The 271,294-nt window shown below is 39.3% G+C and overlaps 3 protein-coding genes and 2 pseudogenes across 6 annotated transcripts in view; 4 read left to right on the top strand and 1 right to left on the bottom strand.

Moving 5' to 3' along the window:
* The first annotated feature begins 49,841 nt into the window (after positions 1–49,841).
* LOC101279560 (beta-citrylglutamate synthase B-like) lies at positions 49,842–51,106 on the top strand (annotated as a pseudogene).
* A 14,336-nt stretch (positions 51,107–65,442) lies between these two features.
* On the top strand, positions 65,443–184,487 carry RGS7BP (regulator of G protein signaling 7 binding protein). The gene is made up of 6 exons (XM_004270741.4): positions 65,443–66,324; positions 67,238–67,404; positions 141,582–141,712; positions 160,966–161,113; positions 163,091–163,161; positions 181,523–184,487. The coding sequence occupies exons 1-6, from the start codon at positions 66,160–66,162 to the stop codon at positions 181,612–181,614; spliced, it is 774 nt and encodes a 257-aa protein (XP_004270789.1). The 5' UTR covers positions 65,443–66,159; the 3' UTR covers positions 181,615–184,487.
* Positions 169,736–174,205, top strand: LOC125963980 (protein enabled homolog; annotated as a pseudogene).
* A 59,004-nt stretch (positions 184,488–243,491) lies between the features above and the next one.
* Positions 243,492–271,294, bottom strand: part of SREK1IP1 (SREK1 interacting protein 1) — an 85,117-nt gene continuing 57,314 nt past the window's right edge. Inside the window, exons 6-7 of one of the 4 annotated variants that reach the window (XM_049707958.1) lie at positions 244,941–245,122; positions 243,492–244,028 (exon numbers count right to left, since the gene is read on the bottom strand). In XM_049707958.1, coding sequence (XP_049563915.1) covers positions 244,965–245,122 — 158 coding nt within the window. In that variant the 3' untranslated portion in view covers positions 243,492–244,028; positions 244,941–244,964. Of the gene's footprint in view, positions 244,029–244,940; positions 245,123–247,581; positions 247,949–254,312; positions 254,815–266,596 lie in introns of those variants that run through there. The other 3 variants (XM_049707957.1, XM_049707960.1, XM_004270744.3) reach the window with 3 other exon arrangements.
* SHISAL2B (shisa like 2B) lies at positions 247,416–266,472 on the top strand. The gene is made up of 3 exons (XM_004270743.3): positions 247,416–247,606; positions 251,976–252,133; positions 266,348–266,472. The coding sequence occupies exons 1-3, from the start codon at positions 247,416–247,418 to the stop codon at positions 266,470–266,472; spliced, it is 474 nt and encodes a 157-aa protein (XP_004270791.1).

Genomic DNA, 271,294 nt, shown 5'->3' with positions numbered 1-271,294 from the left:
ATACAGTGTCTGGCTGTTGATAAATATTTTAAAAATGAATAAATTTACTATTTTCTCTAAACCCCATGATCTCTATCTTTTTCATTATGAGATTATCTTCTCTGTATAAAAAAATGAAAATTAAGTAGAATTTCCCAGTTTTATATCCACTCCTTGTCTTACATTTCTTATCATTATTAACAGTAGATAGATGGATAGATAGTAGATAGAGGGATAGATAGTAGACCCTCTTCTTCCTTCAGTATCTATCACCCATCTCTCTATTGTTAATTTCTTCAACCATGATTTTGGTCCCATTTCCTTCTGTCACCTCTGAGATCTTGTTCCATCGATTAACACTCCCTCATTCCATCATTCCTCTTCCTATTGTCTCCTTGACCTTGGTATATAAACATATTTAAAGCATTCTAACATCCAAATTAACTACCTACCCACCCATACCCCTGCCCCAGCTACCATACTCTCTCATTAACTTTACAAACAAGTTTTTTTGTTTTTTTGTTTCTTGCGGTACGCAGGCCTCTCACTGTCGTGGTCTCTCCCGTTGCGGAGCACAGGCTCCAGACGCTCAGGCTCAGCGGCCACGGCTCACGGGCCCAGCCGCTCCGCAGCACGTGGGATCCTCCCGGTCCGGGACACGAACCCGTGTCCCCTGCATCGGCAGGCGGACTCTCAACCACTGCGCCACCAGGGAAGCCCCAAACACGTTTTTCTTAGGTAGTCTACCTTCAAATCTATACAGTGCAATCTGGAATCCACCCTAACAATTCCAATTACATTACTCTGGAAAATAGCACTAATTTCTTGCCCACACCCCACATCAAATTTGCCACAAAATCAAGTCAATTCTATGTCTTAAAATCATTTTCAAAGCCATGAAATTCTCCCCATTTTCTCTAACCTGACTCAGGCCCCCATCTTTGATATGACCTCTTGCAATAACCTCATAAGTGGTCTACCTACTTCCAGTTTATCCTCTTCCCACTCAATCCTCCTTGCTGCTACTTGAGTATACTTTCTAAAAATATGTACCTTTCAAGCATTACATTTTTCAATGGCTATATAATTACACATAAACTAGCTCTTAACATTTTTGGAGGTCAAAGACCTCTTTAAGCAGCTAATAAATGTTTCTGGTTCTTTCTGAGAAAATTATACATACCTAAACACAACTTTGTATACAATGCCAGACACTTGAGGCACACACACACGCACATGCACACACACTCATTCATCATTAAAAGTAAGATCTACTTGGTTCCTACATGTCTTTCTACCTTATCTCCTCCTCCAAAATGAATTCTAGTCACAAGGACCTTGAAGAAAGGCTCCCAAACCACCATTTCATGAGTGTTGTTCCTTCACAACTAGGATACTCTCACCCAACACAATCCAGGAAACTCTTACTTGTTCCCTACAAATCAGTTTAAGGGCTGCTAGCTCTGGGAAGATGTCCTGACACCCTTGCAATAACTGTATTATAGCTTCTAATCTATGTGCTGTCTTTCCCCCATCCCTTAAGACTACTAAGCTTTTGAGTACAGATATTTTTGTCTTAGTCACCTTTAATTCCCAGTGCTTTGTAGAATGACTGACACTCATTATGTATCCAATAAATATATCCTGAATTAACATTCCTCTGTTACAAAACTAATCAACTCACATGTTCTCAACTGCCATCTGTATTTTTATATAATTCCCAAATCAAAATCTTAGTCACAGGGCTTCCCTGGTGGCACAGTGGTTGGGAGCCCGCCTGCCGATGCAGGGGACACGGGTTCGTGCCCCAGTCCAGGAGGATCCCACATGCTGCAGGGCAGCTGGGCCCGTGGGCCATGGCTGCTGAGCCTGCACGTCCGGAGCCTGTGCTCCGCAACGGGAGAGGCCACGGCAGTGAGAGGCCCGCGTACCACAAAAAAAAAAAAAAAAAAAAAAAAAAAATCTTAGTCACCATATATTTAGTGATACCAGTCACTGTGCCATAGAAAGTATAAGGACAGCTACCTAGGCTTAAGCTTAAAAAAATGCAGGTGGGGCCTAAATGAGACTTTGGTTCTCAGTAGAGTGCAGTAAGTTATGTCAGACCACATTCCAACTACAGCAAAGAAAAAAAAATTAAGACATCAGAGAAGTAAGGAAGTAGAAAGAATTAAATGAATTGAAATTCCATCTCATCTATATGACAAGGAAAAGGGAATCCATTTGGAAAAAGAAAGCATCATCTAGAGTTTCTAAAGTTCCTTTATATATAATGTCTGGCATGCAACAAAATTATTAGACATGTGAAAAGGGGCAAAATTATATCAAATAATCAAGTTTAAAAAATATTTCCACAGATGAGCCAGATATTGGAGTTTTTTTAAAAAGACTTTAAAATAATTTAAATTAAAATGTTAGAGAAATAGAAGCAAAAATAACAGAATGAAGCGATGGAAATTTCAACAGAAAAGCAAACGGAAATTATAGAACTTCAAAATACAATGTAAGAAAACTTGAGGAAATATCCATAGAAATACTCAAACTGAAGCACAGAGGGGGAAAAAATGGGAGGAAAACAAGGCAGTGTGTAAAAGACATGTGGGAAAAGTCTTTTTAATGGGCAGATCATGAAACTAAATGCTGGTTCTCTGAAATGATAAACCTTTAGCCAGATTCATCAAGAAAAAAGAGAGAGGGCTCAAATCAATAAAATTAGAAATGAAAAAGGAAAAATTAACAACTGACACCACAGAAATACAAAGGATCATAAGAGACTACTGCAAGCAAATATATGCCAATAAAATGGAAAACCTAGAAAAAATGGCCAATTTTTTTTAGAAAGGTACAACTTTCCAAGACTGAACCAGGAAGAAATACAAAATATGAACAAACCAATCAAAAGTACTGAAATTGAAACTGTGATTAAAAAGCTTCCAACAAAAAAAAGTCCAGGATCAGATGGTTTTACAGGCAAATTCTATCAAATATTTAGAGAAGAGAAAACACCTACCCTTCTGAAACTCTTCCAAAAAATTGCAGAGTAAGGAACACTCCCAAACTCATTCTATGAGGCCACCCTGATATGAAAACCAGAAAAGACACAAAAAGAAAATTACAGGCCATTTACTGCTGATGAACATAGATGCAAAAATCCTCAACAAAATACTAGCAAACTGAATCCAACAACACATTAAAAGGATTATACACCATGATCAAGTGGGAAATATCCCAGGGATACAAGGATTTTTCAATATCTGCAAATCAATCAGTGTGATACACCATATTAACAAATTGAAGAATAAAAACCATATGATCTCAACAGATGCAGAAAATGCTTTTGACAAAATTCAACACCAATTTATGATAAAACAAACTCTCCAGAAAGTGGGCATAGAGGCAACCTACCTCAGCATAATAAAAGGCATATACGACAAACTCACAGCAAACATCATTCTCAATGGTAAAAAACTGAAAGCATTTCTTCTAAGACCAGGCAAGACAAGGATGTCCACTCTCACCACTATCATTCAATATAGTTTTGAAAGGCCTAGCTATGGCAATCAGAGAAGAAAAAGAAATAAGAGGAATCCAAACTGGAAAAGAAGTAAAACTGTCACTGTTTGCAGATGACATGATTCTATACATAGAAAATCCTGAAGATGCTACCAGAAAACTACTAGAGCTCATCAATGAATTTGGTAAAGTTGCAGGATACAAAATTAATACACAGAAATCCATTGCATTTCTATACACTAACAATGAAAAATCAGAAAAAGAAATCAAGGAAACAATCCCATTTATCATCACATCAAAAAGAATGAAATACCTAGGAATAAACCTATCTAAGGAGGCAAAAGGCATGTACTCTGAAAACTAGAATATGTTGATGAAAGAACTCAAAGATGAAACAAACAGATGGAAAGATATACTATGTTCTTGGATTGGAAAAATTAATATTGTTAAAATGACCATACTACCCAAGGCAATCTACATATTCAGTGCAATCTCCACCAAATTACCAAGAGCATTTTTCACAGAAGTAGAACAAAAAAATCTTAAAATTTATATGGAAACACAAAAGACCCAAAACAGTTAAAGCAATCCTGAGAAAGAAAAAATGGAGCTGAAGGAATCAGACTCCCTGACTGCAACCTATACGACAAAGCTACAGTAATAAAAACAGTATGGTACTGGCACGAAAACAGAAATATAGATCAATGGAACAAGATAGAAAGCCCAGAAATAAACCCATGCACCTATGGTCAATTAATCTGTAACAAAGAAGGCAAAAATATACAATGTAGAAAAGACAGTCTCTTCAATAAATTTTGCTGGGCAAACTAGACAGCTACATGTAAAAGAATGAAATTAGAACATTCTCTAATACCATACATAAAAATAAACTCAAAAAGCATTAAAGACCTAAATGTAAGGTCAGATACTATAAAACTATTATGGGAAAACATAAATCACATTAATATCTTTTTGGATCCACCTCCTAGAGTAACGAAAATAAAACTAAAAATAAACAAACAGGGCCTAACCTAACTTACAAGGTTTTGCACAGCAAAGGAAACCATAAACAAAAAGACAACCCACAGAATGGGAGAAAATATTTGTAAACAAAGCCACCAACAAGGGGTTAATCTCAAAAATATATGAACAGCTCATGCAGCTCTATTCAAAGAAACAACCCAATAAAAAAAATGGACAGAATATCTAAATAGACCTTTCTCCAAAGAAGACATACAGGTGGCCAAAGAGCGCACAAAAAAATGTTCAACATGGCAAATTATTAGAGAAATTTGAATCAAAACTACAATGAGGTATCACTTCACACCCGTCAGAATGGCCATCATCAAAAAGTCTACAAACAATAAATGCTGCAGAGGGTGTGGAGAAAAGGGAACCCTCCTGCACTGTTGGTGGGAATGTAAACTGGTACAACCACTGTGGAGAACAATATGGAGGTTCTTTAAAAAACTAAAAATAGAACTACCATATGATCTAGCAATTCCACTCCTGGGCATATATCCACAGAAAACAATAATTCAAAAAGATATACGCACCCCAATGGTTATAGCAGCACTATTTACAATAGCCAAGACATGGAAGCAACCTAAATGTCCACCTACAGAGGAATGGATAAAGAAGACGTGGTACAATATATACAATGGAATATTACTCAGCCATAAAAAAGAATGAAATAATGCCATTTGCAGCAACATGGATGGACCTAGAGATTATCATACTGAGTGAAGTCAGACAGAGAAAGACAAATATCATATGATACCATTAATATGTGGAATCTAAGAAAACAAAAGATACAAATGAACTTATTTACAAAACAGAAACAGACTCACAAGACTTCAGAAACAAGCTTATGGTTAACAAAGGGAAACGTGGGAAGGGGAGGGATAAATTATGAATCTGGGATTAACATATACACACTACTATATATAAAATAGATAATCAACAAGGACCTACTGTATAGCACAGGAAAATCTACTCAATACACTCTAATAACCTACATGGGAAAAGAATCTGAAAAAGAATGGATATAGGTATAACTGAATCACTTAGCTGTATACCTGAAATTAACACATTATAAATCAATTATACTCCAATATAATATAAAAATTAAATTAAACAAACAAAAACAATAAGGAAAAGTCTAACATATAAGTAATTGGAATCCCAGAGGGGAAAGAGGAAGAGAATGAATCAGAAACAATATTTGAAAAGCTATGACCAATAATTTCTCAAATCTCATTAAGCATATCCACCCACATATGCAAAACCTCAGTGAACCACATGAAGAATAAATACAAAGGATAATACACCTTGGCACATTATAGCCAACCTGCTAAAAATTTTAAGTGAGGCAGAAATGGTGATGGTGGTAGTGGTGATGGCTAACACTGCAACATAAGCTCTGGAAGCCAGAAAACATTAGAATGTTATTTTTTAAGTGCTGAAAGAAAAAAAATCCTGCCAACCTAGAGTTTTATAATCAACAAAGAAGTATTCAAAAATCAAAGTAAAATGAGAACATTTATAGACAAAAACTGAGAAAATCCATTGCCATTAATCCTGTATTCCCAGAATTATTACAGAAAATACTCAGGCCAAAACAATTATTTCAGATAGATGTATTCAACTACAGGTAGAAGAGAAGGGCTCTGGAAAAAGTAAACATGTGGGTAATAATTTTTAGTTGACTGTTTAAAAGAAAAATGTGGATAATGTCATGCATAATCTATAACATATATACAGATAAAATATGACAAAAATAACACAAAGAAGGAGGGGATAATTGAAATACTGCAAGGTATACTCTTCATAAAGTAATAGGAATATTATTTGAGTTAGACTATAATAAATAAAGAATACATACATTACATGTAAATTGACTAAACATGCCTTTTATTTACTTATTTATTTTTACAACTTTATTGGAGTATAATTGCTTTACAACGGTGTGATAGTTTCTGCTTTATAACAAAGTGAATCAGTTATACATATACATATGTTCCCATATCTCTTCCCTCTTGCGTCTCCCTCCCTCCCACCCTCCCCATCCCACACCTCTAGGTGGTCACAAAGCACCGAGCTGATCTCCGTGTGCTATGCGGCTGCTTCCCACTAGCTATCTATTTTACGTTTGGTAGTGTATATATGTCCATGCCTCTCTCTCACTTTGTCACAGCTCACCCTTCCCCCCTCCCCATATCCTCAAGTCCATTCTCTAGTAGGTCTGTATCTTTATTCCTGTCTTACACCTAGGTTCTTCATGACATTTTTTTTTTCTTAAATTCCATATATATGTGTTAGTGTATGGTATTTGTCTTTCTCTTTCTGACTTACTTCACTCTGTATGACAGACTCTATGTCTATCCACCTCATTACAAATAGCTCAGTTTCGTTTCTTTTTATGGCTGAGTAATATTCCATTGTATATATGTGCCACATCTTCTTTATCCATTCATCCAATGATGAACACTTAGGTTGTTTCCATCTCCTGGCTACTGTAGATAGAGCTGCAATGAACATTTTGGTACATGACTCTTTTTGAATTATGGTTTTCTCAGGGTATATGCCCAGTAGTGGAATTGCTGGGTCATATCGTAGTTCTATTTATAGTTTTTTAAGGAACCTCCATACTGTTCTCCATAGTGGCTGTACCAATTCACATTCCCACCAGCAGTGCAAGAGTGTTTCCTTTTCTCCACATCCTCTCCAGCATTTATTGTTTCTAGATTTTTTGATGATGGCTAATCTGACTGGTGTTAGATGATATCTCATGTAGTTTTGATTTGCATTTCTCTAATGATTAATGATGTTGAGCATTCTTTCATGTGTTTGTTGGCAATCTGTATATCTTCTTTGGAGAAATGTCTATTTAGGTCTTCTGCTCATTTTTAGATTGGGTTGTTGTTTTTTTGTTATTGAGCTGCGTGAGCTGCTTGTAAATTTTGGAAATTAATCCTTTGTCAGTTGCTTCATTTGCAAATATTTTCTCCCATTCTGAGGGTTGTCTTTTGGTCTTGTTTATGGTTTCCTTTGCTGTGCAAAAGCTTTGAAGTTTCAGTAGGTCCCATTTGTTTATTTTTATTTCCATTTCTCAGGGAGGTGGGTTAAAAAGGATCTTGCTGAGATTTATGTCGTAGAGTGTTCTGCCGATGTTTTCCTCTAAGAGTTTGACAGTGCCTGGCCTTACGTTTAGGTCTTTCATCCATTTTGAGCTTAATTTTGTATATGGTGCTAGGGATTCATCTAATCTCATACTGTTACATGTACCTGTCCAGTTTTCCCAGCACCACTTATTGAAGAGGCTGTCCTTTCTCCACTGTACATTCCTGCCTCCTTTATCAAAGATAAGGTGACCATATGTGCGTGGGTTTATCTCTGGGCTTTCTATCCTGTTCTATTGATCTATATTTCTGTTTTTGTGCCAGTACCATACTGTCTTGATTACTGTAGCTTTGTAGTATAGTCTGAAGTCAGGGAGCCTGATTCCTCCAGCTCCGTTTTTCGTTCTCAAGATTGTTTTGGCTATTCAGGGTCTTCTATGTTTCCATACAAATTGTGAAAATTTTTGTTCTAGTTCTGTGAAAAATGCCAGTGGTAGATTGATAGGGATTGCATTGAATCTGTAGATTGCTTTGGGTAGTATAGCCATTTTCAAAATGTTGATTCTTCCAATCCAAGAACATGGTATATCTCTCCATCTATTGGTATCATCTTTAATTTCTTTCATCAGTGTCTTATAATTTTCTGCATACAGGTCTTTGTCTCCTTAGGTAGGTTTATTCCTAGATATTTTATTCTTTTTGTTGCAGTTGTAAATGGGAGTGTTTTCTTGATTTCACTTTCAGATTTTTCATCATTAGTGTATAGGAATGCCAGAGATTTCTGTGCATTAATTTTGTATCCTGCTACTTTACCAAATTCATTGATTAGCTCTAGTAGTTTTCTGGTAGCATCTTTAGGATTCTCTATGTATAATATCATGTCATCTGCAAACAGTGACAGCTTTACTTCTTTTCCAATTTGGATTCTTTTATTTCCTTTTCTTCTCTGATTGCTGTGCCTAAAACTTCCAAAACTATGTTGAATAAGAGTGGTGAGAGTGGGCAAACTTGTCTTGTTCCTGATCTTAGTGGAAATGCTTTCAGTTTTTCACCATTGAGGACGATGCTGGCTGTGGGTTTGTCATATATGGCCTTTATTATGTTGAGGAAAGTTCCCTCTATGACTACTTTTTGCAGGGTTTTTTAATCATAAATGGGTGTTGAATTTTGTCCAAAGCTTTCCCTGCATCTATTGAGATGATCATATGGTTTTTCTCCTTCAATTTGTTAATAGGGTGTATCACGTTGATTGATTTGAGTATATTGAAGAATCCTTGCATTCCTGGGATAAACCCCACTTGATCATGGTGTATGATCCTTTTAATGTGCTGTTGGATTCTGTTTGCTAGTATTTTGTTGAGGATTTTTGCATCTATGTTCATCACTGATATTGGCCTATAATTTTCTTTCTTTGTGACATCCTTGTCAGGTTTTGGTATCAGGGTGATGGTGGCCGCGCAGAATGAGTTTGGGAGTGTTCCTCCCTCTGCTGTATTTTGGAAGAGTTTGAGAAGGACAGGTGTTAGCTCTTCTCTAAATGTTTGATAGAATTTGCCTGTGAAGCCATCTGGTCCTGGGCTTTTGTTTGTTGGAAGATTTTAATCACAGTTTCAATTTTAGTTCTTGTGATTGGTCTGTTCATATTTCCTATTTCTTCCTGATTCAGTCTTGGAAGGTTGTGCTTTTCTAAGAATTTGTCCATTTCTTCCAGGTTGTCCATTTTATTGGCATAGAGTTGCTTGCAGTAATCTCTCATGATCTTTTGTTTTCTGCAGTGTCAGTTGTTACTTCTCCTTTTTCATTTCTAATTCTATTGATTTGAGCCTTCTCCCTTTTTTTCTTGATGAGTCTGGGTAATGGTTTATCAATTTTATCTTCTCAAAGAACCAGCTTTTAGTTTTATTGACCTTGCTATCGTTTCCTTCATTTCTTTTTCATCTATTTCTGATATGATCTTTATGGTTTCTTTTGTTCTGCTAACTTTGGGGTTTTTTTGTTCTTCTTTCTCTAATTGCTTGAGGTGCAAGGTTAGGTTGTTTATTCGAGATGTTTCCTGTTTCTTAAGGTAGGATTGTATTGCTATAAACTTCCCTCTTAGAACTGCTTTTGCTGCATCCCATAGGTTTGGGTCATCATGTCTCCATTGTCATTTGTTTCTAGGTATTTTTTGATATCTTCAGTGATCACTTCGTTATTAAGTGGTGTATTGTTTAGCCTCCATATATTTGTATTTTTGACAGATCTTTCTCTGTAATTGATATCTAGTCTCATGGCGTTGTGGTCAGAAAAGATACTTGATACAATTTCAATTTTCTTAAATTTACCAAGGCTTGATTTGTGACCCAAGATATGATCTATCCTGGAGAATGTTCCATGAGCACTTGAGAAAAATGTGTATTCTGTTGTTTTTGGATGGAATGCCCTATAAATATCAATTAAGTCCATCTTGTTTAATGTATCATTTAAAGCTTGTGTTTCCTTATTTATTTTCATTTTGGATGATCTGTCCTTTGGTGAAAGTGGGGTGTTAAAGTCCTGTACTATGAATGTGTTACTGTCGATTTCCTCTTTTATGGCTGTTAGTATGTGCCTTATGTATTGAGGTGCTCCTATGTAGAGTGCATAAATATTTACAATTGTTATATCTTCTTCTTGGATCGATCCCTTGATCATTATGTACTGTCCTTCTTTGTCTCTTCTAATAGTCTTTATTTTAAAGTCTATTTTGTCTGATATGAGAATTGCTACTCCAGCTTTCTTTTGATTTCCATTTGCATGGAATATCTTTTTCCAGCCCCTTACTTTCAGTCTGTTTGTGTCTCTAGGCCTGAAGTGGGTCTCTTGTATACAGCATATATAAGGGTCTTGCTTTTGTATCCATTCAGCCAGTCTTTGTCTTTTGGTGGGAGCATTTAATCCATTTACATTTAAGGTAATTATCAATATGTATGTTCCTATTCCCATTTTCTTAATTGTTTTGGGGTTGTTATTGTAGGTCTTTTCCTCCTCTTGTGTTTCCTGCCTAGAGAAGGTCCTTTAGCATTTGTTGTAAAGCTGGTTTGGTGGTGCTGAATTCTCTCAGCTTTTGCTTGTCTTTAAAGATTTTAATTTCTCCATCAAATCTCAATGTGATCCTTGCTGGGTAGAGTAATCTTGGTTTTAGGTTTTTCTCCTTCATCACTTTAAATATGTCCTGCCACTCCCTTCTGGCTTGCAGAGTTTCTGCTGAAGATCAGCTGTTAACCTTATGGGGATTCCCTTGTGTGTTATTTGTTGTTTTTCCCTTGCTGTTTTTAATATGCTTTCTTTGTATTTAATTTTTGACAGTTTGATTAATTTGTGTCTTGGTGTGTTTCTCCTTGGATTTTCCTGTATGGAACTCTCTGTGCTTCCTGGACTTGATTAACTATTTCCTTTCCCATATTAAGGAAGTTTTCAACGACAATCTCTTCAAATATTTTCTCAGTCCCTTTCTTTTTCTCTTCTTCTTCTGGAACCCCTATAATTCGAATGTTGGTGCGTTTAATGTTGTCCCAGAGGTCTCTGAGACTGTCCTCAGTTCTTTTCATTCTTTTTTCTTTATTCTGCTCTGCAGTAGTTATTTCCACTATTTTATCTTCCAGGTCACTTATCCCTTCTTCTGCCTCAGTTATTCTGCTATTAATCCCATCTAGAGTCTTTTTCATTTCATTTATTGTGTGGTTCATCATTGCTTGTTTCATCTTTAGTTCTTCTAGGTCTTTGTTAATGCTTCTTGCATTTTGTCTATTCTATTTCCAAGATTTTGGATCATCTTTACTATCATTATTGTGAATTCTTTTTCAGGTAGACTGCCTATTTCCTCTTCATTTGTTAGGTCTGGTGGGTTTTTGTCTTGCTCCTTCATCTGCTGTGTGTTTTTCTGTCTTCTCATTTTGCTTATCTTACTATGTTTGGGGTCTCCTTTTTGCAGGCTGCAGGTTTGTAGTTCCCGTTGTTTTTGGTGTCTGTCCCCAGTGGCTAAGGTTGGTTCAGTGGGTTGTGTAGGCTTCCTGGTGGAGGGGACTAGTGCCTGTGTTCTGGTGGATGAGGCTGGATCTTGTCTTTCTGGTGGGCAGGTCCACGTCTGGTGGTGTGTTTTGGGGTGTCTGTGGACTTATTATGATTTTAGGCAGCCTCTCTGCTAATGGGTGGGGTTGTGTTCCTGTTTTGCTAGTTGTTTGGCATAGGGTGTCTAGCACTGTAGCTTGCTGGTCGTTGAGTGAAGCCTGGTGCTGGTGTTGAGATGGAGATCTCTGGGAGGTTCTTGCCATTTGATATTATGTGGAGCTGGGAGTTCTCTTGTGGACCAGTGTCCTGAAATTGTCTCTCGCACCTCAGAGGCACAGCACTGACTCCTGGCTGCAGAACCAAGAGCCTTTCATCCACACGGCTCAGAATAAGAGGGAGAAAAAAAGAAGGAAAGAAAGAAAGAAGGAAGGGAGGAAGGAAGGAAGGAAGGAAGGTAGGAAGGAAGGAAGGAAAGAAAGAAAGAAAGAAAGGAGGAAAGCAGGAAGGAAAGAAGGAAAGAAGGAAAGAAAGAAAGAAAGGAAGGAAGGAAGGAAAGAAAGAGGATAAAATAAAATAAAGGAAGATAAAATAAAATAAAATTTTTAAAATAAAAAATTAAGAAAAAAAATTTTTAAAAGAAAACAAAAACGGACAGATAGAAACCTAGGACAAATGGTGAAAGCAAAGCTATACAGACAAAATCTCACACAGAAACATACACATACACACAAAAAGAGGAAAAAGGGAAAAGATAATAAATCTTGCTCTCAAAGTCCACCTCCTCAATTTGGGATGATTCATTGTATATTCATGTATTCTACAGATGCAGAGTTCATCAAGTTGATTGTGGAGCTTTAATCTTCTGCTTCTGAGGCTGATGGGAGAGATTTCCCTTTCTCCTTGTTCACACAGCTCCCGGGGCTCAGCTTTGGATTTGGCCCTGCCTCTGCGTGTAGGTCGCCGGAGTGCGTTTGTTTTTTGCTCAGACAGGACGGGGTTAAAGGAGCAGCTGCTTTGGGGACTCTGGCTCACTCGGGTTGGGGGGAGGGAGGGTTGCAGATGCGGGGCAAGCGTGCGGCGGCAGAGGCCAACAGGACGTTTCACCAGCCTGAGGCATGCCGTGCGTTCTCCTGGGGAAGTTGTCCCTGGATCACGGGACCCTGTCAGTGGCGGGCTGCAGAAGCTCCCAGGAGGGGAGATGTGGATAGTGACCTGTGGTTGCACACAGGCTTCTTGGTGGCGGCAGCAGCAGCCTTAGCGTCTCATGCCCGTCTCTGGGGTCCGCGCTGTTAGCCGCGGCTCGCACCCATCTCTGGAGCTCCTTTAAGCAGTCCTCTTAATCCCCTCTTCTAGTGGACCAGGAAACAAAGACGGAAGAAAAAGTCTCTTGCCTCTTCGGCAGGTCCAGACTTTTCCCAGGACTCCCTCCCGGCCAGCCGTGGCGCACTAACCCCCTGCAGGCTGTGTTCACGCCGCCAACCCCAGTCCTCTCCCGGCTCTCCGACCGAAGACCGAGCCTCAGCTCCCAGCCCCGCCCGCCCCGGCCGGTGAGCAGACAAGTCTCTCAGGCTGGTGAGTGCCAGTCGGTACCGATCCTCTGTGCGGGAATCTCTCCGCTTTGCCCTCCGCACCCCTGTTGCTGCGCTCTCCTCTGCAGCTCTGAAGCTTCCCCCTCCACCACCCGCAGTCTCCGCCCGCGAAGGGGCTTCCTAGTGTGTGGAAAATTTTCCTCCTTCACAGCTCCCTCCCACTGGTGCAGGTCCTGTCCCTATTCTTTTGTCTCTGTTTATTCTTTTTTCTTTTGCCCTACCCAGTTATGTGGGGAGTTTCTTGCCTTTTGGGAGGTCTGAGGTCTTCTGCCAGCATTCAGTTGGTGTTCTGTAGGAGTCATTCCACACGTAGATGTATTTCTGGTGTATCTGTGGGGAGGAAGTTGATCCCCGCGTCTTAGTCTTCCTCCATCTTCCCTATTCCTCCTAAACATGCCTTTTAAATAAGAGAGATCTGCAGGGTGAATTAAAACAAAACAAAACCCTACTATACTCTGCTTACAAGAAGTACATTTTTAAAAACAAGGATACCAAAAGTTGAATGGAATGGTAAAGGATATACTATACAAACACTAACCAAAAGAAAGCTCATGTGTCTATATTAATGTAAGAAAATTGTAGCCTTAAAGGTAAGAAGGATGACTAGAATTATTTCTATAGATAAAGAAGTATATTTTTAATGATTAAAGAACATATTGATTCAACAAAACGATAAAACATCTACAGTTGTTTGTACACTTCTTCAAGAATTATATATTTTTTAAAAAATCTGACAGAGGTAAAATAAAGAAAGCTGTGATAATAGTTGTCATATTAAAAAGATCTCTCTCAGGATGAAAGACCTGTATGTGTACTGAAAATTATAAGAGACTGATGAAAGAAATTGAAGAAGACACAAATAAATGGAAAGATTTTCCATGCTTACAGATTGGAAGAATTAATATTTTTATAATGCCCATACTACCCAAAGCAATCTACAGATCAATACAATCTCTATCAAAAGCCCAATGGCATTTTCACAGAAATAGAAAAAGTTCCAGGGCTTCCCTGGTGGCACAGTGATTGAGAATCCACCTGCCAATGCAGGGGACATGGGTTTGAGCCCTGGTCCAGTAAGATCCTACATGCCGTGGAGCAACTAAGCCCATGTGCCACAACTATTGAGCCTGTGCTCTAGAGTCCGTGAGCCACAGCTACTGAGCCCACATGTTGCAACTACTAAAGCCTGCGTGCCTAGAGCCCATCCTCCGCAACAAGAGAAGCCACTGCAACAAGAAGCCTGAGCACCGCAACAAAGAGTATCTCCCGCTTTCCACAACTAGAGAAAGCCCGTGTGCAGCAACAAAGACCCAACACAGCAAAAAAAAAATAAATTAAATAAATTTTTAAAAAAAGAAAAAGTTCTAAAATTTGTATGGAACCATAAAATATTCCAAAAAGCCAAAGCAATCTTGAGAAAGAAAACCAAAGCTAGAGACTTCACAATCCCCAATTTCAAACTACATTACAAAGCTATAGTAATCACATCTGTAGTATTGGCATAAAAACAGATACATACATATTCAGAGAAAGCCATAATTCAAAAAGATACATGCAGATGGACCTAGAGATTGTCATACTGAGTGAAATAAGTCAGAGAAAGACAAATATCATATGATATTGCTTATATGTGGAATCTAAAAAAAGGGTACAAGTGAACTTATCTACAAAACAGAAATAGAGTCACAGATGTAGAAAACAAACTTATGGTTACCAGGGGGGAAAGGGGGGGAAGGGATAAATTGGGATATTGGGACTGACATATACACACTACAATATATAAAACAGGTAGCTAATTAGGACTTACTGTATAGCACAGGGAACTCTACTCAGTACTCTGTAATGACCTATATGGGAAAAGAATCTAAAAAAGACTGGATATATGTATGTGTATAACTGATTCACTTTGCTGTACAGCAGAAACTAACACATTGTAAATCAACTATACTCCAATAAAAAAAAAAACAGATACATAATTCAACGGAACCAAATAAAGAGCCCAGAAATAAACCCACACATATATCTGGTCAATACATTTATAACAAAGCAGCCAAGAATATACAATGGGGAAAGGTCAGTCTCTTCAATGAATGGTGTTGGGAAAACTGGATTGCCACGTGCAAAAGAAGGAAACTGGACTGCTGTCTTACACCATACTCAAAAATTAACTCAAAACTGATCAAAGATTTTAACATAAGATCTGAAACCATAAAACTCCTAAAGAAAAAAAATAAGCAGCAAGCTCCGTGATATCAATCTTGGCAATGATTTTTTTTGATTTGATACCAAAATCAAAGGCAATAAATGCAAAAATAAATAAGTGGAATGACATCAAACTTAAAAGCTTCTGCACAGCAAAGGAAACCATCAACATGGTTGAAAAGGCAACCTACTCAACAGAAGAAAATATTTGCAAGTCATGTACCTGATAAGGAGTTAATATCCAAAATGTATGAAGAACCATCCAGCTCAATAGCAACAACAACAATCCAATTAAAAATGGGCAGAGGATCTGAATAGACATTTTTCCAAAGAAGACATACATATGACAAACAGGTATATGAAGAAAGATGCTCAACACCACTAATCAAGGAAATGCAAATCAAAACCACAATGAGATATCATCTCACACTTGTTAGAATGGCTATTATCAAAAAGACAATTAGGGCTTCCCTGGTGGCGCAGTGGTTGAGAGTCTGCCTGCCAATGCAGGGGACGCGGGTTCGTGCCCTGGTCCAGGAGGATTCCACATGCCGCGGAGCGGCTGGGCCCGTGAGCCATGGCCTCTGGGCCTGCATGTCCAGAGCCTGTGCTCTGCAATGGGAGAGACCACGGCAGTGAGAGGCCCGTGTACTGCAAAAAAAAAAAAGACAATTAACAAGTGTTGGCAAGGACATGAGAAAAGGGAAACATCAGGCACTGTTGGTGGAATGCAGATCAGTGCAGCCACTGTGGAGAACAGCATGAAGATTCCACAAAAACTAAAAACACAACTGCCATATGATCCAGCAATTCCACTTCTGGATATTTATCCAAAGAAAATAAAAACACTGATTAGAAAAGATATATGCACCCTCCACGTTCACTTCAGCATTACTTACAATGGCCAAGATAAGGAAGCAACCTAAGTTTCCATCCATGAATGAATGGATAAAGAAAATTTGATGTGAGATTTATATATAATTCAATCATAAAATGGAAGAAATCCTGTCATTTGCCACAACATGGATGGAAATTTGGGAACATTATGCTAAGTGAAATAAGTCAGACAGAGAAAGACAAATACCATATGATCTCACTCATGTGTGGATCCTAAAAACAAACAAAGAAACACAAGTTGATGGATACACAGAACAAATTGCTGGTTGCCAAAGGTGAGGGATGGGGAGTGGGCTACATGGATGAAAAGGGTTAAAAAGTACAAATTCCCAGCTATAAAGTGATGGGGATGTAATATACAGCATGGGGACAATAGTTAATAATACTGTATTGTATACTTAAAAGTTGCTAAGAGAGTATATCTTAAGTTTTCATCACAAGAAAAAAATGCGTTAACTATGTATGGTGATACATTTTATGTAAACATGTAATAAATTTCAATATTCATTCATGACTAAAAAACTGTATCAGCAAACTAGGAATAGAAGGGTTTGGGGGTAGAAACACTTTGAGGTAGGAACTATTCATAAAATTTCTATATAAAATTTACATGGAAATACAAAAGTCCTAAATTGGCCAAGGAAATACAAAAGAACAGGAAAACTGGAGGACTTATACTACTGGGCATGAACACTTATATAAAGCTATGGTAATTAAGACAGTATTGTATTGCCTTAGATTGAAGGAAGAGAATAGAATACAAAAATAGGCGCACACACACACACACACACACACACACACACACAGTCACATTATTACCAAGACACTAATTGCAATTCAGTGTGGAAAAAGACACTCTTTTAAACAAAGGTGCTGGAGCAACTAAATAAACATTTATAAATATGAATATAGTTATAAATATATAAGAATAATATGAGGAGAAAAGGTGACCCCTCAACCATATACAAAAGTTAATTCAAGGTGGATCACAGATGTACTGTACAAACCAAAACAATAAATCTTCTAGAAGAGACCATAGGAAAGTATCTTCATAAGCTTGGAGCAAAAACTTCTTATGCAGACCAGAAAAAGCACTAACCATAAAAAAATTTGATAAATTGGACTTCATTTAAATTAAGAACTTCTTTTTATCAAAGTACAACATTAAAAGAGTGAAAAGGCAGCACTGACTAGATAATACAATGGCAAAGCCTATGTTCAAGGATGGAATTATATCCAAAACATTAAGAACTACTCTTGTAAATCAATGAGAAAAAAAACAAACAACACTATTTTTTAATGGGTAAAAAGTAAAAAACAAAAAAACCTTAACTAAAAAACAAAAGAAACTGCCCAATAAACATAAGAAAAATCTCAATATCATTATTCAATGGGAAATGCAAATTAAACCCACAATGGTAAAATTATATAGACAATACTAAATGGCAAGAATGTGGAGCAATTAAAACTCTCATATATTGCTGATGGAAACATAGCTGGTAAAACTATTCTGGGAAAATGTTTGGCAGCATCTAGTAAAGCTAGTAAAGATATACATATGCCTATATGTGACACAAAAATTCCACTCCTGGGCATACACCCAACAGAAATGAGTACTTCTGTCCACTAAAAATGATACAAGAATGTTGGTGACAGTAATTTCATAACAGCAAATACTGGAAACAATCCAACTGTCATTCAAAAGTAGAACAGATAAATTAATTATGGTAGAGTCACACATTAGAATACAACTCAGCAATAAAAAAGAATAAATTACCAAAACATGCAACAATATGGAGGAATCTCAAACAAACAATGTTTAACAAAGGAGGCCAAACAGAAAAGAGTACATACTGTAAGATCCACAGTGATAAGTGAAAAGAATACTGGTATATGACTGAAGGATATGAGGGAGTCATATAGAATATTTCTGATATATTTTTATATTTAGGTGATGATTACATAAAAAATCATTGAGCTCCATGCTTAAGGTTTGTGTACTTCTATATTTAATACCTCACTGTTTTTTGGTTTTTTTTTTTTTTGCGGTACGCGGGCCTCTCACTGCCGTGGCCTCTCCCGTTGCGGAGCACAGGCTCCGGACGTGCAGGCTCAGCAGCCATGGCTCACGGGCCCAGACGCTCCACGGCATGTGAGATCTTCCCGGACCGGGGCACGAACCCGTGTACCCTGCATCGGCAGGCGGACTCTCAACCACTGCGCCACCAGGGAAGCCCTACTTCACTGTTTTAAAAAAAGGAAAAGACAATTGAAAATAATATATATGCACTATGCAAGGCAATAAAAGAAAATGTGAATACAAAAACTGAGTAGTACAGGAGTTCAAAGGACTCTCAGAAGAGTTACATCTAAAACAGAAAGTAAAAGCCAAAAGATTTAGACTGAGTCTTCAACAGAGAGGAGTTACATAAGCACAGAGTAAGTATATGAGCAAAATATAGAGTAAGGAAACACAAGGCATATGTGATGATTGGTGAGTATTTCAGCTAAAATGGTATACATCAGTAGTTCCTAAAGTATGTCCTCAGACCAGGAGCATCAGCATCACTTGTTAGAGATTCAAATTCTCAGGTCCCATCTCAGGCCTACAGAATCAGAAACACAGAAATCTGTGTTCACAAACCTCCATGTGATTCGGATGCACAAAATATTTGAGAACCACTGCTATAAAAGAAGGTGGAAAAAGAAAAATCTATAAAAGTAGGCCGTAACTACAGTTTTACTCTTTGGAAAAGCCATGAAAATTATTTCAGATAAAAATCAACATCTTAAATGAAAGAGAAAAGTTACGAGGACGAGATACTCCAGTGATGAGTTCAATTTTACATATAAAAGGTACTATTCAAAGAGGAATTAAAGTGGAATGGTTTGACAGATCAAAATACAGGACTGAAGAAGAGGTTAAGGCTAGGTTATAGGTATAGAATATATGAAGTAATTAATTTCAAAAGAATTTATAACTTGCTACACACTGCTAGTTCCTAGGGAGACAAAGATGAACAGAAATGGACCCTGCCATTGCTGCTGACAATTTATAATCTAGATTAGAGGGTCTCAAACTTTTTAGTATCAAGACTCAAAAATTATTGAGGACCCCCAAAAGCTTTTGTTTGTATGGGTTATATCTATACTTACCACATTATAAATTAAAACTGAGAAATTAATATATGTACATACTAGTTCATTTAAATAACAATAAACACATTGCATATATTTTTATAAAGAATATATTTTCAAAAAAACTCAGCAAGAAGAGTGGATTTCTGCAAATCTCTTTACTGTCTGTCCCTGTTAAGCTGGAGTCTCATGTCTGCTACTGCATTCAGTGTATTGGAATAGATCACTTTGGTTGAAGTATGTGAAGAAAATCTGGCCTCACACAGTCAGGTAACTGAAAAAGTATTTCAATAAATTTTTCAGATAATTGTGGATATTTTTCTTTGATACCACACCAGAACTCAACCAGGGATAGTTTCTTAACAATCAGTTGCAATGTGGTATCTGAAACCTTATCAGTGAACTTTTCACACTCTATACACTTGGAGAAAATTAGAGTGAAGAAGGTAAACAACACCTGGTAAGATTTAATGAAAATAGTTTTGGCTTTGAAGATCTGCCAAAGGATCTCATAAAGCCCTCCAAAGATGCACAAACTGTGCTTTAAGAACTGCCACTTTAGATTGACAATCCAGGTAATAGTTTAAACCTCAAAAGTAAATAAGCACATAATCTACATGGAGCACCTTTTGCCTAGCTCCTTCTCACCCTTCAACTTGCTGCTGCTCATTTTTCAACTCTCAGCTCAAACACTCCCCAGAACACCATTTGCAGAACTCTCTCCTACTAACTACAGAGGTCCCCTGTGAGGCATTCTCACTGCATTTATCACATGATAATTTTACTTTTATTTATGAGATTATTTTTTTCTCTTTTGCTTACCTAATGCTACTCTATATGTTCCTCAAGGGCTCAGATCATTAGAATGTCTACTTTTGTTCACAGTTATATCCCCAGCACCTCTCCTACTTTCTAAGATCTATCCTCAATATAGCAGTCAGAGTGATCCTTTTAAAATCTAAGCCAGACTGGCGGCCAAAATGGTGGAGTACAGAGACTCTGAGCTCACTTCCTTCCATCAGCACACTAAAATTACATCTACTTACAGAGCAAACATCTATGAGAACAACCTAAAGACTAGCATTAAAAAATTTCCACAACTAAAGATATAAAGAAGGAGCCACAACAAGATAGGTAGGTGGGGCAGAAACATGGTATAGTTAAGACCCACACTCCCAGGAAGGTGACCCACAAATGGGAAGATAATCACAACTGCAGAGGTTCTCCCCAAGGATCAAGGTAATGGAGCCTCACATGGGCTGCCCAAACCAGGGGTTCTGCATGGAAAAGACAAGCCCCTGCAACTTCTGGCTTTGAAGGCCAGTAGGACTTGTCTATGGGAGAGCTGGAGGGCTGTAGGAAACAGAGATTGCACTCTTAATGGGCATGCACAAAATCTCACGTGCTCTGAGGCCCAGCACACAGGCAGTAACTTGAACGGACCCTAGGTCAAACCTACTCACTGATCTTGGAGAGCCTCCTGGAGAGGTAGGAGGCAACTAGGACTCCCACTGGAGACAGATGCAGACAGCAGCCATTTGGGGGAACTCATTCTACCCTAAGGATACTGGTGCTGACAAGCACCATTTTGGAGTCCTCCCTCTAGTCTATTAGTGCTGGGGGCTTACCCACCCACCAGCAGGCCAGCACCAACCCCAAGACCCTCCAGGCCACACAGCCATCCACCCCAGGAGCTGGCCCTGCTGACCAACAGGCCAGCAGTGACCACAAAAGGCAGGGACTGGCAGCCAACTGGGCAGGGGCCAACATTACCTACCATGGTGTCCACAGTAGTTGGCCCTGCCACAACAGAAGGGCCCACACAGCCCACATAGTGAGTACTCCTAGAGCATATAGCTCTGGTATGAGCTATATACTCATAACAGAAGGGAGTATGTCTCATAGGGCTTCTCTTACATAAGGCCACTTCTCCAAGATCTGGAAACATAAATGACCTACCTAATACATAGAAATAAACACATAGAACTAGGCAAAATGAAGAGACAGAGGAATATCTTCCAAACAGAGGAACAAGACAAAAACCTCAGAAAAAGAATTAAAGTAGAGATAGGTAATCCACCCAACAAAGAGTTCAAGGTAATAATCATAAAGATGATCAATGAACTAAGGAGATGAATAGATGAACATACTGAGAATTTTAACAAAGTGAGAAATCATAAATAAAGAACCTAACAGAGCTGAAGAATACAATAACTGAAGTAAAAAATACACTAGAAGGAATCAACAAAGAGTTCAAGGTAATAATCATAAAGATGCTCAATGAACTAAGGAGATGAATAGATGAACATACTGAGAATTTTAACAAAGTGAGAAATCATAAATAAAGAACCTAACAGAGCTGAAGAATACAATAACTGAAGTAAAAAATACACTAGAAGGAATCAACAGCAGATTACATGATACAGAGGAACGGATTAGCAAACGGAAGACAGAATATTGAAAATCATCCAAGGTGAACAGAAAAAAAGGAAAAAAATTGTTAAATGAGGATAGTTTAAAAGATCTCTGAGACAGCATCAAGCATACTAACATTCACATTATAGGGGTCCCAGAAAGAGAAGGAGAAGGGGCAGAGAAATTAGTTGAAGAAGTAATGGCTGAAAACTTCCCTTATGTGGGAAAAAGACATCCAGAACCAGGAAAAACAGAGTGCCAAACAATATGAACCCAAAGAAGTCCAAGAGACATTATAATTAAAATAGCAAAAATTAAACATAAACGCAGAGTTTTAAGAGCAGCAAGAGAAATACAACTAGTTATGTACAAGGGAACTCCCATAAGACTCTCAGCTGACTTTTCAGCAGAAAGTTTGCAGGCCAGAAAGGAGTAGCACAATATATTCAAAGTGAGGAAATGAAAAATCCTACAACTAAGAATACTTTACCCAGCAAGGTTATCATTCAGATTTGAAGGAAAGAGAGTTTTATAGACAAGCAAAAGCTAAAAGAATTCAGCACAACAAAACAAGCTTTAAAAGAAATATTAAAGGGACTTCTCTAAGTGGGGGGCGGGGGTGGAGTTCACAAGTAGAAATATTAAAATTATAAAAAAATATCTCACTGGTAAAGGCAAATATACAATAGGTAGTATATTAATCACTTATAAATCTAGTAAAAATTAAAAAGTAAAATCATCTATATCCACAATATGTAGTTAAAGGATACACAAAACAAAGAGATGTGAAATATGTTGTCAAAAACATTACACAAGGGACTTCCCTGGTGGCACAGTGGTTAAGAATCTGCCTGCCAATGTGGGAGACACGGGTTCGAGCCCTGGTCCAGGAAGATCCCACATGCCGCAGAGCAACTAAGCCCGTGTGCCACAACTACTGAGCCTGTGCTCTAGAGCCCGCAAGCCACAACTGCTGAGCCCACATGCCACAACTACTGAAGCCTGCGCATCTAAAGCCTCTGCTCTGCAAGAAGAGAAGCCACCACAATGAGAAGCCCGCACACCACAACGAATAGTAGCCCCTGCTCACTGCAACTAGAAAAAAGCCCACGCGCAGCAACAAAGACCCAACACAGCCAAATTAATTAATTAATTAATTTTTAAAAATTAAACATGGTGGGGGAGGAATAAAAATGCAGGTTGTTAGAATTCATCAACTTAAAATAATCAGATATGTTGTTATATATAAACCTCATGGTAACCAAAAACCAAGTTTATAATGGATAAACACAAAAAGGAAAAGGAATCCAAAACAGAAAAGGAAGCCCAAACAAAAAAGGAATCCAAACATAATACTAAGAATAGTCATCATATCACATGGAAAGAGGGAAAAAGAAGAAGAAAAAAGAACTACAAAAGCAATCAGAAAACAATGAACAAAATGGTAGTAAGAATATATCAATAATCACTTTAACTATAAATGGACTAAATTCCTCAATCAAAAGTCACAGAGTGGCTGAATGGATTTATTTATTTTTAAATATTTATTTATGGGCTTCCCTGGTGGCGCAGTGGTTGAGAGTCCACCTGCCAATGCAGGGGACACAGGTTCATGCCCTGGTCCAGGAAGATCCCACATGCCGTGCAGCGGCTAGGCCCATGAGCCATGGCTGCTGAGCCTGTGCATCCGGAGCCTGTGCTCCACAATGGGAGAGGCCACAACAGTGAGAGGCCCACGTACTGCAAAAAATAAATAAATAAATACTTATTTATTTATTTATGTATTTGGCTGCGCTGGGTCTTAGTTGCAGCATGCAGGATCTTCATTGCAGTACATAGGATCTTCGTTGCCACTGTGGGACCTTTAGTTGCAGCATGCAGACTCTTTTAGTTGTGGCATGCAGGATCTAGTTCCCTAACTAGGGATCGAACCCAGGCCCCCTGCACTGGGAGCACAGAGTCTTAACCACTGGACCACCAGGGAAGACCTGGCTGAATGGATTTAGAACAACAACAAAAACAACCATAACCATATATATGCTGCCTACAAGAGACTTACTTCAGATCTAAAGACACTCACAGACTGAAAGTGAGGGGATGGTAAATGCTATTCCTTGCAAATAGAAATGAAAAGAACCTGGGGCAGCAGTACTCAGATCAGACAAAATATAATTTAAATCAAAGACTGTAACAAGAGACAAGGACATTACGTAATGATAAAGGGATAAATTCAACAAGAAGATATAACTGTAAGTATATATACACACAATATAGGAGCACTTAAATACATAAAGCAAATATTACCAAACACAAGGAAAGACATTGATATTAACATAATAGTAGGGAACTTTAAAACCCAATTATATCAATAGACAGACAATCTAGACAGAAAATCAATAAGGAAACACAGCTTTAAATGACACATTGGACCAAGTGAACTTGATATATGTAGAATATTCCATCCAAAAGCAACAGAATACACATTCTTTTCAAGTGCACATGGAACATCCTCCAGGATAGATCACATGCTAGGCTATAAAACAAGTCTCAATGAATTTAAGAAGACTGAAATCACATCAAGCATCTTTTCCAACCACAATGCTATGAGACTAGAAATCAACTACAAGGGAAAAAACTGCAAAAAACACAAACATGTGGGTGCTAAACAAAATGCTACTAAACAACCAATGGGTCACTGAAGAAATCAAAGAGGAAATTTTAAAATGCCTGGAGACAAATGAAAATGGGAACAGGACAATCCAAAATATATGGTTTGTGGCAGAAAGGAAGTTCTAAAGGGAAAGTTTATAGCAATACAAGCCTACCTCAGGAAACAAGAAAAATCTCAACCAAACAATTTAACCTTATGACTAAAGGAGCAAGAAAAAGAAGAACAAACAAAACCCAAAGTCGGTAGAAGGAAAGAAATAATACAGATCAGTGTGGACATAGATGATATAGAGACTAAAAATAAATAAATAAATGAAACTAAGAGCTGGTTCTTTGAAAAGATAAAATTGATAAACCTTTATCCAGGCTCATCAAGAAAAAAAAGAGAGAGCCCAAATAAATAGAATCAGAAATGAAAGAAGAGACATTACAACTGACACTACAGAAATACAAAGGATCAGAAGAGATGACTACAAACCATTATTCCCCAATAAAATGGACAACCTAGAAGAAATGGACAAATTCCTAGAAATATAAAAGCTCCCAAGACTGAATCAGGAAGAAATAGAAAATATGAGTAAACTGATTACCAATAATAACATTGAATCAGTCATAAAAAACTAACAACAAAACTCCAGGGCCAGATGGCCCTACAGTTGAATTCTATGGAACATTTAAATAAGAGTTACCACCTATCCTTCTCAAACTATTCCAAAAAATTAAAGAGAAAGGAATATTTCTGAATTCATTTTACAAGGCAAGCATCACCCTAATACCAAAACCAGACCAAGTCATTCATCACAAAAAAATAAAATACAGGCCAATATCACTGATGAACACAGATGCAAAAATTCTTCAGAGAATATTAGCAAACCAAATTCAACAATACATTAAAAATTCATACACCACGATTAAGTGGGATTTATCCCAGGAATGCAAATATGGTTCAATATCTGCAAATCTATCAGTGTGATACACAGTAATAAACTGAAGAATACAAACCATATGATCATCTCAGATACAGAAAAAGCTTTTGACAAAATTCAACCATTTATGATAAAAACTTTCCACCAAGTAGGCACAGAGGGAACATATCTCAACATAATAAAGGCCATTTATGACAAACCCACAGCCAACATCATACTAAATGCTGAAAAGCCGAAAGCCTTTCCCACTAAATTCAGAAACAAGACAACAATGCCCACTCTTGCCACTTATATTTAACATAGTACTGGAAGTCTTAGCCACAGCGATCAGACAAGAAATAAAAAGGTATCCAAATTGGAAGGGAAGAGGTAAAACTGCACTATTTGCAGATGACATACTTTATTTAGAAAACCCTAAAGTCTTCATCCCAAAAGTATAAGAATTAATAAATGAATTCACCAAGGTCTCAGGATACTAGGTTACTATTCAGAAATCTCTTGCATTTCTATACACTAAAGATGAACTATTAGAAAGAGAAATTAAGAAAACAATCCCATTTACAATTGCACCAAAGAGAATTTAATACCTAGAAATAAACTATAAGATGTTGATGAATGAAATTGAAGACATCACAAACAAATGGATAAACTGTCCTCATGGACTAGAAAATACTATATTGTTAAAATGACTATTCTACCCAGAGCCATCTACAGACTCAATGCAATCACTATCAAAATACCCATAGTATTTTCCACAGAACTAGAACAAATAATCCTAAAATTTGTATGGAAACACAAAAGACTCTGAATAGCCAAAACTATCATGAGAAAGAACATCAAAGTTGGAGGCATCACACTCTCTGATGTCAATTAACAATTGAACTGCTGTACAATCCAGCAATTCTACTCCTGGGTATTTACCTGAAGAGAATAAAAACACTAATTCAAAAAGATATCTGCACTCTAAGGTTCACTGCAGCTTATTTACAATAGCCAAGATATGGAAGCAATCTAAGTGTCTATCAATAGACAAATGGATAAAGATGATGTTGTATATAGGTACAATAAAGTATAAAACAGAAAAGAATGAAATCTTGCCACTCTTGACAACATGGATGGATCAGAAAGTGTTATGCTATGTGAAATAAGTCAGAGAAAAACAAATACCATATGATCTCACTTATATGCAAAATCGTAAAAGCAAAACAAACCAAAATAAAAACAGGATCAGACATACAGAAAACAAACAGGTGGTTTCCAGTGGGGGAGGGGCGAAACAGGTGAAGGTGATTAAGAGGTGAACCTTCCAGTTTTACAGTAAGTCATGGGGATGTAATATACAGCATAAGGAAACATTGTTATAACTGTATGGGGGCAGAGGACTAGACTTATCATGATGATCATTTCATAATGCATGCAAACATCAAATCATTATGCATTATACCTGAAACTCATATGGTACATCAATTATATGTCTATAAAAAATTAAAACTTAAAAATCAAAGCTGAAGTCAGATCATATCATTTCTCTGCTTAAACCTTCCAGTGGCTTCCCAGCTCACTCCCAAGAAAAGCCAAAATTGTCAACATGGTCTACACAGCTTTGTATAATCTGATCTCTACTACCTCTCTGATCTTATATCCTACTCATCTTCCCATTGCTTACTCTGCTACAGCCACTGTCATCTCCTAATGTTCATGGAACCCTCTAAGTACATTCTTACCTCAGAACCTTTGCTCTTGTAATTTCCTCTGCCTGGAACATTTTTCTCACGGACAGCCGCATATCTTAGACTACCTCACTTCACTCAGATCTGCGAGGGTGACCTTACCTGGAAACAGTGTTGCCAAACCAGGTTCATTTTTCCAGATGCACGGCAAGCCAAGACACTGAGACATGAAGGTTCACAGTGAAGAGAGGGATTATTTGCAAGGCAGCCGAGCTAAGAGATGGAGAACAAATCCCAAATCTGCCTCCTGGAAGTAAGGAGCTTGGGGGATATTTATAGGATAACGAATAAAGCAGCAGGGAGGTCTGAGGCGTGGGGAGCATGGGAGGCGTGAGGAAAGGTAATTGGAAAAAGGTGCGGTAATCGTCCTGCACAAGTGTGACTAGGTTATGGGTCTCTGAACGTGCTGAGGGTGGAGTTTTCAGCCCTCTGATGTAAAAATACGTCACGAGCGGGACATTCACGCATGCCCAGTTGAAGGGTCGGTGCTCCTATCCAGTCTTAACCACCTCAGCTTCAACTAGACACAGCTGACTCTCAGCCTAGCTGAACTAGGCGCAGTTGACTCCAAGTTCCTGGAAAATAATTCAAGCAAACATATTATTGTTTAGGCTACATGCAGCTTGGGGAGCATGTAAGTCTTAAAACAACCTTGATGAGTGAAGGCAGGTGAAATGGATTCAACCCACAGTTTCAATAGGGTCTTTGCAGATGTAAGTAATTAAGATGAGGTCATTAGAGTAGGCCCTGATTCAATGACTGGTGTCCCCCAAACGCAAGGGAAACTTGGGCATAGAGACAAAGGTGACAATGCCATGTGAAGACAGAGCCAGAGATTGGAATGATACATGTAAAACCAAAGGACATCAGGGATTTCCAGCCAACATCAGAAGTTAGAATAGCGACATGGAACAGATTCTCCCTCAGAGCCCACGGAAGGAACCAACCCCACCAACACCTTGATTTCAGATTTCTAGTCTCCAGAACTGTAATCGACTACATTTCTAAGATTTTAAGTCACCCAGTTTGTGGTATTTTGTTAGAGTAGTTATAAGAAACTAATATAATACTAATTGTTTGAATAAATACAGAAGAAGACCCAAATCTCCCATGCAGAAGTATTCCAAATAATTTATGTATACACTTCATCCTCGAAGTGGAGTAAAACCCTCCCCCACTCCTTAAGTGTGGGCTGCAAATAGTGACTACTTTCCGAAGAGTACAGATTGGGGTATGGGGTGTGGAGTAACTTTACAGTGGAGAAACTTAACAAAAGTCAACATCAACAGTGATAAGTCATGATGGTAATATGCACCCATGATATGATGTAATGAAAATGATATTGTACCTCTATGATCTTCTTTCCAAAAACTCATAACCCCTGTCTAATCATGAGAAAAACATCCGATAAATCCCAGGGACCTTTTACAGAATACCTGACGAGTACACCTGAAACTGTCAAGGTCATCAAAAACAAGGAAAGTCTAGGGAAATAAAATAAATTTTAAAATAAAGCAATGGCTGAGAATCATAGAAAGTATTCACTATCACTTCCTACCAATTACTATTACAGGTGCTAAGAATAAAATGATTGCTGAAACAAAATCCCTGGTCTGAGTAGTTTACATTCACTGTAGTTCTTAAAAACAATGAAAGGCATAAGTTCCTACCTGATCCTCAACATACAATTCCAAGTACAAAACCCAGAGAATCCAGGACTAGGACTAGACTGTCTTCACTGAAAACATGTAAGCAGATTAGCCTTCTCCTACAAAGGGGTAGGTAGAGGCGCCCAAGACGGCCAGTACCACAACAAATGGACGTTTCCATACAGAAGCCACAGAATTTAAAGAACAGGATTTTCTTCTCAAGAACAGGCCCTTTTTGATCACCCCGGGGTTACTGGTTTGTAACAGTCTTGGCAAAGGAGGAAGATATGCTGAAAAAAAAAAGTTTCCTGACTACTAGCAAAAATTCCTGGCAATTTTATAATACAGAAAAGGGAAATTTCTTTTAACTGGCAATTATGAAATGTTTAAACAAAGTAGGCACAGGGATAGATGCTTTGCATAAATTAGCCCTTTCAATCCTGATGAGGAAAAAAGCAATTCTCTTTTTACAAACGGTGAAATAGTCACACAAAGTGTAAGCCCTTGTCCAAGATCACACAACTGGCTGCTAGTGGAAAAGCGCGCTCTCTCTCTCTTTCTCCCCCAGCCTTCAATTTACCCATTAACAGCGTCATTAAACACCCTTATTCCAGGCACCTGTGAGTGGAGCTGGGGTTACACAGCCCTTGCCCTCAGGGAAACTACCCCAATGCCTTCACTTCACCCTGGTCCCATTCTTTCCAGTCTTTGCCACAATCCCAGAGGCATTTTTCTGCCTCTACCATAATCTTAATGTGCCTTTCCTTCCTTCACATTTACTTAGAATCTAGGCACTACAATTTCTGATTTATCACATGATTCTTCAGTTGTAGTTTTCTATCGTATCTAATTACAACACTGAAATGTTGTATTCTACTGTGGTATGAAATCTGACATTCCCTGTGAGGATGGAGTAAGGGAGAAATTAATGCTTCTACTGAATTATATTTTACAGTAGCCATTATGAATGACAGAATCCCAGTTAATCAATATAGTACCCCTCCCCCAGGACTGCAACTTCTTGGAATATTGCCAGTTGGTCATTTGCACGATTGAACCTGGATTAAATGGATATATCTAGAAGAATACAAAGTGACAAATTTGATAAAAAAATAAAACTTGAACAAGTAAGTGAACATTAGAGAAATTGAAATGGTGGCCAAAGATATCTCTTTCCAAAAAGCTAAGGGCCAAGAATATTTAACAGATTACAAAGCTGCTCAGTTTATTGCCTGAGGCTAGTGTAATCATGATTCCAAAACCAGATAACAGTAGAAAAAAAGTATATACTGCTCATATTACTTATGAATGTGGGTATAAAATTATTTAAAAAAATAACCAACTCCAATAATACATTTCAAAATTACATCATTTGGATTTTTATCCCAAGAATGTAATGGTTTAGCATCAGCAAAATCTATCAGTGTAATTCACCATATTCATATATTGAAATATAAAACTGAAATTGTTACCTAGTCCAAGCTCACTCTGCTTGGTGCACAACAGGCCAATAAATCGGAGATAAGGTGTTGAGGCAGGGAATACGACTTGATTTGGAAAGCCGGCAGACCGAGAAGATGGCAGACTAGTGTCTCTGAAAAACCATCTTATCGGGGTTTGGATGTCAGTTTCTTTTATAGAACAGAGAGGGGGAGGAGATGGGGAAGTGAAGTAAAAAGGCCATAACTTTTGCTAATATCCCCTGGAATGGCCAGCATTGGGCGGGGGGGGTGTGTGTGTGTGTGTGTGTGTGTGTGTGTGTGTGTGTGTGTGTGTGTGTGTGTGTGTGTGTGTGTGTGTGTGTGTGTGTGTGTGTGTGTGTGTGTGTGTGTGTGTGTGTGTGTGTGTGTGTGTGTGTGTGTGTGTGTGTGTCAATTTCTTCTTTCTTGCAGCCATCCACCGGTGGACAGGGTCAGGATGCTTCCCTGAACAAAGGCACTTTGGTTTAACATTCAGGCAGAGGGGCAGGGTTCCCTGAGGCAGGCCATTATGTATAGACAGTATCCTTTTAGTGAACAAAAGCAGCGGAAAGCAAAGGTTAAAGTAAAAGAAAGATCCAACATGTAGTCAGATTTGGCTCTTCCCTGTTACAAAATGATGATGGCAAATGATGCAAAAGTATTTGATAAAGTTAAGTAGTATTTGTAAGGCCAACTGGCCCGAGGCAGGGGAACACAATCAGCTTCACAGGTTGCATCAGACCGAAACTTTCCGGACCACCCAGTTCCAGGAACTGACTTGGGGACTTTGAACCCGGCCCGGCCTTCCCGCCTTTCGAGGGGCAGGACTAACGGTCCCCCAGGATACCCGAAAAGACCACCAAATAAGGAATACCCTGCACCCTCCCAGATTCACCACACCCCTTTCCCTTCTTCCCCTATAAAATCTTGCCCAACCCTCACCCGGGTGCGACTTCTCTGGCCCCTTTCTCTCAGACCAGTGAACCTCGCCCGGGAGCGCTCCCTAATAAAGCTCACTTGAAGCTTTCCTCTGTTTCGCGGTGCCGTTTGTTAAGATCCGACCTTACAGTATTTATTATTAAAAGTTCATAAAAGTCTAAGGAATAAAGGGACCTATCTCTGCTTGGTGAACCAACAGCAAAAATTTACATAGTAAACCAACTTTGAATGTGTTTCCTGTAATATCATAAATAAGATAAAGCTGACCCTTATCACCACCACTGATTAGCAGATTATTGGAGGTCCTGGAAAACACTAAGAAAAATAAAAGGAGACACTGAACACGAGAAGAAAGAGTGCAAAGAAGAAAATAATGAATGTAATACAGCAGGTTTTGAGAATAAAAGACAAAATCTACATGATCATCCCAATAGACATAGAAAAAGCATTTGACAAAATCCAGTGCCCATTCTCAACAAATGAGAAATAGAAACAAACTTCCTCAACTTGATAAAGGGAATCTCTGTAAAGCTTACAGTTAATATTGTACTTCATGGTAAGAGTCCGAATGCTTTCCCTGTAAGATTAGGAACAAGGCAAGGATATCTACTCTCACAATTTCTATCCAGCATCCAACTGGATGTTCCAGCCAGTACAATCAAACAAGAAAAGAAAAGACATCCAGATCGTAAGGAAAGAAGTAAAACTCTTTACCTGCATATGTGATATGATCCTGTTTGTAGAAAAGTCTAAGGAATCCACATACAAAAAAATTATTTGAACTAAGAAAGGAATTCTGCAAAATCATAGGTTATAAGATCAATTTACAAAAATCAATCTTATATACTACCAATAATTAATCTGAAAATGAAATGAATACAATTCCATTCGTAATAGCAACAAAAAGAACAAAATACTTAGGAATAAATTTAACAAAAGCAGTGGGAGACCTGTACACTAAAAATTACAAAACATTTTTGAGAAAAATTAGAGAAGATCTAAAGATAGCTGTCTTCCAGTATTTTCAGGAGATTGTTTCCAGAGCCCAGTTTCAGATACCAAAATTGAGGATGCTCAAATATCTTACATAAAATGGTGTAGTATTTGCATATAACCTACACACGTTATCCCATATTCTTTAAATCATCTCCAGATTATTTATATTACCTAATACAATGTAAGGGCTATGTAAATAGCTGTAACCACATGTAAGGGCTATGTAAAGAGTTGCCAGTGCATAGCAAATTCAAGTTTTGATATTTGGAAATTTCTGACATTTTTTTCATGTATTTTCAAACCCCAATTGGTTGAATTCATGGGTGTAGAACTCAAGGATACAGAGAACCAAGTGTGAATGGAAAGAGACATCCCATGTTCATAGATTTGAAGACTCAGTATTGTTAGGATATCAAATTGATCTATAGTTTCTGTATAATCCCTATCAAAACCCCTGCAGCGTCTTTTGCAGAAATTGACAAACAAATTCTAAAATTTACAGGGAACAGGAAAGGACCAAAACTGTCAAAAATTTTGACCAAGAAGAACATTTATTTTTAGTTCACTGAACATATTTTCCTTTAATTCTATGAATATATTTATAGTAGTTGCTTTGAAGTCTTGGTCTGCTAGGTCAACATCTGGACCCACTTGGAGTCATTTTCTATTGACTTCCACTTTTCCTGAGTATGGGTCACACTTTCCTGTTTCTTTGAATGTCTAGTAATATTTGGTTGGAAACTAGACACTATAGAATAATATGGTGTAGTGACTTAGAATTCTGTTGTGTTCATCTGCAGATTGTTGTCTTTTTATTCTCTTGCCTAATTCTCTTTAGGTAATTCACTTGCCTAAATTCAAATTGAAAATTTAGTATGCTCTGAGTTATGTAGCTGCTGATATATCTGTTCTAATCTTACAGTTTATGGTTACTCCTATATTAGCTTGGGGCACACCTTGTGCCTGTATAATTTCAGTCATCCAAGGATTTGGACAGACATTATACTCATATTTGAGGACTCACTCTAAAGTATTCTTGCTTCTAGGGAGCCCACTTCCCCCATCTCAAGATAATATACAATTCTCAGGCTCTGTTCTCTAACACTTCAAGCCCTAAATTTTCAACTTTATCTTGCTCAAACTGCACACAATTGGGAAATGCATTTGGTTAAAAAAAAAAAAAAAAAAAAAGCAATTCACAGCTCTTACTCTGTCAAGCTCTATTTTACAAGTCTCCGTATTTTTTGCTATGTCCCCTGGAGGCTACTTCATACATGGGTTTATCTGTCACCCAGGAATTTAGCTTCGGGGTCTTACTCTTTATTATTGTCCCACTCAGAATTTCTCCTTATATTTCCAGCTGCTTTTTCAACTATGAAGTCTAATCTGGCACCTTAGCTAGTTAGACTGTGATTTACGTCTATGTTTTCCCAGCTCTGTAGCCTTGGGGATTAGGAATGACCTTCAGGCCAAGCTCTTCTCAAGTCAAGTATAACCTTGCAATCACCCCTTCTAGCTGCAGTTTTTCAATAGAAAACTTTCTTCTGGCTTCTATTTCCTTTGCTTTCCAGTACCTTTAATTCATTGCACTTAAAAATATTTTATCTAGTTATTATGATTATTATCTGTTGTGTGGGTCACATAATCATGTCACTCCACAGCCATTTACTAGACATTTCCCCGCTTCCTCTGTACTTTAAATTTTCCAATGTGTTGGAACTTCTTTTAAATTCTATTAGTGGTCACCTTTAAAGGCATTTTTAAACTTATATTGCTTTCTGTTAAGGTTGATATTAAGCAATATATTTAAATTCTCCGTTTAGGACCATTGGCATAGAAGGAGAGGGTGGTCAGTGGGAGCAGTGTGAATGGGTTTAGGAAATTTAAATGGTTTAGAGAACTGTAAAAGTTCAGAATAGACGTCCCTAAAATGTGCTACTTTGGTATGAGGATTACTGTGAGCTACAGAGAAACTACTGCCCCTTTCTTAACTACCTAGAAGAACTCAAATTGGGGATTTTTCCCAGAAAAAAGTTATTACCAGAGATCAGTTTTATCTTAGTGGCCCCATCTATATGGCAGGACAAACATCTAATTACCCAGTATCTGCTCTTCTTTTTATCTTCCTGTGAATGACCCTCCTGCCCTTGAGAGCACCAGGACCCTACCCCATTCCTTAGCTAAGGATGGCATACATACCTCACTTTACCCTTCTATCTCTGAACCTCTCATGTATATGGGGTTCCTGTACACACAAAATTAAATTTGATTTTTCTCCTGTTAATCTATCTCATTAATTCTTAGACCAGCCAGAAGAACCTAGAAGAATAGAGGAAAATTTTCTTTGTCGTCAACAGAATTTAAAAACAAGAATAAAATCAACTTAAAGTTGGTCTGCTTTTTATTATTACCATGCACTAGCAGTTCTAAACAATGCCATTAATTAAATACTTCTCTCTCCATATGCCATTGTTGTTATGACACATTTTAACCCCACGTCCTCCTCCCCCACCTAGTTTTCAGTTTTTCATAACAATATCTGAGATTTGAGGTCTAGGTTATTATTGTTATTATATTTACACCATAAAACTTCTTTCTCAACATAAGTTAATAACAAGATGTATCACAATTGCTTACATCTAGCTTTGTTTGGGCTGGTTTCATGCTCAGCCCCATTCTTTTTACATTCATGTTCTCAGCTCTGGTTAACAAAGTCTGAGGTGAAAAGTCTAGATTATTGCTATTGTGTTGTATTTACATCACATATTGCCTCTTTCAAGATTAGTTATATATCCAGATCAACCACAATTAATCATATTTAGCTTTGTTTTTTGTATTTCCCCATTCTTGAGCTCTAAATTTTGCTTCATCTATCAGTGGTTTTATCAAGAAAAATATGTCATTACATATAAGAAAATGCCTTTCCTTTACCCTCACATATAAAAATAGTTGGGTATAAAATTCCAAAAATACAATCTTTTCTCATTATTGCTATAGACTTTACTCATTGTCCTCTTATACTTAATATTGTAAAAGAAATCCAAATCAGCCTGATTTTTGTCATTTTGTAATTAACCCATTTTCCTACCTCTGTGCTTGTAATATTATTTTCATCCTAATATTTGAAAATACTGCAAGCATGTGTGTTAGTGCATGTCCCTTTTCATTTATTTTTGCCTAGAATGCAATGAGCTTTTCAATCTCTATACCCAAGTGTGAGATTTGAGGTTGGATTAGGGAATGCTAAAGAAGCTACTAAAATTTCAGTGGCAGAATAAAAACCAGAAGGGGCAATTTATTATATGGGGGTGTGGGGGGGGGTTAAGTTTCCCCAAGGGAATCTGATAATAAGAGAGCTAATATTTTTAAAATTTAAATTTCAGGTAATTTATATTGCTAATTTCATATTATTTGTACCATATTGCTAACTGATAATATTCTATGAGATCATTTGGACAATGTTACTGACCATAAATTGAGATAGGAAATAGAATTGGAAGTAAATTCTTAGCCTATCATTTAAGGAAGGCTCAAAATGATTAGTTACGGTATTAGATTTGATCATTTTAGAAGTTTCAGAGGACAACCCTAATAAGAAGGAACAAAAACTGAGGAAGTGGCAAAAACTGAAGAAGCAACCATATAAAGTTATGGACAGGAATTCTCTGATATTCCTTTCATCTCTTTTTCCCCAAAGGAAATAAAATCATACCTTTGATAAACCAGTGGGCAAATTTTAAGCCCATTAGTTAACAGGAAAAAAAAATAGTTTTTTTAAAAAAAACAGAGGAATGTTAGCTTTTAGAGAGAAGAAATTGAATGTTCTTTTCCATTCCTCCCCCTAAAATACACACACACACACACACACACACACACACACACACACAAACACTCATGCCACCCTCAGAAAAATGACTGTTACCACTGACTAGGCATTGGGACTCTTAATTGGCCACTTTCAGTTGGTAGTGATCACTGTGCATGGCTAAAAGGTTTAACAGAGATGTGGACACTTTTTCATACATAGATTTTGATAGTTATGTGACTGAAATATTAGAAAGAGCTGTGCTGGCTCAGCCAGCCTTCACTTTTTCTTTCTCTCTACCTTTTTCAGACTCTTCATCCTGAGACTGTAGAACTTAATCCCTTTGCCCCTTCTCTCTCTTTCACTGTCACGATCTTGAAAAGATTAGATAGGAGCATCTGGAGTAGTTTTCCTGTCCATATAATCACTCTTCTTCAGAGTGTCTACCATATGCACAAGGCTAGACATATGGTGGGCGCTTTCTGATATCTTTAAAAATGAATGAATGAATAAGTAAATCTGTCATCAACTAGATTTTTACTTGGGACTCCTGAACCACTGTGGCTTTCTCAGCTCTAAAACTATCTTCTTTCCTTTCTTCTATGTCCTGTTTTTTGGGTAATGTGTATATATGATATTCTAATGTTTTCAATTCCTCTGAAACAAAATAATAATTCTCACTAAAAACATGGGAATGCAGGTTAAAATATAAGAGTAATCATTTTTTTGCTATACATCTTATGAAAAAATAAAAACTATTATTTGTGAGTAGAAAGCAAAAAATCAAACTGGAAAACAACTTATAACAAAAGTAGAGAAATGATAATATTCTCACTATAATCAGAATTTAAGCAATTTTTTAAATCATAAAGATACTTGAACTACCATAGATAAATGGCAAAAGGAGAGAGAAAATACATGGAAAAGTATAAATGGGTCAGAAACATGAAATATATTCAACCTTACTAGTAACCAAGGAAATACCAAATAAAATAGGATGTAAATTCTTACCGTCTATGCTTATAAGCGAAACAAATGCACCACTCTGGTGGAGGTTATTGATAGTGGGGGAGGCTATGGCCTTTCTCTCAATTTTGCTCTGAATTTAAAACTGCTCTAAAAAATAGTTTACTTTAAAAAATTCCTATTGTCAAAATAGCAAAGATAAATGATATTCAAATTCAATTCAAATGATAATATTAAATTATTGTTGGGTTTCATAAATTGAAAACATATTATCTGGTGGTTGCAGCTAAATTAATGTGACACAGTTTGGAGAGCAAGTTGGTAATATTTATTAAGGGTCTTTAGCATAGTTATGGTCTTAGAAGACCATAATGGACCAATGTCTTTAGGACATTATGTATGGTATTTAAGGTAGGCCTCATTTAAGAATGTATCACAAGGACATACTGTGACATGAAGACAAAGCTCTTTACGACAAGGCTATTTATAATAGAAACATTTGGAAACTCCCTAAACATTATTATCATCCATAACAAGAGAATATTGTCAACAAACTCATTTTTTAAATAATTTTTTTAAAAAAGCAAGGCTAAAATGTAAAGCAAGGCTACAAAACTGCATATGTATGATACAATGTTAGGTATGTAGAAAAATAAAAAATTAAAAAAATACACGGAGAAAAAATTACAGGAAAGTATATCAACATGTTACATTTGATCTTTTCTGAGTGTTAAGATTATAGATAAGTTTTTTTTCTTTTATGTCATCTAGTTTTTTACTATGAGTATATTTTACTTCTTTTAATTACAATCATTTATTTGTAGATTATTTTAGGTTTTCTTCACAGACAGAACAATTCCTTTCCAACCCTTATATCTTTGATTTTTTCTTACATTACCATGCTGGCTGGGGTCTCTAATTCAGTGTTGAATGCAAATAGTGATGGCAGGTACCTTGTAGCTTTTCTAATCTTAAAGGGAATGTTTTCAGGGTTTCAGTAATTTTCCTTCTATTTCTTAGAATGCTTGTGAACTGCTATGTTGAATGACTGTCAAATTTTATGAAATAGTTTTATCAGCTAAAATCATGATATAATTTTTCTACTTTAAGCTAATTATATGAAAAATTACATATATTGGTTTTCTTATATTAAATCAGCCTTTCATGGAAGGAATAAACCCAACTTGGCAATAAAATACTAACATTTTCATACATAGATTTTGATAGCTACTGTTTTGTTTAGGGTTTTCCATATATGTTAATGAGTGAGATTGGCCTATAATTTTCCTTTCTCATACTATCCTTGTCAAAATTATGGTAGTATCATAAGTTGTCAGTAATGGTCCCTCCTTAGCTATATTCCAGAATGATTTCCTTAAGACTGGGATTATTTTTTTGCTTAAATGTTTGATAAAACTTGCCTGTAAAGCCATCTGGGGCTTGTATTTTTTTCTTTGTGAAGAGAATTTTATCTTAATTTCTTAACATAAGTTTTTCTAAGATTTTTTCTATATCATTTAATTTTGGAGTGTGTTGGCATAAAGTTGTTCCTAATAGCCTCTTACTGTCTTCTTTATGTCTGAAACATCTGCAGTAATAACCTTTTTTTGAAATCACTGATATTATTTATATATGCCTTCTCTTTTATTCAAGTTTGCCAGAGGTTTGTGAAATGTATTAATCTTTCAAAAAACCAAAATTTTTTCCTGTTGATACTTACTATTGTCAGTTTGTTTACCACTTCATTAATTACTATTCTTATCTTTACTATTTTCTTCTTGATATTTTCTTTGAGGTTTTCTTCTCTGCTATTCTTTTTCTAACATCTTGACTTGAATACTTAGCTCATTAGTTTAGTCCTTCTGTTCTTATATAAACAATTAAGACCTAAATCACCCTCTGGATACTACTTTAGGTGAATCAAACAAGTTTTGATATATAGCACTTTCATCATCTAATGTGAATATTATTTTAAATTTCCATTATGAGTTATTTGACACATTAGCTATTAGAAATATGTTTTTATCGATTTTCAAACATATGGAATTTTCTAGTTATCTCTTGTTTGTGATTTCAAACCTAACTGTACTGTAGTCAAAGAATAAAGTCTGAATGCTTTCAGTCTTTGAAAATTGTTGAAACTTGCTTTATGACCCAGTAGGGAGTTGTGTTTCCTAAATGTATACATTTTGTAGTTGTACAATTCTGGGCATATATTAATTTATTGTCCTAAGGATCTATATTACTACTGAATTTTTTATCAGTTTGATCCATTAATTACTGAGAAAAGTATGTTAAAATCTCCCATTATGATTGTGGGTTGGTCTATTTCTCCTTTTAAGTCAATTTTTGCTTTATATATTTTGAGGTTATGTTATCAGATAGTTTTCTAATAAATTACAGTTTTGCCACCATGGAGTGACCCTCATTATCTCACATTAATGCCTCTAATTTTAAAGTTTATTTTTTCTGATAGTAACATATCTATTAACTTAATTTTTGTTATTATTTGCATGGAATATATTTTCTCATCCTTTAACTTTTCAAACTTTTCACCTTTCTGTATCTTTATATTTAAATGTCTCATAAACAGTAATGTTTAAAGATTTTTATTTTGAAATAATTATGGATTTACAGGAAGTTGAAAAGATTACCTTCACTCAGTCTCCCTCAGTTCATTTACATCTTAAATAACCATAGTACAATATCAAAACCAGGAAACTGACATTGGTACAATGAGTGTGCATAGATCTGTCATTTTATCACATGAGTAGTTTTGTGTAACTACCACTATAATCAAGATACAGAACTATTCTCTCATTACAAAGATCGAAAAACCCAAATAAACAAGGTGACTTAGCCAATTAATATTAGGCAGCCTTTGTCGGTGCCCCCCTCCCCCCACTGTGGTATGATAGCATATAAATGAAGTGGCCATATTAGCAGACATGTGGTAGGACTACATTCAGGAACATCTGGTTCTAGGGATTCAAATGGTATCATTAGGACCCTGTCTCTGTTTCCTTATGAAGTGGCTTCATTGTCAGGCAGGCTTTCTTTATGTGGTGGAAAAGAGAAATATAGGAAATTTTGGTTTCCATCATTCATAGTTAGTGATTACAGAGAAAAGACTCAGGCCCTCATTACCTTGGTCTACAGGCTAAATACTAAAAAGATACTAAGTCATGTCCCTACATTTGGACCAGTCACTACATCTAAGAGATGGATGCTCTGATTGTCCATACTGGGTTGCAGGCCCTCCTTTATGATGGAGAAGTGGGACCCCCTAATTGTAGCCTCCCCCCGCCCACCACCAGAATCACAGGGAGAGGAAGAGAGGCAGCTCCTACAATGAACAGAGGTCTTCTTTCAGCAGAAGAGGGGGCAGGCAGAAACAACAGCTCCACTGCAACAGTGATTATAATACATGGCCTGGGTGGAGAATCACTGTTCTACATATTCTCATAGAGAATCATTTATTCTCAGGGCTTAAATTTTCACTTCTACCAGGAGGATTCTCAGACATACATCTTGAACCTAATTTCTTTACTGAATTTCAGACCTGGCATTTATAATTACTTGTATTATTATCACCTCAATTGAACACATCTAAATCTAAGCTAATTATTTTCCCACCAAACCAGCTTCTCCTCTGGATTTTGATATTTCAGGCAATGGTCTCATCGTTATTCAGCCTCCTAAATATAAAACTCTGGAGGCATTCTTAATACCTCCTATCAAGTCTTCCTTTGTAATGCCTTTCACAACTCCTTCTTTCCTTTCCCACCACTACTACTGAATTCCAGGCTCTAGTATCTTAATGGCAATATCTTTCTCATTCTAACCTCTACCTTATCCACTCCATACACTGATACCAGATTATAACCTTCTCAAAATATTGCTAGACTTCCACTCCAAAATGAAAAAATCAATTTTCTCTGCTAGGATACAGTCCAAAATACTTAGACTGGTATTTCAAGGCTATTACAATCTGGCGCCAACTCACTTTTCCATTCTACTTGATTATTATTTGCTCATACAAACCCTCTGATCCAGCCAAACTGATGTACTTATCATTCCCCATACATATTATGTGCATTCGAACCCCCCTCTTGTGTTTTGTTCATACTGATTCCCCTGCCTTGAATCCTTTCCCCATTTATTCTCCCTAAGGTGCCTTCCCTTTTCTTCACCTTAATTTCATTTCATTTCTTCCTGAAACCTTTCTTTACAAATTCAGCAATGTGCTGGCTCTCTCCTCTATGGGCAATCTGTCCCACTATTCTTTTAGTAATAAAATGTGAGGCCCCTTCCCGAGCTGTAGTCAAATGAGTCACTGTGTGTACCTCAAACCAGGTCAGCTCTACTCCCAGCTCCTGACACATTCCTCTCTAAGGCAGGTAGTGCACCAGAAATCTCCAGTTCTAAAATATGTCTTTTTGGCAAAGGCCAGATACCTGGTGGCAACTGGGAAAAAAAGCACAACCTAAAAGTTGAGAGTTATGTTTTATTTGGCAGACAAAACTGAGGAGTTAAGCCCAGGACACAGCATCTCAGATAACTCTGAGAGACTGCTCCAAAGAGGCAGGGGGGGGGGGGGTGGGGGGCAGCCAGGATATATAGGAGTTTTTGCAACAAAGACCAGGTAGTTGGAACATCTAAACATTACTGTTACTTAAAGAAAATAAGATATCTCAAGTTAAGGAATTTATCATTTTTCTATGTATAGAAGATGCAAGATTCTGGGCTCACTGAAATCATTCCTTTGATACACACCTCAGCTATCTGGGGCCAGTATCCTGTGATTTCTCATCCTGAGTTTCCTCAGGGTGCACCATAGGGGCAGCTATAATGTGATGGCTTGATGGCTGCAACATCCTTTGTTTACTGATATGGCAGGCAATATATTTCATTCAGACTGGTGTGGATGAGTGTATATACCAATGTGGTCAATGAATGACAGCCATTCTCTGTTCCCAAGAGTGTTGGCATCATCCATATCACTGACCTTCTGCTTCAAATTTTTCTTCAGCTCTCTGGTTCCTTCTGGAGTCCAGCTCTGTATTTCAGCCCACTTTTCTGTGACTCCCCTCAATTTTTTGAATTCTTATCAGCCTGCTCCCATGTTCCCTCTTTGCTGGGAGATTCACTAACAACAGACTTAATTCACAGATGGTTCTGCCACCCTGTATATTACTTATCATTTCTACTTCTGTTATTGTAAATTTCTCTTTGGCAGGGATTTGCCTTATTTGTCTTTGCATCCCCAGCAGCTAGTATGTAGTAAGTACATCAGTCATGTTTTTGAACCACCCAAACACCTCCACTAAGTTGGACCTCCATGAATACTTGTGCTAATATTAATCACACTAACTTTCTCCCATCTCTTTGGACACAATGTAATAGATAGTTCTCCACGACGGATCAGTTCTCCTGTTTCCAATCCTGTCCGGACTTTCTTCTTCCTCTTCTCTATCAGCCAATACTACCAACTTCCCAGAATCCCTCACAGACAGGCATGAGTTTTGCTCTCTTAGATATATCTTTGCTTTAGCAAACTTGCTCTCTTAGCACTTGCTCTCTTAGATATATGTTTGGATGGCTCTGAGAGTCTAAAAACACCAGACCTTCAATAAGGTTTTGTTGATGATGCTCTGAGTTATTGTATAAAACTGAAATGCTCTGTTGTCTTTTAGTCTTGTAACGAAGGATCATCTATCAATCATTCAATATTAGTTTCTTCTTCCTCACTATATCCTTGACTGTGCCAGATTCAGACATTTCCTCCAGATGTGGAGTCCTTCCCAGTCTATTTACCTAAGAACATTTTAGTAATTTTTATTGCAATTATAACTATAGAGTAACAAGAAAGATGTGATTTATAAAAAGGAGGGAGTCATTAGCTCCTTTTAATGCACAAAAAATAGCCAAGCAATAAAACAAAGGCCTTTCTTTTTGAAATTTCTGGTTAACAACCTTTATTTCTGTCTTATCTATTTTATGTCTTTTTTTAGGCCTGGTCTAAAAGTCTACTGTTACATACTTTCTCTTACTAATATTGTCATATAAGGTGAGAATGATTTCCTATCTGTCATTTGGACCACAAAGTCAACATAGATTATTAAAGCAGCCATTTAATTTTAAAAGTAGAAGTTAGATCCTCAATGTATTCGTTAGATATAATATGAAGGAATAAGAAAGTGGCTTTTACTTTAATCAAGTTATTGTTAGAGCCTTGTTATAGAAGTTAGTTTCAATTATTTTGAAAGCTAACAACTGTGTACATCTTTGAGGGAAGGATGCAGGAACTAAAGTATTTTTGCCTGGAAAGAAAAAACCTGACAGGTGACTTGATATGACTCTTTAAGGATGTAAGGGTTACAGTAAAGAGAATAGTGGCCTCATTGTACCCATGATCATGCAGCAAATCAGTAGAGCTGGTGATAGACTCTGCACTGGCAGTTTGAACAAGCCAGAGGTACTGCAGATGCATTTTCTGCCAAATTGGAAGTCAGACACTCTCTCCTCCTGCCAGACGATCAGAACAGAGACATCAGATACGTCCTTCCAACTACCACAGAAATAGAGAGAGGGCAGAACAAGCCAGACAGAAGAGGCTGGAATCTATCTAGTCTGAGGTTGAAACCTCTGTGTCACACTCACCTGGAGGTACCTTCTTATTCCTCAATTCCCTCAAGGAGGAAAAACCCTAGATCTTCTATGCCTTGGTGTTAAGACATACTCTCCTGACCTAATTCTCTCCCCATTTCTGTCCGAGTTTAAAAGACTTAGCTACACCACCATTTTCAAAAGCCGGTTTTTATTTTAACTCATCCATCTTACTTCAAGTCTGGCACCAAATGCTATGTATTTCCTATATGCACTAAGGAAATGGAATTAAATTACTCCAGGAAGAAATTTAGAATATGCAGAAAGAACAGTGTCCTGACTACAAAGTTTGTTGGTTGCTAGAACAGGTAATTGAAAGAAATTGTAGAATATTTTTCCAGAACCAACCTTTGAGAAAAAATACAAGCCAGGTTCTGAGCTGGCCTCTGTAGTGGGAGACTCAATGTCCCTTACTACCCTGTGATGCATCAGAATTTCAGGAATTAGACTGAAAACTCCAGATTTCAAATGCCTCAATCCACAAACCCAGCTCATGTTATTTTGTAACGCTTTATTTATTCAAAAGATTATTTTATTAACCTATTCTAAGGACCTAGATACGTTAAACATGGATTTTATTTTCAGTTTTTTTGGGGTTTTTTTTTGGTGGTATGCGGGCCTCTCACTGCTGTGGCCTCTCCCATTGCGGAGTGCTCCGGACGTGCAGGCTCAGCGGCCATGGCTCACGGGCCTAGCTGCTCCACGGCAGGTGGGATCCTCCGGGACCGGGGCATGAACCAGCGTCCCCTGCATCAGCAGGCAGACTTTCAACCACTGCGCCACCAGGGAAGCCCTATTTTCAGTTTTAAACTGAGATCAGCAACATGGATTTTATTGTCAGTTTTAAACTGAGATCAGCAACACTGGAATTCCTATTAAGGACTCTTGGAAAGATTGTCCAGACTCTTCCCATTTGCAAAAAAAAATCAGTAGGTTTCCATTCATTTGCATGGTGGACTACATTTTTCTCTCCTCTGATGCCTTTTTCTATAATTATATCTTTTTATTAAAAAATCTTCTATCTTTGCTTATCGACTGGTTCTTCCCTTTTTTTTCAAACACATCCTTTAAAAGGTAAACGGGAGAAACCTTCAAGATGGCGGAGTAAGACACAGAGATCACCTTCCTCCCCACAAATACATCAGATATACATCTACATGTGGAACAACTCCTACAGAACACCTACTGAATGCTGGCAGAAGACCTCAGACTTCCCAAAATGCAAGAAACTCTGCACGTACCTGGGTAGGGCAAAAGAAAAAAGAAAAAACAGAGACAAAATAATACAGACGGGACCTGCACCAGTGGGAGGGAGCTGTGAAGGAGGAAAGGTTTCCACACACTAGGAAGCCCCTTCGCGGGCAGAGACTGCGGGTGGCGGAGGTGGGAAGCTTCAGAGCCGCGGAGAAGAGCACAGCCACAAGGGTGCAGAGGTCAAAACGGAGAGATTCCCGCACAGAGGATCGGTGCCGAACAGCACTCACCAGCCAGAGAGGCTTGTCTGCTCACCCGCCGGGGTGGGCGTGGCTGGGAGCTGAGGCTCGGCTTCAGTTGGATCCCAGGGAGAGGACTGGGGTTGGCTGCGTGAACACAGCCTGAAGGGGCTAGTGCACCACAGCTAGCCGGGAGGGAGTCTGGGAAAAAGTCTGGAGCTGCTGAAGAAACAAGAGACTTTTTCTTGCCTCTTCGTTTCCCGGTGCGCGAGGAGAGGGGATTAAGAGCACCGCTTATAGGCGCTTCAGAGACGGGTGTGAGCCGCAGCTATCAGCACGGACCCCAGAGACGGGCATGAGATGCTAAGGCTGCTGCTGCCACCACCAAGAAACCTGTGTGCGAGCACAGGTCACTATCCACACCTCCCCTCCCGGAAGCCTGTGCAGCCTGCCACTGCCAGGGTCCTGTGATCCAGGGACAACCTCCCTGGCAGCACACACAGCGCGCCTCAGGCTGATGCAACATCACGCCAGCCTCTGCCACTGCAGTCTCACCCTCCATTCCGTACCCCTCCCTCCCCCTGGCCTGAGTGAGCCAGAGCCCCCGAATCAGCTGCTCCTTTAACCCCGTCCTGTCTGAGCGAAGAACAGACGCCCTCAGGCAACCTACACGCACAGGCGGCGCCAAATCCAAAGCTGAGCCCCTGGGAGCTGTGAGAACAAAGAAGAGAAAGGGAAATTTCTCCCAGCAGCCTCAGGAGCAGCAGATTAAAGCTCCACAATCAACTTCATGTACCCTGCATCTGTGGAATACCTGAATAGACAGCGAATCATCCCAAAATTGAGGCAGTGGACTTTGGGAGCAACTGTAGACTTGGGGTTTGCTTTCTGCATCTAATTTGTGTCTGGTTTTACATTTATCTTAGTTTAGTATTTAGAGTTTATTATCATTGGTAGATTTGTTTATTGATTGGGTTGTTCTCTTCTTCCTTTTTTTTATATATAGATAAATATATATTTTTTCCTTTTTCGCTTTTTGTGAGTGTGTATGTGTATGCTTCTTTGTGTGATTTTGTTTGTATAGCTTTGCTTTTACCATTTGTCCTAGGGTTCAGTCTGTCTGTTGGGGTTTGTTTTCTTTTTTAGTGTAGTTTTTAGCACTTGTTATCATTGGTGGATTTGTTTTTTGGTTTGGTTGCTCTCTTGTTTCTTTCTTTCTTCCTTTTCTTTTTATTACTTTTTACTTTTTATTAATTTTTCAAACTTTTTATTTTAATGATTTTATTTTATTTTTCTTTCTTTCTTTCTTTTCTCCCTTTTCTTCTGAGCCGTGTGGCTGACAGAGTCTTGGTGCTCTGGCCGTGTGTCAGGCCTGTGCCTCTGAGGTGGGAGAGCTGAGTTCAGGACATTGGCCCACCCGAGACTTGCTGGCTCCACATAATATCAAACAGCAAAAGCTCTCCCAGAGATCTCCATCTCAACGCTGAGACCCAGCTCCACTCAACAACCAGCAAGCTACAGTGCTGGACACCCTATGCCAAACAACTAGCAAGACAGGAACACAACACCACCCATTAGCAGGGAGGCTGCCTAAAATCATAATAAGTCCACAGACACACCAAAACACACCACCGGACACAGTCCTGCCCACCAGAGACACAAGATCCAGCCTCATCCACCAGAACACAGGCACTAGTCCCCTCTGCCAGGAAGCCTACACAACCCACTGAACCAACCTTAGCCACCAGGGGGCAGACACCAAAAACAATGGGAACTACGAACGTGCAGCCAGTGAAAAGGAGACCCCAAACACAGTAAGTGAAGCAAAATGAGAAGACAGAGAAACACACAGCAGATGAAAGAGCAAGGTAAAATCCCACCAGACTAAAAAAATGAAGAGGAAATAGGCAGTCTACCTGAAAAATAATTCAGAGTAATGATAGTAAAGATGACCCAAAATCTTGGAAATAGAATGGAGAAAATACAAGAAACGTTTAACAAGGACCTAGAAGAACTAAACAGCAAACAAACAATGATGAACAACATAATAAATGAAAATTAAAAAGTCTCTAGAAGGAATCAAGAGCAGAATAACTGAGGCAGAAGAAGGGATAAGTGACCTGGAAGATAAAATAGTGGAAATAACTACTGCAGTGCAGAATAAAGAAAAAAGAATTAAAAGAATTGAGGACAGTTTTAGAGACCTCGGGGACAACATTAAAGGCACCAACATTCAAATTATAGGGGTCCCAGAAGAAGAAGAGAAAAAAAAGGGACTGAGAAAATATTTGAAGAAATTATAGTTGAAAACTTCTCTAAGGTGGGAAAGGAAATAGTCAAGTCCAGGAAGTGCAGAGAGTCCCATAGAGGATAAATCCAAGGAGAAACATGCCAAGACACATATTAGTCAAACGATCAAAAATTAAATACAAAGAAAAAATTTTTAAAGCAGCAAGGGAAAAACAACAAATAAAATACAAGGGAATCCCCATAAGGTGAACAGCTGATCTTTCAGCAGAAACTCTGCAAGCCGGAAGGGAGTGGCAGGACATATTGAAAGTGATGAAAGGGAAAAACCTACAACCAAGATTATTCTACACAGCAAGGATCTCATTCAGTTTCGATGGAGAAATTAAAACCTTTACAGACAAGCAAAAGGTAAGAGAATTCAGCACCACCAAACCAGCATTACAACAAATGCTAAAGGAACTTCTCTAGGCAGGAAACACAAGAGAAGGAAAAGACCTACAATAACACACCCAAAACAATTAAGAAAATGGTAAAAGGAACATACATATCGATAACTACCTTAAATTTAAATGGATTAAATGCTCCAACCAAAAGACACAGACTAGCTGAATGGATACAAAAACAAGACCCATATATATGCTGTCTACAAGAGACCCACTTCAGACCTAGGGACACATACAGACTGAAAGTGAGGGGATGGAAAAAGGTATTCCATGCAAATGGAAATCAAAAGAAAGCTGGAGTAGCAATTCTCATATCAGACAAAATAGACTTTAAAATAAAGACTGTTACAAGAGACAAAGAAGGACACTACATAATGATCAAGGGATCAATCCAAGAAGAAGATATAACAATTGTAAATATTTATGCACCCAACATAGGAGCACTTCAATACATAAGGCAAATGCTAACAGATATTGAAGCAGAAATTGACAGAACACTATCATAATACAGGACATTAACACCCCACTTTCACCAATGGACAGATCATACAAAATGAAAATAATTAAGGAAACACAAGCTTTAAATGATACATTAAACAAGATGGACTTAATTGATATATATAGAACATTCCTTCTAATAACAACAGAATACACTTTCTTCTCAAGTGCTCATGGAACATTCTCCAGGATAGATCATATCTTGGGTCACAAATCAAGCCTGGGTAAATTTAAGAAAATTGAAATCCTATCAAGTAGCTCTTCCGACCACAACGCTATGAGACTAGATAACAATTACAGGAAAAAATCTGTAAAGAATAAAAACACAGGGAGGTTAAACAATACACTACTAAATAACCAAGAGATCACTGAAGAAATAAAAAAATACCTAGAAACAAATGACAATGAAAACACGATGACCCAAAACCTACGGGATGCAGCAAAAGCAGTTCTAAGAGGGAAGTTTATAGCAATATGATCCTACCTCAAGAAACAAGAAACATCTCAAATAAATAACCTAACATTACACTTAAAGCAATTAGAGAAAGAAGAACAAAAAAACCCTAAAGTTAGCAGAAGGAAATAATAAAGATCAGATCAGAAATAAGTGGAAAAGAAATGAAGAAAACAATAGCAAAGATCAATAAAACTAAAAGTTGGTTGTTTGAGAAGATAAACAAAATTCATAAACCATTAGCCAGACTCATAAAGAAAAAAAGGGAGAAGACAAATCAATAGAATTAGAAATGAAAAAGGAGAAGTAACAACTGACACTGCAGAAATACCAAGGATCATGAGAGATTGCTACAAGCAACTATATGCCAATAAAATGGACAACCTGGAAGAAATGCACAAATTCTTAGAAAAGCACAACCTTCCGAGACTGAACCAGAAAGAAATAGAAAATATAAACATACCAATCACAAGCAATGAAATTGAGACTGTGATTAGAAATCTTCCAAAAACCAAAAGCCCGGGACCAGATGGCTTCACAGGCAAATTCTATCATTTAGAGAAGAGCTAACACCTATCCTTCTCAAATTTTCCAAAATATAGCAGAGGGAGAAACACTCCCAAACTCATTCTATGAGGCCACCATCACCCTGATACTAAAACCAGACAAAGATGTCACAAAGAAAGAAAACTACAGGCCAATATCACTGATGAACATAGATGCAAAAATCCTCAACAAAATACTAGCAAACAGAATCCAACAGCACAATAAAAGGATCATACAAGGAGATTTTTCTGCAGAGGACTGAAGGTTCTGCCGTAGTCTTCTCACCTGTCTTTCTTGTCAGCCTGCACTACTGATTTCGGACTCTGTGAGAGCTCCTACAATCCTCGAAAGAGTGTATATTCAGGAGGAAGTAACCCCAGAAAAGGAAGAACAGGCAGATCAAGATATGTAGCTCTGTGGCCACCAAGTTGTGGTTTTTGACAGATCATCAAATCAGGGAAGACTATCCCCAAATAGAGATCTTACGAGCTTTAAAGACCAAATGTTGTGAGGAGGAACTGGACTTTAGAGCTGTGGTGATGGATGAGGTGGTGCTAACAATCCATCAAGGAAACCTGGGTCTTCGTATCAATGGAGAACGAATTACTGCCTACCCTCCGGCAGTAGTAGTGAGAATACCAACCGGTTGGGTGCAAACTGATAGTGACATCACTGTTTTGCGCCATCTAGAGAAGATGGGATGCAGGTTGATGAACTGACCTCAAGACATCCTGAACTGTGTTAATAAGTTCTGGATGTTTCAAGAGTTGGCAGGTCATGGTGTTCCTCTGCCAGATACTTTCTCTTATGGTGGTCATGAAAATTTTGCTAAAATGATTGATGAAGCAGAAGTACTGGAGTTCCCAATGGTAGTGAAGAATACATGGTGTCATAGAGGCAAAGCAATTTTCTTGGCTCGTGATAAGCACCATTTGGCTGATCTAAGCCATCTTATTTGCCATGAAGCTCCATCCCCGTTTCAGAGATATGTTAAAGAGTCTCATGGAAGAGATGTATATGTCATTGTCATTGGAGGCCGTGTGGTTGACACCATAACGCTGTTCAACAGATGGGAGGATGCAAAGCAACTGCTCACTAGTGGTGTCGGGATGATGTGCTCATTGAGTAAACAAGGGAAACAGCTAGCTATCCAGGTGTCTAATATCCTGGGAATGGATGTGTGTGGCACTGACCTGTTGATGAAAGACGACGGCTCCTTCTGTGTCTGCGAAGGAGACAATGCAAATGTAGGTTTCATAGCCTTTGATAAGGCTTATAACCTAGATGTAGCTGGTATCATAGCTGAATATGCCGCCTCCCTTTTGCCCTCTAGCCGACTCGCCTGGCGTATGTCCCTGCTCTCTCTGGTGTCCATGACCAGTGAGACTAGTGAGCCGGAGCTGGGTCCCGCAGACAACACTGCTGTCGACAACATGAGCATAAGTTCCAGCTCTGTTGGCAGCGATCCTGAAACCATGGAGTGAGAGCTGCTCACCAAGCTCCCAGGGGGCCTATTCAACATGAACCAACTGCTAGCCAATGAAATCAAACTCCTGGTGGAGTGATTCCACCAGTAAATAATTAACCAACAAAACCCTTGTAAAGCTTTCTTTTTCTTCTTTCCTTTTTTTCATTCTGTTTTCTTTTTCTATTATTTTTTTTAAACCAACTTGCAATGCTGTTCATGGAAAATGCTCAGGAAGATGAGAGAAAAATGAGTAGGATTAGTTAGGAAGGAGGAAGGGGGAGATAGATGAGACCTTTGCTACTAACCTGTTACTGACTTTGATTTACAAATACTACAGATAGAGAAGCAGAAGATGTGAGATACAGAAAAATGTCAGGCTCTCATAGTTACCCTTTTAAATTACTCAAAAATGTGTAGGCTCTCAGGCCATGAAGGACATAATTTTTTCATGGTCTCTTCCTTTTGTTTTTGTACAGTTGGTACAAATTTCAGAGTCGTGTAACTTCACATTGTATTGTAATCCATGAGGAAGACATCTACCTAAATTATAATTTTTTATACAAATAAGAAAATTCAGCCTATACACTATTATCTAGGAGCTTTATGTTCATAGTTATGAAATCTTGAGGAGTTTTTTTATTGACTTTTTTCCCCTTAATTTGGGTGGGAGGGCAACGTGAATGTGACCCCATAAAGGTTTTTTTAATGATAAAGTTGGCATGTTTGCATGATAAAAGGGAAATGAACAGTATTGCAATGTCTGGCACACAAAATAACATTTACTCCATTGTAGATAAAATTGCACTAGTTAAAATATGTGCATTGACTTGTATCTGTTAGTGTTTTATCCTTTTTTGAAAGATATATGCTCTGTTAATGTTGCATTTGTTTTTAATACATGCTAGTCTTAACATTCCCTGATCTATGCCTGCATCTTTAACAATGGCCAAAGTGAAGAAAATGCTACCTTTTTTGTTAACAAGACACTGACTTGAAACATGTGCCTTTAAAGCCTTTTATTTTTTTCCTTTTTTCTTTTGGTGGTTGAGCATTTAAAGAATAAGGACAAGGAAAATATTTTTGGGGGGCAAATCAAGGGTCTATAAGTTCCTAAGTATAAAGTTGAAGTGATTTCTGACACCAGCGTTATATATCTGCATTTTTCACATTTTAGGAGGGTGTGTGTGTGCACGTGTGTGTGTGTGCACACGTGTGCATTCTTGCATGTTTATGTGCTTTGCTTTTTGTGCTTTTTGATCAACCAATCAAAAAGGAAACCAATCAACCAATCAAAAAGGAAAGATTCTAGAAAATGGAGCATGATGGGAAACAGTTTGTTACTTTAACAAAAAAACAACTGAGTCGTTTTCATAACTGTAATCTACTGGGTAGAGGTACCCACCTAAAGACATGAGGAGAATAGCTGCTTCTTAGACTTTTGTGTATGTGTATGTTGTCTGCTTTTTTTCTTTGCTTCTAGACTGTTCAGTGAATGATTTATTCCAGGATACATGCTTTTCCTCTGCTTCTTGCTGTGCATTTTCTCCTATTACACATAGGTTTTGGGGTGGGGTGGACTGAACATTTTTGTTTGGGGACTTATTTAGCAGTATTGAGACTCTTATAGCCCTACTCTGAAGACTTCAATATTCTACTCTTTATATTACTTTATTTCTGAATTTATAAAAGCCCCAAATTGCATATAATATGAGCCTTTAAACATGGGTAAAACTATCCCAATAAATGCTTTGGAAGGTGTGTTAAGAAATGGAGATGCTCCAGAGCTCAATGTAATTTTTTTAAGCAGCAAGTTCCATCTCCCTACAATCCTCTGAAACTTTTTACCCGAGTCCTTTCTTGCCTCTCCAGTGCTTTTTTCCTTCAGATGGACCTTAAACATAATTTCTTTGACACTACTAGAGAGACTTGGAGGCAATAAATCAGTATTAACCAGCTCTAACAGAGGTTTGATCATGCTTATTTGTACAGTTTCCACCCCATTTAAAAAAAGGAATGTAATAAAACTTGTTTTTTCTATAGAATTAAATAATAATAAAATGGAGTGAAAGGTTGATTGTTGACAAATAGAAAAAAAAAAAGGATCATACACCATGATCAACTGGGGTTTATCCCAGGAATGCAAGGATTCTTCAGTATACACAAATCAATCAATGTGATAAACCATACTAACAAATTGAAGGAGAAAAAGCATATGATCATCTCAATAGATGCAGAAAAAACTGAATTTTTGACAAAATTCAACACCCATTTATGATAAAAACCCTCCAGAAAGGAGGCATAGAGGGAACTTATCCCAACATAATAAAGCCCATATATGAAAAACCCACAGCCAACATCGTTCTCAATGGTGAAAAACTCAAGCCATTTCCTCTAAGACCAGGAACAAGACAAGGTTGTCCACTCTCACCACTATTATTCACCATAGTTTTGGAAGTTTTAGCCACAGCAATCAGTGAAGAAAAAAAAAAAAAAGGAATCCAAATCAGAAAAGAAGAAGTAAAGTTGTCACTGTTTGCAGATGGCATGATACTATACATAGAGAATCCTAAAGATGCTACCAGAAACTACTAGAGCTAATCAGTGAATTTGGTAAAGTAGCAGGATACAAAATTAATGCACAGAAATCTCATGCATTCCTATACACTAATGATGAAAAATCTGAAAGTGAAATTAAGGAAACACTCCCATTTACCACTGCAACAAAAAGAATAAAATACCCAGGAATAAACCTACCTAAGGAGAAAAAAGACCAGTATGCAGAAAACTACAAGACACTGATGAAAGATATTAAAGAGGATACAAACAGATGGAGAGATATACCATGTTCTTGGATTGGAAGAATCAACATTGTGGAAATGACTATACTATCCAAAGGAATCTGCAGATTCAATGCAATCCCTATCAAATTACCAATGGCATTTTTCACAGAACTAGAACAAAAATTTTCACAATTTGTATGGAAACACAAAAGACCCCTAATAGCCAAAGCAATCATGAGAAAGAAAAACGGATCTGGAGGAATCAGGCTCCAAGACTTCAGACTATACTACAAAACTACAGTAATCAAGACAATATGGTACTGGCACAAAAACAAAAATATAGATCAATGGAACACAATAGAAAGCCCAGAGTTAAACCCACACACATATGGTCACCTTATTTTTGATAAAGGAGGCAAGAATATACAATGGAGAAAAGACAGCCTCTTCAATAAGTGGTGCTGGGAAAACTGGACAGCTACATGTAAAAGTATGAAATTAGAACACTCCCTAACACCATACACAAAAATAAACTCAAAATGGATTAAAAACCTAAATGTAAAGCCAGACACTGTAAAACTCTTAGAGGAAAACATAGGCAGAACACTCTATGACATAAATTACAGCAAGATCCTTTTTGACCCACCTCCCAGAGAAATGGAAATTAAAAAAAACAAATGGGACCTAATAAAACTTCAAAGCTTTTGCACAGCAAAGGAAACCATAAACAAAACAAAAAGACAACCCTCAGAATGGGAGAAAATATTTGCAAATGAAGCAATGGACAAAGGATTAATCTCCAAAATTTACAAGCAGCTTAATAACAAAAAAACAAAAACCCAATCCAAAAATGGGCAGAAGACCTAAATAGACATTTCTCCAAAGAAGATATACAGATTGCCAACAAACACATGAAAGGATGCTCAACATCACTAATCATTAGAGAAATGCAAATCAAAACTACAATGAGGTATCACTTCACACCAGTCAAAATGGCCATCATCAAAAAATCTAGAAACAATAAATGCTGGAGAGGGTGTGGAGAAAAAGGAACCTCCCTACACTGTTGGTGGGAAAGTAAATTGATATACCACTATGGAGAACAGTACAGAGGTTCCTTAAAAAACTAATAATAGAACTACCATACGGCCCAGCCATCCCACTACTGGGCATATACCCTGAGAAAACCATAATTCAAAAAGAGTCATGTACCACAATATTCACTGCAGCTCTATTTACAATAGTCAAGACATGGAAGCAACCTAAGTGTCCATTGACAGATGAATGGATGAAGAAGACATGGCATATATATAGAATGGAATATCACTCAGCCATAAAAAGAAACGAAATTGAGTTATTTGTAGTGAGGTGGATGGACCTAGAGTCTGTCATACAGAGTGGAGTGAAGTAAGTCAGAAAGAGGAAAAAAAAATACCGTATACTAACATATGTCTATATATATATATATATATATATATATATATATATATATGGAATCTTAAAAATGATTCTGAAGAACCTAGGAGCAGGACAAGAATAAAGACACAGACATAGAGAATGGACTTGAGGACACGGGGAGGGGGAAGGGTAAGCTGGGATGAAGTAAGAGAGTGGCATGGACTTATATATACTACCAAATGTAAAATGGCTAGTGGGAAGCAGCCACATAGCACAGAGAGATCAGCTTGGTGCTTTGTGACCACCTAGAAGCAAGGGAGATGCAAGAGGGAGGAGATATGGGGATATATGTATATGTATAGCCGATTCACTTTGCTATAAAGCAGAAACTAACACACCATTGTAAAGCAATTATACTCCAATAAAGATGTTAAAAAAGAAAAAAAAAAGGTAAACGTGCACTTATCAGAACGTGCCATTCTGTAACAATGTCCTATTTCTGTCCTTCCCCTCACGCTTATGGTCCCCCCCTGCTTCTTCCACTTCTTACCCTCATTGCCCACTTACAATTTGGGTTTTGCTCCTTCCATTCATTAGATTTACACACTGACCTCTTCTTGCCAAAAGATATTTTACTAAATCCCTTTCCTATTTGATATCTCTGGGACAACAGGCAGCTCACTCCCTGAAAGTGACTCTGCCCTTTGCTCTGTGACACCTCATTCAGTGGTTTCTTCTTCTGTTTTCCTGGCCATCCCTTCTCCATCCCTCTATTGACTCTTTCCTGTATCACACCTCTTATCTGCTGTCATGTCTTGGGACTTAATCACCCCTTTGCGTTTTTCCCTTTCTACACTTACTTCTTCCTAGAGACACATCCATTCTCAAGGCTTCCATGACCCCCTTTTGCTTCTAACTTCTAAATTTTCATCTCCAGCCCTAATATCTTCAACTGCCCAATTCTATCAAGGAAAGCTCCATTTTCCAATTTCTTAGACTAGGAAGTGTGAATTCATCTTTTTCTCCTTTCTCTCACTCCTGCCCTGCCTCGTTGTCCTAAGAGTAAGCAATTTGGAAGCCCAGTCTTTCAGAGATGGGCTGCACCCACTCAAGACTACTTATGTGAGCAGGCATTCTGCGACCCTGATGGGTGGGAGGGTAGTACCGCAAGTGTGTGGAGGGGATAATTACCAGGCTATAGAGTATCAGTCTACAGAGATTCAGAGATGTTAAGAAGGACTAAATCAGTGAAATCCTAAGAGAAACTGGAAGGCTGAGAGGTAAGAATATAGCATCAATATGAAGAGTCAAATTGGCACAAATTGAAAAAGTTTAATGATATCAAACTGACCAGTATGTGGGGAAACAGGTACTCTCAAAATTAGCCAGCATGCATGTAATTTGTTATAGCCACCTTGGAAAGAAATTTCAGAGTATCTCTTACAAATGTAAATGCGTATACTCTATGACCCAGCAATTTCACTTCTTCATATACACTAATGAAATATATACCCACATATGAAGGCATATGAAGAAGAGGGCATGCTTAAGAATTTTACTGCAGCATTATTGATAATATTAAAATATTAGAAATAATCTAAATGTCCCAACTAGAGAATGGTTTAGTAAACTGTGATGTATCTGTTATTCAGAATACCACACAGAAGTACAAGATTGAAGCAGATGTGCACTAATACAGAAGCCTCTGCAAAGACACAGTAAAATAGAAAAAAGAAAGGCATGTTATAGAATGATACATATAATATATAATTTCTATAAAAACATACACATATATAAACAACAATGAAATACATGTTTTTTCAAGGACATGTAAGTAAACAGTTGTGTAACAGAAGATCTGCACAGCAAAATGGTTAGAACGATTATTTCTGGGGAGGCAGGAGAGGACTGAGGCTGGGATGGTGAACAAAGAGGACTTTATCCTTATCTGAATATGTATTTTTTTAGAACAAGGAAAAGTCACACTTACGTCAGTTGTGTGATTATTAGAGAGACAGGGAGAGAGGGAGAGAGAGAATGAAAGAGAGAGAATGAGAGAGCAAAGAGAAACCAGAGAATGAAGCAAAGTATCAAATAGAATGGCCAGAAATGAGCTGTGTCAGAGGACAGTTAAGGAACTGGTTCTGCAGACATAGCCTGTCCACTGCAGTGTTTCCCCAGTGCGTGTTTCAGCATACTTGGCTGGTCCAGAAGTGTCCTCAAAAGAACCAAGTTGTGTTGGAAGGAGTGGCCACTGCAGGTAAGGTTGGTGGGGCCAGCAAAAGGAAATAGGGCCAACAAAGCAGTAGCTGATTAGTGTTTAGCTTTGGAAAGGTGCAGATAAGACATAGGCCAGAGCCATGGTTGGCTGGAAAGAGGTCTAGTCAATAGGAAAGAGGTCACAGTAGAATCCATGGACAAAGCAGGCTGGAGTTTGGCCAATGGGTACATGTTCTGTGTACATACAAGACAGGAACAGCTCTATAGAGTCAAAGTTAGATGCAAATTTCAAAGATAATTGCCAATGGGTTTTGCTATTTCCATGGGATATTGAAATAGCTGTTGCTTTTTACATTGGATAGTTTCTATTATCTTCTAGTCAGTCCTTTCTTGAGATAATGCTGTTACCTTAAAATAGTCTAAAATTTCTCCCTGATTCTTATTGGCACACTCAGGCTCCTTGTCCACTTGGATTATGATAATAGCCTAATAAATGGCTTCACTACCTCTTCATTCCAATGCATCCTACCTATCACTGCCAGATTAATTTTCTTAAAGCATCACTTGCCTCATTTTAATTCATATAATCACGAAATGGCAGTGGTCCTCTTTTGCCCAAGGTCTTACCCAACCCAGTATCAGGATCAAACTCCTCTGTTTTGCTCTAAAAGGTCTAAGTAATGTGAACCATTTTATGTTTAGATAACACTAACTCCCACTCTGCCCATAATTTGCATCATCAATTCCTCAGAACACTGGAGTTCAACCCCCAAATCCAGTCCTTTAAAAGTATAAGGAGTCAGTGGTAGACATCAGGTTAGTCCTTTGGTATATCTGCTTCCCAATGTGGCCTCAAATCATGTACATTATTGTCAACCAAAGAAAACTGTTAAGTTTTCTCTGCTTCTCACCTACTATCTTCCTTCTTTTCCTAAACCAAAGGAACTGAGTCATTTATTCTACTTCTGTGACCTTACCCACAGCACTCTTACACTAGCCTCTCTTCCTTCTCTCCAATTCAGGTCAGGCTCTTTGTGCACTCCACTCCACTCTTGTGCCTTTGCTATTAGCCAACCCCTGAAGAGCTCTCCCTACTCCTTCATCTATCCAGATTCTACATATTCCTACCTCAGGTTGCATCTCTATCATGTAGTCTTTTCTAATAACTTCAGCCTACAGAGAGGTTGATCCCATCTCTAAATTCTTAAAGTATTTATACACATTGGAATATAACATTAATATATATTTATTGTTCTTCTTGATTTCACGTGTGTGTGCGTGTGTGTGTGTGTGTGTGTGTGTGTGTATGTTCACCTCCCAGTGTAAGTACCATAGAAGGAATCATATCTTTAATTTTATTGCATTCTCTCTGGTCTTTGCCACAGTGGCTTATTCATAGTGAACACTGACTAAGTACTAAATGATGAATTGATCTGATGTATTTTATACTTGTGTGCAATTATTCTTTATGTATAATATTAATGAGGACTCTTTTGGTTGCAAATGGTAGTAACTCAAATCAAACTGAGTTAATTTAAAAGGGATTTGGTTCACCTAACTTAAATTGTAGGAATACTTTGGTTTAAGGCAAAACTGGATCCCTGTGCTCAAATAATATCATTAAGAATCAATCTTTCTACAATTGCATCAAAACAAAAATAAAAATAAAAAACCTAGCAATAGATTTAACCAAGGACATGAAAGACGTATAAACAGAAAACTATAAAACACTGATAAAAGAAATTGAAGACACAAATAAATGGAAAGATAATTTGTGTTCATGGATTGGAAGAATTTATATCATTGAAGTGTCCATACTACCCAAAGCAATCTATAGATTCAATGCAATCCCTGTCAATATTCCAATGGCATTTTTCACAGAAATAGAACAAATAATTCTAAAATTTGTATGAAAGCATGAAAGACCTTGAATAGCCAAAGCAACCTTGAGAAAGAAACAAAGCTGGAGGCATTATGCGCCCTGATTTCAAACTACATTACAAAGCTATAATAATCAAAACAGTATGTTATTGGCATAAAAACAGATGCATAGATCAATGGAACAGAATGGAGAGCCCAGAAATAAACCCACACATATATAGTAAATTAATTTACAACAAAGCAGCCAAGAATACACAGTGGGACCCGGACAGTTTCTCTTCATTAAATGTTGTTGAGAAAACTGGACAGAAACATGCAAAGGAATGAAACTGGATCACTATCTTACACCATACCCAAAAATTAACTCAATATTGATCAAAGATTTGAACATAAGACCTGAAAGCATAAAATTCCTAGAAGAAAACATAGGCAGCAAGTTCCTTGTTATCTGTCTTGGCAAAGATTTTTTAGATTTGACACCAAACCAAAGGCAAAAATAAATAAATAAATAGGTGGGATGATATTAGACTAAAAAATCGTCTGCATGGCAATGGAAACCATCAACGAAATGAAAAGGCAACCTACTGAATGGGAGAAAATATTTGTAAATTATGTATCTGATAAGAGGTTAATATCCAAAATATATAAAGAACTCATACAACTTAATAGTAAAAAGTAAATTAATTATTTTCTTAAATCCAATTAAAAGTGGGCAGGAGACCTGAATAGACATTTTTCCAGTGAAGACATACAGATGGCTAATAGTACATGAAAAGGTGCTCAGCATCATTAATTATCAGGGAAATGCAAATTTAACCACAATGGGATATAACCTTACCCCTGTCAGAATGGCTGCTATGGAAAAGACAAGAAATTACAAGTGCTGGTAAGGATGTGGAGAAAATGGAACATTTGTGGACTCTTGGTGGGAATGTAAATTGGTGCAGCCACTATGGAAAACAGTACAGAGTTTCCTCAAAAAATTAAAAATAGAACCACCATATGATCCAGCAATTCCACTTTTGGGTATTTATCTGAAGAAAACAAAAACACTAACTAGAAAAGTTATATGCATCCCTATGTACATTGCAGAATTATTTACAATAGTTGAGACATGGAAACAATGTGTGTTCATCAATAGATGAATGGTCAAAGAAATTGTGGTATATATATACAAAGCAATACTATTCAGCCATAAAAAAGGATGAAATCTTGCCATTTGCAACAACATGGATGGACCTCAAGGGCATTATGCTAAGTGAAATAAGTCAGAAAAAGACAAATGCCATATAATCTCACTTATATGTGGAACCTAAAAAAGAAAAGAAAAGAAAAAAACAAGCATACAGAAAGAGAAGTGGTTGCCAGAAGTGGGGGGGATTGAGAGGGGTGGGAAAAATGGGTAAAGGCAGTCAAAAGGTACAAACTTCCAGTTATAAAATAAATAAGTCAAGGGGGTATAATGTACAGCATGGTGACTAAAGTTAATAATACTATATTGCACATTTGAAAGTCATTAGGAGAATAAATCTTAAAATTTCTCATCACAAGAAAAAATAATATGTAACTATATATGTTGACAGATGTTAACTACAGATGGTCCCCAACTTACAATGGTTTGACATACAATTTTTTTGACTTTTTCCAGGCTAGCAGATATGCAGTATGATACTCTCTTGTGATGCTGGGCACCAGTAGCTCCCAGTCAGCCACGCTACCACAAGTGTAAACGAACAATATACTTACAACCATCCTGTACCCATACAACCATCCTGTTTTTTACTTTCAGTGCAGTATGTGATAAATTATATGAGATATTCAACAGTTTATTATAAAATAGGCTTTGTGTTAGATGATTTTGCCCAACTGTAGGCTAATGTAAGTGTTTTGAGCATGTTTAATGTAGGCTAGGCTAAGCTATGATGTTCAGTAGCTTGAGTGTATTAAATGCATTTTCACATATTTTCAACTTATAAGGGGTTTATTGGGAAGTAACTCCATTGTTGTAAGTTGAGGAAGATCTGTAGATTATTTTGGTGATCATTTTGCAATACCTACAAATATCAAATTGGTATGTTGTACACCTGAAACTACTATAATGTTGTATGTCAATTATCCTCCCCCATCCCGCAAAAATCAATCTTTCTCCATCTCTCCATTCTGATTTTCTCTGGGTTGGCTCTCAGGCAGTTTGTTGATCGTGAGTGGCACCAGAAATGGCAGACTTTCATCTTATCCCCTAGCAACCCAAGGAAAAGAAACTCTCAATATTAGGTTGAAATATATAAAATTGTCATTTACGTAGGTCTAAAATGGTTGAGTAATAGCAATTTCAAATGTTTCAATGTAATAGAGCTAGAAAAAGTCCCAAGGCCTAAAGTTCATTACTTCAGTTTAGATTTCGTACCCACTAATAAACCAATCATTGTGGCTACTAGAAGATAGTACTCTTATTGGCCAGGTCTGATTCATATGCCCACCCATGAGTCATATGACAAAAAGGGAAAGAAGACTGGTTTTCTCAAAGGAAATTTAAGATGCTATTATAAGAAAAAGGAGAATAAAATCAGAGGAGGCAAAACACCAGATGCCCACTGTGCATATAATAAACAACAAATGTGGCAATTTACCATGAAGGTAACAAAACCTAACTGCAGGGAACCTCATTGCATAGGCTCCTCCCAAGACCATATATCTAATTTTGATTCTTTTTCTTAAAGAAGGGCCCCCAGTTATATGTTTTAGGACCAATAAAACCTGGAACTGCATCTAATAAAAATGCTCAAAAATATTTTTGAAATTAATAAATATTCCAATATATTGTACTTCTTTCTGGTTTTAGTGGAAATAAACCATTTACTAAATAGTTTATTCATTAAATTCTTTGCAATAACTTAATCTTTTTTTTCGGTACGCGAGCCTCTCACTGTTGTGGCCTCTCCCGTTGCAGAGCACAGGCTCCGGACGCGCAGGCTCAGCGGCCATGGCTCACGGGCCCAGCCGCTCCGCGGCATGTGGGATCCTCCCGGACCGGGGCACAAACCCGTGTCCCCGGCATCGGCAGGCGGACTCTCAATCACTGCGCCACCAGGGAAGCCCACTTAATCTCTTTTTACACTAATAGAAAATAATTTGATTATTCCTTTCAGATCTTTCCAACTTCTCAGGATTCAGCATCTTAATGTATTTTTCTTCGCCTCTGTCACAGACCCACACAGATAAGGTCCTTTACCATTTTTGCACAGCCCAGTTTGAGATGTGCATCTCTGGGTCGCACTGTGGTTCCTGATAGCACCAATTTGAAGAAACTTACCAGTTGTTCATATTCACTCTTAACTAATACTCAATTTTTAAATTCTCAATTCTAAATCAAAACAACTTCTCTAAAATTACCATAGAGAGAACATGAAATGTAAGGTGGATCTTATATTGCAGTGAATCTAGGATGTGAGTTGAGTCAAAGTTGTTTACCTATAGAGGACCCATTAACAGAATTGTGCCAAAGTTGGGTCTAGATAACCAGAAAATGTACCCTTGTTATTGGGATTTCCAACTGTACTTCACCCTTCTATTTGGCAGTCAGCCCCAGGAATGTAAATTCATGCTGTTTTGAATGAGGGGGAAGGTGAGGGAACTAAGTCTGCCTGCTGCTATTCTGATTACAGCATTTGTCCCTCAGAGAGACAGCTCTGGGATTGATACTATTTTTCTTCCCTCTCAGAAAATGGCTTGGGCTGTGTATCAGGGAAGACCAAGGGGCACCTACAAATGACAATTTCTGCTTAATCCCCCAGCAGGTTTCCAAATCTGTGGTCCTTCAGATGTGCCCTTGAGTTTGACCCATTTATCCCCTCCTCCCCCACCTACTGCAAGAAATATGGCATAGAAACAGAGCAGTGCAATTGTGTTGCCTTTTTTTCTTTTAATTTGTTGAAATGGTCTCTAGGCAGAAGAAGCGGGGAGTAGAAACCAGATGGCTGTAGCTGAAGTAGAAACCCACTACTAAGGAGCTTGGAGACGCTCAAATCTGGTGGCAGTATTTCCCTGCAGGGACAGGGGATGAAACAGCAGAGTGGTGACAAAAGATTTCCAGAAGACTCACCTCCAGTGTGCTGTTTTCTCTATCCTAGGTCCACACACATGTAAAATGCAGTCCCTTTTCCTTTAATTTTCCAAAGCACCACCAACCTTGGGTTGGAGCAGACTTTTAAGTTTGGTAGTGGGGAGAGAGGTAGTTAGTGGTAACACAAGGGTCTATATCACAAGACTTAACTTACAAATGAGTATTATCCATCCTTCCTTCGCCTCCCTATACCTTCCCTCAGCATCCCAACCACTCACCAAATCCCAGAAAATTTCACCAAACCACCTGATGTGTTCTTCGACCTCTCCTCCCTACACACATGAGGTAGAGAGAAATTTGAGACTGAGGGAAAAAGGAACAGTCAGAGTTGGCTAAGAGTTAACCTCCTTATCTTCCTACATTTGGGGAGACTCAGCCAACAGAAGAGCCCTTCACCCTGGTCTCCCTACCATCTAAACTCCTGGAGGATAATAGCACACCAAGGTCTGGGGTGGGAGCTGATGCTTCTCTCCCCCACTTGTCCTTAGGGAAAACTTACTCAATCTTTTGTGAAGCACTATGCAAATGCAGGTGAATATCCATTCAGATATCCCCTGGTTAGGGTTTTTTCCTCCCCAACCAAATACATGGTATCTTTTTCAACACTATTTCTCCAACTCTCCAACACCAACTGGGTATCCTACAACTCAATACCTGGAGTTAGCGTCAGGCCCCACATGTTTAAGGGCTCAGACCCACAAATCTGCCCTCACTGCAGAGACCAGTCACAAGTATAAAATCCCCAGATTACCTATACTTCTGTTCAACTTGGCTACAAATTCGGGGGTTCCCACAAATGCCTCTCAGATTTGGTAGCATGATTCACAGCACTTGGGAAACCACTTTACTTACCAGCTTATTATAAAGAATACGACTCAGAAAGAGATGCATAGGGTATGGGAGGGGGGAGGGGGAGATGCCATGCCCCCTCTCTGAGTATGCCAACCTCCCAGCAAACCTATGTCTTCACCAACCCAGAAGCTCCCTGAACCCCATTGTTTAGGGGTTTTTAAGGAGGTTTCATTATGGAGGTTTCATTATGTAGGCATGATTGGTCACACTATTGGCTATTCATGATTAAATCAGTCTCCAGCCTCTCTCCCTTCTGAGGAAGTTGGTGGCGGGGGGGGGGGGGGGGGGGGGGGGGGGGGGCCTGAAAGTTCCAAATGCCTAATCAAGTCTTGGTCTTTCTGGTGACAAGGGGCTCCTATCACCCTTATCACTAGGGAAATTACAAGGGATTTAGGAGCTCTGTGCCAGGAACTGAGGACAAAGACCAAATATCTTTCTTATTATACTACCCCATTATATTCACCTGCCTTGTAAAAAATTTCTAGAAATGTCTCCTTAGGGTGTTAGCCTTTCTGGCTATTTCTGGCTCTCCCTCTCTATAACCCCTTAAGAGATTGACCAGAAACCTCCTTTTTGTTCTTCATTAGGCTCTGCAACACATAAGTCGTTCCCCTGTGGCAGACTTCTTTATCTGTCCCCTCCAAACAAACCATTCATGCATGGGAACAAGCATTCTCAGAGCATTGGAGTTGAATGCCCATGCTGCCTCTCTTCCTTCCACAAGAATCTTAGGATGCCAATGGTCAGGGTGAACTTAAATGGCCAAGGAACTCACCCCCCAGGGCCCCCTTTCACACAGTCATCTTCCCTACTATCCTGGGCCACCTCCATTGGCCTCTGGGTCACTGATGTCCCATAAAGGAGAGTTGAGTCATTTTGAGTGTCCAGGGAGGCCTGTTGGCTCTCATTTGTTCAAATCTCTATTGGGAAACTCTCAGAGCTGGGTCCTGAGATTCTGGAATCTCAGACCAGGAGCTTGACTCGTTAAGATGGGATGGGATGGGTTGAGGACCAGTTTGACTGAAGCCCTCTTGCATTCTGCCCCCACTGCTGCAGGTTTCTCTCCCGGCACATGGTGAACATAGACAAAAACAAAAACACCACCACAACGACAAAACTCCCGGAAACAAAGCTATTTTTAAAAACTGTTATCAAGAGATCTTCCTTTTGAGGCAAAAACCTCACTCCCTCCTCGTTGGGCTTTACTAATCTGTGGCCCCGGAATGTGTTGGAAGGTGAGGGCCTCAAGCTCACACTGGTTGATCTGAAATCCGTGTTTATGTCCCAGCATGTGGCAATGTGCTCCACTCTGATGACACTTTTCGTTTCTAATAATAGAGCAGATGAAGTAATATTGCAATTGATGTTCCCGGGGATTTGATTGGATAAGTGCATAAACCCTGGAGGGGGAAGGGGGTTGTATGGACGGATCACATTAGTATTCCTGTCCTATCAATGTGCGGGGCCGCGAACAACGTCAGCCGGACCGATTCCCTGCGTCTGCCAGTCCCGCCACGGATTCATTAGGGATCCTCAAACAGATGAGCCCCGTGGAGACGAAGAATCAAGACAACGACCAACTGCCTGCTTCGGGGACTGCCAGCCCTTCCAGGCCTGGTGACGGGGGAGGGAGGAGATAGACGAACGGAGCGCCGCTGCGGGAAGACACCCGAGGCTAGAGCGACAATCTCCCCCTGCCCGCCCTCCCCTCCACCTGGCAGCGCAGGCTTTGAAAGCTGCTCACCCATCTGAATGGAAACTAGGAACCGCCGGGCGGCGTGTTCCTTCTCGCCCAGCCTTGCGATCCATGCCGAGCGGAAGACAGTGCGAGCCCGCGCCAGCGTCCAGCTCCCGGGACAGGGCCGGCAGTGCTGCTGAGCAGAACTTGACCGAGCTCCTTCCTCACTGCTAGTGGAAGCGATGCTGCACGGCACAGCCAGCGCTTCCCCGGCTCTCCTTCAAGCTGAAGGTTACCCACCCGCGCAGCCAGTTCCAAGCCTGTGAGCGCCGCGCCTCGGGTCCCGGCTCCGGCTGCTTGGAGGCGGCGCGCAGGGCAACTACCTGGCCGCCCGCGCCGGGGCGCACTGCACCAGCGGCTTCGGCTTGGTGGATGTGTATGCATGAGTTCTGCACCGAATGGGCGCAAAAAGCGCCCCAGCCGGTCCACCCGCTCCTCAATCTTCCAGATCAGCAAGCCCCCGCTGCAGAGCCGGGATTGGGAGCGCAGGGGCAGCGGCTCCGAGAGCGCCCACAAAACCCAACGAGCCCTGGACGATTGCAAGATGGTAGGTGGAAAATGCGCCTCCTTTTGTTTTTTGTTTTTGTTTTTTTTGGAGAGGTGGGGGGAATCGTGTACGTTAATCTTTTGCCTGAGTGCCAGGAACTCCGCCACCCTCAGCTCCTCCATGCCGGTCACGTGCACATGCACTATTTTTAAATCTGCAGTCTCCCAGATTCGGGGTGACACCCGGGTCGTATTGGCCCCGCCAAGAAGTGCCGCGGAAAGGGTCTTGGGGTCAGCGGCTGTAGGTCGTGCCTCTACCCCCTCGGAGAACGGCAGATAGGAAAGACACGGTGAACTGGCTGGCTCACCAGGGAGGGAGGGGCTGAGTAGGTAAGAGTGCTGCTTTGTGGGGAGACAGTAGCAAACAAACCCAAATAGAGTGCACGGGGCTCTGCGGAGGGGACGAAGGTTCCAGCTCAGAGGCTGTAGCCAGTCTTCCCGTCAAGCTCGGAGCCCGGCCGGAGCGGTTCAGTGGTCCGGCAGGAGGTGAATGATTTGCCTAATATAACCCACCTTTGGCCTTTATCCCCAGGCCAATTCAAATCCACATCCCAGCTGTGGTAGAGGGGAGACTTCTATGCGAGAGTTCCCAGCATCACTCTCTAGTTACCTGGGAGTGGCATGGTAGCTCTCCAAATATGCTCTGGCTCTTCAGAAACTGAGTCTGAACGGGTGGCGGCAAGTAGGTCTGGAAACAGAGCTTCCATGACGAGACTTACCGATGAAAAATAAACAATTGCTTTGGATGAAGAGAACTTACATCTTTGTGCCCCAATCTTTAAACAATCTGTAGGCTCTTTAGCAGGAGATTTGGGGAGGTGGCTCAGGGGTCAGCGAAAGCCTCTGTTTAGGTAACGCAAAATAGGAAACTTCCTGATCAGTGTCTTACGAAAGAAACTCGCTCTCTTTTCCAGCTTGTCCAAGAGTTCAACACGCAAGTGGCCCTGTACCGAGAATTGGTCATTTCTATCGGGGACGTCTCTGTCAGCTGCCCCTCACTCAGGGGAGAAATGCACAAGACAAGAACCAAAGGCTGTGAAATGGCCCGCCAGGCACACCAAAAACTTGCTGCCATCTCGGGGTAGGAGACTCTTGGCATTATTTGGTAATTCATATACATGATGTGTGCATGCGGGCAGATATTTATGGTGACTGAGGCCTGAGAGATGTCCTCTGCAAATGTGAGGTTTTAACCAATCACTCCGAGATCAGGATTTTCTAGAGAGCTATGAACAGACTGTAGACCAAATTATTATCCAAAAGTTGTGTGATTCTTATATATGTATTGAATATTTGGGTTATTAAGTGATTTTTTTTTAAAATTAACTTTCAATATGCTGGCCACATGTTGGAATTTGGGGCTTAAGATGTTTTTGCAGAATGTTTGGGCACCAAACTGAAGTTAAATCATCATGCCTCAAGATTAATTTGTCATCTGCTGCTAAACATCTACTGCACAAAAGCCCTGTGCAGTAGGGGAAAAATCTTTGCTGAATCCCAGATTTACTAAACTATTTACACCATGAGATAAATTCCTATGATATCATTTAAAATAAATTCCCTAAAATAAAGTCTTGGATATAAATTACTCTCTTCACTGTAGTGTATGAAAGGGAAGTTTTAACATGAGGAAATCTTTTTAAAGATTGGGGAAATTCACAAATCTAACTAAATTTAAGCTTTTTGTGCCCCCCCCAATTATTTTTATTTCTTTTTATCACATTTATGGATTCTCATGCCTATTTTAGGTGATAAGACAGTGAGTGAAAGCTTCTCTCCTGAGACCGCACTCACTCCTTCCCGATCTCTCAATAGTGGGAGAAAAGTTAGTCCTGGATTTTGTTAACAGTTCCTATTTTCAGATAAGTACAGAGAGCAAGGAAACACAGGACTCCTTATGCAGATACATTGATTTAAGTGTTTGATTCGGTCTGGATATAGCTTTTATCTATTTGTCTTCGTGAGTATGGTTTTATCACAGTAGAAGTTCTAGTTAGTCAGACTCTCCTGATAATGTTGCAGATTGATCACTTGTAGGAATTATATCTAATTTACTTTTTTGAAAGAGTCACTCTTTGTTATCTTTAATGCCATTAATATATATAGTGACAATTATTAGTATATAAAGGATAGAAAGCCATATGTCGCCTCTCTTAATAACTAGTCTACATTTGACAACAGACATTTTACATGATGAAAAATGATTCACTGTGCTAACCTCCTTGAAGTGAGAGATACATAAAATATGTTGCAAACCTATTTAATTTAGTAGAAATATTGAAAATTATTATCCTTTTCTGTTTTAACTGTTATACTATACTTAATAGGAAGTAAATCTGGGATTGAATCTAGGAGGTGGAAAGGAATTAAGTGTTTAAGGAATTTGGGGAAGAAATGCAGCTGTGATAAATCTCAGAGAAGAAGAGAGAAAAACAATCAGAAACACAAAAGGGAATCATGGTGGACTGAAAACTGTGGAGAAACAATGATTCAGAAGGAAAAAGAGGGCTCAGGGCTAAGGAACTGCATCTATGTAAACTCTGTGTCCAAGAGTGCATGGTGTGCTTATATCCAGAGTTCCTTTAACTTGGAACTCAAATTGATATGTTCTAATGAGAAAAGATGGACTGGAGAAATGAACAAGGAGTTCAATTTAGTCTATTCTGCTACACACATGAAATTCAGGTTCTTCTAAAGGTTTAGGAAAGAAAGAGTCTGAAACTATTAGCTAAAAGTTGAGTTTTGAGGATTGGAGGTGAATTTTATGAATTCAGGGGGTTATAGCCCTTTACTACTTACTTACATGTTATCTGAGAGTTGATGTTATTGGGGGCAGTTTTATAAGAATTAGTGGGAAAATACGTTGTTCTTAGAGGCTTGCAAAAGTAAGGCCAACTCTGTAGAATGTTCTAGAATACAATTCGAAACATTTTCCTCCTTAAAATAACAATGAAATACAGTTTAACCTTCTTTCTAAAAAATGACAGCAATATTGAAGGAAATGCCTTTAGATCTTCACCATCTGGGCTCCATTAATGAAGGATGTGATTCCCCTTGGCGGAATTCCATTCCTGATATTGCTAGTTATGTGGGCTCTCATTTCAAGCTTCATGTGAAGGCTGGTAGGGAGGCGGTAGGATTCAATTTACAATTTAATGCAGGGGTAAGAAAACAGTGATTCCTGGGGAATGTAGACAGAAAGACTAGATTTCTTGACTGCCCATTGTTTGCTGGCAAAATCGATTTAGTTGATAGAATAATCCTCTGAGGGAGATATTAGTATCCTTATTCTACAAATGGGTCTTAGAGAGGTTAAGGAAATTGCCCAAAGACACACAACTAAGAAGTGGTACAACTTTGATTTGGCCCCAGATTTGCATGCTTCTGAAATCTGTGAAATTTCCTCCATATAATGCTGCCATTCAAAAAGGTGTCACGTAAAAAAAACAAAGTACTGAGATGTGCTAATGTATAGATGAACCTCCAAAAGAGTACACAAAATGAAAGAAGCCAGTCACAAAATACCAAGTATTATATGATTCCATATATATGAAATGCTCAGAGAAAGCAAATCTATAAGAAACAGAAAGATTAGTGGTTGCCTAGGGCTTGGAGTGGGAACAGGGTGTGAGTGCAAATGAGCTTGAGGTATCTTTTTGGGGTAATGGAAATGATTCAAATTTGAATTGTGGTGACGCTTGTACACTGTATGTTTTCTGAAAATCAATGAATTGCACACTTAAAATGAGTGAATTTTATGGTATGTAAAGGATACCTCAATAAATGTTTTTAGAAAGGTATGATCACCATCAAAAAGGTATGATGAACTCATCACTTGACTTTCATTGCCTTTATTCTTTTCTACATATGTAGCTTTTAGCAAAAGGGATACGAGCTACAAGGATGGGATAAAGTAAATCTTGACTCTCTGTGCATTCATCAAGATGCCTGCCTGATAGTGGTCATCTAAGCACCAATGCGTTGTTCTTTGTAGGAATACAGGTGGGGGGAAAGGCAGGACTTGAAGGAGTAAATGAATTGTCTCATTTCTTACCAACACAGACCACTCCTTTCTTCTCTACCACCTGGCTCTGGGGCCAGAGGAAGAAGGCAGTGTTGAAAGTGGACAGGGTAAAAGGAAAATGAGGCAAGATAAACAGAGAGGAAGAGCAAAAACAGAGTTGGATTAAACCACACAGGTAGCCCATGGCATTGTGAGACCTCTCTATTGAGACCCACAATTTCATCATCCCTAAGGTCTTTAACATTTTAATGTCTCTGAATTTACAGTTCATTTTACAATGGATGATGCATCATATTGAGTGGCAGCATCTTTTCATTCCTAATGGTACATAAAACAGTGGTGTTTCTTACAATGGATGATGTCTAAATATAATAAAATACAGTTTGGGTTAAAAGTTAAAAAAAAAAAAAAAAAAGAATTAAGCCACAAATGCTACATCCCTTTCATCCCTGACCAGTTGAAACCCTCAAGGAATGGTGAACACAAGAGAAGAAAACTTGGACTGTGTTTCTCACTAGCTGACCCTGGGTAAGAAGGCCATCTTCACAGATACAACTGAAACACTTTCTCAAATTGTGTTTAGATCAGCAGAAGTTCAGGTACAGCCTTTTCTTTCAAAGGCATTGGATGTTTTCTGGGCAGAGCCAGGCAGCTGAATCCAAAGTCTCCTCTGAATGGCTTGATTTACCACAGTTATTATACCTTCACCATGCTGATCCTCTCCTAGGCATTAAAGCTAAGAGGGGCACTGCTCAATGTTTCTGTGTATGTGTGTGTGCAGGGGTAGGCAGTTGTCTGGACCCTGTCTCCTTGAACTTCCCTCCAAAAATGACTTCTGAGACATCTTTGAAGAATCCCTAGGGCTCCATGATACAGAGAGTACTGATTTAGCAAAATATCCTTGTTTTATGTTTGAGGAATCTGAGATTTGGAGGATTTAAAGTGACAGCTTGGTCGAGTGTACATGAGGATTTTACAGTCAGGCAAACCAGAGCTGAATACCATCTGTGCTGACCTTGATGGAATTACTTACTCTCTAAGTCTCAACTCCCTTATCTGTAAACTAGTTGTCATGCTCACTCCTGGGGTAGTTGAGAGGATTTAGGGAGCCAGGTGGATGATGCCTACCCTGACAGGGGTATTCTGCCAGTCCCAGGCTGCTCTAAGACTGGAACCCAGGTTTCATGCTCTCTGGTCTAGTGCCTGTTCTATCAACCACACCATCTCCTGAGAGTGAAGAGAGAAAGAATACAGCATATAAGCTAGGAGGGCCCAGAAGAACCAATAACCTCCAGCAAACCCCAGGAGTTTATGCTGTGGTGGTGGGCTGGTTATTAGGAGTCCTTTTCCTTTGCTGATGTGGTACCTTTGTTGCACTGGATATTCACACCATGACCTTCTGTTAGTGACTGCTGATTAGAGTGAAAGTGAGGTTTGAGTATGCTAATGTGAGAGGCAATATAGCTGTCGTGGGAAAGAGCATTGACTCTAAATCAGATTAGACCCAGATAAAATCCTGTTTTTACCACTTACTAGGGATACATGTGTACTGATATTGCAAATTGCTTCATAGGGTGGTAAACGGCAGTGCGGCACAGAGGTTAAGTATTTAGACTTTGGCGCTAGACTGCCAGTGTTCAAATCTCAGCCTTACCACTCATAAATAGTGTGACCTTGGGCAAAGATGCTGTCTCTCTCTGCCTCAATTTCTTAATCAGCAAAATAGGGCTAATAAATAATGGGACCAAACCATACAGCATCCTGAGGATTGAGTAAAGTAACATACAGGAAGCGCTTAGAAGACTGCCTAGCACACAGCAAATGCTATTATTAAGTTCAGATTAGTGTTACTGTAATTACTAATAAGACATTTAAAATTCAGGTGGTCAAGGTACATTTATATAAAAAAAATCTGCCCCTCAAATATTTTTCAAATAAATATTTTAGCTGAAATAAATTTTTGTTTACTTTGGTTTCTTACATTATGTTCTGAGGAATTTTCTAGGTTGAAACTTCCCAGATGGCTACCAAAAGGCCTCTTCTATAATATCTTAAAAGCAATATGGAGATGTGAAAGTTCAAAAGTAGTTAAGTTTAGAAATACTTCCTTGGTATAAATCAACCTAGATTCTTCATAAATCATAATATTTACAAAATCTTTTGGCCTAGCTCTGGTATAAGCTATGTGGACAAAGCTTATGCCATTGGACAAGACTATTAAATTCTCTGTACACCTCAATAATAATTGAATGATTTCTGAGTTGTCCGGCTTCATCATTCTAGTGTTCTATGTTAATTCGTGTAGAATCACATAGATTTTGTTTACAGAACTGAGCTACGAAAAAATCAGCACGTGCAGGAAGTTTGATGATTGAAGTCCAGAAATAGTTTGTCAGGATGTGAACATACTATGATCACAAGGAGAATCTTAATCTCCTAATGGCTTCCGGGAACAACAGAATGATTATCCTAGGGATCCATACCCACAGATTTTAGGTCTTTCCTTTCAGCAATTACTTTCCTGGCCAGCCACGCCTGTGTTTTTCTCCTTTCTCCTTGCATCTCTCCTTGTGTTTTTTCTTCTCGTTTTTTGGTCTATTTTAGTTTTGTTTGATTCTTATTTGACTCTTCTGCTCTGTATTTTCCAGCCCCCCTTTCTGTCCATTCCCTGTCGTGTTTGCTAGGATGTTGAAATGGGAGAGAGAGAATACAGAACTGCAGCTTAGTCAGTGATGCTTCCTCTCAGCACTTCGGCTGAGACTGCAGCAATTACGTGGGGTGGTAGAGAACGGAAGGAGTATTTGTTGACCATGGAGGCAGCTCACTCAGCTTTCTTTAATCCGCATGATGGAGGAGGCCTGAGGTATAGTAAAATAAGCCTGGTTGGCAAGCATGCCAAGCCACCTACACTGTCCTTTATGTTTCCTTCCTATTACAGGTGTTTGGGTTTTTAAATTTTAACTCTCACTGGTCAAATAGTGAAAGGTGAGTTATATCTGCACCAAAAGAATATGCTATCCATCTGAGGTAATGATGGGAGCACAATTCTGTGTCAGTTTTCTAGGGCTGTAGTAACAGAGCACCACAAACCGAGTAGCTTAAACAGCAGAAAGTTCTCGTCTCACAGTTCTCGAGGCTAGAAGTCCAAGACCAAGGTAAGGCAGGGTTGGTTCCTCCTGAGGGCTGGGAGGAAGAGTCTGCTCCTGTCTCTAGCTTCTAGTGGTTTGCTAGCAATCTTGGTGTTTCTTGGCTTGTTGAAGTATCTCTGCCTCCATCTTCACATGTTCTTCTGTGTGAGTGTGTGTCCATATTTTCCCTTTTTATAAGGACACCAGTCTTACTGAATTAGGGGCCCACTCTACTGTACCAGTATGACCTCATGCTAACTTAACTAATCACATCTGCACCAACCTATTTCCAAATAAGGTCACATTCTGAGATGCTGGGTGTCAGAGCTTCAACATATGAATTGGAGGGGTGGGGAGAAGAAAGTTCCACCCATAGCAAATTCCCTTCACCCATCTGTAGAATACACACTTTGGGTTGTTTGTTTCGCCCAGTGGGGATGGTGTTTTGCCCAACACTATCTACATACTTTCTCAACACTTTTGCACACAGACTTCCCAGCACCCAGTGTTTTATCATTTGCAAGACTGTAGCTCATATTAGGGGTGGGGTCTGTGACCATAGAATAGAATGCTTTCTGTATGAAATGGATGTGTTCACAAAGAATCCCCAATATGGTGAGCACTTTGCTATAACCAGTTTAGTTACTGCTGTCTGAAGGTGGAGCAAAATCCAATTGCCAAAGAGAATGTTAGGAGGAGGCATAGATGCACCTACAGTCCACACGTAGGACGTTCACTTTCTCTGATCTGCAAGGCTAGACGTGATTAGGTGGTGGTCCCTCAGTGGTGCTGATTCTGTTGCTTCAGGGCCGTAGCATACTCAGGAGCAAGTGAAAAAGGACTGCCTCACACCAAATTAAAGAAATGTGCTATTCTTATCAACCAAACTAAACGTGATAGGGAATCTAGATACATGGTCTCCCACTGCCAGTTGAAGTTTAGCCTTTTTATGTTTTAAACAGATCTAATGACTTTCACCTTGTTAGAGCTTTCTAATAGATGTTCCAATTAGAGGGAAAATTAAACCTAAAACAAACTCTAGGAAACTCATCATCACTTTATTATTTATACCGTGAAGTACAAGAGAGCAAGGCTGTGTTTCATTCATGTTTGCACCAAGTGCCAAGATCGTGAGGAAATGTGCATCTTGTTTGTTCATTAAGTTTACTTGGTATTTTTAAATCTATTCTTAAAAGACACTGTGTTATATACTTCAATTTAAAAATCAACTATACTTCCCTGGTGGTGCAGTGGTTAAGAATCTGCCTGCCAATGCAGGGGACATGGGTTTGAGCCCTGGTCCAGGAGGATCCCACATGCCATGGAGCATCTAAGCCCGTGCACCACATCTACTGAGCCTGTGCGCCTAGAGCCTGTGTTCCGCAACAAGAGAAGCCACCGCAATGAGAAGCCTGCGCACCGGAACAAAGAGTAGCCCCCATTCGCCACAGCTAGAGAAAGCCTGCGCGCACCAACGGAGACCCAACTCAGCCAATAAATAAATAAATACATACATAAATACTTTTAAAAAACAATAAAATAGAAAATGTTGAAAAAATCAACTGTAGTTCAATAAGAGGAAAAAAAGAAACTGTGTCTTGACACAGACACACACTTTAGTAAAAAAGGAGCAAATACATTAGCTTACATTTTATATTTCTATTACATTTGACTGTTATTTCTTTCTGGTTTGTAACTATAAAACCAATGTTGGTTTTTAAATGAGAGGACTTGAAGAGCACACTTAAGATTGTTTTCTGAGGCATCGGTGTTCCTTATTATAAGGAATCAGTGGGCAGTGTGTATTTTAGAATTACTCAGAAGGTAATCATGTTTGAGATTATTCGATAAAATATCACCCTAACATCTGCTTGGTGGCTTTTTAGTGAATAGTTAAATAACCATTTTCTATTGAGGTCATTTTTAAAAAACCATTCTTTAAACTTTTAGCCCTTGCAAGTTTAGATGTGTCTCATCCAAAGAGATACCTACGTACAGCGAGCTCCGGAGCAGTGACTAAACCACCAGTCAGTTCATTTATTTCCTCTGCTCTAGAAGACATGACGTTTTTTAAAAAGTAAAAATCTCATGAAAAACATTCAATTGCTTGTCTATACACGTATTTACACATATGTATATTGCTTGTGCATATACATATATTTAGATACATTTATAAACAAATACTAAAATTTGTGAAATAGACCCTTGCTAGGATAATGTGTCTAAACCTTTAAATAGAAGCGTTGATTTAGCAAATAATGTTTCCAATCTAATGGAAGACTCTATGATACAATCAGGTTAACAAAAATTACATTTGCAGGTGTAGATAAACAGTAAACTAATAATCTACAGCAATTTAACTGAGTTCGAGCAAAAGGGGGAAGTACATACTAACCCAGAAGTCATCAAACCCCTAGGGTATTATTCAGTCACTAAAAATAAGTATCTTAAAGTCCCCCTCGGTCTTATTCTGTCAGTTAGTAAGTCCTGTAGTATTTTATCTTTTTCAGTGTCTATTGTATCTTCCCCTTTCTCCCCCATTTCTGTAGCCACCCACTTAGTTCAGAATCATGTCCCCTCAGGCCATCAACTATTGTAGTACCTCCCAGTTGTTCTCCTTACCACCAGTCTCTCACCTCTTCTTTTCAATTTATTCACTAGATCCAGACTAATCCTCCTAACACTCTCCTCTGATCTTGTCACTTCTTTGCTTTAAAACTTCCAAAGATGCCCCATTGCCTAAAGCAGTGTTTCTTCACATGTGTTCCCTGCATTGCCTGTCTCAGAATCACCTGGGGTGCCCTCAGACCGAAAGAACCAAAATTCTGGGGAATGAGCCCTGAAAATCCAATTTTTTTTAACATGCACCACCCCATCCCCCAGGAGATTCTTGAACTTGCTAAATATGAGGCCTGTCAGCCTGAAGCAGTGATTCTCAACCTGGGCTGCACACTGCAATCACCCAGAAAACTTAAAAAAAATTGTCGATGTTTGAATTCTTTCTATCCCTAGAGTTTCTGATTTAAATGATCTGGGAGGCAGCCTGGGCATTGGGATATTTTTTAAAACTCCCCAAGTGAGCATTTGTATAAAAATGGATTACATTTGCCTACACTGAACAAAAAATTCAAAGACACCAGTGTTTATTCTCTCACAGAAAAGAAGCCCTAGAATGGCCAATTCGGAACCGGTGTGCTGGCTCCAGGAAGTCAGCATTTCTGTCACCCACTCTTTGTTTATGTCTTCCATCCTCAATCTGACTTTATGATGTGAGATTATTATAGGAGCTGCAGCCATGAGTCCCAGTTCCAGACTGGAAGAAAGGATGAAGGGGGAAAGCCACACTTCCCAGCTGGGTCTGCTCTTTTTAAGCAGACCCAAACAAAACTTCTTCCAGAACTGCATCATATGGTCACATCTAACTACAAGGGAGACTAGGAAATGTATTCTTTTATCACTGCCACCTTAAAAAAAAAGGAGGACTTTATTACTAAGGAAAAGAGAGAGAGGAGATATTGGGAAACAACTAACGATCTCTGTCCCCAACCTGTATTCCCGGACTTAACGTTTACCATTTAACTTGTAAATGCTTTACGTACTCGAACTAGTCTGCTTTTTATTCCTTACGGGTGTGTAATAGGATGGCCCTAGTCTATGAGTCTACATCTATGGTTTTTATATGAAAAAGCACGTTCTAGCTATTAAAAGAAATAATTTACTCTCTTAAATGTCAAGGTCTTACTTGCAGTCTCATTGCCTGCCATGCTCCTCGCACTGAAATTCAGAGCAGATGGAAGGGTCCCAAAGGGATTAAGAAAATGTTGCTGTTTTTAAATGGACCCATGGAAAAGATTAGAGGTTCAGGAACGACTTGGGAGGACAGGAGGTCAGGCAAGGTGCCTTTGAAAGGGCTTGAGTATAATTTTCACAAAGCAGGATGTGAAATAAGGTAGGGCCTGTAAGGAGGATAAGTAGTGGCACTCAAGAAATCAATTTTTAAACACCTACCAGAGATGGGGTGGAACTCTTCTTTTAAAAGATAAATTTAAACTTTCTTTTAAATCAAGGAAAAAAATTCCATCAAGGAGTTAAAATCTGATGAGCTATAACAGGAATAAAAGGGAGGGAGGCAGGGTTTTCTGGATATGGGGATAAGATGATCTGTGATCAAGATTATGAGTTTATTAAAAGAAATTGAACTTGAAATTCATTATATCATGTAAACAATGTTATATCCAGTAGTCAGTACATAAATGGTATTTAATCCATAATTTCCTAAATTATAAACCTATTCAACACATATGACAGTATATTCGATAGGGAAATATATTCATTTCCAACTCTGGAAGTCATCTTCCTTTCTGGGAACCTATTCATAGAGCACCCACCATATGCCACATGCTTTTCTAGGTGCTGGAGACATAGCAGTTCTGAAATAGAGAAGGGCCCTGCATTCATGGTGAAGATAATCAAGAAGTGCTATGGTCTGAAGATTTGTGTTCCCACAAAATGTGGATGTTGAAATCCTAACGCCCAATGTGATGATACTGGTAGGTGAGCCTTTGGGAGGTACTGAAGCCATGAGGGTGGAGCCCTCATGAATGGGATTAGTGCGCTAATAAAAAAAGGCTCCAGAAATATCCCTCACCCCTTCCACCATGTGTGGACACAGAAGGAGGACACTGGCTATGAACCAGGGAGAAGGCTCCCACAAAACATGACCAAGCTTGTGCCTTGATCTCAGACTTCCCAGCCTCCAAAACTGTGAGAAATAAATTTCTGTTGTTTTAAGCCACCCAGTCTGTGGTATTTTGTTATAGCAGCCTGAATGAACAAAGACAAAAAGAAACATGCAAAGGATAGAGCATTTCAGAGAGTGATAAAAGCAATGAAGAAAATAAAATTGGATAGTATTATTAAAGAATGATGGATGCAACGTGGTGACATCTGAGAAGGTGACGTTCTAACTTGATATCTGACTTTGAGAAGGGACAGTCATGTGATCATCTAAGAGAAAAACATTTCAGGTAGAAGGTATAGCAAGTGTAAAAGTCCTAAAATGAAGTGACCTTGGCAGGTCTGAAGAAAAGAAAGGAGACTAGATTTTCAGTTTGGAATTGTCTTCAGCTGTAAGTAACATAGACCAGATTTTAGTGGCATCCATACATAAAGGTTTATTTTCTCACATAATTATAAACCCAGGGATAGGGGATAGCACACATTGCTTCACAGTTTAAAGATATCAGGCCTGAGATTTCTATAATCGGGCCTTTTCCTCTAGGTCCCAAGATTGCTGCTTCACCTCCAGAAATTCTGTCCATGCTCCCAGCAAGTAGGAAGGACGCAAGGCAAAAACATAAGACAATTGTGTCCCTTTTAAAAGAGCTTTCTCAGAAGCCTCACACGACAACTTCCATGAACATCTTGTTGACCAGGACTGTGTCTTGTGGCTTTCTTGGCTACAAGCTTCATGATCTGATTTACATATATCTCTCTCCATACCAGCTGTCTAGTGAGGACAAAAATTTCCCAATCTGTAAGCCAAAGTGATGCTTCCTGAGGCCTAGGTTAGGAGAACTTTAGCAAGATTGGGGAGACAGGAAGTGTAGGGAGCTTGGATGTGAGAAGTGAGCAAAGGGGTGCTAGAGGGGGAGAAAGTAGTGGGAGGACATGCCCTAGCATCTACCTCTCCTTCCTGCCCATTTCCTTCTTGGTTTATTGGTCCATCCATTCCTTCATTAAACATTGAAGGCACAGTGGTTGAGAGTCCACCTGCCGATGCAGGGGACACAGGTTCGTGCCCCGGTCCGGCAAGATCCCACATACCGCGGAGCGGCTGGGCCCGTGAGCCATGGCCGCTGGGCCTGCGCGTCCGGAGCCTGTGCTCCGCAACGGGAGAGGCCACAACAGTGAGAGGCCCACGTACAGCACAGAAAAAAAAAAACATTGAACACCTACTATGGGCCAGCCACTGTACTAGGCTCTGGAAGTATAAAGATAAATACAACACAGCTCCTGCCCTTTGAGGAGCTCATCACCCAGCATCTGTGTGAGACAGACATGTAAACAAATCATTGCAAAACAGTGCGATCACTGCTACAATAGAAATATGCGGATGATAGAGGAGAGGCATAAAGGAGGCGGCAATCAGCTCTGCCTGGGTGGGTGTAGGCAGGAAAGACAACTTCATAAAAGACAGGATGCCACTTGGACTGAGCTTTGAGAGCAACGAGCAGTGTATTTTCGCTTTTATTTGTGTAGCCTTGGGCTTCCTGCCATGAGCATACTTTAAGGGATGCTATTTGTCTGTCTTGAGCCAAGGGGAAGCAGAAATAGTTTAGATGTGCTGAGAACCAACTGTGTGCTATACCCTTTGCATACATTCCTTCATGATTAAATGAGTTCATCTGAAATAATATTTACTTAGAACCCAGGGAGATAATGTTTTAAAGTGAGATATGTTGGCTAAGAAATGCATTTACCTACAAGTAACAGAAACTAGCCCATAGTGGCCTAATCAGAGGCCACTCTGTAGGTAGGTGGGAGCTGGGATTATTTCACAAGTTGGAGCATGTCAGGACAGTGGTCCTAGTGATTCTTGTGGTCCTAGTGACTTGTCCCTTGTGGTTCCAAGATAGTGGCCCCATCCAGAGCCAATAAAACACCAGGGCTGGCTCTCGATTCTAGATGAAGCATGCCTCACCTGGAAGCTTTCCAAAGCACCCATACTGCTAAATATTTTTTAAATTTCCATTTTTTAGTACATTTAGTTCAGAAAGTTGAGGTATTTGGTCAAGATATTGGGTGGGGCTGGGGTTTGAACACTGGTCTCTCTGTGACCAGAGTCTTTATTCTTGACACTACACTGGGCTGTTTTGTTTCCCCAGACGGCCCCTTCCTTTCTTGGAGAGGCCCCAGGATTGGCCGACCTGCTTTCCTTCCCTTCCACTGTCACAAAGTATTATTTCCACTCAGAGTCTCTCTCCTTCCCTGGACTCACTTCAGCACAAGGACCTCTTCATCCGGCACACAGCTGATTTGAGGGTTTTTAAGGTTTCCTCAGCTAGTAAGGAGAGGAAAACAGGCAGGCAGGAAAAAAATAACAAAATTATGGCCTTGCTGAAGCTGCCAGTGGAATGTGAATGGATCTCGGCTCTGCATTCTCGGGGCCTCAGCACTTCTCTCTGGGCCCTGAATTTTTCAGACTTCCTCTCTCAATACTGTGTCTATCTCAAATTGCTCCATCCTTGAGCACCTTCCTTCTTGTTTGTTTGCCTACATAAGTCCTAGAAATGTTGGACCCAGGCCAAGGTGGGCTGAATTCTGGGTTTCAAGAAACGACCTGCTTCTTCCCCACAGGAGACATTTAAGGAAGAGGGGGACACTCCATTACCACAGTGACACTGACCACCCAGCTCCTCTCCAAGGCATCAGTGAGTAGAGGGGTGAAAAGAGAAATGGAGGTGAGGGTGAGGAGTGGTATCCAGGGCTAGAGAGCTTCCCACTGGGTGATGGGAACACTCAAGAAAGTAACATTGAGGCTGGGTGAAAGGATGGGAAGGACTCGTCGGTGACAAGAATGGGAAGAGATTACCAGACCAGTCTCTAAACATCACTTCTTTAAATACCCAAATCTTGTCAATAAACCCACAAGAGGTCCTGCTTTCCCGAAAATGGAGTTTAAAATCATAATACATAGTAATTATCTAAATTGCCCTCTTTGTGGGATTTCTAGTTTTCAGCCAGAATGATGGCTTGTTAGAGCTTCAGGCTCTGAGTTTTAGGCCCTTTTATTCCCTTAGTGGGTCTAATTTTGAAGCATTCAAATTTGGCTTGGAATTCTCATTTCCATTCTTGCCATCCACTCCCTGAGCTGAGGAATTATGCAAAGCTGATGGTTTTTTCTCTCTCAGATATTCATTATCACTATACAGATAATTCAATATCATATTCCTATGAGTCCATTACTATGAAAATTCCTATTTGTCTTAGAATTAAAGAATAAACCATTCCCCTTCACCCTCACCAAAATATTTCTGATGTAGGAAAAATTTAGGTAGAAAATAGAAATTAATTCCTAAAATTACCTCTGGTGTATAATCATGTATAATTCATGCTTCTTGAATTATACACTTCAAACATTTTGGGGGTTTGTGTCATTATTTCTATTTAAAGGGGAATTATTTGGAAAAAAAAAAAAATCCACTCCTGTCTGTCCTGTTCTGCTGTAAGAAGCAGCAGATGTGGTAAGAAATGAGTATTGGGAAAGTGAGCAAAGGATACATCACCTGAAGAGTCTTGTTCTTGTTCTTACTAGCACTTGATTAACTTTTATAAAAATCTATTTGTTTTGGTTTTGTGATAATCCGCATCTGGGTCCTGCTCAAAAATAGTGGCAGATATAGAAAGACCTTCTCTCTGAGGACCACAGCAGAGTTTTCACTGCCAAATGAGCTATAGGAGGCAAATGTAAATGATCAGAATCTGTCTGTGGTTGTGACTTGGGGACATATAGTTTGGATGAGCACAGCTGTCCTCACCGTGGAAGAGAGAAACACTACTGAGAGGTGAGTGGAAAATCTTTCCCAAACTGGGCGTATTTGGATTCTCCAGAGAAACAGCCACGATCAGGAGTGTGTGAGCAGGGGCTGGGGGCTGTAATATAAAATGAGGAATTGGCTCACACAACTACGTATGGAGGCGGGGCAGTCCCACGATTTGCCATCTGCAAGCTGGAGACCCAGGAAAGCCAGTGATGTAATTCACTCAGAGTCCAAGGACCTGAGGACCAGCGGAACCAATGGTGTGAGTCCCAGTCTGAGAGCAGGAGGGGACTGATGTCCTAGCTCAACAATCAGGCAGAGGGAGAGAGAGAATTCAACCTTCTTGCACCGTTGTGTTCTATTTGAGCCCTCAAGGGATTGAAGGGTGCCCACCCACACTGGAGAGGACTACCTGCTTTACTCGGTGTGCCAATTGAAATGCTAATCTCTTCCAGAAATGCCCTCACAAACACACCCAGAAACAGTGTTTAAACACATATCTGGGCATCCTGTGGTCCAGTCAAGTTGACACATAAAATTAATCATTACACTGGGTCAGTTGCCTTGACCATAGCAGATGGCTGAAAGCCCCAGAATTCATAATTCTGAGAGTGGCTGTGAGGAGATCACCTGTGGACATTTGAGAAGACTTCTCTCTGTGCATGGTGAGAGGGGAGACTTGACGTGGTTCCTGCCCGTCAGCACATAGTCAGGAATCAGGACTCAGTTGGTCCCCACCTGAGAGTACAACAGTGTTTAAAGGAGACAGCTGTATCTTCCAAGCTGGGTGACTTCCATGAACATTTTTTGCCGTACACCATGTTCTCTTACTATCTGAAGTTTGAGCTCAAATGGCTGCCTCTGTTTGCATACTGTACCATCATTGAATAATGAGGAAACTGCTCAGATTATTTTAGACCACAGCATGTACCATAATGCAAAATCACTCAGCAAATGTTCCCTCCAGGAAACAAGCCCTATCAACTATTTTTATATTCATGCCTTCAATCTTTTGTTTTCTGAGGAGGAAATATGTTTTAAGCTACCAAGTCTGTTCAGATTCAGAGTAGCTTGAAATTATTCTCGAAATTTTCATATTAGGTTACCGTACAGGCACCATGGTAGATTTGATGTGAAAATGTGAAGCGAGTTAAAATATCTATTTAGGTGTAATCTTTCCAAAAGACATGTCATCACAGTTCATTTGGGGAAAGTCTTGCTTCGTGGTTCACCTTTATAAAGACAATCTCCAACTTCTGAGAAAGAAATGTTGTGGGATGTGAGGGGGGAAGACGCAGGAAAGGGGAATGATTCAGCTGGAAAAGAGGAAAGAAAATAGGGAAGGAGGAAGTAATTAGTTCTTTGGGAACTATGCTGATTAAGGAGTTGGCACTGCCAGGGGATAAAAGGAATGAAGCTAAAGGGAAAAGAAAAGGGAAAATGCAGTTGTAGGATTGGAGGCAATGTGCAATTCAAGGCCTCCAAACCCAGATCCATCAGGGGCCAGAGAGGTGATGTGAAAAAGTGAAGCGGGTCAGGTGGGGTGCTGGTGGTCTGGGGAACCCATGCCTGTGGGTCTGAAGCAGGCTGCCACACAAGCTCCACTGATTACTGATTCCCATGCAGAAAGATGGGCCAAATGTGCCATACTTGTGGCTTTTTTTTCTTAAGAGAGTCCATGAATTCATGTTTGTGTGTGAAATATGATTTTTAAAAGTTGGCCAACAGAAAATGTCTGCCGACTGAAAGTGGCCCTCAGCCATTAGTGTCTACCTCTGTTAATTAGCATGCACTTGCTTGCTCAGAATATTTGCAGATCAGTGGATGTGAACAATTAGAGAGATGCCAGGATGTCTTACCATTTTCTGTTTATGTTAGTAACTGTATCCACTTCTTAATTTCTTTGTTACTTTCCGAATAGCACATTGTGGAGTATTAAAACTTGTCAATACCTGTCACCTCAATAAACAAAAACAAACCCCCCTGCAAAAAAAATCCCTACCAAATATAGAAAAAAACAGAGATATATATTTTGGCCTTGAATTGTTAATGAAGGTTCAACATATTTAATTAGCCTTAGGAACATGTTAAACATTTTTGGAATTGAACCTAAGGAAAGAAATTACAATATTTGTACATGTGTCCTGAAGTCAGATTGCTTGAAAGATCCTTTCTTTTGCTAAGACAATTATTTAAATTATCATATTACACATTACTCTTTCATATCACACAGGACCCATTGATCTTATTAGGATCAACATCAAGACAAATAACCTGTCAGGCATATAACAGAGTCTGAGTGCTACATGAAAGTTAAATATAGGACATACATATCTTACTTTATCTAAATGAGATCCTAAGGGGGGAAAATACTCTCTTAACCTGATTTCATATTACTTATATGATTTAGTATCTAGTAGGATTTAACTGAAAGAGGATGTGGTATACAAAATAGTGACAAACGTCAATTTGCACAAAAGAGTTAAGGCCATTTCTAGATAGCTATTTCTGAATTCCCAGGAAAGAGTATTCATTCTCTGATCAGTTTTCTCTGCTTACGAGTGTGGAACCTACATCAAACATTTCCTTTAACTCAACGTGTCCCTTCCAGACTCAAGATTTAATGTAGCCCAGTGGACCATCCATTCTTCTCTTGCCCTTCCCCCTGCCCCACCCCTCCCTCCCTCAAGCAGTTGGAAGAACAATTACTGGGGCTCATAAGCCATCCCACGTGGTTTTATGAAGACTGTTCCCCTGCCTATCATTGCAGGGGTTCTTTGGGCCTACACCTTTAGAGCTAAAGTGGGTGCTGTCTAATATTCTAATATTTATTGATTTCTTCGAGCCTGAGAGGCCCCTGAGAGGTGCACTTACCCTTTACTAAATAAATAGAACCCCTGTCATGATGGATCTCCACTGCTTTACAGGATGCAGAATGCTTCCACAAATATTAAGTCATTTAATCCTGGAATTATTATCCCTATTTTATGTATGAGGAAACTGAAGCTCTGAGAGGTGAAGTGACTTGTCTTTGGCCAGATAGCATGCAAGTGACAGAGCTGGAATGAGAAGCCGGGTCTCCTGCCTTCCAGTCCATGATCCTGTCCACCAACCCCCAAGTACCACTCTCCAATCATCCTGTTATTTGTCTCTAAGGAATTTCTGGAGAACCAGAGCTGAGACCATGGAGGTTTTTCTCTCTCTTATAAATGGACATGAATCACCTCCATTGGTAAATATTTCCTTATTTCCCTTCAGCTGGTGTTCTGCTGTATTATACAGATCTGAGGAATCCAGATCATAGCCAGGATAGCAGGGAGTCCCCAGGAACAAATCCACGATAAGGGAGGAAAATCTGGCACTTTTCTGTAATTTCTAAGAGAGTAGTATTCTTGATACAGCATGGTCCCTAAACTCTTTCCAACCCAGGCCCTGGGATAGAACCTGTGGCTTTGAACTGAAAGCTAAATCATTAAATGCTAGAGTTTTGCAGTCCAACTAACTTTGCTTCCAGATGTTTCTCCAAATAAATAGAAGACATAGCAAACAGTCTTTTTCTAACTTTCAATCTCTGACCTGCTGGAATGATGGGTGAGCTTCACTTTCCCCAGCCTCAGGATACAATCAATTTCCAACTCCACTGTAGCCAGAAAGAGACCATGGCAGTGATGGCCAGTTTTAGTTTGATTGGCACCTTTGTGGGATAGTTGGGACCTGGGGCAACAAAGTCTCAGGCCAGCTTACTATGCCAGTGAGCAACTAATGGGACTGTTTAGACACCTACCGGTATTTTCCAGAAACACAACCCTGGGGTTCCCGGAGTTGCCTCGGGAGGCTGGCTGCAGCCAAACAGCTGGGAGAATCAGAGCCTCTGAGATCTCAGGGCTAATTCGAAAGGGCTTTGTAACTGTGAGTACATGAAGGCACTCATATTTCCCTCAGGCTGCAGCTCCTCATTTGCCCTCCAGCCCTCCCCCTGTACCTGCTCTAAAGCAAACATTCAAAGCTGTCTAAAACCTGAGCAATTACAAGAATATGCACCTGTCTTTCAGCTTTCAAGACCAAATGCCCCATGAAAATTGACTAAGAAGTCACGAGAGTAACATACTCCAGTGCTATTAGCTCAAGAAAGAAAAATTAATTGTAGGATGTTTCGCTTTCCCCCTTTAACTTGCGGAAGTGAATGCCGAGAGGATCCCAGAACACCTCTCTGTGTGCTCTTGATTCCAGAAGCCCCACAGTGTCAAGCAGTGGTTCTAACTCTGCTGCACGTTAGACTTCCTGGAGGAGTTTTTGAAGATACTGATACCTGGATTCCACACACCAGATCAATTACATCAGAATGTCTCAGCGTGAGGTCTGGACAGAATATTTTTTTAAATTTCTGCAAGGTTGAGAACCACTGGTGTAGAGGAATGAGGCCCAGACTGGTAGTCCGTTTAGAATTTCAGCCAAGCTTTCAACTGAGTAATTTTGATCAATCCCTTCCCTACTCTGAGCTGTAGTTTTCATATCATTTCTAAGTTTCCTTCAAGCTGCAAAAACGTGTGTCTGTACATTACAGAATCACTTGTCATGGTCAAAAATGAGTAATGATCTAAATATCCAATAGAGGATTCATTAAATGAAAAACAGTACACCCAGGTGCTGGGTTACTGTGCAAACACTGAAAATGACAGTAAGTGGAAAAAGCAGATTATAAAACAGTTTTACAGTATGACCCCATTTTTGAAAAAAAAAACGAAAATTATACAGCTAGATATAATTGCAAAGATATGCACCAAAACCTTTACAGTTTTTCCTTTCTGGATAAATGATTTTCATTTTCTTTTTTATATACCTGTGTTTTCTAAATATTCCATATTAAACATTAAGGGAGAAAATCGACTCACATGTCAAGCGTTGAATATCCGTTTTGAACACAGCTGTAGAAAATCTCAAAAATAATTATATTTGTCTACGTGGAATTCTAGCTCTTCTATTTATTGGGCAGATATATGCAAAAACCTGATGCTTTGCTTGTCCTCTACGTTACCTTCAAAACTGTACTAGCTTTAGATGCATTCATTTTCCTGATTTGGAACTACTGATCTAGAGAAAAAAAAATGGGAGAAAGAATTTCTCCTGCAGTATTTGTTCTGGGTCCTGGCGGGGCTGCCCCCATTTCACTGGAGAGAATAATTAGAGAGGAAGCAGGATCGAGAAAGTCGGGAGGACAGAGAGCCAGGAAGCTTTTGATCTGTTCTTCTTCCCTAGAGCATCCTGTCATATTTTTTGCCTGTGTGTCGGTGGTTATGAAGATAAAATGAGAGACATCAGAGCAAGGACTTAGCACACCTTTCTGTACACAATTGCTCACTAAACTTCCATTCATTCACGCATGCCTCTGTGAAGCAAATAACTTAGCTACTTACCAAGAGCATGACCTCACAGCGTCCTCATCCCCTGCAAGCCTCAGGTTCCACCCCTGAAAAAGTAACAGTAATAATAGCACCAACCTCACTGGGTTCCTGTGAAAATTAAATGATGTGATGTAGGTAAAGCACTTAAGCAAAACATCAAACATCAGACATCTCATAAGTGCCAGCTATTATTATTATTATTACACCTTTTTCCAGTATTCCTTAACCAAAAACACCTTTCGGTACGACTTCCGTTGTAATCCAGAAAAAGAGAATGGTACAAGCTTATAGCTTTAACAATTTGGGAGGGAAATGATAAAAATAGTTTGGAAGATTATATTTTGATTAGAAAAATGTATTTTTCCTACCATTTCAGTACTAAAAAAAAAAGAGTATTATTTCAAGTGCTCAAGAATAATCCTTCTGTGGTTTGACACCAAGAATAGAATACTTCATTTCAGAAAAAATGCCTTAGAGAAATAATGAGCCACTGATAAAGGCAGTTACACTAGAAAAATGACTTTGGGTTTAAGGCAAGTCTTTTTCTTTTATAAAAGTGGTTAGGCCTTCAGAAATGTTTTCAAAACAACACAATATATGCGTATAATATAATGAGTGTATCTTGGCTTTTTGTTGTCAGACTCGAAGTTCAAGAGGACTAAGAGGGGAATGGGGAAAAAGAAACTCTGACATTGATGGCTGCAGTTCACAAGCTTTATTAACATGAACAGGATCTGAGAACAACATGGACCAGAGGTTCCTAAACTTGTGTTGCCCGCTAGAATCACCTGGGAAGCTTCAAAAAATATTAGGGCTTGGGTCCCACCCTCAGAGGTTCTGATTTAAGCGTAGGGGGCATGGCCTGGGCTCCAGAATTTATTAACTATCCCCAGGTGATTCAGATGCGTAGACAAGTTTGAGAACCACTGGCACAGACAAAGGATCCACCCAGCAAACACGGCTCCCAGGCGTCTCCCTTCCTTTTTCCTCAAGGGGATGTTCCCGGGCTGTGGCAATGGAGGGCAGCCCCACATGGGACCCTCTTTCCTTCCCCCTCTTTTTCCTGCCCTCTGCTGGAAGAGTTATATCAACTGCCCGTAAACCATTTATGTTACATCATCTAAGATCAGTGACCAGACTTCAGACTGTAATCCTTGCTGGGCCAGCATCATGCCACCTCCCTTTCTCTGCCTCAGTTTTCACAGTCTTCCTTTAGCTGTGCCTGCATCACATGACCAGAAAACTTCCATTTATGTCCCACTTAAGAGCCTCCATGGGCAGGCCTTTAGTTCTATACTAAATGACATCAATAAACTGGGAACACATGTTTCAATCACAAATTTTAGGTAGAAGCCAAAGTTCAAATGGTAGCTTTGAAGGATCTGGTGATCAACAGGTAAACAAGCTATGGTTTGAGCTCTGCTCTGTCTGTCTGTCTGTAGGGGAGTGACATAAGTTGGGTCAAATATAAACTCAGCTGTTGAATTGAGAAGGAAGGAAGTCATCTACTCATATTTTCAAGAGTTTTCACTTTATTGCTTACATTGGAAGTAATAATATAAGGCACCTGTTTGAACAAGAATTTGAAGCCATAAGTATTTCACCCTTCAGGCTATACCCAAAGAAGAAACTAGGAAATACATAACAGATGTGGACTATGGACAAGATGAGATTCTATAGAAGAGACTGGTTGGCCTGGAGTGATAAAATAGCTTTAAGATTTTAAAACTGCTTTAATGATAAAAATAATCTCCTATTGTCTTTAGAACATACCTGTGTGATATTTTTACTCTTGTGCTATAAGTGAGGAAATGGAGGCCCATAGAGATTAAGTGTCTTGCCCAAGGTCACATAGTCAATAAATGGTAAGGTCAGTACTTGAACTCATGACCTCTTGATTCAAAGGCCACTAGATTTTCCCCTGTGCCACCACCGGAAGAACATAAATAATGTCTGAATGTGATTCAAATTTATTTGATAATTTATAATTTTTTACTTTCCCCTCCATTTTTAAGTAACTGCCAAGAACTGTTTGGTTATTGATCAGTAATTGTAATATCAATTTGGGTTTTTGTTGCAAGTAACAGCAGCTTGCTCTAGATATCTTAAGCAAATAGGAGGATATTTTGGAAGGTTATGTGGGGATCATACAATCCAGTGGGGGAATGTGAGGGAGGGCTTGGAAAATGGACATGAACCAAGGAGACTGTACAGGCTACATAGCAGAAACAGGCTGGCCAGGATGTTGCCCTGGCCAATGCCACTGATAGACTTTGCTGCCCCAACTGAGTCCTAACCACCCTTTCCTCTTGGGTCACACATGCAGCTTCAGAGCCCTGGTAAGATTGCCCAGCTGGTCATGTGCAACATCCTGGCTGCAGGGAGTAAGGAGAGAATGGCTGACCTCCTTTCAGCTTCCATAATGGGAATCAGGACACTGACCCCTCAGTACCACTGATAACGGGGAATGTCCCAACAGGAAGAAGGGTCGAATGTTGGACGGCCAAAGAAAGGACAAACGTCTTCTGCAAAACAATGGTTTAAAAGATAGATCTGCATTTTTCTATTTTCCTGCAGTGTTAGGAAAAAAAACCTCACAAGAGAGGTTTCTAAGGAAAATTACAAGCTATTACAAAAAGAAAAATATCTATATTCATTCTTTTAATTCGAAAAGTCTGTGGTTCATGCCTCAGAGTCACTGGAGACATCAATTTGCATAACAAGAAGAAAATAAAACTCCGCACTTGGGGAGTTTGTTATCTGCCATCTCCCAAGTTCGGAGGTGTGTGAGGGTCACACTCTCCTCAGGGTTCTAATCCAGCTCCAGTGCATGAAGAGTCACCCCACGTAACTGGGTCATGGCTGCTCCAAGCCAGACTCTGGAAACGCCCTCCTTGTTTGTTCATTTATTCTTCCTATAGTCATCATGCACTTCTCTGTGTGCTAGGCACTGAGGCTTCCAGTTCCTCGTTCTGGGATTTCAAAGTTAAAAATTCATAGATCCTTACAAACAATATCTTGTTTGTTCATGTGTGTGGTGGGCTTGTCCTTGCATGTATGAATTTGCGTGTATGAGTCCTCTGGTCTTAAGTATGCTGCGATGTAAGAATTAGAGATAATCTCATTTTTAAAACCACACAGTGGACGTAGGTAATTTAGAGAACCCCGTAGTGATAACACTGGAGTGGTAGAGAGACTAATATGTTTAAACAGTGTTAAAAATGTTCATCATCTTGGAAATTCACCTCCTGTTCTATCTTCTAGTTTCCTACTTGCTAGGTTTTTCCTCCTTTTCTGCTACGTGCATACACGCACAACTAAAGTGTAAAAATTCCTTACTGGTAAGTGCTGTTTTTAGAGAGAATCTTAGGTCTTGAAAGATTTTGTTCCATAAATCTTTTTGACATGCTTACTGCCTTTCAGAAAAATTCAAAGGAGGGAGCTCACCAAAGACAAGTTTATACTGAAAGTCAGACTAATTTAGATGATAAAAACGGAGCTGGAACCGTAAATGGGAAGAGCTGTACAATGACTTAATGTTATCATTGTTTAAATCTTTTTCTAAACAGTGCAAGCACCACCACAGTTTGTTGTAATATCCTTTTTTCCTGAAGCTGAACCTGGGTTGTATCAGCTCCGTGTCTGTTTTCATAAACCAAAACAGAAAGAGCTTCCTAGAACAAAGGGGCTTTATCTGTAAAGCAGAGAGAGGCAGAATGGGCTTTATGAAGAGCATTTACTTTTAGGAGAAATTGTGTAAATACCTTTTCAAGTGTCAAAATAATAACCTTTTGTTTCAGGAAGTTGAATTGTTAGAGCATCTATGTTTGCTTTTCTAAGTATTTGGAAGGCCATTTGCATTTAAAAACAATGAGTAAAAAGAATGATGATCTAGCCTCCTACTTCACAGAGAAAGTAAAAGCATCAGCTGCTCAAATACCTCTATAAATAATGAAACTATGTTTCTCTGTTTTTCAGTCCCTGGGGAACTACTCTTACCTTTAGTCCACCTCTGACCTTCTCTGGGGAGTCTGGTGCTTCCCCGACTCCCTTTCCAAGAATTCTGCTCTGGTACATTTGGCTAACAGGGGCCTTGTCCTATGTGCGCTGCTGAGTCAGCCCATGCTGCAGCCTGAATCACTAATGTTACCAGACTACCCCACTCCAGGATTGCTCTTGGCTCTTGTGTCTCTGAATCTCTTTCCTCACAGCTTCATCCTATACACATACTGACTGAAATCGAGACTACTGCTCTGTGTCTTCATTTCCCAAGACACCGCTAGCATGAGGCTGCTGTTACCAGTTAATCTCTCCTCCTGCCCAAGCATCCCCCGGGTGTTACCCCTGAGAACTCTTCCATCTATTGATATGGTCCAGGAGAGAATCATTCCAATTTCTCCACTGAATCACACACGTAGCCCCTTACTTTCTTGCCTCTTGAGTGGAACATCATCTCTTAACTGCATTCAATTCTCTTATCGCTTCTGAAATGTCATCAGCCTTTTTGTTGCCTTCCCAGCTTTAGAGAGACTGATGTGGTTGGTGATACTGAAACTCAGCCAGGATATAGTAGGCCTTTCCAACCCTGGGTGTACTAATGAATAAGAAGCTGTGGAAACCTCAAATACTAGGTTCTAAGACAAATGGCTCTATTTTCAAGATTTCATGGGTTTTGGAAACCATATTTCATGAGGTCAAAAAATATCCCCTAGAACAAAGATTCTCAACTTTGGCTGCATATTAGAATCACCTGAAAAGCTTTTAATGACTACTGATGCTCAGGCTACAACCCACATCAGTTATAGCAGCATCTCTACGAGTGAGACACAAGCCAGCCAGGTGATTCCAGGAGGCAACCAAAGTTGAGAACCACTGCCCTTGAAAGTGGCAGGGTAAGGAATTAAATATGGAGATCGTCACCTGATATTTTTTCTTTCATAAATGAATTTATATACCTTCCAGAAACCTGGATTTTAAGAACAATTTCACACCCATTCAAAGCTTTATGCCTCTTTGTAGTTCAACACAATGCAGTAAAACTGTGTCCCAAGTAAAAGTCGGAGGTTACTCCAATCTTTTTCTCATGCTTATTTCTGAACTACAGTTACTCTTTCAACAAAGATTTATTGAGCATCTACTATGTACCAGGCACTGGGGGTACCCCAGGAAATAAAGCAGATGTGATACACCCTCATGGAATTTATATCTGCTAGAGGAGACATGATAAATAAGAAAACAAACAAGATAATTACAAAAGCGGTATGTGTACAAAGAGTATAATATAAAAGGACAACGTGACAAGTGTGTCACATCCAGGGCAAGGGAAAGGCAGCTGGTTTGGGTGGACAGGGAAGTCCTCTCTGAAGGGGTGACATTTGAGATGGGACCTGAATGGTAAGAGGAACTAGCTCTAAGAAGATCTGGGGCAGAGCATTCCAGGCAGAAGGAGAAGCAAGTGCCAAGACCCTGAGGTAGGAATAAGCCTGGCGAGCTCCAGAACCTGACAGACTGGGGAGTGGTGAGAGGGTGGGAGAGCAGGGCAAGACAAGGTCAAGGAGGGACTTAGAAGCTAGCCCAGCAGGGCCTTGTGAGGTCACAGGGCGGATGGGATTCAAGGTGCAGTGAAAAGCCATAGGAGGATGAGATTTATGTTTTTTAAATATACGGGAGAAGACTGTAGAGGATAAGAGAGGAATCAGTTCCACGGGTGGGAGTGGCTTATTTTAGAGGTGAGGCCAGAAGGACTTCTAGATGGACTGAAAGCTGAAGGGGGTGAGGTGGGGGAAGAGGATGAGTGGAAGGGGAGAATCAAAAATGAGTCCTTCATTTGTGGCCTGAGCAGCTGACCGGATGGTAGCGCCTTGTCATGAAACAGGGAGGTCTAGGTGAGGCGCATTTCGGGGGATGAGAGAGCAAAAATCAAAAGCTCTGTTTGAACATAATAACTGTGAGATTCCTTTAGGCATCCATTAATATCCATTAGAAGATAATGTCCATTAGGACAAGTCTGGAGCTCAGAGGAAAGGTCGGGACTATACATTTAAATTTGGAAGTCATTGGCATGGGGGTGGTATTTAAAACTTTGGGACTGGATGAGTTGACTTAGGGAGATAGTGTAGATAGACAACAGGATAGAGCTCAGGGCAGAGCCAGTTTAGGAACAAAGGTGAGATCTAGTCAAGAAGACGTAGGAGGAGCCAGGAATTTCGGGTTAGAGGGCCCTGGGAGTCAAGAGAGAAAGTGTCTCAAGATGGAAGGTGTGACTGCCGTGTCAAATGCTGCTGAAATGTCAAGTAAGAGGACAGAGGGACCAGGGCAGTCTGTGAGAGAGAGGTTCTTGGTGACCTTGATGTGAGGAGCCAGCAGAGCGATGGGGACAGAAGTCCAGACTGGAGGGTTGAAGAGACAATGGGAAGTGAGGAAGTGGAGACAGTGGCTATGGACACACATACCAAGAAGTTTTGCTGTGCCTTAGAAGCATGTAGTTATCTCTGTCCTGATCTAGATCACTGAAGAAACCCATTACAGTGTATACATTTCTCTTGTCAAGGCAGGTGAATACATCAGATGCCTGATCCCAGTTTGAATGTCATATATTCAAGGCATCCCCTGGTTGGCATAATGGCTGCAAGAAACTTGAATGAATGCTTGGGATAGGATTGGTTCTGCTCTCACCCCAAGCGTGAATAACTTCTGGAAAGTTGCTTCCTACCAGGCTCACCTCTCCAGCTAACCATCATAATCAAAGAGCAAAATATATGGTCAGCTTAAAAGCTATAAGTAAAAGTTGATTATTAAATGACAAAAAGGCTATCTAGCATAGCTTAGATATTAAATAGCATAAAGTAAACCTTCCTCAAATTCCTATGCATTTCCATTTTAAACTTTTAGCTGAACTAGATTTTTCACCCTCCTTCTCTAGCAGATAGGAAGATGCACGTCTTCCGTTACGGAGATTAAATTGTCCTGCCAACACCTTTTAGGTGGTGGCCTGAAGAAGCAATTGAATGTGCTTGACTAGTTACTGTCAGTGGAACAGCTTAATTTCAGTTTTTAAAAAGGCAAAAATCTAGTCTTTTGAATTTGTTTTATTTTTGGCTGTGTTGGGTCTTCATTGCTGCGTGCGGACTTTCTCTACTTGCGGCCAGCAGGGGCTACTCTTCATTGCGTTGCACGGGCTTCTCATTAAGGTGGCTTCTCTTGTTGTGGAGCACAGGCTGTAGGTGCGTGGGCTTCAGTAGTTGTGGCACGCAGGCTCAGTAGTTGTGGCACACGGGCTTAGTTGCTCCACGGTCTGTGGGATCTTCCCAGACCAGGGCTGGAACCCATGTCTCCTGCATCGGCAGGCGGATTCTTAACCACTGTGCCACCAGGGAAGCCCAAAAATCTAGTCTTTTGGAAGAGAGTCTTGGGAATCAAAATGTAAAACCCAAAAAAATTCAGAGACTTAGTTGTCTAGAGTGTCCATATAGACAAGCCTTTGGGGTGCAGTCATGATTGAAAAAAAAAATGCTATAGAGGTACCAATTTATCCTTTTCTCTATTTTGCAGAAAAGGATAATTTGTAACTCTCAAAGTCAAAATAGCCTTGCCCTGTATAGCAGGGCTTTCAGAACTGGAGTCCAGAAGTCTCTTCAGGTAGGTAATATCCTCATTAAATATCAAGGAACAGCCAAAAAGTGGATCATAATCTTGGAACAGGGCCACGTTTAAAGACAGAAACCTGTAGTCGTAGCAGTAAAAACAAGATATTTCTGATTTCTGTGGGCAAACCTCAAGTGGGAGCAGGAAGTGATGATCATGGTGAGGAAGAGGAGAAATAAGAAAATTCTGAGAGGGACCTTTTAAGCATCAGATATCCTGGGAGAGGACAGCATGAAGAAAAAGAAATTATGTTAACCACGATGATTATGTTCCTTCTGGTGTTCATTGCCATGTACACTCACAATTTTAAAAAATCCAAATATGTGTAGTAGTAGTAGTATGAAAATCTTAATCCTGTTTGCACTTATTCCTGCAATTTATCTTTGTTCGAGGGGTTGATTTCTCATCAAGGCAAGGAATACATATCACACACTTAACTTTCAAAAAAAATGTGTATAAAGCATACATGTCATGTCATCTGTCAACCAACAGCACAGAATATCTACATTTCAGCTACTATAGGTATCCTTCCTTTTATTTTTAACATCTTTATTGAGGTATAATTGCTTTACATTGTTGTGTTAGTTGCTGCTGTATAACAAAGTGAATCAACTATATGTACACATATATCCCCATATCCCCTCCCTCTTGCGTCTCCCTCCTACCCTCCCTATCCCACCCCTCTAGGTGGTCACAAAGCACCGAGCTGATCTGCCTGTGCTATGTGGCTGCTTCCCACTAGCTATCTGTTTTACATTTGGTAGTGTATATGTCCATGCCACTCTCTCACTTTGTCCCAGCTTACCCTTCCCCCTCCCCGTATCCTCAAGTCCATTCTCTATGTCTGTGTCTTTATTCCTGCCCTGCCCCTAGGTTCTTCAGAAACTTTTTTTCTTCTTTTTCAGATTCCATATATATGTGTTAGCATAAGGTATTTGTTTTTCTCTTTCTGAGTTACTTCAGTCTGTATGACAGACTCTAAGTCCATCCACCTCACTACAAACAACTCAATTTCATTTCTTTTTATGGCTGAGTAATATTCCATTGTATATATGTGCCACATCTTTATCCATTCGTCTGTTGATGGACACTTAGGTTGCTCCCATGTCCTGGCTATTGTAAACAGTGCTGCGATGAACACTGTGGTACATGACTCTTTTTGAATTATGGTTTTCTCAGGGTATATGCCCAGTAGTGGGATTGCTGGGCCATATGGTAGTTCTATTTTTAGTTTTTTAAGGAACCTCCATACTGTTCTCCATAGGTATCCTTTTAACTGACCTTCACTTACTTGAGCCACTGGATTAAGGGAAGCTCTCCATTTCCTCTATAGAACTTCCAAATGCCCACGTTAGCAAGCATCTAATACATGCCATGGACTTCTGCACATCCCCACCCCACCCCAGTTGAGTTGTATGCTTATCAAGAGTCAGTTATGTTGGTTTCCAAATATGTTTATTTTTACACTGTAATTTTGATTAGGTAAACTGATGAGATAGGAGGGGCAAAAAGAGAGCTGTTAACATACAAACTAAGTAGTTGAACACCTTAGAAAGTGACCATAAATGTGAGCTGGTAAGAGAAAATTACTATCAAATTAGGTATGCACAAGATAACTGTAAAACACTATGAACAACAATCATAAAATTTTAGGAGGATTCTGCACTTGGTGTGCATCACAAGTGTCTTTAAGTTCTTGCTGCACTTTAAAGAAATTGAAACTGGAAATTGGAGATGATTGTTATGGGTGTGGGGTTTTGTTGTCAGACGAAGAATCCCAATCAATGAATCCACATTTAAAGGGAAGACCTTAGCCTTTCATCAGAAAACTGGTGGATAACTGTAAAATTACGTCTCAGCTTAAAATAACAGTTTAAGATATAGAGTTAGAGCTGACTTACTAACCACACAATGACCAGTCTCAGTGACACTGGATAAGAGAGTTCTACTCTACCTGATAGGGTTGCTCATTTTGGAGTCTCTGAGCTTTACTTCTCACTAGAAGCTTGGCTAAATCATTTATATTCAAGAGAGATATCCTAGAAATAGGTTAGCCATGAGTTTCTCTCAGTTCTATCCCTGGATCAAGTCAGATCCCCAGAAAGCTACATCACAGACCATTTTGATCTAGATTATGCTGGATATTCCTTCAGAGAAATGTTTTAGTGTTAGACTCTTGACTTTTATCAAGAATCCATAAAAGAGATGATCATATGAAGACTATCTCTGCCTGGTCTGTCAAACTGCTATTCTAAGCTTTCTGATATACTCTTCAAAGTCCATGAAGACCCACAGGAAAACTTCACGCAGCGTTAAATGCCTGAAGGCAGCCACATGGGAAGAGTAGGAGAGAGAGGGAAGGAAGAGGAGAAAGATCACAGCCTTTGACATAATTGTCTCAACCGATTAATTATAAAGCTCCTCTTTCCCTCTGCTTTAACATGTTTTCTTGTGGGTTTGTGAATTTTAAAAGTTGATAAACCTAATAAATATGCATTATTTTATCCACTTAATCTAAACCATACATATAGCTAATTTAATTAATGTTAGATCTGTTTTGATAGAAAACAATTTTTTCAGCTTCAACAATTAACTTTTTCCAAGCTTTTCTATTTTAGTGCCCCTACTTTATTTTTATCTTTTAAAAATTTATTTAACTTGTATAGAGTAAAATTTACTTTTTTGCTGCACATTTCTATAAGTTTTGACAAATACATACAGTTATTTAAGCACCACCACCATCAAGATACAGAAGAGTTCAATTACCCCAAAACATTCTCTCATGCAGCCTTTCATAGTCAGTCCCTCCGGAAATCCCCAGCCCCCGGCAAACGTTGATCTGTTCTTTGTTACTCTAATTTTGTCTTTGTCAAATGTCATGTAAATGGAATCATATAGCATGTGGCCTTTTAACTGTGTCTTCTTTCACTTCTTTCACTCCCTTGAGGTTCTACTTGATTCTACTTGAACTTCCTCCATGTTGTCGAATGGTCATTCCTTTTTATTGCTCAGTAGCGTTCCATCTTACAGATACACCACCATTTGTTTATCCTTCCACCAAATGAAGGATATCTAGGTTATTTCCAGTTTGGGTGATTATGAATAAACCTGCTGCAAGCATTGACATACAGGTTCTTGGGTGAACATAATTTTCATTTATTCTGGGTAAATACCGAGGAGTAGAAGGTCTGGGTCACGAGGCAATTATGTACTATGTATTTAACTTCATAAGAAGCTGCCAAACTTTTTCCCAAGTGATTGTAACATTTTGCACTCCAGCCAGCATGTATAAGAATTGAAGTGTCCCTGCACCCTTGCCAGCACTTAGTATTGTTAGCTTTTGCTCGTTTTAGGCATTCTAAAAGCATATACAGGTACTTCGTGTTTTTAATTTGAATTTCCCTAATGACCAATGGTGTTGAGCATCTTTTTTTTTCCCATTAATTAATTAATTTATTTATCTTTGGCTGCATTGGGTCTTTGTTGCTGCATGCAGGCTTTCTCTAGTGCAGCAAGCAGGGGCTACACTTTGTTGCTGTGCTTGGGCTTCTCATTGTGGTGGATTCTCTTTGTTGCAGAGCACAGGCTCTAGGCGCACGGGCTGTAGACCACAGGCACAGTAGTTGTGGCGCATGGGCTTAGTTGCTCTGTGGCATGTGGGATCTTCTGGGACCAGGGCTTGAACACGTATCCTCTGCATTGGCAAGCGGATTATTAACCACTACACCACCAGGGAAGTCCGTGAGCATTTTTTATGTCCTTATTTGCCATGCACATATCTTCTTCTGTGAAGTGTCTGGTTAAGTGTTTTGCTTATTTTTTTTATTGGGTTGTTTTCTAACGGTTGAGTTTTGAGAGTACTTTGTATTTTCCGTATAAGCCTCCTTTGTCAAATATGTAATTTGCAAATATTTTTTCCAGTCTGAGGTTTGTATTTTCACTTTCTTTTATTTATTCATTTATTTATTTATTTAGTTTAATTTTTCAATTTTATTTTATTTATTTTTTTATACAGCAGGTTCTTATTAGTCATCAATTTTATACACATCCGTGTATACATGTCAATCCCAATCACCCAATTCATCACACCATCACCCCCACCCCCTGCCACTTTCCCCTCTTCGTGTCCATACGTTTGTTCTCTACATCTGTGTAGCTATTTCTACCCTGCAAACCGGTTCATCTGTACCATTCCCTAGGTTCCACATATATGCATTAGTATACAATATTTGTTTTTCTCTTTCTGACTTACTTCACTCTGTATGACAGTCTCTGGATGCATCCACATCTCTACAAATGACCCAATTTCATTCGTTTTTATGGCTGAGTAATATTCCATTCTATATATGTACCACATCTTCTTTATCCATTCGTCTGTTGATGGGCATTTAGGTTGCTTCCATGACCTGGCTATTGTAAATAGTGCTGCAGTGAATATTGGGGTGCATGTGTCTTTCTGAATTATGGTTTTCTCTGGATGTATGCCCAGTAGTGGGATTGCTGGATCATATGGTAATTCTATTTTTATTTTTTAATGAACCTCCATACTGTTCTCCAAAGTGGCTGGATGAATTTGCATTCCCACCAACAGTACAAGAGGGTTCCCTTTTCTCGACACCATTTCCAGCATTTATTGTTTGTAGATCTTTTGATGATGGTCATTCAGAATGGTGTGAGGTGATACGTCATTTTAGTTTTGATATGCATTTCTCTAATGATTAGTGATGTTGAGCATCCTTTCATGTGTTTCTTGGCAATCTGTATATTTTCTTTGGAGGAATGTCTATTTAGGTCTTCTGCCCATTTTTGGATTGGGTTCTTTATTTTTTTCATATTGAGCTGCATGAGCTGCTTGTAAATTTTGGAGATTAATCTTTTGTCCGTTGATTCGTTTGCAAATATTTTTCTCCCATTCTGAGGGCTGTCTTTTCGTCTTGTTTATGGTTTCCTTTGCTGTGAAAAAGCTTTGAAGTTTCATTAGGTCCCATTTGTTTATTTTTGTTTTTATTTCCATTACTCTAGGAGGTGGATCACAAAAGATCTTCCTGTGATTTATGTTAAAGAGTGTTCTTCCTATGTTTTCCTTTAAGAGTTTAATAGTGTCCAGTCATACGTTTAGGTCTCTAATCCATTTTGAGTTTATTTTTGATATGGTGTTAGGGAGTGTTCTAATTTCATTCTTTTACATGTAGCTGTCCAGTTTTCCCAGCATCACTTATTGAAGAGACTGTCTTTTCTCCACTGTATATCCCTGCCGCCTTTGTCATAGATTAGTTGACCATAGGTGCGTGAGTTTATCTCTGGGCTTTCTATCTTGTTCCATTGATCTATGTTTCTGTTTTTGTACCAGTTCCATATTGTCTTGATTACTGTAGCTTTATAGTATAGTCAGAAGTCAGGGAGTCGGATTCCTACAGCTCCGCTTTTTTCCCTCAAGACTGCTTTGGCTATTCGAGACTTCTGTGTCTCCATACAAATTTTAAGATTTTTTCTTCTAGTTCTATAAGAAATGACATTGGTAATTTGATAGGGATTGCATTGAATCTGTAGATTGCTTTGGGTAGTATAGTCATTTTCACGATGTTGTTTCTTCTAATCCAAGAACATGGTATATCTCTCCATATGTTTTTATCATCTTTAATTTCTTTCATCAGTGTCTTATAGTTTTCTGCATACAGGTCTTTGTCTCCCTAGGTAGGTTTATTCCTAGGTATTTTATTCTTTCTGTTGCAGTGGTAAATGGGAGTGTTTCCTTAATTTCTCTTTCAGATTTTTCATCATATAGTGTATAGGAATGCAAGAGATTTCTGTGCATTAATTTTGTATCCTGCAACTTTACCAAATTCATTGATTAGCTCTAATAGTTTTCTGGTGGCAATTTTAGGATTCTGTATGTAGAGTATCATGTCATCTGCAAACAGTGACAGTTTTACTTCTTTTTTTCCAATTTGTATTCTTTTTATTTCTTTTTCTTCTCTGATTGCTGTGGCTAGAACTTCCAAAACTATGTTGAATAATAGTGGCGAGAGTGCACATCCTTGTCTTGTTCCTGATCTTAGAGGAAATGCTTTCAGTTTTTCATCATTGAGAATAATGTTTCCTGTGGGTTTGTCGTATATGGCCTTTAATATGTTGAGGTAGGTTCCCTCTATGCCCACTTTCTGGAGAGTTTTTATCATAAATGGTGTTGAATTTTGTCAAAAGCTTTTTCTGCATCTATTGAGATGATCATATGGTTTCTATTCTTCAATTTATTAATATGGTGTATCACATTGATTGATTTGCATATATTGGAGAATCCTTGAATCCCTAAGATAAATCCCACTTGATCATGGTGTATGATCCTTTTAATGTATTGTTGGATTCTGTTTGCTAGTATTTTGTTGAAGATTTTTGCATCTATATTCATCAGTGATATTGGTCTGCAATTTTCTTTTTTTGTAGTATCTTTGTCTGGTTTGGGTATCAGGGTGATGGTGGACTCATAGAATGAGTTTGGGAGTGTTCCTTCCTCTGCAATTTTTTGGAAGAATTTGAGAAGGATGGGTGTTAGGTCTTCTCTAAATATTTGATAGAATTTACCTGTGAAGCCATCTGGTCCTGGACTTTTGTTTGCTGGAATATTTTTCATCACAGTTTCAATTTCATTATTTGTGATTGGTCTGTTCATATTTTCTATTTCTTCCTGGTTCAGTCTTGGAAGGTTATACCTTTCTAAGAACTTGTCCATTTCTTCTAGGTTGTCCATTTTACTGGCATAGAGTTGCTTGTAGTAGTATCTTAGGATGCTTTGTATTTCTGCAGTGTCTGTTGTAACTTCTCCTTTTTCTTTTCTAATTTTATTGATTTGAGTCCTCTCCCTCTTTTTCTTGATGAGTCTGGCTAATGGGTTATCAATTTTGTTTATTTTCTCAAAGTACCAGCTTTTAGTTTTATTGATCTTTGCTATTGTTTTCTTTGCTTCTATTTCATTTATTTCTGCTTTGATCTTTATTTCTTTCCTTCTGCTAACTTTGGGTTTTGTTTGTTCTTCTTTCTCTAGGTCCTTTAGGTGTAGGGTTAGATTGTTTATTTGAGATTTTTCTTCTTATTTGAGGTAGGCTTGTATAGCTATAAACTTCCCTCTTAGAACTGCTTTTGCTGCATCCCATAGGTTTTGGATCATCATGTTTTCATTGTCATTTGTTTCTAGGTATGTTTTTATTTCCTCCTTGATTTCTTCAGTGATCTCTTGGTTATTTAGTAACCTATTGTTTAGCCTCCATGTGTTCGTGTTTTTTACGATTTTTTCCCTGTAATTGATTTCTAATCTCATAGCGTTGTGGTCAGAAAAGATGCTTGATATGATTTCAATTTTCTGAAATTTACTGAGGCTTGATTTGTGACCCAAGATGTGATCTATCCTGGAGAATGTTCCGTGCACACTTGAGAAGAAAGGGTAATCTGCTGGTTTGGATGGAATGTACTATAAATAGCAATTAAATCTATCTGGTCTATTGTGTCACTTAAAGCTTTTGTTTCCTTATATATTTGTATTTTGGATGATCTGTCCATTGGTGTAAGTGAGGTGTTAAAGTCCCCCACTATCATTGTGTTACTGTCGATTTCCTCTTTCATAGTTGTTAGCAGTTGCGTTATGTATTGAGGTGCTCCTATGTTGGGTGCATATATATTTATAATTGTTATATTTTCTTCTTGGATTGATTCCCCTGATCATTATGTACTGTCCTTCTTTGTCTCTTGCAACATTCTTTATTTTAAAGTCTATTTTATCTGATATGAGTATTGCTACTCCAGCTTTCTTTTGATTTCCATTTGCATGGAATATCTTTTTCCATCCCCTCACTTTCAGTCTGGATGTGTCCCTAGGTCTGAAGTGGGTCTCTTGGAGACAGCATATATATGGGTCTTGTTTTTGTACCTATTCAGCGAGCCTGTGTCTTTTGGTTGGAGCATTTAATCCATTCACGTTTAAGGTAATTATCGATATGCATGTTCCTATGACCATTTTCTTAATTGTTTTGGGTTTGTTTTAGTAGGTCCTTTTCTTCTCTTGTGTTTCCCACTTAGAGAAGTTCCTTGAGCATTTGTTGTAGAGCTGGTTTGGTGGTGCTGAATTCTCTTAGCTTTTGCTTGTCTGTAAGGCTTTTGATTTCTCCATCGAATCTGAATGAGATCCTTGCCGGGTAGAGTAATCTTGGTTGTAGGTTCTTCCCTTTCATCACTTTAATTATATCATGCCCCTCCCTTCTGGCTTGTAGAGTTTCTCCTGAGAGATCGGCTGTTAACCTTATAGGAGTTCCCTTGTATGTTATTTGTCGTTTTTCCCTTGCTGCTTTCAATAATTTTTCATTTTGTTTAATTTTTGCCAATTTGATTACTATGTGTCTCAGTGTGTTTCTCCTTGGGTTTTTCCTCTGTGGGACTCTCTGCACTTCCCAGACTTGGGTGGCTATTTCCTTTCCCATGTTAGGGAAATTTTCGACTATAATCTCTTCAAGTATTTTCTCTGGTCCTTTCTTTCTCTCTTCTCTTTCTGGGACCCCTATAATGCGAATGTTGTTGTATTTAATGTTGTCCCAGAGGTCTCTTAGGCTGTCTTCATTTCTTTTCATTCTTTTTTCTTTATTCTGTTCCACAGCAGTGAATTCCACCATTCTGTCTTCCAGGTCATTTATCCGTTCTTCTGCTATTGATTACTTCTAGTGTAATTTTCATTTCAGTTATTGTATTGTTCATCTCTCTTTGTTTGTTCTTTAATTCTTCTAAGTCTTTGTTAAACATTTCTTGCATCTTCTCGATCTTTGCCTCAATTCTTTTTCTGAGGTCCTGGATCATCTTCACTATCATTATTCTGAATTCTTTTTCTGGAAGGTTTCCTATCTCCACTTCATTTAGTTGTTTTTCTGGGGTTTTATCTTGTTCCTTCATCTGGTATATAGCCCGCTGCCTTTTCATCTTGTCTATCTTACTGTGAATGTGGTTTTTGTTCCACAAAAACCAGGCTGCAGGATTGTAGTTCTTCTTGCTTCTGCTGTCTGCCCTCTCTTCCATTTCTTAACAGTGTCTTTCACAGAACAATTTAAAAATTATTTTGATGAACTTAAATTTATCAATTTTTCTTTTTTGAATCATGTTTTTGGTATCTTGTTTAAACCTCTTTGTCTCATGTAAAACATCAAGGACTTTCTCCTATGTTTTCCTTTAAAATTTTTATAGTTTTATGTTTTATATTTGTGTCTGTGATCCATGTTCAGCTAAGTTTTGTATAAAGTATGATGCATAGGCTGAGTTTATATTTTTGAATACAGATGTACAATTGTTCAAGCACCATTTTAAATTGATTTGCATTGTTTTAAAAAATTAGTAAAATCTAATTTTAATGAAAATTATTTTTAATATTAGAAAATTTTAAAAATTCAGGAGAGTAAAGAAGAAATATTAGTCATAATATCATCACTCAAAGAATAACTGCTAATTATATCTTGGTATTTTTCCTGTTTTTTAAATGCCTATATAGGCATAATTTAAGTAACATGTATTTTTACCATAACGTAATGTGTTCATTGCAGAATTTAGAAATTAAAAGGGAAAGCACAAAGAAGAAAATTAAAATTACATCCTTGAATATTACTTTCTTCTTTTGTCTACATATATATATATATTTTTTTTTTTTTTTGCGGTACACGGGCCTCTCACTGTTGTGGCCCCTCCCATTGTGGGGCACAGGCTCTGTACGCACAGGCTCAGCAGCCATGGCTCACGGGCCTAGCCGTTTTGAGGCATGTGGGATCCTCCCGGACCAGGGCATGAACCTGCATCCCCTGCATCGGCAGGCAGACTCTCAACCAGTGCACCACAAGGGAAGCCCTACATATATATTATAATAAAATTGTACCCCTTGTAAACTTTTTTACATTAATAAATATAATAAGTAATATCCCATATCTTTAAAATTAAGACCATATATACTGTTTTATTTTATAAGATATTATAATTTATCCAATCCTTTATTAGTTTCTTTTCACTTTTTTCAATTATAAATAATACTGTCAGATAATCCTGCATAAAATTTATAAATATATCTGTTAATTTCCTTAGTGTCAATTTCTAGAAGTGAAAGGTGGGTCAAAGAGTATTACTATAATGACTTCCAGAAAGATTGTACTAATTGATTTTCTTCAGCATGAAGTTAGCAATGCAAGATATTTATTGGGGGAAACATTTGTGAGAGATTAAGGGGAGCAGGAGCAGCAGTACAAAGGGAAAGCTTTCAGCAGGACTGACACCTGTGAAAGAAGAGTGGGAGGAAAGGAGGAATGGGTAAGCAGAGCCTCAAACTGCAGTGCAGCACTGAAAAATTCTCAGCCAGGCCAACGAGCAGCCCTTGAGCAAAGATGACCTTTTAGAGGAATCTTGCATTGGGCAGGCGTGGTCCAGTTCTAGTGGCCACTGTGCTCTGTCACTTGCTAGGAGCTCTGCAGAATGTGGCATTGGCATGCACACCTGGGTGGATCCCAGAGGTACAGCAGCCAGAGGCCCTGAGCTCGCTGCACTCCTCACAGCATGTTCTCTCTCCTGTGGCTGCCACATTCAGTTCCAACCATAAGAATGTGAACATTACTCTTAAGCGTGGCCAATGTAGTAGAAAATAATAATTATTTTTAAATTTATTTTGAGTTTTCTTGATAAGTAATGTAGTTGTACTTATGTTCATTGATAATTTATATTTTTGCATTTGGCCATTACTTGTTCATCACTTTTGCCCTTTTCCTACAGTGGTATTAATTTTTTTCGGTGCTTTTTAACTCTTAATATACTAAATCTACTTTTGTTAAATGCAGTGCAAATACATTTCCTCAGTGTATTATTTGTCTATCAATCTTTTCTCTGCTAGCTCATTTTTTGTGTTTTTTTGGCTTAGAAAGAGCTTCCCTAAGTCAAAATCAGAAATATTTTCATACATTTTCTATTTCATTCTATTTTTTAATGATTTTTCCTTTTTTATTTTTTGTTCTAGTATATAATCCAGAGTAGGAACCATTTATTTCTAAATTTTAACCAATTTTCACAGCACTATTTTTGTAAATAATCTATACTCTTTCTCTGTTCTGTTACGCCACATTCATCAACTTCTTGTCTCTTGTGTATACATGATATGTTAGCCAAAGAGTTGAAAGATCAGAGCAGACTCCTGAGTATCATACATCTTACCCAACACCAAGCTTTACAAGTGACACAAAGCATACTGACAAGAACTCATCACAGATGATACCTATTCCTTTCTGGAGAAGCCTGAGTCCATCAGACACAGCTTCCCAAAACTGTCCCTTTTTCCTGCATTAGGATATGTTTTGGTTTCAGATTGACAACTGAGTTCTGAACAATTTATGTGAACATGTTGTTCTCACACACACAAAACAAAACCCATAATCTTGATTTTGGGGTTCCCAGTTTTATACTCCTTTAGTTGGACAGAAAATGCTTACATGACTCCCTCTCAATCTCCAGCCAGCCTTGCCACATCAAGCCATAAACTGCTGGCTTATTTAGAATACACATTCTAGACGGACCAGGTCTATGCTGCCAAAAAGCATTAGTATTTCAGATAAGGACTCTTGGGTATCTTTTCACTAATAAGTACCATCAACATGTTTATAAGTATCTCTGGCTGTGGTCAATCCTTTTCCCCTAGTAAGGAAGGCGGGAGTCCCTGGCCTGCTGTTAACTCTTTATTTCCCATGTGAGTATCACTTGATTTACCAATGAAAGGTAACATACACAATTTCTTTTGTATCCAATTTCCATGTCCCTTCCAGCACCATGAATTGAATAACCTGAATTCTGTGCCTAGAATTCATCAGCATTTTATGGCACCACATTTTCATCACAAAAATGAATGAATACTGCAAATCAAAACTATAATACAATGAGATATCACCTCACACCAGTCAGAATAGCCATCATCAAAAAGTCTACAAACAATAAATTCTGCAGAGGGTGTGGAGAAAAGGGAACCCTCCTACACTGTTTAGTTTCTTTAAGAAACTAAAAATAGAGCTACCATATGATCCAGCAATCCCACTTCTGGGCATATATCTGGAGAAAAACATGCTTTGAAAGGATACACGCACCCCAGTGTTCATTGCAGTGCTGTTTACAATAGCCAAGACATGAAAGTAACCTAAATGTCCATCCACAGATGAATGTATAAAGAAGATGTGGTACATATAATATATACAATGGAATATTACTCAGCCATTAAAAAGAATGAAATAATGCCATATGCAGCAACATGGATGGACCTGAAGATTATCATACTAAGTGAAGCAAGTCAGACAGAGAAAGACAAATATCAAATGATATCGCTTATATGCAGAATCTAAAAAATAAAATGATACAAGTGAACTAATTTACAAAACAGAAACAGACTCACAGACTTAGAGAATGAACTTATGGTTACCGGGGGGGAGGGTGGGGGGGAAGGGACAGATTGGGAGTTTGGGATTGACATGTACACACTGCTATATTTAAAATAGATAAGCAACAGGGACCTACTGTATTGCACAGGGAACTCTTGCTCAATAACCTGTGATAACTTAAATGGGAAAAAGTTTGAAAAAGAATAGATATATGTATAACTGAATCACTTTGCTGTACACCTGAAACTAGCACAACATTGTTAATCAACTATACTCCAATATATAAAAAAAAAGAACAAAAAATAAATAAGTACAAAGTTACTAAGCATATGATACTTGTCTCTTGTACATGCATCATTCCTTTTTGGTCCCATATGGCTCCGAAGTCAGTGCTGGGGGAAAACCCTTTTAACTCATTCCAAACATTTCCTTCCATGTGGAAGTAATGTCCTAATTCTGATCCATAACAGGAGGCATATCCCCATTTTATAAGTGGTACTACATTGGAATTTCATAATAGTTAAATGGAAAATGCTTTGAATACATATGACATATGCAGGAAAATATATAACTCTTTCAATAGAACATGTCTTAAACATAGAAAGTCTACTTAAGTGTGGCCAAATACACAAAAACCTTTATAACTCTAAGCAAAGTCCTTTTTACTTTGCACAAGAAACATCAGTATAAAAGTATTAGAAAACTGAGGAGAGTTAACATACATCAGAAAAACACATTGAAAATAATCAACATTTTAGAGCCAGAAATAGGGTAATGACAAGAATTTTTCACAAAGAGTCACCCTCTGAACAAGTAAAATGGAGGAGGAATCACTCTGTGGATACACACACAAGGTTTATGCTAGGAAAGACATCTGCTGGTAGGATTGGACCATATTATCCATAGTTTGTGTATTGATTACTTGACCAGATTATGAGATGTTTGGGGAGCTTTCTTGTAGCAGTATCAGCAAAGAGAGAAACATTTCACTGTAACTTAGATAAAATTCTTTCAATTATGAGGGACAGAAACCAACACTGAACTAACCTAGGATAAAGGAGGCAAGAATATACAATGGAGAAAAGACAGCCTCTTCAATAAGTGGTGCTGGGAAAACTGCACAGCTACATGTAAAAGAATGAAATTAGAACAGTCCTTAACAGCATAAACAAAAATAAACTCAAAATGGATTAAAGACCTAAATGTAAGGCCAGACGTTATAAAACTCTTAGAGGAAAACAGGCAGAACACTCTGACATAAATCACAGCAAGATCCTTTTTGACCCGCCTCCTAGAGAAATGGAAATAAAAACAAAAATAAACAAATGAGACCTAATGAAACTTAAAATGTTTTGCACAGCAAAGGAAACCATAAACAAGACGACAAGACAACCCTCAGAATGGGAGAAAATATTTGCAAATGAAGCAACTGACAAAGGATTAATCTCCAAAATTTACAAGCAGCTCATGTAGCTCAATATAAAAAAAAAAAAAAAATCCAGAAATGGGCAGAAGACCTAAATAGACATTTCTCCAAAGAAGATATACAGATTGCCAACAAACACATGAAAGGATGCTCAACATCACTAATCATTAGAGAAATGCAAATCAAAACTACAATGAGATATCATCTCACACCGGTCAGAATGGCCATCATCAAAAACTCTACAAACAATAAATGCTGGAGAGGGTGTGGAGAAAAGGGAACCCTCCTGCACTGTTGGTGGGAATGTAAATTGGTACAGCCACTATGGAGAACAGTATGGAGGTTCCTTAAAAAACTAAAAATAGAACTACCATATGACCCAGCAATCCCACTACTGGGCATATACCCTGAGAAAACCATAATTCAAAAAGAGTCACGTACCAAAATGTTCATTGCAGCTCTATTTACAATAGCCAGGACATGGAAGTAACCTAAGTGTCCATCGACAGATGAGTGGATAAAGAAGATGTGGTGCATATATACAATAAAATATTACTCAGCCATAAAAAGTAATGAAATTGAGTTATTTGTAGTGAGGTGGATGGACCTAGAGTCTGTCATACAGACTGAAGTAACTCAGAAAGAGAAAAACAGATACCTTATGTTAACACATATATATGGAATCTAAAAAAAAAAAAAAAAAAAAAAAAAACTTGTTCTGAAAAACCTAGAGGCAGGACAGGAATAAAGATGCAGACGTAGAGAATGGACTTGAGGACACAGGGAGGGGGAAGGGTAAGCTGGGACGAAGTGAGAGGGTAATATTGACATATATACACTACCAAATATAAAATAGATAGCTAGTGGGAAGCAGCCACATAGCACAGGGAGATCACCTCGGTGTTTTGTGACCACCTAGAGGGGTGGGATAGGGAGGGTGGGAGGGAGACGCAAGAGGGAGGGGATATGGGGATATATGTGTACGTATAGCTGATTCACTTTGTTATACCACAGAAACTAACACACCATTGTAAAGCAATTATACTCCAATAAAGATGTTTAAAAAAAGAGAGAGAGAATTAATTGGCACAAGAACTCTATGAAAGTGTTGAAATCAGGTGTAGAAAGGATAGGGAGGTCCCTGTCCTTTCAGGAATAACTTGCATAATAACTGAATCCAGAACTTAAACACCATGAGGAGTCTCTGTTTGTCATCTCTGTGACAGTTCATCCCCTCACTCAAGACTAGCTCCCTCCACCTGGAGAGAAAGTGAAAAAAAAAAATCTTGGAGACGGAACAGATTCTCTCCCGCCTCTTGGCTATCAGTTGGGGGCAAGGGATGGGTACTGTGATGAAACAGCGTAAGTCTGCTGGCCACCTCTATCAATTACTGTGTCTAGGGAAGCAGGTTCATGAAAGAAAATGACAGATATATAGGAGCTGCATGAGTGGAGCAGGGAGAGGAGTTGTTCCCAGGGCATCGGTGCTCAGGCAAACGTGGAGAGTGTGTAGGGCAGAGAAAAGGGTATCCATTCTATCCTTCCTGTAAAGAACAGAGAAGGGGGAAGGGCAGAGGCCTTTAAACCATGGTCTTCAATCATAAACTTTACGTTTTAGTTTCTGTGGCCAAAATAAAGTCTTTGGTATCTCTCTACAACCAGTGGACTTTGAGTATTAAAAAAAAAAAAAATTGAATCGAGTTCCCTTTCCAGAAATGCCAAAAAGATGATGCTTTAGACACCTCTGATTCACTACTTCCTGTTAGTAGCACAATTATGCATATAAATACACTAATGATGTTTAAAATATAGTACTTTAAAAATGGTTGGCTTATTCTTCACTTAACAAATACTAAGCCAATGTGTCAGTTACTGTATCAGGCACTGGGGCACGAAAGTGAACAAGTTACAGCCCCTGAGCCCATCAAGCTTACACTGAAGTGGGAGATAGAAAGGAGCAAACAAGCAATGATAATACAGCATGACACATGGGATAACTTATCCGAGGGATAAGTTATCTCACAGGGATGGCACTTAATGCAGGTTATGGATTTTAGGGAGAATTTCCCAAAGAAAATGATGTTGACATCTGAGACTTTAAGAATGTATAGGAGTTGGAGAGGATAAAGGAGTTGAGAAAAGTGTGACAGCCAGTGGAAGAGCATGTGCAAAGGCCCTGAGATGCCAGAAATGATGGCACATCTTAGAACAAGTAGTTTTAATATAGGGCTGTAGTGTAGTAATCAGTGAGCAGCAGAGAGCGATTAGGCAGGAGAGGTAATCAAGAGCCATGTTGTAAGCCATATTAAGCGGTTGGGTTTTATCCTAAGGGCAATGGGGAGCCATTGAAGAGTTTTAAGCAAAGGAATAATATGATCAAGTTTGTATTTTAGGAAGTTTACTCTGCGGGGGCGGGGAGCAGATCGAGGTGTAGAAGGATGTAGAGCTCACACCCTCCCGTGAATCTGTCAAAAATACATGGGAATGGGTAAGGTGGGCCAGGGCAGAAACTTGAGGAACACCAAAATTAAGGACAGACAGGTAAGAGAGTCAGCACAGGAGACTAAGAAGCAGCACCCTCAGAGGTAGGAATAAAAATAAGAAGGTAGCGGAACAGAAACAAGGAAGAATTTCAAGGAGGAGGAAGAAGTCAAGAGTGTGGAATGCTCCAGAGAGGTCATAAAATAACAAAAAGTTGTCCATTAGATTTGATAGCAAGTATAACAGGAACTTGGAAAGGGTTTCAGGAGAGATAAGAGGACAGTGGTTGAAGCAAGTGGTTGGGAGATTAGAAATAAAAAAGTGAATATAGACATCTTTGAAAGAACTTTGACTATAAAGGAAAGGACAGAGATAGGAAGGTACTAGGAGGGGACACAGGATTAAGGATTTCTTCTAAGCTGGAAGAAACTTGAATATATTTATTCTAACCTTCATACAGTTAAAACCATCAACAACAGAATTTTTTTCACATATGAGGCAGAATAGTGAGTTAATGCACTAGTCTTAAATGTACAGTTTATTTAATTCCTACATGTGAATAAACACCACCTAGATCAAGATGCAGAACATTCCCAGCTCCCCAAAATGTTCCCTCATGACTCTTCTCACTCATCCTCATCCCCAAGAGGTAAATAACCACTATTCTGCTTTCTATCACCATAGATTAGTTTTGCCAGTTCTTCAAGTTCATGTAAATGAAATCATACAGCATATCTGTGATATGCATCCATGTGTTGCATGCAGCAGTAATTTTTTTAATTGCTGTAAAATATTTCATTGTATGAATGTATTACAATTTATCCATTTTCCTGTTGAATGACTTTGAGTTGTTGCCAGTTTGGGGCTGTTATGAATAAAGCTGCTATGAATACTCTCATATATTATGTTTTGGTAGACATAGGTTTTCCATTCTCTTGGGGAAATGCCTAGGGGTAAATGCTGGATCATAGGATAGGCATATATTTAGCTTGAATAAATAAAGCCATGGGGTTTTTTTTTTGCTTTTTTGGGGTTTTTTTTTTTTTGGTTTTTTAGCCATGTGTTTTTGAAGTACCAATTATACTCCCAAGATATAGAAATTCCTCTCACCAAAGCTTGGTACTGTCTTTCTTTTTAATTTTACCTTTCTGGTGAGCAGATATTTTGAAAGTCAGGTTTTCTGAGATTACAAACCACAGCTTCTCATCTGGTACTTATAAAAATTACAAAGAATTTTACCTTAAGTATTTCCCATCATTGGCTACTGCCCTTCAGTAAACCAAATCTAATATTAAACACATGTAAACATAAGTCAGGATGCTTCATAAGAAAGAGGTAACTTAATTCTCCTTTAAAGTTAGCTAAATTATAACATAATGATCAGGAAAATCCTGTCAGAAAGAATCTCAGTCCTAATTATGAAGATGTTGGAAATATTACCATCCAATGTACAAGTAGGAATGGAGTGGTTTATATGATGATAGAAATTCTTCATTGATACATAATTCCAATTTACATTCTGTGTAAGTAGTGAGTTTGGAGATAATGGCTCTGTTTCCTCTTCTCATTTTCATTTAAATGAACTGTATTTGAAATCATCACTCACTATGAACGGAATTATGGACTCCACTATTTTGAAGAATACTAGTGAGTCTTCTGGGGGAAAATAATGAAATAGAATAAACTGTGGACACAAAATTAAATACTGATTATTTTGTAATCTGACTCACAATCTTTCCCTCTGTTTGATGCAGTTTCTGTTTGATGCAATATCTGAAACCTGACAAAGAAAATAAATATATGACACTCAAATAACATTACCTGTATGATTTATTGTTGCATTAAATAAATGTTTATTCATGTTACTATTACACACAAAATTGGTTGTCGATGTCATCACCTAATAATTTACTTAATTCTCATAAGTATCATGGTAAATCTATTAAGAAATCTGTTCACAATTTTACCAAAATAAGATGGTTACAGATTTAAGTGTAAAACCTGAAGTGATAGAAGTACTGGAAAATAATAGAGAAACACATTTCTGTAATTGTAATGCGAAAGGCCTTTCTAAAAATGACACCAAAGCCAGGACCATAAGTAATAAAATGTTTGACACATTTAAATATTTAAAAGTTTTAAATTTGTGTATTTGAGTAAAATAATGCCACATAAAAGCAGATTCAGAATGTGAAACATTTTACTGGACAACTAACCTGGTCTCTTAAAAAAAGTCAATGTCACGGGGGAAAAAAGACAAGGGACTGAAAAATCAGAACCAACATGGCAGAGTAGAAGGATGTGCTCTCACTCCCTCTTACGAGAACACCAGAATCACAGCTAGCTGCTGGACAATCATCGACAGGAAGACACTGGAACTCACCAAAAGGATACCCCACATCCAAAGACAAAGGAGAAGCCACAATGAGGGTAGCAGGGGCACAATTACAGTAAATTCAAATCCCATAACTGCTTGGTGGGTGAATCACAGACTGGACAACACTTATACCACAGAAGTCCACCCACAGGAGTGAAGGTTCTGAGCCCCACATCAGGCTTCCCAACCTGGGAGTCTGGCAATGGGAGGAGGAATTCCTAGAGAATCAGACTTTGAAGGCTAGTGGGAATTGATTGCAGGACTTCAACAGGACTTGGGGAAACAGACACTCCACACTTGGAGGGCATACACAAAGTAGTGTGCACATCGGGACCCAGGGGAAGGAGCAGTGACCCCAGGGGAGACGGAACCAGAACTACCTGCTAGTGTTGGAGGGTCTCCTGCAGAGGCGGGGGTGGCTGTGGCTCACTGTGGGGACAAGGACACTGGCAGCAGAAGTTCTGGGAAGGACTCCTTGGGGTGAGCCTTCCCAGAGTTTGCCATTAGCCTCACCAAAGAGCCCAGGTAGGCTCCAGGTTTGTGTTGCCTCAGGCCAAACAACCAACAGGGAGGGTACCCAGCCCCACCCTTCAGCAGTCAAACGGATTAAAGTTTTACTGAGCTCTGCCCACCAGAGCAACAGTCAGCTCTACCCACCACCAGTCCCTCCCATCAAGAAACTTGCACAAGCTTCTTAGATAGCCTCATCCACCAGAAGGCAGACAGCAGAATCAAGGAGAACTACAATCCTGCAGCCTGTGGAACAAAAATCACAGAAAGACAGACAAGATGAAAAGGCAGAGGGCTATGTACCAGATGAAGGAACAAGATAAAACCCCCCAAAAACAACTAAATGAAGTGGAGATAGGCAACCTTCCAGAAAAAAGAATTCAGAATAATGATAGTGAAGATAATCCAGGACCTCGGAAAAAGAATGGAGGCAAAGATCAAGAGGATGCAAGAAATGTTTAACAAAGACTTAGAAGAATTAAAGAACAAACAAAGAGAGATGAACAATACAATAACTGAAATGAAAACTACACTAGAAGGAATCAATAGCAGAATAACTGAGGCAGAAGAACGGATAAATGACCTGGAAGACAGAATGGTGTAATTCACTGCTGTGGAACAGAATAAAGAAAAAGGAATGAAAAGAAATGAAGACAGCCTAAGAGACCTCTGGGATAGCATTCAATGCAACAACATTTGCATTATAGGAGTCCCAGGAGAAGAGAGAAAGAAAGGACCAGAGAAAATATTTGAAGAGATTATAATTGAAAGTTTCCCTAACATGGGAAAGGAAATAGCCACCCAAGTCCAGGAAGCAGAGAGAGTCCCATACAGGAAAAACCCAAGGAGAAACACACCGAGACACATAGTAATCAAACTGGTAATAATTAAAGACAAAGAAAAAGTTATTGAAAGCAGCAAGGGAAAAATGACAAATAACATACAAGGGAACTCCTATAAGGTTAACAGCTTATTTCTCAGCAGAAACTCTACAAGCCAGAAGGGAGTGGCATGATATAATTAAAGTGATGAAAGGGAAGAACCTACAACCAAGATTACTCTACCCGGCAAGGATCTCATTCAGATTCGATGGAGAAATCAAAAGATTTACAGACAAGCAAAAGCTAAGAGAATTCAGCACCACCAAACCAGCTCTATAACAAATGCTCAAGGAACTTCTCTAACTGGGAAACACAAGAGAAGAAAAGGGCCTACAAAAACAAACTCAAAACAATTAAGAAAATGGTCATAGGAACATACATATCGATAATTACCTTAAACGTGAACGGGTTAAATGCTCCAACCAAAACACACAGGCTTGTTGAATGGGTACAGAAACAAGACCCATATATATGCTGTCTCCAAGAGACTCACTTCAGACCTAGGGACACATCCAGACTGAAAGTGAGGGGATGGAAAAGGATATACCATGCAAATGGAAATCAAAAGAAAGCTGGAGTAGCAATACTCATATCAGATAAAATAGACTTTAAAATAAAGAATGTTACAAGAGACAAGGAAGGACACTATATAATGATCAGGGGATCAATCCAAGAAGAAAATATAACAATTATAAATATATATGCACCCAACATAGGAGCACCTCAATACATAATGCAACTGCTAACAACTATAAAAGAGGAAATCGACAGTAACACAATAATAGTGGGGGACTTTAACACCCCACTTACACCAATGGACAGATCATCCAAAGCGAAAATAAATAAGGAAACAGAAGCTTTAAATGACACAATAGACCAGATAGATTTAATTGATATTTATAGGACATTCCATCCCAAACCAGCAGATTACCCTTTCTTCTCAAGTGCACACGGAACATTCTCCAGGATAGATCACATCTTGGGTCACAAATCAAGCCTCAGTAAATTTAAGAAAATTGAAATCATATCAAGCACCTTTTCTGACCACAACACTATGAGATTAGAAATCAATTACAAGGAAAAAAACGTAAAAAACACGAACACATGGAGGCTAAACAATAGGTTACTAAATAACCGAGAGATCACTGAAGAAATCAAAGGGAAATCAAGTAATACCTACAGACAAATGACAATGAAAACACAACGATCCAAAACCTATGGGATGCAGCAAAAGCAGTTCTAAGAGGGAAGTTTATACCAATACAAGTCTTCCTCAAGTAACAAGAAAAATCTCAGATAAACAATCTAACCCTACACCTAAAGGACATAGAGAAAGAAGAACAAACAAAACCCAAAGTTAGCAGAGGGAAGGAAATCATAAAGATCAGAGCAGAAACAAATGAAATAGAAACAAAGAAAATAGCAAAGATCAATAAAACTAAAAGCTGGCACTTTGAGAAGATAAACAAAATTGATAACCCATTAGCCAGACTCATCAAGAAAAAGAGGGAGAGGACTCAAATCAATAAAATTAGAAATGAAAAAGGAGAAGTTACAACAGACACTGCAGAAATACAAAGCATCCTAAGAGACTACTACAAGCAACTGTATGCCAATAAAATGGACAAGCTGGAAGAAATGGACAAGTTCTTAGAAAGGTTTAACCTTCCAAGACTGAATCAGGAAGAAATAGAAAATATGAACAGACCAATCACAAGTAATGAAATTGAAACTGTGAGTTAAAATCTTCCAACACAGCTTCCCTGGTGGCTCAGTGGTTAAGAGTCCACCTGCCAAAGCAGGGGACACAGGTTCATGCCCCAGTCTGGGAAGATTTCACATGCCAGAAATTGGCTAGGCCTCTGAGCCATGGCCACTGAGACTGCACGTCCGGAGCCTGTGCTCTTCAACGGGAGAGGCCACAACAGTGAGAGGCCCACGTATGGCAAAAAAAAAAAAAAAAAGAAAAAGAAATCTTCCGACAAACAAAAGTCCAGGACCAGAAGGCTTCACAGGTGAATTCTATCAAATATTTCGAGAAGAGCTAACACCTATACTTCTCAAACTCTTCCAAAATATTGCAGAGGAAGGAACACTCCCAAACTCATTCTACAAGGCCACCATCACCCTGATATCAAAACCAGACAAAGATACTACAAAAATAGAAAATTACAGACCAATATCACTGATGAATACAGATGCAAACATCCTCAACAAAATACTAGCAAACAGAATCCAACAACACATTAAAAGGATCATACACCATGATCACGTGGGAGTTATCCCAGGGATGCAAGGATTCTTCAATATATGCAAATCAGTCAATGTGATAAACCATATTGACAAATTGAAGAACAAAAACCATATGATCATCTAAATAGATGCAGAAAAAGCTGTTGACAAAATTCAACACCCATTTATGATAAAAACCCTGCAGAAAGTAGGCATAGAGGGAACTTTCCTCAACATAATAAAGGCCATATATGACAAACCCATAGCCAACATTGTCCTGAATGGTGAATAACTGAAAGCATTTCTACTAAGATCAGGAACAAGACAAGGTTGCCCACTCTCTCCACTCTTATTCAACATAGTTTTGGAAGTCTTAGCCACAGCAATCAGAGAAGAAAAAGAAATAAAAGGAATACAAATTGGAAAAAAAGTAAAACTGTCACTGTTTGCAGGTGACATGATACTATACATAGAGAATCCTAAAGATGCTACCAGAAAACTACTAGAGCTAATCAATGAATGTGGTAAAGTTGTAGAATAGAAAATTAATGCACAGAAATCTCTTGCATTCCTATACACGAATGATGAAAAATCTGAAAGAGAAATTAAAGAAACACTCCCATTTACCACTGCAACAAAAAGAGTAAAATATCTAGGAATAAACCTACCTAAGGAGACAAAAGACCTGTATGCAGAAAACTATAAGACACTGATGAAAGAAATTAAAGATGATACCAACAGATGGAGAGATATACCATGTTCCTGCATTGGAAGAATCAATATTGTGAAAATGACTATACTATCCAAAGCAATCTACAGAGTCAATGCAATCCCTATCAAATTACCAATGGCGTTTTTTGCAGAACTAGACAAAAAATCTTTAAATTTGTATGGAGACACTAAAGACCCCGAATAGCGAAAGCAGTCTTGAGGGAAAAAAGCGGAGCTGGAGTAATGAGGCTCCCTGACTTCAGACTATACTACAAAGCTACAGTAATCAAGAAAATATGGTACTGGTACAAAAACAGAAACATAGATCAATGCAACAAGACAGAAAGCCCAGAGATAAACCCACACACCTATGGTCAACTAATCTATAACAAAGGAGGCAAGGATATACAATGCAGAAAAGACAGTCTCTTCAATAAGTGTGCTGGGAAAACTGGACAGCTACATGTAAAAGAATGAAATTAGAACACTCCCTAACACCATACAGAAAAATCAACTCAAAATGGATTTGAGACCTAAATGTAAGACCGGACACTATAAAACTCTTAGAGGAAAACATAGGAAGAGCACTCTTTGACATAAATCACAGCAAGATCTTTTTTGATCCATCTCCTAGAGTAATGGAAATAAAAACAAAAATAAACAAATGGAACCTAATGAAACTTCAAAGCTTTTGCACAGCAAAGGAAACCATAAGCAAGATGAAAAGACAACCCTCAGAATTGGAGAAAATATTTGCAAACGAATCAATGGACAAAGGATTTATCTCCAAAATATTAAACAGCTCATGCAGCTCAATATCAAAAAAACAAACAACCCAATCCAAAAATGTGCAGAAGACCTAAACAGACATTTCTCCAAAGAAGACATGCAGATGGCCAAGAAGCACATGAAAAACTGCTCAACATCACTAATTATTAGAGAAATGCAAATCAAAACTACAATGAGGTATCACCTCATACCAGTTAGAATGGACATCATCAGAAAATCTACAAACAACAAATGCTGGAGAGGATGTGGAGAAAAGGGAACCCTCTTGCACTGTTGTTCGGAATGTAAGTTGATACAGCCACTATGGAGAACAATATGGAGGTTCTTTAAAAAACTAAAAGTAGAATTTCCATATGATCCAGCAATTCCACTACTGGGCATATACCCAGAGAAAACCATAATTCAAAAAGACACATGCACCTCAGTGTTCTTTGCAGCACTGTTTACAATAACCAGGTCATGGAAGCAACCTAAATGCCCATCGACAGATGAATGGATAAAGAAGATGTGGTGGGCTTCCCTGGTGGCACAATGGTTGAGAGTCCGCCTGCCGATGCAGGGGACACGGGTTTGTGCCCCGGTCCAGGAAGATCCCACATGCTGCAGAGTGGCTGGGCCTGTGAGCCATGGCCGCTGAGCTTGCACGTCTGGAGCCTGTGCTCCACAACGGGAGTGGCCGCGGCGGTGAGAGGCCCACGTAACGCAAAAAAAAAAAAAAAAGATGTGGTACGTATATACAATGGAATATTACTCAACCATAAAAAGGAATGATATTGGGTCATTTGTTGAGATGTAGATGGATCTAGAGACTGTCATACAGAATGAAATAAGTCAGAAAAAGAAAAACAAATATCATATATTAACGCATATATGTGGAACCTAGAAAAATTGTACAGGTGAACTGGTTTCCAGGGCAGAAAGAGACACAGATGTAGAGAACAAACGTATGGACACCAAGGGGGGAAAGCAGGGGTGGAGTGGGGGTGTGGTTTGATTAATTGGACGATTGGGATTGACAGGTATACACTGATGTGTATAAAATTGATGACTAAAAAGAATCTGCTGTATAAAAAAATAAATTAAATAAAATTCAAAAAATAAAAAAGACAAGGGGCTGTTATAGATTAAAAAGAGATGATAGAGATTTAATCTTGTGTGATGAGCCTTTATTGATTCTTGGTTTATAATTTTTAAAAATTATTTAGGGACCATTGATAAAATTTGGAAGCATATTAGTATTAAGAATGCTTTCTGTATTAATTATAAAGTTAATTTCTTTATGAATCAATTTCTGTAGCTATTTATTTAGCAATTAAAGGATAAACATACTAAGAAAAATAGTTTCAACAAATGTTTTTGAAATAAGTTTATAACTTACCTTTATGGCTTTTAGGAATCAGTAAAAAAGGTAAACACTTTGTGAATAAAACAGGCAAAGGACATGAAATCCCAAATCATGAAAGAAGAAATAAAATGATCAGAAAATTTGTGGAAACATTTCTAAGTTTCTTGGTAATCAAAGAAATGCAAATTAGATCACCAAATGTTGAAAAAAATTATGAAATCTAAATATTATCATAAATGGCTGGTAGAGAACATAAATTAGTTTAATCTTGATGGATGTCTATTTAGCAATATAAAAGCCATGAAAATATTCCTACCTTTCATATAGTGCCTCTTGGCCATTTGTATGTCTCCTTTTGAGAAATGTCTCAGCACTACTTGTCATAGGGAAATGCAAATCAAAACCACAATGAGATATCACCTTACATCTGTTACTATGACTATTATTAAATGACAAAATATACCAACTATTGATGAAGATGGGGAAAGAGGGAACCCTTGAACACTATTAGTGAGAAAGTAAATTGGTACAGCAATTATGGAAAACTGTATGGAGGTTCCTCGAAAAATTAAACAAAGAACTACCATATGATCCAGGAATCCCACTTCTGGGTATATATATATCTAAGAAAAATGAGATCCAGTATATCAAAGAAATATCTGCCATCCATGTTCACTGCAGCATTATTTATAATAGCCATGACATGGAAATAACCTAATTGTCCATGGATGAATGAACAAATAAAGAAAATGTGACATATGACATTTATTTAGAGACTTCCCTGGTGGTCCAGTGGTAAAGAATCTGCCTTACAACGCAGGGGACTCAGGTTTGATCCCTGGTCAGGGAACTAAGATCCCACATGCTGCGGGGCAACTAAGCCCACACCCCACAACTACTAAGCTCATGCACCTCAACTAAAGAGCCTGTGTGCCGCAAACTACAGAGCCCACACACTCTGGAACCTGCACGCCACAGCTTGAGAAGAGAAAACCTGCACACCACAACTAGAGAGAAGCCCAAGTGCCACAACAAAGAACCTGCAGGCCACAATGAAAAATCCCGCATGCCTCAATGAAGATCCCCGTGCTGCAACTAAGACGACGCAGCCAAAAATAAATAAAATAAATAATCTTTAAAAAAAATTGTATTTATCACATATATGCCATATATACTGGACAGCTATATATATTCCATATATATAATGGAATATCATTCAGCATTAAAAAAGAAGGAAATTCTGCCATTTACCACAACACGGATGAACCTAGAGGACATTACGTTAAGTAGAATCAGCCAGACACAGAAAGACAAATACTGCATGATCTCGCTTATATGTGGAATCTAAACAAATTGAACTTATAAAAGGAGAGAGTAGGATGGTAGTTGCCAGGGGCCATGGAGTGAGGGAAATGGGAAGATGTTGGCCAATGGCTACAGAGTTTAATTTATGCAGGATGAATAAATTCTGAAAATCCATTGTACAGCATGACGACTACAGTTAACAATACTGTATTTGTGACCTTGAAATGTGCTAAGAGAATAGATCTTAAATATTCCCACCACACAGACACACAAATGGTAACTATGTGAGATGATGCATATATTAATTAGGTTGATTGTGGCAACCATTTCATAAATGTATACATATATCAAAACATCACATTGTACACCTTACATATATATAATTTTGGTGAATTATCCCTCAATAAAGCTGTAAAAAAAATTCCCACCTTTCATTCAGAAATTCCAATTGTAGTGACTTATCCCAAGGAAACAGTCATGCATTTTTTCAAAGATTTGTGGATGTTTTCCTTAAAAAGGAAGTCTGTGGGTATATTAACACGGAAAAGTGTTCACAATGTAACATTATTCTTAAAGCAGCTTACAAAATACTAGTTATGATATGATCCTATTCATTCTAAACTTATGAATTTTATATTTATATATTCACTAAGGAAAACATATGCAAAATACAGCAAATTACTGTGTGGAATCATGGGTGACTTTTTGTCTTCCTTAAGGTTAATTTTCAAAGATTCTACGATGAGTATGTGTTAATTTCTTATTAAGGAAAAAGTGTTACCCTTAAAAGAGTGACCTATTGGGTAGCTTTGCCAGTCTTTTGAGAAAAGTGTTTTCTACTTCCTTTTGCTACACAGAAAAGTGTCCAAACCCTACTTGATTGTAGCTCCTGCTGTATTTCTGTCTGATCTAAATCTGTATCGGTAAGGGTGAAGTACTTTCTCACACATTATCTCCACAAAACCCTATGAAGGCATTTGAAATAAGTCTGATCTCATACTTTTATAATTAAACAAAGAGAAGGTCATAGGGATGAACTGCCTTCTTTCCTTGTGTCAGAGGAGAGGGGTGGGGAGCGGGGCATTAGGGCTCCTGACTTTTCCGCGGATTCTCAGGAGTTATTTTTTTAAGCAGTTATCTAAGAAATGCATCTTACTAACAAAGCCAATTGTGACTGGTTTGTTATTTTCAGGGACTGACTCATGAAACCAGTATGACTATACCGTTTACTGAACATCACCTTGAAAAGAACTTAAATATTCCTTTCTGCATGAATTTCAAAATGAGATAATTTTTGTTGTTTAGAAATAATTTCAGACTTATAAAAAGAGTTGCAAAAATATAGTGCAAAGAATACCTGCATACTCATTGTAAATATTTTATTCACTCGTAAATATTTTACCCTATTTGCTTTATCATTATATATGTACACGTCATTATATATATGATTATTTTCTGAACCATTTGAGGGTAAGTTGCACACATCATGGCCCTTTATGCCTAAATATTTCAGTGTATATTTCCTAAGAATAGGGCTACTCCGCATAACCACAGTATAGTTACCAACTTCATAAATGTACAGTGAAACAAGAATCATCTAATCTATCATCCATAGTCCATTTTTGTCAGTTGACTTAATACTGTCTTTTACAGCATTTTCTCCTTTTCCAGTGCAAGTTCCACTCTAGGTCAGGTAATGCATTTAGTTGCCATGTCTCTTTAGCTTCCATTAATCTGGGATATTTCCATAAACTATTCTGGGTCTTTTATGACATTTCCATTTTTGAAGAATATAGCCCTCCCTTTTTAGTAGAATGTCTTAGCCTGCTCAGGCTGCCACCCAAAAACTACCATAGGCAGACTGCTGAAACAATAGAAATTTAATTCCCACAGTTCTGGAGGCTGGAAGTCCAAGATCAGGGTGCTGGCATGGTTGGGTTCTGGTGAGAACCCTCTTCCTGGCTTGCATATGGCTCCCTTCTCCCTGTGTCCTTACATGGCAGAGAGACAGAGCAAACTCTCTCCAGTGACTCTACTGATAAGGGCACTAATCTCATCAGACCAGGTCCCACCCTCATGACCTCATCTAACCCTAATTATCTTCCAAAGGCCTCATCTCCAAATACCAAAACCTTGTGGGTTAGGGCTTCAACATATGAATTTTGAGGGTACATAAACATTCAGACCATAAATAGAACATTCCTTATTTTGTAAAACAAACACACTTTTAAATATATTAAACATGAAGCAGCCTAAACCTATCAAAATAGTATTTTCTAAATCAATTAAACCAGAATAAAATCATATCAGCAATTTCTCAAACCAAATGCTCACTGAAATGATATTTTATTTTGTTGAAACCCAGTTATTACCACCTTGTCTCTGTATCGGGATTTCCATTTATTTATTACCATCGTTCTAGAATGTGACCCCTTTTGCCAACACAATACTAAAATAGACAAAGATTACTCTCTACAGAAACATACTTTGTCTTAAGGATGTTTATGAGAGTCAGCCTATATCAGAACAATAGAGTGTGCTTCAATTCATTTTCAGACATCAAGTATTCAGAAAAAGTATTTCAGATCAGCACTTGGCTAATAAGACCAAAGGGATTTTTTTCCATGCAGCTTCTGATCTTTTTTAAATCAGCATCATACAGTGTGTTTTGCTGCAATTTTTTGTGAAACATTGCATCTTTCTTTTCTTTCGTTATATATTAAGCAATCAATATTGAATTAATTAGTCCATTACATATTAGCATACTATTCTTTGTGGTTAATCTAAAATCCTTCACTTTTTAAATTTTAGGACAATTTTTCACGTCTTCCAATTAAGTATCATCTTGTTCACAAACAGTTTCTTTTTAAAATGTATTTGTTAACCTGACACCCTCATATTAAGTTTAAGTTTACCAGTGTACCCTAACAGTATCAGGTTAACGTACCATCTCCATGTCAAGGTTACAAACTTGACCTTTTCTCCTTAATCAGAATCTGGCTATGCAACTTTGTCAAATATTTTTGAAAATTCAATGCATCTCTTATCTACAGAATTCATTTTCCTTATTTTTAAGGTATATCTTAAAGCAAATTACCTCCACACTCAATAAACTATGTTTTGATGATCACAAAATGTTGATAATGTGGTTTAATGTAAAAAGTATATCCCCTGAATAACAGTTCCCCAAATGATATTTTAAAATATACATATTAGGAAAATTATCTTTTTTATTTTTAACTCCTTTTTCTTCTATCAATTCTGATTATTTTTCCTAAGCAATATTTTCTAAATAGCCTTCCAAAATTCATTCAGTTTTCAGCCTATATTAGCTACTTCTGACATATTTTTGATTATTTGGCCTTTCAAGTAGAATGTATATTACTGTATTCCAGGGGTTTTTCCTTTTTCTTTTTCTTTTCTTTTCTACTCCCCCACCCTATTTTTTTTTTTTTTTTTGCCTTTGCACTAATTTCTCAACAAAGCAAAATTTTTCTTTGCTTTTGTAAAACAAACGTTTTAAAATATAACTGGCCTAATATGCCTAACACATCTTCATATTTAATTTCTTCTACACATGAAGCAATTATGTGATCTGATTCAACATAATCAGGAATCAGAATTTCTTCTTTGTGGTCTACATCAAATTTTTACACCTGGGTCTGAATTTAAATTGAAGATTTTTATGGACTTTTAAATGTTGCTTTTTTTCTTTCTAAGGTGTCTGTTGATGGTTTTATCTATTTGGAAGCTTTTGATTCTGTTTTGAAGTAACATGGTCATGGTATAGTGGTAAATGCTCAGATAATCTTAAATCAGGGTACTTTTGTTTCAAGTCTCGTGTTGTTCAAAGAAAAATAAATGATCAGGATTCACTTTTTTTCCTCTCCTAATGATGGCTTCCATGGAAGAATCAATGTCAAATTCAAACCTGCAAACATAACACTTTAATGCTAGTTCTTACATTAATGAATCTCTGGTGTTTTTGTTTTTTAGCCTTTTTATAGTTTTTTTGTAGTTTCTCTTTTTGTAGTTTCACAGTTAATCTTACAGATGACCTAGTATTACTTGAATTTGTAGACCTTCCTTTCTTCCTTCCTCCCTCCCCTTCCTCCCTTCCTTCCTTCCTTCCTTCCTTCTGTGGAAAATGTAGTCCCTGCATAATGTACCATCAGCACAAGTAACCACGATGTTTATTTGACTTGGCCTTCTAAGAAATTATAACCAGGATTTACTCTGCTATTGTAGTGTAAAAGCAATACTTCTCAGGAATATACAGATAAAGTCCTGCTGAAAATGAGAACAAGCTTAAATTGTAAAACACAAAGAACCCAGCAAAGGTAAGAATAACATGCAAAATAAACAGTAGGATTTTAACTCTCCAAGAACTTTAGTTAATAGCATTACCTGATAATGACTTAGAGTATGCATGTCTTAAATCATAATAAAGGCACAAAAGAAGAATTAAAAACATGGGACAAAAGAGGGTATGTAGAAAGACCAACTATATTTGGAGAAGAACTCACTCCAGACATGAAAAATATGATCCTTAAAATGAAAACCTAATGGATAGATGATAAACAGCTAAAAAGAGTTAACTGGAAGATGGATCTAAGGAAAATGCTGAGAATGCAACAGAGAAAAGTACAGAAAATATAAAAGAGGGGTTAAGAAGACATGAAGACTAAAATGAGACAGCTCAACATATTTCTAATAAGAGAATCAGAAAGAGAAAATAGAATGGAATGATACAACAGGACCCAAGGAAAAAGGAAGACCTTAAGAGCAACCAGCGAGAAAAGACATTACCTACAGAGGAACTACAATTAAACTGAAAGCAGGTTTCTCCACAACAAAAATTGAGGCCAGATGCCAATGGAATAAAATGTGTAGCAGATAATAGGCACACACACACACAAAATGAGCAAAAAACCTTGCTACACCTCTCAGTGGATTGTTTTCTTATGAACTGAATGAGTTTCATATATTATTCAAACATCTTTGTCCATTTTACTCAGTGCAATCGCTGGTTGCATCTTTCTCTTGTTTTAATACTAGTTTAGTTTTTATACAGGCGAACCTGTTAATCTTATTAAAATTGTTTTAAACCCTCGAACAAGAAATTGTAAGTAAAAATGCAGAAATATTTTAATGCTTATTAAAAAAATACAATGGAAAAAATTGTACTGAAATTCTAGGGGATACAAATTAGAAAAAAAAAGGAGTATATGAAATTAGTAGGAACTATTGCCAGAAATAAAGAAATACAGTGCATGGGATTTATAGCAAAGACTTCAGCCTAAAATAGACAAAGGGCATAAACACACAATTGGAATAAGCAAACATGAAGGAAAAGATTCAACTCTGCTAATAGGTGATAAAGCACATGGTAAAATAATATATAGAATCTTACACAGTGTAAATTAGCAACATGTCAAAAAATAATTACATCCAGGTTTGGTAGTTCTGCAGTGAAATTTGTATACTTATATAATGCTGGAGACATTGAAATTTAGATTTACATAAAATTAAAAATTCAGGAAGGACTGGGAGTTTGGGAATAGCAGCTGTAAACTATTATATATAGGATGGATAAACAAGGTCCTACTGTATAGCACAGGGAAGTGTATTCAATATCCTGTGATAAAGCATAATGGAAAAGAATATGAAAAAGAATGTATATATATGTATAACTGAATCATTTTGCTGTACAGCAGAAATTAACACAACATTGTAAATCAATTATACATCAATAAATTTTTTTAAAAGTTAAAAATTCAGTTCCTCAGTCACATTAGCCTATTTCAGAGACTCAGCAGCCACATGAAGTGAGTGGCTACCACACTGCTCAGCGCAGAAGACTGTTTCCATCATTTCAGGAAGGTCTGCTGAACAATGCTGCTCTGAAGGACAGACATTTGGTTTTTTTAACCCTCATTACCATGTTGAAATTATTCAAAATGGGAAAATGTTTATGATAGGGTGATAAGTTAAAAAAAAAAGAAATACAAAATTGGCCTACAATTATTTTAACTGAGTAAAAGCAAATACCCAGATAGTCAAAGTTTAGAAAATTTGTCACGAAAGTTAACTTAGATACATTAAGATGTGGGATTTGGGCATAATTTGTTTTTCATTTAAAAATGATTTGAACTCTGTCATAATACTATTTTCTCATTTTCAGAGAGCAAACAAATATAATACTGCTTGATGCTTGGGAAAATTGCCTTACAACTTCTTACTCTGTTTTCTAAGTCTTTCTCTTGGCTCCATGTAGACTGGGTGATTATTTTTCTTTATCCTTGCTATTATTTTTGACATTGTTCCTTTCTGGTAGAACACTGCATGCTTGACATAAAAAAATCTGTGTGTGCCTCTGTGTGTGTGTGTGTATGTAAAAGCAAGGATAGAATGGTGAAAAAAAGATAAACATTTCAAGATTTGTATCTTTAATTACACGACACGTTTAAATTGCAACAGAAATTGCCTTTCATAATTCACAGGCGAGGGAAATGAATGTGTGTATATCACTCAGAGACTTCACATATTCATGTTGGGAAATGTAACTTAAGCACACACTAGTCAAAGTAATCAACTTGGAAAAGGAATGACATTCTTCACAAAGAGTAGCTGCACTGTTTATAAAAAATAAAAATAAGACAGAGAGAAATGGTAGTGTAAAAATTAAATAGAAATTAATTCCTAAAAAAATAAATAAATAAATATTTCCTGTCCACCCAAAGCCCTGGGAAAGAATGGGCTAAATTCCATGTTTCACTGCAGGTTTAGCAGCCAGCATGCATAACCTTCCACCATGAAATGTAGTTAAGTCCCCACACAGAATTGTCCCCATTGGTCCTTTCCCTCTGTCTTCGTGTCAGCCAGGCTTCTATTATTCTTCCATTTCCTGCCTGGATCAACTTTTCCAGTTTCCCTGTTACACAACGCTGAAGGATGTTTCCCACCCTTGCAGCAGGTCCAGAGAACACAAGCAGGATTTTTACCTTTCACAAAGCCAGAGAGGAGCTGTCTTTACTTTGCACTGAGACTGCAGGCCCCTGTCCATGCCACAGCCTAACAACCTTCAAGCAGTTTTCATCAGCTGTAGGCACGTTTGGTTTCTGTTATGAGTCTCTGGAATATTAGTAGTGTGAGCTGGAACATAAGTTTATGCATTCCCTGCCTTTCCCACTGGCTTCCAAATGAGCACCCCTGTAAGGGATTTGTTCAGAGCAGTAGGTAGAGGTTATCATCCTTGCCCTTGCCCGAACAGTGTCACCTTCCAGTCATCTCAGCATTTGGGGGCTCTTCATTAACTCATATACTAATTTGTAAAATCGGTGTTACTGCACTTCCTTTGGTTTGCAATAAGATGTCAGTTTGTATTAAGAGTGTTGCGATGTGAGTTCAAAGACAAGAAATGAAAGAAGGCCAAAATGAAGCAAAACTTTTAAAACAAGACGTTTTTAAAATTAGAATAAAGCCTTGCCCAGTAAAACCTGGAGAGCAAACCAAATAGGATTTTCAACTTGAATGCTCACCCTCCAGGAGGGCTCTCTGAAGAGTCTGCCAAGCCATGCTTGGCTTCTCAGGGGTGTCTGCCATGTGGGATGCTGTATCACTGCCGTCCTGGAACCTCCCATGGTCTTCCATCTGCTTAAGTTTGAGCTAAGGTGTGGGTTTGGATCTACTTACTAAGATTTCCTTAATGTGTATCTGGAATGTTATCTGAAAACATTTTTCTCTCTTTGTGCCTAGAACATACTTGGATTCCATTAAGCGACTCTTTTGCTTAATGAAATCATCTCTGTGGCTGTGTGTAATGATTTGAGGGTTCTCCACAGGGTCGTCTGCTTTAAATATCAGCCTTTCTACTGGCCATCATTATTGCTTCTTTCCATTGGATGCTGCATACCTTCCCTAAGGGGTAAGGCTGTGTTAGGCTAACCTGTTGCATCTCAAAGTGTGTTTCCTAGATCAGCTGGGAACTTATTAGAAATCAAATGATCAGGCCACAGCCCAGACTCTAGGGATGGAGCCCAGCACACAATGGTTTAACAAGCCTTTCAAGTGATTCTAATGCACATTAAAGTTTGAGAACCTCTGATCTTAGCCTGTGGGCTTCAAACGGTGTGCAAGATGATCTGAAAGAAAATAGTATAACTTTATATTTTATGGTCTCTTTTTCTAATTCCTATTTTTTGACATTTTAATATGCCCAATATGTTAATATCATTATATATGTATGGTTTATCAACAAATACATGTATAGTAGGAGTGCATACTTAATTTTTTTATGGGTAGGGATGCATGATATACAAAGTATGAAGACTACTTGTCTAAGTATAACATTTTAAAACTCTTATGGTCTAAGTCGGCTGAGCCATTAGCCACCAACAATGTCATATATTTGCATTAATATATTTATCTCACTGCTCACTTCTAAAATGCTTTGCAAAAAATCTATAGTGTTTATTCCTCCTCTTGTGCAGAGAACTCTCATATTTATAACAAAGAGCCCTCTGCATTACATGCTGGAGACTTCTCCCTCTCGGTAGGCAAAAGAGAGAATAGTTACGACCCATGAACAGCATCAAGGGCACCTACCCACTCCCCACTCAATCCATTCATGTTTGTGCATCAGAAAAGAGCACAGAAAGCCAGAAAGAGAACTCCATACCCAATATTTAACACACCCTTTCCCCACTCTCATTGCTCTGCTTAGATGGAGGGACCCCTGGGGGGCTTAGGGGACACACTGTCCTCACTGGCAGTCTTCCCCGCTCCCCCCACAAACACCAGCTTGCACTAGCCTGGCATGCATCCCGTGTTATACACTTATGCTCCCTTAGTGTTATGCATTTCCCTGAGCCAGGCAGAAAATATCACTGTGCACTTATTATAAATGGAAAAATTGAAGAACTAGGAGTAGGGCCAACTTAAGCTACAATAATTAAGGGCCTCAACAAATAAAAAGTAGAAAAAAAGTTATTTCATTCCTAGCACAATATTTTGCATAAAGTATGCTCTCAATAACTATGCATGAGATGAGTGACAAAGATATAAATACAGTTCGGTTCCTGAGCACTCAGTTCTGGTAATATTACAGAGTACTTAAAAGCATAAATTCAGGTTTGAGTCTTATCACTGTGTTTACAATTAGTTTGACCTTGAGCAAGTTCCTTAAACTCTCTTAAACTTCACTTCCTTCAATCGGTAAGCTAAGGATAAGGACAGTAACTACTTCACAGATTCATTGGGAGAATTAAATGAGATGTAAGTGCTTGGCATGGTATCTGGCACCTAGTAAACTCCCATGAAATGTTCTTTTTATTGCACTTTGCTAATGCTGAATCAAATGCCAAGAAATAATAAAGCGGGTTCCTACCCTCAAGTCCTGTGACAGTGAAGCCCACGCCCCTTTTTGTTTTTTCCTAGCTAAAGGCTAATGATCTTACATAACTCATACTATTTTAAAAATCAGAAGTAATGCCTCTATTGGAGAGACTGACCTAAAGATTTGTAAATCACTCTCTCCTGCCCATATGTCTGTCTGCTTGGAAGAGCTATTTCTGTTCTTGAGCTGACTGTTGGCAGAGGTGCAGAGTCCTTTCATTCTGTTTCACCTAATGGCACATTATACTTTACCATTAAGAAAGAAAAAAAAATTATATGCAGATCTCCATGATGGAGCCATCAAGGTGAAAACCCGATGGCAGTAAAATGATACCACATCAAGGAAGAAACAAAAGACTGTAAGTTTCCTGTCACTGTTCAGAAAAACCAATGTCTTAGGGGAGACTTTACAATATGTTATCACCAAATAAAAACACCATAGGATAATAATGGGAGTTTCCATGAACTCTTAAAAAAGGACTCCAGAAAAAGTGACGCTTTCCTTCTTTTTTTCCAGATTCTCCCTTTGTTAATAGCAGGAAATCAATAAATATTATTTGAATTAATAATTAAATAGGAAAAAAGCCTGTAACAAAGTTGTAAAGATGTCTAGGCATTACATGCAGAATTGCCTCCCTGGAATACTTCCCCCATTCATTTGTACTTGTTATGACCATATAATTCCCATCTATTATTTCACTTAAATCTTTTCAATAATGCTATGAATCAGGTATTACTATCCTAATTCAGTTTCTGAGGCACTGAGAGGTTCAGAAAGTTGCCTGAGATCACATAGTTATAAGTAATGAAATCAAGATCTAAACCCAGAATTGTTTGTTGCAGGACCACTTATGCTTTATATGGAGGTTGGAAGGTGGCCTTTATGTTAATATTTTTTTCTTTCTTTGAGAAAACGTGAGCTACTGCTGTAAAATGGGCTCTCCCCCTCAGGTGGTCAGATTACCGTTGCTTCCTTCACTGACTTGACCACTCTGAAGGTACTAGCCTTGCCCCTTTGAGAACACTACATGTAACACTTGGATTCATACATGGTCAGCCTTGAGCATTCAGTTTGATTCATTTAAACAATCATGGATTGAGAGCCTTCAGTGAGCCAGGCACTCTGCTAAGTGCTTGGGGAACAGAAGTAATGGATAAAACTTCCTGCTCTTAGGGATATTAATCTGGAAGGAAACATACCAAAACATTAATAATGGATACCTCTGATATTAGTATAAGTCATCCTTTCCTTATTTTTACTTATCTACATAAAATGTCTGTTAATATGTATTATTTTTATAAAACAGCTTAAAGAAAAAAAAAGAAGGCTGCAAGAAAGGAAATTCTTAAGAAACCAATCTCTAATTGTGAAATGGAGCTGGTGATGGCAGAACCAAGCACTGTAATTCCAGCCTCAGCTTCTGCATATCATGTAGGCGCTACTTTTTAAGGCTGCCTTGGTGAACTGTTTAATTGAGAACGTACTATGTACCAGACAGTCATTAAGTGTTGGAGGTTATGGAGATAAATAAGATAAACTTTCTGGCCTCAAGGAATTTATAGTCCAGTGAAAAAAACTCATGGTAGTATATGATATTTTCCATGTGTATAGATACTGGTCTCTTCTGTTTGCATAAAGCTTTTGCCTTTTTGTAGAAAATAGCTGTTACATCTGTCTTAGAAACGCACATTAACATATTGTCATGAAGTGTCATCTTTTGAGAGTTATGCAAAAAATACAAATTATCATTGCATGCCAATAGAAAGACAGAATAACACGAGAGAATCCCATTAGGTATAATGTTTGAAGAACTTCTAGCATTGGGTAGGAGTCTGAAGTTGGAAAAGTAGACTGCAAAATGCTAAAAAAGTTCTAACTCTTCTCAAGATCCTTCATGTAAACTGAAAAATGAGCCAGAGAGCTAAACTGGCAGCACTGAAGCTCTGGCACATAGGAGGAGCTATATGTAGTTGCCATTGTTATTTATATGATAAACAGACGCCATCTTTCTACCCTTTTCCTAAATGCTCCCCAAAGAGCCTTCCTGGTTTAATCGTTTTGTGAGGTTAAAAAAAAAAAAAAAAAGAATTTCAGGCCTGGTGAGCTATATTTTGGACTCTCATGACGTTTTGTCACCTCTCAGGCCATCACTTTAGATAAACAGTCTCTCACATATAAGAAGAAGCCACAACCACAATGGATTTGACAATTAGTTACTCTATAACTATACATATTGGTATATGTAACTATACTGAATTGTCATCATTAGATATTAAAGTACTGATCAACATTTGTGCCGTGCAGTTAAATGAGATGGGGAAATTTCTTTTTCTTTTCATCAAAAACTCTCTTTTGGATTAATTGAATAAGTTAAATTTGGTCAGCCCAGTTACCTCAGGTTGTTTTAAAGTCATGTCATTGTTCTGGCAATATTGATGAAGCCTATAGCTTTAGCTAAAGAAAAATATAGCATCACCTAGTTTAAAGACATAATTAAGAATGAGGAGCTAATCGCTTCTTGGCCTTTTCGCTAAGATCAAATGAAGAATGAGGAGCTAGGGCTTCCCTGGTGGCTCAGTGGTTGAGAGTTCGCCTGCCGATGCAGGGGGCGCGGGTTCGTGCCTCAGGCCGGGAAGATCCCACATGCCGCGGAGCGGCTGGGCCCGTGAGCCATGGCCGCTGGGCCTGCGCGTCCGGAGCCTGTGCTCCGCAACGGGAGAGGCCGCGGCAGTAAGAGGCCCGCGTACCGCAAAAAAAAAAAAAAAAGAATGAGGAGCTAAATGCCATTTAGATAAACCAACAGTTTAATATGTTGAACCCTAAAATTCCAGTGGATAAAAGCAGGAATTAACCAGTTGCTGCAATTAATGACCCAGACTTTGAATATAATGAAAATTAATGAGCTGAATTCTTTCCAGTGTAACACATGATCACTGAATGATAACTGATCTTTGAAGATCATTGCTACCAGGTGAAAACAATAAGCATCAGAGGTTGAAAATCTTGATTTTTGATGCAAAATAATATTTTCTCATTAAAATGTGGAAACATATATATATACTTCTTTAATTTAAATATAAATGTAAATATGTATATACTTAAAAATAAACTGATCCTAGCTACAGTCAGTAGGATAGGGCTGGCTGTCGCCATGTAACCCATGGTGCTGACTTGTCATCTCAGCAAAGACTCCACCAGCCACAGGCTTCCATCTGCTAGCTGTAAGAATCACAAGACCTGGAGAACCAAGGCTTAAAGAGCTGTTTGCAGACCCCACATAAGTCCCAACCAGAGACCATAAAGAGAAAAACATTGAGAAAATCAGAGGGAAAGATGGAAAGGCCAAAAGACCCTCAAGCCAAAAAGGATGGAAGGTTGGGAGAAGAAGCCAAGACAGAATAAGATATTTTATTCTGGAAATGGAAGGAATAGTGCCTTGTAAATGTTAGTTTTCTCCTGATCAATAAGCATGAGTTTCAGGTAGCAAGAAAAAAAGTTATGATGTTCAGCCCATTAACTCCTCCAACCTCAGATGCCCTGGGATATGCCCAAAAAGGCTCTTCAGCATCACAAAGGTCACCACCTGCTCCCAGCTCTCCTCAGTAATGCCTTAAACAGTAACATTTAAGATGAATAAAAGATGATTTACAATTCAATAGTAATATTTTTAGTCTTATTTCATTGTAAGTATCACAATGTCAGGAAACTGATGGCTATTGATTTTTTTGAAAGTGCTTAAATATGTTTAAATATAGGTTTTACTTTTTTTTTTTTTTTTTGCGGTACGCGGGCCTCTCACTGCCGCGGCCTCTCCCGTTGCGGAGCACAGGCTCCGGACGCGCAGGCTCAGCGGCCATGGCTCACGGGCCCAGCCGCTCCGCGGCACGCGGGATCCTCCCGGACCTGGGCACGAACCCGCGCCCCCTGCATCGGCAGGCAGACCCTCAACCACTGCGCCACCAGGGAAGCCCGGTTTTACTCTTTAAATAGGAAAAAAAATGAACAAGGTGCTTGGTAATGCTACCCATTATTTATCAACTTCTCAACTGGGTCATGGGGAAATGTCAAAGATCCTGCCAGAGGGCAGACCAAAACAACAGGGAGATGAAGACCAGAATACAGCCCTAAATCATAAAAGGTGTGGCCCCTCTGAGGCCTGTTGCTTTGCAAAAGGTATGCAAAGTAGCTACCAAAAGATAATTCTGTTGCACTACAGGTTTTACTCTGCTGTTAAAAGTCAAGTTTCATTTCTGACTGAACCCGAATAGCACCAAGGCAGAATTTGATCCAGACTCGTGTTCAGTGGCCAGGAAAGTCACCAAGCCATATGTTCCCATGAAACTGACATGCGGTGAAGTGAGGGGATTACTGCAATTACTTCTTCAAAGGCTCCTGGGGGAGCCAAACTTGCTATGACTTTCTGTGAAGAAAATACAGGAGGTTGCCGCTTAAAACACAAGTTTCATAAAAATTCACTAAAAGGAAGATTATGAGAAAATTGGAGACAAAAGAGAGAGTCAACTATTATTATATAAAGATACCTTGAAAAATATCTTGTTTCTGTTCTTCTGCTTAACTGGGCTCCTCTATCTATTGCAGGGCTTATTTTGTTATGAAAGAGTATAGTCATTTAGTAGGTACCTGCCATCTGTTCTGTGTTTATGAACTTGCAGAGACCCTGTAATTACATTTTAAGAATTTGAAACCTAAACTAATAACTGGGTCTCGCACACGCACATGAACACACAGACACACACACTTGTGCCCTCTCTGCCCTCTGACTATTCACTGATTATGTAAACTCATGGAGCCTCCTTGAGAAATCTCCTTCATGAAACCGTATGAACGCTGGGCTCTGAAGCCTTCACTGAATTTGGCACAGAATTAGGATATATCCTTGTCTAAGTGGAATCTATCTGAGAGGAAACCACTGGGGGTATTTGAAGAGATATCCCGGAGATCACTATCCTAGGGTGGGTCAGTTAATCCCTTTCCTCCCCAGCTATTTGCTCTGAAAAATAAAGCAAAGAATATCATCCCTTTCCCTCATCCCATTTGGTTCCCTGAGTCTTTCCTTGCCATTTGGCTCAACAGCCAACAGAGGTGGTTCCGAGAAGAACGACTTGGATATATTTTCTGCAACAGGAGTTCTGGTTTCCATCTCTGCTAGCTGACAACCCCCAAGTGTTTATCTGTCATCACCAAAGTCTGTGAAATGCTGAGTGGTTGTCAATGGGGTCACACCTTTCTTTCTCAGCCTAAGGGTATGTTTATTTAACCAAAGTCTCCTTCAGCTCCATGTATGGTAGCTGTAAACAATGTTTTAGAATGGCAGAGAAGTTTTAATACTAAAGATTATACACAACCATAAGGCTTGTGTATAAGATTATACACAACTTTGATGTATTTAGATGGATTGCAGCCAACTTCTAACAATCCTTCACAGTTTTTACTTGTTTTCCCATACATGATCTCATTTGATCCTTGCACCAACCTTGAGATACTTTGGTCGTGAATAGTTGTTATGCCTATTTCACAGCTGAGGAAACTGAGTCTTGGAGAACTTAACGTGGTTTTCCTACAATCACAATTCTACACAGCAAAGTCTATATTTAGAGCTAAGTTTTCTGACTCCGGAACCCATTTTCCTTTTATTATGTCTTTCTGCCTTCATCTAAATATATAAACCACTGCATTAGGGACAGACTTTCAAAATAACAAACATTTTGCTGGTTTTCAAGAAGCTATTAGCAGCTGCACAAAACACCAAGTCTGGCAAGCTTGGCAAAAGAGCAGACAGATGCAGGGCCAAGGCATTTCATAACCAAAATCCCCAGTAGGCTAACCCCCGAACTTGACCTTACTAGTCATAAAGCTTCCCAGTTGTTTTGTTCAATTTATGCCAAGTTATACTTGCTTTACCACACATCTATCTGTATGTTCATCCCTCTATCCCTCCGCAATCTGTATTTTTTTTCTGAAGTTGCAGACATCAGGACACTTTACACCTAAACAGTTCAGCATGCTTATCTTTGAGTGGAGTTCAATATTTGCCTATGGTTCTTTTTTTTAAATTTCATTTATTTATTATGCCTCAATTGAAAGGGTTGAAAAGGATAAAGGAGAGGAAATACAATATGTAAAAGAAAAGTGCTTATAACTTAATTTAAAGTCATCTTAACAACAACTTCCGTGTGAAACATGCTTTAAAACATCTTAATACAAAATTAAGGAATAAGTATTTTGTAATATACTGAAAATCTCTCTGACTACAATTTTCTCTTTCTTTCTTTACACTTAAGTAATACTTTCCAGGTACATGTTGCAAAAGCTTCGGGACAAACTTTGAACTCATCTGTACTTTCCTTTATGAAATATCACTGCCTATGGTTCTTTTATAAAAAATGAAATTTGCATATAATCCAATGCACAAATCTCAAGTGTACCATTCAATAACTTTTGCCAAATGTGTACACCCAGGTAACTCAAACTTTTATCTAGATATGGAATACTACCCTAACACTAGAAAGTTCCCTCTCATATCCCTTCCCAGTCGATACTCTCTCCACCACTGTTCTAATATTTATCACTATGGATTAGTTTTATCTGTTCTAGAACTTCATATAAATGGAGTCATACAGTATTTACTCTTCTGTATAAGGATCTTCTCACTCAAGATTATGTGTTTGAGATTTATCAGTATTGTTCTGTGCATAGGAGTTTACTCCTTTTAATTATTGAGTATTATCCTATTGTAGGAATATTCTAGTTGCTTTTCTTTTTAATTGAAGTATAGTTGATGTACGATATTCTAGTTTCTTTATCCACTTTCCTCTTGACAGACACCCAGGCTATTTCTAGTTTTTAGTTATTCTAAATAAAACTACTATGAACACTCTTAAAAAGATCTTTTTATGAACAGATTTTCATTTCTCTTGGGTAAATACCTGGAAGTGGAATTGCCAGGTCATAGGGAGGTATATGTTTAGCTTTATAAGAAACTTCCAGAACTTTTTTCAAAGGCGTTGTACCATTTTAACTCCTACCGACAATGTACGAGACGTTGTTCCATATCATCATCATTTGGCAGTGTCAGTCTTTTTAATTTTAGTCATTCTGGTGGGTGTTCATCATATTACTTTTGAATTATAAAATAAGAATATTCACATTATGGGCTTCCCTGGTGGCGCAGTGGTTGAGAGTACGCCTGCCGATGCAGGGGACACGGTTTCGTGCCCCGGTCCGGGAAGATCCCACGCGCCGCAGAGCGGCTGGGCCCGTGAGCCATGGACGCTGAGCCTGCGCGTCCGGAGCCTGTGCTCCGCAACGGGAGACGCCACAGCAGTGAGAAACCCGCATACCGAAAAAAAAAAAAAAGAATTAAAAAAAAAGAATATTCACATTAGAGAGCATTTCCATTATCAAGGGGTGACTTAGGCAATGTCTGTGTTCTTGTCCCCCTATTACTACACCAGTGCAGGCTCTCTTAAGTCCTAATATTAAGACATTAAATCCTGTTTCTCATCCTTAAAGAGTTGATTGAAAGATTCATAACTTGGCAGTTATTTTAAACGTTTTTGGATTCAACTTGAGCTCTAAATCACTGAAATATTGTCGAAGTTAATTTTTAGGGTGTTTTTCTATTAATACTTAGGCTTTCAAATTAATCAAAATGATCAGGTTAGCTCCTGACTTCTGCTTAATAGAAAAATAAATAAATAATCACACCTAAGTCACTAACTTCTGAAATTTCTTTCACTGAATTAAATGAGCATCACCTCAGGGTGACTCTCATAGACCTCAACTGGATTAATAAGAGTAAATCATTTTAGACTAAGCATCAGTCACACATGGTAACGTTACCTCTAAGTTAAGTTGCTTCCGTTCCTGGAGTAAGTATGTAGGCCTAATTTTGTTTCAATGTCAAATCTCCCCTAGGCCTTATAACTTATCCCTAGGAAGTTTCAAGTTTCCACGTTGTTGTTTTCCTGACTTTTCCTCCATTCTCCAGGCTCTGACTCTTGCTCACTTGTTACAAAAATAACCTAAATGCTCTTAATTCTTCTCAAAAATGTATTTCAGCCCACTGATCATATTAGACGTATTATAAGCCATTCAGCAATTTTTCTTTTAATGAACTTTTAGAAATCAGTAGCAGTAATACAGCTTAGAGCTCTTAAAGTGGGAGAAATAAATTGTACAAGACCTGAGGCTAATGTAGCCTAGTCAAGGCATTGCAAAACGCTAACACAAAAGATAACTTGCCCGTTGCTGTTTGACTAGTTTCTTTCTTTCTCTATACTTCAATTTTCCAAGATGTTAAAGGATAATATATGAGCATATGTAAGAATTTTTTAACCAGAAAATTTATAACGCAACTTTAGCATCAATTAATTTTCGTTAGGCTGATTTGGCAGCATCCATTCAGTTTCCTCCCATAACATGTAAGAAGGGCAAAATGGTTCCACAGTTTAGAGAATCTCCGTTGGTTACAGAGGCATTAAGAAGCTGGCACCCAAGGAAATGATAGGAGTTAGGCATTTTAATCTCTGTTCTGACATGCCTTTTTTTCAAAAGCACTTAATACATTGCTTTGTCTCTCACAGTCCAGCTGTAAAATAATATATTGGCTCTAAAGATTTGTTAATACAGTAATCATTTGTTTAAATTACATAAAATGTCATATATATATGAAGTTTGCATATTTTTGGAACTAGGCCACAAAACACATATTTTGTACTTCTGAAAACAAGAATACTCCATGGTTTGGAACGATACTGTACTGGCTAATTGCCCCATTCATCAAATGTACAATACATACCACAGACTCTTTATAGTTTTTTTTTTAATCTGCATATGAGCCACTAGGGCCAATGTTATGCCTAGGTGAAAATAAGCAGCTATGATGGAAATGATGACGCAGCACGGAAAAGACCTGCCTGCTTTAAAATATTTTCCCTCTAGCCTGTCTTTGGGACATTACCTTCAGTTTTTTCTATCAAAATCAATGTTAGCAGGTAATATACCAGGATCACTTTTTATTATGTGAACCACTGATGCCCATTATTCCTTCAGAGTCTGGCAGGGCCATGAGGAGAGGGGAGAGGACAGACGCAGAGACATTTTGAAAGGCTGAAGATGATATGAAATAATGAGGCGTTGTGTGTGTGTGGCAGAGGGATGGGGGAGAACTCCAGCGAGCAGGAGGATAGCTTGAGGGTGGAAAGCACCTGGAGGAAGAAGCTCTGCAAGAAAATCTGGGACTTCCGCCAAAGATATACTTGATTCCAGTGTTGGCCTAGGGCTGGACCCATGAGACACAGATGAGAAAGTAATATAGGCTCTTATTTTTCAGATAAAGCCAAATTTTGCATATGAGCTCTTTTGAGGTCCTTTGTTCTGACACAGGAAAGACATAGAATAACTTTGCAGGCATCATTCATACTCAGGCAAAGAATTCTGCATTTTCCTGTGTTATATAAGCCATATTGTTGAATAATGCTGGCTCATCTACTAAATAAGTATTCAAAATATAAACTTATTATCATTGTAAAATGCTATGTAAATACAAATTCTTTATAGTGTGATTCCAGAACTTAAATAAAAATGAAGCCACCATCTTTTTTCTGATAGTAGCGCCTGACATTATGCCACTGACCACTTTACAAAAGAATCAAATCCAGATGCTGCATTGTTTAGTCAGATTTCATTTCATTTTAAATGAATGGAGATAAAAATAAAGATAACACATTAGGACATTTGACAGAGTTCCCTTTTAGACTTCTTTCATTTCTAATCTATCTCTAAATTGTATCCCTTTTGTTTAGTTCGCTTTATTCAATACATGCTATTTTACCTGCATATAAAATAGTGTTCTATCAACAACTAATTCCTCTCCTCTTAAAAAGTGATCACTCCATGTTTTATCATATTCACATTTGTTTGCTTTACCACAGTTAATAGAGAAAGGCTCAAGTACTTTATAATAAATTTTAGAGCATAAATTCAGTATTTATTTAGGCTTAGATTGTTAAGCAAAATTATTAGAATTTTATTACTTTTCTTTTTTCATAAATTTTTCATTTTTTCACTAAAAACACTTAGCCTTTGAAAAATTAACCATAGCAAACAATAAAGGATGTCCTTTAGACTGAGACAAAAGACTGATAAAAATAATTTGTATCTTGGCTCTCTAACCATATTATGCTAGGGCCTTAATACTAAAGAGCTATCTTCTAACTGGTAACTGAATAGCTCTTCATTAGTTTCTCTAAAAATAAGAGTTTTTAATCTCTTCTTGCAAGCTAGGATAGTCTTATGGTTTAAATATATTTTGGGAGTTTGTTCCAACAATTAAATTGAAAATGTCTGATATTTTCAATTACTTAAAACATTCATGATTTTAAGCTCCTAGCAGAAATCTGCTGCTGAAGGGGAAAAATATTAAGAGCTGTTATTCAGAAAGACACTTATGTAAGAACTGTGACCTTGGTTATTGGTTTGAAAGCAAGAAGTCCTATATTTTAGACCCAAGGCTTTAGAAATCTTTAGTGGGCATTTTCCCCTCTCAGAGCTGAGACAAATGGCTGATGAGTGAAATCTTGAGAATGTTCACAGCTTTTCTCTTTCATTCTGTTGCAGCCCAGAAGGTGGTGAGATCCATCCAGAAATCTGTCGGCTCTACATTCAGCTGCAATGCTGCTTAGAAATGTACACAACAGAGATGCTAAAATCCATATGTCTGCTGGGGTCTCTTCAATTTCATCGAAAAGGTATCTTCATTTAATATATTGCCATAAACACTGAGAAATGTTAAACAAAACCTCATCTTTTGCAAAGGCCTATATGTACCATTTGTCTATCTACACACAATTGGAATGGATATAAATGTTCAGGAAATGTTTGATATAAATGAATAAAAGAAGTCTATATCAGTACTATCAAAGTACATAAGAACATTGACCACCTTGAATAGAAATTGTGGTAGAAACAATTCTCAAATTTATTATTTTACCACTTGTGAACATGATTTTGGCTAGAATCAGCATGGGCAGCCAAATTATATAATGATCTTACTAGGGTAGAAAATGCTATCCAAGATTGCTGCTACTTCCCTAAATGTATTTGGTTGCAAGACGACAAATTATAAGTTGTGTCCCAAAGATTTAAAAATAGGAGGAACTCAACAAACAAAATCTCATTCCCTGGTTTAAGCTATAAAGAGACTATATTGGCTTAAATGAATGAAACCTCTAGAGGCAGCAGTGGCTTCAGCATGGCTTGATCAGACTTCTGACTCCCATTCTGAGTGATGTTCTGCCTTCTGGTGGGGGGAGTTGACTTCACCCTCAAGCTGCCCTTCCCACACATTTGCAAACTGATTCCAACAGTTTCAGTCATCACATATGCATACAGAGAGAATTTCTCCCCTTATAGACTAGCAAATGTCCTGAGCTTCGTTCCAACTGGACCAGGTCAGACCACATGTCTACACTTGAACCAATCACGGTAGCCAAGGGGATGGAATTAAACTGATTGGTTTAGGCAATCAAGGCCCATTCCTGGAGCTAGGAGATGAGTCAACCCCACCCAACCAGTGGCTACTGCATAAAGGGACAGGGTGGAATGGAATGGAATGGATGCTGGGGAGGAAGCCAAAAGTTTCTGTCACGGGAGGATTCAATCTATATTTTCTTTGCTAATTCATTGAACAATAATTTTTGGGAGCCTCCTGAATGCAAACATTTTGTGATTGAGATCAAGAAATAGAGGGATGCACAGAAGGTAACCTTTGTCTATGATTTAAATTCAGAGATAGAAAAGGTCAGTAAACTGTAATAATCAGGGAAAATCTTTTAGAAAGCGTGGGACTTGAGCTAGGTTGTGAGGATAGGGTTCAGACAGTGAAGGAAAAAGAAAGACCTTTCAGGTGAAGAAGCAGCTGAAGAAGAGATATGAAATCAAATGAGCATGCAATCTGAGAGGAACTAGATGACATGATAAAGTACTTGTAAAAATCAAATCTTGCATACACATGTATGCACAAGTCAGAACTAAAATTATGCTACGCTGCTCCAAAGAGAGATTATTTTCTCGATACATGAATATTATCTTTTTCTTTCTCCTTCTAAAGGCTGAATTTTCATGGGTTTCCACCTTCACTTCATGTTTGGAGAGATTATCCCCTTGACACTCAGGAGTCCTGATCAGAAAATTGAATACTCAGACACACTGATGACCCAAACAGTTGTCACTGGCCCAATGTCTTTGTTTGTCCTCTCTGTTCTCATACACTGCCACCATCACCCCCCCACACACACACACACGCATTCACATATGAACACACACACAGAGTAGTATCTGCATTCTTTCTAATCATGGTTGACTAGACTGGGTATGGGTCATTTTTTTCCCCAGGTCTGCATTGGCTGTGCTTGCAGTATTTCATGCCCGTGTTGCCCCTGAAATCTCCCCTGATGATTGTCCGTAACACCATGTGACCCCCACTCCCTGTCTCACTCTAACTCCTTGGTTTTTCACGTGGTCTCCCTGCCATCCACTCCTACTTTCTGTCTTTTCACAAATGACTTTTGAAAGGAAGACCCTTCTCTGCTAGCTCTCTGCTTAAAAGTAACAGGGATTCCCTCATCCAGGTTCTTCCTTATCGTATTTGGTCTTGACCACACAAATAAAAAACAAATCATCTCTTAACTGATCAGCTCATGTGGTCTGCACTGCCTCCTATCTTCACTGTCCGTCTCTGATCCCTGTCCTTCCGTGCCTCTTCCTTTAAAAATAATAAACCTCTGCTCCCTGCTCTAGCACCTAACACTCTAAGTATGACTCTAAAAAGAATATAAGTGATGGAATCTTTGATTTCTCCCCATTGTAATTAAGTCTCCAGATGGATTTCTATTTGATTCTTCTAAAATCATTACTACTTAAAGTGCAAATCCTTAGAAAATGCGCTTCAAAATTATCCAGAGTGCTGGATAAACATGGAGACTCATGAATCCTGTCCAGGACCCACTGAATCAGAATCTGGGGGCACTCCAGGTGACTCTGAAACACAGTGAAGATGGATAACTGTTTTGCTACCTTTGAAACAAAAGGAAATCACTCCATCATGTGTATAAAAATGGAAACTTTCAAGCCCTTACCTGGCTATTCTTACTCACCTAAGTACATACTTTCAACTTTGTTGTATGCTTTATTCTTTATCACCACTAGACAGAAGTCTGTCTACCAAGAATTAAGATGCCAGATAATATACTCTTTATCCAAACAGTGGTATCTCTAGTGTGGCCTTGGGCTGGAAGGGGTCCTGTCTAGATGAGCTCACTCAGTCCCTTCAAGAAATCAAATAGAGTTGACCCTCACAGATTCAACCAATCACATATCACGTACTATGCTTACAATCTATGGCTGTTTGAATCCACAGATATGGAACCACGGATACAGAGGGCCAACTATGGGACTTGAGCCATGGATTTTGGTGTCCATGGCAAGTCCTAGAACCAACCCCCCATTCTCCCCCACACACATACAGATACTGAGGGATGAGTTTAGTCCTCAGAGTCTTAGGGGAATGGTGATTCCCATTCTAGTCTATAACACTCGAAATCTCTTTCTGCTTAGAATCTCTTTCTGATATGTTTCTTTTAATGTTATGGTAAAAATTCGTATTTTGATAACTTTTAGGTTAGCTAATTTTTTCTCCATCCTAATTTCTTATTACAGCTTGGCCAATTCTTCTTTACTCTTTGTCTTCTATCAAGGAAAAACAGGAACTGTAATTGAGTCATTATTTGGGCTCTATATGAGAGTCTCTGGTCAACTTTTTGTTGTGATTAGATTCTGAAGCCAAATTGTTTTCCAATTCTCTGTACTTTTACTTTTTTAATTAATTTATTTATTTTATTTATTTTTGGCTGCGTTGGGTCTTCACTGCTGCATGTGGGCTTTCTCTAGATGCAGCAAGCAGGCACTACTCTTCGTTATGGTGCACAGGCTTCTCATTGCAGTGGCTTCTCTTGTTGTGGAGCATGGGCTCTAGGCGCATGGGCTTCAGTAGTTGTGGCTCACGGGCTCAATAGTTGTGGCACGCAGCCTCTAGAGCGCGCAGGCTCAGTAGTTGTGGTGCATGGGCTTACTTGCTCCGTGGCATGTGGGATCTTCCCAAACCAGGGCTTCAACCTGTGTCCCCTGCATTGGCAGGCAGATTCTTAACCACTGCGCCACCCAGGAAGCCCCTTAATTTATTTTTATTTCTAATTACCTCCCTGATTGCCACCATAAGTCCAGAAAGTATTGAATATCACATTTAGTTTTACTATTGTATTGAGTAGTCATGTGTTTACTCTTTGAAGAAAAAGGTCACACAAGGTTACCGCAGGGGCAAGGAGTATGGTTTGTTTCTGGGAAAAATAAGCCTCAAATCATTTTAAATCTCATTTTCTGCAGAAAGCTTGAATTTAATAATGAAGATTGTCCTTCTCTCCCAATTAAGCAAATTATAAATATCCTTTGTCCTTAACAACATCTTCAGTGGACCTTCATGATTTTTGCATGCACCATGTTTCTGAATTTTTGCTGTCTCATAAGTCTGATTGGTACAATCTACTTGGAAATCTTTTATACTTTATAAGATCATGCTATTGCCAAAAAAATGAAGACAAACAGTACTAAGATGATTGTCTTATTTCATGGCCAAGAAAGTTAAAGTAAATTATGGTAATATAAGATAAAAACCCACATTTAATAAAGGCTATTGGATTATACCATACAGAGTGTGGTTCTGAAAAACTGTGGAGAAGATGACAGATGGGAATAATTTCAGGCATTGTGTAATCTCATATTTTAACACTTAAAGTTTTAGCTTGGGCCATTACTTGACAAAGTCTAATTTCTATGTTTATAGTGAAAAATAGTCTCTCTCACTTCTTCACAGTTAGTAGGTAGGAAGTCTTTCCCCACAACTGAATCCATGTATCATATTGACCATTATTGCCTGTTTCCTGACACCAGATAAAATGCGACCACGGGTTTCATTCACTCTATTGGCAGAAAGTGAAGCCAGATTTCTAAGAGAATTGATGATCCTGCCGTTTTGACCAGAGCTTTCCTCTCTCCCATTCTCCCCGCAGTCAGTCAGTTTTGACAACCTTCCCATTCTGAAAGCAGCAGAGAAGAGAGAGCACTCCAGTGCAGCCCCCCTTCACATGTGAACTTGCTCCTTCATCTTTATTTTCATCTCTCCTTGCTCTCTCAAGGGTCTTCTCTGACTCTGCTCCACTCTTCTGCCATCACTTACAGCCAGATTGTCCCCAGGTCCTTTGAGGTATACCATTATCCCTTCCTCCCCCTGAGATAAGATGGGTTCTTCCCCTGCAATGTGCCACCAGTATATATAAAGAGAGAAAAAATGTGGAGGAAATGTAGTCACAAAAGGGGAAAGAAGAGAGAAATGTCAAACTCTAGTGGGAGTTGAGAGCTCAAGATGCTCTCATAAGAAATTAATGAACCGCCATCCATCCAGCAAAATACAGGATAAACTTAAGACAAAGAATAGAATATGAGCAGTAAAGACTCCAGGGTATTCAGCCTCCTATTAAGAAATGTAAAGAAAATGGCCCACCAATAAAAGAAACAAGCAACGCAGAGACGGAAATAGAATAAAACCACAAGTAAAGCCTTATTTTCCAATGTAATGAGGCAATTGATACTAAATAGAACATTAGGTTTGAAGAAATGAAGCAGAATAAATCTTAAAATACATTATGATTCAACTTATGAGTGGAAACATGCATTTGTTCTTTGAACAAATATTTGTTGAGCACCTGTGTAAGGTACTGGGAGACTGAAACGATCAGGGTTGAAGACATCCCTGTTCTATGGAGTATATAGTCTCGTGAAGAGAAATATTCACGAGAATTTCTAAAATTTGGGGGGGGAAATTTCTAAAACTCCCAAACACTAAAATTACAATGTCAATAATTAGAATAGGTAATGTAATAGAAAGTGACCATGACTGGGTGGCTACTTTAGAAGGGATGGTCAAAGCTCTCCGAGGAGGTAGAACTTAATCTGAGATTTACTGACAAGAAGGACACAACTTCATGAACATTGGTATCTAATGCAAAGGACCCAAGACCAGAACAACTTGTACTATCTGGAGAACCCAAATATAACCAACTTCTGGAATGTAAGGGCAATCTAACACCATCTATTACTCTGTCTCCGTGTCCTCATATATCAATACCAAACAGTGAACAGGACACAATATTCATCACCTTTTGTCAAAGTAGATGTCAGCTGAGGACTAGGATAAGAGCAACGATAATAGCTTCCACTTATTGTATACTTTCTACTTGCCAGGGGCTTTATACATGTCATCTTATTTCATCCTCAAGTATCGTTTTCCCCATTTTACTGACAGAGAAGCTGAGGCTCAAAGAGGTAACTTGTTGTCCAAGGTCACAGAGCACATTAATCCTGCTGCAAAGTTCATGATTGTTCCACTACACCAGACCATTTCCCACTAAGCCACATTGGAGAAAGGCAAGAGAACATATCAAATCGGGAAATGAAAGATACTAGCACCATGGGCTGAATTTTATCCACACATCTGACAATGATTGGTGCGCGTATTCCAGAATACCATGTTTAATGGCTAAAATTTATTGTATATTTAATTTCTTACCAAAATAAGTTCAGAGAGTTACTTTTAAGATGAGAGGGAAAGTTAACTGCGTAGATCATTTAATGATTTATAAGATATTTGCTGTGATCCAAAGGGAGCATGATTTAGCCATGATACCCATTAAAGGAAAGTTGAAATTAATTAACTATACAGTCAATACCGTCTGCACATTGTTCTGCTCTACCTTGGGGGTTGGAAATGGAGAAGTGAAAGCCTCACAGGGACCTCCCTCAAATGTGTTTCCATTGTCTGCTCTTCTCCTGTGCCCTGTGATTCTGCTTCCTCACTCAGCTAATGGAACCACCAAGATGACTACTACTCTGGGGTCAATGATAGGACTACAGTGTCACAAGGAGCACAGAGAAGGACACAGGGCGGGGGAGGGAAATAGCTCTGTATCGGAAAATGTTTATTTCCCAGTGTATGGGCAAGAATGGATTTCTGTTTATGGTATAAGTATTATTTTCCACTATGTGTTTATGGCACTATGAATATCTTCTTACCACAGTGTAGAAAAGCCTTTGAAACTATTTTTTAATATAGGCAAACAACTAACTGAACTAATATAACTTATTTCTATTTAAATTACATGCTTTTTGGAAATGCAAGAGTAAAAGTGGATTACTTAACAAACAGCTTACATTTCCCCAGTCCTTTTCACACTGGATGGAGTTATAAATCTCCTACCCGTTATGAAAATGCATGAGAGTGAGAGTAACCATGTGGATAAGCTTCCACGCATCTCATGTAAACTGTGTTCATTTAGTTGTTCACAGTCAGTATGAAAACTGTCCCGAGAGCCTTCCCTGTGTATAGTATCATAGCAGATAATGTGTCAAGAGCACAAAGGACATAGGAAATTTGCCCCTGCCGTCAAGGAAATGATAGTGCAGTGACAGAATATTAGCTCAGAGAAGATTAGTGTGTTTTGTTTTGATTCCTAGAGAAATGTACACAAATGGATAAAACTGACTCTGCTGGACATCGGAGTCCAAACTCAGGGCCTCCAAGGAGACACTATGGCAATGCTTCCTACTGTCACGATAGGCTGAAGACAGGCAGGCAAGAAAGGAGTGGAGAGGAGAAGGGGAAATGGAGAGAGCAAAATATGAATAGAAAAGAAAGAGGTTGGGAGAAATGAGATCAAGAGGAGGAAAGAAGTCTCCAGAGTGGAGTGTGATAAAGGGGCCTCCACTCTAAATAAAGGACCCCAGCCCAGTCTTCTGGGACTCTTGAGGCTGCCCCACAATCACATGTGGTTTTTTTCCTCCTAAACAACTGACCATTTCTCACAAATATAAGAATAACTAGCCTTCCAAACTGGTATGTGCTTCATGTGTGGTTTCCCTTAACTTTTCCTCAAACATGCCTATTATATTATCCATAAACAGGCTAAAAATACATGGAAATCCCAAAGGAGCTGAAGGCCAAAAGCTTTGCGAGGCCCTGAGGAAAGTGGCCAACTTTTTGACATCCTGGTTCTCAACAGTGGTGAAGCCAGCTTAGTGACATTTTAAGGTGCTCTAAAGGCTCCCCTTCTCCCCTCCCCCTCCATCCCCTCCCCAAGAAAATACTTGTTCACTGAGGCCTGAAACTGATGTTTCAGGGGACAGAGTTTTTCATTTCATAATAAAAAATGATTTTAAATGCATAGTCACTCTTGGGCAAAGTAAAACTTTGACTTGAAGTTACCATCTAGAAGCAGCTTGACCCTTTCCTGAGAGCAGAGCAGACAGCCCACCTGATGTTAGAAACAGGTGCTCCTTCTAAGGATAACTGGTCAAACGGGGGAAGCTGGGGATGCAGAACTCAGATAGGCCAACATTCAGGTTTGTGAGGCGCTCCCCTGCCAACTTTTTAATGTGGCTCAGAAGAACATCTATGGAACAGCCCTGCTAGCCTCTCCGGCCTCATCTCTCACCAGCAACCCCATCTCAACAGCCTCGGCATCTTGAACTACTTCGAGGAACTTGAACTTAGAAGTTCTTTCCAGTTGCTCCCTCTGCCTGAAACATATTGTCCATCCTGCCCCACTCCACAACGATCCCTTTCACCTGGTCTACCCTATGCTTTCTTTGGTTTGTAACTTAGATGGGACTTTCCTGCAGAAAGCTTTTCCTGGCTCTCCAAGGCAGGGCCTATGCCCATGCAATGTGTCCCCCAGGCACGTGTTACATTGAGGGGTAGACACCTGATTTGTTGTCTGTTGTCCTTTCCAGAGTTGATCACCTTGAGTGTGCTCACCATTGTATCTCCGGCATTTAGTACAGTGCCTGGAGCAGATAAAGTTTCAATTAATAATTATTGAATAAGCAAAGGAATTTGCTTTCATTCTGCATCTGTTGTTAAATGAGAGGGAGTATAATTGGAGAAAAAGAAGCTTGTCCAGAGATGTTGGACTGAACTCATACGTATATTTCCCCTCCTACTAAAAACCCATCGAAATAACAGCAAAAGATATAATGAAAAGAATAAATCCATATTCGTTCTTATATTTGTCAGGGTAGGGTAACAGCTGCATGAAACATCATCAAATCTCAATGGATTAGAACAATGAGAGTTCATTATTCACCATTGTCATAGTCCAATGCCAGAGCTAGGGTGGGGTGGGCCCTTTTATTCTTTCCATTCCCCAAATCCATCCAATTGTCAGGGGAGAAAAGAAAGCATGGATGTTCCCATGGGAGGATTTTTAGAAGCCAATCTGGAAGAGGCATACATCACTCTTACTCAGAATCCATTTGCCATAACTCTGTCAAATGGGCCCTACTAATTGTAAGAGGAAAAAAAAATAGAGGTCGGCAGACACAAAACAGTCTCCCATGGCCCTGAAAAACAAGGAAGTATGATTTCAACAAACCAGAAATTGAGGAATTTCTCAAAGCTAGAAAGCAACAGGGATTGGATTGGTAGATATAAATGAAGAAATGAAGCCACAACCAATAAGAAACTCAAGAAACAAAAGAAATTCATGCAGGAGAAAAATACGACAAAAATAAAATCAATTCCAGACATACTTCAAAGTAGGAGTCAACAAATACAAATCACAGGAAGGATTTCTGGAGCTGTTGTCAGGGAAATAAATGTTTGAAATTGCATTCAGGAAAAGCTGGGCTGCCCCACACTGAGTAACCAAGACCATCATTGCTTACCCCAGGAGGACACCTGCTGTGAGTGTCAGGACCAGGCAGCAAAGCAGAACAGAGGGTGAAGTAACTCGAATCCTCCATAAGGACTGCTGCAGAGGAAGAAGAAAGTGAGCACATGACTCCAGTGTTTTTTCCCAGGCTAAATTGTTCCACATATCTCTTTGGAGTAGGAGTTGTAAACAGGAAACTCAAAGCAAACACGGGACCCAAAAAATAGGCTGTGTGCCCAGGTAAACTTATCAACGGAGATGAGAAGCACCCTGAAGACAAGCTTTAGACACACCTTGTCCAGCCACACATCCTGCCCCTTTTCCAATCACCAGAAGGAGGATACTCATCAAAATGATGGGCAAAGAGAGATCCTCAAGGACAAAGCTAAACAGACATCCAGGGATTAGCAGATTTTTAAGAAAATCAACACCCTGAAAGGGAGGTACCAAATGGCAACACGCAAACAACTAATACTTGATGAACAAATTTTAAAGTAGAAACAGATGAAGAATTTAAAATATAAACGTAATCAACAGATTTATTTTAGGTCTGTCATACCTCAAAAGCAGTAACTGTAACAGAAAGGAAGCAACGGGATTTGTTGGAAATGAAAGTGTTTTCCATCAAATAAAATTTTAATAGATGGGTTAATTAGTGTTGGGAGATCATTCTCCTTCAGGCTCTTGCATTTCAGGGAACAGAGTTTTTCTTGCAAAGTGAGGCACTGACTGCCCTTTGTTTCACACTATCTTTTCAAGGATGTTTATTTAGTAAATGTTCTTGAAAAACAGAGACAGTGCCTCCCCTCCAGAGCAAGGCATGCTTACGATTGATTCAGCATAATGAAAACGTTTCCCTCTAGCGCAAAGGGCAGACATGCTTATAGAAGACTTCAGATCCTTAATCTCAGGGTTCCTGAGATTAAGGTTCCTGTGTGTGTGTGGAGGTATAATGATCTGGCTCTTCTTGTGTCTCCCTGTGGGAATTAAAACTCAAGAAATTAACACAAATGCTGATACTCTACTACAATTTTGTGAGTGCTAAATTTTCTTTGTCTCTAACCCAGAGTCTCGTGTCTCTTTCCAGGATCCATGAGATTGTGACAAGTTAATTCACAGGTAGAGGGAAATCTCAGACCCTTCACAGTTCTTAACAATTATTATAATGGAAATACTGAGAGCCTAAAATAGGGACCTGAAAGGTCAAGTCTAGGTATTCTCCCAGAGCTCAGCCCCCCACAGTGAATATAGAATATAGGGCTAATTAAGATCCAGAGACTCTAACATGAAATAGGATTCTGAAAGAATAGGGAAAACAGAGAGAAATAGATAATTAAGAAAAATAGAAAAACTTTTTGCAAACCTAAAGAAATATTTATATTGAAAAGGCTATAACATCTTAATAAATCACTCCATAGATTACTTAATATTTACAAAGGGAAAAAGAGTCCTCTACCATGGTAAAAGCTGGAAGAAATCACCTTAACCAAGTAATCAATACTTAACTAACATCATTAATAATGGGACAAACACATACGCTTTCTAATGCAATGCACTAAAAAGGACACAATATCACTTCTATAATATTCTTGCCAAAAATGTTTACTCTGAACCTAGACTTGTGGAAACAATCAGACAAATCCAAATTTAAAGACATTCTTTAAAACAACTGGCCCAGACTCTTTATTCAAAAATATCAATGTCATGAAAAATGAAAAAAGACAAGGATGCTATTCTAGATTAAAAGAGAATAAAGAAACATGACAATTAGATGTGGTACATAATCCTTATTTTGATCCTTCAATGTAAAAAAAAAAAAAAGCTATAAAGGACATTATTGGAACAAATGGGGAAATTTGAATATAGAATATATATATATTAAATAATAGCATCATATCAAATTGAATTGAAACATTTAAATCAAAATTAAAGTTTTTCATGTGTTAATTGTTTTAAGGTTATGTAGGAAAACATTTTTGTTCTTTAGGAGTTATATGTTGAAGTATTTGGGATAAAGTAACATTAATGTCTGCAACTCTTAAATGATTCAACAAAAAATTATATATATATTATACATTTATACATATACACGTTATATGCATAATCCATATGTATGAAACCTATATATATATGTATATATACACACACCCACAGAGAATGAGAGAGATAAAAGAAGAATATGGCTAAATATTAAAAATTGGTTAAACTAGAATATTTGGATGTTCATTGTATTATTCTTGCAAGTTTGCTATAGGTTTGAAAATTTTCAAAATAAAAAATTGGTGAAAGTAGATTGCAAATGCCAATCAAATGCCAAAAAATGGAGTAATATATAAAACACCCATAGCTAGACATATTTAGGAACCATTTCATAACTCAAAATGTTTAAAGATAAAAAATTTTCAGAGGGCCATAAACAGGCTACATACATAGCATCCTTGGGTATAGATAGAAGAAAGGGAACAATATCATCCAAGTTGTGAGAGAAACTTAGTTAGAACATAGATTTTTATATCCAGCCAATTAGAATTTAAGTGTGCATACAGCAAGAGAGAGATAGAGAAGAAAAAGTATTTTCAGTAATATAAAGAATAAGAAATTTTGTATTCAGAGATCTCCTCTGAAATAATGTCAAAGATATGTTCCAGCAAAATGAGAATGAATCAGAGAAACAGGAAGATATGGAATCCAAGAAACAGTGGAATACAAAGAAATTGTAAGCCATAAATACACAGCATTAGAGATATGAAACAGTTACAACAGAAAACCATACTATTAAAAATGTATTTTGTGAAAAATTTTCTAGGACAAATGAGTTATCAAATTTAACTCAAGAAGAGTAAAATCTTTTAATAAACCATTAAACCTAGACAGTACTGAAAAAATAATCAATGAGTCATCCTTCAATAAAGTTCTAAATCTCAGATGGTAGTAATTTATAGTTTCACCTACAGTGGAAATTATCAGTATCTATTACATAGAGAGAATTCTTACAAATCAACAAGACAGCCCTATTTTTTTTTTACCATCTTTATTAGAGTATAATTGCTTTACAATGGTGTGTCAGTTTCTGCTTTATAACAAAGTGAATCAGTTATACATATACATATGTTCCCATAGCTCCTCCCTCTTGCATCTCCCTCCCTCCCACCTTTCCTATCCCACCCCTCTAGGTGGTCACAAAGCACCGAGCTGATCTCCCTGTGCTATGCGGCTGCTTCCCACTAGCTATCTATTTTACGTTTGGTAGTGTATATATGTCCATGCCACTCTCTCACTTTGTCACAGCTTACCCTTCCCCCTCCCCATATCCTCAAGTCCATTCTCTAGTAGGTCTGTGTCTTTATTCCCATCTTGCCCCTAGGTTCCTCATGACTTTTTTTTTCTTAGATTCCATATATATATGTGTTAGCATACGGTATTTGTTTTTCTCTTTCTGACTTACTTCAGTCTGTATGACAGACTCTAGGTTCATCCACCTCACTACCCAGTAACTCAATTTCGTTTCTTTTTACGTCTGAGTAATATTCCGTTGTATATATGTGCCACATCTTCTTTATCCATTCATCTGTTGATGGACATTTAGGTTGCTTCCATGTCCTGGCTATTGTAAATAGAGCTGCAATGAACAGTGTGGTATATGACTCTTTTTGAATTTTGGTTTTCTCAGGGTATATGCCCAGTAGTGGGATTGCTGGGTCATATGGTAGTTCTCTTTTTAGTTTTTTAAGGAACCTCCATACTGTTCTCCATAGTGGCTGTACCAATTTACATTCCCACCAACAGTGCAGGAGGGTTCCCTTTTCTCCACACCCTCTCCAGCATTTATTGTTTGTAGAGTTTTTGATGATGGCCATTCTGACTGGTGTGAGATGATATTTCATTGTAGTTTTGATTTGTGGTTTTCTAATGATTAGTGATGTTGAGCATTCTTTCATGTGTTTGTTGGCAATCTGTATATCTTCTTTGGAGAAATGTCTATTTAGGTCTTCTGCCCATTTTTGGATTGGGTTGTTTGCTTTTTTGATATTGAGCTGCTTGTAAATTTTGGAGATTAATTCTTTGTCAGTTGCTTCATTTGCAAATATTTTCTCCCATTCTGAGGGTTGTCTTTTCCTCTTGTTTATGGTTTCTTTTGCTGTGCAAAAGCTTTGAAGTTTCATTAGGTCCCATTTGTTTATTTTTGTTTTTATTTCCATTTCTCTAGGAGGTGGATCAGAAAGGATCTTGCTGTGATTTATGTTATAGAGTGCTCTGCCTATGTTTTCCTCTAAGAGTTTGATAGTGTCTGGCCTTACATTTAGGTCTTTAATCCATTTTGAGTTTATTTTTGTGTATGGTGTTAGGGAGTGTTCTAATTTCATACTTTTACATGTAGCTGTCCAGTTTTCCCAGCACCACTTATTGAAGAGGCTGTCTTTATGCCACTGTATATTCTTGCCTCCTTTATCAAAGATAAGGTGACCATATGTGCACGGGTTTATCTCTGGGCTTTCTATCCTGCTCTGTTGGTCTATATTTCTGTTTTTGTGCCAGTACCATACTGTCTTGATTACTGTAGCTTTGTAGTATAGTCTGAAGTCAGGGAGCCTGCTTCCTCCAGCTCCATTTTTCTTTCTCAAGATTGCTTTGGGGCTTCCCTGGTGGCGCAGTGGTTGGGAGTCCACCTGCCGATGCAGAGGACACGGGTTCATGCCCTGGTCTGGGAAGATCCCACATGCCACAGAGCAGCTAGGCCCGTAAGCCATGGCCGCTGAGCCTGCACATTCGGAGCCTGTGCTCCACAATGGGAGAGGCCACAAGAGTGAGAGGCCCGCGTACAGCAAAAAAAAAAAAAAAAAAAAAAAGATTGCTTTGGCTATTCAGGGTCTTTTGCATTTCCATATAAATTATGAAATTTTTTGTTGTAGTCCTGTGAAAAATGCATGTGTATTTTGCTAGGGATTGCATTGAATCTGTAGATTGCTTTGGGTAGTAGTCATTTTCACAATGTTGATTCTTCCAATCCAAGAACATGGTATATCTCTCCATTTGTATCATCTTTAATTTCTTTCATCACTGTATTATAATTTTCTGCATACAGGTTTTTGTCTCCTTAGGTAGGTTTATTCCTAGATATTTTATTCTTTTTGTTGCAATGGTAAATGGGAGTGTTTTCTTAATTTCACTTTCAGATTTTTCATCATTAGTGTAGGAATGCAAGAGATTTCTGTGCATTAATTTTGTATCCTGCTACTTTACCAAATTCATTGATTAGCTCTAGTAGTTTTCTGGTAGCATCTTTAGGATTCTCTATGTATAGTATCATGTCATCTGCAGTTACAGCTTTACTTCTTCTTTTCCAATTTGGATTCCTTTTATTTCTTTTTCTTCTCTGATTGGTGTGGCTAAAACTTCCAAAACTATGTTGAATAATAGTGGTGAGAGTGGACCACCTTGTCTTGTTCCTGATCTTAGTGGAAATGGTTTCAGTTTTCCACCATTGAGGATGATGTTGGCTGTGGGTTTGTCATATATGGCCTTTATTATGTTGAGGAAAGTTCCCTCTACGGCTACTTTCTGCAGGACTTTTTATCATAAATGGGTGTTGAATTTAGTCAAAAGTTTTTCTGCATCTATTGAGATGATCATATGGTTTTTATTCTTCAGTTTTTTAATATGGTGTATCACATTGACTGATTTGTGTATATTGAAGAATCCTTGCATTCGTGGAATAAACCCCACTTGATCATGGTGTATGATCCTTTTAGTATGCTGTTGGATTCTGTTTGCTAGTATTTTGTTGCGGATTTTTGCATCTATGTTCATCAGTGATATTGGCCTGTAGTTTTTTCTTTGTGACATCCTTGTCTGGTTATGGTATCAGGGTGATGGTGGCCTCATAGAATGAGTTTGGGAGTGTTCCTCCCTCTGCTATATTTTGGAAGAGTTGAGAAGGATAGGTGTTAGCTCTTCTCTAAATGTTTGATAGAATTCGCCTGTGAAGCCATCTGGTCCTGAAGACAGCCCTATTTTTTAAATGGGCAAATGATATGAATAGAAAATGAAAAGAAGAAATACAGGCAGCCAATTCACTTATGAAAAATAAATTTAATCTCAGTAGTAATAAAAGAGGTAAAAAGAAACTTCAATGAGAGATTCTATTTTCCCTCATCAAATAAGCAAAAATTAAATATTGATAATATGAAGTTCTGGCAAAGGTGTAGGGAAATAGATTCTCTCATTTACAGTTGGTAGAAGGAAAATGTAAATTAGCATAGACTTTTCAGAGGCCAATTTGGCAATATATATTAAGGTACAAAATGTGAATACATATACTTTGCCCAAGTTTTCTGCTTTAAAGGATCTGTCCCATACAAATACTGGCATACTCTGGAGAAAGGGAAGAATTACAATGTAAATTCCTTACTAGGGGATACTGTGCACCCATTTAAAAGCATAAAATAAATCAGAATGCATTAACATGAAAGTATCTCTAACCATAGTAACGCGGCAAAGAAAGCTGTATAACATATATAGTATAATTACTTTTTTTGATGCTGTGTATCTGTTGAAATCATCTGATGCGTAAGCTTTCGTCCTTGGTACTGGACTTACAGAACTGAAGAAAACAGATAAGGTTCCTGGCCTTACATACTTTACATATCCAGTTTGGGAGATGGGAGATGAGAGTGGGGTTGGGGTGAGCAAATAATAAACCAGTTAGCAAATACATAAGATAAGTTTCTATTAGTGATAAGTGTTCTATTAAGGCAATAAACAGGGACTGTAGTGGGAGAGGATGCCCAGCGTAAAGTCAGTGCTATCAGTAAATGAGAGCAATTATGATCTCCCCACATATGTTCTGGAATTGAAAACCCCTACAATTCCTATCAATCTCTTGTCTTTCAAGATGTGCCAGCCAGAGAAGATGTAATATAATCAAAATTCTGCAGCGATTTTGTAAGCTGACAGAGAGCACCAAACTGCAAGTCCAGCATCCAAGTTTTTCATTCTTGTGCATCTGCATTAGCAGAGTTATATCTAGTCTCTGAAAATGAGGGAAAGGAGGGTGTACTTGGCATTGCAAGCTCATAGGCATGTTTCAGGAATACATGAATAATTATGTTACCTTTTTTTTAGAATGTTTTTGTCTTATGTAAGTAGAATTAGTACAGGCAGTAAGTGTACACAAAGTGATTGTGGACTGGACTTTACATATGTGTTTGTGTATAAGAGGAGTACATATGAAGGAGATAGAGGACTCCAAGAAGGAACATCACGCTATCTTGAGTCCTCCCTGTTCCCATGAATGAAAGTTTTGGGCTCTACAGTCCTGACCACAGGGTAGGGACTACAGTGGCCCCACGCCAAGCAGAGCCCATAAAGCAGAGAATTTCTTTGTGTGAATCTTCTTCATCCACCATTTGCTATCCAAACCATACTCCATTCTCCATGGCATTTCAAACCCAAAAGAGCAGAACAGGAGCCATGTGTGCTTTCAGGTGGCCCTCTCCTTTAGACCTCTGAAAAGCAGAGGGCTGTTTTGGGGGACACCCACCCTTTTGTCCCTCTCTCAAGTGCTTAGCCACTCTTGCTCAGACTCACATCCCAAGGCTGACTGCTCAGAGGTAGGTGCCAAATGGACTGCATGTGTGCACTCTACCAGAAGATTCAATGCAAGTGCTTTTAAGAGGTCAATGCCCTCCCACTGGGAAATGGTAATATGCTATGTACTTAATGGTAATATGCTATGTACTTAATTAATTTCTACCAACAGCAATACCATAAAATTGGAAAAAACAATTCCAGGATCAATGTGCATAAAGTATACACAAAAGGATCAAAAGTTTTCATCAGTAAACTTGTGTTTGTGCTTTGGCTGAATATTCAGAGGTCCACTTCTACTATAGGCTGATGAATGCTGTACAGTTAATTACCAGTTAATTGCTTATCTCTTTCTCCTTGTGTTGCTACTACATGGGTTAGAAATGACAGGGATGAGATTTCTGCTAGTTGCCTTCAGATCAGGAATCCAAGGGAAAAGCTTCCCATTAGATTTTACCATAAAGAGCCTTCCTTTTCATAAGCGTTTTTGTTTTTTTTAAAAAACATGCAAAAACAATCACATCATGATTAGGGAAATTGAGCTACAAGGTAACCAGGTGGAGCTGCCATCTCATGAATGTTCAATGATACGGGCTGTAACAATTTCTTAACAACCAGTCTGGAGATGTAGCTATATAATACAAATAAAACTGGTTGAAAGAGTGAAAGCAACAATATAGCTACCATTTATACCAGACTACATAATGTTATACAACAGCTTTGTAATTATTTGTTTTTTTTGTTTTTTTTCCGGTACGCGGGCCTCTCACTGTTGTGGCCTCTCCCGTTGCGGAGCGCAGGCTCCGGATGCACAGGCTCAGCGGCCATGGCTCACGGGCCCAGCCGCTCTGCGGCATGTGGGATCTTCCCAAACTGGGGCACGAACCCGCGTTCCCTATCTCCAGCACTTTAAGCTCCATGAGACAAAGACTATCCTTTCTTTCACCTCTGTCTCTCTAGTACCAAGCCCAGTACCCGATACTTAGCTGACACGCAGGAAATATTGTGAGTGAATGAACAAGTGAGTTAATGAACAACTGAAAAAGCCAGGTTTAAAACCCAGTTCTTCGAAACTGAGTTATTTGTAATGAGGTGGATGGACCTAGAATGTGTCATACAGAGTGAAGTCAGAAAGAGGAAAACAAATACCATATGCTAATGCACATATATGGAATCGAAAACAACAGTACTGATGAACCTAGTGGCAGGGCAGGAATAAAGATGCAGATGTGGAAAACAGACTTGAGGACACAGAGTGGGGAGGGGAAGCTGGGATGAAGTAAGAGAGTAGCATTGACATACATACACTACCAAATGTAAAATGGCTAGTGGGAAGCTGCTGTATAGCACAAGGAGATCAGCTCGATGCTTTGTGATGGCCTAGAAGGGTGAGATAGGGAGGGTGGGAGGGAGGCTCAAGGGATATGGGAGGGGATATGGGGATATATGTATACCTATAGCTGATTCACTTTGTTGTACAGCAGAAACTAACACAACATTGTAAAGCAATTATACTACAATAAAGATATATTTAAAAAATGAAAGTAAATAAATAAAACCCAGTTCTTGAGAATTCCCTGGCAGTCCAGTGGTTAGAGCTCGGCGCTCTCACTGCTGGGGCCCCAGGTTCGATCCCTGGTCAGGGAACTGAGATCCCGCAAGCCATGCGGCACAGCAGAAAAACACACACACACACACACAAATAAAAAATTAACACCCAGTTCTTGGGCCTCGTATGCCATTCCCATGATAGCAAGATACACCCTTGCAGATACCCAGAAGTTCAAGGCAGAATAAAAGACATTAACAGAGGATATCGGGGCCATGGACTATAACTCCCATTTAATTTCATATGAACTTATGGCCTAACCAATTCGGAGATTTGTTTCCAGAAAGTATTGATTTATTCCCTTGAGATCAGTCCCGGTAAATACAAGTCTTAGTTCATTGGCAGTTCACTACTGTGGACGGCTACCCAGTACATGGTGCTTTAGTTGATTGCACTTTGTGGTCTCAGCAGAGTGAGGCTGGATCTTGAGACTGGGCTCTTTCCTCATAGAATGATACACTGAAGGAAGTTGGAGAGCCAAGGAAATGGAAGGCAGGTCCATAATCTCTGCTGCTTCTCACAGGCCCAGAGGGCTAGTGTCAGAATCAGAGAGAATGGCAGGAGCTCCTATTTCTTCTGCTGGGTGTCACCTGCTCCTGGCCCTTTTACCTGCCCCTGCATCTGACGACCGAAAAAGCAGCACAATTTCACAGGCTGAATCTCCTCTTCCTAGCTGATCCGATCTAACTCACGAAGAATGGGTTACAAAGCACCAACAGTCCATCAAAGGCAGGGCCCTTACTTTAATCTTGATCTTCAGGTTGCATTGCACTCAGATAGCTTTCCCAGAATGTTGTGAAAATATGCTATACACACACACACACACACACACACACACATACACATTACTTTAGTATTCAAAGAAGTTTCTAGGGTTAATGGAGCATTTAACTCAAAGCATAGCCAATGTTTGCAGTGATATCTTGGGCATAGAATTTGCATTTATGATTTCTTATCCTCTTCTCTTTACCAACACCAACCCCCTTAGGAAAGGAGCCTGGAGGGGGAACCAAGAGTTTGGATTGCAAAATTGAGGAGTGTGCTGAAACACCTGCTCTAGAGGACTCATCATCATCCCCTGTAGATATTCAGCAACATTCCTGGCAGGTTTCCACAGACATTGAGAACACTGAAAGGTAAGTGGGAAGTTACCCTAAATAGACTGCCAATCCTCCTCTAGTTAACACTCAGGAGCTAGAGAGAGTCGAGATTTTCTCTTTCAGATTCAGAAACAGAGCTCTCAGTAAACTGAGATGAGAGACGGTAAGGGGTCCAAATCCATCTGTGGAATGACAGCAGAGCCTCCAGGAGATGTGGGCTCCCAGGCCTCTGCTTTTCCCACTCCATCAGTCTTGCATCTCCATGGAGATGAAAATGGAGTGCTTCCTTGGGAAGGGAGAAAGGTGGATCTATATACCCATCACAGCTCACCCACCAGGATGGGTCCCAAAATTTCCATTTGTTTAAGGGAGAAGAATTGAATTGTGCAAAGATGTCTCCTAGATTCTCAGATTTCAGGTGTATGGAATGGCCTATTCAGTTGCCAGTCAGGGGCTGAGTGTTCTGTCCAGTTCACAGACAGCTTTCCAAAGGGCTGTCTTCTCTTACTCTCCCAGGATGTAGACGATGGCCCCTTAGCGGTCAAAGTGAGTTAATGCATTTGTCTTAACAAGCAGTAGCTCATGGCTAGAGAGGGAGTTTCTTTCTTGGGAAGAAGAGATTCTACAGTGATTCTATTTCATTTGGGAAAAGGAAGCAATAACAATAATATAATCATAAACGCATCTAGATGCTAAAAATTCCATTCTGTGAGGCAGAGGGACAAGCCCCTTGTTTATTGGCCTTCACACTGATATCTTGTCCTTTGCTACTGATGTCCCCAGAGCCAGCACGAAGCAGCTGAACACTAGGCAATTCCATCGAGGACTCTGTGTGTGTGGGGTTGAGTCATTGACAAGATAATGAACACTATTTTTTTATTTTTAGAAATGTATCACACAGTGACATTTAGAGCCATTGTAGTTCTACTTTCAGATTGTAATATAATTCTAAAGCTAATTAACCAAATTTCTGTGTTTATAGAAAATTGAAGCATGTGGTAATTACGTGCTATTAATAAAACTGGGATTTTGTCTAAGCTTGGAAATCCAACAATTCAAACAATAAAGCTGTTTGGCACAGTTTGGTAGAGCTATAGACAAATGATGAGTGATTTCTCTTAATTTATAAAGTAGAAAATGCTTTGCTCTATTCCCAGGAGTATCTGCCAGAGTGCCATGGTCAGTGTGTAATCCTTCAGCAAAGCCATGTTCCTTCTCAGAAACCTCGCACAGAATCTCTATCCAGGCCTTGTAAGCTTGTCAGAGAGCAAGCTACGGCTGATAATAATAATAGGGGAGTCTAGCTCTCAGCGTTGGAGGTATTTCAGTTCAGCCTAAAAGTTCAGATTCTGGTCAAAGGAGGTGGGAGTGACTGGGAGAAGTAGGCACAGTAGACCTGGTCTGGGAGGGGGCTTCCTTGCTTCTCCCTATCACTTTGCCCTAAGAAATCTGTGGGTCTCAAACTGGGCTGCACATTAAAAACATTCCAAGCCAATTTGATGTGTTGACCCTTGGGAATGCTTAACACCTGTGTTACTGTGAATTCCAATTACGATAATGAGAGACGACAGGGAGTGAAACCACACAGGCAGGACAGCCCTTGGACCAGATAAGAGAACATCATCACCCAGCCTCAGCTTTGCCCAGGGTTCTCCTGTTGTTCTAGTTGCGTGCCCTTCACCTGCCCTTGGAAACGTGAAGTACTGTCCTCATTACCAGAGGCTCTTCTCTGATCTCAGCCAGGTCCAACTGAAGGCAGATACGAGGGCTCCTATAGCAGAATGCCCTGCGGAAACGTTTGTCAGAGTAATTCTTATTCCTTCCAGAGCCAACCCAACTCAGATTTTCTTTTTTCTTATACAAGCAAAATAAATGCAATATTTGCCTACTGGAAGCTCGAGCTGGTACAGTTAGGCACAGACTTTGTCCTTCAGTTGTCTCACAGAACAGACGGTTCGAGATTACATTTCAAAAATTTACAGCTGATAGTTTTTCTTTTTATCAATTTTACAGAGACATGCGAGAAATGAAAAACCTTTTAAGCAAACTCAGGGAAACTATGCCTTTACCATTGAAAAATCAAGGTGAGTCTTGTCATTTCTCTTTGAGGCAGAGGATGTTTTTAACATGATAACCTTGGGTCTTGTTTCTTCAGAATTAAAGCAAGTTGTTGTTTTTTTTACACAAGCAATAGAAGGCATTGAGCCTACAGTTGTCTTTCCTCAAGAAGACAAGCGAATGAGAATAGTTTATCAGGTGAATGCAGTTTTGCTCTGAGGGGGAGCTGAGAAACACTCTGATGACACAACAGACACCTCCTCCACTGGCCCTATCAGTCAAGAGCATTTATTCATTGTATACGCTGTGAAAAGCACCACACCACGTATGGCAAACACAAAAGGACTGAAGACTTGGCCCTTTAAGAAGTTTACAGCCAAGCGGAAGAGACTTAAGAACACTTCCAAAGGAAGATCCCTGCCAACCACGTGTTGTGTTGTTATCTAAACAAAGTAATAGTAATAATTAACATAAATTGCCACTGTGATTTTGCATCCAATTCCAATGTATGGGGGTTTTTCCAAACCACCAAGCAATTATCGGACACCAGCTGGGTGTCCTGCAGTTCAACTGAATTCTGACACTAACTGGGGACAGCGTCGGATTCCATGAGTTAAGGGTTCAGTAGTCCTAAAAGACTGCCCGCCCTCAGCCCCAACTTTAGACACCAATCCCAAGTCCAGGTTGTCACCTAAGCTTCTGACATCCAGCTATAGACCAGAGGGTCCAATAAACTCCTTCTTAGGTTCAGTTAGTTCACTAGAGCAGCTCACAGAACTCAGAGAAACATTTTACTTACCAGATCACCGGTTTATTATTACAGGATATAACTCAGGAACAGCCAGAGAGAAGAGATGCACAGGGCAAGGTATGGGGAAAGGGCACAGAAATTCCATGCCCTCTCCAGGAGCACCACTCTCCCCAGTCTCAGAAGCTCTCCAAACCCTGCCCTTTTGAGTTTTTATAGTGGCTTCTTACACAGGCATGACTGATTAAATCACTGGCTATTGGCAATTGATTCAACCTCCAGCCCCTCTCCCCTCCCTGGAAGTCAGGGGGTGGGATTGAAATTGTTAACCCTCCAATCACGTAGTTGATTCTCCTAGCAACCAGCCCCCACCCTCAGGTGTTTTCCAAAGGTCACATCATTAACATGACAAAAGACATCTTTATTGCTCTCTAAGGAAGTTCCCAGAGCTTTGGTAGCTCTGTGCCAAGAATGAGGTCAGAGACCAATATATATAAATTACAATATCACAGCCACTATCCTAAATACCTTAGATGTATTAACTACATTAACTTATTTAATTCTAATAACAACTTTGAGGGAAATGCTATTCATGTTTCCCAATTTACAGGAAACTGAGGCAAAGAGAGGTTAACTAACTTGGCCAAGGTCACACAGACTGTAAGTAGAAAGGCTGGGATGTGATCCCAGGTAGCCTGTCTCCGGAACTATCCTATGGGAGTATACACCAGAAAAGGAAGCAGAAACACAGAAAGGGAAAGGGGATATTCACTAGAATGTAAGTTCTGTGAGGGGAGGGCCTCTGTATGCTTTTGTTAACTGTTTTATCTTCAGTACCTAGAGAAATGCTCGGAACATAGTAGAATAACACCCAGCATAAACATTAAATGTTTGTTCAACCTGCACCCAACTTTGCAGCCCCAGAGTCTGAAGATATGTACAAAGGACTAATAATAATCACTTTCACTAAGCACATATGGCCAGAGCAGCCTTAAGGGAAGCATCAGCTTCAGAGGGTGGTCCATAGAGGGTGGAGAAAGGGTTTTTAGAAGTAAGAAAGATACATCTTGTTTCCACCGAGCAAAGCCCAGGCGGGAGGGAGGGCAGGGTGCTGCTTGCCTCTGGGTGAGAAGGGAGAAGAGTTGGCAGCAGAGCGGGAGCTCCACTTGGCTCAAGGAGCAGCGTGGCAGAAGGTGGAGAGGTGGAGGTGAGAACACCAGACAGTGTAGTGTGACCTGATCTGCAAGGGACGGAGGCAGGTAACAGAAAATAAGAGGCGGGCGATTGACATATATACAATAATAGGTATAAAGTGGATAACTAATAAGAACCTGCTGTATAAAAGAAATAAAATTCAATTAAAAATAAATAAAATTTAATAATAAGAAAAGTAAAAAAAAAAAAAAGAAAGAAAAGAAAAGAAGAGACCAGCAATGTGGTGCATCAGGTAAACTGCAAGCACCCCCAAAGGGCCTGGTGACCGAGGGTTCCTGGCTTGAGCCGTCGGTACAGTGTTTGGGAGGCCTTGTAGGGTTTTAAGAAAGCAGTGTTTTACTACAGAGTGTTGTAGTAACGAGAGCCCTCTGGACACAGCCTGCAAGTTTGCTGCTAGAAATAAGCATGGTTAAGGCTAGCCTTGGGTCCCGATGCTTGCTCTGCCGTTTTCCTGGAACAAGTAATTTAACTTCTGGAAATGTACATTTCCTTATCCCTGAAAAAGAAATTAGACCACCTACTTCAGAGGCTTCTTGTAAGGATTAAATGATTAAACGCATGTCAATGCCCACTACCAACCTTACAGAGAGCAAGCGCTCCACAGATGCATTATTATTATTGTTATTGTTATTATTGATATTTACCAGCTGGCCCACCAACCTAGCTCAGGAAAACTCCAAATCATCATCAAATTGAACAATACCTGCTACATTTCACTCTGAAGCAGACTATGTGTAGCATCCATGAAAGGGTGATCCTGAGCCAGCTCTCCAGAATATTGATCTCTGAGACTTTGGATTTGGGGCTCCTGTCTGAAGCTATCCTCACCTTTGTATTATGTAGGGCAAGTCCCCCCCACCAACAGGATGTGGTTGGTCTTCTTTTACTTCACATCCAGTTGCTTAGGAGGATGACAACCCACGGCCCCCCAGGCTGAGTTTCATGGATGCCATAGCCTATATTTTAAATTAAATATCTGAAACAGTCCCTCTATATTTAGTGAAAGTTCATCCAACAGTTTTTGAATCAGGCATTATTGGAAAAATAGAAATTTTATTTTCTTTACTTAGGACATTTTTATAATCACAAAAAGTATAATAGAAATACTGGGACTTCCCTGGCAGTCCTGTGGTTAAGTCTCTGTGCTTCCACTGCAGGGGGTGTGGGTTCGATCCCTGGTCAGGGATCTAAGATCCCACATGTCAAGTGGTGTGGCCAGAAAAATCCAAAATTATAGTAGAAATATTTTGTATAACTTTGTATTACTTTTATAAACGGAAAAAATAATTAGAATTTTAAATACATTTTAAAAATATAATAATAGTAATGAATGATTGATACTATGAGTAAAAACACAAGTGAAAAGGGAAAAATCAAAACAAGTGAGGCCTAGGACTTGAACCCTAGAGCCATTTGGGCCATGCAAAGCAAAAAGCTAGGAGATAGAAGGACTTCTGCAGGAGGGAGCAATGCTGTATGATTTAAAAATAATTTTTAAAATTCAGGTGAAGTCTTGTGGGAAATTAAGCTTTCTTCATTGGGGGGAGAAATGGGAACCCTTAGCACGGGAAGATACATCTCTGTTCTGGGCATGTTTAATGGGTACTCACAGCATGACGTCACTGGGAGCAGAGCGGTGGGGAAGGGGAATGCGAGTCTCCGCTGGGACGTCTGAGAAGGCCTGAAGGAAGGAGAGCAGGTCTGTTGGAGTCACCATGGGAACATCTTTTAGCAGATGCATGCGGCACTATTTGAATCAGCAGATCAGCCAGATCCCTCTCTCTGCGTATACCAAGACAGAGCATAGAGGCTGCCCCATGACCTTCCTGGAATTCTTTTCAGGAGATTGATTCATTACACAGGTCTAATCTATGCAGAAGATGGTGTGGGGTGAAATGTGGGAAAATGTGTTCCAGTTTTTTTCTGTAGGACCTTATTGTCAAAACATAATTCTAACTGGATGAAAAGCATTATAGAGAGCCATCTGTTTTCCTTCTGCCTGCTTCTTTCCTTTCTCTTTTCATTCCATTTACACGTGAGTTTGAAGCAGAGAGAAAAAGGGAAAAGATACTGCTCCTGGTCCCCCTTTTTCCTACACTACACAAACCCTGACCATGTGGAAATCCTGCCAGGCACGTGCGGGGTGCGGGTGGGGAACCCACCCTGGAAATGCTCTGAATCCCCTGTTCTCCAGACTCCCTCCTGTCCCGCAACTCAGAAACTCTTCCATGTTGATTTGAGCATTTCAAGATTGAATCCTATCTTCCCGCCTTCCCACCACAATCAAAACTTGACTCAACAACAATATGCTTTACATTGATTTCCAGTGACAAACAAAGGAAGGTGGCCAAGATCAGGAATTGTAATGGTTAGTGATTATGCCTTTATTTGAGATGGGACCTTTGCTTCTGTGCTTCCAGTTTAAGGCTGGAGACAGAGGTGCACAGAAGAAAACTCCCTTGCTCGGCTGCAGCTCCCGGCAGCCTCCCGGCAACGTCCAGGTCTCCTGGCTCTCAGCCTTCTGTCCTTTCCTCTGCTTCAGCACCTCTCCTGTCCTACATTCCAGGTCACTGGCAGTGCTGTAGGGAGCTTCATTAATTATGAGAGTCTTGCTGTGTCAAATGGATTACAAATGGAACCACCTGTGTAGAGCCCACAAAGTTACCGACAAAGGCTAAAAGGAGATGGGAAAGTGAAGGACAAGCATCTTCTAAATGCAGGCTGTAATCAAACAAAACACTGCAGAAATAATTTAAGCCTGAAAGACAGTTTCACCTTTTCCAAAATTCTGACTTCATGAATGCTGTGTGGTGTGTCAATACATTTACTCTTGCCTAGAATTCGGTTGGTGGTACCATGCATTAGAGTCTGTCTGAAGTGGATCAGTCAGGAATTGCAGCTGTTCTAGAATGGGCCCCCTCCTGCAGACAGTCCTACTCCAGACTAAACTGGGCCTAGGAACAGTTCCCCCATTCTCTATACCTGTGATCCACTCCAGTCTGGACGTGCATAACTAGAACCAACATAGCCATGGCAGGCGGAAGAGTTCTCTGGCATCTGGCTGAAGAACACTGAGCAGTTATACCACCTGCTAGCCTGGAGATGACTTTTTAGGTCCTTCTCCAGCACCTCATATAAAGACTTTCTGTGCCTCAAGTTGGTGTCTGAATGTCACTCTGGGCAGTTTTTTGTTTTGTTTTTTAATTAATTAATTAATTTTTGGCTCCGTTGCATCTTCATTGCTGCACGTGGGCTTTCTCTAGTTGTGGCGAGCAGGGGCTACTCTTCGTTGCAGTGCGTGGGCTTCTCATTGTGGTGGCTTCTCTTGTTGCAGAGCACAGGCTCTAGGCTCACGGGCTTCAGTAGTTGCAGCACGCAGGCTCAGTAGTTGTGGCACACGGGCTTTGTTGCTCTGCGGCATGTGGGATCTTCCCAGACCAGGGATTGAACCCATGTCCCCTGCATTGGCAGGCAGATTCTTAACCACTGTGCCACCAGGGAATTCCACTCTAGGAAGTTTTACTGGTTACCCCAGATCCTTTGCAATCTCTACAACATTTTGCCCAGGATTCAGCATGACATATGCTATCCCTCCCCCGCTCCTCCAATCTAATCCACTCATCACTGATCACACATCAGTTTCTAAATACATTACTCTAATTATGTTGAGCCACTACTCAAATTTTATGTGTCTACACATTGTCCATTGAAGGAAAAACAGACTTCTCACCTCATCATTTCTTGTCCCCACCATCATCCAACATGTGATAGTCACTTACAATATGCCAGACTCTGTGTCAGGTGCTGGGGATGACTCCCCCTAGAGGCTTTCCATCTCAACAGGACAGAATGGGATGAGAATCACCTGGGAAGCTTTTTCAAATGACATAAGCCTCCCCTTGCAGAGATTGTGATGGAGCCTTCAGGGTATGACATGTGAATTCTGGAAACAACTAACACACACACACACACACACACAGAGATACACACACACACAGAGATACACACACACACACACACATACTATTGGAAAGACAAAAAAATAGCACTTAAAATGCAACTATTAGTTAGATACAGGTTGCTATAAGGGTATATTAATAGTTAGAAACAGGTTGCTACAAGGGCATATTGGATTCTCACCTAGTCAGATTTTAGTTGTAAATGGGGAAGGAGAAGACAGGAGTAATTGAGAATTGCTTTTTGGAAAGTATCTGAGCTGAGATTTTTTAGGATAAATTGAAATTAGCTAAAGAAAAAGATAGAAAGAAGAGAGTCTAGGCAGAAGATTCTGAATGTGTGAAGGTGTCTGAGGAGATGACAGAGCAGGGCATTTTGATGAACTATAAACACTTCATTATTTGGGAAAGTGGTTAGAAAAGAGGCTTAAGGACTTCCCTGGTGGCACAGTGGTTAAGAATCTGCCTGCCAATGCAGGGGACACGGGTTTGAGTCCTGGTCTGGGAAGATCCCATATGCCATGGAGCAACTAAGCCTGTGTGCCACAATTACTAAGCCTGTGCTCTAGAACCCTCAAGCCACAACTACTGAGCCCATGTGCCACAACTACTGAAGTCCGCAGCAAGAGAAGCCACCGCAGGGAGAAGCCCGCGTACCACAACAAAGAGTAGCCCCACTCACCGCAACTAGAGAAAGCCCACGCACAGGAACAAAGACCCAACGCAGCCAAAAATAAAATAAATAAAATAAATAAATTTAAAAAAAAAAGAGGCTTAAGAGAGAGATTAGAGGGAGTCTTTCAAGATGGTGGAGTGGGAGGACCTTGAGCTTACCTTCTCTCATGAACACACCAAAATCACAGCTAACATCTGAACAGCCATTGATAGAAAAGACTGGAACCTACAGAAAAAGATCTTCTACATCTAAAGGCGTAAAGAAGAAAGCACAACGAGACGGTAGGAGGGGTGCACTTGAAATATAACCAAATCCTTAACCTCCTCCCCCACCCCACCCCACCTTGGGTGACCTTGCAGAGGCTCTCCCACAGGAGTGAGAGTTCTGAGGCCAACATCAGGCTTCCCAGCCCAGGGGTCTGGCATTGGGAAGAGGTGCCCCCCAGAGCATTTGGATTTGAAGGCCAGCAGGGCTTATTTGCAGGAGCTCCACGGGACTGGGGGAAACAGACACTTAACTCTTAAAGGGATTGCACAAAATCTCACATGTACCAGGACCAAGGGCAAAAGCAGTAACCTCAGAGGAGCCTGGGCCAGACCTACCTGCTGGTCTTGGAGGGTCTCCTGGGGAGGCAGGAGGGGGGGTGCTGTGGCTCATGCTGGGGCCATAAAAACTGGTGGCAGATATATTCGGGATTATTCATCTGCATGAACTCTCCTTGAGGCAGACATCTTGCTTGGGTCTTTAGCACAAAGACCCGGCCCCACCCAACAGCCTGTAGCCTTCAGTGCCGGATGCCTCAGGCCAAACAACTAACGGGTGGGAATACAGCCCCACAGCCCCACGCATTAGCAGTCAGGTTGCCTAAAGACTTCTTGATCACACAGCCTGCCCACCAGAGGGCCAGGACCCAGCTCCACCCACCAGTGGGCAGGCATCAGCCCTTCTTGCCAGGAAGCCTACACAAGCTTCTAGACCAGCCTCACCCACCAGGGGGCAGAAATCAGAAGGAAGAAAACTACGATTCAGTAGACTGTAGTCTGCAAACACAGGCCAGACACTACCCTGGGACCGCTGGCCCCTGGCCCTTGGGTGAGTGCACCGCTGGGACCCATAGGACGTCTCCTACAGAAGGCTACTTCTCCAAAGTTGAGAAACGTGATTAACCCAAAATGAGGTGGCAGAGGAATGTGTTTCAGATGAAGGAACAAGATAAAACTCCAGAACTAAGTGTTGTGGAGATAGGCAATCTACCCGAGAAAGGGTTCAGAGTAACGATTGTAAAGGTGATCCAAGAACTCAGGAGAAAAATGGATGTTAGAGGGCTTTTTTAACAAAGAGTTAGAAAATATAAAGAACAACCAAACAGAGTTGAACGATACAATAACTGAAGTGAAAAACACACTGGAAGGAATCAATAGTAGAGTAAATGAAGCAGAATGGATCAGTGAACTGGAAGACAGAGCAGGGGAAATCACTACTGTGGAGCAAAAAAAAGAAAAAAGAATGAAAAGAAATGAGGACAGTGTGAGAGACCTCTGGAACAACATTAAGCACACGAACATTCACATTATAGGGGTCTCAGAGGGAGAAGAGAGAAAGAAAGGACCAGAGAAAATATTTGAAGGGATTATAGTTGAAAATTCCCCTAACATGGGAATGGAAATAGCCACCCACGTCTGGGAAGTGCAGAGAGTTCCATACAGGAAAAACCCAAGGAGAAACACGCCAAGACACATAGTAATTAAATTGGCAAAAATTAAACAAAAAGAAAAATTATTGAAAGCAGCAAGGGAAAAACGACAAATAACATACAAGGGAACTCCCATAAGGTTATCAGCTGATTTTTCAGCAGAAACTCTACAGACCAGAAGGGAGTGGCAGGATACATTTAAAATAATAAGTGAACAGAGTATCTGTCAGGCAAGAGCTGCTGTGATAGTTTATGATGATGCCAATAAAAAGTGGGTGCCAGCTGGTGGTTCAACCGGGTTCATCTGAGTTCATATATATCATCATACAGGCAACAACACATTCAGAGTGGTGGGCAGGAAGATTCAGGACCAGCAGGTAGTGATATATTGTGCCATTCCTAAAGGGTTGAAGTACGATCAAGCTACTCAGACCTTCCACCAATGGTGGGATGCTAGACAGGTGTATGGTCTCAACTTTGGCAGCAAAGAAGATGCCCATGTCTTCTCAAGTGCCATGATGCATGCCTTAGGCGTGTTGAATTCACAGGAAACAAGGCCAACATCGCCTAGACAAAATTCACAACTACCTGCCGAAGTTCAGAATGGCCCATCACAAGAAGAATTGGAAATTCAAAGAAGGCAACTACAGGAACAGCAATGACAAAAGGCGCTGGAGCCGGAAAGGCTGGAGAGAGGAAGAATGCAAAGGAAGAGATTGGAGAGGGAGAGGTTAGAAAGGCAAAGGCTGGAGAGACTGGACTGGGAAAGGCCAGAAAGAGAGCGGCAAGAGCAGTTAGAAAGGGAGCAGCTGGCATGCGAGGGAGAGTGAAAAATGGCAAATGCCGCTGCCCCTGCCTCTACTTCTGAGCCAGGCTGGCAGGTAGCCTCTCAGCCGCGGAACCTCCAGCCCAACAGGGCATTTTCTTGGGACCACCTGCACCTCCACCCCCTCCTCCACTCCCACCAGGTCCTGCCCAGGCATCAGCCGCACTCCCTCCACCCCCAGGGCCCCCTCTACCCCCTCCACTTCCATCCTCAGGGCCCCCCCTCGGCCTCCTCCACCGCCTTTTCCGAATCAGGTACCCCTCCTCCCCCCCCCCCTCCTGCTGCTCCCCTCCCTGCATCTGGATTTTTTTCGGGATCCATGTCTGAAGACAATCGCCCTTTAACTGGACTTGCAGCTGCGGTTGCTGGAGCAAAACTTAGGAAAGTGTCACGGATGGAGGATGCCTCTTTCCCAAGCGGAGGGAATACCATTGGTGTGAATTCGGCCTCATCTAAAACAGATACGGGTCGTGGAAATGGATCCCTTCCGTTAGGGGGTAGTGGTTTAATGGAAGAAATGAGTGCCCTGCTGGCCAGGAGGAGGAGAATTGCTGAAAAGGGATCAACAATAGAAACAGAACAAAAATGAAGATTCAGAGCTTGTAACTTCTAAGGCCTCTTCAACAAGTACACCTGAACCGACAAGAAAGCCTTGGGAAAGAACAAATACAATGAATGGCAGCAAGTCACCTGTTATTTCCAGACGGGATTCTCCAAGGAAAAATCAGATTGTTTTTGACAACACGTCCTATGATTCATTACACAGACCAAAATCTGCGCCCTCGTCACAGCCCAGTGCCAACTGAGTCCAGGTGGAGGGACTTGGACTATGACAGGCTGAAACAGGACATTTTAGATGAAATGAGAAAAGAATTAACTAAGCTAAAAGAAGAGTTCATTGATGCAATCAGGCAGGAACTGAGCAAGTCAAATACTGCATAGAGAATCAAACTAAGGAGAGACAGGACTTTAATCTGGAGAAAGGAAAAAAAAAAAACCAACAAAGAACAACTGTGGTAACAACAACAAAACCCTTACATTTTGTGAGCTGTAAGAAGAAAATGGACACAAAGCAGGGAAAAACCAACATACTTTGAAAGACTTCAGACATTACTACCCTGGTGATAAGCTGTTTCCCTCCCAGTTTGCTGCTTTTTTCTGACCTTTACAACAGGATGGAAGAGAGTCGTATAGGAGTTCCTGTATCAGTTATGCAGAAAATACTGAATCCATCAGGCAAGATCACCGTGCATTTAGATACTTTCATGTCAAGAGAAAATCACACATTTTCCACAATCCATTGCTAAAATAAAGAGGAGAAAGGCTTGAGAAGTTTTCTTCAGAGATGGTGATGAGGAATTTAGCAAGTTATGCTATTGTATTGTTTCTCTCAGGTTTGTCTTCCTATCATATTTGATATTCCATGAATAATTGAGTTCAGCCCTATGTAGGTTAAGATCATAAAATGTGGAACAAATGGAATGGTATGTGCTTTCAAAGGGTGATATTTATAAGAAATGTCCTAAAAATGATTTGTTCGGAGTGAGGAATTTTAGAATGATAGGAAGTCTCTCGAGTTTAGCCTTCATGCAGTTTTGTAGGTTCAAACATAAAATTTGTCCATAATTTAAAGATTTAGATGCCTTCCTAAATTGTTACAATGCTTTACCAAATCTGTGACTCCTACATAACACAAAGCAGTGGTCAAATGTAAAACAATATATTGTAGATTCACTGTAGGTTTTCAACCTTTTTTAGATTTATGCATGTGGATACATTTATAATGTAATTATAAATTATAAAATTAGAAAACCACCACAAAATTAGCTTTTTTAAATTGCAGACAGTAATGCATGTCAAACTAATATGTAGTGGCCTTTTCAAGGCCTAGTCCCAGGGAAAACATTTTGTAGAGTACAGGGGAGTGGAAGGAAGGGAAGGAATAATTTTTTATTCAAAGCTAATTTCTGCATTATCTTCATTCTCAGTTATCTGCATGAATAATAATGGGGAATATTTTGTGACTTCAATTGGTAAATATGTTAACAGCATCAAGTACTTAATCTTTTACATCATGTCTTCAGCTATTTGTATTTTAACTTGAGTAAGTTCAATGGTCTGAAACATGATTCTGAGCTTCACATGAATTACATCTTACTGTGGAACTCAAAAGTTCCATCCCTGAATTTGGCAGTTGTTATTACCTTGGTGCCCTGCAGTTATACAGGTGTTCAGGTACACATTCCTGACTACAAAGCTGCTTTTGAATCTTATGTTGCAATACTAGAAAAGTAACAATGATGGCAGCAATTAAGGTCACAGAAATCATTAGATCAAGGGAAAACAGTGAGGGGGGTCCTGCATAATTTTCTTTTAATAAATAAAGTGAGATTTAGGTGGTGGGAAGAAGGAACTATATACTCTACTTACCACCGTGTGTGCATGCGTGCGTGCGTGTTTGTGTGGGCACTCACGTGTGTGTATGTTATCCACTCCCTTTTCTTTGAAACTTCTAAGCTTAAAATAGGGAAGAAATCCTGTATGTTGCAATGATAGAATTTTTTGAAATTTTAGGAAATCAAAATTCTCCAGGCTCTCCATCTTGATGTGCCATATTTGCTTTGAAACCTTGGATTATCAGTAGTTTTACTAAAATTTTGAAGAAATAATCCACTTTCATCTGCTATCTAGATTTCTTAATCTAAATTCTTAAAAACAGAACTTGTTGATAGCATAGTTTTCTAGGTGCTGCAAGTTTGCAGCCATTACCACTTCAAAGAGGTTTGAATGAGGGAATTTTTTTCCCTTGTTAAAATAGTTCTATTCCTGTAGAAACTTCAGTTTTAGATCTGTGATGGAGGAGCTATCATAATTCAAGTATACAGTTCTTTTTTTCTATCAACTATTCATTGTCATCCAATAGTGAAGACATTAAAGATGCAGCAAGCTTACGAAGTACTACTTTCTAAAAGAAATAGGTGGCATTTTCATCTTTATTATTGTACTTTTGGTTATGCAAACACTTTGATGATACAAATGTTTATGTCCCCCATAAATCTGCTCAGAAATCGCTTTTGATTTTGTTGATTAAGTTAAGCAGTCTCTAGTAGGATAGAGTACTGGGTACAAGTGGTCCAAAGTAAGATAAAAGACTACAGTAAAAATGCTAGATCTTAAAAAAGAAACTGGTTTATGCACTAAATGTTTTGTGCCTTGGTCTAATATTAACATGATGTCTGTGTAAAATGACAAAAAGAACCAGAGTTGAATCACGTTTTATCTCCTGTCATTCTGCATTGTCCCAGATTGCTAAATGTGTTCTTTCCAAGAAGTCTGATTGAATTACTGCATCCATTTACTGTCCTATGTGACAGTTTTGTCCTTGTTAGAGATTTGAGTAATTAAAATGGGAAACAGAAGCTTAGGTTATTTTCCTTATCAAAACTATGTTCCTTGGAGGCACAATATTATGATGGTTTTCATGCTCTTGTACCTTGGATGTCTTAAGCTGAGTGCAGTTTAGGGGATCCTTTCTAATTACAGGCAGGTACTTCTTTCCTTCAACACTGTGATCTGACCTGTGACAAATCTGTACTATACACGATGTAAATGGCTAACAAGTCAATTGCAAACCAACTGAACGTACAAATCTTAGTGCCGGTGCTGAAATCTCTTCAGAATAGTCATCATGATCTCAAAGTTTGTTTCAAAATTTTGCAAGCATCAAGTGTCAATCAAAACTGAAGATGAAACACTAATGAATGTTGAATTCTCATGCTTTAGGTGTATTTCCTTATTAGAGTTTTTGGTTCTCTGCTATTTTTACCATACTGTTCATTTAAATTTCCTACATGCTAACTTCGTTTGTGCGATTGAAATAAAATTGCAGTATATATTAACAAAAAGAGAGAGAGAGACTAGAGAGGTTGGGGGAGGCCCCTCTAATTCATGTTAAGAGGTTTAGACTTTATCCCGAGGTCACTGGAGGGATTCAGTTAGTAGGCAAGTACAATAAGACAGGTGAGAAATGCTTACAATCTGACCTAAAGACCAGGGCTTGGAGAAGAGGATAGGACCAGTTGGATGATGTACATAAGGCCAAGGCAGAATCAAGGATGAAACCTGGGTTCAGACTTGGAAAGCAGAGCGAATGATGGTGTCAATCACTACATTAGAACAGAGCGGTACCAGTAGAGGTAGAGGACAGGACAGTTGAAGTTCTGGATGCGGGGGGACTCCAAGAGCGATGCTCCGTGGTTGTGATGGACGTACATGTCTTATGCTGAGGTGAGACATGCGAGCTAGAAGGACAGGAAATACAGATGTAAACGTCAGCAGTGTCGTGGTAATCAAAGCCCTAAAAATGGTTGAGACCACCCACGGAGAGTACATAGAGAAGAGCCCTGAAATACCAAAATGTAAGAAGAGCAGTTTACAAAAACGGAGAAGAAACTCAACATGGTATAATAAGAAAGCTGCAAGGAAGGAATGGCTAATAGTGTGGGGTAGTTCAGCTAGATAAGAACTGAAAGTGTCCATAGGATTTAGCAACAAGGGAGTCACTGGTGAGGTTGGCCAAAGTAGCTTACTTGGAATTGGGGGCCCGGAAGCCTAATTAAGGAGGGTTGAGGAGTAAGTGGGAGCTGAAGACCTGGGCAGCCAGGGTAAATTTATTAAGTCTTTCATAAAGAGTTGCTCATAGAATGGTGGCTAAACAGGGTTGGAAGCGGACAAGGCACCCAGGGCTGTAGCAATTGTATGGAAGCATGAAGGAAGGTAGAAGCACGGAGCAGTCAGAAAAGACTTTTCTGAAAAAAGAGATGGTGTGTGAAAGGACAGGGAGGCAAGGGAAGGAATGGCCTTATTTAGGGAATTCTAAGTAGTTCTGTTTTAGACCATCCCCTCCTTCATATGCCTTTCATTCCAGCCAGACTGGACAATTTACTTGGACCCAAATTCAGGCTGCCTTTGACCTCCCTGTCTTTGACCTGCCCTGACCTCCTCCTTTGACACTGTTTTCTCCATCCGGAATGCCTGCCCCCCTACTTCACCAAATGTCCAAGTTCTCCCCACACCTTGTAGCCCAGCATGAACACGGAGCCCCCAGGAATTTTCCACAAATGTCTTCTTTACAGATGGGAGGAATTTCCCCCTCTGGGAATTCTCAAAGCATTGTATTTGTATCTCTGTAATGGCATTTCTAATGAAGCCTTCTAGTTACTCAGACAAAGATCCCTGAGGCCAAGGTTCACCTTTCTCTTAGGACCCATCTGGTATTACCCCCAGCACCCGACATAGAGCCCTACACTTCGTAGAGCTTTGATTAATTCAGTGGTCCTCAAAGTGTGGTCTCAGGACCAGCCGTTATCAGCAGGTCCAGGAACTTGTAAGAAATGGAGATTGCCTGGCCCACCCCAGACCTACTGATTCAGAAACTCTGGAGGTAGGGCTAGCAATCTGTGCTTTCATAAGCCCTCAGATGAAGCTGATGCAGCTTATGTTTGGGAACCCTGGCATTAGTTGAAGTTCTCCTTTTTTAACAGATTAGAAATGTGCAACTGCAGTTCCATTGTAAGCACTTCTCTTGACTTAGAGAACATAGCTTTAAACTCAAACACTCAGTTTATTATTTGAAAACTTCTCATTTTCATGTCCTTCCGTTTCTTAACATATCATTTATGTAAAAAATATTTTATTGGCAAAAGAAATTTGAGCAATAGAGAAATGGTATTACTGTACCTTGGGGGACTCCAGCATCCCTGGCTTTAATAGGGATTAAACATTAAACATCCAAGAATTAAACATTAAATGACTGGGGTTTGAATTTACTGATGACTGAATACCCTACTCTCCTTTTCTTTCACTTTCTGCTATCCTTTCCTGCCTCCTCTTCTCTTTCTCACTTTTTATTTTCACATTTAAAACTCTCCTAAATTACAGTTCTCTGAGGGTATGCACTTTGGAGAAAAGATACCATAAAACTCTCAATCATTTCCAATAAAAAGCAAAGATTTCCCAGCAAGTTCAGATGGATTAGCACAGAAAGTTTAGAATGAGTGGGGAAACATCCCATTTTGCTCACATTCTGTTGACAGCCCCTCACTTCAGAGACAGGATTTCAGTATGTGGGAAGACATCTTTCCTTGGCTTTAAATTGACTTCAAACCATTCCAGGCAGACTTACTGCTCAGTGAATTTCAGCATTTACTGCAGATGTCAGCTTCCTAGAGTGTAGAAAGCTGCTCTGAATTTCTGCCAAGAATTTTTGAGCTTTTGTGTCACCTCAGCCCTAGGTGATGATCAGACAAGCTCCAGGCTAGGCAAAGGTGTCATAAATGCTCAACTAAGATGCCCCAAACCAGCAGTCGTCCTTAATAGGCAGTCTGTCCTTTGCTTAACATCTGAGCACTTTCTCATCAATCCTAACACTTCCTATTTACTTATGAATGCTATATATGTATGTGTGTGTGCATGTGTGTATATAGCACTCACAAGTGAATGTTATATATATATATATATATGAAAAGAAGGCTGAATGAGGAGAATTTCAATAGCACAAAGGTTTTTTGATTCACTGTAATGAATGCACAGATACAAGGGTCAGTCTTGATACAAATCTCATAATACCTGTGTGCTTTTAATACCTAAAAAAGAGAGAATGGGAGCAAATATACCACCACAGCACACACATGCACACTTTCTTTGTAAATACAACATACCAACGTATGTAGATATTTCCTCATGTAGTGGGAATGATACACACCAGAATTGCATTTTATTGTGTAATATATAAATACCAATGAGGTCACTCCCAAATCTCTTAAATGACTGAAGAAAGGCAAGCATATAGGGAATTCAGGAAATAAATGGGAATTCAGGAAATAGATCTCCAAGTCTCATAGAAGTAGAAATAAGATTTTTCTTTGCTATTAGTATCTTCATAGTTTGGGTAATTCTGTTCCAAGGAAGCATTAACTTCCAGCTGAACTTGAGTTTGGGGAAGTATAGTCAGTATTCAAAGAGATACCAAAAAATAAAATTCTTTACCCTTCAGGGTCTGCTGTATCTTGGCCATATCCAATTAGGTTAAGTTCACTGATCATTTGGTGGTTAAAGAAGTTAAGAGTCCTAAAAATGATGAGAGAGTATGGTTATCGTTTCTATCTGCTCCAAATATATTATGATTCATCTCAGAGATTCTTCTGAGAAATCAGGTTTATATATAGGATTTGACATTGCTTTCAGCATCTTAACTGTTTGGGGCAAGTTTAACTGTAAAAGAGAGATGTCCTATTTTTTTGCCTCAAAATGTTGACATCCAGATTAGAGTGAATTATTTTTCACTATGAAAAAGACAGAGTCCTGTTTTTCTCCACATTAGCAGAGTGTGAGTATTAAAAGAGGATTTTAATCTGGGGAGCCTGGGGGAGGAGGCTGTGTTTGATTAATCTGATGTGCCCAGCTGGGGCCCCTGTTTTCTTCCCTGGCTCTGACTTGCTACTCTAGTTTCAGCTACGTGTGTAACATAGTGCAGCATTCCAAGGAACACTGTCAACTCGGTGGGTGATGCTAATTTACAAATAAATATGACACATGGGAGCCTTGGGGGATGGGGAGGGAAAGCCAGGGCACTTGGATGACAGTTTATGTACGAGGACCAGAAAGCCAGGACTCATTTATTCCTGATAGTTTCCTGAGCATCTAGGCTCTCAGTAATCAAGAAAAACAATCCTCATCTACAAGCCAGTTTTATTGAAGTGGGGCACAATTCTTCACTATATCAATCACTCCATCTAACTCCTGATTCTGGGCTGTTTTTCAAGGTCCTGCATCTTCAACGTTAGGATGGGGAAAGGAGGGAACATTTTAGCTCTGCTCTGGGAGGGCAGTGCAACTAGTCCCGGCAAAGCTTAGGTATATAAGAGTTGCCAGCCAACCAGCCATTTTGTTGCCCCTAGTTCCATTCTGACCATATCTCAGCGCTGCCTCAGCTAGCAATTTCCAGATTATTTCCCTGTGGTCCTTCTCCAGCCTCTGCAACCCACATTGGCCAGTTCCGCTCCAACAGGCTGTTTCTACCCACACTCTCTGTTGAACTGCACTATTTCCCAAAAACCCAGCTCATTAAACTGTATTTGGTTTACTGGTTTATTTCTTTCTCTACTTGTCATCATATTAAAATTTTCAAACCACAACTTGTGAATTCAACAGCTGACAATCTTCTCTGAATGCCCTTGTGTGCAGATATCTATAGAAAATGCTAGGGAGGGCTTCCCTGGTGGCGCAGTGGTTGAGAGTCTGCCTGCCGATGCAGGGGACATGGGTTCGTGCCCTGGTCCGGGAAGATCCCACATGCCATGGAGCGGCTGGGCCCGTGAGCCATGGCCGCTGAGCCTGCGTGTCTGGAGCCTGTGCTCCGCAATGGGAGAGGTCACAACAGTGGGAGGCCCGCGTACCGCAAAAAAAAAAAAGAAAGAAAGAAAGAAAGAAAGAAAGAAAGAAAGAAAGAAAGAAAGAAAGAAAGAAAGAAAGAAAGAAAGAAAGAAAGAAAGTACTAGGGGAATACTCAACAAGAAATAGTTGAAGCTTCTTCCCGAGGCATAAAGTAGGTGAATGGAGGTAAGACAAGGTCCTATGTAAAGGAAAATAGTTAATAATAGCTATATTTACTGTTTCCTCCATGCTAGGCACCAATGTCCCCACCCAAGCTAAATGTTTTTAATAGATTGTTTCATTTAATTCTCACCTAGGGTAAGTATTACTGAGCCTTATTTTACATATGGGGAAAATGAAGCCTAACGAGCTTAAGTGACACTTTCAAAGTCATAGGACTAGTAAGTGGTAAAGTATAAGAAAGAAGCCAGCTTTACTCCAAAGCATGGGCTTTTTCTAAGAAGTATACATCTCCCAAGTGAAAAACTGCCTCTAAGCAGTTTATATTTAATTCTAAGCAGTGGTTCTCAACTGTGGGCTCTTTGCTTCAACCTCACTGCCACCCCAGGAATATGTGGCCATATCTGGGGACATTTTCGGTTGTCACAACTGGTAGGGCAGTGCTACTGGCATCTAGTGAGTAGAGGCCAGGGATGCTGCTAAACATCCTACAATGCTCAGGACAGCCCCCAACAATAAAGGATGATCTGGTCCAAAACGTCAATGGTGCCGAGGCTGAGAAAGTTGGATTCGAAGGATGAAGGATTTTTAAGGCCAATTCATAAAAAACAAGTTGTTTTGTCTGTACCTCACTCATATGTACATTCTATCCCATCACAGATGACAGCAGCCTTCTAAATCTAACTCCCTACCCCCTGGTTAGAAGACGGAAGAGAAGGTTCTTTGGGCTGTGCTGTCTCGTCTCAAGCTAGGTGATTCCTCCTGGAAACCACCACTAGGAAGACCTGAAAATATCACTGAACCCGAGGACCTCCAGACAGCTGAACCACAGTTATTGGTTTTCGACTATGTTTTCTATGCTTCCTTATTACTTTTATCCACCTCCCACCGCCCTTTGAAACGATTTTACATTTGAAAGCAGCTGCTGTCAAGAAAAAAAAAAGATTCAAAAAGCAGGCTGTTTTTAAAAGGATTTTTAAAGCTGACATTGTGCATGTCTGCTCCAAACCACACCATGACAGATGCAAGAATTATGATTTTTAAATTATTGAAAGGTTTTTCTAAGTATTACACAGAGAAAAATTATTTCATGTAGAATAGTATATCTATAGCTCTTGCTGATGTCACGTTAACAAATGATCACATATGAGAGTCTTTAAACATAGAAATCTATTTAAAACTGCAAAACTGTTCAAAATCCAACCAATATTAGGAATAATATTATAATCAAACATATACCACCTCAACCTATTGCTTTCTCTGCACTCATTTACGTTTAGTCTTCCATTCTGTCAGAATCTAAGAGCTTCAACGTAAAAATATCTTAATTTATAATGCAACAAGAACATATATGAAAACTATTTAAATTTTGTAAATACACAATAATCCTAATAACTTCATACAATGCATATGGGCAACTAATTTCCTTTCGATCCAATGGTGTCTTTTTCAGCTTCTTGGAGAATGAAGTAATCCAGTTAGGAAATGGTGTAGTGACATATACAATTACCCTCAAATGTAAAATTGAGTATTATCATATTTTGTTCTAATTGAAATCTGAAGCATGATGTCTGCACATCAGCATAGTGTTAAATCTTATAGGGCATGCTGGAATTAGCTCAGATCGTAAAAATACTTAACATTTTACATTGTTAATAAAATCTTTTTAGTTAAGCTAAGTTTGTCTCATTTTAGATGACTATGCAGATAGGACTTTTCCAACGTGTACTTGGTGTCTTGTCTTATGCTTAGAATCTTAAAAGCAGGACACATTAAGCAATACTCTATTTTAGAAAGGAGGAAGCCACACGCTTTGTTTTTCTGCTCACAGCTCTGCTGTGCTCTTCCTCCACTAAACTCGTAACATGATACAGATTTTGTTATATTTTCCCTTGCTCTTCCTTTGGCCCATTTCCCAGACAGAGTTTCCCATGGGTTGAAAGATCAAGCCTTTGGACTGCTTTTCTTGTTTTCCATAGTCTGAAATTCCTAAAGTCAGACAAGAGGCACCAGAGTCCAGCACAATAAAAGGATGACCTATACGTGGTTTATCCAAGATGCATCTTTAATCCCAACCCTATAATTTCACAGTATTTATGTGCACAGGCGTTTATAAGTCCACCAGTATTTTGACCTGAAAAGTAAATATACTCAAGCTTTTAGCTTTAGTGAAGAGCAAGACAAACTACTGGAATAATTATAGTATTAGGTTGAATTATATGAAACTGCTGATATTTGACTGTTTTTGACCTAAAAAATGGCAGCTTCATATAGCTCAACCTAATATCTGATGTTGTGGAAATTATCCTTGAAATTGTCTTCTAGTTTTTTTGATTGAAAGTGAAAGGATTAAAGAGTTGGAAGAGATCTCAAAAGGCGATGCATACCTCTATTTAGATCACACCAGCTGGTTTTTGGCCTTATTCTTGGAGTCCAGAGATGTATTCCAGTGAGTTGGCAATTGACGCATGGCTATAGGTATGAATAGCTTCATATCAAGACGTACCCTTGAAAGTTATACGAGAAAAATCACAATTTCCTAAATCAAATACTTGTAATACAGTGTGGGAATATGCTATTTTAAAACTCCTAGGGTGACTGCTCCTTTGCAAAGCAGGTAACCACTCCCAAATTTACCTGGTCCTCAAACCCTGATTTTCATAAATCAGGTTTGATTCAAGTTTAATATCCTTTCCTGAATGCAGTTCATTTTTATCCCCTGAAGTTTAATTCGCTTCAGGTCCATTGTTTTAGAAATCATGAAGGAGCCCAATCTGGCACGCTCTCAGCTCCCATCTCTGCCCTCTCCCACCTTCCACTATACTGAACCCTTAGCTTCAATCTAGTTCCTACTAAAAAAACTACATGCAGAGTTATTAACAGATAAGCCCAGCCTTGGTGTTCAGCACCTTCTTCTAAATGCCAGAACTAAATCACTTCTGCTTGGTTAATTTGTGCTCACTCTTGCCTTAGCCTCAGTGTGAAAGTAACACCTTCCGTGCAATTGTCCTTTGTACAACTGAAGACTGTTAATAAATTCAGGTCTCACCTCCATGTCTGGGGAGGGCTATAGTAGCTATTCATGGAGATGGGGATTTGTCTAATTCCCTAGCTAGGCTTTCCATATCTAAGAGAAATAAATTCAGCCACCTTATCTTTTCTTCATAGTGCCTGTTTCCCGGCCTTGGATCAATTTTGTAGTTCCCGTGGACACACTCCAAGATTTATAGATCTTCTTTCACTATAGCAGGTCCTAAAATTAAATTTAGCGCTCAAAGTCCCAATAACCTACCCTGGCTCAGAGCTGCAATGGGTAATTCATCATCTCCCATTAGGTATGCCAATGCATCTTGTTAGGAGCTGACCCTACTCCCCTGTCACCTACCAAAGGACTTTCTCAGGTGTAGTTCCATGAGATAACTGTCTCAGCTTCCTGCTGGTAATTTTCTTTCAGATTAGCAATAACACTGAGCTGATCTCTAGGGATAAAGAGAGCCCATTGAACTCATTTTGTTGCATGTACGCATATTCTTGAAACAAAAAAGAATGTAAAGTTTTTTCTGGCACACAACCACCCATTTTACCACCATATTTTTCATATCCTGTGTTGATCTTTTTTTTTTTTTCAGATTACAGAGACAATACATGTTCTTTGTGAAAAATCTGAAAAATACCACCAAGTATAAAGAAAATAAAAATCACCTGAATCCTGCCACAATCACATTGTTTAAAACCACATTTCCAGGCTTTAAATCAGTCATTGTCTGGGCCCAAAGTCACTTTTGGATGAGGTAGATGAAGAAGTGCCCAGAAGGCCAAGGTGCCGCTTTAAAAAAAATCCATCCACTAATGTTTTGCACACGTCTAGGAAGAGATTCAGCGCACACTTCTGATTGTGCCATTGTTCAAGGGTACAAAGATGACTTTAAAAGTAGCACAGCACTGATGCCTCCTCTAATGAAAGCTCTTGGGGGAATTCTAAAATCCTGCCAGATCATTTTGTTCCTCGGTGCTCCTGCAAGTTTGGATACTTACTATTTGGCAGTACTGCCATCTACTGGAAGCTAAAATTATACAGCGCATAAAAGCATGTAACTGATTTTAGACAGCCAACAAATGGGCCAGATTAACAATGATCCCATGGAATTTGGAATTTCAGACTCTGGAAGTCTCAAAATCGAAAGAATTAAAGATATCCATCCATAATAACTTCCCACCTACCCACACACATACCTTAGCAATGTCTACCATTTCTTTGTGTTCTAGAACATCACCAAATGCAAAATGCTCAACTTTCAGGTTACTATAGAAAGGATGAAAAACGGTCCAGGATAAACCACTAATATTACATATAAAGTCCAGAAATAAACCCAAGAACATAGAAGAATTGAGAACATTAAAAAGATGACATTTCAAATCTGTGAGAAAATGTTGGATTATTAAGTTATATTGGGATAAATGGTTAGCCATCTGTTGAGGGATATATTAGATCTATACCTCATAACTGTCATCAAAATAAATTCTAAGTGAAGTATTTAAATTAAATATTAAAGCACATAAATAAACTGGCAGTATTGATGAATATATATGTAATTTTAGTGTGTGTGGGGGGAAAAGCCTTTCTAAGCATGATAGCAAAGGAAGAAATCCCAAAGGAAAAGATGGGTGGATCTGACCAATTAAAAATGCAAAACTCCTATAGAGTAAAACAAACAAACAAACAAACAAACCAGATTAAGAGAAAGCCAAGTTTTAAATATATGCAACAAAGAGTACAGACGTCTAATAACATATATCAAGAGCTTAAATTCCACAACCTTTGGGAAGTTTCCATGATCTACAGCTCCTTCCCCAGCCAAGTGTTCCCATTTTATTCTTTCCCTTTCCTTATTACATTTTTTTCATTATTGCTTGTTGAATTGTCTCTCCACTAAACTGGAAGTTCCAGATGGCAGCAACCAGGTCTATTTTGCTTATTCTTATATCCTCAGCACAATGCTAAACACGAAAGCAAATACTGAAAACATATTTATGAAATGAGTGGATAATGAATGCATGAATAAATGACAATTTATGACTCAAAAAGAATCAAACTTTCCAGTAGAAAATTGAGCCAAGCACACAAACTGGTGATGTACCATAAATTAGAATAATGCACTAATAATATGAAAATATTTGAACATACTAGTAATCAAAAATGCAAATAATTATGATATACTCTTTTCCATGTATCAGAAAGGCAAGACTATAAAGAATGAATGTTTCCAGGGACAGTAAGGAAGTCTGGAAGTGAACATCCTCTTACAGAGCCAACAAGTAGGTAAATTGATTCCACTTTCTGGAAAATAATTTGGCAATATAGTTTTCACCTCTACCAAGTAATTCCACTGTAGGGAAATTCTCCTCAAAAAGATCAGAGAAAAATGAGCTAAGATATATTCATTCATTATTCAAAAAAAATATGCAAGAAAGAATGCTTATTTGGAAGAATGAGGAAAAAATGTAAATAAACCCACAGTATACGGTTGGTTAAATATGGTATATCCTTTCAGTGTAATACTGTGCACCAATTAAGAATAAGCAACATATGTATATTTATTGAAATGAACTATATTGATAAATTAAAAAAGCTATAGAAAAATATCTACAGTATCATCCCATATTTAACATATACATATATATGTGTGCATTAAAGAGTCTGAAAAGATATTTGCTAAAATGTTAACAGCATTTATCTCTGGGAGGTGAGATTTGGAGCAATTATATATATATATTTTTTGCATATCTGTAATTTCTGGTTTTTCCACAATGAGCATGTAGTACATGTATAATTTTTTTCAGGGAATAAATAACAATGTTCACAATATATATTAAATGAGAAACATGTTATAAAACAGTATGTATAGTATGACACAATATTTGTAAAAAAGAAAAATATATATAAATATTCTATGTATGTATATATATGCATAAGAAAGCTAGAAGGACATACACTAAAATGTTAATAGTAGTTATTTATGGGTAGTGGGATTATGGGTGATTATTTTTTCTTTTTGCTTCTCTGTGTTTTCTAATTTTTCTACAATGAATATGTATTACTTGTGTAATAAAAACTAATAATAAAAGTTTAAAAAAAAAGAATGAAAAAGTGAAAGAGACATTGTGATTCACCATTTGCCCAGATCCTACCCACCCCCTCACCCCACCCCCTTGACATATTCGTTGTCATCAAAATGATGGCAGTGGAGATATGGAGAGGAAACACCAGGGCACCGTAACTTTTGAAGAGAGAAGATGCAAAACAGACAAAGGGGGGGCTGGGGAGAGGAAAGAGAGAAGAAGAAAGGAAGGAAAGAAGGGAGGGATAGAGGGAGGGAAGAAAGAATTAAGTGAAAGTGAAGTCAGTGGAGGAAGGATTAAAACAGGCTTTGGAAACTTTCACTAACAATAGCAATATGTCTGAATTGCACTCAGTTTTCCTGATAGTTACGACATAAAAAAAAAACCCAACAACGTTGAGTTAAATAATTTTATTTTCTGATAAAAGGAGATGGTACACACATCTGGAGAGACATCTAGGAATTAAATTCTGACAGGAATATATCCCAAGAAGTTTTTCAAAACGCAAACTATTGAGTCCAGCTAGTTGTCAAGGATTGCGCAGTATAGTCTGGAGTTACACAGAATTTTGTCTGAATCTCAGATGGGCTGCAACAAAGTACACAGCTATGGCTAGCAGTTCCATAATCTGTTCTCTCCTTTTTACCTTTAGTAACAGAGATCCCAAATTTCAGGGAGACACTGGCCCCACCTAAAGTAAATACTCCATTTCCCAGGCTTCCTTGGTTGTGGGTGTGGCAATATAACTGAATTTTGGCCAATAGCTTATGAGTGTAATTGCACAATTTCCAGGTAACATCCCCAAAATAAGGGGCATGCACTTCCTTCCCTTCCCACTAGGCTGCGAGGAGAACATGAGGGTGGAAGCTGAAACAACTGTCTTGGACCCAGAGTCAGACACCACGAAAAGATGACAGAAGAGCCTTAGCAGAGATTACCTATCTCATACTGCTATCTGCTTAACTAATTAATTAATAACTTCTATCTCATTTAAGGCATTAATAATTGTGAATCTTTGTATAGAAGAACTTATTCACTAAATTAGTCAACTTCTGTAAGCCTCAGTTTCCTGAGAGTAAAATAGAAACAATATATCAATATCACAAAAGGTTCAACCAAATGACTGTCCAATTACTTGCTTAGAATCAAAGCTCTTTTATGAGAAAAATCAAATGAATCAAACACTGCATGATACTGTGTTGCAGAACAGCAGACAAAGGGAAATCTTTGAAATAAATAGTGATTTTAAATCAAATGATCAATTGATTTCCATTTGCAAAAAAGAATTAAACTTCACCCTTGCCTCATTCCAAGTTGGTTGTTGATCTAAAAATAAAAGGTAATACAATAAAGCTTCCAGAAGGTAATATAGGAGAATATCTTCATACCCACAGAGTTGTGAAATAGCTCCTAACAGAACACAAAGCATGTACAGAAAACCCTTTAACATCATCTGCTATCATAGAACATACATGTACCCTGTGATCCAATAGTTTCACTCCTAGGTGGAGACTTAGAAATATATGTGTGTGTATTCAAAGACAGTTAAAAGAATATCCATAGTGGCATTACCTGTAATAGGAAAAACCCATAAACAATTCAGCAAAAGAATCCATCAACAAAAGAATGAAAAAGTAAATTGTATAATACTATACAGCAATAGAAATAAATGAACTCCATTGCAGCTACATACAACCAGATGAAAGAATAAAACTATTGCAGTACTGAATGAACACATCTAGGTGTAAAAGTGCCTGCTGCCATTAGCAGCCAACATTCACAGTAGCTGAGCAATGGATGCCGTGGTTGAGTAAAACAAACATGGGCAGCACCACAGCATCTACTACAGTTCACCCCCAGCACTGTTCCGATCCACTTGCTTCTCACATTGATCTACACCACCCAGGCATAGCTTCTTCTGGATTCTGTTATCGTAACTCACACACACAAAAAGAGAGACAAAGCACAGCCCCTGCTATGCAGCTGGTTCCAAGATTATATATAGCTGATATTCATCCCCTCTCTTCTCTACTACCCATTCTAGATTCCCTTCATCCTAGTCTGGCACTGCTGAGTTGCCTGGTATTACGACCCAGACCCTCCCTCCTAGTGGTCTGAGACCCTGCTTACCATGCCTTTCAGTAGAGTATGGTTGCTGTATTTGCCCATTTACAGCAAAACCCGAAAAACCCATAAGCATACCAAGAGGTACCCAGTCACCTAAGTGCCAAACATATTCCTCTGTGCCCTCATTATGTTGCAGCAGCCCTCCTTCCTCCTGATGATCAGGGCCAATAACCTCTGTCAGTGTAGTAACTCTTTTATTTGTCTTATAGTTTTCTGGCATGAGGAGTCTAAAGTGACCAGGTAGCAGTGGTAGCTTAAAGTTTAGTGGGACTCTGCTCTGTGACCCTCTAGACACACAGATTCTAGACCCCCCAGATAGGAAGCACAAATTCCTCAGTAGATCACTGGGGCCACTCCTACTTTCACCCCTTGATTTTTGGACCCATATATTCTATGTATTAGTGACTCAGAACCAAATAGTGACCCTTGAGTTAGGGAATATAGTGCATCCTGAGTATGGTGCACCCACTGCTGCAAGGAGTCCTCTCCTTGAAGAGGCTGTGCCTCTTCATCCCACTCTGTTGGGATGGCAGCTCCTGGTTGGTGGAGTATGTGCAGGAACAGTGGGTCCTGGTCGTGTCACTGATGCACTCCTTTGCTATTAAATGGGGCCTTTGGTCTGAGGTAATGTTATACAGGATCCCACAGGGGTGGATCAGACACTCTGTGAGTCCATGGGTACTGGTGCTGGCTGCAGCCCTGCAGATGGTGATGGCAAACCCGCATCCAGAAACCAGGTTAGTCCCGGTCAGGCTGATCTAGTCAACTTGTCACCAAGTGGCAGGTTGTTCTCCCCAAGAAATGCTATTGTATCAAGGACACAGGGTCAGTCTCTGTTGCCAACAGGACATTCAACAATGGCTGTAAGTAAACTAGTGTTGGTGAGAAAAGCCTGTATTAGTTTCTTACTGCTGTAACAAATTACCACAAACTTAGTGGTAACAACACAAATTTATCACTTACAATTCTGGAGGTCCAAAATCAGTTTCACTGGTCTAAAATCAAGGAGTCAGCAGGCCTGCGTTCCTTCCGGAGGCACTAAGGGAGAATCTATTTCCTTTCCTTTTCAAGCTTCTAGAGGCCTCGGGCATTCCTTGCTCGTGGCCCCTTTTTCCATGTTCAAGCCGACAGTGTAACGTCTTCAGTTCTCTCTGTCTCCGTCTCTGACAGAGACATCATCATCACATATCCTCCCTTGACTCATTCTTCTGGCTCCCTTTTATAGGGAACCTTGTTGTTACGTTAGGCTCACCCAGATAACCCAGGATAATTTTTCCATCTAAGATCCTTTTAACATAATCAGATCTGCAAATTCCCTTTTGCCAAGAAAAGTAACATATCTATAGGTTCCAGGGATTAGGAAGTGAACATTTTTGGGGAGCTGCTATTCTGTCTACCACAAAACCAGTGCTGTTGGACCCATTCACAGCCTCCATTTCTTCCAGGAGCTGCTTTTTGAATAGTGTATCTTTCTCTGCTGCAGATAGCATGGCCTTGCTCTAGAACCCTAAGCGTCCATGCCATTACTCTCTTATTGGAGTATGCCAGAGTCTTCCTACCACCCTTTTATGCCCAGATATTTGTAGCACCATCGCCTCTGCCAGATGATATGGCCTAAGTGACAAGGTTGCTTGTACTGAACTCGCTTAAAACCTGCTGCAGGGCCCCTCCCTGCTCTGGAACCCACTTAAAACTAGAACTCTTCACATACCCCGATAAATGGGTCAGAGGTCTACCACCAAGCGTGAAATATGCCACCTCCAAAGTTTGACAAGGCCAACCAAGCCTCACATTTCTTTCTCAGTGGTAGGAGATGCAAGAGACAATAACTTGTCACTTGGGTTGGGATATGCCAGCATCCCCCAGACCACTGGACTCCTAAAAAGTCACTGATGGGCAGGCCTCTTAATCTTTGAAGGCTTATCCCCCATCCTCTGAAGTTTGTGTGATTTACTTACCAAGGCATTCAGAGTACTCAGCACTTTGTGCTCACTAAGTCCAGGTAACATGATGGCATCAACTTAGTGGACAAAAATGATGTTCTCTAGAAAGAATGCTCAGATCAGTGTGGTGAGGCCTTCTAGGGATAGAGCAGTTTCAAAAAACCATCTGAGGACATGGATTTATGCTAAACCCCAGGTACCCAACCACTCAGTGATTAAAGTAAATATTATAAAATGAGAATATATAGTGCTATAGATGAGGGATGTCTACTAGAGGTAGAGCAGGCTGATTCTAAAAGGTCATCTGAGGACATGGAATTGGACTATACCCCAGGTTCACAGCTGCTAAGTAATAATATTATATAGTGAATAATAGAGTTCTATTGTCTATGTTCTCATTGTTAGATAAAAACCCATAACAATATGGCTTAATTTATAATAGTGCATATGCACTTAATGGTTGATTAAACTCAGCCTGGGCTTTTAGGAATTTCCTCTCCACCTGCCCCAAGAAAAATCTCTACTGGGGACCCTGAAGGATAGTTAATTTGCTGTAGGGAAGATAAAAGTAGTAACTCTCACTGGGGACCCTGAAGGATAGTTAATTTGTTGTAGGGAAGATAAAAGTAGTAACTCTCACTGGGGACCCACAGCATCTCTAGAATCTTGGTCCTCTTCAGACTTCTTGTACCTTTTTTTTTTTTTTTGCGGTACGCGGGCCTCTCACTGTTGTGGCCTCTCCCGTTGCAGAGCACAGGCTCCAGACGCACAGGCTCAGTGTCCATGGCTCACGGGCCCAGCCGCTCCGCGGCATGTGGGATCTTCCTGGACTGGGGTACGAACCTGCGTCCCCTGCATCGGCAGGCGGACTCTCAACCACTGCGCCACCAGGGAAGCCCCAGCGTATGGTTTTTATTCTAGCTCTTGCATGACTGCAGAAGTTTACTTACTTCTCATTCTATGTGATCCCAAGTCACTGTGTTTCAGTCACCTCATCTGTAAGGTGGAATGATGTGCCTAAGCAAAAGCCATCACAAACCCATCTACTGCATTAAGTATCTGACAGGGAAGAGAGAAAAAAGAATTAACTACATCATGCAGAAAAGCTTTCTCATAAAGGATTTGTTCCAATTTAAATCCATGTTTAAAAATCCCCTCTACTCTCTTATTAAAACTCCGTCTCCAGACATAGTGTACTGTTTATCTCTGAGGGCTCTATTTTATCTCTTATCTGTATCAGAATTTATTCTACATATGGATAAAGAGAGGCATCTTCACCCCAAGTTAGGAGTAGAGTGGGGTCAGCATTCACGTTGCCCCAAATGTTCAGAACCCCAACTATGGCACCTGATCTGGGCTTGTCCCTTTCACCTCCACCAGCAGCCCTCTGTACTTACAGAGGGCTTCCCCACTTCCCCTCCCTCAGTTCAGAAATTACTTCTGTATTCTATTTTCTCACAGATTTAAAAGGGATTTCTCCACACTCATGAGTTTCTAGAACATTGGTGCAATTGCCTACTTCTCCAAATTTTGATCCATATGAAACTTTACTTTTGCTACATATTGCTATGGTGAGTCTGTCACTGAGCTGAGAAGATTGTATGACTTGTTATAGAGCAGGAGCCACCTTCAGATAAAAGGTAAGAGTCTTAGAAAATAAACTGGAAGATCGTGTGCTTACTGAACATTGAGTAGTTTTGCTTCATGAATATATAACAGAGCATTGTTACGGCAGTGAACAGTTCTACTAAAAATTGGCACAATGATAAAGGGCCATGAGGTGAATAGTTCAAAAACTGTTATGCCACAAAATTTTAATGTTAGAAACTGTGCTGTGTTCCTGACACATTTACCCTGGAATGAAGCCATTAGTCAACAACTACCACTCACAGCCAGCTTCAACTACTCATTGTTAGCCATGAATAGACAAACAAAGCTCAACGGACATTGAGAATAGTTTACAACTTAAAAGAGAAAGACTATCATCAAACGAACAAACAAATTAGAAACACTGACACTGGAGAAAACAGAAATAGTTCTAATTATACTCAAAGAAATTTGAAAAGATGTTACATCCCCATCAAACAAGTACAGGATACTCTGAAAAAGGAATAATTAGAGACTAAAAAGGAGCTAATGAAAATTCAAATCAATTGCTAAAATAAAAATTCAAAAAAGTTATTTAAGAAAGCACTACCACATCAAATACAATATATAAAAAAGATAATACAGCTGGACCAAGGGGAGATTCACCCAGGAATACATGACTGGTTCAATTTTTAAGAATCAACCAATGTTATTCCCCATATTAAAAAACCAAAGAAGAAAAATCATGTGATAATCTCAATAGATGGGGGGGGGAAGCATGTAATAAAATTCACCATCCATTCATGATTTTTAAAAAAACAACTCTTAGCAAACTATGAATTAAGAGAAATTTCCACAAAAGGATAAGGGGTATATATCAAAACAAACAAAGAAACAAACAAACTACAGTTAACATTATACTTAATGACAAAAGACTGAATGCTTTCTCTCTGAGAAGAAGAAAGAGGTAAGAATATTTACTCTTACCAAAATTGAACTGAAGCTGTAAGACAGAAAATAACAAATGTTGGCTAGGATGTGAGAAATTGGAACACTAGTACATTGCTGGTGGGAATGTAAAATGGTACAGCTGTTTTAGGAAACAGTATGGCTGTTGCTCAAAAGGTTACACATAGTGTTACCATATGACCCAGAAATTTCACTCCTAGGTATACACCCAACAGAAAATAAGTGTCCACACAAAAATCTGTAAACAAACATTCATAGCAGCATTATCCATAATAGCCAAAATGTATTAAAAAAACGTCGATCAACTGATGAATGGATAAATAAAATGTGGTATAGCCACATCATGAAATATTATTTGGCAGTAAAACGAAATGAAGTACTGATATATACTACAACATACATAAAATTTGAAAACATTATGCTAAGTGAAAGAACCTAGTCACAAAAGACCCCATATTGTATGATTTCATTTATGTGAAATGTCCAGAATAGGTAAATCTATAAAGACAGAGAAGAGATTGCTGGTTGCCTAAAGCTAGCAAGTTGGAGGGGAAATGGCAAGTGGTTGCTGATGGGTAGGGTGTTTCTTTCGAGAGTGACAAAAAAGTTCTAAAATTGACTATGGTGATGATAACTGCACAACTTTGTGAATACACTAAAAGCCATTGAATTCTATACTTTAAATGGATAAATTGTATGGTATGTGAATTATATCTCAATAAAGGTCATATTTTTTTCAAATGTACTGGTGGTCCCAGTCAGTGAAGCAAAGTAGGAAAGGAAATTGAAGGCATACAGATTGAAAAGGAAGAAATAAAATGTCTCTATTTGCAAATGACATGGTTGTTTACGTAGAAAATTGCAGAGAATCTACAAAAAGGTACTAGATCTAATAAATGAGTTTAGCTAGGTCACGGGATACAAGGTCAATATTTTTTTTTAAATCAAGCATGTTTTTATACATTAGCAATGAACAATTGGAAATTGAAATTTTGAAAAGTATCATTTGAAATAACATCAAAACTATGAAACACTTAGGTGTAAATCTTACAAAATATGTATAGTATCTGTATATTGAAAAAGACAAAAACTGATTAAAGAAATCAAAGATGATCTAAATAAATGGAGTAATATGCTATGTTTATAGATTGGGAGATTTAATATTATTAAAAGGTCAATTCTCCCCAAAACGATTTATAGATTAAATGTAATTCAAATCAAAATCCCAGCAGAATTTTTTGTATAAATTAACTTGATTCTAATTTATTTGGAAAAGCATAGAAACTAGAATTGCCAAAATAATTTTGAAAAAGAAAAATAAAATTGGAGAACCACACTAACTGATTAAAGACTTAATATACAGGTAAAGTAATAAAGACAGGGTAGTACTGGCAAAAGGACAGACACATAGATCAATGGAACAGAGTAGAGAATCCAGGATACACACACACACACACACACACACACACACACACACACACACACACACAAACAAAAGTCACCTGATTTTCAGCAAAGAAGCCAATTCAATGGAGAAGAAATAGTCCTTTCAACAATTTGTGCTGGAACAATTGGCCATCCATATGCAAAAAATGACCCATATCTTGCATTATACTCAAAAATTAATTCAAAATTTAACCCAAATGTAAAATCTAAAACCATAAAATCTTCTAGAAAAAAAATAGGAGAAAATATTTGTGACTTGGGTTAGGCAAAGACTTCTTAGATATTACACAAACCATAGAAGAAACATTGATATATTGGAATTCATCAAAATTTAAAACTTCTGCTCTTTGTAAGACTCTGTTAAACAAATAAAAAACCAAACCACAGACTGGGAGAAAGTGTTTGTAAGATACACATCTGATGAAAGGTTGATATCCAGAATGTATAAAAAAACTCTTGAAATTCAATTTAAAAAAAAAGAAAACCAAAGAACCCATTTAAAAAAAATAAGCAAAAAACTGATGAAACATTTCATCCAAGAAGATATACAGATGGCTAATAAACATACACAAAGTAATGCTCAGTCATTGAGAAAATGCAAAATAAAACCACAATGTGATCACACTGTGTACCTATTAGATGGGGAGTGGGGTAGTAGAGAAAAACAATCATGTCAATACAAAGTGCTTCTAAGGATGTGGAACATCTGGAACTCTATGCATTGCTGATGGGAATGCAAAATGGTACCTCCATTTTGGAGAATAGTATGACACTTTCTTATCAAGTTAAATCATACACTTACCATCCCATTAACCCTATTCTGAAGTATTTACCCAAGTGAAAACATGTTCACTCAAAATCTTATCTATGTGAATGCTTATAATGGCTCTGATCTATAAAGCCAAAAACTGGAAACAACTAAATGTCCATTGTACACCTAATACTAATACAATGTTATATGTCAATTACATCTCAAAAAAAATGAAAAGTAAAAATGAATGGTACGTACAACAATGTGGATAAATCTCAAATGCATTATGCTAAGTGAAAGAAGTCAGATTCAAATGGATACTCAATGCTTCTATTCCTATGACATTCTGGAGAAGGCAAAAGTATAGGGACAAAAAAGGGATCAGTAGTCTCTGGGTGCTGGAGGAAAAAGGAGGCAAGTGATTTATGCAAGAGCATCAGGAGACTTTGGGGGTAAGTGAAATGTTCTACATCTTGGTTGCGGTGGTTACCTGACTATGTATGTTTTGTCGAAATTCAGAAATATTCACCAAAAAAACCAGTGTATTTTACTGTATTATATTATACCTACTATACATAACTTTAGAAAATCTGCTAAAGTGTCACTCATTTCTTTGCTGAATTTACCTCAATCTGGGGTTCTAGCTCTCAGTCTTGCAAATTTGAGAACTGATTGTCAGCAAAGTTTTAAGAGAATCATATTAACACATTAAGAATCACATTAAGTTCAAAAGAATTGATACATAAACCAGAAAGCCAGTTGATTTATTTGTAATGAGAAATGCAATTGCTAATGCTAATAGATAACGTAGGTTTTTCTAGTCAAGATGTTCTCTTCCTGTAATCATACTTCATGGGAAACCAAATTATAATCAGATAGTTGTGCTGTGAGCACAGAGTCAGAATAAGGAATGTTAGTTGTAACTTGAATACCTGATCTACCCATCTCCAGATAAAGGACTATTTCTGCCGCCAGGACTAGGTTCAGAATGAGACATCCTTTCCCCAGGACAGGCACGGCTGGGCTCTGCCAACACTTGGTTTTTCACTTCTGTGACTCTCATTTTCTTAATCATAGAAGGATGATCAACCTCAACTCTGACTATAACTTCTCCTTCATAAGTGGTAATACCTTCAATTGAGTCATAATTGAGACTGGCAGACCTGGGAATAATTCTGCCTCTTTAAAGGGACATTGCATCTTTGTGTTGTAATTTATAATGAGCTAATGTCAGTTTAATTCTTAGAGGGCAACTTCATTCCCCAGTTCTTAGGGGAATTTTCCTTGTCATTTCCTTGTACTATCTAAAAAGTGATAATGGTTTAATAGGCAACCATGCCCTAAATTACTTTACAGAACAGAATCTTGAAGACAACTTGTCATAACACACAAAAATGACCCCCTAAGAGAAACAGCACGTTATGGTAGAGAGCACTGAGCTACAGGTCAAAAGTTTTTTGTTTTTTTTGTTTGTTTGTTTTTGTGGTACGCGGGCCTCTCACTGCTGTGGCCTCTCCCGTTGTGGAGCACAGGCTCCGGACTCGCAGGCTCAGCGGCCATGGCTCACCGGCCCAGCTGCTCCGCGGCATGTGGGATCCTCCCGGACCGGGGCACGAACCCGTGTCCCCTGCATCGGCAGGCAGACTCTCAACCACTGTGCCACCAGGGAAGCCCCAGGTCAAAAGTTTTAAAAAAAATAAATTAGAACATTCGCTAACACCATACATAAAAATAAACTCAAAATGGATTAAAGACCTAAATGTAAGACCGGATACTATTAAACTCTTAGAGGAAAAACTAGGCAGAACACTCTTTGACATAAATCACAGCAATATTTTTTTGGACCCATCTCCTACAGTAGTGGAAATAAAAGCAAAAATAAACAAATAGGACCTAATTAAACTCAAAAGCTTTTGCACAGCAAAGGAAGCCATACACATACACACACACACAAAAAAAACCACCTACGGAATGGGAGAAAATATTTGCAAATGATGCAACCAACAAGGGATTAATTTCCAAAATATACAAACAGCTCATATAGCTCAATATCAAATAAACAATCAATCAAAAAATGGGCAGAAGGCCTAAATAGACATTTCTCCAAAGAAGACATACAGGTGGGCAACAGGCACATGAAAAGATGCTCAATATCGCTAATTATTACAGAAATGCAAATCAAAACTAGAGTGAGGTATCACCTCACACCAATCATAATGGCCATCATCAAAAAGTCTACAAATAATAAATGTTGGAGAGGGTGTGGAGAAAAGGGAACCCTCCTACACTGTTGGTGGGAATGTAAATTAGTGCAGCCACCATGGAGAACAGTATGGAGGTTCCTTAAAAAACTAGAGTTACCATGTGATCCAGCAATACCACTCTTGGGGATATATCTGGAGAAAACCATAATTGGAAAAGACACATGCACCCCAATGTTCATAGCAGCACTATTTACAATAGCCAACATATGGAACCAACCTAAGTGACCACTGACAGATAAATGGATAAAGATGTGGTATATTTATGCAATGGAATGTTACTCAGCAATAAAAAGGTATGAAATAATGCCATTTGCAGCAGTCCATCCATGTTATGGACCTGGAGATTATCATACTAAATAAGTCAGACAGAGAAAGACAAATATCATATGACATCCCTTATATGCAAAATCTTAAAAAATGATACAAATGAACTTATTTACAAAACAGAAACAGACTCACAGATTTAGAGAACAAACTTATGGTTAGGGGGTGGGAGGAGAGGGATAGATTGGGAATTTGGGATTGACATGTACACACTGCTATATTTAAAATAGATAAGCAACAAGGACCTACTGTATAGCACAGGGAACTCTGCTCAATATTCTGTGATAACCTAAATGGGAAAAGAATTTGAAAAAGAATAGATACATGTAAATGTATAACTGAATCACTTTGTTGTACACCTGAAACTAACACAATATTGTTAACCAACTATATCCAACATAAAATTAAAATTAAAAAAAAGTTCTGGGTTTCAACCCCAGCTCCACCTGCTGTGTAGCACCAAGTCACTGGGCTCTGTCCATAATTTCTTTATCAGTCATGTCAAGACAATAATATCTGTCCTGCTGGTCTCCAAAACTATCTTTAAATTGTACAATTCTATTCAAATGTAGCAAGCCACTGATAGAACTTTGCCAAGCAGTTGGGGAAAGCACTGCCATTCTAAAGGGTATCTTGATAACTTCCCCACATCCTTTGTGCAGACCATCCCTGACTGAGCAGTGCAGGCTTTCAAGCAGCTCACCATTCAAGGGGCAGCCATGAGAAGAATAATGTGTTGTTAACAATAAGCAAGCATTTAAATGATTAGAGTCAACGTCCTTAATGCGGGAAAAGAGCTACTTTGTAACTTCATCTATCTCAATTCTTGTCCAACCTACCCTGTGCCCCCAGAGGATGACCCATGTGAATTCTACCAATGGGCTCCCTTGGTCTCTGGCTTCAAAATGTGTTCTGTCAAAGGGGAGCCCTGACAGGAGTGAGGAACGAGGGAAAAGAGAATGAAGTCAGGGTATATATCATCCTGACCCTGTCTGTGCAGAGGCACAGTGGGCTGGCTACATCCCTTGACTGAACGTCTCAACTCCTAACAGATGACGTTGACCACACAGTTCTCTCTAGGTCCTGCTCCATAGGGGTGGTAACGCCATCTCACTGCCAGTAGCCCTGGGGTACCACACTATCTCTTCTGTTTTCCCTACACCTTGTCCACACTTTATAAGTCCTTTTATTAATCTCTCTTCAAATCAACCATCTGTTTCCTACAGATGTAGCTACCTTGTGTCTTATATCCTATAGTTGATACAGACACACGGAGGCTTTCATGCTAAAGCAGCACCAAACATTAATTTCTTCAACAAATATTCCCGGAGAGCCTCCTTTGTGCCAGGCCTTAGAGAATACAGCAGAGAACAACATAAATAAATCCTCTCCCTCTATCCTCAGGTGGGTGATGAAGGAAGGCTTTATCCAGGAGATGACTTTGAGGCAGATTTCAGGACAATGTGAAAAGAGTCAGACACAAGGATCTGGAGGAAGAACTTGCCAGGCAAAGGCACAAACAAGAGAAATGACTCTGAGGCAGAAACAAGGTTGGCCTTTTGAGGGACATACAAATCCATGTGGCTGCAGCAGAGTGAATGAAAAGGAAAATGGTGGGAATGGTAGGAAATGGGAAGCTTTGTAGGTTGTGTTAAGGAGTGTGGATTTGATTCCAAGGGTTATGGGCAGCTCTTGGGGGTAGTGACAGGGGAATGGCTGAGTCTGGTTTAAAGATCGATTGGCTGCTGTGTGAGAATAGACTGTAAAGCAAGAGTGGCAGCAGAGACAAGTTATGAGAGTATTAAAATAGCTGAGGGGGCTTCCCTGGTGGCACAGTGGTTAAGAATCCGCCTGCCAATGCAGGGGAGACGGGTTCGAGCTCTGGTCCGGGAAGATCCCACATGCATCAGATCAACTAAGCCTGTGAGCCACAGCTACTGAGCCTGTGCTCTAGAGCCCGCGCACACAACTACTGAAGTCCACGCGTCCTAGAGCCCATGCTCTGGAACAAGAGAAGCCACCACAATGAGAAGCCCGCGCACCGCAATGAGGCGTAGGCCCTGCTCTCCGCAACTAGAGACAGCTTGCTTGCAGCAACGAAGACCCAATGCAGCCAAAAATAAAATAAAATAAAATAGCTGAGGGAAGAGATCATAGTGGCATGGATCAGGTTAGTGATCATGGGAAATGGAGAGAAGTGACAATACTCAGAAAGTATCTGAATTTACTTATTAATTGGAAATGGAGTGAGAACAAAAGGACGAGGCTGCTGCTAAAAATTCTGATGTCAGTAACTCAGATGCCATTTACTAGAAGACCAGGTTTTTACACATTGGGATTGCTGTGGAGAAATAAGAATTTGTGTGTTCATTTGATACCCAAATTGAAATGTTGAGGAGGCAACTGAGTATGAGCCTGGCTCTTAGAAAAGAGATGAGAGTTCAAGACACAGATGTATAACCATGCACATATGGAAGTGGATGAGGTTACCCTGGGTAACAGTGTGTCAGGAGAAGATTAACAACACGGACTGAGCCAGGTGGATCAGCTGGAGTTTAAAGCTTATGGAAAAGAGGAGGAACTAGCAAAGAAGTCTGCGAGGAAGCACCAGCAAGGAAGAAGGAAGAGGATTGTCATGGGTGTGCAGGACCCATGTGAGACTGAGAACTCCATCCCTAGTGAAAGGGTGTTTGAGAAAAATCTATTGCGCTAAATGTGGCTGAAAAGTGAAATAAGACAAAGCTGAAAATTAAATCATTGAACTTGCCAACATGTAGGATGTTGATGCTTTCAACACTGAATGATAGAAACAAAAGTAGGTTAATGAGAAAATCGAAGGTTATAGAACAGAGAGCACTAATACAAACAACTATGTGAAGGAGTTTTGCTGTAAAGGGAGCAGCTAGAGGGAAATGTGGATTCGAGGAGGAGTTGTTTTTAAGACAGAAGATGTTAGGGCCTGTTAATATGCTGATGGGATTTTTCTAGCAGAGAGAAAAATAGATCATGTAGGAAAAAGGGGAGATCAGTGAAAGAACAAGATTTTGAGGAGAGGAGAGTGAGGGGGAGCCACTGTATAAGCAGCGGAGTTGCCAACTTATAGGAGCTCAGACACTCTAAATTCTTGGTTCTAAATTCCATCTATATATTAGAATCCCTTGAGAATTAAAAAAAAAAAAATAGATGTCCCATACCAGATTAATTAGTTCAGAATCTCTAGGAGTGAGATCTGGGCATCCGCATTTTAAAAATTCTACCTATAGCCCCGATTGATAACCACTGATGCCTTGAAACAGGAGCAAAGACAGATGGAATACAAATCTAGGTAGTTTGATCGACTTGGTGATGGGAAGACGAGGCATTTCTTCCCTGATTGCTTCTATTTTCTCAATGAAATATGAAACCAGGTCTGAGCTGAAAGACTGTGGTTTGTTTGAAGAGAAAGAGAGGGTTAAGGTATGAATAATTTTAGGAAGTAGGAAAGCAAATTTACTCACGAAATATAATAGGATCGCAAGGATTTTCGGAGGGCTCACTTGAGGTTTGTGGCAATAAATGTAATATGAGACTAAATTAGCACAGCTGTGTTTCGTCTCCAGCCCGTACCATCCGGGACAGGCAAGGAGTAGGTGGAGATGTTCCTTTTGTGATATTTGAAGCAGTTGAGACCCCTTGACTCCTGAGTAAAGTTACAAAGTGGAGAAGAGCCGTCTTTAGAAATTTCCTACCCCCTCCTGCTTTCTAAAACTAAGATACTCCAGGCTGACTGACCCCCTACCACCACCCCACCAGAATGTTATCAAAGAAGTGCTAACAAACTGGAATGGAATTCTAATTGGTGGAAAGGTTGATGGAGGGGAAAGGAGATTTTTAACAGTATCTTATTGAGCCACGATTTACATGAAATAGAAAATGTACAAACCTTATGTGTACTGCTTGATAACTCTGCATGTTTATATATACCAAAATGTGATCACCACTAGATGAAGATATAAAACCATTCTCATCACGTCCCAGAAAGTTCCCCTCAGGCCAGCAGAGTCTCTAAGGCTGATTTTCTGATTTCCACCCTCAATCTAGACAGAGCCAGGGTCAGAAAGGAATCAGCCCTGACACAAAAGTTTCATTCATTCATTCACATATAGATACACAAATGATACATGTAGAACCTGGATGTCAATGTCCTCTTTTCTTTGTGCCAGAGATGGCCTATCCCCTCCTCCGGGGCATCTCCCAGAGCTGAAATCTTCCTGTTGCTAAATTCCCAAGTTGAGTTCGGGGGCAGCAAACAGGAAGGCATCTGCAAAAGCTGACTTCTAATGTCCCTTCCAGCTTTACCAGCTAATCATTTCAGGAGACGAGCCTCATCCAAAGTCATAGCTCTGTGACAGGTGTTAATCATTGTTGACTCAATTCCTTATAATTGATCTAGCAGCTAAAAGCCTTCAGGTTCTCTACTAGTGACCATACTCACTGTTGTTGATATTTTAAAACATAACTACATTGCTTTTGAAAAACAATTTACTTGAACTACACAAAAGTGTGGTTCAAAATATGTCCCAAAGATGGCAGTACAATAATACTTTGTGTGCCGTTGTATTTTCAAATATTTTTAACTCTGTTAAATTATAAACAGGTTAGGGGAAAACTTTATCATGAGAGACTAGGAAAAAACAGCATTTTTGTTTTCTGTTATTCTATTGTGCTACAGGAATCTGTCTCCAAATAAATAATATCCCACATCTTCATGGTACTTTAAAACATGCAAAACACTATCACATATGTTATTTCTCTTCATCCTCACCACAACCTGTATGATGGTTATTTTCATTTTATGCCATGAGATTCAGAGATTAATGATGACTAAATTAAGATCACTCATCTAGTAAAGCAGCAGAACCAGTTTTCCAAAGACCAGAATTCTTTCCCACACCTCTGCTTAAAAAAATCAAACATCTACAGGTTCATAATCTACTTTAAACATCACAGGTTATTATGATCCAGCAGAAGTTTGGGATTAAAATCATAGAAGTTAATCTGGAGTTAAAGTTGTCTTGATAAGTAGGGTGACCATCTCATCCTGGTTTGCCTGGGGCTTCATCAGTTTTAGCACTGAAAGTCCCATGTCCTGGGAATCCCCTCAGTCCCAAGAAACCAGGACCGTTGGGGACCAATGCCCTGAATCACCTTGCCCATTGGTTACCTGGTGGTTGCCCAACAATTCTGTAAGTTCTGCTAAGTGATGCCCAGAACATTGCCTTGCACTTAGTACCATTCAATAAAAATTTGTGAAATTGTAATTCAGTGTTGTGCTTTGTTTGGGAAAAAAAATTTTTTTTTTCTGTTTCCTAGATAAGACATAATCTTTGGAGTCACTCTTGTTGATTCTAGACTCAATGGCTCAGCCCATTTTGGCATCATTTTCCACTCTGGTCACTCCTAGCCTCAGCTTGGTTCAGACTTCCTTGAAGTTTTAATATTCTATTCAGTGGCTGCTTTTTGAGAGGGGGCAGCAAAGCACAGGAACTGAAAAATACTGTGAGTGGAAGAAAAGGACCTTCCTCTGCTTGGCTCTACTCTCACACATTGTAAAAGGCATAACCAAGTTCTTTCCCCTTTCAGATACTTCAACAATCCAGCAGTGTTGAATGTGTGATACACAAATGATCAGTCTTTCCTTACCCTTTATCTTGGATATGTGAAGATTAACACACCCCTGGGACAATAAAAGCAAAGTCAAGTTTATCAGGAGTTGAAATAGAAAGGGTGTGTGTGTATGTGTATGCGTTTGTGCACGAGCGTGCATGTGTGCGTGTGTGTGAGGACGAGTGTGTGTGCGCGTGTGCGTGTGTGTGAACATGCTCATATAGGAGGCAGAGGGCACACATAAATGTGGGAAAACATCCCCAGACACAATTCCCTGTACACCGCTGCCTCATTCTGTCCTACTCCAGAAAGAAACTCAATTAAGTAGATTTGGAAAGCCAGGAGACTGGTGGAAAATACTTTGAACCAAAGAAACCAACCCTGGGGCTCTTTGGTGGGGCTAATGGCTGACTCTGGGAAGGCTCACACCAAGGAGTACTTCCCAGAACTTCTGCTGCCAGTGTCCTTGTCCCCACGGTGAGCCACAGCCACCCCCCACCTCTGCAGGAGACCCTCCAACACTAGCAGAAGAAAGACCCTTCTAAATCCAGTGTGGAGAAAAAAGTGACCAAGGTTACGGAAGCAAAAAAAGTAATGAAGAGAAATGTTAAAGTAAATAAGGAAATAACATTTACTGATGAAGGAGAGTTCGTTCAGCAGTGGTCACAAGTGCAGAAGTCTGTCCCCAAGGATAGTGAGGAAGAGGACGATACTGGTGGTATCAACTTAGAGAAAGCAAAGGAAAGGCCTCAAGAAGAGGACACATTTGACAAAGAAGAATATAGGAAGAAAATTAAGGCAAAGCATCGGGAGAAAAGACTGAAAGAAAGGGAAGCCAGAAGAGAAGCCAGTAAGAAACAAGCAAAGGCTAAAGATGAAGAAGAAGCTTTTCTGGATTGCAGTAATGATGATAATGATGGATTTGATCCAAGCACAGATCCAGATAAGTACAGAAGCTCCGAAGAATCAGATCATGAAGATATGGAAAATAAAATGAGGTTTCTTGGCTGTGAGGCATGTAGTATCTTAGCTCCACGACCACGGATCGAATCCACAGCCCCTGCATTGGAAGGTGAAGTCTCAACCACTGGGTCACCAGTGATACCAAGAAGAAGCAGGCAATGAGGAAAAGGAACAACAGTGAAGTGGAAGACGTGGGACCCACAAGTCATGACAGAAAGACCAAGTGGGAAACCTCAGAGCCTTTGGATACAGGCCCGTCTTTAGCCGAGTATGAAGAGCTGGTGTTACATCTGCTCAAAAGTCAAAGCTAAATAGTACTTGCTCTTGTCTTCTCCTTGAAACCTCTAGTCATGATTATGTGGGCAAGAAGTTGAAAAAACAGTTGGCTTTGGGGCACTTAGGTAACATGAGTCCCATGCCCAAAGGACCCATTCTTCAGACAGGAGCTATCATACCTCTAAGCCCCTTTCACAGGCCATGCTTGCACCATCCCAGAGCAAACTCACAGTGATGGTGGATTATAAGATTTCCTGATCCCATTTTCCAGCCTGTGCTCTGTTAGATTTTATCCATGGGTTCCTACATCTTATCACTGGAAATGCTTCCTTTGTTTTACTGGCAAGTTCTAGAGACCTTGTTTCATTGTTGGAAATTCCTGTCTTGCTTACCATACAGAAGTTTCTCTGTAATATTAAACAAAATTGCTCAGAGGAAAAAAAAGAAGAAAGAAAGAAACCAATCCTATCATTTAAAAAAAAAAAAAAACCTTCCTATTTGTGACCTGTGCAATACCTGATAATAAAAATATCCAAGAGGGCTTCCCTGGTGGCGCAGTGGTTGAGAGTCCGCCTGCCGATGCAGGGGACACGTGTTCGTGCCGCGGCCCGGAAAGATCCCACATGCCGCGGAGCAGCTGGGCCCGTGAGCCATGGCCGCTGAGCCTGCGCGTACGGAGCCTGTGCTCCGCAACGGGAGAGGCCACAACAGTGAGAGGCCCAAGTACCGAGGGAAAAAAAAAAAAAAAAAAAATCCAAGAAAATGTTATTCCAAAAAGGACACTGAACATTAGGCAGCTTCTGTGAAAAGTGAATTGCTATAAACTCTTCAAGTAGCTCCACACATTTTCTCAAACTAAAATTCTAATATGAAAAGTAAATGTAGCTTTTTTATTTTTCTAATTTCACCTACCCTGAGATATCTTAATCTCTTCAACCTCAACAATTTCTTTTCGGTATCAATAGCCCTTTTAGGGAAATTCTGTTTCTCAGATGCCCCTCCCCAGGCTCATCACCAAGATGGCATTTGGACTTAAGTCCTTGTGGGGACTTGGGACTTTCTCAGCAATGTGTTCCTTCCTATTGTGCTGGTGGCGTGGACCCATGAAGTCCATGGCTGATGAATTTGTGTGGGTTCCTCCTCAGCCTGGCTCGGGCCACATGTTCCTCTCTGCTGACTTGACCTCATGTTGGCCACCCAGCCCCCATGCAACCTCCTGAAGTCTAACTGTAATTCCTGTTTGCTCCCTGCGGCAGGCAGGTGGCCCCAGCTCCAACCGTGGTGAAGAGGAAGATTAGGGAAGAAATGTAATGAAAATGAAATTTAAAAAATATCAGCTGAAAATGCATTTTTTTCCTCTCTTCTCCTCAGTAAATTAAGCTGTCTGGCAGGGAGCCATTCTGTCATTATAGCTCCTGAAAAAGGAGGAAGAGAGGGAGAAAGCCCTCTCAGGAGGAAGGGTATGAGGGAAGGGAAGTTCCAACATGCCAGGAAGAAGTAGTAATCTGGCCTCATTCAGCCCCCAGGAGATAATGGAGAAGGGAAGAGAGCAGAAGTAGAAAAAGCAAGACTTGAGATGTTTGCTGACTGACTTCTAGGCTGATATCACAGAAGATAGGCTAGGAAGAAAGCTGCAGACTTCACAGAGATATCTAAGGACCCCTGCATGGCAGAATGCAGGGGGCCAAACTATGTGCACGGCCCTCTTAGCAGCTCAAAGCAGCTGCTTTAGAGTAAAATAGGAAGGGTTATGGGATGACATGGTGTTGAGGGGCTGCCTAAACTTTCTCGGCTCCTGGTGACATGAAAATTTGCTAGCTGCTCCCCTGTGGCTTGTGGTAGAGCACAAAGGAGTTGATGTTGCTGGCTGGTCAACTTCTCTGGGTCATCCGACTGAGAACCATGTCTCCAGGACCATGACCCAGGTCAAGAACCAAATGGGAGTTCACGGCCAGGTCTTAGGCAAACCGTGCAGCGTCAATAACAGCTGACCAGCTAAACTACTCCAAGAGAAACCAGAACACAAGTTCTCCAGAAACGTCAGCAATGGGAGCCAGCAGGGAGGGCAGGGACAAGATGGACAAGGAACATTCTTTCCACAGAAAGACAAGGATCCACTCACAGATCAGAGCCCTCCCCCCTCCCCCCTGCTATTGCCACAAGAACAAAGAAAGGCCATGACCCCAGAAGTCATCTCTGTCAGGGAGAAGGAGGAGGGTGAAGAATTGTGAAAGAATAAACATTTACTGAAAAGGCATAAACTAAAAGGAAACGAAATCAGAATATAACGATAAATCCTTAATTTGTGATCCCCTGGCCTATACTGCTCAGTAGGGTAAAAAGGGGGTGGGGAGAGGGTGTTCACAAGGAAGATTGGATTTTTGTTGAAAAGTAAAATAGCCCCATTTTTTTTTCACTTTTGCAGATGGAATGAGTAAATATGCCATTCTGCTGTAATAGTTAATAGAATGAAGTTTTTAGTGTATTGCTAATTCGGCAAATAGGCCTTTTGATGAATTAGTCAATCAGCTAATTACTAGTCCATTAATCACAGTTTGGCAAACTGGTGCCCAGCAAACTGGATTTTTTAGAAAACTGATCTTTTGATAAATTGCTGTTCAGTGAATTGATCTGTTTCAGCCTACTGATTAAAAAAACAGAAAAATCCCCATTCTCATGATGCTTATTTTGACTCTACATTGGCTTACCTCAAATTTTGCACTAGTTGGAAACACTTTAAGATACATTTATATTGCTTTCATATCAGCACCTGCAGCTTGACCATTTTGGCATAAACATGAAATCTAATGAAGCATGCATACCTAGTCACAAATCTGGTGCGAGTGGCTCTCCAAATACAGTGATAGCATTTCTAGAACCCTTCCAGGCATGATCAGAATGCAAAAGAGAAAAGGAAGAAAGTGGGGTGGGGAAGATGAAGGGGAGGCTGAATGATAAAAATAACCCTGAAACAACCTGCACTGACACTGTGAAAATCCACAGATTTTCAGCTCTCAGCTGGGGCTTGCAGGCCTCGTGCTCACTTTGAGATAATCATTCCTACTTCAAACCAATGTGTAGTTCCACTCCACACAGAATTCTCTGTCATCACTAAACTTTGTTGGTGCATGGTATGCAACATTTTTTCCAAGGTCTACTTTGCATAAGTTGAGACTGTTTTTGTCCCTGGAGCATCTGTAGTAAGACATCCTTACAATTAAAATCATCCAATGTCATATTCCTCAACGTGGAAGGCAAGCTCTCCCTGCCTGGTTGTTTTGATTCTAGTTCTCCCTACTCCAACACGATGCAGGCAAGTAGGTGCTATCTATGTCTCCCAGATACCACATGTCACTTCTGCCACGAACTGTCCCTCCCTGCCTACCTCCTGCTCAACCCCTCTTTTTCCCAAGGCTCTCTGATCTCAACAACCACATGAAACTTTGTATCAACTATCTCAACCCCCATTGATCTCTTCATTTTTTGGATGCTTGACTGCATCACTCATTTTGCCTCTCAAACTCCATTCATTTCATATTTTACTTATTTCATGTATGTGTCACTCCGAACACCATACATTTCTTGAACTGAGGCGTTGAGCTGAGGTGCTATGTCTGATATTTCAGTACCTCGTTCTGTGATGAGGACATCAACATATACTCTAATATAGGCTTATGGTACTGAATGGAATTTTCTATTGTAACTTAAACACTGTGATCGGATTTAGAAATAATTGTGCTTGCTCATACGCTCAAAATAGACACCATACCAAATCACTTAGTAGAAAGAATGCTTTCAGAAAAAATTTTGTAACGATGAGGAAGGATGGTATTCAGAAATGGAACTGAATTTGTTCTTTGGAAAATCAACATTGGAACATAAAATTCTTCTTACAAATTTGTTGAACAAAGAATACAGACCTAGTGTATGTGGCTGTTTCTGGGGGGTAAATAAATTTAGGATCCAAATGAGATAACAGAAGCAGAGACTGAGTAATTCACTAAAGAGGGAAAAACCTTAACAAAATGCAAGACAAGAAAATAAAGAAATTATCTTCATGTCACAATAAGCCATAAATTAAATATGAAGGTATTTTTAGAATGAATATGATATTGGGGTAAAATGAATAAGGCATATGTACTATTGAACAGAGATCTGAAAACAAAGTAATCTTTGACAAAGGGCTCATACACAGCCTGCCCCCTTGAATCTGCAGATGCAGACCCCACAGATATTGAGGGCCAATTGTGCTGTGCCATTTTATGTAAGGGATTTGAGCATCCACAGATTTTGGTATCCGTGGGGGACCTGGAAACTATCTCCCTCAGATACCGAGGGAAGACTGTAGTAAGTGTCTTAAAGTTTCCTTAAATGAACTTAAAATCAACTTGGTAATGTAGTTTATGCATGTCTCAAGAATACGTCCATTAAACACTTGTGGGCAGTAACATACATTCTTTATGTCCTCTAACAACTGGTTAATCTTTAAGGTATTAAATTTTCATTTGGGAACCTCATCCAGATGTGTGAAAAAATTGGAGTTAAAAACAAATGAAATAGAAACTATCCCAACATTGTTAATCGGCTATACCCCAATATAAAATTAAAAGTTTTAAAAAATAATTTAAAATAATATGTTTTAAAAAGCAAATGAAATAAAGACTAAAATAATAAAGCAAAGATTAAAGATTTTGTAAGCATGATTTTACCTATATAACTACTATGAATATTTTTGATGTATATATAAGTCAAAATGGTACCATTATATATTTAGAAATATAGAGATAAATATCAGAAGAAACAGCTAAGAGATTTGAAAATAATACCTCTGTGGAGAGAAAAATGGAGCTGTAATAGGTCAGGGAACAAGGACTTTTTTTTTTTCATTAGAAGCTTTGTAATACTTTAATTGATTTTTAAAGTTTGAAATGTATTACTTTGAAAAAATTAAAATTAAATTTTAATGAAGATGCTGAGGAGCTGATTGGAGGTTCTACACACCTAGGTGGAACTTCTCAGCTGGTGACCTTCACTCTGGGTGACTGGGTAGCGATCCAGCCATAGAGACCCAGTTTGAGACCGTTATTAAATGGAGCTCTTTTCTCCAGGACTACTTCCCTAAAGTAAATTAACAGTGTCTACAGCTGATTAATTTAAATTTCAGTATAAGCATATTTTTAGAGATGTGTAGATTATCATGGAATTAAACCAACTTTTTCTCTGAGAAGGAGTGATGTGAGGATCAGTGAATTGTCACTTTCCATCACAAGCCCATTTTAACCATGTGCATATACCATTGGGGGGAACACCTAAAAAAGTAAAAGCTGTTTTTGCTACAATCTATTATAAATCATTTTCAAAATGTAAATAATCACTTTCCATTGGAATTATGTTATTTTCGTATTTGTTTCTCTCACATTACTGAGTCCAGTGCTTTTCACATACCGAGTAATCAGTAGGTATTGAATGAATGAGTGAACCTAGATATATATCTACTGCATACTCTCCACATGCCTTTCTGGATTACAATCCAACTTTATCCACTCTGTCTGTTGGCTTCCGGTTGCATCAGCCAATGGGAGGCGCTTCCAGGAGATCTGACGCTGGAAAGAGAAAGAGGTCTAGGTATTTTCTCCATCAGCTCTTTCTCTTTTCCTTTCTCTCTCTGCTAGCTCAGTTTAGCAGTGGCTATGTTCCCCCACCCAAGATCACAGCTCTTGCAAGGCAGTCTTTTTTCTACAGCTTCAGCCCTTGCCAGATTCCAGCAGCTGCTCCCTTTCCTTGTTCCTTCAGACCCAGGGGAGGTGACAGCTTCCTGCTCTTCCCAGCCCCTGTGTGCTTCACCACCTTCCTTTAACCCACACCTTTGTAAGTAGCCCTTCCTTTAAATTTCGATTTCTCTGTTGATTCTTCTTCTTCTTTTTTTTTTTTTTTTTTGCGGTATGCGGACCTCTCACTGTTGTGGCCTCTCCCGTTGCAGAGCACAGGCTCCGGACGCGCAGGCTCAGCGGCCACAGCTCACGGGCCCAGCCGCTCCGCGGCATGTGGGATCCTCCCGGACCGGGGCACGAACCCGTGTCCCCTGCATCGGCAGGTGGACTCTCAACCACTGCGCCACCAGGGGAGCCCGATTCTTCTTCTTTTTGATTCCTCATATTTCCTGCTCAAATCTTGATAGATACAACATGTACCTAACATACTTAGTCCAATTTCAATAAATCTTTAGGGTACAAGGCACTGGGCAAGGCAATGTGGGAGATACAGAGATAGAGACTTGCCCCTTTAGTTGTTCAATCCAGTGAGGGAAAAGAGAAGACATACAATTATATATTCAACATACATTTTATTCATCACAGATGGATGTAAAATACTAAAATAGAATAATTGGTAAACTCAGGGCAGACAGATTTAAAATTTGCTCTTTCCCCCATCTGTCGCTAAAGGAGCTCTTCAAGGGAGAGTGACCGAATGGGCATATATCTGCCTTGTCCTTCGTCATAACTAGGTCAGAATAATTACTTTAATAAACATGTTTCTGGACCTGGGACTCATTCCAGCACCTATCTGATATACATTTAAGACCTTTGAAGGTTGATGCGGGGCAACAAGGTATATAGCAAAGGCCTAGATCCTTTAGTATTTATGAATGCATAATTTTTTTCTTAAAAATCAGAAAATATCAAGAGCTCCAGGATTTATAGAGTTCAAGATTTCCCAGGACAGAGGGAAAGAATATACGTTTTCCTGGTCTTGTTCCCTTTTGTGTACCCTCATCAGCTCTGTTATATGAGTGGTTATGGTGTTGTGTGGGGAGAAGAATGGGATTTGTAAACCAGGATTTTAAAAATTATACATCAGGCAGTATGGCTTACCAGTTAAGGACAGGCTACTTGGGTTCAATCTTGGTTCTGCTGCTTCCCTAGATAAGTTATTTAGCAGCTCTATTCTTCAGGTATCTGTAAAATAAGAATAAAAGCAGTACTTCTCATAGGATCATAACAAAAATTAAGTGAATTAACATGAGCAAAGAGCTTGCACGTGGCACATGTTATACAAGTATTGGCTGATGTTCTTATATTTTTGGAGCTTATAAAGTCATTATGAAATGCTTTCTCTGAAATAGGCTTAGCCTGGCACATGGATTGACTTACTTTATGTGAGGAATTCCACATGGCCAATAGAACTTCTGAAATGCTGCCAGTTAAATGTCTCTGTCTTAATTTATATTTCCAAAAATGAGTCCTGATTGGATATAACATAGTAAAATTTAATATTAACTTAGGAACTCTTCAAATTGTAAGTTCCAGAATGCTGAAAGGAGGAAGAAATCGCTGCTGATTGGGAATAGGTCAGGAAGATGGGTATTTGAGATGGGACGTGAAAAAAATCAGTAGGACTTCGAGGAAGGGGAAAGGAAAGGTACATGCCTTTCCTCTGAGGAAACCATTTTTAGTTACCAGATTGTGCTTGTCTTTGGTTTATTCCAGGCTACACTTTCTAAAAGCACTCAATCTTCCCAATGACAGCACTAATAGGCTCTGATTTTGCCTATGCTGGGAAAAAAAAATAGAGAGAGAGAAAGAAAGCCAAATAAAGGTTATGTAACCATGTTACAAATTTAAATGCTTTGTGCTCTACTTTGCCAGAATTTCATTAAAGACTGTGAGTTCACAGTAATACGTACCCATTGGGGGGTGTGTGTATGTAATCCAGATTCCAGACCTTTGCTCCCTGCTTCTAAGTCATTTTCTTCTAGTTTATTTGGGGGACAGGAGGCTTGGTCTCCTACCTGCCCTGAGTCAATTTCATGCCGCAGCTGCTTCTCTCTGCCTTGGCTGGTGTCCCGTGGGCCATCATTCACTTTACTGCTTGTTGCTGCCAGGACACCTGGCCTATTGCCCCTTGAAAGGATGCTGCTACCCACTGTAGATGTCAGCAAAGGGGTGACTCTGGGACTGGCATATTTACTGCCCTGACTTCTTTTTATTTCCCGCATTACCAGTCCACAATGTTGTTCTGGCAAATTAAATTTATACTGAATATTTAGAGTTATGGGGAGTTTACTTCATAACAACACAACTTATTATTGAATATTAGATGCCCTTGGGCTTAAATATCTTTTGGCTACTCTACTATTGGGAATTTTCTTCCTTCTCCGGTCTTACTGCCAAATTTCTCTTTCCTTCTACCCAAATCCTCTATCCTTCTAGATTCACCCCTCTTTGTTCACTCTTTTTTTTTTTTTTTTGGCTGCGTCAGGTCTTATTTGTGGCACACGGGGTCTTCGTTGAGGCATACAGGATCTTTCATTGCAGCAGGCTCTTCATTGTGGCACTTGGGCTTCTCTCTAGTTGTGGCGCGGGGGCTCCAGGGTGCATGGGCTCTGTAGTTTGTGGCATGCAGGCCCTCTCATTGAGGCACACGAGCTCAGTACTTGTGGCGCGTGGACTTAGTTGTCCCGCGGCACGTGGGAATCTTAGTTCCCTGACCAGGGATCAAACCCGCATCCCCTGCACTGGAAGGCAGATTCTTTACCACTGGACCACCAAGGAAGTCCCTTTGTTCACTCTTATACAGATCAATTTGTCTTTTTGTTTCATCCTCCTCTTTAAATATATGCCCTCAGTGTCTCTCTTTCCACCCTCAAACAGCTCATTAAGGCATTTTCCTAAACAAAGACATGAAGATAATTCTGAAGACAACTCTGGTGCTGAATGGTAAACATAGATGATGAGATGGAGAGGAATATCCACACAGAGGAAAACTGTAATTGAACATGAAATGATCAGCCTAGCTACTTACCCCTTCATTGATGTGCTAGCAAATCTACAGACAGTAGCAAAGTTGAAGAACATCTTTGCTTAGTCAGGTTAAATGTTACATGATGTCTTAAATTTGATCTACTAGGAACAGAACTGAGATGGAGATTACTGTTCAAGTGTTTCATTGAGAGAATGCCCTCAGGGGAAACCTGTAGAGGAGTGAGGATAGCAGGCTGGGGGCCAGGGGAAAAGCCAGGCAAAGATGTGGATTCAGTCAAAATCTAGCTCTAGCCTGATCCCACAGGGAACTCTGGAGCAAGTTATCTTAATAGGAGGCGAGCTGTCCTAGGCTGTTGTACCTGCATACCAGTCAGACATTGACTGTAGGCCACACTTGAGGGGAGGGTATAACCTCCCAAGCATTTCTAGGTCAGGTGGCTCTTGTTGGCAGAAGGCAGTTCTCAGGAGAAGGGTGCACCTGTGAGCTGTTACCAACCAACAGGTAAAGCAGCTGTGGAATGGGTGCAACAGCATGGTGAAGAGGCTGGGGGCGAGGGCAACAGTAGCATCTGCTACGATGTCCAGCATCTCACAGTGGAACTTACCATCCCAGCATCCAGGTCTGGAGCTGACAGAGGCACCTCAAGAGGTAGCCAGACCCAGGAGAAGATCAAACATACACCAAACTGCATTCTGCTAGTCACTTTCTTTTCCATTTTTTTCCTTCCCTAACTTAATTCAAAATGTCTACCCTCTCCAAATTTTTATCTTATTTCATATTTTTATTTCAATATGACTCACTAGCCATAAACATTTACTGTTCTTGACTTATGAGTACTGCTTGGTTCCACAATAGGTGCTACCAAAGTTGAACCACCAAATCCTGATAAATAACATAACTAGACACATGTATGAGGCTTACACAGGATCAAGACATCACTGGGCTCTGATTGGTTGGCTTGCTTGTAGATTGATCCAAATATTAGCTATAGAGGCACAGATTCACACAAAAATCGATAGCTCTTACAAAAGAAGTAGATGTTACGTTCATTTAATATTTTATACCACAGTTTTTTCCTATGCAAATATTTGGCAATGTCCTATTCATTTGATAACTGCAAATAAAATAACCCAAAACACAATGGTTCCCTATAACAAAGATGTACACCATTATATTGTATAGCAGCAGTCCCCAACCTTATTGGCACCAGGGACAAGTTTTGTGGAAGACAGTTTTTCCACCCGGGGGGCTGAGAGATGGTTCAGGTGGTGATGAGAGCAATGCGGAGCGATGGGGAGAGGCAGATGAAGCTTCACTCGCTTGCCCACCACTCACCTCCTGCTGTGTGGTCCAGTTCTTAACAGGACTCAGACCAGATAGCAGTCCATGGCCCGGGGGTTGGGGTCCGCTGTTGTATAGTATCAGAGCCAAGACTGTCAATTGCAAAGAACAATTAAACTAATTCTACTAAAGAGAGAAGTTAATTTCAAGGATACAGAAACTTCACAGACTCCAAGGACAAGGAATCACACAGAGAACTGGAATGTCAGAAGCGCTCTATTTCTTAGCAGTGGTGTGGCCTCTTTCACCCCTGATTCTTTCTCCAGATTAGTCCATTTGTCATGGGCTCTCAGTCATCTTTCTTTACTTCCTCACCTTATACATGGCTATTGGCCCAACTCCACGTTAGATCACTGATGACTGAAACCTCCCTCTAGGTCTCTTGGTTCAGATCCTTAAGAGAAGGAATCTGACTGGGTGAAGTGAATATCTCTAGACCAGTCAACAGTGGAAAGGATCAGAGGAGTCCTGTCACCTACTGTTCATACAGCATGGCTGGAGCAAGAAAGCTTAAGGTGGAAAATTAAATTGGGTATGATAGATACATTGATATTTTGGGTACATAGAGTTTACACAAACCACACACGTTCACAGTCAATAACTGGGTATTTCACATTCTCCTGTTAAGACCAGGGAAGAGTTTATTCTGGTATAGTCTGAGGCCTGGAGACTAATAAGGCCCTTAAACAAATAAGCTTGTTCTGTAATTTGCCTTAGAATAGAGCCAATCTTGTAGGTGGACTAAGTTAAGAAATAAAGAAGACATCTGGAAGAAGTTTTAGCTTTGGATTGTGTCTATTCAATGACCCAGATGAGGTATAAAAGTTGGGGGTAATAAATCCCATAATTTTTTCCTAAAGTCATTTTTGTTTTAGAGTGCTGAGGTTGAAACTAAGATGGTAGATTCTGCTCTAATCACCCCTTCTCAGTTCCACCTATCTCCCTGAAGCTCCAGGAAGGTGTCTGGCTCACAGACCCCCTCATGCCTTTGAGGAACAATATTATATACAGTGCTATACACCATGTGGTTGGAACTTCAGAAGGGCATGACTACTCCAAAAATCCCTTTGCAAAAAAACTGATAGCAATGCCTGAAATTTCATAATTAAAGACTTAGCTATGCGCAGATGAGTGTCTAAATACCATTCCCCACTAAAAGGAATAGCACATCTTGGAAAATTGCTGATTCCAGGTCAAGGGTAGGGAAAGTTCAAGGTGAACCTGGGACATCTTGTCTCACAAACCAAAGAAGTGCTCAAAAATTAATTGGATCATGTAAAAGGGACATAGGTGCTGACTTACAGAGACTTTCACTGGTTACATTTGGAACAATTTGAGCATTAGAAAGGATAATGATGACAATGATTGTAACATCCAAAAGTCCATAGTTACACTTAAAAGAAAGAAGGAAAGCTCTTCTTTATAAAAGAATGCAGTTAATAAATGTAGATGAAATGATAGATGGAGGAAATCAACATTTTGCAACTCTCATTACAAGAATTGGTTGAGATAAGGATCCTCAGTGGATTCTTCACTGATGATTATTATTGGTGGTATTGGTTCCTGGAATGCATACCTCCCTCTAACTTCTACAGTTACTCCAGAGTTGCTTTGAGGATGGCAAACCAAGCTAGTCTGCCATCTTGGCAGAAAGCAGAAACTTAGACAATTTATAGTTCTTGATCTATAGTGGATCCAACATTTGGACCCAATATAGGCTACAAAAATATTGAAGCAATTTGTACAACCACTAGAATGTACCATAGTGCCCACTGTTTTGTATCCAGCGATATGTATAATAATTATACAATAATCATAATTATACAATATGTATAATAATAATTATATATTTTCTAATTCAGTAGGGAAAAAGTACATTTTTTTGATTGATTTGCATTTCTTTTTTCACTAATGAAGTTGACATTTTTTCCAGTATGTTTATTGAGTCCATGGATTTCTTTTCATGAGAATTTGGCTATTCATGACATTTTTCATTTACCTTTTTTTACTTTTTTTTTACTTTTTTTTTTTTTTGCGGTATGCGGGCCTCTCACTGTTGTGGCCTCTCCCGTTGCGGAGCACAGGCTCTGGACGCGCAGGCTCAGCGGCCATGGCTCACGGGCCCAGCCGCTCCGCGGCACGTGAGATCCTCCCAGACCGGGGCTCGAACCCGTGTCCCCTGCATCGGCAGGTGGACTCAACCACTGCGCCACCAGGGAAGCCCTCATTTACCTTTTTAAGGTTTCATGTTCTTTTCTCTTTTATTTAGTCTTCTATGATTTATTTTGGTTTATGATTTATTATGATTTATCCATTTACTTTGACATTGAGGATTTTTAAAAGTATATTATAAAAGGTCTTTATAATACAATAAGAGCAACAATAGAAAATCTGATGACCCCACAGAGATGGGGTTTTCCTCCATGAGCTCTCTATGAAATAGAGACTGTTTAACTCTTTTTCTGTTTTTTTATGTGCAAATGTTACTATTTGTATACATGCAAATCTGTCAATATTTTCTGTATTATTTTATCTATTGTTTCTAAGCTTATAATTTTAAAAATATCTCTTCACAATGTTCATAGCTATCAAATTATATTTTATTCTGATTTCTAAACTTTAGTATTTTATTAGTCAATCTTTTCATTCATTTGAAATGGATTTTGGGGATGAGGAAAAATAGTTTAAAATGCAAAAATTACAAACTGACTTTCAAAATGGACTTTATGCCTTTTTATCCAGCTAAATTATTACCACAGTGGATGGCATAAGACCATGAATCCAGGCATTGCAAAGAAGATAAATACTCTGTTGTCAAAAAAGGATTGCTCAGCCCAAAGAGAATAATGACAGAGGGGAAACTCATAAAATGTTCTTATTGAGATACTGTTTGGTTTTATTTTGTTTTTCTGATAGCTTGATTATTGGGGGAAGCCCTGCAAAGGGAAATGGAAAAGGCTAGCTCATTTTAACTCCATATTTTATTGCAAAACTGCCTGAATAATACAAGAGCAAGCTTGAATTCAACAGCTGGTGCAGCCTTGCCTGGACCACATGGAGTTTCAGGGATGAGCTGAACAGTGACTATTAAACTTTGCTGAGCTGATAATCCTTTTATACACTGAATAAATTCAGTACCTATTATTTACTTCTTCATTTTTCCTGTTTTTCTTTGATTCAAATATTAATGAATTTATAATATGTACACTCATGTTCTTTGATGATCGTATTGTTTTCAGATTACACTCTGCTCCTTTCACCTTACTGAGACATGTCGTTCACCCCAGATGCTGATCTTGGCCGACAGGCAGTCCTTGTAAACCAAGGAAAAATCATATGGTGATTTTTTGCTAATTGTCTGGAAAAATAAGATACCCAGATGACAGAAATATTCTCAGAACGCTTCCTGTGTGCTTTTTCCCTGTGGAAATAATTTCCTTCATTGAATTTATACAGTTCTTACCTTCAACTTGGTAGAAGGTGTTTATCAAACTGCTTCCAGACTCCACGCTTGGATAATTCTGTTGCTTGAGGTCTTTTGCACGTTGGTTGTCAAATAACTTGAACTAAGTTTCCTTCTTTGTACTTTAATGTTTTCATTTGCAATAGTGTATAGCGCCTATCTATTGAGGATTCAATTATCCAAAATATATTTGTATAAATGTTTGAGGACACAGTTGAATGGTATTTCATAATTGCAAAGGAGAGCTTAGAAAAGGAACAACAGGGGGGCTTCCCTGGTGGCACAGTGGTTGAGAGTCTGCCTGCCAATACAGGGTGAAATTAACTATTTCCTTAACCATTTGGTGTTCCTCCATTTCCTTTATAATTCTTCCTTCCCTCCCCCCACACCCAGGCAGATGCCCAGTGTCTTCCCCTGCTACCTTCTAACTGCCCCAGCTTTTCTCAACCTCTCTTCACCCCTTACTTGGTTGACAATTTACCCACATTAAACCTATTCCCTCAGGAAGGTCATGGGGGTAGGAATGGGATGGCTAACCTAATAAGAATACTCCAACTTGGGAATCTACCATTTCATGGGGCTTCTAATGGGTAAAATCCACCAAAGAAAGGTATTCTAATAATGGGTGGTAAAGGTGAGTAGGAGCCAGATCTCAGTACAAGAAAAACTTGAAACATGAAAGTGTGTTTTTCTTTTCTTCATTTAATCTTAATTACACACATCCAACAGGAATATTAATCAGCTGTTTCTAAGAATAAGAAAACAAGCCAAAGTAAATCAAAGCACAACAGACTTGTTCTTAATTGCCTTCTCATGGCATTAGCTTTTATTTTATTAGTTGTAAAATAGTATTACATTTTTTCAAATGAGTCATGGACCTACCTGTCTAATGGTTTAATGTACTTTCTTCAAATTTTTCCCTGGAATGTGTTGATTTTAGGCTGTCATATAGTCTTTAGTTAATTTTGGAGTATAGAATTTGGATTGCTGGATTTCATTCATTCATTTAAAGAAAACATATATGTTAGACACTGTGGTATTAGCAACAAAAACAACAATGAAACAACAACAATAAAAAATACATTTAAAGCAAAGGCCATATAACATCCATTTAGGAATTAGCAGCTGCTGTTGCCCATTAAGGTAGATAGGCTAAAACTAACCAGAAGTTTCCTGTTATTCTTTTTTTTTTTTTTTTTTTTTTTTTGCGATACGCAGGCCTCTCAGTGTTGTGGCCTCTCCCTGTTGTGGCCTCTCCCGTTGCAGAGCACAGGCTCCAGACGCGCAGGCTCAGCGGCCACAGCTCACAGGCCCAGCCACTCCGTGGCATGTGGGATCTTCCCGGACTGGGGCACGAACCTGTGTCCCCTGCATCGGCAGGCGGACTCTCAACCACTGCGCCACCAGGGAAGCCCTCTTTTACCTTTTAACGGGTCTCTCTACTTCTACTTTTGCCCTCCTCCTCTGTAATCTGTTATTAACCTAGCTGCCAGAGTAATTATTTAAAAACATAAGTCAGATCATGTCAGAACATGTTCAAAACCCTTCAATGGCTTCCCTTTTCACTTAGCATAAAAGCCAAAGTCCTTACAAATGGCCCAAAGGGCCCCATGACGTTAATTCCTCTCCTACTATTCTCACCCTTGCTCACTCTGCTCTAGACACACTGCCTCCTGTGATTCCCCAACACACCAGGAATTCTCAGGACCTTTGCACTGACCATCCCTTTCCCTGGAACACTCTTTTCCCTAGATGTCTGCATGACTAACTCCCTCAGTTCCTTCAAATCTGTGCTCAAATGTCACTATTGCAATGCGACCTATGCTGACCACCTTATTTAGTAATGCAAATTGTGCACCCCCATTTTTTTTCGTATTTTACATTTTCATTTTTATTTTACTTTTCCAATTTCATTTAACTTTACTTTTTCATTTTTTTCATAGCACTTAGCACTTTTTAACCTACTCTATAATTTACTTATTTACATGTCTGTTGTCTATCTTTCCCTGAGAGAATCTGAGCTCCATGAGGGAAGGGATCTTTGTCTTCGTTATTCACTGACACACCTCCAGCACCTAGAGGATTGTCTGGCATGTGGTAGGCACTTAATAAAATGTGTTAAATTAAAATTGAATTGGTTCAACATCCATTTGGCACATACATATTTAACATCTACTATGTGCCTTGCACTGGGCTAGAGGCTTGATGTTCCGCAGTGAATAAGGTAGACTTGTCCTTATGTTCATGGAACTCACTACTAGCAGGGATCATAGACTCTGAGCAAGTAATGGCAATGTGATGATTGTTGCAACAGAGGAGTAGAAAGCATTATGGGAACATATACTGGGCATCTCACTGAGGCTTGGGAGTCAGAAAAAGCCTCCCTAAAGGAAAAGATTTAAGTTCAAACTTGAATAAGCTATGAGTGGGAACTAGCTAGCTAGTGGAAAGGAACAAAAGAGAGTTCTAGACTGAGAAAACAAGTTGAGATGGTATCAATAAAGGCATATCTGAATGGAATATTTCATTTATGGCTAGGGTTGGGGGAGAAGGCAGCATGATTGAGAGCACATGGAAAGTAAATTAACCATTAAAAATGAGTTAACCAGGTAAGATGGTAAGGAATGATAAGAGGGTGGAAGTGAGAATGTGCCAGATGAAGGGGCCAGTTTAAGCTTAAAATTAAGAGACAGGGAAATATGGAGCTTATATGATTCAGTTTGCCTGGAGCATATGGTTGGAAAGTCCTGGGAGAAGAAAGGTAGATTGGAATCAGAAGGCAGTAGGGAAGTCCCAGAAGATTTTTAAGCAGAATTATAACACGACCAAAACTGCACTTTAGAAAGATTTAATTTGGCTGCAGGATGTAGACACAAGGAGCAGGTAAAAGTAGTATAGCAGGGCCTATAGGGAAAGCCTGCTAAATCTTACCTTCCACTTTGAAGGTCCCAGGCAAGGACTTTATTTGCACTAAGAGGTGAAAGACAAAAGCATGATAAATTCACAGCAGACCAGAATGAACAAAGGAATTCCAATTCATGTATTTACTATGAGAAATATAACTGGAAATTCTCTTGTTAATAAACTTAAGTTATTGTTTCCATGAATGGAATGGAAAATCATGACAAGATCCTCTTTTAGAATGTGCAAGACTACTATCGAGGACTCGAAGTTGAGTTTGCTTGATGAGTGCCAACTCTTCCTCTAGCTGAATTCTGGGCAATCAGGGGATTGCTCAGTAATCACGGAACCAGATGGATTGTTTGCTGGTTGGCTAACCAGACGGATTGTTTTCTGTAGGCAGGAATCTGTCTTACAGTTGGAATTTAGAGTTTACCAGAGGTTCTCAAGCCCGGATTAGAATTTCCTGGAGAGCATTTAAAAGATACCAAGGCTACCCCCCAACACACACACAACGGTAACTATGTAGAGGTGGTAGATATGTTAATTAGCTTGATGGTGGGGATCTTTCCACAGTGTATGCATATATCAGAACATCAAGTTGTACACCTTAAGTGTACATATATATCGACGATATCTAAATAAAGCTATTTTAAAAATACCAAGGCTGGGCTTCCCTGGTGGCGCAGTGGTTAAGAACCTACCTGCCAATGCAGGGGACTCGGGTTTGGGCCCTGGTCCAGGAAGATCCCACGTGCCGCGAAGCAACTAAGCCCATGCGTCATAACTACTGAGCCTGCTCCCTAGAGCCCACGAGCCACTACTACTGAAGCCTGCATGCCACAACTACTGAAGGTTGCACACCTAGAGCCCGTGCTCCGCCAAAAGAGAAGCCACCGCAATGAGAAGTCCGCGCACTGCAACAAAGAGTAGCCCCTGCTCGCCGCAGCTAGGGAAAGCCCACGCACTGCAACGAAGACCCAACGCAGCCAGAAATAAAATAAAAATAAATTTTAAAATAAATAAATAAATACCAAGGCTGGGCACCACCCCAGTTGAATTGAATCAGAAGTTCTGCAGTGGAATCCAGGCATCGGTGTGACAGGGATCCCCAGAACTGTCATTTTGGATTGGTCCAACCATAGGCCTTGGGAGGACACTTCTTCAGTGGCCTCTTGGAACCTCCCTTTTGAAGCCTCCAGAGATATCCAGCCTTGGTCAGTTTGCACAGTTTGGTACCAGACACTCAGGATATGTTAATCCATTCTGAGTGGTTCAGAGGGGAGGTTTCCTGCAGGCCTTGGAGCAATCCTGTTTTTACCTCATGTTGTCTGTTTTTGCTCTTACACAGCATTCACATAACTTTTCTTAATGGGCAAAGCTTCCCTCATTTTTCACGTTCTAGGGGTGAGGGGGGCACCTTACTAGGTGATTGGATGAACTGAAGGGAAACAAGCCTGGAATAGGAAGGTTGGCTAGGAATCTGTGCTGTAGTCCAGACACTAGGCTGTAACTAGGGTGATAACAGTGGGACAGAAAAGGAATGGAAAGGAGAGGGGAGGGATAGGAAAAGGAATGGTAGATTAAATTAATTGTAGTTGATCCAAATTATTCTCTTTGTACTAAAATTTTTTAAAGTTTACAGAGGAAATATTGGAGTCCTTGGGGGAGGGGTGATTCACAAAGCATCTGAACATAGAAAATTGTGTGAAAATTGATCTCTATTCCATTGACTCACTGACAAGCTAACCACAGGGTTTAATTTATCATTTAAATAATGTTTTTTTCTATGTAACTTTGAATATCATATTTTTCTGTCCCTAAATTCCACATTATATAGCAATTAGACTATTAGGTCACAGAACAGAAGGCTGAGCTATCAATAAATGAATTTTAGAAGCGCTAGCAATCACTTGGGATATGCAGGTTTAGAACACACACACACACACACACACACACACACACACACACGATATACCCAAATAACCCAAATGTTATATTCAAGATGATTTCTGATCCTGGTAGTCTTAAATAATTTTGCAAGACTTGAAAGAAAAGCTTCTTTGAATATGCAGGCAAGGGGTTAAAAAACAAACAAATGAAACAAAGAAAAATAATTTTTAATTAACCTCTACAATGAGTGTCTCCATACTGTTCAAAATGCCTTTTTCAGATAAGGAGTATAATTGCTTGATATACATCAGTGCTCCCAGAGATATTTAGAGGCAACATGTTGTTTACCAAATCCCTCTCATGCTTTTTCCTCAGTGTTCAGGGATAGAGCATAATCATATAACTGTCTAAACAGCTATCCTGCTGAGTTAATAATAGTCAGCATACTTATTATTTCATTTTAGAATGCAATTATGTCAATTACAAACTAAACCAAATTAAAAAGGTTTTGACAGAGATGAAATATGATATCTGAAATTTTAGAAAACTGAACATTTTCCAAGTTTTAAACACAACAGGTTGAAATCACTGATTTTATATATATATATATATATATATATACTTTTGTACTCAAAACTTTACTGAGAGTCCTAAGAATTTTTCCAAAATCATACAGCCAGTCTTGAGGACCGAATGCTCTTGAAACAGCATTCTCCAATGTGATTACCTATGGGGACTGGGCTTCAGTCAGTCTCAGTGGGATTTGGAAACAGAATACATACTGACAAAAGTAGACACTGGGATGTTTGCTCTTTCCCTCCCTGCTGTCCCCACTTGTATCAGGCAACTTTTGCTGCAGCAATAGTGTATCCCTGAACTCCCGAGGTTTACCACGACAAATATGTATTTTTCATCTTCAGGTCTGCAGGTTGACTGACTCAGCTGGCTTATGCCTGGCTCTAGTTGAGGTCTGTGTCCCGTATCTCCCATCCTGTGGTTTTCCTTCTGGCAGGCGGGAGTATAAGAGGGTGAGTGGGAACACACAATGACTCTTGAAGCTTCTGCTCTGAACGGGCACAGTGTTTCTTCCCCCCATGTCCCATTTGCCAGAGCAAGTCTCATGACCAAGCCTAAGGTTAGGGAGGTGGCAACTTCTATTTCTCCTACATTGAAGCATGACAAGGGTGTGGAAGGGAGGACAAATTGTGAAAAACAGTATGATCCACCAATCCATTTCTCTAAAAGGTAACATCCCATCTCCCCAGGGCAGAGGCTCTGGCAGAAATGTTTATCATGGAACATAAAACCCAAATTAAAAAATACTTATCACAATCATGATATGGTAGAGTCTTAACCTACCATTTGAAAACATGAATAGTAAAGCTGACCAACTTTACCATATGAGATAGGCAGCCTCTAAAATGTCCCCCAGTGATCTCTACCCCCAGGCATTTATACCCTCTGTAATTCCCTCTCCTCGAGTGTGGACTGGACCTGATAACTCTGTCTAGGAAAAATACTCATGTGTTTTCCTCTGCTCACACACTCACAATACTTCTGATACCAGATGTGTGGGTTCTCCACACATCAAACAATTCTCTGCTGGGTGTCCTACAATTCAATTAAATTCTGACACTATCTAACTGGAGTTAGCACAGATCCACAAGTTAAGAGCTCAGATGCCCCCGCTTCCGATGCCAATCACAAGTCCCAGGTTGTCACCTGCACTCTGAACAATCATTTATAAATTGGGGTTCCCCCAACCTCTCCTTGGGTTCAATAATTTTCTAGAATGGCTCACAGAACCCCAGGAAACACTTAGATTTACTGGTTTATTATAAAGTATATAACAAAGGATATAGATGAACCGCCAAATGAAAGGTGCACAGCAAGTGTGAGATCTAGAAGGGTCCCAAGTACAGGAGCTTCTGTCCCCATGGAGTTTAGAGTCCACCACCTTCCCAGCACATGGATACTTGCACCAAGCCGGAAACTCTCCAAACCCTGTAGGTTAGGGATTTTCATGGAGGCTTCATTACATAGGCATGACTGATTATTAACTCAATCTCCAGCCCCTCCTCCCTCCCCAGAAGATGGAGGGTGGGGCTGAAAGTTCCAAGCTTCTAATCACAGTTTGACCTTTCTGGTGCCAGTCTCCATCCTGAAGCTATCCAGTTAGCCCACCAAGAGTCACCTCATTAGAACAAAAGACATTCCTATCACTCAGGGAATTCCAAGGACAGAGACCCAATATTATTTTTCTCTTACTTTCTCTCTCAGTTCTCATTCTGGGGAAAGCAAGTTGCCATGTTGTGAGAGGCTGATGTGGAAGAAACTGTGTTCATGCACCAGCCAGTGAAACCTGCCAACAGTCATGTGCCCAGGAGAACCTAGAGATGACTGTAGCCCTGACCATGACTTTGACTGAAGCCTTTCAAGAGACTCTGAAGCAGAGTCACCCAGATGTGCCCTCAGATGATGACCCATTGTCTGATAATAAATGTTTGTTGTCTTAAGCTGCTGAGCTTGGGGATAATTTGTTATGCAGTAACAAATACCGAATACATCATATGAAAATATGAATAATTAAATTGGCTAGCCTTGTTGGTAATTTTTGGACTTACTAAGATAAATGCTATTATTTAAAAGCGATACTTGAATCTAAGGAAAAAAAAACCCCAAACATCTAAGTCAATGTACCTAAGTTAAATTACTAAGAATGACATTATTTTATCCCATAGTTGGACATACCTGGAGTAAATCTTGTTTTGTATTAATGTAATGAGGTAAAAGTAGCTACTTCATAAGGGATAAGACAATGATGATAACTACAGGTGATTGTGATGCCACTTTAGCATTAAGAAAATTGCATACATTTCTAACCGTTTAGCTAGAAGATATCACGTATGAACTTCCGTTTAAATTTTATTTCTGTTTATGGAAAGCTCACTAAATTCTCCTGAAATTCAGTACACAAGGGCTCCAAATCTTGAGTAATTTTTCAGTTTGCCAACTTGTAGATATTACTATTCAGCTGAATTTGTTTTAGGATTGCAGATATCACTGGTCCAACAATCAAACTCTTCATTAGAAGTTGTTAGGGGCACTTCACTTTTAGAAGTCACAGGGCATTTCTCTCTTGGAAAACATTGTTACAAGGCCAAATCTACACAATACCAATTGCCCTGGGTACTAACAATGTTACTAGAATAATATTCCATGAAGTTCGTCTTTTTGGCCCCAGCAAAACATTGCAGTACAGTTGACTTGTTTTGAAAAAAAGGGGGGCGTACATAGTTTCAGATGAAAGTGTTTTCAAGGGTAGATGCTTCCAAATATATGGGAACAGGCTACGCAAGAGATCCTGTGGATGTTGCTCCAGTCAATACGAACTCATACTAGAAACTACAGCTTTAAACACCAGTTCAAGCATTGGCCCTAAAACAAGATCAGACTCAAAGTAAAGGAAAAGCATGGAAAAAGAATGTGCCAATTGGGTCAAAGACCAGATTTTTTATGGATCTCTGTGTTTCTTCAGGCCCAGTCATTTGCATAACAAGGAGACTAATCCCTCTTCATGTTCATTATTCATTCCTTTATTTCTCCCCTTTCTATCTTGGGTTGCAGGCTGTGACTGTCACTTTGTTAGTGTTTGGTGAAGGCTTGTTGAATGAATAAATGAAAGAATGAATGAAGGAGCTGAAGTTCAGACCGGCAGTATAAATTGATGTGACATACCAGGTAGCAATCATTTTTTCTTCTTAGAAACATACTCTTCAGGTTCCCTGAATCATGTAGACGATAAAAGTGGAACTATTAATATGAGACTTTTTTACCAAATAACACAACATTTTACTATGTACCTGAGGTCTTAGTGTGTTCACTGCTGTTCTAAAGATCATGCGTACAGTATGAAGTTTATTTAATTAAACTCCTCTGATAACTCTCTCCCTGGTTCCTGCTACTCTCATTTCTTTACCTATTGACAATTTCTTGTTGGAATTGCCTTGGATGAAAGTCATTCTTTTAAGAAAGCTAATTTTCTTTAAAAAAACAAAAAAAGTTAATGTCCTCAGCAATCAAAAGACCAGTAAAAGCAATGGAGGATGTGATTCCTAAATAAAGTCTATAAGTTAAATATGCAACAACAGACCCTTAAATTGTATATATCATTGCTATCATCAACTAGCTTCCATGAAAGCAGAAAAAGAAAGAAAGGGGGGGTGGGAGGGAAGGAAGGAGGGAAGAAGGAAGGAAGAAAGAAAGAAAAAGAAAGTCTGCCATCTTAGGTGGTTTGTGTGGTACTTTATTACCTGGTCTCCTTTACAAAGTTATTCTCCACTTCCTGCGCATACCAATATCTGCCAGGGAAAATAGAGTTCCCTTTGCCTGGAATTCTTTCCCCATTTACCTTTCAGATTCCTCCTACTTTTTCTAGGTCCACCTTATGGGCTATTTTCTCTTGGACACTCACTCATCCATGTGCCACCACCCAGGAAGAGCTAGAAAATGTGACCCCCCCACTCCCGACTGTGTACACTTCTCTCTTACAGCTTTGCTTGTGTTTGCTGACATGGCTTTCTCCTCACAAGACTGAGGGCTTCTTAAGGACAAAAGCTTTATCTTATTTGATTTTGTATCTTCAGTCCCAGGTGCAGTGCTCAGCATAAGGATGTTAAACAAATGATCTAGTAACTTTCTCAGTATTGTTAGGAGTTCAAAATCTTCAACCAAGGGCTTCCCTGGTGACGCAGTGGTTAAGAATCCACCTACCAATGCAGGGTACACAGGTTTGAGCCCTGGTCCAGGAAGATTCCACATGCTGCACAGCGACTAAGCCCGTGCACCACAACTACTGAACCCGCATGCCTAGAGCCCGCGCGTCGCAACGAAGCGTAGCCCCCGCTCGCCACAACTAGAGAAAGCCCACGCACAGCAATGAAGATCCAATGCAGCCAAAAATAAATAAATTAAATAAATTAAAAAAAAGAATCTTCCACCAAATATTCTCATTGAGAGAGAATCCTTATTATATCAATAGCTAAATGGGGGCAAAGTGGCTGGGTAAGTCCTTCTTAACTCACCATATCATTCTGAGAAAAGCTGAAGCAAGGTACATGGCCTAAAAGAGGCTTCTCGCTCCTTCTTCCACAATTCTGTCATCTTTGCTCTTTTATCCTTCCTCTCCTCACAAAACGAAAGTCAAGATATTGCCACAACAGTGAGAAGAAAAGTCACTTCAAGGCACTCCCCGCCATGCCCCACAGGCTACCTCACCTGTGGCTGGGGCATGAGGATACAGCTGGGATGCAGGGGGGAGAAGAGAGCGCAGAAAGAACACCCAGGCTTCATCCCAACATCTCACTGCGGAAAAGGCCTTGGCCCTCTTCACTGCCAATGGCATGGATCCAGAAAATAGAACACAAAGAAGATGTGTCACCCCTAACACCAACCATGGACATAAAGTGACTTTAACCACCAATACAAAATGGCCCCAGTAAATGTCAGAGCTGATCGATCAGGTTATCAACTTTCTCCCACAGGCAGGAGCCCTTAAGGGGAGCAAGGAGTTAAAAAAGAGGCCTGCAAATATTTATTCCAAAATTCCCCGCTTGTGTTCGTTCTTGAGAAAGCACAGAGGTAGAGTGAGTTAGTGGTACAGGTAAACTGTTGGAGGAGGCACAGTGCAACACCTTGGAAAGACACAGGAGAAGGAAGAAGGAATGACAGGAAAAGGTTTTGGACCACGACTCTGACCTGACACTGTGACAAGAAAGGCGGAAGGAATCAGAATTGTTAGGGAGATGGCAATGCAGACCTGATAGTCTCAGCCACACGGTGAGCTCGGAGGCAAAGATGACTGAGACGGTTTAAGTGTCATCTTAGCTAGACCATAGGACCAGGATGTTTGGCCAAACATTATTCTAGTTGTTCTATGAAAGTATTTTTTAGATGAGATTAACATTCAAATCAGCAGACTTTGAGTACAACAGATTACCCTCTGTAATGTGGGTGGGCCTCATCCAATCAGTTGAAGGCCTTAATGGAAAAAGACTGACCACACCAGAAGAAGAGGGGAGACTTCCTGCAGACCACCTTTGGACTTGAAACTTATTTTGGTATACGTGAAATAATAGAAAATGTATATTTTGGTCTCTGCCCCCAGTTTCTGGCACAGAGCTCCTAAAATTCAAATAAATTCTTAAGTGAAAAGAACACCAGGAACATCTCTCATTCTTGTATTTGGTCTGCTGACACCTTGAATCAGGACTTCTAGCATACCATGGGAGAATAAATTTTTATGTGTTAAGATGTCCAATCTGTGGCAATTTGTAACAGCAGCCACAAGAAACTGATAAACTCTCCATCATTTCCCCACAACTAAAAGAGCAGTGAGTACTTTGGTTGGAGAAACTGATCTGCCTGCATAGGCTTAAGGTATTGTGGAAGGAAGCAGAGACATTCTCTCTTAAAGAGTGAAGTTAAGAAAGTCAGAGGTTTCCATCTGCCTATTCTTAAAATCATAAGATTAGCCATTTCTATTATTTTATGATTTGTATTATTTCTATCATTCTATTATTATTCCATTCTAGTATTACCTACAATTAGTCTTCAATAGTAAGTAAGTCCTTACTGTATAATATATTCATGGAGGTTATCATTTCACATGTGAAATCCTGTGGTTTTGCCCTTTAAGATACATATTCCTCTCATTTTAGCATCCTTTTGCTATTTATCTTTTTTAATCCTTCTGTTCTCCTAATTTATATTTCTGAGGATGAAAAACAAAAGACCTTGTTATTGATTTTCTGGTTTTATTTGTAGGATGAGATAGAAGACTTTTCTAAACTTTAATCATGTATGTATGAGAGATGGACTTTTTTCAAACCATGTTTCTTAGCTTGCAATTTTCATTATGCTACCTCCAAGATTGCATTTCATATTACATTTTTGTAAGCATCGTTTCTTATTACAATGTATTTTCTATAGTTATTTGAAGTCAGAGTTTATTAAATCAGGAATTTAAATGTGGCAGTGTCTTTTATTTCCAGTGTGTTTATGTATGCCACCAACACCATTCATTATAGAAGTTTTCTCTATTTTGGGAGGTGATTTTGCTGTTGTTGTTTTGATCCTTAATTTCTTTTGGAATTATTCCTATGAGAGTAATTTCCATAGAGAACAGAACTTTTACAGAAAATAATTTTCATTGTTATATATGTCCATGTTATTTCTCAGATTTTCCTACATTTTATGTGTCAATTATAAAGTTCAAATTTGACAGTTTCTGATTTACATTATTTATTGCTACCAAGTTGATTGTTCTCTGTAGCCTTTTTACTGTTTTTTTTCATCTCCTGTATGAAAATTAAAATTACTTTATACACACATGTAGACCTTCCCAATTTATTTCATTAGAAAAGTAATGCTCACTTGTTTTCCACCATTTTTTGATGTAAGGATTATTTATTTTTTTACAGCTTTATTGTGCTATTGAATGGTTCATATACTATACAATTCACCCATTTAAAGTGTATACTGTAATGGCTTTGGATTGTGTTTTTCATTCATGATGAACTATTTACGTAGGATTCCCCATGAAACATGGTCATTTCAATGGAAACTGTGTGGAGGACTGGAGAAGAAGCTGAGGAAGCTATGATCCAGGGTCTGCAGAGGGGCAACCAACCAGAAGTGTAGGAAACACTCTCATCTAAGACCACACAGCACTCACTGAAGGAAGAGGTATGGGACAGGCTGACACAGGCTGACACAGGACTCAGGTAGCCCTCCCAATGGAGGAGTGGCAACGGGTCTTAAAAACAGGGCAAGTGACCATCTGCACACTAAATGGTGGAATATGTAGCCTCCTTCACCCAGTTCACAGCCCTGAATACCAGCAACAAGGATAGCACGTGGATGCGCGCACAAACACATGCTCTCTCTCTCTCTCTCTCTCTCTCTCTCTCACACACACACACACACACACACACACACCCCACCCCACACACAAGAAATTCATGGATTCTTTTCCGGAAAAACTGAATGCCCTATGAAAAGAAAAAGACTTCCACAAATGATGTTTAGTGCTTTCCCAGTACAAATCTGGCAAACCCACACAACCCCCAGAACTTCAATTCAGATTTCTTTTTTAATTTATTTATTTTGGCTGCATTGGGTTTTCATTGCTGGGCACGGACTTTCTCTGGTTGCGGTGAGCTGGGGCCACTCCTCGTTACGGTGTGCCGGCCTCTCATTGTGGTGGTTTCTCTTGTTGCGGAGCACGGTCTCTAGGCACATGGGCTTCAGTAGTTGTGGCACGCAGGCTCAATAGTTGTGGCTCGCGGGCTCCAGAGCACAGGCTCAGCAGCTGTGGCGCACGGGCTTAGTTGCTCCGCGGCATGTGGGATCTTCCCGGACCAGGGCTCGAACCCGTGTCCCCTATATTGGCAGGCGGATTCCTAACCACTGCGCCACCAGGGAAGTCCCTCAATTCAGATTTTTAGTAACTTCACATTTCAGTATAAACACAGTCAAAGATCACAATTTTTTTTAACATCTCTATTGGAGTATAATTGCTTTACAATGGTGTGTTAGTTTCTGCTGTATAACAAAGTGAGCCAGCTGTACATATACATATATCCCCATATCCCCTCCCTCTTGTGTCTCCCTCCCGTCCTCCCTGTCCCACCTAGACGGGTGGGATTGGGATCACCAAACATTTAATGAGTAATTCTAATATGAAAGACACACACACATACACACACAAACACCTGATTCTTGGAGAAAAACGGAAGAGACACGTACAATGAGGGACAAAAGAGCTTCAAGGAGAACAAAACATTGTACAAGGGGATTCCCTGGTGGCGCAGTGGTTGAGAGACCGCCTGCTGATGCAGGGGACACGGGTTCGTGCCCCAGTCCGGGAAGATCCCACATGCCGCGGAGCGGCTGGGCCCGTGAGCCATGGCCGCTGAGCCTGCGCGTCCGGAGCCTGTGCTCCGCAATGGGAGAGGCCACAACAGTGAGAGGCCCGCGTACCACAAAAAAAAAACAAACAAAAATAACATTGTACAAGAAGCATAATCATATTAGATGATTTGCCTCAGTAGTGAATAATTATAGTAATTATTATTAGTTATAATTATACATAATATTATTATTGCAATGTAAAGGCAGACTAAATAAGGTGATATAACTACATTGGAAGGGGAAGGAGGAGGGGAGGAATGTATTTTAAAAATGCTGAATCATCTACACCATAAAGCAAATCAACAGATAATGTTTAAAATGGATAAACTGATAAATAGCTAATATATTATTTTAAAATATGGAGAAAAGTATCAAACAGTATCAAAATTACCAGCTAAGCCAATTGTAAGTGACTGCCTCCAGGAAGTGGGATTGAGTGAGGATAGGAGGTAAGGGCTGGTAGAAGGAAAACCAGATAAAGAACTACAGTTGTCCATTATAAGCCTTTTAGTACTACTTGAGGTTTGAACCACCCATAGATATTACTTTGATAAAGAATAAAAAATAATTTAAAAGAGAAAACCCAGACACAGTATTTTAGTTGGCATTGTTTGGTTTGTTTTCTGAATTACAGTTTTTGAAGAAAGAGAGCAAGGACTTTTGAGCTGATAGCTACAGAAATTGGTCAACTCTTCTAATATTTTAAAGTAAACTGGTTACTTCCTTAGATGATCCGTCAGGGAGGAAAAATCTTAGTAATTCCTTGAGAAAATAAACTTTGAAGTTTAAAAAAGAAGCCAGGCAATAATTTCTACTGCAAGAAGGAAATAAAAACTTCAAGGGGCGGTAATAACAATAATTTTCTCAGACATGTATCTGCAACCCTGATTGCCTGGGGGACGTAGAATCAGGTTCCTGCTGAGTCTCAGTCCTAGGTCCTCACCCCCTTCCACCTTTTTTGCGTTCCTTAACCTCCTTCTCCTCTCCTGTCCCCTCTTCGCTGCTCCAACTTTTATCAGCACTAACCATACCAGAATTATTTCTCTTTTCAGATATACCTCATTGAATACATAAGTGATGAGTGAAATGGTAAAACTTCCTCTGTGCAAACAAAATAATGATATTTCAAACAGTCACAAAGACCAAACGAACTAGGTATGTTTTTTACTGGCATGAGAATGTTGATTCGGGTGGGAGTGTTAGCCATACCTAATAATAAAAGAAGATTCAGCATCCCTGATTTAAAAGAAGAAAAATATACAAGTGTATTTTCCAACAGCCTTTGGTGGATGAATATGTACTGCACCGACACATGGACCCTTTCAACACTCTACCCTTCTCCTAAGCACGGTGCCCCCAGACCCCCAGTTGAACACTGAAGGTAGAGGCTATCCATCTGATACGCTTTCAGGTGGGAATAGAACCTGCAGATGTCTACCCTTGACTTTCCGAAACTGTCTGAGGCATTATGTCATATGATGGATGACATGATGCATCTTCCTTCTACCCTACAGAGAACAGAATTTCCCAACAGTTTTAAATGTTGGCCTTTAATGACCGCAATGATTGAGAAACATCTATGACCATTTTTATCTGGGGAGTTTTAGGCTTTTTGAATGGCAAGCCACATGCTTTTCTTTGTGTTTGACAGAATTAAATAATTTCTATACTAGAAAGACAATGATTGATGAAGAAATTTTGTTTTAATATACATTTAAAACATATCCTCTAGGACTTCCCTAAGAAGTTAAGAATCCGCCTGCCAATGCAGGGGACATGGGTTCGATCCCTGGTCCAGGAAGATCCCACATGCCTCGGAGCAACTAAGCCCGTGTGCTACAACTACTGAGCCCATGTGCCACAACTACTGAAGCCCACACGCCCTAGAGCCCGCGCTCCGCAAAAAGAGAAGCCCCCGCTCGCCTCAACTAGAGAGAGCCCGTGTGCAGCAGCAAAGGCCCAATGCAGCCAAAAGTAAATAAAATAAAATAAAAAGTACTACATTTAAAATAACAAAAATAAATAAAACATATCCTTTAAAATAACTTTATGTGACACTTTTTTACTCTCTTTGTCTGTCTCTCTGTCTCTGATAATTCTAGGATTTACAGAATCCCTAGAATGTCCTTCTTCCCATCTCCCTCTCTCTCCTGGTCCATTTTTGGGTTCAGCATGAAATCAGGCTTGTTGATTCCCCTATTCTGAGCTTGTACTGAGAGTGAACTTTCTTATACTTGCAAGTGAACTTGTACTTGGTTGAACAACTCGGACTTTGCCTTCTACCTTGTAGGCCCCATGTACCTACATACAGAGTAGATAGATACAGAAAAACTATGACAACTCTGGTAATCAAGGAGGTGGTGTTGCTAGGCAATGGAAAGGAAAGCAGGAAGCCTTGTACGTGGGTCTTAGCAGTGTATCAGGAATAAAGAAGACCTGCCAGTCATTCCTTTTCCTCAGGGGACCGGTTTAACATGCAGGGGCAGGGTGGGCCCAAAATACGGAGATTCAGCAGTAGCATCTGGGCTTCTCTCTGGGGCCCATGTTTGCAGCTCATCACCATTCACGGCCCTGATGCCACATTCTGCTAAGGGGGCTCTTGTGCCTCAGTAAGCGTCTCTTCTCCCAGTACATTCTCCTTTCCCCTCCTGATTTACCTTAGTTCTGAGGACCAAGCTTCTCATTGTCCCCAGTTGGAGATCCTGTTTCATTCTCGAGATCCTGCTTAGAGTCCCCAATCTTAACCCCAACCTGGGACAGATGCCTTGATAATAACAACTGTACTTTCCAGCTATCATCCCTGCCCTGGCTTCACCATCCTGAGTGCCCTTCCTAGATTCTCCCTGGTCTGTGACTGACAGTGACCATTTCTCAGCCCCATCCTGAGTCCCAGCCTGACTAGAGGGGTCTAATACCCCAGCCCTCACTTCTCCTTCCAACTGCAATCCTTTCCACATGCGCTCCAAATTCCAGTGTCCATGCCTCTCTGATAAATCCTGAAGTATGATGTTACTAGACTTTCATGCCTTGCTTCGATGTCCTTTTTTGGACCCTGTGTTCTGAACATGGAGGCCCATGCACCCTGGTGCTCTGGCATAGGCTAGAGCACATGGTCCAGACTATAGATGAAGTATCAGAGGGTTTCTCATTTACAAATGGGTTTCGTTCCCCAGAAAAGTCTACTTCTAAGACAATAATTGAGTCTACAGGAACAATCATTTCAGAGTCGACGTTATAAATTGTAGTTGAGCTCTCATGTCAGCCTGTAAAAAGCCCATTCGATACAAAATGCACCAGAGGTACGGAACTTCAACTCTGACAAAAACTACCTCTGTGAAGAAATGGAATTTAGGTTTTAACTAGCAGTTCCAGGATCAAGCCTCTGAGCTCCAGCTGTGGAAAAGGAAACTTCACTAGTTTCTTACAAGAGAAGGTGGAATCAGAAGGGCACTGGTGGAATACAAGCGTTAACGGAGCTGCAGTAGGAGTGGAAGGGTTAAAAGCAAACTGACCTCAGATATTGCTACAGAAGATGTGGTGGGTGAGCCTAGCTGGTGGAGAAGAGGAGGTGGAAAAGTCACTGTTGGGAACCCTCCTGCCTGAGCAGCCAGTGTCATTGGTAGAGTAGAGAGATGGCCAACTAACAGGGCCCAGGATGGTCACAGGGGGACTTGCTATATCAAATCTAGGACAGGGGAAACCTGGGAGTGGACCAAGGTTATGAACAAGAGAGATGTAAGGAGTGGTAAAAACTGTCGTGATTTCTGCCCAGAACCTCCTTTGGAGAAACTGTTCCCTACCCCTTACCCCTATCCACAGCCATGTCACTGCAGCCTGGGGCCACCAGGGTAATTCAATGACTCTATCTGAACAACACAGATTAGACAAAGGATGGAACTTTTACCTTCGCAGGAATTTGATTTTAAGATCAGCAGAAGTGAGGTTCCCTCAGTATACCTGAACACAAAATACGAAAATTCAGGGACTCTGTGTAGGCATGTTCTGCCATGTGGCCATGGAACACAGAAAACTGGCTGGCAGCAGAGAAGAATTAATTCACTGTTCATCCGTTCATTCAACGAGGGGGGAAAAGGAAAGGCAGAGGAAGGGAACTCATGTTTCATGAGAGCTTATTATGTGTTGAACAGGAGATCACACAGAGGCTGCAGAGAAAACCAGACAGTGGTTCATGAATGGGTGCTATAGACAGTGGGGAGAGGAATTTGGTTGTGATGATTAATTTGCCACAAGCTGGAGTCAGAGACTAAGGATGTGCCTGGTCTGTTTGGGGCATCCACCCAGGGCTCCTAGTCCTACCGTTAAAGAAAGTTTTTCTTCTCTTGCTGAGTGCAGCAGACCTAAGAGAACCTCCATGGATACCTTCTGAGGATTAGTAACTTGTTTTTTACACGCACATGAGAAAAAGTAACCATCTAGTTTGAATAGCCCCTGTGTTCCGAAGGCAAACAGAGAGCAGTGTTGAGAAGACAGCACCCTGAAACAGAACCTCCAACATTCTGTACGGTGAGTTAAGCACCTTGCATAACATTATGCACAATCGGATGTTCAGTTAATACTGCATGGCTTAATCAATGAATTCTATCTTACAAAAACGTGCTTATTTTGTCATCTTCAAAGAAACACCATCACCCAGATTATGACACAATAACATGCTATACTGACAAGACCACAGGACAATGATATAATCAGTGATGAACACTGCCTTAGCCCACAGAACAAAGCCAAATTGTAATTACCAAACTCGGCGACTCAATATCTCTAAACTTGTGTGATACAAGAGTACTACAAATGCAATCATTTTTATTCTCTATATTGATAGTACTCACAAGAATTGCTGCTTGAATACAATTCAACAGTAATCTTGACCAATGTGGCAAGATAACCCAAGAGAAAAATTAACTGTGTTTCATGTTTCTACAGTCTCAAGACAAAACAATGAGATATGTTACTCCAAATTCCCTATTTCTATCCTGACTCATCTTCTTCTAATGATACACAAACAACAAAAGGAAAGTTGAGCTTTCTCTGCCCCAGGACTGTGCTATGAGCATTTTTTTCCCCTCAAAAAACCTAAGCAGAAAGCAGAATTATCCAGGAAGGGTGTGGTACTAAGGTTTAAGAGGAAGGGGAATGGCCTGACCCGACACTGAAATAAGGAGGGGATGGCAGTTACCAATGATTCCCACGTTGCCCACAGCGAGGCAGAAAGTGGCTATTTTATTGATAAGCAGAGCATGAATGCCAAGGAGCCACAGAAAGTACCAGTGACTGTGTGGGGCAGACCCGTCACCTCTAAACAGACCCTACTGCCAAGAGCAGTGGCATCTATAATGGATGAAACACCAGAGCAGTAGCATAGCTAGCACACTTGACTTTAGGAGCTGATCATTTTTTTAACATCTTTACCTCCCTAAGGCAAATTTTTTAAAGAATTAATCACATAATAATTATTCTCTTGACTCAATTCCTTAGTTTTAAAACAGTTAACGGTTTAAAATATAAAATTTCAATTTAAGAGTTATTATACAAAGGCAGTAGGATATTTCATGTGGGAACTAAAAGGCACTAACCAAGCAAAAGTATTACGCATCACAGTTTGTGCTTTGTTGGGCTGTCCCCCGAAAGCCTACAAGGCCTGTACCTGCCAAGCTTCAAGACCAAAGAAAGAGCCCGGAGTCAGCAACAGAGACATCTATGGTTTAAGGATGAGGGCGCTTCCATGTCCGAAGCAAGGTCCTGGAGCGACACCCCACCGTGTGCGGGCGGATGGCGGCAGATGACGAGCAGGACATGGCGGCAGTCTTCACTCCCAGCGGGGGAAGGGGAGATTGCCAGTAATACGGGGAATTGATGTCAGGTGGGCTCATCAGTTACCAGGGAAACCAGCAGAGGGGTACGCCCCTCACTGCCCCTTTGATAACGATAATCACCACCTGGGACATTGCGCAAGTATGTAGGAAGGTCAGTCTTGTGAGTAGGGTATAGGTGAAGCAGGCATCGGTCGAGCAGGCAGTGTACAGAGAGCAAGAGAGCAGCCCCCTTGAGTGGCCTGACCATACACACTCTGATTCACTGTTTTAAAATTTAAACACAAAAATTCCAAGTTGCCATATAGTATTGGAGTATCTGAAGTTTTATATCTTCATCTGCATAATCAGTGTGCTATCTTTGCTTTTTTTTAATTGAATCTACTGTTTAAATGCAGGAATGCGTAGTACCACAGGGATTCACTCAAGTGATTCCTAACATTTAGGAATTTATCACTAAGCAAACATGTATGCCTGCTGGGTCCATGGCAGAACTGGGGGTAGGGGCCAGGGAAAAACTGAATTACTAAAACTTCTCCTAATTGAAGTCCATGTAGAATGAAATATCTTTTAAAGAATAAGTAATAAAGGTGCTAATGTGTAGCTTAATGTATATTATTAGAACTCAACAGTGTTCACAGCAACTGTTTAGAATTCATGCACACAAAGATTTTTTTCTCATGACGGAGTATCTATCCCTGAGTGTTTGAAATTGCTGCTGCATGGTGATAATAAAAAGCAGAGAAACCTTTTAATCAGCATTGTTATTCTTAATTACCCATAAAAATGCACCCCCTTATGGCCTGCACCTGGAGCAGACTGTTCCCACCAGCCCACTTTTGGTGCCCACAAATTGTTTGGAATTGCATAATCTCTCCAGGACATTTGTACCACCAAGAGAAGAGGGAAAGGCCTCCCAAAATATAACTGAGATTAAATTTTCTACCTGTTAGACTGGTGTTTGTAACCGACTTCATTTGATTTTAAAAAATGATTCTTTACCTGAATGTTGTAAATTCTTATCAGTTATAATAATATAACATAATATTTCCATAACATAACTAACATGAGTGACATATTACATGCTTAAACGTTTGGTTTTTTCTACATTAAAAAACTAAGCATTGTTTGATTATTTTTTTCTGGTAAAATATGGGAGGAAGTGGTCAAATGTTCAAAATCTGATAAAGTACATCAATCATAGAACTTGTGATTCTGGATAAATTTTCTAGATAATCCTCCTACCAGGAAATCTTGTATAACTATGGTAAAAATGTTATCTTTTCCCTCTCCAACTTGGTAGTCACTAAAAGTGTTCCAGGCTTGAAAATTACTCAGCCTGTAATTTCCGCAGACTGAACCATTCTGGGAGTAAAATGATGTCATATAAATAGTAATTAACAGTATTTCTTTGCTTCAGCTCCACCCACTATTTCAGTACTTCAGGTCACTTTCCATCTTCCAAATTACCTGCATTTATTTATAGGTGCATTCAGAGGGGCAGCTAATTTTTGCAAACCAATAAGCCCTCTTTAACCTTTATCAACTCAGAGATCTTTACTGCCCCTGAAAGCCATGGGGCCGTCTAAGGCCACCTATGCTGCAACAATCACCCTCTGCTTCCAATGAGGACACCTAGGGCACCTCCACAAAGCTGCTGCCGTCACTGCTGTTGCCATAGCCAGTACTGGTGCAGTGACACGGCTTAGGCTTGACCTGTGAGATTCCCACAGGCATTTGAATACAGGTAGCAGCACTCGAAATTACAACCAGTTAAGAAGTTAAGAACATGAACGCTTAATTCTAGGAAGAAAACAAGGAAAGAATGTTCCCCAGGAGGCATGAAGGATCTGAGATGGCCGAGAGCAGTCTCAGGTCCCAGTGTGTAGAAAAATGATCGTCTCTCCTAGTAGGAGCATCCCTCCCCGAGGTACCAAATTTTCAGACCAGCAGAGCCAATCCCCTGTCCTTGACGCTCAAATTTACATAATCTGCCAGAGAGAGAGAGAGGCAGAATCTTTGAGTGAATACTGGTTGAGACTAGTTTCTCCAGCCATACAAATCAAATAGAGCCTTGGTAGACTGACTATCAATTTTATCCTTGGGAACTACATACAGGTTCCATGAACCAAAACTAACGATGTAGATGCATGAGGCTACCCTACTTCTGCCACTCTCTGGAACCTACCTGCCCCTGAACCACTCATTCTCACCAGCCTTAACAGGCTTGACAGTGTCTCTCTCATCTTACCTTAGACCCCAAAAATATAAATCACAAGTTCCACTTTAATGTTGGAGAAGGAGGAATAACTCTTTACAGCGGTTCCTCAGTCATAGTAAATGCTAAATGAATGAGAACCTCTTTCTTTTTCTTGGAACGGGGGAGGGCAGTTTAAACAGTGACTATTAAGTAGGTTAATAATGATAAAGTTTAGCTTACTGCAGTAAGACAAAATCCTTAAAAATTAGAAAATAACATATTGACAAATGTTACTCTAATCAAACCACCTCCTCAAATGAGGCAGAGACTCTTTTCCTTCTCTCCACATCCTGAGAATTCCAGAGAAAGAGGAGGATCAGAAACAAGTCACTGGGCTCTGTTATGGTACAGTAAGCTCGTCTCATTTCAGCCCCATCCCAGGGACCAAAGGAAGATGGAGGCCCCTAAACGCTGGGAAAGAATCTTCTCTCAGCTCAGGTCCAGCATGTTACGTGGTGTGACGTGCTCTTGATGGAACATTTGTATCACTTGATGGTGACAGCAAACCTGACCTCCTGATGAAGTGCGATTTGTCTTCACAGTGATTAGCTGGGTCTCCCAACTCTGCACTAGTTCAGTCATATGCTTCATGTTAGGGGCACAAACTCTTTGAACATCTTGACGTGGTGATGCTCATCCCAAAGGAGAAGGATGTAAATCAGCCATGTCCACTGGACCATCATCCACGAGCCCTTTTAGCTTATTCATGGGTCAGAATGTTCACCAGGTATGTTCAGGTTTTGGATGAAATCTGACACTTTCTTCTACGTCAGATTGTGAATTCTAAGTTTGACTACTGCTTCTACCCTCCATAGCTTCTTCAGGAGGGAGCCAGATACACACGGAGGGAAGACAATATGAAGACACAGTCACAGTTTCATCCCTCGCAGCCCTCAGAAGAAAACAACCCTGCAGACACCTTGATCTCAGAGTTCTAGCCTCCACAACTGTGAGAAAATTATTTCTCTGTTGTTTAAACCTCCCAGTCTGTGGTACTTAATTATGGCGACCCTAGCAAACTAGCTTACTCATTATATGTAATGCCTTATTATAATGTAAAGAAGAAATAAATGGAATGTAATTTACAATAAAATACATATTTGCACTTGTAAATGTTCAAGCACAGCTTGACGTAATGTTTATAAAGACATAATGTTTATACCAATACTGGGCATGCAGTGGCTCTAAGTGTGACAGTAAAAATATGCGCCGACACAGACAGCACATGTTATTGGCAACTCAAATACAAAATTTCGAGTAACATTACCGTTGGTACATGATTTTCTGAAAGAGTGAAAAACGCTTGGTAAAGTTCCAAACGAAACAAACAACAATCTCCTTCAATTTACATGGAAAATTGAAGAAATTCGTGGTATTTGTTTGACACACGGGAACAGGTGCTAGGCACAGATAATTATAAATAGGTTTTTCATCTCCATGAATGTCCTGTGGAACATTTGAAAGTCACAGCCAGTTCTTCATTTCTCTGTACATTTGCAGGTTGTCAGGATGTCTAGCATCACTGGCCCACAACCCTCATTGCCAGTAGGGTTCCCAGTCATCATGACAACCAAAAATGGCTCCTTATTTCCAGAATATGTCCTAAAGACTCTCTAAAGGGGAGTATCACCTTGGTTGAGAAGCAGTGAGATATAAGAAAATAAAAGATGTAATGTATGGCTACCTTTTGGTGCTGGGCCACTCCCATTCCCACTCCCTGACAGAGCTCCCCCTGCCTGGAGGCAGAGAGCTGGGGACCGGTTCACATGGGACCACACAGTAGGCAAGTCAAGCAAGGGATATGCATTTCTGAACGGGTCTTGTTGAAAGTCACAGTCTTAACATTACCCTTGAGCCTCAGGCATTAAAATACTCCTTTGTTTGCTTGAATTTCAGAGGCCTCAAAGGCTCCATGTTTGGTAGAGACTAGCAGCTGTGGGCATGCCTTCCTCTGTGTGTTTCTGTATGTTTGAGGGGCTTGGAAAAGGCTAAGGCTCTGCTGTGACTGCAGAGGCATCAATGGGTTAGAGAACCATCCTGACAAATCCTGCTGCCCATTTCTCTGCTCCTGTTCCTGGGCTATTGAACATGCATTGTTGGAGAAAATCACATGAACCAACAGGGTAGTTCTACCAGCAAGCTATGATCTCTAACCATTAACTGGGCCCTCAACGACGCACCCAATCCTTTTGTCCCATTCTGCCTGTCCTCCAGGATGTTTCCCAGTGTTTACTCTCAATCTTTTTTGTCCCCTTCTCTCAAGCACTCAAATTCCACCTTGTTGTTTCACGCTCCAATAAGATTTCTGTACATTTTATTGAGACAAGATCATTGTTCAGAAAAACAATGATCTCAAAATTCTTCCTCTCAAAATTTAGTTTCCTCTCGCACAACAAGAAGAAAAGTCCACTTGTGCTGCCTATTGCTCCCCTTTCCAAGGGAACCTGTTCCATTATTTAAAGAGATTCAGTTTTTCCTTTTCAACTGCCCTCCTCTTCCCTCAACTTTGCCTGAAGACATGCTGTTTGAGTTAGAACCCTTTGGTTGCAGGTAGTAGAATCCAACTTGAGTGCACTTTAGCCAGAAAATAGGACTTTAAATAATAATAATAAAAAAACCCAATGGTAGGAATGCCGTGGGTCTCGGGAAAGGACTTGAACGAGTATTGCAAAGCCATCAGCACTCCTTCCACCCGTCTTTGCTGCTCCTCTTTGCTTCGTTTTTCTCTTTCCTGTACACTAGCTTCTTGTGGCTTCCTGTTGTCGACTGAAGAAAATGCACAAGCTAAAAGTTGAGAGTTATGTTTTATTCAGCGGATTTTCTGAGGATGTCAAGCCTAGGAGACAGGACTCTCAGATGGCTCTGAGGCACTACTCTGAAGAGGGAAGGGAAGAGCCAGGATATAAAGGAGTTTTGTAACAAAAACCAGGTAATCGGAACATCAAAAGATTACTGTTAATTAAAGAAAACCAGACATCTCAAGTTAATGAATTTAGTGCTTTTCTATGTATGGGAAGATGCAAAGTTCTGGGCTCATTGAAATCATTCCTTTGATATGCACCTCAGCTAACTAGGGCTGGTATGCTGTTTTTTTCCATCTTGAGTCTCCTCCGGGTGCACCCTTGGGCGTGACTGCAGTGGCTGATGGCTTGATGGCCGGGCATCTTTTGTTTACTGATGTGGCAGGAGGCATTCTTAGTCCACAGTGTCCACATGGCAGAATCCCAGTTGCAGGAGTGAGAACCCAACTGGCTAGCTTGGATCAGGCCTAATCCCCTGGCCAAGTTCAGCTAAGATGGCTTAACGGGGATCAGATTTACCCTCCTGCCTGAAAAAGATAAACACACAAAATACAGAAGCAATGGGCTTTGAACATGGATATCAGGTAGCGCAGGACAATGAACCTTGAGAGAGGGCAAACAGACGAGGTGAGCCTTATGGTTGCCCCAGCTTGCTGCCTGGAGAGAGTTTCCAGAATGCAGCATGGGGAGGGGGAACCCAGGTGGAGCCCAGTGGTCTCTCTGAGTTGAGAAGACAGAGCTGGAATCCAGGGAAGGCATGGTGGATAGAGATAGCAGGACAGAGTACTAGAGAGAGAAGAGAGCTGGAGAGAGAGAGAGGGAGAGAAAGAGAGATGTGAGGGAGAGAGAAAGAGGGGGAGAGAGAGAGAGTTAGTTCAAGATCTGGCTCACAGGAGGATCTCCTTGAGGCTTCAGCTAAGTCGTGATCAGCACATGGCTGTGAAGAAACTACTGGAAGCCAGGGAAAGAGCCACCTAAAAGGATCAGAGGGTACACTTCTAGGAGCCTTCACAAGGCCTGGAATAGTTTATTTCCACTGGTCAGAATGGTAAGCCTTGTAATTCACAAGGTACCCAGTAGAGATAGGAGGGAAGGGGGCAGGGCACAACCTTTAAAAGAATGACATAGCCGTTGAGGTTACAATAGAAACTGGTTAGACCCTACTAGGCCCAAGATGGCAGAAGATCTGGCTTCCAGTAGACCTTGAGCCTCATTATACACTCATTGTAATACATTAGGATCTAAATGACATACCCACAGGGGCCACGATGATTCCAAGGCCGACTGTAAAAGGCCAAAAAGTGGGCTGGGCGGTAGCCCAGTTCCTGGAAATCCCTGCCCCTTTCCCCAAATAGTTGGAATAATCCTCCCACTCATTAGCCTATGAAATTATCCAGCCCATAAAAACTAACCACCCCATATTTCAGGGCCACTCTCACCTTTTGAGAGGGACCGCATTCTGTCTAAATAAACAGACATCTCTCCAAATAAACTGCTTTCACTTTGCTATGGCTCGCTCTTGAATTGTTTCCCGTGTGAAGCCAAGGACCTTCACTTGGTGGTCTGTCCCATGGACTCACCCAAGACCTGCGACATGACCATCCTCTTGTGCCCCATCTTCCTATAACAAGAAGAGAATCATCAATTTAGCCTTCAAGTCTGCTCTGGTCCTGCCTAACAAAGTTTAAAATCAAACCTGAAGGGACTTCCCTGGTGGCACAGTGGTTAAGAATCTGTCTGCCAATGCAGGAGACACAGGTTCGAGCCCTGGTCTGGGAAGATCCCACATGCCACAGAGCAACTAAGCCCGTGTACCACAACTACTGAGCCTGCACTCTAGAGCCCGCGAGCCACGACTACTGAGCCTGCGTGCCACAACTACTGAAGCCTGTGTGCCTAGAGCCTGTGCTCTGCCACAAGAGAAACCACCACAATAAGAAGCCCGCGCACCGGAACGAAGAGTAGCCCCCACTTGCCACAACTAGAGAAAGCCCGCGCACAGCAACAAAAACCCAACGCAGCCAAATAAATAAATTAATTAAATAAATTAAAAAAAAATCAAACCTGAAAGAATCCAACAGTTTCTGTTAGGGAACCGTTGACTGAAACAGCCTGCCTTGGCCAGGCATAATAACCACTTGCATGAGTTGTCCTGAACAGGAGGTCCCCATAAGGAACAGGGTGCTGCCACCAAAAACTAACCGGGAGAATTTGGGAGGGGCCAAGAGGAGAGAGAAGACGCCAGACTATAACATGTCCTGCCAACCTCCCAGAAACCCTCACGCTGGGATCCATCTTGGCTAAGAGATGTGTGCACTATCAGGAAGGGCCTTGAATTGGACCAAATATGGGGACAAGTAAGATGATTGACCAGAGACACCCAGAAAGCTGACCCCACCACCATAAACCCTGAGACTGTAAGCCACGTGGCAGAGCAGTTCTCCTGAGTTCCCTTATCCCACTGCTCTCTGCCCGGGTGCCCCTTCCCAATAAAGTCTTTTGCTTTGCCAGTACGTTTGTCTCCTCGGACAATTCATTTCCAAGTGTTAGACAAGAGGATTGGTGAGGTTGGGTGAGCAAATGCAGACCCTTTAAAGCAATACTGCGTGCTACCCATTCCATGGGCCCCAACTCTCCAGGTTTAGGGGAATCTTCCTACAGCTAAAACATGCATGGGAAACCCAGAGGATGGTACACCATGCGATCGGGAAAGGTTTCTAAAACGCACCAGAGCCCTCTCTCAGGCCCTGGAAGGGTTCCCCCTTCCAGTAACATCTCTAAGTAATTTAACTGCATCCCAGAACAAAGCTCAAGAATATTTATGCAAATACAAAAACATACAGCACCCAGTAGGGTAAAATTCATGATTCTGGCATCCAATCAACCCTCAGCTGAAGGAAAGAAGCAGAAAAGGAAGAGGAAGGAATAAAGTTCTATCTCAGAAATTTTATGGATGTTATAGTCACCTCCTCTCCTATCTTACGGCTATTAATATTTTCTTCTTTACACATCATAGTATTGTTTGAATTATTACAAAAGCATCCATTACTATTGTTATTTTTAAAAACTTGGTCAACAAAATGAATCACTAAAGTGAGAATACCAAACAAAAAGAGAACAAGAGAAATTTCTGCAGTGCTTTGAAAGGATGAAGTTCTCTCTCTCCCTACTTCCTTTGCCTCCTCTTTCTGCCTACCTTTGCAGGAAGTCCTCAGTTTCTTTACCTCCATCTCTAACCTGTCCTTCCTTTCTCAGGTTAACTGAATACAGAATGCATGGCTAGTTTTTGGAGAAAATTTTGTTCTTGTCTTTGATATTTAAATTGGCAGATTTTAACATCTTACACATACTTCTCAAAGAAGAAGGGGTACTTCTCAACAGCCCCTCACTGGTAGTTCAGTGCCTTTTGTTCTGCCCTCTACCCTGCTTCCCCGGCCCTGCTCGTTTGCCTGAAACCCATCTGCCCTGTCCCTAGGCAAAGGGAATTTCAACTTTGGCTGCATCCGTTCAGAGGGCAAACACGTCCCACACCACACCTCCCGTTCTCCTTCAGGTGGAATCTCTTTCTGGCATGGAGTGGGGACGCCTCCGTCAATTGAGGAAAAGTGGAGAGACGTCAGGAGAATGTGGAGAAAGCAGACAAAGGGAGAGGGAGAAAAAGGTACAGGGCCGGAGATCGGTAGATAATAGGACCACTCAGTAGCGGGAGGGAGAAGCGCGTGTAAAGCGACCAGACACCATGGGGACGAGGGGAGGAGAGCGAGCAGAAGAGGCGCGCCCCAGGCTGACCGCCCAGGCAGTCAGCCCTGCATCGCAAGAGGCGAGCACGGCCGGAGGGGTCCGCGGGCGGGGCGGGACGTTTGTTGCCAGGGCAGATCGGGGGCTTAGCGTGCCCCTGCCCGCAGCCGCCCGAGATGAGCGAGGCCAGCCGGGTGTGCTCCGGCTACTACAGCCTCAACCGCAGCTTCGTGGAGCCCTTCCAGTGTCCCCAGCGCGGCGAGGGGGCCACCCTCATCTACTGCTGTGGCTTCGCTGACCTCAAGTACTGCTGCAGTGAGCCGGGCAGCTACTTCCCCTACAAGCACAGCTACATGTGGAGCCTCAGGTGGGTAGGCAGGGGGCTGGCGGCCATGGGGCTGGGGAGGCGACGAGTCGTGCCACGACGGGAGGAGGGAGGTCGCCCGCGTCCTTGCGACCTGCTCGGATCCCCCCGGGGGGACAGGAGCCTCCGAGGGCTGATGAGGGCCCTGCAGAGAACCCACTCGGTGCCACCCTCATCCGGCGAGGGTCGGGCAGTGGCGCCAGAAGTGTGAATACGCCGGGGTCCCCGGGCGAGGCGCGCGCGGGAGGAGAGCGGGCTCTGCGCCCAGAGCGCAAGCAGGGCCGCCCGGCGGGAGCGGACTACTCTTCACTCTCTCTCGCCGGCACCAGTCCGAGGCCTGCGGCTCTGCGGGCAGAGAAAGACAAGCACATAACTTAAGGAGGAGGTTTTAATTCTCTTTTTTATTTGTTTGGGCATTTGGTGCATTTGAATGGAAAAGGAGCTCCTTTGAGACTCAATGTGTTAACCAAAGATCAGAGTATTTTAAGCCTCTTTGCCGGTGAGAAGGAATTGGCTGTATCATTTAAAGTATCAAGAAAGGGAGTGTGTGTGTGTGTGTGTGTGTGTGTGTGTGTATGTTTCGACGCGCACAGGCAACAGGGCTTTGTAATTTGCCCTCTCAGTTGATCTCACACTGACCCCCAAACAGAAGTGGAGACCCACAGAGAGGAAGAGTTTCAGTTGCTGTGATTACACACTCCGTTGAACCTTTGCAGGACACCCCCTTTCTCAACACTTGAGCTCTTTGGCCATTGCTGGAAAGTGAAGAGACTTTCAAAGGTGGTGTCTTTCTTGCCTCTTTTTCCTATGATGGTAATTTAACATATTCCAATTTGTATTTACACAGATATTTTCATTACGAAATGCTTTTCCCCCCTCCACTCCAAAGGACTGCAGACTTAGAACCTGATTCTTTCATTTTGCCTGGAGAATGAATGGGGTGCCAGGGTTACAGGAAAGAACTGCCACCCCACCTCAAACTGTTACTGACAAATTAGCTTATGTCTGGGAGAGAGAGAGAGGCTAACTCTGCTAAGTAAGAAGAAGAGTATTAGTTCTCCCAATCTCCTACCATGGTCCAGACTTTAGCACACATGTCAAGTCTACAGCAAATGACTTTAAATGTTATTTCTTAGAGCAGTAAAGTCATTTGTTTTTGCACACTGCAAGCTTCAAAAAAATCTCAGAAGGAGTGCCTACTTACCAACAAGTTCAACTAACAAATTTGTATCATGCCAGAACAGGAAATGATGACAATTTATCCCTATTACTTGGGGAAGCAATTTGTATTGCACTGGCATATTATCCGGCCTTTCGGAAAATAACATAGTAGCCTAGCTCTGAGTCTTTGGAGGTGTTAATAATGGTGGCAGCACCTCCATGAGAGACTGGCAACTCTTAAGTCAAACTCAATTGGAAAAGTGCCTGGGATTCTCAGGTCCCTGAATAGTTCCAAAGTGACAAGCAGCAGAGGATAGAAAACCTTCCTAAGGTTTATGAGGGCACAAAGGAATGAACAGCTTGCTGGGGTCTTCATTTAGCATTGACAATGCAGCTCAGTTCCTGGGAAATATAAAAATCATTTCAACTGATGGCATCAGTTGGCAATGTTAAACCTGGGTTTCTATATGTATATGTATAGCTGATTCACTTTGTTATAAAGCAGAAACTAACACACCATTGTAAATCAATCATACTCCAATAAAGATGTTAAAAAAAAGAAACCCACCTGGGGTTCTTCCTTAGTTATTGAGCTCTGAGAACACAACGGGAAGGTAAAAATTTAGAACTTCATTTCCCTCATATTCTTTGCTCTCTCCCCTAATTTAAAATAGTCCAACTGTGAAAAATATCCCAGAAGTCATTAGCATTTGTTCTGAGATTCTGCAGCCACTGCAGAAAGGCACAGGTATGGTACCTCCAGGTGAATGAAGTTGCTAAGTAGGAGAATTCATTAATGTGACAGCAGCTACAGACCCTCTCTCAGGGACTGCAAAGCAAACTGCCCTATGGTGCTGTGAGGAAAGCATAATTCTCCCTTTTCTGTGTCTGGCCCACTCCCATCTCTTCTCTTATAAATCCCTAACCTCTAAGGGTTTCCTTTGGAAACCTTCAGGACCTAGGAAAATAATGTGTGTTGCACAGGGCTACGCTTGAGTTCAATAAGTTATGTGTGGAAATGAATATTTTAGGAGATTCCCAGAGCTCCATCTTTATCTAGAGTTTTGCATGCATAAAGCAACATTTCTATAAAGTGGAACTATGACAGTGAAACAGTTTGTCAGTATTATGAAGAACATCCTTTTATAACAGGAAGAAGTGACATGCTTTGTTTTTGTTTTTCCTTCCAATCATGTGGCCTGGTTTTTAAACTGTGTACATGTAAAGTCTGTAATACATACATTGAATTTAATTAAGTTGACAATTTTACTTTTAATTGACTAAATTATTTTTTCACTTTGAAGATGTTTTTAATAACCGGGTTCTCATTTCAGGGATCTTTCCAGATGTCTGGCCTCCTAGCTGCTTTATGAAGCAGATAATGTTAATTAAGTGGATTATGTTCCCATGTGTCTGTGCAGTCCTAACCCTCCCTACACATATGATCTACAAAAGTCAGCTTTGGTGCAAACAAGCATGAAAGAGGAGTTGCCAGAGCCAGGGAGTCTACCTCTTGGAAGAGAGGGCATCAAGTGAGGGCAAACTCCAATTTAAATATTCAACTATATACTGACTCTAGCCAGAAAATTACCCAGTCTTCACTTCTGTGCAGGGCTAGGGGAACTGGGCTGATAGTAATTAACAAGCACAAGAATCTTTTGAAGTCTGCCCTCATGTCTGGCTCAGGAGGCAATCTCTAAATTGCAAGGGGGCTTTATCTCCTTAAATTAAGGATAAGTAGGATGAGCTTAGCCCCTCACTTTTTTTTTTTTTTTTTTTTTTGTGGTACTCGGGCCTCTCACTGTTGTGGCCTCTCCCATTGCGGAGAACAGGCTCCGGACACGCAGGCTCAGCGGCCATGGCTCACGGGCCCGGCCGCTCCGCGGCATGTGGGATCTTCCCGGACCGGGGCACGAACCCGTGTCCCCTGCATCGGCAGGCGGACTCTCAACCACTGCGCCACCAGGGAAGCCCAGCCCCTCACTTTTAATTTTGTTCTTCCTCCCAAAGCAGTGACACACCTAGCACCCCTGGTCAAATTCTCCCTTCCCTCACTTTTGGCATGTCACATTTGTTCGCGCCCTAATCTCTGGGAAATAGCAGAAGCTGAAAGGCAAGACAGGAAAATAATGAAGGAAAAGATCACTACTTTTCAGTGATCATTTCAATGATTGTTACTTTTCAATGATGATTACTTTTCAATGACTACTAATGGATCAAGCACCAGTCAATTATCGTTTATTTCCATTTATGAAACATTAATTACAAGCTAAATACTCTATTAAACACTTTTAATAAGTGTGCACATGACTATGGGAAAGTCAATAGAAGCATCTGCTCTTAAGCAGCTTAAAATCTAATTATAGGTATGTACATACCCACACATACATATTGCTCATGAAAGTAAAGTACATATGTTTGCATATTAGTCTTGCAAGATAATTTTCTTTTTTCCAAACTTCTTTTCCCATTTAAAAATAAGTTCACAGGTTTCTGAAAATTGTATTATTTCTCAAGTGATTAGACTTATAGATAACTGTATCAGAAGGAATTGTTACAAATTTAGTGCAAATAATATCATATTTACACTGCATTTTTAGAGGAAAGTACAAGGGTTTCTTCCTAAATGCTAGAAGCTATTGGTGTTATGCTCTTTTAGAAAGGAAAAATTCAGATTGAACATGAACTTTACATAACTTTCATAAACATTGCTTTCCTTTAATTAAACTTTGTTCTCCTCTCTTGTAATGGTTGTGGTTTTGTATATTAATACATGATAACTCCCATACATGTCTCCAAAATAAAAGTTCTACACTTCCAGTAAACATTTGTTTCACTGTTTTTGCAGAGGTAGATATCTTTCTATTCATCTTTTATTGGTGAACCTAATCTTTCCTCCTAAAATATATTAATAATAGAGGTTTATCTGATAGAAATGTTTTTGAACCATCCCTAGAGAATCATGTGACCTTTTACTGTAATATGAATTCACATGGTATTCTATACCAATATTAACATATAAATGTATAGAGAAATATCATAAGAATTTGATGGTAGAAAAAGGTGAGCCATAGATTTCAATCATATACTGTTTATAATAAAACATAATTTGGTATGAATGACTGAAGCAAGTATTAAAAATATTTAAACCTTTGTTTTATGTGCAAACAAGTTTGTGTGACAGTCACAGTGTTTTTTCTGTTTTCCTCAGCATTGGCGCTCTGATTGGACTGGGAATTGCTGCCCTTGTTTTACTTGCCTTTGTCATCAGCGTCTGTGTTCTTTGCTACTTATTTCTGTATACAAAGCCTCAGAGATTAGACACTGGCCTTAAACTTCAACACCTAGAGGCTATTTCCACTCAAGAAGGTAATCAGTAACTGTTATTTGTAACCAATTACCTGTAGTCTGTTCAAAATAATAACCTGTGCCTGGGTGACAGATCATTCTGTTAGCAATGAATGCTTTTTAAAAATTCAGTTTATTGGGCTTCCCTGGTGGCGCAGTGGTTGAGAGTCCGCTTGCTGATGCAGGGGACACGGGTTCGTGCCCCAGTCTGGGAAGATCCCACATGCCGCGGAGCGGCTGGGCCCGTGAGCCATGGCCGCTGAGCCTGCGCGTCCGGAGCCTGTGCCCCGCAACAGGAGAGGCCACAATAGTGAGAGGCCCGCGTACCGCAAAAAAAAAAAAAAAAAAATTCAGTTTATTATATGTCTTTATAAAACTTCACGTTAAATTAGGTCTTAATGATGAAATACCTTGGAGGGATTGTGCCCAAGGAAAAATAGTGGTAGGATGTAAATATTCTCATGAAAAAATAATACACTGATCCAGTAAATCCACTTTAATTTATTTATGTGTCTCTCAGTTTTAAAGGTTGTATCCTCTTGGAATTTTTAAATTTTGTTTTTGATGGAGCCAAAGAAGTCAAATAGATAGAGGAACAAAATATTCAATAATTAATTGTCAGTGTTGCATTGCTCTAGATTGGTTAGTCAGTAGTCAGTTAGGCATTACCTGTGTGCCTATGGTATGCAGAATTCAGAGGAGGTGTATTAAGTAATTCAGAGTCATATAAAAGAAACTAAAGAATAAATAGAAGTCAGTCTTTGTTCTTGAATAGATCCCAAACTAGTTACGCTATACAGGTATGTGTATGTGTGTGTTTGTGTGTGTAGTGCAAGTATAAAGTAGAAATGTTTATGTAAGGTTTTCAGAACTGAGTCTCTTTGTTATCTTAATTATAATGTGCTACACATACTACTCATTATCATTATGAAACAGAAAGAATTGTTAAATTTTTTTGTGAATATAAATTTCTATTAGTGTATTTTAAAAGTAGTGATCATGAATTTTATTTAGATATACGTATTTTGAATATATTTTTAATAAAAATTTAGAATCTCTATATTACAGATATATATGTTTAGAATAAGACACAGGTGCTCACTAACTTCTATTTAAAAAGAAAGTGAAAAACTTTCTTCCAAAAAATTTAGAAAATTTCCTTCCCATATGCTCCATTTTAGCTGAATCCAGAAACATGTTTATGGAGTACATGCTCTGCGATCTTCTCAAATACACCAGCACCGCATGATTACTTTAGCTCTAGTTTTATTCTCTGTAGAGACCTCAGAGGGTGCCCTGTATCACAAAGCAAGAAGCCAAGATCCCTTTGGAGTTCTTTTTATGAAGTACTGTTTGGAGATTACATGGCCGAATTGACCAGTTGTTAGTTGAATTTAGTCCGATGGCTTAGACTCCGTTTCTCCACAGGCAAAATGAAGCAGTGGATTATCAAATAATCAAAAAGTAAAATAATTTTTGTCTCAATTGCTTAGATAATTTAAAGTATCAGTTCTTAAATTTTATTGTGTGTAAGAATCACTTAGGGAGTTTGTTAAAACCACCAACTCCAGACTCTGCATTTTAAAACAAATAGCTCCTCTTCCTGCCCTGCCCTTGCTCCCCTGCTGTCTACTCTCCACAGAGAAGCCAGAGTGAGCCTGGTAAAACCTAAGTCAGGTCAGGTCACTACTCTGGTCAAAACCCTAATTGCTTCCCATCTTTCAATAGATATGGAGTCCTAAATGTGAACTATGGGGGCTTTTGTGGTCTGCCCTTTACACCTTTATTTCTAGCATCTTATGCCCAGCCACCTTGGCCTCTTTGCTGTTCCTTGAAATTCCTGCCTCAGGGCCTTTGCGCATGCTGTGCCCATTGTCTGGAATGTTTTTCCCCCACTTTTACTTTCTTTAAATCTTTACTAAAAGTCACCTTCCCAGGGAGTTCTTCCCTGGTCACTCAATCTGCATCTTTAACTTCAACATTTCATGCCTTCTTCCTGCTTTACTTTTCTCCTAAGCACTTACCACTAATCAACTATATATTTTACTTACCTGTTGTCCAATTTTTCTCTACTCCAACTAGAAAGTAAGTTCCAGGAAAGTAGAAATTTTTGTCTTGTTTGCTCACTACTGTTTCTCTAGTGCTTAGAACACAACAAATGTTTGTTGAATGAATTGAATGAAGTAGCACTGCACCTCTGTCATAGGTGATCAAAGGAACATGTTTATTGTCACCATTATAGTCATCAAACATTCACTGAGTGCCTCTTCTATACAATGCAGTGTGCTAAATAAAAATTGATTATTTTTCCTGATCTATCTCAGGGACTGCTCCAGAATTTTATTTCAAGCTGGATCTGAGAGCCCAGCAACAGAATTAGTTGGCTTGTTGACTCAAGTCTTTGTAGTCTTATGGCTCTTTAGCTAAGGAGATCCATGAGTGCACATCCTATGTAGTTAGTTGAGGCTACTTTCTTACAATGAAATATCCCCACTCTGGCCCTCTGAAAAACACTATGTTTATCAAGTCAGCAAATTAATTCAATACACCTTTCCTGAGTGCTTACTCTTGGTAAGGCAGAATTTTATATGATCATTGCCTTCTGCTGCTTTCAAATTAGATGATTTTGGGCCCTTTGGTTGACATTAACCAAATAAGACATAGTGGAGAGCAGAAAACGAAATAGGTAATCCAAATGTCACCTGGAATAGGAAGAGAAAACGGTTCATATTTGAAAGCGACCCTTCAAAGTGATAATTAAAAACCATTGCTGTGCCTATCGTTAAATATGCATGCTTCATTCCAGTGATTCTCCCACCGAGGGATAAATGTCAGTGTTCTAGCTAGTGAGAAAACAAGGCTTTATTCCACTTAAGGAATGCCTTAAAGGTTAGGAACATTATGTTTGTGTAATAATTAAGCAAGTAAAATTACATTGGAGGAAAATTGGTTTCACCAGTTACCACTCCTTTCTTTGAAAACTATCTGTTCTTAAGAGTCGGCCTCCCATTATTTTAATTTTTAGAATTGAGACTTTTTTCATTATAGGCAATTTGAATGGCCTAAAGGGAAACGTGCTTTTGTGCACATACTAAAACTGACTTAAGGCACTGGACTTTTTTGTTTCTGTAAATGATAGTAGCATTAAAGAAGAAACAACAGGCCCAAAACGGAGCCCTTTGTGCTAAGCCCCACATCAGCAAACCAAAACCTTACCTCACTGCAGTTTCAGCCTCTCCCAGGAGTGAAATTTTAAACCTATCCGTCTGGAATTTCCTGATCAACACTAGTAAGGTAATCTTCAGGATAGACCCCTGCCCCTCCCCTAAAGGAAGGTGACCTGCCTGAAAAAAAATCCTTTCTTTTGTTTATGACTTCCTTGTCCTATCCCCTTCTACCTATAAGACTCTTCATTTCCTACATCTTCTCAGAGCCCCTTTCCACTTGTTAGATGGGATGCTGTCCAATTCACAAGTCGTTGGATAAAGCCAACTAGGTCTTCAAATTCACTCAGCTGAATTTTGTTTTTTTAACAATAGTCTAATCTTAGACTATTTTGCCAAGATTTTTCTTTCATGTACCTTTGTTCTATTGGGGTTCATTATTTTTAATGTATACAATTTAAGACTTTATACATTTTGAATTGATCCTGAAAATAGCAGGTCTCTCTCTGGTAGTGCCTGTAGAGTTTAATTGGGCTACCTCCAGGGCTCACTTTGTACAGAGGTTCTATTGCAAAGCAATTGATCGGTCTTTACATTGTGTTCCATAATCATTTTCTTTCTTTTTAACTTTTGTGTTTTGAGTTACGCCTGTATCAAATGCCAATGTTTAAAAGAATACCGTGGTTTGTAAGTTGTACTGTATTGGACAAACAGTTCTGAGCAGAAGATGGCTGTGTGAAGGGCATCTTTCTGAGTAGACACCCCTGGGGCGAGGGCTCATTTCATAAGACGTGGAAGAATTAATGGTTAATGGGGGAGCAATTAAAGGGATGAATGTCTTAGATCCCTGCTTCCCAAACTTTTCCACTGGAGAATCCTTAAAGGTAGATAAGAAAGGAATGTGTACCTCCAGAATTCCAAGGGTTAGAATGGAAAGCCCTGGCTTGTGAGTTTTAAATTATGTGAAGTTGCCCATTATATTTTTTGAATTGTGGGAATTTTTAATTTGATTGCTAATATAATGACTTGTTTTACTCTAATAATAACATTATATCCTTTCCATTTCTTAGTAAAACTGATGCTCCAAGAAGATAAAATATATTCATCCTGCGGTTTTGAGTATCCATTGACACCCTAGGGTTGTGGAGAGGGGTGGAGAATCGAGAGGGTTCTTAGAAGCAGAGTTTTTGATGAAAATGAGAAGGGCAGAGAGTAGAGCTGCTTGACACAAATAAAATAATATTGTTGTATGGGAATAATAGACAACTCCAATTATCTATTATTTGGTAGTCTCTTTTGCAAAGGCAGGCAATATAAATGGAAAAGGGTAAGCAAATCAGCAGTAAGGCACAGGTTGTGTAGGAGAAAAGCATAAATTATATATAGAATACTGAGAAAGCAAGCAAATTTGACGATTGTGTATATAATTGTTTGTTCTGCCTGTGAGCAAAATGGGACTTGGACCGTTCAAAATAGTCTACTATATTTCTTCTTAGAAGACACCGTTATACGCCTGGAAAGAAAACCTTTCCCTTAATTCACTTTCATTTTAGGAAAATTAGAAAATATAGAAAAGCAAATAAACAAATAACTTCATCCATGATCCCACCACACAGAGATAACAGATATTAACACCACGGTGAATATCCTTCATGGATTTTTTTTTCTATATATCTATAGATACATGTATATATAACAAAATTGGGAAAAAACCGAATCCTATAACAGCTTTTTTTTCACTGAACAACGACATCATCGTTTGCCAATAAATAAACACCACTTTTAATGATTACATTTTATTACCTTGATGGAGTGCTATGAATTTTTATTCTTTTATTTTGACATAGTTCACACTTCCAGAAAAGTTGCAAGAAAAGTATAGAAAAGGTTGTATACCTTTTCCCAGATTTACTAATTGTTAATATTTTACCTCACTTTTTTCAAAATTGACTTTCTTTTGATGTATACTTTCTGAACCATTTAAAAATAATTTGCAGATATCATGCTTTTTAACCACAAATATTTCAGTATGTGTTTCTTAGGAACAAGGATTTTTTTTCCCTACATAGTATTACAGTACATTTATCAAAGTCAGGAAATGTAACAGTGATATAGTAATATTATCTAATCTGCAGTTCATATTAAAATATTCCAATATCCTTAAACAGCTATTTTTTTCTTATCTACGATCTAGTCCAGAGTTACATCTTGTAATTAGTTATCATATTTCTTTAGTCTTTTGTTTTTGTTTTTTGAAACTTATTTTTATTTTAAATCATCCTTTTACCTTTCTTTTTTTCAATTGAAGTATAGTTGATTTACAATGTTGTGTTAGTTTCTGGCTATACAGCAAAGTGAGTCAGATATATATATATATATATATATATATATATATATATATGAATATACAAAGTTACTATTTTTCCTTTTGCCATTACTAAGTAATTTGTTGGGAGGTATAAAAAAATCCTGTTCCTCCTCCAACTTTCACGCACCCATTGATGGCTCTTGACTGAATCTTTTCATTCAAAATTTCAAGATAATTTTAGAATTATTATTATGATAGCTATGAAATGGTGATTTTCTAACCTCATCATTCCTTCTGTGTTTATTAGTTGTTATTCTACTACAAGGAAGAGCTTTCCCTTTCCCCCTATTTACCTATTAATTAATTTATTAATATCAGTATGGACTCAGATTCTTTATTCTAAAATAGTCTATTACTATCATCATTTATTGATTCTTAAATTATCTCAGATTTGGCCTGTGGGAGCCCCTTTAAACTGGGTCCTATATCCTTTTGAAATATGTCCATCATTTTTTGAGCATTTTTTTTTGCTCTCTGTCACAAAATGTTCTTGAGCAGCCTGTGCTTTTCCCGTTCCAGCCCTGAAATCTGCCATTTTTCCAAGAAGTCTCCAAGAAGTTGCCCTTTTAGTTGGAATGGTGTTTAGAAACCAGTCTGGGTATATCATATTTTATTAAATTATTGACTTTGAACTAGCTTCCATTTTTTTCTATTATACACAAGCATTGAACATTGAAGTATTTTCCTAGCATAAATCCCTAGGAATGGAATTGCTGACCAAAGATTTGGTACATATAAAAGTCTTTGGATGCAAATTGCTAACTGTCCTCCAGAAAAGTACTATTTCATGAGTATTTTTATTTCAAAAGATATATATCTTACTAATATCACTGAGGGAAACAATACAGTGTTTTATTTTAAATTTATCTAATTACGAGCAAGGGTGGACATTTTCATATTTATTTGTCATTTTCTTTGTGGTATATTGTTGCTCATATCTTATACATATTTTTCTATGGGGGTGTTCATTTTTCATTGCTTTATAGGAACTTTCCATACAGTAACTAAATTCTTTTTCACATATATTGCAAGTATTTTTCATAGTTGTTCCCTTTCTAACTTTATGTGACAATTTTTCAACTGTAGAAGTTTCTCCTTTTGTGATTTCTTCCTTTAATTTCATACTTAGAAAGTTCTTACTTCACTTTAAGATATAAAGATATTCACCTATATTTTCTTCTAATACAATACACACATTCACTTGTTTTTTTAACATTTAAATCTTTAATAATCCTGGAATTAAAATTTTTGTGTAAAGTGTGAGGTAGGGATATGCCTTTATTTTTATTTTACAAATGAGCCAATTGTCTAAATATTTATTGGGAAATCTATCCTTGTTTTCTTGCCAATTTAAAATGTCACCTTTGTCATCAACTAAATTCTTATATATACTGGGATCTGTTTTTAGACTTTCTGTTCTGTTAAATTTATCAGTCTGTTTATTCGTAAGCCAATAATATACTTTAAAAATTATTGTAGCTATATAATTTAATATCTAATTAGGGAAGATTTTCTCTTCCTTCCCATTATGCTTCTTTTTCAAAGTTTCTTAGCTACTCTTGTTTCAGTATTCCAAATAAACTTCTGAATCACACTGTCAAATTTTTAAAAATCAAGTGGCATTTTGATGGGTTTTGTACTAAATTTATAGACAACTTTGGGAGCTATTTTTCTTAGTAGCCTTAACATTGATTCAACCAAATTCTACTCAAAACATTTATTAATTACGCTGCCACATTACTTTTAAATGCCATTCTTTGTTTCAGAGAGGCTTTAAAAACTCACTGAGATCTTAGTAAAAGATGGGGTAATTTGAACTCAATGGCAGAAAAGGTCACTTGTGTCTCCTAAAGGGGCCTTTCTACTGAAAATAATGAGTCTGGAATTTCCTACAACTCTTTTTGTTTCTAGAATGTAGAAAACCAAATTGCTCAGCAGAGCTCCTGCTACTTTTAGCATTTGTGAGTCCTCCTCAGGGAGCAGGGTTAGGCAATGCTGGCTGATGCTGGAACCAAAAAGCAAAATAGAAGCCAGTCTCTCAATTGTGAAAATCCATTTAAAGGATTTAAAATATCAGCCAAATTCCTCTGTGAGCTATGTTAGTCATCTATAGTTGAATTTAACAATGCAGAAAAGAAAAAAAAATGTCCAATTGTGGAAAAAATAGGGTAGGAAAAACATTTCTGGAGAGAACTGCCTTCATTCCTTGATGGATGGGCAAAGCAAAAGGGCAAGTCTAAGATTCTAACTTTCACAATGAATTTTTAACTGTATTTACACGAGATACCTGCGTATCCTCCAGGGGAAGGCAGGGCATTGAAGAAGGGAGAAGTCAATAGGTCAGGAGGTCAGTAGGCAAGTTTTGCTCACTTCACCATTTACCTCAGATCCAGTTCTTTGCATCGTATTAAATTTAAAGGGAAAATGTCCCCTAGTAAATAAAGAACACTTTTAGGGTGCAAATTTAAGATTGCTTGTTTCCACTAGAAAGAAATGCAGGGTGAGTGGGATGTGTAGATTTCTACTAAAGTGAGCCAGCTGATTAGTCATTGAAGCTGCTGTTGGGCAGCAGATAGGTAATGCAGAAGCTAGAAGGACACAGGCAGACAATGGCAGAAAAGCTTAATTATCGCTCTGCCACATAGCCAGGAGATGAGACCTGCAGAGGGCCCAGCATTCTTTTGATATTTTGAAATGGCAGGTAAGAGCAGAGTTCATAGATTTATAGGATAAATGGATCCCTGAGGAATGCTTCTGAAAATGAATGTAAAATTTAACTATTATAGAAAAAATATATTGGCCTAGTTTGTGATGAGGATAGGCGGATTTTGTTTGATGAATTTGATTTAAATGGCAAATTTTATTTGCTTGATGAATTGCATTTAAATTTTGGCAAAGGCCAAAACAAAGCTTTAATTTAAATGCCAGGCTGAGAGGTATAGGATTAAAGGAAGGTTGAGATTTACATATGATGACCAGACTGAAGAAAAGAATAAAAATGGGACACTAGCAGCAGAAAGAGCAACTAATGTCAACCCAGGAAAGCACAGTGATGTTGGATCTTCCCAGTCTGCACTCAGGTAAAGAAAAGGAGAAATTAAATTAAAAAAAACCCTTTATATGTAACAAATCCCTTAAGAGCTCAATGGTATAACAGATTTCTTGTTTAAAATTTAATCCATGTTGTAACCTCGTGACAGAAGAGGCAGCTGGTTTTATCCCTACTCTGTTGGTTAAGAAATTTGTTTCTATTTATTAAAGGAAAACTAGGAAAAGGTGAGGTTGCTGAGACTTTTCCTCTTCTCTCTTTTAAAATCATTCCAAAGGGATGCAGTTAGCTGGACTCTGATATCACTACAGCACAGCCCACTTACAGCAGTTGTTTTTTCCATAATATGCCCAATTAATTCTATCTTACCAGAGGGATATACATTGAAAGCACGTTTGGACTTTTATAAGCTGCAGGAAGAGAGGGAACACCAGGGTGTTGACTTGCTAATCAAAGCTCCTGCTTCAAATAGTGTCAGTATGGTGTTTATATCAAATCTTTTCTTGTTCCTGTAGCAAATCAGTTTGGTTAGGGGAACTGCATTGCCTTAAGAAGCCAATCTAAGAAATGATCTTTGTACCTGCACTGGTTAGAAGGATCCAGTAGTCAAGGAAATAATGAATCAGGGCTGGGGAGTGGGGGGTTTTACAAGTCCTAGATGAAGGAAAATCTATTGATAGGATACTGGAATGCATTTTGCAAGCAAGCCTTTAAATCTCAGAGGGCAGTAGACAGGTTAAACTCGTTGTTTCCAGAAAAACGCGTAATGGAAACCAGAGCTGTCAGAATAGAGATGGCTTAAGAGAGAACCCCAGACTAAGGGGTTCTTAGAGAGAACCCCAAACTAAGTGAGGAAATAAATTCCTGAGTTTAACTCCCATAAAAAGAAAAAAAAACCCTGTATGTGACAAGGTAGAAAAACCACCTTGAAAGTCTCACTAGAATATTAAGAATTTAAGTATGTAAAAACCTTAGGAAACATGAAGGACTTGAATTAATCAAACGTTATAGTCTTCAGACTTCCAGGATTTCAAATAAAAGGTTAAAATTTTAGATGTTTGGGCTTCCCTGGTGACGCAGTGGTTGAGAGTCCGCCTGCCGATGCAGGGGACACGGGTTCGTGCCCCGGTCCGGGAAGATCCCACATGCCGCGGAGCGGCTGGGCCCATGAGCCATGGCCGCTGAGCCTGCGCGTCCGCCCCGCAACGGGAGAGGCCACAACAGTGAGAGGCCCGCGTACCGGAAAAAAAAAAATTTTTAGATGTTTAAAAAAATGCTAGAGGGGCAAGATAGGGGAAGAGGATTAAGAGGCACAAACTATTATGTATAAAATAAATAAGCTACAAGGATATATTGTACAGCATAGGGAATATAGCTAATATTTATAACTTTAAATGGAGTATAATCTATAAAAATATTGAATCACTATGTTGTATGCCTAAAACTAATATGATATAAATCAACCATACTTCAATAAACAAAGAAAAGAAATGCTTATATAAGATACAGATTCTGCCCAGATAATATGAAACTAATTTACATCTTAAATCCTTGGTCTTTTACCTTTACCTGCTGTGATACCGGAGAGTACAAACAATACTGAACCAATAAAAATAAGCCTACAAACATTTTGTTTTTCAAATATTACAAATGTTATATAAGGAAAATAGTTTCAAGGGTCTCTCTCTCTCTCTCTCTCTATCTATATATATACCCCATTACTTAAGTATTTAGTAGTTAAATTTGAATCCATATATCTTTTAAAGTCTACTTTGCAAATAACAGTCAAGAATTTATCAGGTCATCAAATTTTCATGCTAGCTTTCCCTACTACATTTATCTTAAACAATTTTGCTTGCTGACTGGGCAAAGAGCTACTTGCCAGGCTAGAAAATGTTGTGCCTACAACAAATTAACTTTTTGTTGTTTTTGTTTAAAAATCAAATTATATAGTCAAAACATTATGATTGGATGTTTAGAAGTAGAACATTAATTTAACACCAAAAGAGTTCAGATGTAATGAAATAAAGCCATATATTGTACCGCTCTAGGCCCTATATTTTAAAATTATGATACTTTTAATATTAGCCCAGAGAATAATGCCACACATGTTTCAGGCCTATGGGCAAGATCTGGGAGCTGTAGTGAGACATCACCCTTCAAAACTTATCAATAATATTGCTCCTTTGAGTGTTGATCTATGAAAACCACCCATAGTGAGGGATGTCCTCCGTGACTCTAGAAAGCAGTCTATACAATTAGTTATAAATGGGCAAAGCCAGGCAGTATGAACACACTTAAAGGTGAGGCTTAGACTTATCTAAAGAAAAAAAGGGAAAAAGTCATATAAGAAGAGAGACTAGATGGCAAAAAAGTAGAGGAAAGCTACTTCTAAGAGTGAAACCTCTTGGCTAGTGAGTCCCCCTTCCCCTCAGGTAGGTTTGGAGCAGATTTTCCAAAACCTAAAGGACAAATACGAGTTTTTCAAGCAAAGATTAGAGAGTTAGGGATATCAGGCAGCTGGAAGTATGCAAAGGCATGGGGCAGAGAGAGAGCAAGAGAGCAGGCCAAGTCTGGGGAGCCTGTCAGTCAGTATTTCTGTATGTCTGAAATGCCAAGTACCAGGAAGGGAATGGGGCGAGCTGAGCCGGGACAGGGAAGTAGGGCTCATCCTCAGCCTAACCAAGAAATTAAGATTTGATCCTAAAGAATTTTAAGCAGAGAGAAGCTGATAGTAAATGCTCTGAGGAAACATTATGAAAGTAGTAACTATTATTGTATTGCTGATAGTTTTGCATCTTTTCTCACTTAACATTGTATTCTGAGCATTTTCAATGTAATTAAAAATTTCTTGGAAATCACTTTTTCAGATTAAATGGCTGCATCATACTTATGTATAATTTAGCAATTTCCTTATTATAAATTTAGGGTACTTATATTTTTTTGGTATTGAAAAGAATCAGTGAATATCTTTATAAGTTTTAGAGCTCATCTCTTATGGTTTCCTTGGGAACTTCATGCAAAAATCACAAGGTAGGAACACTCCAGACTTAAAAATAAATGTACCAGTTTACACTCCCATCATGCCATCCCACTGGCCCTGCTTTCTAGGGCCAAGCAGGACATCCCCCACTATGGGTTGATTTCATAGACTAACACTCAAAGGGGTAATATTATTGATAAGTTTTGAAGGATGATGTCTCACTACAGCTTCCAGATCTTGCCCATAGGCCTGAAACATGCATGGCATTATTCTCTGGGCTAATATTAGAAGTATCTTGTTTAAAATGTGGAGCCTTGAGTGGTACGATATATGGCTTTATTTCTTTTCTTCTGAATTTTTGTGACGGTAAAATAAATTACTTAAATTGGCCAAGAAAGATTTTATCTGTTCCTAATTGAGACATGAAAAATGGTAATTACCTTTTGAATTTACATTTCTTTCTGACTAGTACATTGGAGATTCAGTAGATCTTTTGCCCATCTCTTTACTGATTAAGAGGTGTTAATGTCTTACATATTGATATGTAAATTCTGGTTATATGTTAGACATGAATCATGTGTTCTAAACATTTCTTCCCAGTTGGCTTTCAATCTTGTCTTTTGCAATCTACAACTTTAAAGTTTTTACTATGCCACACTTTCAATCTTATCATTTCACTCAACAAATTTATTGAACATTAGCTATGTACAATGCAATTCTTCTGCATCATCAATGAAAAATATAGTAAAAGATCTCTGGCATGTGGTGCTTACATTTTAGTGAGAGGAGACAGATAATAAACATAATAAAAAGGTAAATTATATTAGAAAATAAATGCTATGGGAAAAACTGGAGAGCAAAGGGATTGGGGATGGGGTGGGGGGAATGTAGGTTGCAATTTTAAATACAGTGTTTAGGTCTCATGGAAAAGGTGACTTCTGAGCAAGGATTGGAAATTAGGGAGTTATCCTGCAGACAATCTGAGGGAAGAGCATGCCAGACAGAGTGAACAGCCAGTGCAAAGGCCCTGTGGCTGGAACATGCCTGAAATGTTTGATCAAAGAGGTTGGGAAGACAATCTGAGGGAAGAGCATGCCAGACAGAGTGAACAGCCAGTGCAAAGGCCCTGTGGCTGGAACATGCCTGAAATGTTTGATCAAAGAGGTTGGGAAGACAATCTGAGGGAAGAGCATGCCAGACAGAGTGAACAGCCAGTGCAAAGGCCCTGTGGCTGGAACATGCCTGAAATGTTTGATCAAAGAGGTTGGAGTGAATGAGAGGATGAAGTAGAAGAAGATGAAGTCAGGGAGATTAATGGTGTGTGTGTGTTTGTGTAACGGAGGGGTGAAATGGAGGGTTCTTTGCAGAGGACACGCTTTGACTTATGTTTCAAAGGATCACTCTGAGTGTTGTGCTGAAAATAGAACAGTGGTAGCAGTGAAGGTGGTCTAATTTGGATGTGTTTTAAAAAATGTAGTCAACAGGCTATCAGATAAATTGGTGGTGGGGTTGAGGGAAGAGGAACCAAGACTGACAGAGGTTTTTGTCCTGAGCAACTGAACACATGGAAGTTGCCAGCAATTGAGAAGAGGAAGACTGTAAGTGGATTGGGCTCTTTTTTTTTTTTTTCCCTGGGAATGATCCAAATATCAGTTTTGGACTAAGTTGGAGATGTCTGCTAGATATCCAAGTGGAGATGGCAAATTGAGTCTGGAGTTCAGGAGAGGTGTGGGTTAGAGATACATATCTGGGAGTCATCAGCAGAGATGGTATCAAAAACTGTGGGACTAATCAGCCTAAGATGCTTGGGAGAGGAAAAGGGACCAACAAGAAAGATGGAAAAGGAGCAATGGTGACACAGGAGCAAGTCAAGGAAGGGTGGCATCTGGGAAGCCAAGAAAGAAAATGCTGCTGATAGGTCAAATAAGATGTGGCTTGTGAGCTGAACTGTGGGTTTAGCAACAGGGGGTTATTAGTAACATCTGTGATTTCTTGCACTGCTTTTACATAATTATAAAATTATTTAAATATATTTAAATTTGTATATATTGGTGAAATATATGACATTATTTTCACACTTAATTTTTCTAACATCATTCATTGATTAATAATCCATTTCTTTGCTATGAGCTTGTTAGTCTAACTTCTGATGAACAAATATCCACAAATATCCACATTCCTCTACCTTTGTGCATTTTGGACTCATTTATATAGAACGAGTGAATGGGATTGTGGGATGAACATGCTCTTTTTAAATGTTACATCTCAACTGATTATAATGGCAAAGCCTTAAGATTGTTGTAAATTATTATGATCGATTTTAGTTTTGTTCCCTTTATGCATAAGGACAGTCACACTTTTATTAAGCAACCCAGAAACTGTTACCTTCTGACCAAATGTGTAGTTTCCTCCGTGGAAGTGTGGAGAAAGAAAGGTAAGCATGGAAACGAAATCCTTACTTCTGTTACTGAGTATTTCCCTTATTTGACTTTCAGGAGAAAATGCTCAAAAACAACTTTGAAATGATTCAATTCTCACTCATCCATAAGGTCTTTAGGACATCATATTTCCAACGTTCCTAAAAAGTTTATTTTTTTAAGGACAAATTTTAAAGTAAGATTTGATGTCATAATTTCAAATAGTTATTTCATTTTGTTTTGTGTATTTGCAGGCAGCTCAAATAGAAAAACCAAAGCCCCCAGTTCAAATTCAACAAATGAAACATTCTATGAAGCTGATGATATAATTCAAGAAAAAACAATGGATATGACACAAATCAACACTGCTTACTGTTAAATATCCTGTGTTGTAAAAGCTCACTGGAGAGATGGAGCAACAAAAATAAAGAGTTCACTTCAAATACAGTTTGTAATAATACTTTTCAAAAACTCACCACGCACAAAGCAAGACACAGCTGCAGTTTTGATCATTCAATTAATTTATTAAACACCCACTAAGGTTTCTGATAGATTTCCATGTGCATAAGTTTACTTTTATTTGCTAATTAAGATGTTTCTACATTACATGAAATTATGTTAATACTTCAGGAGAAATAATAGAATTTATCAATAACAAGATAAGCACACCTATGTCAGTGAAGAACAATGAGAAGTTTATGTCACATTACCAGCACTTCACAAGTTTCTCACACCTCGAGGCAGTTATTTTTATAAGAGATGGTACTAGATAAGTAAATCTCGGGGAGGGGGGGGGCCTTATGAATGAGAAGTGGTGTGTTCTTAAGTCTCTTAGAAATCAACCTATGCCTTTTTTAGGGGATTTGCTGTATTATTGCCTTTATAAAAACTAACATTCAATAACAAAATGTATCACTATGTATAATCTGCATGATAAATATTTTCTGCAAGGGATAACCATAACAAAAATCCTTCACTGATAAAGTTCCTAAGGAATTTCTAGAATGAAAGTTATAAAACAAACAAGTTAGTTTTCTGGTCCAACCTAAGGCTACTGCAGTGGTATCACTTAGACATCTAGAAATAAAACCACAGTTTCTGCAAATTAAAATTGTTTTAAAAGATTTTTATTCATAAGTGTGATTTCTATTATAAGAACACAGACCTGGTCCTATAATGGAATTCAATAGGAAAAAAAATTAATTTTAGGCTGGCTCTGCTGAACACATCTACCGTATTGTACAAAGTTTCTGTAGTTAGAAGACTAGCCTTTCAAAATGTGTCAAATACAGCTTCTCTGGTCTGCTGGGGGAAAAGAAAGGAATGCCTTATGGCTCTCAGGTGTGCAAACTCAGGGTTAGAAACTTTTGGCCATTAGCCTGTCAAAATTTCTACTAAGAACTGGGGATTCCAGTGCTGTCCAGTAGAGGTTTCTGTGATGATGGAAATGTTCTTTCTATATCTGCACTGTCTGGCATGGTAGCCACTAGCCACATGTGGCTTACTCAGCACTTGAAATGTGGCTAGTGCAACTGAAGAGACACATTTTCATTTAATTAATCTAAATTTCAATAGCCACATGTGGCTACACTGACAGCATAGTTCCAGATCATTATTGCAACACCCTACTGCCAGTGTTGGATTTCACATTCAAAAAGAGCACAGTATTGCCAATGTTTAAATATTAAAATTGCTCAGAGTGTGTGTGAAGTCTGAAAGTTGAAACATTTCCATTACAAAAATGACATGTGGTCATAAAAGCAAAGAATTTTCATCTATTTTTGTGAAAGCACATAAAGTGTGGGTACTTCATCTTTTATCCAGCTTTGATAAAAAAACCCCAGAAAATTGGCTATCTTGATACACAGATATTAATAATTATATTACTGATTAGATGTTGCCTCAGGTGAAAATCTAGGTTGAGAAAGTTAGTTAAGGCACTGGTAAGTCTACTTTTGTTGCTCAAGGGGAAGAGCAGAGGCCAGACAAGAAGCAGGAAACTTAGAGACTCAGGGCCAGCAAAATGCTCCTGGTTCCCAACCTGTGGGACAGGCAAACTGGGGCTGGGCATGGCTGCATGCATCACGGGCTGTGCTCTACAAGAGGCAACCCAATTCTCTGGCGCTCTGCAAAATTTTAGAGGAGTTGGGAGGAGACAAGTGAGGTCTGAAGATCCTGGGCTTCGCAAGTGAAATTATCATTGAGCTGGCCTAACAAACCCTACTGGTCTTGGATGCCAACTGCCCAGGAAAATTGAGTCTCAGCACTTAGTATCAGTTGGAATCTGTGGAGCGCTCCCTGCCAAGCCAGGAAACCTGGGGGAGAGCAACAGGGCTATCTAGTAGACCAGCTGGTGTGTGTCACTGTGACTTTGAAGCAGTTGCACTTCGTAATATTGATTTAAATATTAAAATAGTCAAATCAATATTAAAAATATTAAAAGAAGCCTTACCAAATTACGACGGTCTGCCTTGAAAAATATATTCTAAAGGATTTATATCGACTGAAAATACTAACATAACAACACAATATATTCTGTCAGTCAAAAATAACCTAAAATAAAATTAAAAGCAAAACACATTTCAAATTATGTACATTTGCATGTAATTCTGGGGATGGGTCTGATTAAGAATATAGTAGCTTCTCAGAAGACTGTAATTTTTAGAAATCAGAACTTAGAAAAGTGGGCCTAGAATAAGAGATCAGATAATAGACTATCAAAGACTCAAATTATTTTCTATGTGGGCTTTTAATGAGACTAATTTCATCCTTTAAAACCTGTGGGATTGGATTATGAAATGGATGAAACCAAACCTCAATAAAAGTCATTTCTTTCCTTAAAACTCTCTAATGGCGTCTCTTGCTTAGAGATAAAGGCCAAGCTCCCATACATGGAACATAAAACCTCCTTCTTTTGTACCTGAGAACTTAGAATGGTGGTCTCGATTCTTACCACTCCTGCCCCACACAGGGCTTATAATTCTTGACACACACGCCCCAGCTTTTTCTATTGTGGGCTTTGTTCACTGTACTCATTCTGTCAACTCCCACTCTCATCCTCAATCAAAATGCACTGCAGGCATTACTTTTTCTAGGTAGCCTCTTCTAACTTCTCCAGACTATGTTAGGTACTCCTGTGTGTTTCTATAAACCCAATTACTGCACTTAATACCTAATGATGAGTTCTGCTGTTTCTCCTACCAACTAAACTGTGAATTCCTTTCAGGGAAGCAAATGTGTCTTATTTATCTCCGTATCCCTGGTATTTAACGTAGTGTTTGCCATGCTAGGCACTCAGTAAATGTTTATTGAAGAAAGGACTCAATGGCATTTAACAAGACTATTATTGATAACTCTTCAATCTAGTTTAATTGAAGGTAACCTAGGCCTATGTAATTTTAGACAGAATGAGTCATAAATACAGACACACACAGTTGTTTTACTCACTGATGTTTTAGCCTCAAAGAACCAAAGATGTAAACAGATATGTATTAAGTATGAAGAACTGGGGATCCCTCTGAGAGCTTTTAGCCAACAGAAGATATGGAGAAAAGAAATACAGAACTGTATGGGGCATAGGTCCATCAGCCTAAAAGCAATAGTCTCAAAGTATTCAGATAATCAGGTTACAGATACAAATCTAAACATAAATTCTGTCTGCATCTAGTGAAAATAACATACACTGGGTGGTAAGGATATTAACCAAATACCAATTATCTGCTTAAAGAAGTAACATGTGTTTAACAGTTACATTAATAAATTCAACTTTTACAGTTTACAGAATGCTACCTGCTTATCTGTAACAATTTATAAATGAATATAATAATTTATATTCTAAATGAAAATAATTTCTAAAATAATATTATTTGAAGTATTGATAATCATATATATTAAGAACTAGAAGGGATCTTAGAGATAATTTGGTACAATATTTTATAGATGAAAGACACCAAGGCCCAGCGAAGGTAAATTACTTTGTTGAAGGTCACACAGGTAGCCAGAACGACTAGGACTTGTGTTTTTGGCCACCGTGCGGCATGCGGGAATCTTAGTTCCCCGACCAGGGATTGAACCCCTGCCCCTTCAATGTAAGTGCGGACAACTAGGACTTTTGGATTTTTACTATTAAGTTCAGTTTTCCTTATGCTACATATTGCCTGAGAGGAAATGTCACTAATTTTCTCCTACAATATATTAGTGAGATTTGCAACCAAACCCAATAATAATAACAAGATCACTTCAGAAGAAAATTACTTTAGTAAAAATACATGAATTTTATTCAGATGAGATCTTTCATAAACTATTCTCAGACTATGGGAAATTTACTCAAGAATAATTCCAAGAGTTTTTTCTGGGGAAAAAAATTACTGAACGTTAAAATCTTTTAATTTGCAAACTCTTATTAGTTAATGAGGCCTGAATTCTATATAACTCTCCCGAGCCACTGATTGTCTCAGCATCCAGATAACAAATCTGATAAGCCAACTTATTATCTCTACAATTAACAGAAGTAAAACTTACAAATAACTGGATCAACTCTTGTGTCACTACAAGTATCATTTTTAACCATGTTACACACTCAATAGGATGAGACCATATGTTTGCATGTAGCATTTTCTAATAATTTTTTAAAGTTTTTTTTTACTTATTTTTTTCATACTGATAACCAAAGGATTGTATTTTCCTAAAATATAGTTTTCAAAAATACATAAACTACAGCAAAGGCAAAACAAACCCTTAAAAACCTAGTAGCTCTGTGTTTCTCTCCAAATAACTGACTAAGCTATTTAAACAAAAGGATTTCTTTTTAAGGAGGCCATAGGACTAAGTTAGGTTATGGAAAAGCTACAAGTGTGAGCACTTCCATGGCTGTAATGTTAGAAAAGGGATGTGGATGTAGCTTCCCTAGAATCTGCACAAGGTAAGCATATGCTAAGAGGAGTTATGAGGCTCTCCCAGTCTTACCGAGGTCATACCAGATAGGAGTGCTGGGTGAAGGAAGAATCAGTACACCTTTCCAGCCTGTGAGGTTATGTGTACTTACCTGATTTCATCGTAATGAATTCACCTGCAGCCATGTCTGTAGGCTACCAATTTGAAAATTTATAACTGCACCACAGTGAGGTACTTACAATCTTCGGTGCTGTACCATGATAATTAGTTGACTTTCGATGCTGCTACAATAAGTATTTAACTTATTG

The sequence above is a fragment of the Orcinus orca genome, chromosome 3, assembly GCF_937001465.1.
Source record: "Orcinus orca chromosome 3, mOrcOrc1.1, whole genome shotgun sequence".
Lineage (NCBI taxonomy): Eukaryota > Metazoa > Chordata > Mammalia > Artiodactyla > Delphinidae > Orcinus > Orcinus orca.
This window is presented reverse-complemented; position numbering and strand designations above follow the sequence as displayed.

What these genes read in the sequence shown, in the direction of transcription:
- RGS7BP (XM_004270741.4), top strand. Translation starts at nt 66,160, where the DNA reads ATGAGTTCTGCACCGAATGGGCGCAAAAAGCGCCCCAGCCGGTCCACC. An exon ending in CCCTGGACGATTGCAAGATG is followed by an intron (nt 66,325 to 67,237) that starts GTAGGTGGAAAA and finishes TCTCTTTTCCAG; the next exon opens with CTTGTCCAAGAGTTCAACAC. An exon ending in TCTTCAATTTCATCGAAAAG is followed by an intron (nt 141,713 to 160,965) that starts GTATCTTCATTT and finishes CAACCCCCTTAG; the next exon opens with GAAAGGAGCCTGGAGGGGGA.
- SHISAL2B (XM_004270743.3), top strand. Translation starts at nt 247,416, where the DNA reads ATGAGCGAGGCCAGCCGGGTGTGCTCCGGCTACTACAGCCTCAACCGC. An exon ending in AGCTACATGTGGAGCCTCAG is followed by an intron (nt 247,607 to 251,975) that starts GTGGGTAGGCAG and finishes TGTTTTCCTCAG; the next exon opens with CATTGGCGCTCTGATTGGAC. An exon ending in GGCTATTTCCACTCAAGAAG is followed by an intron (nt 252,134 to 266,347) that starts GTAATCAGTAAC and finishes GTGTATTTGCAG; the next exon opens with GCAGCTCAAATAGAAAAACC.